The sequence below is a fragment of the Anarhichas minor genome, unplaced genomic scaffold (genome assembly GCF_050575085.1).
Source record: "Anarhichas minor isolate MPS153535 unplaced genomic scaffold, ASM5057508v1 ptg000011l, whole genome shotgun sequence".
In the NCBI taxonomy this organism is placed as follows: domain Eukaryota; kingdom Metazoa; phylum Chordata; class Actinopteri; order Perciformes; family Anarhichadidae; genus Anarhichas; species Anarhichas minor.
Window position 1 is genome coordinate 13,171,350 of NW_027466457.1, and position 283,568 is coordinate 13,454,917.

General features: G+C 41.5%; 18 protein-coding genes across 38 annotated transcripts; 12 read left to right on the top strand and 6 right to left on the bottom strand.

Annotated features, from left to right (window-relative positions):
• Positions 1 to 18,513: 18,513 nt before the first annotated feature.
• Positions 18,514 to 36,661, bottom strand: snx33 (sorting nexin 33). 4 transcript variants are annotated; one of them, XM_076089488.1, is made up of 3 exons: positions 34,272 to 36,661; positions 30,851 to 30,916; positions 21,662 to 21,677 (listed from the first exon to the last, which is right to left on the bottom strand). In XM_076089488.1, the coding sequence occupies exons 1-2, from the start codon at positions 35,707 to 35,709 to the stop codon at positions 30,897 to 30,899; spliced, it is 1,458 nt and encodes a 485-aa protein (XP_075945603.1). In that variant the 5' UTR covers positions 35,710 to 36,661; the 3' UTR covers positions 21,662 to 21,677; positions 30,851 to 30,896. The 4 variants fall into 4 exon arrangements, with proteins under 4 accessions (XP_075945600.1, XP_075945603.1, XP_075945601.1 ...); XM_076089487.1 differs by lacking the exon at positions 21,662 to 21,677 and adding an exon at positions 30,189 to 30,323; XM_076089485.1 differs by lacking the exon at positions 30,851 to 30,916 and having other exon boundaries at positions 18,514 to 21,677.
• A 515-nt stretch (positions 36,662 to 37,176) lies between these two features.
• snupn (snurportin 1) lies at positions 37,177 to 44,373 on the top strand. The gene is made up of 9 exons (XM_076089489.1): positions 37,177 to 37,330; positions 38,174 to 38,338; positions 38,941 to 39,124; positions 39,338 to 39,442; positions 41,817 to 41,913; positions 42,247 to 42,344; positions 42,532 to 42,609; positions 43,081 to 43,161; positions 43,325 to 44,373. Exons 2-9 carry the CDS (start codon positions 38,181 to 38,183, stop codon positions 43,643 to 43,645), a joined length of 1,122 nt encoding a protein of 373 aa, XP_075945604.1. The 5' UTR covers positions 37,177 to 37,330; positions 38,174 to 38,180; the 3' UTR covers positions 43,646 to 44,373.
• An 874-nt stretch (positions 44,374 to 45,247) lies between these two features.
• ptpn9a (protein tyrosine phosphatase non-receptor type 9a) lies at positions 45,248 to 69,088 on the top strand. Of its 3 annotated transcripts, XM_076089482.1 has the most exons (15): positions 45,248 to 45,390; positions 47,206 to 47,416; positions 48,293 to 48,831; positions 56,275 to 56,418; positions 59,683 to 59,772; positions 61,372 to 61,496; positions 61,817 to 61,922; positions 63,054 to 63,164; positions 63,587 to 63,903; positions 64,440 to 64,527; positions 64,882 to 64,951; positions 65,125 to 65,203; positions 65,350 to 65,500; positions 65,945 to 66,152; positions 66,585 to 69,088. In XM_076089482.1, the coding sequence occupies exons 3-15, from the start codon at positions 48,799 to 48,801 to the stop codon at positions 66,773 to 66,775; spliced, it is 1,713 nt and encodes a 570-aa protein (XP_075945597.1). In that variant the 5' UTR covers positions 45,248 to 45,390; positions 47,206 to 47,416; positions 48,293 to 48,798; the 3' UTR covers positions 66,776 to 69,088. The 3 variants fall into 3 exon arrangements, with proteins under 3 accessions (XP_075945597.1, XP_075945596.1, XP_075945599.1); XM_076089481.1 differs by lacking the exon at positions 45,248 to 45,390 and having other exon boundaries at positions 45,428 to 47,416; XM_076089484.1 differs by lacking the exons at positions 45,248 to 45,390; positions 47,206 to 47,416; positions 48,293 to 48,831; positions 56,275 to 56,418 and adding an exon at positions 56,425 to 58,701.
• Positions 69,089 to 69,996: 908 nt separating this feature from the next.
• Positions 69,997 to 73,887, top strand: LOC142947718 (paired amphipathic helix protein Sin3a-like). 3 transcript variants are annotated; one of them, XM_076089490.1, is made up of 4 exons: positions 69,997 to 70,114; positions 71,847 to 71,973; positions 72,517 to 72,623; positions 73,495 to 73,887. In XM_076089490.1, the coding sequence occupies exons 2-4, from the start codon at positions 71,875 to 71,877 to the stop codon at positions 73,622 to 73,624; spliced, it is 336 nt and encodes a 111-aa protein (XP_075945605.1). In that variant the 5' UTR covers positions 69,997 to 70,114; positions 71,847 to 71,874; the 3' UTR covers positions 73,625 to 73,887. The 3 variants fall into 3 exon arrangements, with proteins under 3 accessions (XP_075945605.1, XP_075945606.1, XP_075945607.1); XM_076089491.1 differs by lacking the exon at positions 69,997 to 70,114 and adding an exon at positions 70,948 to 71,069; XM_076089492.1 differs by lacking the exon at positions 69,997 to 70,114 and adding an exon at positions 71,036 to 71,057.
• A 2,781-nt stretch (positions 73,888 to 76,668) lies between these two features.
• On the top strand, positions 76,669 to 94,809 carry sin3aa (SIN3 transcription regulator family member Aa). Of its 5 annotated transcripts, XM_076089480.1 has the most exons (22): positions 76,693 to 76,751; positions 81,118 to 81,334; positions 81,589 to 81,786; positions 82,128 to 82,234; positions 83,171 to 83,468; positions 83,629 to 83,877; positions 84,442 to 84,594; positions 84,821 to 84,976; positions 85,103 to 85,192; positions 85,521 to 85,639; positions 85,733 to 85,943; positions 86,124 to 86,240; positions 86,761 to 86,999; positions 87,184 to 87,367; positions 87,594 to 88,188; positions 89,103 to 89,272; positions 89,411 to 89,584; positions 90,823 to 90,915; positions 91,366 to 91,460; positions 91,545 to 91,566; positions 91,757 to 91,949; positions 92,787 to 92,924. In XM_076089480.1, exons 2-21 carry the CDS (start codon positions 81,149 to 81,151, stop codon positions 91,898 to 91,900), a joined length of 3,600 nt encoding a protein of 1,199 aa, XP_075945595.1. In that variant the 5' UTR covers positions 76,693 to 76,751; positions 81,118 to 81,148; the 3' UTR covers positions 91,901 to 91,949; positions 92,787 to 92,924. The 5 variants fall into 5 exon arrangements, 4 of the variants coding, with proteins under 4 accessions (XP_075945592.1, XP_075945595.1, XP_075945594.1 ...); XM_076089477.1 differs by lacking the exon at positions 91,545 to 91,566 and having other exon boundaries at positions 76,669 to 76,751; positions 92,787 to 94,809; XM_076089479.1 differs by lacking the exon at positions 91,545 to 91,566 and having other exon boundaries at positions 81,607 to 81,786; positions 92,787 to 94,809.
• Positions 94,810 to 104,168: 9,359 nt separating this feature from the next.
• On the bottom strand, positions 104,169 to 119,471 carry crabp1a (cellular retinoic acid binding protein 1a). The gene is made up of 4 exons (XM_076089988.1): positions 119,401 to 119,471; positions 115,726 to 115,904; positions 107,489 to 107,602; positions 104,169 to 104,219 (listed from the first exon to the last, which is right to left on the bottom strand). Exons 1-4 carry the CDS (start codon positions 119,468 to 119,470, stop codon positions 104,169 to 104,171), a joined length of 414 nt encoding a protein of 137 aa, XP_075946103.1. The 5' UTR covers position 119,471.
• Positions 119,472 to 122,809: 3,338 nt separating this feature from the next.
• On the top strand, positions 122,810 to 134,309 carry skic8 (SKI8 subunit of superkiller complex). Of its 2 annotated transcripts, none has more exons than XM_076089500.1 (12): positions 122,810 to 122,911; positions 123,327 to 123,385; positions 123,497 to 123,524; positions 124,353 to 124,458; positions 124,712 to 124,884; positions 125,683 to 125,831; positions 126,090 to 126,183; positions 126,445 to 126,538; positions 126,761 to 126,853; positions 127,232 to 127,310; positions 128,070 to 128,229; positions 129,322 to 134,309. In XM_076089500.1, the coding sequence occupies exons 2-11, from the start codon at positions 123,374 to 123,376 to the stop codon at positions 128,157 to 128,159; spliced, it is 918 nt and encodes a 305-aa protein (XP_075945615.1). In that variant the 5' UTR covers positions 122,810 to 122,911; positions 123,327 to 123,373; the 3' UTR covers positions 128,160 to 128,229; positions 129,322 to 134,309. The 2 variants fall into 2 exon arrangements, with proteins under 2 accessions (XP_075945615.1, XP_075945616.1); XM_076089501.1 differs by having other exon boundaries at positions 130,179 to 134,309.
• slc25a44a (solute carrier family 25 member 44a) lies at positions 128,876 to 133,697 on the bottom strand. 3 transcript variants are annotated; one of them, XM_076089498.1, is made up of 4 exons: positions 133,412 to 133,680; positions 131,516 to 132,223; positions 131,301 to 131,428; positions 128,876 to 130,639 (listed from the first exon to the last, which is right to left on the bottom strand). In XM_076089498.1, the coding sequence occupies exons 2-4, from the start codon at positions 132,147 to 132,149 to the stop codon at positions 130,448 to 130,450; spliced, it is 954 nt and encodes a 317-aa protein (XP_075945613.1). In that variant the 5' UTR covers positions 132,150 to 132,223; positions 133,412 to 133,680; the 3' UTR covers positions 128,876 to 130,447. The 3 variants fall into 3 exon arrangements, 2 of the variants coding, with proteins under 2 accessions (XP_075945613.1, XP_075945614.1); XR_012953409.1 differs by having other exon boundaries at positions 130,501 to 130,639; positions 131,301 to 131,423; positions 133,412 to 133,696; XM_076089499.1 differs by lacking the exon at positions 128,876 to 130,639 and having other exon boundaries at positions 131,272 to 131,423; positions 133,412 to 133,697.
• Positions 134,310 to 135,056: 747 nt separating the features above from the next.
• On the top strand, positions 135,057 to 147,695 carry ireb2 (iron-responsive element binding protein 2). Its single transcript, XM_076089493.1, has 22 exons — positions 135,057 to 135,152; positions 137,231 to 137,317; positions 137,698 to 137,863; positions 138,057 to 138,194; positions 138,341 to 138,565; positions 139,171 to 139,240; positions 139,746 to 139,929; positions 140,026 to 140,165; positions 140,418 to 140,589; positions 140,679 to 140,779; positions 140,969 to 141,085; positions 141,609 to 141,768; positions 142,069 to 142,204; positions 142,911 to 142,995; positions 143,073 to 143,229; positions 143,499 to 143,623; positions 143,726 to 143,830; positions 143,944 to 144,086; positions 144,559 to 144,706; positions 144,866 to 144,988; positions 145,135 to 145,320; positions 145,499 to 147,695. Exons 1-22 carry the CDS (start codon positions 135,128 to 135,130, stop codon positions 145,607 to 145,609), a joined length of 2,904 nt encoding a protein of 967 aa, XP_075945608.1. The 5' UTR covers positions 135,057 to 135,127; the 3' UTR covers positions 145,610 to 147,695.
• An 854-nt stretch (positions 147,696 to 148,549) lies between these two features.
• Positions 148,550 to 160,906, bottom strand: snx1a (sorting nexin 1a). The gene is made up of 15 exons (XM_076089494.1): positions 160,502 to 160,906; positions 157,202 to 158,153; positions 156,084 to 156,220; positions 155,770 to 155,848; positions 155,472 to 155,515; positions 155,070 to 155,211; positions 154,903 to 154,981; positions 154,685 to 154,760; positions 154,183 to 154,296; positions 153,324 to 153,417; positions 152,816 to 153,021; positions 152,066 to 152,209; positions 151,814 to 151,894; positions 151,643 to 151,714; positions 148,550 to 151,057 (listed from the first exon to the last, which is right to left on the bottom strand). Exons 1-15 carry the CDS (start codon positions 160,628 to 160,630, stop codon positions 151,007 to 151,009), a joined length of 2,400 nt encoding a protein of 799 aa, XP_075945609.1. The 5' UTR covers positions 160,631 to 160,906; the 3' UTR covers positions 148,550 to 151,006.
• Positions 160,473 to 168,430, top strand: sv2 (synaptic vesicle glycoprotein 2). 2 transcript variants are annotated; one of them, XM_076089497.1, is made up of 14 exons: positions 160,473 to 160,801; positions 160,963 to 161,108; positions 162,220 to 162,318; positions 162,585 to 162,746; positions 163,449 to 163,611; positions 163,906 to 164,027; positions 165,084 to 165,247; positions 165,351 to 165,431; positions 165,681 to 165,779; positions 166,222 to 166,310; positions 166,693 to 166,820; positions 167,499 to 167,594; positions 167,747 to 167,906; positions 167,996 to 168,430. In XM_076089497.1, exons 2-14 carry the CDS (start codon positions 161,012 to 161,014, stop codon positions 168,177 to 168,179), a joined length of 1,644 nt encoding a protein of 547 aa, XP_075945612.1. In that variant the 5' UTR covers positions 160,473 to 160,801; positions 160,963 to 161,011; the 3' UTR covers positions 168,180 to 168,430. The 2 variants fall into 2 exon arrangements, with proteins under 2 accessions (XP_075945612.1, XP_075945610.1); XM_076089495.1 differs by having other exon boundaries at positions 160,473 to 161,108.
• A 2,941-nt stretch (positions 168,431 to 171,371) lies between these two features.
• ap3b2 (adaptor related protein complex 3 subunit beta 2) lies at positions 171,372 to 192,514 on the bottom strand. 2 transcript variants are annotated; one of them, XM_076089989.1, is made up of 28 exons: positions 192,443 to 192,514; positions 191,849 to 191,923; positions 191,391 to 191,486; positions 190,760 to 190,920; positions 190,251 to 190,317; positions 189,750 to 189,932; positions 188,163 to 188,354; positions 187,098 to 187,195; positions 184,880 to 184,934; positions 184,685 to 184,756; positions 184,328 to 184,390; positions 184,047 to 184,179; positions 183,370 to 183,479; positions 183,028 to 183,204; positions 182,570 to 182,756; positions 182,306 to 182,440; positions 180,029 to 180,084; positions 178,631 to 178,669; positions 177,802 to 177,916; positions 177,268 to 177,448; positions 176,864 to 177,029; positions 176,622 to 176,709; positions 176,314 to 176,423; positions 175,924 to 176,152; positions 175,480 to 175,564; positions 175,139 to 175,236; positions 171,886 to 172,024; positions 171,372 to 171,522 (listed from the first exon to the last, which is right to left on the bottom strand). In XM_076089989.1, exons 1-28 carry the CDS (start codon positions 192,497 to 192,499, stop codon positions 171,372 to 171,374), a joined length of 3,318 nt encoding a protein of 1,105 aa, XP_075946104.1. In that variant the 5' UTR covers positions 192,500 to 192,514. The 2 variants fall into 2 exon arrangements, with proteins under 2 accessions (XP_075946104.1, XP_075946105.1); XM_076089990.1 differs by lacking the exons at positions 178,631 to 178,669; positions 180,029 to 180,084 and having other exon boundaries at positions 182,310 to 182,440.
• An 18,906-nt stretch (positions 192,515 to 211,420) lies between these two features.
• snx22 (sorting nexin 22) lies at positions 211,421 to 216,068 on the top strand. Its single transcript, XM_076090029.1, has 7 exons — positions 211,421 to 211,525; positions 212,894 to 212,977; positions 213,697 to 213,801; positions 214,631 to 214,725; positions 215,078 to 215,110; positions 215,736 to 215,803; positions 215,918 to 216,068. Exons 1-7 carry the CDS (start codon positions 211,439 to 211,441, stop codon positions 216,034 to 216,036), a joined length of 591 nt encoding a protein of 196 aa, XP_075946144.1. The 5' UTR covers positions 211,421 to 211,438; the 3' UTR covers positions 216,037 to 216,068.
• Positions 216,069 to 217,734: 1,666 nt separating this feature from the next.
• Positions 217,735 to 222,352, bottom strand: tdg.2 (thymine DNA glycosylase, tandem duplicate 2). 4 transcript variants are annotated; one of them, XM_076089503.1, is made up of 11 exons: positions 222,104 to 222,351; positions 221,948 to 222,008; positions 220,654 to 220,964; positions 220,186 to 220,385; positions 220,030 to 220,099; positions 219,321 to 219,456; positions 219,105 to 219,187; positions 218,900 to 218,994; positions 218,639 to 218,810; positions 218,318 to 218,474; positions 217,735 to 218,157 (listed from the first exon to the last, which is right to left on the bottom strand). In XM_076089503.1, the coding sequence occupies exons 2-10, from the start codon at positions 222,001 to 222,003 to the stop codon at positions 218,368 to 218,370; spliced, it is 1,230 nt and encodes a 409-aa protein (XP_075945618.1). In that variant the 5' UTR covers positions 222,004 to 222,008; positions 222,104 to 222,351; the 3' UTR covers positions 217,735 to 218,157; positions 218,318 to 218,367. The 4 variants fall into 4 exon arrangements, with proteins under 4 accessions (XP_075945618.1, XP_075945617.1, XP_075945620.1 ...); XM_076089502.1 differs by having other exon boundaries at positions 221,948 to 222,352; XM_076089505.1 differs by having other exon boundaries at positions 221,193 to 222,349.
• Positions 222,353 to 222,897: 545 nt separating this feature from the next.
• Positions 222,898 to 226,600, top strand: uqcc6 (ubiquinol-cytochrome c reductase complex assembly factor 6). The gene is made up of 3 exons (XM_076089506.1): positions 222,898 to 223,023; positions 223,479 to 223,606; positions 226,089 to 226,600. Exons 2-3 carry the CDS (start codon positions 223,499 to 223,501, stop codon positions 226,206 to 226,208), a joined length of 228 nt encoding a protein of 75 aa, XP_075945621.1. The 5' UTR covers positions 222,898 to 223,023; positions 223,479 to 223,498; the 3' UTR covers positions 226,209 to 226,600.
• A 151-nt stretch (positions 226,601 to 226,751) lies between these two features.
• Positions 226,752 to 228,456, top strand: LOC142947728 (EF-hand calcium-binding domain-containing protein 10-like). Its single transcript, XM_076089507.1, is given in 5 exon segments — positions 226,752 to 226,993; positions 226,995 to 227,112; positions 227,649 to 227,813; positions 228,130 to 228,220; positions 228,328 to 228,456. Coding segments are annotated over 5 exon segments (576 nt in total). The 5' UTR covers positions 226,752 to 226,837; the 3' UTR covers positions 228,374 to 228,456.
• Positions 228,457 to 229,331: 875 nt separating this feature from the next.
• samm50 (SAMM50 sorting and assembly machinery component) lies at positions 229,332 to 236,605 on the top strand. Of its 2 annotated transcripts, none has more exons than XM_076089511.1 (15): positions 229,332 to 229,483; positions 230,627 to 230,737; positions 231,036 to 231,137; positions 231,225 to 231,312; positions 231,453 to 231,559; positions 231,728 to 231,858; positions 232,063 to 232,150; positions 232,565 to 232,693; positions 233,649 to 233,720; positions 233,807 to 233,893; positions 234,227 to 234,297; positions 234,750 to 234,817; positions 234,910 to 235,056; positions 235,298 to 235,439; positions 235,943 to 236,605. In XM_076089511.1, exons 1-15 carry the CDS (start codon positions 229,463 to 229,465, stop codon positions 235,986 to 235,988), a joined length of 1,410 nt encoding a protein of 469 aa, XP_075945626.1. In that variant the 5' UTR covers positions 229,332 to 229,462; the 3' UTR covers positions 235,989 to 236,605. The 2 variants fall into 2 exon arrangements, with proteins under 2 accessions (XP_075945626.1, XP_075945625.1); XM_076089510.1 differs by having other exon boundaries at positions 234,750 to 234,816; positions 234,900 to 235,056.
• Positions 236,606 to 236,760: 155 nt separating this feature from the next.
• On the top strand, positions 236,761 to 243,964 carry api5 (apoptosis inhibitor 5). Its single transcript, XM_076089509.1, has 14 exons — positions 236,761 to 237,075; positions 238,184 to 238,345; positions 238,508 to 238,601; positions 238,857 to 238,922; positions 239,085 to 239,236; positions 239,537 to 239,743; positions 239,947 to 240,051; positions 240,659 to 240,748; positions 241,384 to 241,565; positions 241,720 to 241,813; positions 241,920 to 241,976; positions 242,348 to 242,427; positions 242,539 to 242,681; positions 243,319 to 243,964. The coding sequence occupies exons 1-14, from the start codon at positions 237,004 to 237,006 to the stop codon at positions 243,396 to 243,398; spliced, it is 1,584 nt and encodes a 527-aa protein (XP_075945624.1). The 5' UTR covers positions 236,761 to 237,003; the 3' UTR covers positions 243,399 to 243,964.
• The last annotated feature ends 39,604 nt before the right edge of the window (positions 243,965 to 283,568 follow it).

Below are 283,568 nucleotides of genomic sequence, written 5' to 3' on the forward strand. Positions count from 1 at the left end.
AGTAAAGTTGTTGTTTTTAATTGAATACTGTAGAATACATTTTTTTCAAAATGTCATTTATGAAAATACCCAAAATGAACTGTTAGCTGGCTAAGAATGAATTATTTAAACAGCATTTTTATTGGAATGATTCTTTTCCGAGCTATATATATATATATATAAGGGTTTGATCACTGTACTTGTGATCACTAAGCCGCTTCCATTGTACTTTTGTTGCCTAAACCTAACAAAGTTGTTTCCTATGAAAACGGAAGTTTGTATTGAAAGGACAGTGTATGCGCTAGAAGGGTACCAAGAGCTGAGCTGGGAGTGAGAACGTGTTGCTAAAGCTCTCTCAACAACATGTTATGTCTATTTTGCATAATCCGCACAAAAACAAGAAGTTGTGGTTTTGTGTGGGGTTATGTACCAGAGTATTTTTTGGCTGGACGCGGTGACTTCCTGAAGCTGGCCAGCTGAAACAAGCTGGCTGTCTGTCTGTGTTTCTGCTATCCTAAGCCAACTGTCTCTTGGCTGTGGCTTCATATGTAACAGACTGATATGACAGTGGTATCTTTCTTCTCATCTAACTCACCGTGAAAGAGCAAATAACCTATTACTATTACTTTAACGTCGTCACCCAATAACATCTCAGTAGTTTTGCTTTTGTATAGAAACAGGAGAACTTAATACTAAAAACTGTTTTAAAATGAAAAACTTGTTGCGACAACTTGCTCAGGTTTGATTGAATTTAGCTCAGAGTTATGTCATCATCTGTCGTATGTTATTATTTCTGCATACTTCCAGAGTGCTTGTAAATATTCACTGGACTGGCACAGCACTGACCGTATAACTACACAGTACGCAGTTTGTAGACCACAGGCAGGAGGTCATTTTGGTAGTGTTGGTCTTTAACACATCGTATTGGCTGACACTGAAACACATGGTGAGGTCATCTCAAACTGGGATGTTTCCAGTTTCCAAGTCTGCAATTAAGAATTCATAAAAGCTGGTTGGTGCTGGGATGGGGATAATGAATACAATGTGTAGGTTACATTGATGAAGAAAATTCAGATATTTACAGTGTCTTTCTAAATCTTCACAGCTATTTTAGATTTGAAGCATTCCATATGTAAGCTAAATATACAAACTGTCATATATAAAAATTAGACTTGTTTTGTATGTTGAAACTTCCTGTAAATCAGTGTCCTTTTGTTCCTCTCTGGACGTCTTTATCGTCGCTCTGACATGTGAGGGTTATCTGGTGGATGAATGTTGAATGAAGTACTGAAGGTGACGTAGAGAGTGTACAATGAGAAAATCAGATGTGTTTTTTTGACCCACTAAAGAAAAGAAAGACTCAACTATTTTGTATTCTAAAAGGTGTTTGACTATTTGCTGTACATTTCTTTTCTCAAACTGTAGACCCCATGACACCTTATTCTCTGTTAGTCGTATGCTGAATATACAATAGTTTCTTTGCAGTATTCATCGTCTATTGAACTTGTATTTTTGTAGCGTTTTGAGAGCAGGAAATGTGGGTAACGATTTTAACACACAGCACAGAGCTCAGGAAATGATGTGTTTCAGGAGACTGTGTATTTCCAGTGACACCTCTTACAGATAGCTGAAATAAAGCTATTGCTTTCTCCTTCAGGATATCACATCCACATCTTACCAGTTTTATGTGTAAATATTTGTTTTTTGAGTAAGACTTTTGGGCTTGATTAACATCTCGAAATATATATCATGTTTTGTACATGTAACCACATTTACTTAGATTGATCAACTACAAAGTATGCCTGTCTATGTTTGTGTGTCTCTTTTTGTGAGTGTTTGTGCAGGTGCCCGTCACTCTTCTCCTGTCTGCTTACCGAAGGCTGTGTTCGTGGCAGAGTTTCATCACCTCATGTTTCCTTATTTATTATTTCTGTCACTCCCCATACATCAAAGTCATACTCAAGTTATGTGCTTTGTCAGAGATTAAACTGTAATCTGTAAACTGCAGGTGCCTTTAAAAGTAATGATAACACAAAGCAATGTTTAGATTCTGGAACAAGAGAAATGTCTTTTGCTGCAGAATGCCTCTGAGCTTGATCTCGGCACTAATGGAAATAAAAACGTTCTTGCAACAAAACCTTCGTTCATTGTTTTCAGTCGGTGACTTTGTTGTTCGACTGTTCAACGCTCTTCTAGTTCTTTAAACATTTCTTAATTTGCATGTTTGTACAATTAAGAAAAGTTTCAAAGATCAAACATGTTTTATTGCTAAAAAGTGGTGTGAAATGAATCCATGTTTTTGTGCCCTCATGCCTGGATTACTGTAATTCGTTATGGTCTGGAGCTTGAGTCTGGTGTCTTCTGAAGTGCAGGGAGCACATTAGTCTTTATTGCATCACAGTGAGGTTCAAAACTAAATGTGACATTTTAGCTATTACCTCACAATGCAAAATTCAGAATTGCTCTGCCCATATAGTAACCTAAAGTCTCCCATGTCGGTTAATCAGTGTCACTGGATGTTTACAGAGCTTCATTTCAATTAGACGGAGACTTTTCATTTGCGGTTTTTGCCAGTAAGCTTTGGAACCATTTGCATCTCACGATCTTCCAAATCTATTGGCAATTTTTAAAGAGATGTTTTTGCTCTTTAGTTTTATGTAACTTTGAGAGGAAATTAGAGACAAGAGACAGAATTAAATACAATTTCCCAGAGAAAGACACAGGGTTGTCTTATGTTTTAATTATTTACCGTAAAAGAAAGTGCTGAATCTTTCCCAGGGAAACATCTTTTTTGTCAACCTTTTGTTGCCTTCTCTCTAGATGCTATGAGTGCTTTTGACCACCAGGTGGTGTTAGGTTGCAAACATGCCCTTATAGAACTCAGAACAGGTCTTGCAGCCATTCGTCAGCATTTAACAAGGATCTCTCCGTCCGTCATTCTTTCCAGTGAATGGCCTTTGCTTTCAGTGTTTTTCTCAGCTTTGTACATTTCTTTGCTCTCCTGTCTTCTCCCGGTGTCACTAGTTTCCCGGTGCTCCTCTCCCGGCCGCTCATCTTGCAGGTTTCATAAACTGCATTGGCACAGCTGTTCCTCCACATGTGTCTGCTTATGTCATGGTCTCTGAGCAGTCAAGTCTCAAGTTTGATATATGTGGAAATGAAAGTAACAAAAATACTATATACTGTACTGTAGACAAAAACAATTAAATTGACAATACGATACCCAATAAAAAATGTCTCTAGCAATCCTAATGAACAGCACAGATGTAGGACAATCTGTATCTAGAGGCAACACTATGAGTATGTCAAAGCTGAAATGATACTTTGTTTTCTTAACTTCACCAGAAATAAGAGATGAGTAATGAATAGATGTGAATGCCTGATATGAAGATCAAACATTGATCTAAGTACTGGAAATGGTGCTCTATTTTGTAAGAGCTTGTATTACGAGGAGTAAAAAACAACTTGTGAAAGGACTTCATGTTCTGACATTGAAGGAGTGTTTGTGGTGTTGTTCATCTTGAGGAAGGAATCATGTCCTTCTCCTGATACTGAATGGACACCTCCCACTGTCCACTCCCACAGATGTGCTTGCATATCGGTGTTGGACATTTCTTTGTAACCGCATTGCCTCTCATTGGATCCCAGATTTCTGCTTCAGATTCTTCTTTTGGACTGAAAAGTGTTTATTGACACAGGACACGTCTTTAATGTGTTTGGCCTGGTTAGAACGAATGGCCCGCTGATTGGCAGATGCTGTCCTCCTAACTCCCTAAAGACCAAGAGGAATGAAAACACACAAGGCAGGGAGGAGGAATCATTTGTAAGAACATCATGGACTAGACAAAGTATCCTCTGATTGTTTTGGCTTTCATTAAACTGCTTTCAAAGTTTGTTGTAGTTCTCAATATGTCAGTGAAAGAATGTATAATTGTCTATTTGTGTTTGAGAATAACATATTTCTAGTTGAGGATATAGAGCAAACAAAGGGTGTCAGAACTGCAAAAGATGGTGTCTTTTTTGGCAAGCCATTTGGAATAAAGTATCCAAAAAATAAATCAACTCTGACAGATGTTTCATCACATCTGTGACACACTTCACCGTACAGGAAATGTTCCAGATATCCCAAGTTAATTTTACAAGCAAAGCATCGGGCAATTAAATCAGCATTATCTCCATTCTCTGTGAGCTTCAGAGCATCAGTTTGCTTGTTAACCTTCAATATAAGTCTGAGCCGGGTTGTGTTGACATTGGCTTCAGCTCTTACAGAGTCAGCCTCGTTGGAAGAGAAATGCCTGTCTGCTTTGGACTTTGCTCTGCCGCGTTATCTACAGACTCCATCAGCTCTCGACATGCAATAAGTGGCATTCAAAAAGGACAAACCTCTAAAGCTGGATGTGTTTAGATGCATGCTGTTCCCACCTTCCCCTCACATCTCTCACGTCAGTGCAGAAGTCACGTCCTGAAAATAAATCCTCTCCGCCTGATTGGTGCATCGCCGCTGTCAAATTGAATCCTCCACGCCATCAAATTCTCTCCAAATGATGTGACTATCCGCAAGTTCTGCTTTCTTTCTCATTTTGCCAATTAAAACAGTTTAGAGACTATTCCTGTCTACTTGTCTACCACTACTACAATTTTAAAAGTTTTTTAAAACATAAAAATGTGTGTCTGTGATCAAATCACTCTCTCCTGAGATACACAATCATAGCCTAACTGTCATACAGATACAATAAAGTTGTATGTAGGCCTTGCATCCTATTGTTGACATTATGGGCAAATATACTTTCTATGTGTCCATAAAAAAGTACTTAATGTGTATCTCTTTCAGTCTGAGTCAGAGGATCAAAATGTTTGCATGCAACAGTAACCAGTAAAACAACAGATGTTGATGTTTTAATGGTTACTGTTACTTGGTTTGAGTTTATTGGGATGATAGCAACAAACTGAATCCAAGTTTGGAAATAAAATGCACCAATCCCAAAACACTGGTTACTCCATTATTTTTAATTGAGTTAAACTATATACTGTAAAAGTATCCTCTGACATTTATTTCGACCACATGTAACATCCAGTCTGTGTTCACATGCAGCTGTCAGAGAAGGTTGAAGTTGGGTCTCCGGGGCCATATGTTGGGGTCAGGAGAGCAGTGTAATGTGTTGGTATGGGGCCATGGTGAGAGTCAAGCCCTGTCGCTGCAGTCGGGCCTGGAGAAAGAAAAGGCTTTCAGACAGAAGGACACACACAGACAGCTGGGAGAGGGAAACACGTGTGTTTCTGTGTGAACAGCCTGTTGCCCACTGTACAGTGTGTGTGTGTGTGTGTGTGTGTGTGTGTGTGTGTGTGTGTGTGTGTGTGTGTGTGTGTGTGTGTGTGTACTTTTCCTTATGAATGGATTTGGTTCACTCTCACAGCTCTCATCAGCAAATTCTTTTTATGGTGATACTATGTCAATGTTGTGTTTACAGATTGTTTCAGCCATATGAGCCGGTCATGACATAGAAATCATATGGATGGACAGCAGAGAAGTAATAATATATTGTTTCGATTCTTTTTGTTCATTTTATACTATTCTAAACGTTTTACAGCCTGTCAAGTCTGCAGGGGGTGAGAATTTGATACTTTAAAACATGGATTTTTAGATTGAGTATCATTTTAATGAAGGTATTGGAAGATTTGCCTTCAGTCAGTCGCACAGGCCACCATCTTGCACCCTGGTGAATACTTCAGGAAGTAGCATTACCCAATGATCTAATCTGAAGATTGATTTATCTGTTTGAATTGTCGCTTATTGTTTAATAAATGTCTTGTAGCAGTATCGATGGCATGTCATCATTTTTGTCACCTAAGCCTTCCAAAACATCCCACTGATCTTTCGTCTGTTAACTACAGACATGTTGTCTTTTTGGGAAATCAACAAAGGAGGTAGAGGGAGGATGACATATCCCGTATGACAAGCTAATGAGAAGCTCTAGGTTATGCTGTTTTATTCTGTATTTTGACAACCGCAGGCACTGTAGTTTGTGTGACTCCCCTTGACCTCGTCTCCAAGCTGCATTCCACTGACAGTAGGCTTCTGACACCATGTAGTAAGGTTAGGATCGTTCTCATCCAGCGTTTGTAGCTATACCATCTTCCACCCACAGGATCACTGTTTGTTCCACATGTAAAACAAGAAGTCAACGTTGATATATTTGTCACAAAACCTGCGCTCTTTAGTAACGACACTTCCATAGATATTTGACCCCAAACGACGATCTTTTCCGAAACCTAACTTAGTAGTTTTGTTGCCTAAATCTAAGTTAAAGCTAGTTGTTTCCCGTGAAGGCAGGAGTTTATTTTAAAAAGCTCGTATGCATGCAATGTATGAGGATACGTTGAACTATTGCACAGCTTTCCTGACCTTTCCCATTAAAACCCTACAGCAACAAGTGGTTTCTACTGAATAAGAGTTAATTAGCACAATTCATTCCTCAGCTTACCACAGACCCCCACATACTGAGCCACCTCCCCTGATGGCTGCCTAGACGCCAGCTTGCCTCTGAAGTCCTCGCACGGCTTATTTGGTTTTGTGGCCTGACCAGCGGAGCAGATGATTCCTCGGGTCCGGTGCTAAGCGAGACTTTCACCCTCTCCTGCACTGTGAGAAATGCACTGTGGTCACCCTGCTTTGTTACTCCCACTGGCTGGAACTCTATTGTCATGGAAATATCTGTTGTGTTTTCCTTGTGTGTGTGTGTGTAATACCCTGCAGTGGGGTGGGACAGACTACATAGACAGCCAAGAAAAACACAGCACTCGTCTAATATCCTCCTTTCATCCCTCCATTGCACCTCATCTTTCTAACCTCCTTCACCACCCACCCACCCTCTATCCTCGCCATTTTCATACGTTCTAATGCTCTCCAAAAGTCATGAAGAGAGGCCAAGAGTCTGGACTGGGCAGGAAATCCCCAGGGTGGACCCCGGTCACCCCTCCCTGGAAGCTGAGGGGAGTCATGCCCTCAGATCTGGTTTGTGTCGTTTCTCCGTCCAGCTTATAGGGTGGAGCTCTCTTTCCAGGGTTTATTGTGTCAATACAAAACAAATTGCATTAGTTTGAATGCACACATGCATGAAAAGTGCAAAACAGTGATGATGTTCTCCAAGTTGGCCGGCAATTGTTTTCCTTTTACAATTTGCCAAAGTTTCACTCCTTGTTATTTTTCAAAGGCGGGTTTGTGATTATGGCACAAAGTTGTGCAAGTTCTCCCTGTTGATTTTGGACAAATGAGGGCACCGAACGGTAACATGACCAGAGGAAGTGTGGATGAGGTGGTGGTCAGATCGGGGCAGGCCGGGGTTCAGCGCACACAGAGACGAAGGTCTGCAGGACCTAACTGGGAAGTTATTTTGAGAGAAAGCCCTTCTGGAAATTCACTTAGAGCTGTCTGCCTCCGCTGCTTTTCATCACCGACGTTGCTATACAGGCCACCACATTGCAGTTTCAAGTCATACAGAGGATGGGGGGAAATCTGTTCCTCAAAACATGTTAAATTGAACTTAACAATGTGTACTTTAAGTAACCAAATAGAACGAACTGAAAATTCGACTACTCCTTGTACTCTAAAGGAACACTCGACTAATTTTACATCTCAAAATCCGTGTACTAGTCATGGCAAGTACAACGCAGCCTGTGAAAACAGTTGTATAATAACTTCCTGTGGCTCTGGAGGAGCTTTGTGATAACTTAAGAAATCTTTGCTTGGGCTTGGAAACTATTTTAACAAACATTCTTACAGAAGAGTTTGAAAGATAATCGTCTACGCTCTTTACACGCAGTGTCCTCCGGAGTAGCCATAATGGATTGTTGGCTACTCTGTGGCAGCTAAACAAGCTGTAAACATAACATTGACTTATCACCTAAAATAATTGCTATTACAAGCTTGTTAGCAAATACAAAGTAAGGAAAGCAAGAAAAAGCTTACGTGAAGAAAAAGGAAAAATTGTATTTACTAAACCTCAAATTGACGTATGGAAAAAGGCGTGTTGAAAGCAAGATACATCAATTAAAAGCTTCTTAGTTAACGAGCATTGTCTTGCATAAGTTGACAAACTGGATCAAGGCAACTGTGGTATAACTTCCATGGTGACAGACATGTTTGTGTCTGACATGACATAATCGCAGCATCTGTTTTGCCTCATTAGTGCCTCTAATGAAACGGTATTCAATATTCACGAGAAGATGTATTTACACTTTTTCTACTGTAATAGCTCTCTGGTCATATACAAACACTGGTAATGTGATTTATTTACAAATTTAGTGGATGTTTTCTCGGCTGGTGTGGAAGATTTACTGGGATCTGTCTAATTGCTGGTAATATCTGTTCACAGCTTAGTCTCCAACCATCCAGGAATGCTTAAAACCACAGTCAGAGGGGGCTGTGGGGAAGAAGAAAAAAATCACAGAGCTGCAGACTAGAGGGGAAAAATGTTGGCATGCCTCCACAGCCGAACAACCAGAGCCTTTTTTCTTCTCTTATCTTTTTCCCTTCGTGCTCTGACATTTGCACAGGGCGTGATGTGAGCTGATTAACCGCTTCAGCCTTTACACTTCTGTGTTGTATGCCATGCTCTTATTTGTGCACTGTTTGATAATGCTATCTGGGATTTGTATTTTCCTACTTTAAATTTCACCTTCAAAGTGACTCCTGAAATGAAAGAGCTATTACAGTTGTGGGCAGGGCAGCAACTTCCTTTGTAATTCTTGTTTTTTTGGTTGTTTTTTGGCATCCTCTTTATCAAGCGGTGTTTTCAAAATCAGTGGCTGGGTGTAACTCCTATCTGGTGAAGTAATAACATTAACTAATGGAATACTTTCTCTTAAGAAGATGACCTCAAAGTGAGCGCATTGCCTGACAGAAATGACCAATTACCTCTCAGATGCTAACAATCAGGGCTCTGCCTTTCTCTCTTTCATCATTATAACGCAAATAGGCAAAATGTCTCATGCAATGTTTGTAAGTATTTCTTCTCACGCATTTTGACCTAGCTACTAGCTGCCTGGATTAAGCTGACTGGAACTCTAATTCTCAGATTTTGAGTTTAGTGATGGATTATTTGTCTATGAGGGGATAAGCAGATCTTCCTTCCAACGTTAGATCAAAGCTGAGTCACACCCTCACCAAAACACTGTGGGCCATGGAAGTTAAACTCACGTAACATGATTGATGTTGTACTGCAAGAAATCATCTCTTCTCTGGAAATATTTAGCAATATATACATTGAATCACAGTGCAAGGACGTCTGTGTTGTTGGATTAAAACCTTTTAAATACGCCTGGCTGTGTACTGTCTATAATCTGATGTTAGTTCTTCAATATTCCTGTTTTAAGTATAATTGAAGGCGAAGACTCTTTAAGTGACAGGTGGGTACCATGTGGTAACTGGTCCCTCTGGTCCAAGATGTGACGGCCAAGATGGCGACAGCCAAAATGTCTCAAGGCTTCAAAATGGTAATCAATAATCAATGGTTGACGTCACGATGTCTACGCCCACTTTATACAGTCTATGGTTAAGGGTTAACAAGGAAATGTTACAAACATCATTAGAGAGAATGAACGTCACTCATTATTGTACAGTAAGAGAAAAGAGAGAGAGAGAGAGAGAGAGAGAGAGAGAGAGAGAGAGAGAGAGAGAGAGAGAGAGAGAGAGAGAGAGAGAGAGAGAGAGAGAGAGAGAGAGAGAGAGAGACTTTTGGACTGGGAGATAATGGATTTTTGTCCCAAGTCAGGAATGTTGTTTACAGAGATTGGACAGTGTCTCAGGAATGCAGACTGTGTTCTGAGGAAATGGTTGTTGTCTCCAGAGGGACAACCTCTACAGCCCGACTGCAGACCCAGAAGGGAGAGGTTGACGGGGACTTTATGTATATAGCACAGGGAGCATGTTGAACTATTCATTTCACATTAACAAACAATGGGATGATATAACTTACCTGTTTATAGCCTCTCACAGCCAAAATACAAGTTGAGTTTTCATCATGATATTTAGGATTGAGAATCATTTGAGCTCGGCCTGATACGGATCAGATCATCTAACCATGGAGAATGTCTTAACAATGACACGACTTGACAAAATCTTGCCATATTTATTGAGACACTGATTTTGGTGATTAGTGATGTTTTTACAACTTTAAAATTGGAGGCAGCACCCGTGATCATCCAGTTAAGTGAAGGAAGGGTTTGTGTTAAGTGAAGAAGTAAATGTCAACCCTGTGTTGTTCAGCCATGCTAGAAGTTACACCAGAATCACCCGCGGTGAGCAGTGCTTCAGCTTCTGTGGTGGAAACAAGTGGTTGTCATTTCAACAGTGCTTAACCTTCTGTTGAGGGTCCTTTCAAAGCAGTTGGTGGATGGATGAGAGTGGTTAACCGGTTTGCTCCTCCATATTATTGTTAATGAGCAGTTAATGACTTTTAGAGACGATGAGGGTGCAAGTGTTTTACTGATCTGAATTCTCCTTAACCCAGCGAGTATAGAGAAGTACTAACAAAGCCCCAAACACTTTATGGTTTGGTGCCTTTTATTGAGGTCTATTTTGAACAGGGTGCTTTAATTCCTTCCAGATTTAATGTTTGGGTGGTTTTATTGTGTTTTTTTGTATCTCAGTTGCCACTAAAACATACTTGTAGCAATCTTGAAATGATTGTGTTTTTTACATCTTGACTTTATTTGCTAAACTGCACTCTAAAGCATATATTTAGATATTACTCCAACATTACAAGTCAAAGGATACTGTTAAGAAGGAGGATATCATTATCCACCTGGCTCACAAACAGTGAAATTACCTCTCATCTCCAGTCAAAATGAATGACAGTCACTCCCTACTGTATATTTCATATTTGCAAGAAGTAACTTGCATCTTTCTCTCTCATCCTCCATATTTTCCTCTTGTAGTCACTGTACTTTGCTCTTTACAAAACGCTGTCTTAAAATCCTTCTTTTCTTCCTGTGTTTTTATTCCCATCACCTCTTTCATACATGGTCAACTAGGGTTACAGTTTCAAGCCTAGTAATTTACATCCAAAAAGCAAATTTTGGATGGAATGTCCTTTGAACTCTTGTCGGCAGTCGCGTTCGCGCAACACTTCATCTCCTCAACAGCTCATTAGATGAGCAATCTCTGGCAGCTGCTCAGAAGCCTTCAGGTTGCAGGATGTGAGCTGAACTTTCCACAAGTTCAAATCTTTTCTGTTGTCAGCAGTCTCAGCAGTTGTTGCTAGAACAACTACTTGTGCTCTTATTTGCTGAAACACTTTACTACATGAATCATCTCAACTCAACATGAATGTGATCCAATATACATGTACTGTAACCCTTTCTGGAGGAATTTGGGTTTTTGTTCCCTCAGAATGAGCCGTCGAGCAGGTCTTCTTCGTGAAGTCCGCTATGTTGCAACGCCATCTTAGCCCAGAATGGACAAACCAAACATTGGCTCTAGATAAGGCCATTTGCTTTTTTGCGTCGGCCACCATAGTTCTCCAACGCGGATGGCACACAAAAGCAAGTTTCAGTCGGGTTGCGATCTGCAACCTTAGCACTAGATGGCGCAAAATCCTAGATGTGATTATATTGGAAACAAAATATTCTTTTTGAAGCCTGATTCATTTTCAAATATGGAAAACAAATGTGTCTGGAGTATTTATGTATTTTTAAATAACGAAGGTGAAAGAGCATTGATGACAGCTTTATATAGATACAGAAGTGCCCAGATTAGAATTACCACCGCTGCAGTTTCCATGCGATGACACAGCAGTGCTTTTGTCTTGCTCAATTAGAGACTGTGGTGTAACAGCAGAATTTTGTGTCCTGGAATAATAGTTTACAGGCCTTGTATTTGTCTGATCCAAGCCTGAGCTGTTCTCTTTATTTACCCAGCTGCCCCTGTAATTTCCACAGCTACCTCGTGCTTGCTATCTAAAGATGTTTGGATTTCACAATCTCTCTTCACTTCTGCAGCAACAAGACTGTGCCATGTGACGCACAAAAAAATGAATTACCTGTTTGGGCCTGTGGCAAAGAAAAGATGTCATCATTTTAAAGAAAAACACACATAGACACACGTATACATTCACAGCCCTTGTAGACATCTGTTAAGTACCAGGATTTTTTACATATTTTCCTCCCAGCTACCAATTGTGTAAGAGCAAACAAAGTCACAAGGATTACATTGTGAATATGCTCTCAGCACTTTAAATGCACTCCGATGTTAACAAATAAATGGAGTGGAGTAAAACGTGCAATATTTTCCTCTGAATTGTGTAGAAGTATCTAGTTGCAGAAAATGGAAATACGTAAGTGCTGGTACCTCAAAGTTGTACTTGAGGTGCAGTACTTGAGGGAATGTATTTAGTTACTTCCCACCACTGGATGTCACATACTGCCTCACAGAGAGTGATGTGTGGTTTAGGACCATTATCACAAGAACAACATGATGCTGGCTCATAAATTAGCATGATGAATTCATAAAACACTTTCCTATTCATTATCTGTGGAGCCGCTCCAGGCTGTACATCTTTCTGACTTCTTGGCTCTCTTTTCTTCATTTCTTTTCATTTTGGCAAAGAAATCAGTCGATTAATGCTGAGTAGACTACCCTGAGAGCAAATTGATGTGTCAGCATTTAAATGTCTGTTTCTGTCGTGCAGCAGAGAGAATAGAATTTTCTTTTTTTTTAATAACACATTCTGTCCTCTGTGGACACATCTGATGTCACCCAGCGGTGACAACTATGTTGAGGCTGTTGTGGCCTGATTAACATGTCAGGAGATTTTCTTGAAAAAAAAATCCACCAGCAAAACCTTTTAATTGGGACTTTCCCGGAACAATGTGGAAGTATTTCGGGTCCAACCCACTGGAATGTCCTCTCATGTAGCCAGGCAACTGTAAGAGACCGGCCTGGCTTTGGATTGGTATACAGAGTGTTTTTGGCATTTGTACTAGATGTGTATAAGAAAAGAAGTGCTAATATGAACCTGAGGTGGATACTTTTATCTACTTTTATCCAGAAAAAGTGACCTCCAGGAATACATCATCAAACATTCATTGCAACAGTGGAGCCAGTGAAGATGTGACCTTTAACCTCAGTGTTGGCCCCTTTGATCTACACAGAGCAAATGGATACTGGGCTGTAGTGTGTGTGTGTGTGTGTGTGTGTGTGTGTGTGTGTGTGTGTGTGTGTGTGTGTGTGTGTGTGTGTGTGTGTGTGTGTGTGAACTAGAGTTTTAATTATATAAAGCCAAACAGTCACATACTATATCTAACGCCTTCACCAAGCCATTTACTGATCATTTAAAGACTTCAATCTGGAATTCCTACTAGGCAGAAATAACCACTTCAGCCTCCTGAAATACACTTTTCTGATGAGTCCGGACAATAAGATTCATCTGGAACCAGTCAGTCCAAAGTCTGGGTCACCCCTCCCCCTTGGCAATGCCTGAGTGGAGACAGAGAGGTGAAGAACGGTAGTCAGAGAGACAGAAAGACAGACACTAATGCAGAGATATACGAAAAGTGTACCAAAGAAATTACTTAATATCATGCACATTAAGTAGCTACTAAGAGAGAGCCTTTTTTTGTGGAGCATGTCTATGTTTTCTCAGCCCAATGTTCCTTCAACCCAATGTTCCTTCAACCCTTTGTTCCCTTGGCCCTACCTTAATCCTTTGTTCCCTCAGCCCTGTGATCCCTCAATCCAATGTTTCCTCATGTTTATGTTCCCTCTGCCCTATGTTCCCTCTGCCCTATGTTCCCTCTGCCCTATGTCTATCTGATGGCTCTACCAATGTTTCAGAAATGATTTCCATAAAAACACGCCTTAGCTCTATAGTGGCCATGTTTTCATCAGCTTCAAAACCCTTTGGCTTCTGTATATTTGTTGACATCTATTGATTAAACTATTTGCTGACATGTCAAACACTGATTGGATTTAGGCAACACAAGTTATACTGACAACATCTGTAAACTGTGGACTGTTTATCCTGAAATGGCTTTGATTCAGAATGAATGTTCAAGCTTTGAAGAGATATGACTCATCGTTTTCTTGGGAGTCGTACTTTCCCACTTCCCCACATATGTGTCAGTTTATAATAGTTCATAAATAAATGTTTTATGGGAGTTTTTTATTTTAAAACTAATTCTCACATGACCTGGGTTTGAAATGTAATCTGTAATATATAGCCAGAATTTTAGTTTTAAACATTCAAAAAGTAAATTAACAATATCAACAGAATATGAAGAAGTTACATTGTTGGCAATATGTTAAATACATCTATGTATTGTGTTGTAGAGATATCTACTGAATTTAGCATATAACTAACTAGTGGGGGGCCTTACTTTCTTGTAATACCACTTCTGCCCCGACTCCCCGTCCAATAAGCAAACTTTCTGTGATTCCCACCACACACAGATGGCTTAAGTAACCTAGAAGACGAAGCCACATGTGAAGATCATAAGATAACAGTGTTATTTTGACCGGCTCTCAGAGTTTCATCAGTTTCTGTAAAGTTTGACGTTGCCCTGCTGTTAGTTAGTAGTTGGCTTTTTTATATAACTTTTATACTAACTATGATTGTACATTTAGATTATATAGACCCAGTAGTAGGGATGAAATGCTTCCCCCTATTTCTTTGGAGCAGGTGGCTCGGTATTACACGTTGCACATTTAATGGTCACTAGTAGATATTGCTTCATTTTACGAGGTTACAAGCTAAAAAGGTTTGGAACATCTGCAATAAGGAGTTATCTGGATAATCCTATTTGTCTCTGCATAAAACTAAATGACAAAAATACTTACCATGACATCTCTGGAAAGCTTGAAATAACACTTTTTCATGATTATAACTTATATTGGTAATTCAGTAAAGGGACAATAACTACCCCCAAAGACTGGCAGCGCCAGGATTCCTCTCCCAAACGAACACAAATCTGGTCTGAATGTTGGCTTTTGGCCCTGCTGGGACGTTGGCCCCAGCAGCAAGCAGGAGAAGCAAAAGGAGGAGGGATTACCAAACCCACCATGTGTGTTGATTCGGCCATCTGTTGCCTTTGTTTCCTCCTAATGCTCGAGGAGGAGCAGGACGCTGTAATCCTCTGCAGCGTGGAGGTCAAGACCATGTCACTCCAGTCAGTCCAGGAGAAAGACAACAATCCTGTCTGGTCATCCATGAAAGTGATAGTAATGACGAATTTAACTCAAGAATCCTTTATACTGCTTTACATACAGACCAAATACGTGAGGGAATCTTCCGTAGAAATGACTGGGAAATGTGAGTCTTTGAGTCTTGACATGTTTGAAAAAGTGTGATTCATGTCTGCAGTCAAACAGTTAAACCTAAACACATTCGCTTCTGTGCTCATGCAGCTCACACTGATTTTTCATTAAGGGAAACAAATGAGGACTCTGGGTACGTCGTGTCCTCTGAGGCATCCTGTCCAGGGGCTGGAGGTGCACTTTTCCTCCCCAGGCTATGCAGACATGAAACTGCTCCTTCCCTTTGCTCAGCATCTTTTTTTTTTTTTTTTTTATTCTTTTATGGACATCTGCTGGCACTTTGGGCCATAATGCTTTTACCATGTGCCCGAGCAGCAGCATTGCAGACCTGAAAGAAATCTACACTTTTCCCCCTTTAGACGAGCCAGGTGTGTTGCATTGAACGTTACGGGCATGAAGACGAATGTGCTAAGTAATGTAAATGTGAATCGCAACATGGCACCCAAGCATGACCAGACCAGGAGCAACAGGGTATTTTGAGGTTTTTTTTTAATGATAAAACAATTGTAGCACCAAGCTGGAGCAGTATCAACAACTGTTCCCTTCTGGAAAAGAGGTAGTTAGCTCATCCAGGCTTCAGCTGTGTCTGATGGAAAAAGCCTAAAAGGAGGCAAAGTTGACCGGTTTTCATCTCCCCACTTCCTCGCTCACACGAATTGGGTTGCTGCAGAGAAGTGCGCTGTTAGCATTACTTTGGCAACAACTTAAGGTCTTGGAACTTTTTCCAAGGTGTCATTTTACTACCATTGAGGCCTTTTTGCTGCACTAGTACTCTGTGGTGTACAATATAGAAGTGTGTGGAAGGCAAACTTAATTCGTCTGAAAATACCGTTTAAATCTGCTTTCATTAAGTGTGCGGATTTATGGTTCAAATTTAGATATTCGCTCGCCCGTCAGTCTTGGGTTTTCTCAGTGAACTTGATGACGCCTCCTCCTGGCACATATCATGAAGGTGACATCAACCGTGTTGCGTACCAAAACCTGAGAAAGCCGGAAACATTACCATCAGACCCAGGCATTGGGTTCAAATAGAAACATCTGGATTCTTTTTTCTTTTTAAAGTTGAAAAGATTGGACGTGCATCTGTAAAGTACACCTTGTTCTTGGCAAACAGTAGAGCAACTGTGATTCTTTAGCATCACTAATATATCAACGCGACGGAGATGAACTGTTACTATCATGGTACAAACCAAAGACACCTGCTGTTAGGGTTGAAACAGAAGAGGGAGCTCAATGTTATTTAGATCCATGCCAACGCCTCATTCACTTCAACAACGGAGCTGTTGATTTTGAGCTGTCCAAATGAAAAGTTTGCTTCCGAAACATCTGGAACAGATTAAAGGGGAAAGCCGGGGTTTCTCTTTAACATATTGTACTAGATTACAGTTTGGCATTCATCAGATGTATCCACGAGTTAACCCAGCAGGAGAGCTTCACTCATATCAGGAAACCTTCAATAAAATATACATTGACAAAAATGAGCATATGAGGATGTGTGTTAACTGTTTCTTGGTGGGTTTCGTACACATCCATACAGCTAAAGAACAGGTTCTGTTTTTTATGAACAAGGATAAACATATGCTATCTCATAAGTTTAAATAAGTATACTTAAAAATACGAAATTTCGCTTTGGCGCACTGAGAGATAATGCTGTCACTCTCCCTCTGTGTGTGTTGTTATACGAGCCTCTCTGTGCTTTTTTAACACAGCCGGTCCGGCCGCGTGTCCGTGTTAGTGAATGTGAGTCCCAGTGTGGTTGCCCCACCGGCTAGCTAATCACCATCACTCTGTACTGCGCTCATACGATGGTTACTGCCAATAACGCCGCCCTGTTACTTGCACTGTTCCTTCTGTTAGCAGCCGTCGGTCCAGCTGTCGCCATGTTAAAAATGAATTAATATGAAGTAATACTGAGAGGGTGCTGCCATGCAAGCGACTCTGTTAGATAGATAGATAGATAGATAGATAGATAGATAGATAGATAGATAGATAGATAGATAGATAGATAGATAGATAGATAGATAGATAGATAGATACTTGATTCATCGCGCAAGGGGAAATTTGTTTGTTAGGCTCTCCTCAAAGGGAAACCTGTATTGCTATTTATCAAACTAGATGGTTTTGCCGTTAATTTCCTAGTTCAGGGAATATATGATAGGGGACAATATGGCACTCGGCTTGTGGTGCTCAAAGCAACAAAAAATACATTTGAAAAATTCAACAGCAATGTCTCTTTCCAGAAATCACGACCCGGTTACAATCCTTAGACCTTGTTGTGAGCAGTTTTATAAAGGAACTATGGTTGAAAGAAAATAGTTCCAACATGAAACTGCTGTATTTTGGATTTTGGGGTTAGCTGTCACTTTAAGTGCTCACAAAAGTTAGAAGAATGCATCGTCTAGGGACCATGAATATCAGTAGCAAATGCCAAAGTAATCCGTCCAGTAGTTGTCTAGATATTTTAGTCAAAACCAAAACGGTTAACCTCTCTGGTGGTCCTGGAGGAAAGGTTAGGGGATTACAAACCTCAGTAGCTGTGGGGAAACATGAGTGTCTGTACAAAGTGTCATGGCAACCCATCCAATAGCTGTTGAGATATTTCAGTCTGAACCAACTGTCTGACAATGCCAGCCACAGCGTTACCATGGCTAGAACGCAGGAAGAAATGCTTTCTGGTGTAAACATACAGATAATAGACCTAACAGATTGACCACTCCAACCCAAACTTGAATTTGATGTCAAGAATTCTGCTCTATTCAGACTTCTGGCAAGATGTGCGCATTGTGTGTGTCATTCATTTTGGTACGTCAATGTGTTCTTTTGTTTTGAGTGTACACAGAACTTTGGATAGCAGCTCCTGGCTTTCCCTGTTTTGGTTATATTCAGGACAAACTGTTTGTGTGCATCATCACATCCCGCTCACAAATATCCTCGTGTGCTAAGTATGGGAAGAAATATGACAACAACAGTACGGAAAACAAACGCTCATTGGCTAAAGCGGGTGAATGTTTCAGTGTCCCAGATGATTTTCTTCAGTGTTTCTTTGGTAAATTGTTGTTTATGCTTAAGAGAGGAGTTGTATGGGTAACTGTAAATAAAATATGACGCTCGCATGTTCCAACTATAACACAGAATACTTGAGTGGTCCAGATATAACGTCTGCATGGAAACAAACTCACAATATTGCTGTACAAATCCACAAAGAAGAGACAGACAGCATGCGATCACCATCATTACTTTTATTAACATTTTTAGGTCCCCATCCCTTAAATCAAGTGACGAATTACTTACGGAAAATCACCATCTGTTATTTCAGAGACTGAAAGTAAAGAGTTCCTGCAACTCACCCGGTCACGCATCCATGTCAACAAACAGTCACCTGTGTAAAATGCCTGGCATTCAACTTGTCATGCAGCTTTGGAACATGAGGAAAATGTCATTATGAAACCTAATTGAGCATCTCTTTGAATGTTTTTTGTTCTTTTGCACCTTGCACGTCTTTCATTTGCCCAAAATCTGTCTTCTCATTTGGTGTTCTTTACAGTTTCTTTGTGGAATGTTTTTTTTTTTTAAACGCTCCCTTCACATTTTCCTCAGAGTAGAACAGATTCAATTACAAAACCAGAGAGCACATTCAATTTCACTTCAACCTAACAGAGTAAAAAAAGAAAGGAAGCCCAGTAGAAAATGTCTGACTTCTTTGGTCTCGGAGAAACCGCGATGAGTGCAAATGCTGACAGAAAAATAAAAAAATGCTGAAGTATGAAAAGCAAAGGGTTGTTCAAAAATAACCATAAACAACACCACATTTAGACAGCAAAGAGTTAAAGGCTGCAGATGTGGACTGAACAGTACCGCTAACTGAGACACTCATATCTGAGTCACACACACACACACACACAGACCATTTGTTTAATGAGAAACCTGCACTGAATCAGCACTTCTTTGTTGAGAGAGAACCATAATAAGGCTCTAACTTCACATTTTGAATCTCACAAACACCCGGCAGAGATGTCACAAAGATAATGTTTCTTTTTCACGTTTCATCCACATCCAAACACACCACTGAGAGATCAATCCCTCTTCCATCAAAATGAAGAATCAGTGTCCCACAACTGAGGAATAAACACTGGCTTGAGGAGAAGCGTGTCAAGCTCACAAAAACATTCCCTGTACTTCTTGAGCTAATGCTTATAATTGCAAACGCAGACTCCACATAAATAGGTTAACACGACGCTTAAGATAGTCTCGTCTAACCGCAAGTTGCCATGAATTTTGTTTCTCTCTTGTTAAACAGGATGAGTAATGTTACTGGAACATCTCTAATTTAGTTATAAACATCTCATTCAAGCAGTGACGAGTGGGACTCGGTTCCTCACAGTCATTTAAAACTCAAGTGATAGGCCTACATCACTGTGATGACAGCTGGAAGGAGAGCATTAAGGTATTATTAATGAAGGAAAAGTTCAACATTTTGCTGTCTTTCTTGGCTTGTTAGCTTAGCTTAGCATAATGCCTGGAAACGAGGAGACTTCATTTTTTAAATCCATACAAAACGCAAGTGTAAAAAATGACAAGTTGCGGTTTTACTGGGTGTAAAAAAACGCATATTGAAGTTGTTACACTCTGTTTTTTGTACAGGTTAAACAAACGAAATATAACATTTTTAATTAGTGAGTATTAGATAAGATTTGAACAGAGCCAGTCTTCATGCTAAGCTAAGCTAACCATCTGCTAGCTGTAGCTTTATAATCAACGGACAGACATCAGAGTGGCATCGATCTTCTCATCAAACTCATGGCACGAAAGCAAAGAAGCGTCTATTAGTTATTATGGCTACAGGGTGTATAGATGATCGGAATGATATAATGTGGTTTTATTTGTGCATTAGATGTTGTTTTAAAATACTTGATATCAACATTAAATCATTCTGTTTTTTGACCCAGACTACATTGATCACAAAACTCTAATAACAGGAAGAATTTGGTGTTGTGTTAACTAAACGATTTAAACACTGAAATGTCAACTTGATGTTCTGCCTCACGAAACCACTTAATACACTTCAGCTGTCTGACTGTCAGTTCCATAATAGTTGGCTCGATAAACCTGCTGCAACATAAAAGAATATATATTTTTTTGTTTTCCACCGTGAGAAAGGGAATTGATCAGCGCAGTAGTTGACTCATTTCATTCGCTCACCCAGACATAATCACCCCTCCCCCCCCCCCCCCCACACACACACACAAACTAGTGTATGAAAACATGTGCAAACTTGTTTCTAAATGCAACTCATTTGTAATAATTCCCCCAATAAAACGCAAGCCATTCTACAGACAAATGGCCTATTTAAACATATCCCATCAGATTGCTTCAGATTCTTAAAGGCACTTAATGCATGGAAATCGCAAGAAAACAAACTGATTTGTGCGGTTTAAGTAAGTCTTCCACATGGTGCAAAGTTAAGACAGACATCTGTGACTTGTACTAAGAGTATAAGTCACAGATACCAATTTCAATGCAGTGAACACTTGAGCAAGGTGAGCACTCAACAAGGCGATGGTGAAAGTATGCCGTGCACTAGTTTGGCCAGAAATACGATCTTTTCAAGGTCCAATGAGAAAAATCTGTGACTGGATTGTTTATCAGATGTTGGTAAATGAAACAAAATATATCGGGGGGGGGTTAAAGAAATTAGAAACAAAGTGCATGATGTTGGAGAGAAGGGGACAATTTCAAAACAGGACCCGTTTCATGGTATTACACTTTAGAACAAGCAACGACAGATTCGCTATGAATCCGGAACCTATATTCTTATTTTATTGTTTCAAACACCTTAAATTATGTCAAATTAACCATGTGCTGTGACATTGCCTATGGGATGTGTATTTCAGGAATAAAAAGGTACAGTAGGTCATGAAAAAAAAAAGTGACTTTGAATCCATCAAAGGGAAAGACTGACTGGCTTTGTATGTCTTTCTACTAACTATTGCTTAACTTATCTGCAAGTCTTTTCCAACTGAACCAAACATGACGAACACAAAACGCCTTGATAAAAGAGTGAAGACTTGGATCTTCCTTTCTCGTTTGTGTTTTTTTTTTTTTGGCATCTTGAACTGGACAGCAGTTCGGCGTCTTTACAGACAGTCGTACATGTGCAGGGTGCGCTCCAGTTGCTGGACAACACGCTGGTAAAAGGCGATCTGCTCCGTGAGGTAGGCCTGCATCATGTCTTTGAAGTCCACCTCTCTCTGCCGGTGGAAGTGGCTCATCTCTGCCTGGAGGGCGAACCCGACCGTCCGGCAGCGTTTCCTAATGCCGTCGGCCTCGTCCTGGTCCATCTTCCCTTCGTCGCTCATCCGCTGGCTCTCCTTCACCTTGGCAAAGGCACCTTGGGTTAAGAAGAAAAGTTATATTATTCTAAAAATCTGTGATATTCGAATCACAAAAAGGCGGGGACACTTTTGGTAAACTGTTATTGCAAAACCATTAGGCTGTTTAAAGGCCATCAAAATGGCAATAAATAACCACCCAGGTAAGTTGCAGTCTACAGCCATATTTTTGCAAAATACCATCACTTCATGATTTTATCCTAATAGACATTTATGTCAAATTGGCATAATCTGCATATTATTAGATATCATTGGCGCGGAGGCATAAAAAACTCGTCACATTTATCTCGAGTGGTATGTGGTCATTAAGATAGTTTCGTTTTTACTTGCCCAGTTTTTGAGATATCCATCTTTGACGTTTGTGCCTCCACCCACATACAACAAAAACATGTTTTACTTTTATCACATGGAGGTATCTAAGCCATGCAGGTAGTTTTACTTCTTCGGTTTCCTTTTGACAGATTTCTGTCTTCACCCCAGTACAAGGAAGGTACATTATATTTGTGCTGCCCACAGCATTGGAAAACTACATTTAACAGCAAGGTGTCTTTACACAAACATTGAGTAGTAGTTGCTCTGAATTATCCACAGATCGCCCAACCGTTTTCATAAAGGGACTGCTTTCTACAAAATATAGTTGCTGAGAAAGCTGCAGGGCATTACACAGAGCAACAAGGACACTGACTGCTGATTTCTGTCATTATTTTATGCTGTGAGCCCGACAAACAAATTTCCGTAGATTTGTTTTCATAAGTATTAAAGAGGGAGATAAACTGGGCAAATAAAACCATCTGAATGGCCAGATACCATTAGATTTCAGTGAGAAATTATGGTGTTTTTTTGTGTCTAGTTGGACTGATTTTTAAAGTCACGTCAACTAGAAAGTCACTATTTTCAGTAAAACTTTTAGAGTACGTCCCAATAAGCTGTTGGCGATGATAAGATGACGTGTAGACTTACTGAAAAGCAGTAAAACTGTGCTCCTGATGAAAGCATACAAATAAAAACCCTGTAACAAAAGTTGTAATAAAAGTTCAGCAGAGTTTAAAAAGATTTGTATCGCTCTGTTGGCTTTGGGTGGGTCTGTATTACTCTATGTTGTGATATATGACCATGGCACTCAGCAAGACCAACAGTGTAACTTTTCCCCCAGAAATTCACTCCTGTAAAGCTGTACAGAAACAATTACTTTTTGTTTCAGTTGCATACCAAACGTCTAGTTTCAGTATGTTGTCGACAAGTTGTAACCACGTTCACCCAGACTGAACATGACGTCACTTTCCAAGGAAAGAACATGGCAGACGAATGGCATGTCGCCACACTGCATTTCCCACCGGATTAGTGAGGCTGCCTCAGTCTCATACAAGCTGAGCTCGATAACAGGAAGACTGTCATGCAGTTGAGCTTGCTAGCAGAACCTAGTTTGCACGCACTAGATGTTTTTACGGCTTTAATGTATCCGCTGCAGCCTGCAGGTTTAATCCGTTAACTGTATCTGTGAGTTCATGCCGCCCTGGATTTCGTATGGAATTCCTGGCAGAAGTCTGGGAAAGCATGAACAGCACTTTCAGTCTGTTCCAGCAAGGAGGCGTGTGGACTATAGTCTGTGGTGGTGACCTACATTCATGTATTCTGTTTTCCACATGAGAGGAGAATGTGCATCACCAGATAGCATGTCTGTGGGACATAAAGGAAAGGCGCTCATGGTTGTGTGTGTGTGTGTGTGTGTGTGTGTGTGTGTGTGTACGTGCATGATGATGGGGAGGGGGGTTTGAATCTTTGAATTTTTGGGATCAGCTAATGCAAAATGTGCTGTTCCTCGCAGCTAAATCTGCTCTCTAAAATTACGCAAAACGATACTATTAAAGCCGAAAATACAAGCTACAAAAAGACTGTGGCCGAATAAAAAGCAAAGCCGTGTGAGTTTCCAACTATTATATAAAAACAATCCCTCTTTCCCACTAAAGGCTTTCTGCCTCCTTTCACCAAGTTGATGTTATGATGGCCAGTGGTCTGGAGAGTCGCCGGATTTGTTTATCTTGCCCAACCAGACTGGCTACCTCATGTTTTATGGCTGTGGCCAAAGAGAGAATTAAACTATTTCACATGTGACAGCTTCATGGGTCTGTGCTGGGTAGATACGGAGGGGGAGAAGGGGACAACAGTGTGCAGGGGAGCTAAAACACAAACAGGGCTTTCTAGCAGGCCGTCTGCAGGGCTCGCCAAGTCCAATTTGCGTAAGACCTTTTTATAGCCACATAGAATGCAAATGTAATACCTGTTTCATGATCATACCAAAGTATGAAAATACAGTATGTGTGTGTGTGTGTGTCAGACAGAGAGAAAAAGAAGATCGTCAAGATTAATTATGGTCGCAACCCTCCGGGGAACTGAACTCAGGCATCAGCTGGATTCCTCATTCCCACAGCCCGAGGTCACTGCAGTGATGAATTCAGGAAGTGCAGCACTTCTTCTCTACGTCTTCATCTGTCTTCTATCCATTTGACACAACTTGAGAGCGGAAGTCCCTCTTTAAGATATGTGTATTTGTTTACAGTGAGTGTTGCTTGCTTGTGTTTAGTGTTGATGACATTCCCCACTTCAATATAGCTGAGCTCCTTTTCAGCAAAGCCAGCGTTATTTTCTCTCCACAAAACTGCAGATCGTTCTAAGATCCAAACATTTGCAAACAGCAGTTTCAAGCGACGTGTGTCTAATTTGAACTCATTCTCATCCGGGACCATGGTTTCAAGTCACAGCTGATTAAATCATTTCTTCCTGTTTAATCCCAAAGTGGAGGCATCATTAAACTGGAGTTGAGCCTCTTTAGTTTGTTTTAATCCGCTGCCCCCTGTAATGTGCAGGTCCAATGTATTATACACATAACACGAGCTGATGTGGTGTGCTAGTATCAACTTTTTGACAAGGAATTTTACTATAATTGGTGTGTAATTAAGCTGAACACAAGCTCCAACTATGGGAAACTTTGCTTATTGCTTCACAATCTTCTAGAGGTGTGTGAGTTTGTGTGTGAACAGTACTAGGTCTATATAGCCACTGACTTTACTGCTGCAATGCAAAATCCCCATTTTTTCCTTTAAGACTTGTAAATATTTATGAAGATAATGTGTCATGGTTTGGTAAATCAAGTCACTGAAACAGCTTTAAAGTCCAAATACTGACAAGAAAACACGGTGTAGTTTTCAAATTTGCGTAATCAGAATGACTCATCAGTCTATTGTAAAATAAACTAACGTGACTGAGTAAGATTAGTGGATGTTACTCACATTGGACAGACGAGTAAACAGAAACATTTTTCAACTGAGGACAAATGAGGCTTGTCACCACAAAAACACGAAGCATTAGTGAAGGGCTGTGCGTGTGGAGGGGGCTGCTGACGTCAGAGTCGAGCACCGCGGTGAACTGATGAGGCGTTTGTTCCCTGTTGATCTCTCAATGAGTAAATGAAAATAGCAGCGACAACAAATAAGGCTTCTACTGAAACATATTGCTTCTTGAACATATTGCACATAACAACTTTCTGTAAGCATTCATCGCTGTGGAGAAGTTTATACTCTGACGGAGGGAGATTAAACTAAAGTGAATGGAGCAATAAGCCTTCTCCCTGCGGCGCTCCCTGCCATCAAATGTCAGCGCTGTCAAGACAGCAGAAATTTCAAAGTTCCTGAAGTTGAAGTTGAGGCTAAATAAAGTACATATTTACATCTACCCCACAGTTTAAATTATTAATTGTGGCAATTCCAAAGAAATCAATTTTGTGATTTGAAATGCTGGTTTAACTGGGCCTTTAGTAATGAGAAGGCAAAGTAAATACTGACAGTAGAGTTTGATAGACAGTAGAGGAGAGGAAAGCTGACAAGGAAAGGAAGGAAAAAGACAAGACAAGAGATGTACAGAAGAGCTGAACATACAGAGGAAAGGGAGGCTTCAGAAGAGAAGCGAGGAAGACAAACTGAGGCACAGCTTCAAGAATGCACGACGGGGTCAAAAGGACCGTCAGATCTGACAGTGTTTAATGTGGGTCTTAAAAGCCCTGGAGATACACAAACATGAAAGAGCCTACTGCTGAGTCAGCTGACAGTAGGTAATGGTGTTTACGCCAGCCAATCAGATACACCGATAAAAACAGAGCTGGAGTTTATGTCCTGAGCTGGAATGTGCTCACAACCGATTTATGCCATCTCAAATATCCTTTTCCATTCATCGTTGGGGCTAATTGGCTACGGGACACAAACAAATATTTCCAATTCTTTTTTTTGTTGTTACTTCAGGGATGAGGAATGTTCAAAACAGAACCACCCTCTCCAGCCTGCACAGGGAATTAGTTACCAGAAATGCTTAATCTGCGATCGGGCAATTTCCTCTGCTCGCTCGATATGACTTTGTGCACATCTACTACTTTTTTGACTGCAACTGTTACACTCAAAGAAATAGGACATTAAGCTTCCCAAAGCTGTTAATGTAAGCCATGCAAAGAAATCTTCGACAGATGTTTTTTTTTTTTTTTTTAATAGGCTGCAGAGAATCTCATCTAAAACTATTATAAACTTCACTTTCACACAGCTGGTGTTACAAATCCACGCTCCTCAGACATGTTTATTAAGAGGGATATGCTCAGCGCTGATCTTGAAGGGAAGTATAATCAATCACCACTAATAGCCCAACATTCATCTGCAAAGGGATTTATTTCATCCCTTTGCAGCTTATGTTTCATGCATTTTTATGAAATATTCGGTGATGTCACAGTGAAATAAAAAGTTGGACTGGATATGGATACAAAAGCTGTTATGTCATCACACATCAAGTAAAAGAAATGATTGTGCAAGGGCAACATTAACTGTTACATCACAATTGTTTTGTGTAGCAATGATCCCTCTGGGTCGAAGAGCGTTCTGTTAGAGTTCTGATTGTGACAATTAATCTAAAACAATCTTAGCTCTTTTGCTACAAAACAGATGGATGCGTTCCTGTGTTTGTTTGCCCTGTAACGCTTGTCTACCGAGAAGTGTTGCAATAACGTTAGAGAGGCAGCTCAAATCTAAAAAATGCAAGATGTGCCTCCGATGAAAGACGTTTGGCCGATCCTACTACCAAATGAAACTCTTGGTCAAATAACGAGGGTTTTCCATCGTCCTGACTTTTATGATGCGCTTCTTCGTGACACGGGAAAAGACCAGAGAATGCAACAGCTAACAATGTCCTCTCCTCGAAGGGAATGCCGTCTCCATCTTGTCAGCGCTACCATGACTACAGCTACATTGGCAGACAACCCAGAATCCTTCTGACAGTTAAAGCTTCATTCCTGTCAGGGGAGGGAAAAGATTAGGACACTAAATGCTCCCTTTGAACGTGACAAAGATTATAAGTTTTAGTTTTGGGGTTTCTTTTGCTGCACTGGAGCTCAATGGACAGAGCCAGAAAAACAATTAATCTGTGAGCTAACTGGTGAACTTGGTGCCAAAGAATAAATGGATGAAAACATGCGCAAATGCAGATGCCTTAGATGACTTCTATTTTCCATTGATTCATAACAATGCAGGGAGAGTCAACCTCCATAACCTCTTTTCCTGTTCAGGCTCGACAGGGACTAAAGCCTATCCCAGCATGCATTGAGTAAGAGGTGTACAACCTGCATAGGTTGCCAGTCTTTCACAAGAAAAACATTTGGACAGACAAACACATTCACATCGACAGGCTTTCTTTGGGCCTGAGGAAAAACATGCAGACAGAGAGATCATGCAAACTGCACACAGAACGCTTCCAGCTGTGAGGCTCTACTGCTAACCACTTCGGCAACAACAAAAAATATTACCAAGTTTATTTGTCTAATTGTTACAAGATATCTTATAACAGTTAATATGACATACAATCACCTAACAAGTAACATGTTAGTGAGGTATAGGAACTTGGACAATGTAGACTTAACTTTAGACAATGCATCTTGAATATCTTGTTAAAATAATTCTACTTGTTGTATGACACACACCGTTTCCAAATGCTAGTGAAATATAGCTCAAATTGAGTTTTCTCAGCTTATTCCAAGAACAATTTTTTATCTTGAAAGGCCTAAATATTACTTTCTATTTCAAGTGAACTGTCACTTACTTATTACGGGTAAAAACACCATGTATTCAATGTTATTTTTTTTAAATTGCCATATTTTTCCCAGTGCTTTGTCACGCTGAACATGGCCTTAATAGCTACAGACTACCATGCCTCATTTAAACTTGAGAAGTCAGCTACGATAGCAAGCTATCACTGACACTCCTTTGTGAACACAGCTTTTGTTGACACAGTGTTAGAGAAGCGTTACAATCTGTTGTAACTGACGTCATGGTTGGCGGTGGTGGTTTATTAGACTGCGTTGTGCACTGAAAGGTATCAATGCTTTGTCCAGTTCCAGTTATTATCATGAGCGGGACAGAATATCAAAACAAATATGTAGAATATGGCACTATAGTCTTTTCAAAATAAACTAACTCCTCTCTTACCTCATGCCTTATTCAGTCTAATGACACTTCACCACATAATCTGCAGTTCTCAGTGAGTAGGAGGGGGGGAGGGGGTCGTGGTAAAGGCCGAGTACTTGGAGACATCTGTAATCTCCTTCAGTGTGAAACAGCAGCGCACTGGGCCAGCACAGACAGGAATGCAGAGGCATGTGGGATTGACAGTTTGTGTGAAGATGAGGGCCTTCGTCGAGATTTATGAGTAAGCAAAGAGGAGAGAGAAAACGTTTGCTCTCCATTGTCACCACAGACAGCGACGGGGACCGTAGCCAACGCAATGACATACAATCAATGTTCAAAAGGTGCCACAGCTGAGCCACTGCACGCTCCTTCAACCCTCGCCTGGTTTCAGGGATTGAGGTTTTGTCTACCTGCTGACAGTGCGGTTTTTCTTCTGTATTGTAACCAGTGTATGGAATGTTAATCTGCAACACGTTTGTAAGACAATATAAACACGGCATGAGCTCCTGGTCATCCCTTTGAGAAAATTAAACGATATTGAGAACGGTTGAAGATAAAACGCACAAAGACGTTCGTGTGTGCACAAAGGCACAATAAGACGAGCCCCTGTTGCAGATCAAGGGGGCGTTCGGCGCACACGTTTCCTCAAAACTGGCAACTACATATCTTTTCCTTCAAAACGGATGGAGCCTGCATGTGGTGTTGTAATGTGTTGCCGTATGGAGGACAACTAACCTCTTGTCCAGATTAAAAGTCTGGCTGGTGGGCTGGGGAGCGTCCCAGGGGAGCTCGCTCATTCTCAAAGTGAATAATGCTCCGCTCTGGGGTGGATCAGAGAAGGTTTTATCCCACTGTCAGCTACAGCTGAAGGGGGGGACTCCACTTTTCTAAATGCCAAAAAAACAAGTCGAGATAGGAGAAAAGATATGGTCTGATGCATTTTATTTTGAAAACACTGCACATATGTCATGACTTGTTCCTCTTGGTTTTATATCATTTATAAACTTGTACTTTTAAACTGCAATTATTCCAGTGTGGCCTTTTCTAGCTAACCCACAATAATCATCACTTTTTGGGGGTTATGCACAAGAATCCAACCTCAATTGTTTGCCTTGTTCTCCTCAACGTGTCATTCTGGGGACACCGGTGATGCAGATCCAAATCGCATGCAGAGCCAACGCCTCACATTTCGTCACCAGATCAGACTGTTACCCAATCCGTGGGGCGGGTCGGTTTCACTCTATTGTGAACTCGTTTGTGTTTGGTCAAAGCTACATGAGGTGGTTTTGTCTCGGATTAGAGTCCCGGTTGTTGCCAGGTACAAAATCTACAGAACATGATATCTGGCTTTACTCTCACGAATACCTTACATGTTACCACTGCTGTCAATGTAACCTCAGTGGTTACACATTTAATATTCAAGACCAGCTTGATACCAGACCAGCACAGCTCACTTCATGATTATGTACAATAACACAAAAGAGACAGTACAATACATTTCCAGGATTACCAACAACTAATTGTTACAAATCTGCCTCTCGCTCTAAAAGCTCACAGGCCCTTTATTCTATAACAATGCAATGTAATTAACCCCGTTCATCGAGATCCCCCTGGTATTCAAATGAGATCAAGGTCTTTGGTTAGTTTTGGCAGAGGTTCAAATTACAGCAGACCGCTGTCAGGAGTCCAAGCCTCTGGACCAGACCAGATTTACTTTCTCCATTATTGAAACCAGGGCTGATGGTAGATTGAGCAACAGCAGAGACCAAAAGACACTTAAAATCAGTTGAGTAAAAGTCAAAACAGGACAGAGAAAATGGGAGAAAGAGATAGTAAATCCCTTTTATCAAGGCCGCATGCAGTCCCTGCCCAACACCACGTCTCAAAGACAGTTAACATTCCTGAAGTTCACATGCTCACCAGGATCACAGTCAAAAAACCTCCTGAGCTCCTATAGAACTCAGTGAAAGGGCAAAGTCAGGCAGGAAAGAAGCAATGAGGACATGAAGAGGAGGAGTAGTGCACCGGAAAAGGTTGACCTCAGTCCTGCGTGTTCTGAGTGTTGCCACAGCTGTATCTGGTTCAGCAGAACACAAGTCACATCAAGGGGAGTTATTGGGCCGGCAGCGACGACTCCGCGGCGGGAAAACGTCTCTGCATTCACAAAAACACTGCTTCACAACCTCCTCGCGTACAGTAGTTGTTGTCTCTTGGCTAAGGTTAAGTACCGGTACACATATTTTTATACTGTTTCCAATAGAACCTACAATACACCTGAGTTTCAGTACAGATTACAAAATGATACTATTGTTTAAATGCCTTGCTATGAGGAATACAAGCATTTTATACAAATCCCCTTTTTCAATAACAAAAGAAATCAAGCTTCTCAAATGTCTAACACAACCAGATGTACAAAAACTTGACGTGCCTAAAACAACAAGATTGGAATCACAAACTATTTAGTTAAAGAGCAAGTAATTAATTGTCTGTTGTTGTCTTTTAGTCTGAAACTAACCACAAAACCAGGCGGCAACCTCCAGTTCTGAAAAGTGAAGCGCATGTGGAAGTGCCTTAAACTTGCATTCTTTCTAATGGCCAGCGGGAGGCGACTCCTCTGGTTGCAAAAATAAGTCTGTATAAAAGTCAATAATAAAATGACTGCTTCTAACTTAATTTATTACCTCCCGCTGCCACAGCGTTGTCCTGTCTGGGAGTTGTCCTTGCTTTTCAAATCCTTTCAGTGTTTCCTGTTCATGAGAGTTAATTGTTACATTTTGGTCACCTGAAAATGTCTTATTCAGCGTTCGGTTGTACTTAGCTCTACCTTCTTGTGTCACTTCTAGTTGCATAAAATAAAAGGACAACGGGAAGGCCAAAACCAAGATGGTGACGACCAAAATGCCAAACTCGCTGCGCGTTCCAATACCCATACTACCATACTTGTTAGTATGCCAGATAAATATTAAGTATGTCCCAATACATAGTTTTTCTGACCCACAATCCTCTGCAAGAGGGTCAAAGTTAAAGGTGCGCTGTTATGATGAAGTAGTGTGTCCCAATTGAATGCATACTGCATGCAACAGAACGTACTTTGTTAGGACAGCTTCAGTATGTACTAAAAGTAAAAAGAAACAGTATGCGAGTTGAAATGCAGTGTCAAGGCTTCAAACCCGTATTCCACAAACCAATGGGTGACATCGCTGTGACTACATCCACTCCTTATATACAGTCTATGGACCAAATGAGATTCAGAGAGATATCAAGGTTCAATACACAGCCCTACTCTTGGCAAGTAAAGTCTAGAATAGAGTACAGCTCAACTACAGAAACAAAATATGTCAAGCAATGCATGACGTGTATAAAAGTATGTTGAAGTTATTAAACTTAAGGTAAGTTATCCTATTAGATGCTGCAAACAGTTACTCTAGAATTTGTTTTATTGGCATAAAGCACATGTTTGTCCTCCGCACAAGACCCGGTCATCTTCTTAAAAATAGTTATCTTCATCCTTTTATGGTAAAAAAAAAATCCCTTGGTGATGTTAAAATGCCAAACATGACTGCAAAAGAACATTGAAATGAATGAGTATACTTTCTCTCTTTTCCTTTCCTCCTAGTTTTGATAATATTCCCTTAAAGTGAAACACAATGTAACTTTTGATTAGCAGTGTGGCTGCATGCGACAATTACAACATAATGGTAAAACATTCAAAATGGTAACAGTAGCACAAGTAGAAAAAGAGTTATAAAGCCGTACATCTGACTCAGTAATGTCAGTTACACAGCAGTATGCAGCTTCAGCCAACATTAAGCACCATAAGCTTGACTGTGTTGAACCGAGTGTGTGTTATTGAACATCTTATCTTTTCTTTTAAAATGATTCAGGTCAGTCGGACAAAATTACAGATAGACATATTTTCCTACATGGTGGTGCATAGCCAAGCAGGCATTTTGGGGATTTCCACCTTTATCAAGCCGATATAATGGGGGTGAATGGAATTTCCTCTGTGGTGCTCCGAGCATTTAAAAATGATATTTCAGAGCCAGATATCTCAAAACTTTGACACGTGAAACCGAAACTATCTCCACGATCTGACACCGCCGGGGTTCAATAATAACATCATTCATTTTGTGATTTGGGTGGACTGACCATTTAACATCATTCAGGTGGCTTTGTTTTTCACATTATTTCGTGGGTGGAGTGACTAACTGAAACTATAGCCGAACTGTATCACAAATGACCTCTGTGATAATGATTGCCAGCAGTTTGAAGGAACGACGATAACATTTACCGACAGCACATTTCCTCACTGGCAGCAGCCCTTTCCTTCCAACAGCTGATACAGTTATTTGTTTGATAGCTGACACAGAATACTGATATGTCCGTTCTCCCACTGTCTTGGACCAACATCTAACAGGGCTCGCAGGAGAAAACTGCCCGAGTTTGCCGTGCAGAACTGAGCAGAACTAATATTTCACCGTGAGGTTTATGGAAATCAGCCGTCACAAACACAACCGTCACAGAGAATTCAAATCAGGAATGTGAGTTAGAGTTACAGGAAAATGGTCACTGATTAACCGCAATTATGCTCGTACATGAGCAAGGGTGTCACCAGAATAAAATTTTTTAAAAAAGGATTAGTACTTAAATGCTACTTAAATTTGAAATTCAGAGCATTTAGCAGCAAACAATTATTTACGATGTAAATATATAGTGGTGTTATGTTTACCTGAGCAGTAAAATTAAGTCACTTTCCCTCTGTGTGTGTTGTAGTTCGAGCTTCTCTGTGCTTTGTTTACGGCTGCGCGTGCATACAGCGGTTCCTGCCGATGACCCATGGTCGTGGAAGCGGCCATCTGCTTAGCTGTTAGCGCTGTTAGCGCTGTTAGCTAATAGCCACCGGCTCAGCCGCCGCCATGTTGAAAGCCGTGTCGAGGCAATCTCCTAATCATAGATACGTTCTGAATTTGGAGTTCAGCACCTTTAAGATGAAATAATAAATACATAAAATGATAAAAGATGACTTATGCATAAGCCACTCCCTGCCCATGTCACCCAGGTGTCATCATGGCTGTTGGTTGTAATATTACACTGCAACGACGCTCTTGCCTATTTGTCTCATCAAACTTTGAACAGAACCCAGAGAGCAAGAAAAGGAGAACCTCCAAACCAAAAGACGCAGCCTAATTGTACACATAATGAGTATTAGTTTTGTTTGATATCACTAATTCTGTAATGAATTGAATTATTTTCAGGCTCTAATGACAGTTATTGTTGACACACTTTGTATGATGTCAGTCATATTAAAGAGAGTGTGGAAAGTGAGTAAAGTGTGTGTTTGTGTGTGTGGTGTGTGTGTGTGTGTGTGTGTGTGTGTGTGTGGGTGAGGGTCAAGGAGTTGGATCAAGTGACCTCAGATGCTGCTGGCAAACAGTCTGACACATAAAACTTACATGTGTGTCATTCTCAGGTTAAAACATCTTATGTCTGCATGTGCATGTGTACGTGTGTGTGTGTGTGTGTGTGTGTGTGTGTGTGTGTGTGTGTGTGTGTGTGTGTGTGTGTGTGGTGTGTTTGAGATGATGGGAGATGCTGGAGGCTAAATTTGACCTGACCTGTCATCCATAACAAAATAAATAGCATAAAAGGTGATCACGGGCCATCAGCTCAGTTTGTTCCCATGAGCAGAGAATGTGTGTTTTATTCGTAACAATTATTGAAGCCTTTGAAACTCTCACAGCTGCTGCTCGTCTCAATTGAAGACTGCTACAGCGCTTGTTACAAAGTAGTAACGAGTATTTAGGTCCAATAATAATCTGCTTGTGACATGAAGAGCCCATTATGTGGCCTGGTGTCTGGGGGGAAGAAAAGTTACTGTATAGTCATTTCAATATTGTAATAAGAAGCTGTCTTTGGACATTCAGTTCAAACATGAATGAAGCTGCAGGAATTAAAATCAGATGGGAGGCCGAGGATACATCCATTACATCATGGACGTAATCATCATTAACATTTTTTAGCATGGTTACATTTATAGTTTGCATACATAAGGACATCAGAGAATTCTCTCACAGATTAAAACTATTCATGGATGATTTTTACCTTTCTGTAGATGAATGATGTCAGGGAAGTTGGCGAGCAGGCCTTGGTAGAGCGACAGCTTGTCCAGCATGTGGAAGAGGTCGTACTTGGGTTGCTCTGCAAACATCTCTCCAATGTTCTCGTAGGTGCGGCCTGTATGGGAGATGGCTTTGTTGAGGGCCTCCGAGCTGTGGGGAGGGTCCAGCATGAAGGCCTGGCTGATGGACTGGAAAGAATTTCCCAGCCGCTGGAACTCCTTCCTGAACCCGCCCAGGTGCTTGCGCACTAGCTCCGAGGCAACGTGCGTGAGCTGCATCACGCTGTCGTCCATTTTCTTGGCGAAGGCCTTGAAGGTGTCGATCCGCTCCTCGACATCCTGAAGGTCCTGGTGCTCGTTGGGGATCTGCAGGGTCAGCATGAAATGGGCACCCACCATCTCGTCCTTCTCCGCCCGCCTCTTGCCCAGTTTCCACTGCTTGTCGTCAGCACACATCAGAAAGTGCTCGAAGCCCTCGTACTGGGAGAGGACCGGGTGGCTGGTCATGTGGTTCATCCACAGTATCAGCCGTCTCTTGCGCTTCTCGATGAAGTCCTCCTCAAATCGCCCCGTGGCCTGCTTCTCAGGCAGGTGAGGCACGGAGATCACAGTGAACTTGTGCAGTAAGCGGTTGTACAGCCAGTCAAAGTGTTTGTAGCGCCTGTAGACGGGATGCCCCGTGTGGCTCGGCGTGACCCGGTACGAAATGTACGTCTTGATGCCCTTGAACTTTGTCTGTTTTGTGGGGTCCTCGATGGAGCAGGAGAAAGGCTGTGGGCTCTCCTTCCACAGGGGCCATACGGGGCCCATCTCGATGGTGTACGACTCTGCTATCTTCGCCATCATGGGCACGTCACCCAACACAAACGCTTCCACCCCTGAGCGGACGAAGCTGGAGAACCTGTTCAGGTTCCGGCCCACCATGCTGCCCTTCCTGGAGCTGGAGATGCTGTCCTGTCTCTCCATGTGTGGTTTGGCCCGGTAGTGCACATTGGGGTTGTTGGACAGTGGGCTCTGATGGGAATGCCCGTTTGCCCCGGGGCTCCTGATGTGGTCCCCGTCGTCCACCACCGTGGATCTGTCGTCCCAGTCGTCCCAGTCGTCATCGTCGTCATCGTCGTCGTTGAAACTCCGCTGCAAATGCAGAGGGGTGTTCGGGGTTGAGGGGAAATAGGAGGAGTCATTTCCCAGAGACCCTGCCGGGCTTATGGAGCAGTCGGTCACGTTCGAGTTCGAGCGGGTGCGAATCACTTCCACATAGGACGCGGGGAAGAGACCCTTCTCCCCGCGGCTGTTCTCCCCCTGAAACCAGCCGTCCACCGACTTATCGTCGAAGATAACCAGTTCCTCGTTCTCCCGGATGCTGATCTCCTCTTTGTTTTCACTCAGAAAAGTGTAGATTGCTTTGGCTTTCACTGACATCTTGATACTCCAGTGGGTCCAAAAGCAAGCAAAAAAAAAATAAAATCTACATGCACATAGTGCCTAGTTTATATTGATGCTGCTGTCTTGATGCATGCCGTGTTGTAAACATCTGACACTAGCTCACTGTAATATTTAAACTCATCTCAAATGACATGGCAGCTGTTGCATGAGGTGTGCAACAGCACAGTATAACTTATGTAAAGTTAATGATCTGACACTTAGTAAACACAGGAGAATTTAACAGTTTTGTAAAACTATTACTTCTATCCGCTCTCCAAAATAAAGTCTAAAATAGACCTACTGTGACCACTTGCATCCTCAGCCCATTGAGGCTATCAATCCATTGTCTTCCTGTCCATTACACTTTAAAGTCTTTCAACTTTAAACTATAAATGCTCCATAACACTGTGACTTCCTCACAACAGAAGGACTCTCTTCCTCCTTTTACATCACAAACACAACACACACAAAAAACTGGTTTCACCAGAGAGCTCCTCCAAAAAGCACCGTCGGTGGTTTTAATCCTCAGAAACAGGACGGCAACCTCGCGTGGTGTCGAACACTTATTACGGAGCCTAAAAGTGATCCTTGATGAAAATATCTTCAAGACAAAGTGGCCCGGCGTGAAGGAAGACAGAGGGATGAGGATCCCTGTGCATCGTGAGCCTGCTCCGCATTCCCTCGGACTGAAACTTGCTGAGTTTTCCTTGTAAACAGGTCCCTGCGCATCTTCAGTCGATCCTTTGAATTCAACCCCCCTCCAACCAAAAAAGGAAAAAAGCAAAAACAGCAACTAAACAATCTCCTTATACATATTATCAACTCAGACCACGGGTCAGTGTTGTTTCTTTGGGTTTATTCCTGTGCGCGCTGCAACAAAGTAACTCTTTCCATGACGTTGGGCTTGGACAATTGGAGTTGCTCGTCGTCTTTTTTCTCATCAGCTCCTTTATATTCTTTGCAGAGGAGAAACTGGCTCAACGCCGCCCCCAACAGGAGGAACAGATTATATCCTTCAACACAGATCACAACAGCAGGCTTCAGATGATGTTGATGATAATGTTGTTGTTACTTACTACTATTAGGACCTATTATAGTAGTATGTCTTATTATACACTGCAAATATGCATTTTATACACATATCTAAGTTCTTCCATTTTATGCAACTTTAGACTTCAGCAGGAAGTTGCACTTTTTACTCCACTACATTCATTTGACAGCCTCGGTTACTTTGCAGATTTAGATAATTGATACAAAATATAAAACAACTAATTAATTATTCTATATTAGTACAGGTTAAGCTACCCAGCAATATACAAAGCGGGGTGCTTTTACTATTGGTATTTTAAGTATATGTGGATGCTTTAGTACTTTTACTTTGGTAAGATTTGAAATACAGGACTTTTACGAGAGTATTTATACACAATAGGATTGTTACTTTTACTTCAGTTAAAGATCTGAGTATCTCTTCGAACACTTAATACATCTATGAAGTGCAGAAGTTTGCGCCGTAAAACTCCGGGTTAGTTTTCAGTATTTAGTCGGCCAACTAGAAGTCTCCGTTGGTGGGAAAGATGACAGCGTGACGTCTCAGCAGCAGCCTCCCTGAATGCCCAAGGTATCTATTTAGCTAATGATGTTATTGATGCTAATATCTGACCAAACCTGCTGTCAATGTAGTTATTTTGGGCATGATACTTAGGTGTAGGTAGTAGACATTTAAAGCAGTAACCTAACGCTCTAGGTTCAGTGTTGCGCACAATTGGTCCGGCTAACTGTGTGCTAGCAGGTTTAGCACAGTGCTAGCTGCGAGCAGGTTTAGCACAGTGCTAGGTGCTAACGTGACTAGCTACTAACGTCACTAGCTAGCTTAACTGGCTATACGTAGCAGTCCCCGGGCTTTTTGAAAACTCTTTTATCACCCGTCTGAGAAGACCTCTGTCGTCCGGGTGGATTTATTATGGCTCCATGTGCAAATATTACAGTGATGACAACACAACGTTATATTGTGTTGTGGCACCAGCTAACGTTATTTCAGCGTGTAGCTTCTCTTTACTTTTAATGGAGCAAAAACTAATTTGTGGAGCCACATGTCGAGGGCGCAGACATGATAAATGTAGAAACTTTAGTTTACATAATCTGATGTTGACAATGGCTGTCCATTAATGTGTTTATACACTTACTGTAGCTGTGTTATTGTTAGTCACAATATATTAATGGTGGTACTAAAGCCTAGTGTATTTTCATAATCAAATTTGTTTAGGTCATTTGTGAAGCTTTTATTGTTTGAGCTTCTTAAAAGTAAGGATCTGCAGCTTTTGGCAAAACAAGCAATTTGAAAGTATCACCTTGGACTTTGGGAATTTTACAAATGTTCAAGCACACAAAAGTAATGTCGATGCAAATCTAAAGATTAGGAATTATCAGCAGCATTAATATAGAATTGCATTGATTTCAACAGAGCCCCCATGGATGACCTCACCCAAGCCCTCTCGGCCAGCTTCGCTGTGTCCAAGGAGCCCAACACCACCGCCGCCCCCCACCCTCGGCTGGCCCAGTACAAGAGCAAGTACAGCGTGCTGGAGCAGAGCGAGCGACGGCGGCGCTTCCTTGAACTGCAGAAAAGGTAGATATCGTATTACTTCACAGTATGGAGCATGTCTCTTCTTGATTAGATGTTCTCCGATCTAGAGTCACAGATTACATAAAAACAATGATTCGTAGCCCTTATTACTTCTACATTGCACCATGAACACATGTTTAGAATCGCTGCTACTAAGTGACGTAAAACAATACACCGGAGACCTTTTCTCCATTCACTTCTGCTTTGTACTGTTCCAAGCTGCACACTTAGGACTACAGTAACAGTCGGATACATCCAAGACACGCTAATGCTCTAGAAAGTACCTTTAAAGATAGCTTCCTCCCAGCTTGACATGATTGGTGAACTTAAGAATGCAGCGTGTGTAGATGCACTGATGTGTGATCTACAAATCACATACAGGTGCTCTTTGGATCCTTAAGGTGTACTGTGCTTATTTAATCTTCTGAAGGGCTTATTGCATGAGTGGAATATGGTCTAAAAAAAGTATAAAATGCCATTCTCCTTCAAATAAAATCAAAAGAACCGACACACGTCTTCATCAGGGTGTGCAGTTTTGTTTCAGTGTTTTGAGCGACTGCCATGCCTTACGTACAAGTTAATCACGCCGATGTTTTCATCCGCAGTAAAAGGTTAAACTACGTCAACCACGCGCGGCGTCTGGCCGATGGGGACTGGACGGGGGCAGACAGCGATGGAGAGGAGGACATGGAGAAAAAAGAGGAGGGGGAACGGAAGCAAGACGGCGACACGGAGGAAGAGGGGATGGAGATTGAGAAGAGGAAGCTGCCAAAGCATTATGCGAACCAGGTCGGCGTTTGTTCATAGAGATATTGTTCATAAATGACAGCACATGTGCTTTTCTGTTGCATTCTTCCTCTGGGCCAGCAGAGGGCACAGGAGTCTCTAGAATGGCGGCCTAACAAGCCAAACAGATTTTGACGTTATCATTCTTGGACCGTTTGAATACAGTGTTGATGAAATGCTGCTTTGCTGTTAACAGAGTTTGTCTTCCTCCTTCAGCTCATGCTGTCAGAGTGGCTGGTGGATGTGCCGTCAGAACTGGACACCGATTGGATGATGGTGGTCTGTCCTGTGGGGAAAAGATCTCTCATTGTTGCCTCCAAGGTAAGAACCCGTCACTGCCTTTCTGTTTCACAGGATGTCTTACTGCTGTCCCTGGATCAGCGAGGAGGAAGATGATTATTTGAAGGCACAACATTAATAAGCCACCACATTTAGATCTACCCATCAAAAAAGCTGCGAGCTGCTCGTTATTGGCTTTTGAATTAGTTTCCACCTCCTCTCTTTTTTGATGTCTCATCTTCCAGCCCTGATCAAAAGTCTGTCCACTCCTGAAATGTGATTAACATGAATGTAGCAGCTCATAATGTAATCACTGGGAGTGCAATCATGTGGAACAAATATTTCACACGCTACGTCACCCAGTATATTAAATTCAGCATCATCTCTGGAAAGCTTCTCGGTTGTCGAGGTCACCGGATATTTTGTAGTTATGAATTTTGTCACATGTCCAGTTTGGAACTGGTTGAAAATAACAAAAATATCCTCTTTTAAGTGAACAACTCAACTTGTCATGTAAAACTAAAAGGGTCCCTCTGCTTTAAGAAGACAAGGAGAGTGTGTGACGGTGAGTAGCCTGTTAAGTTAGCAACTGTTAGCGTAGCACTGCAGTGTGTGTGTGTGTGTACAGTTTAGGCTGTCGGAGAATAAACGCTACAAGCCGAGGCCGCTTGTCAAAGTGAAGAGGGTTAGTCAGGCTCACTTAAGGTGGACTGACCTTTTTAAGGTGGACCAGCTATTCTCATTTTAGTGACATCTTTTCCTGGTGGAAAACCTGTGTCATGGTTTTCAGAACATTATTACATTATGAGCTTTGATTTAATTTAAGTTATTACATGATGAGTTGCAACACACGAACAGCAGCAGTCGGGATCTTTTGTAGCTTGAATCAATATTTTGAGAGGGTTGTTGCATAATTTGCATTTATTGCTTGTAAATGTAACCCTGCCTTCCTGGTGCTGGGGAGAAGCGATGTGTGTAATTTCCCTGAGTAAGATGAGCCACCTTGTGTGAGCAATCAATGTGGGCGAACAGTTAGGAACACTTTTCCTGAGCTTGTGACGGAGTTATCGGTAAGTCTGAAGTGATTTCATGTTGATACTGTAAAGATGTTCGCTCATAGGACCATGTCGATCATTGCAGGCAGTAATAAAAATAAAATAATGGAGATGCATTTATAGAGCCACTGCTATATAGTTGTTTTAAACACGTAAAAACATGTGTGTTACATAACTACAACATGATGATGCAAAAAGAAAAAAGGGTTTGGCCGTGACGCCCAAGAAGTGTTGAGACGATATAAAACAAGAAGTGACAAAAGCACGTTGTGTCACACACGAGCGACGCACAGTTTGCGACAATGGAATATTGTTTTGTGGTTTGTTTCACAATCATTAACTTGGCGACCGTTGTTAAAGAGACGATTAATCTGATTCACAGATTGCAATCTGAAGGCCTTTATCCTGCAGTCAACAGCCGTGGCTGCAGCTCTGACAGTCCAGTTTCTTCATTGCGTGTTCTTCTTTGTTGAGTGTGTTGGAGATTGCCTTGAGTTCTTTTGAAACAATTGACCTTAATTTTTTTGCCTGTGGCCCTCTTTAACAACCGCACCAACAAAGTTGTGAATTTTAAAATTGTCCATCGTGGCAAACAGATTTGGAACTTTTCAGTTTGAATCTACACTGTCGCCATCTTGTCAGTTGTTGGGTTGAAAGAAAATCCAAATTTGGAACATGAGTTGGAGCTTCTAAAGTAGTTTCAAAATCATCATCGGTACATAAATAATACTCGGCTCTCAATAACTTCTCGTTGATGAACTTTTTAGAACTTTGGGGGTTTTCCGGTTTACCTTTATGACATCGCATGTGGTTTCTCCTGTGGTAGTGTTCCGTGTTAAATCATTGCTTCATTTACCTCGTATTGTATTCTTTTTGTGTTTAACGAGTAATGAAAAGGCTCGAGGCAGCATTAGATGACTGGTAGCTCTGCTACTACGTGCCTGTCCAGTCATACTGGCCCAAGGCTACAGGGTTCCTCTCTCAGCACACACTAGAGTCACTCCACACCCTTTGATGCAACCATCTATTTCGTCATAGTGACAGTCATCTGGATCCTCATTCAGTATTTCAGATCCTGACCTCATTGGCGACAGATCTTTGGAACACCGCGGCACAGCGCTCTCTACGAAAACCGATGGTTTGAGGATAACTGAATGAGACGAGTTTCATCACAATCATTTGTTACGGTTACCCAGCGTGACTGTTTTATCTTCAAAGTTCCTGCTGTGGAAACTTCAGGCACTAATGCAACAAGTTGATTCATAAAATATCCAAATGCATGATGGTATATTTCTAATAAAGCTGGGCAATAATTCAGAAGTGATGTCCTCATCATCAGATTTCTTTTTGGTTTCCTGAAGGGCTCCACTGCAGCGTACACTAAAAGCGGCTACTGTGTGAACCGTTTCCCCTCCCTGCTGCCCGGTGGGAACCGACACAACTCAGCCATGGGGAAAGGTAGGCGGGCCTGTTGTGTGTGTGTGGAGCGCAGTGGTGCACTGTAGTAGATGCAGTGCATTGAGCAACAACATTGAAAGAACTTCAAAACACTTTAAATGTAATTATCACATACAGGCTTTTTAGAAGAGGGAGGGGACATCACAGGTTCAACAAGTACCAAATACATTTACAACAGAATATATGAGGTCCTTTTGTACTACGAGGCTGTAAATGTATTTCTGCCTTTTTATTTAGTAAATAAGAGTTGAGATAGTAAGTGATTATAAATAAGTTTTATAGTGGTGTATTCTGTATATCCGTAAATGGCCCTTTTGTACGTTCCCCGTGCAGACTACACGATCCTGGACTGCATTTACAGCGAGGTGGACAGAACGTACTACATCCTGGACGTCATGTGCTGGAGAGGCCACCCGGTCTACGACTGCCCGGTAAGACTGGCGTCTAATTCTCCAGCAAGCGATCCGGGAATGCTTGTCTAATTGCTTATGTAGCAGAGTCTGGGCCACAGATGTGCTTTTTTTCTTCTTCTTTTTTTGGGCCATGTTGCCCATCTTATTTGCTCGGTATGCAAAAAGGAGCTTTTTTTTGTTTACAGTACTTGTTTCTCATCAACAGACTGAGTTCCGTTTCTACTGGCTCCAGTCCAAAGTGCAGGAGACGGACGGCCTTTCAGAAATCGCCAAGCGCAACCCTGTGAGTAACAGGAAGAGAGCCGCTTCACTTCGTGCCCCATTTTGTCCTTCCTCGCTGCTATTTCAGATACTTCAACATGTTGATTCAATCTTGGCTTTCTGCATGTTGTGTTTGTTGTGCTTGCTGCACCTTATTTACACATAAGGGATAAATAAAGTCCTGAACTTGAACCTTGAGACAAAGGTAAATTAAAGGCAAACGTCCATTACCGTCTTCGGTACTAATTGTGCACTAAAATGATTCTTACACACAAATCTAGATGATTATGGGGCTTCAGGGAAGCCTGAGCGAACATTTGAGTTCCCCCTCTTAATCTGTACGTCTGCGTGGTACGGCCAAGCAGGAGCTACATCAGGCTTAGTCTTTGAGGAGTAAACTCACCATTGGAAAGCATGTTTCTCACATTCGACAAGAAGACAAACTGTGTTTGGAACTAACAACGCGGTGCTCTGGTTTTGTTTGGTCCAACAGTTCCGGTTTGTGAGCCTCCAGAGCATCGACTGCACAGCAGAGCTGATTCAGAAAGCCCTGGCTGCGGAGTACGGCTTCAGTGTAAGAGAACTTCTCTTTTCCTTCAACTCTTGTGACAACTTACTGCTGCTCATCGCAAGTAGTGTTCGAGTCCGATAAATCATCTTTTTAAGAAACGCATACAAACTTTTTGTTTGCTCCTCATGGTGCTTTGATTAGTTTAATTCTGAGTTTCCTGCCGCAGGTGGACGGTCTGCTCTTCTACCACCGGCAGACACACTACACCCCCGGCAGCACCCCTCTGGTGGGCTGGCTTCGCCCCTACATGGTCACCGACATCCTGGGCATAGAGGTCCCCGTAGGACCCCTCACCACTAAACCCGAGTACGCCAGCCAGCAGCTGCAGCAGATCCTGGAACACAAAAAACCATCAAGTGAGGTCCGCCCGGCCAACAGCAGCGGAGGCTACGAGTTAGAGTACCTGTCCACGCCGAGCCAGGGCGGCGGGGACGCTGTCAACTTCTTGAACCAAAAGCCAATACGGGAAGCCACCATGGAGAACTGAGTGCGAGGCTTAACGAGATGCAAATTGCTAACTCTGTGTTTCTGAGTCGTGGCGGCCCACATATGGCTCTTTAGAATGTCTGCTGAATGGTTTTGCCGATCTGGACAATTGTAAAGCATGGCTAATTCTAATCCGGCACTGCTCGGGACGCCCTCAGAGTGCAGAGTAGCAGAGCTATGCCGTATATATGCGTTTTTTAAACTCTGCCATTTACATCTTGTACCTGTTGCAGAACTCCGAAACAGATCAGTGTCTTTGAGAGTAATTGCACAGTATTTAGCCACTAAAACGACTTAGTGACGCAGCTTCCTTTCATAACACCATCGCATACAATCAAAAAGGACGAGAGGTTTCTTATGTGAGATGCAGATTACGGCGAAGTGCAGAGATAAATGTTGTGGTGAAGTGCCACGCTGCACTTAAAGCGAATAATGCACAAGAAACATCTTTACTGTTGTCAGTGGTTTGCAGACTACAGCTATCATCGCTGCGAACCCACCCAAAGAAATACAGAAATCTGATTTTTGAGCAGCCAGAAGGGAGAGTGGCGCTCTGTGTTTTGGATGGCGAGGTGTCGCTGACTGGCCACACCCTGTAAGTTGCGATCAATGCAGAATGGCAGCAGAGACGTGGACTTTTACAATTTAATGTTGAATTTCAAAATTGTTTAGAAGATTTTTTTAAAGTGTGTGTTCTAAATAAATGTTTTTTTATTAGCCTAAACTGTGCACTCTGTTCCCACGTTGTTGTTTTTTTTAAAGGTATATTTCTGAATCGGTTCAATCCTCTGTTATATTATTTAATATTTCTTGAATTGGATTCTGGTTTCTCAGCACTTGTTTTTGGAACAATCTAATTTCAAATGTATACATCTTAGGGAATGATTATGTAAATGTCATTACTAAACAAAGCTACATACAAAATGATATTGGATTATAATTTACATAGTTTATTCATACAATAAAGTGGAAAATCATCTAACTGATTCATAAAACCCTCTGCAGGAACACCTCAGACTTCACTGCACATGCACTGTCGATATAAGTGCACGCTGCTGATGTTCCAGTATATGGTAAGACGTGACTCATTCATTCTGCTGATAGCAGCGCACATCAGCACTTCTCTTCCCCTCTGCCCTGAGCTTAGTGTGCCATTTGCGTAACTGAAGAGCTGGGCGGAAATTTTCTGGCAGGGTTGTGAACTTAGTTTTCGGTGACATGAGAAGCAAACACCTGAGATCGCTGCCTCGGGTCAGCAGATCTGAGCTGCATGAAGTAGTTTACAATAGCTTGGCAAGGAAGCCAACCTCATTTTCTACTTCCTTTTTGTTGCACGTTTTTTTTTTTTTGTGATAATAGTTTGAAGTAAAGTTGCTTGTGGAATGATTAGTCATATGGTTTTAAAGGTAGCTGAGTAGTAGTGTTAACTTTAACTCTCCACCCTTTGTGTTTTTGCGACTACTCACTTCATCTTCGCTGGAAAATAAAAAACTTGTTTTCTCCTTTTCTTGCGCTTTCGATGGTATCGCTATTGCTCTCACCACCTACACGGAACATCGAGGCGCAGATACCACATTCACCGCCCCTCTGTGGGGGACTGTTGTAACTTATTCTGGGAAACGTAGGAGATCTCTGAAGTAGAGGGAGGTGCACAACGCTGCTGAAGGAAACTCTTGGTAAACCACAATTACAATATGTGATCACGCAATAACTCCTGGAAAGCATTAAGCATCACTGATCTAAACGGTAAGTGTAGCAGTATTTAGTAGCTGGCAGGTTCTTGGTCTTTTTTGTGAGATTTCAGTTATACTTAAAAGTAGAAAATTGATAATGTCTGCAAAAAGGGTCCAAAGTATTTGACTCTTCCAGACTTTTAGTATTTGAGAAATGTTTGACGAGTAGATTTCATCGAGTACAGTCGGATGTTTTTTTTCCTTTCACATTCAGTCACCGCTAAGCCGAGAGGGCTGTCGAAGAGAGCAAAGTCAGGCATGTGGTTACTGCAAGAAACCAGCTATTAGTCAGCAGCACCGATCGCTTTCCAGGAACTGAGCACCTGTTACACTTGTCAGAGCACACAGTCTCCCACACATAAGTGTGTACACACACACACACACACATTGTTACTTCAGGCCTCTGATCTCTATGAAAGCCGCCGTCACAAGCCTTCTAAGGAGGTAGATTTGTTTCTCCTGCAACTCTCCAGACATCTGATGTTTAGCCTGCGTGGTAACTTGGCCTACCTGTACCTCTAAAGTTCACCAATTAACAATCTAGTAAATTGCCTTGTTTATTGTGTGCTAAAACCAGAGTGTAACCTGTAAAACCACAATGTGTTGTTAGACTTCTGTTTTTATTAATTAGTGAGCTTTAGAGGGGCTTGTAATGGGATTGTTTTTTCCCCCAAAACATTTTCTCTCTCTCCAGCTTTTAGTAACCAGTGCAGTGAGTTAAATCAGGCCTTCATCTCTTACACGTTTGATTTTTTTTGTGTGCGGGTGGACATAACGTGGGCAGTGCTTACTTAGCCAATCACATTTCCCAACTGACATGATGTCAGCTAGTTTGACAGGAAGCCTATTGTTGTCCGCTCCCCTTTCCCTTTACTTTTCAAGCGAGACTTTCTCACGCCTTATTATTTACAGTTTGCCTATTCTGGGATCTATTTTTATTTATTTTTGTGGAAAGAAAACATAAACGGCATGTGAATGTACCTATAACTTCCGACCTCTTCTTACAAAAACACTTGAAGTCAGAAGGCTTTTCCTTATTTAACTATAACAAGATGACGCGAAGGTTAACGCAGCATTGAGGAATCTTACCAACTTCTCACACACACTCCCTGTTTTGCATCAGATTACTTTTATGACCCCATTAAAACACATCAAGGTATGAATTGAAGGGCTGTCAATAGTCCTGCAGGAAATGCAATCTCCTGACTGCACTTGAACTTCCCTGCTGAAAGATATTTGCAGCATATAATATTTCAATGGAGACCCGCAGTGTGTTTGTTCGTGGGTCATATTGCAGCGACTTTATCGTACCGTTCGGTGTTTTCTGTTTCCTATGATGTCATGTAATTCCTGTAAGGCGTACTGGATTATGATGTAGCCTGGGGGATGCATGAGTCGAGTTTCACTAATTAAATTGCTATTCTTGCAACCAACTATTGCGGAAGAGCCTGCTCCTATTATTAGTTATTTCCTCTCACTTTATTTCATGCATTAGTAATGTGTAGTGATAGTTTGGAGAGTGCTTTGTGATGTACATGTAGGTAGGCTATAGCTAATGCACATAATGTGCACAAAAACAGTATATTTTAAGTATAGACTACAATGGCTGCATCAAAGAAACCTTCCTGACATGTTTTAAGACGTACAATGCATTTGTTTAATATGTTTTTTTCCACTCTCCCTCTTTGACAAGAAAAGTGTAGTAAATATGCAAATCTTTTTAGTTTCCAAACATTTAACTGCTATTTTCCTTGAAACAAAAGTCCAGTCGGGCTGGAGCCCTCGAGTACCAGCATCCCACCTGTTTAAGTTTCGTATTTGTCCACAGTTGTCTTCCAAACTTGCAGTGATGTCCTAAAATCATGCTTGATAATGCACTTCTTAAACTGAGATGAGACAACAGTCCAGTCAGGACTGCAGAGAAAGTCATTGGTGCCGGCCTGCCCTCCATCCAGGACAGAGTGAGGAAACGGGGACGGTAACATCACTGCAGACACCTTCACACCCTGGACACAACCTATCAACACTTCTCCCCTCTGGTAGGCGCAACATAACACTGTACATGAAAACAACCAGACACAACAAGTTTCTTCCCACAGGCCATCACTCTGATGAACACTTAAATCAGTCCTACACTGTGAATACTCTTCTCATACCAAAATATCCACTGCAGCCTTTATAGATTGCAATTTTCTGTGTTTAATTCTTTTTTTTTCATTATCTACATATCTATTACTCACAATATAAAGCCTGCGCTATATATATACAGTTTATAGACATCTTTACGTGTCGGCTGCCTACTGCACATAGTAACCCAGTCCATGTATCCATTTAGTATTTGTTTATTTGCACTATTTGTCTGTTCTTTCACTACTTGTGTGATAAGATTGATAGCTCTTCCATATGAAGCTGGTTAGCTTAACATACATATAACATAGGCTTTGTCAAAAGGTAACAAAATCCATCTACCAGCACCTCTAAAACTCACTCAACAACATTTCATTTTTGCTTGTGTAATGTGTGTAAAAACTTTATTGAAAATACAATTCTAGTTTTTTTCAGCTTATGGGCCTTACTAACTTGTTACTTCCTGTAACCTTAGTCTCGCTGGTTAACTAGCAAGTTGCAGAGCCAAGAACTAGTTTGCCACATAACGTTAAGTACTCCGTTATTTTCGTTGTAGTGTTTGTATGTGCTGTATGTCAGGAGTCCTCCTCGACCCTCCAAGGTGCAAACTGACACTCAAAATGGTGATTTTCCTGTTTGGTTTCCTATTTTTTATTTTTTTTTTATGAATGAAGGCGGAGGTCGTGAGCTTTTGTCATTTTCTGGTTTTACCCACCAGGGGGTGGAGCAACATGCAGAATGAACAGATCTCTCTCTCGCTCTCTCTCTCTCTCTCTCTCCCTGTGCAGGGCTGAGTGTCTCTCACACAACATAAAGGCGAGGTTCAAGGGTAGAAACTTGCAATTCCTGGCCCGGAGGAGTCAGTGGGCTGAGCAGCAGATCATGGTCTGAACCCAGCTATCATCAAGCCGAAGCACAGCCTCGTCTAGCTGCTCGAGTGCTGTCCTCTTTTTCTACCTCTTCCCTGTCCTCTCTTTTTCTTTTTTCTTCTCCTCGGTGAAATCTGATACAACCATCAGCGGGTTTTCTATGTAGTTTGGGAGGCAAAGATTTAAGCAAATTGCCCCCTCGCGTGTGTTTCGCAGTCATAAACGGCTTCCAGAGGAAAAGAAACATTCAGCTCATTACTGCAGCGATTCAGATGCCTTCCACTTTGAGCGAGAGGGACAACCCCTAAACCCCGTTTTTACACGAGGGACAGACACACAGACATCTCCGCCATCCTCCACTTCATGAAAAAGGACGTGTCTCGGTTAGAAGAAGAAGGTGACCAGAGAGCTGACGGTGGGGGATCATGGCAGCTACTTTATCGGCGGAGGAGGAACAGGTAGGCCTTTTTACAGTCCTTCCACTTCTTCCTTTCTGTGTGTCGTCGCCCTTAATGTCCCAGCCTCGGCCCTACCTGGAGGTATTATCTTTTTTTGTTGGCCCCCCGAGCGTTTGCGTGAACGCGCTGCAGCGATGGCCGTGCGCAATGTGGGTTTGTTGCGAAATGCAGCCCTGAATGCGTAGCGGAAACATTGTATCGATTTCTTGCCGATTGTTATTGCTCTCGCTGCATCAGTGTCAGTTCCTCTCCAGCGGCTTGAGCTTGAAGTGTTGCGAAACAGGCCGATATCAGCCTTTATCAGCCTCCACACATGTGAAATGTTCATTCCTGGTTGTCGTAGCGTTGTTCATTCGGGGGCACGGGCCGTGTTATTACTCCGGGAACGAGTTGGAAACGCTGTCTGCTTCCACATTAGGCTCATTCAGGAATGTACACAGTAGAAACTTTGTTTCTGCCGTGTCTCTAGTGATGTGGCTTTGAAATGGACACACGTGTAATCCAATTTCAAGAATGGGAAATGCATTTAACTTTATTTTCTTTCTGGTCCTTTAAGCCTAAATGAGTTTCATCAATACTTGCTATAATGTGAAACGTTTATGTAAGCCTAAACAAATCTCTAAACTTTAGTTTTGACAAGTTTCCTTTTTGTAACATCCTGGCATATAAATATTTTGGAATAAAAACTTAAAGTGGCAAAAAATAAAACTTATGCTTTATACATTCTATTCTATCTTGTTCATTAAGTTCATGCTAGAAAACAGCAAATATTCACATTTGAGAAGCTGGAATCAGGGAAAAGTTTAACTTTTTATTTTTTTAAAGAGTTGTTGCAGATGAAGTGGTTTCTACTGATCATTAACTGAACAATCATTTCAGATCTAACATGATGTACCTCTATTATGCTTCATAGATTCAGGCCCTGAAGACTTTTAAAAGAGCCAATCAGTCTTTCCAGCTAAACCTGGATTGCTAAACTTGTATGTATTGGTGTTCTCTAAATACAAAAAAAGTAGCAAATATATTAGGGTAGGCTATCCCGAGCTAAAAGAAACTCGGTCTATTAAAACAGTCCTGCAGTAAGCCCTTCCTTCATGAACGTTATAATGGTTGTAGCTGTTTTTTCAAATGTATGGTCATTTTGGAAGCTGTTTAATTGTATAGTGGTATACTGAGAGGTGTCTCTAATATTTTGTCCATCTCATTTATATCAAGGAGGGTAGGCCAGTTAAAGTTGCATTGACTCCTTTACAAAAACGTAACATTATAACATCTATGAAGATGTAATGTAGGACTGTTGTTTCAAACTATTAGCCTTAATAAGCTGGCAACGAGTGTAGCTGCATTTATCTTGATTTGTAGTTCAAACATGACCAGTCAAAGCTATAGTGGCATAAACGGTACCACACCATAAGAAATCCAACATGAGCAAAGAGACTGTAGTTTCTGTTTCTGTACATTGTCAGTTATTGTGGGGGAATAAATATCAGTTTGTAGTATCTAGATTTTGAATTTGTAAGTCTTCTTTGGTGCTTTGGTCTCGTGTGTGCTCTTCTCCTCTCATCATCTGGCCAGCAGAAAGCCTTATCTGGCTACTCCATTTCCTGTGTGAGCCAGGGCCCCCGCTAGGGTACCGGACGCCCTCATTACATCCACAGCCTTGTGGGGGGTGTTTGGTTGGATTGTGTGTGTGTGTGGCAGGGTGGCTCTCTCGGGAGCATACACGGGTGTACTGGAACTTCATTCTAAAGGCAGCTGTTAAAAGCATTTCCACTAGACTCGGGGGAAGGGGGAGTTTATGAGTTACAGAGTGCGTGTGTGTGTGTTGTGTGTGTGCGGTGAGTCTACTCCCAGGAAGCAGTGAAGTGAGAGGAATTGGGGAATAGGGAGAGAGTGACGTCATTGACTTCCTGTTTTGGTATTGACTCGTGCCAAATGGGACTCACTGAAGCAGCAGCAGTCCCACATTTGTAAATAGGTTAGCATGGCATCTGTAATCAGACCGATTTTTAAAAAGACAATGTCAAGGTCAGCCACGAATCCTCTCTTAAAATGTAAAGATAAAGAAATGCATTAAGATCTGTAATCATGACGCTGCAGTTACCCCCCCCCCCCCCCTACTTTCCATCACCCTGTAATAGAGTTTCTGTCTGCTGAGACAATAACACAGTCACCGTGTACATTATGACTCGTGGCTGGAATGTGAGTACAGTAGACAGTATGTCAATACTCAGACATTAATTCCTGTAACAAAGGATCCTGATTGTAGTCAGTAAAACAATGTGAAAATAATCTGTGTGTGCCAGTAAGCCAGTGCGTACAAGGCCATTTCCGTGGCACTGACGCATCTAAATGAAAGGCAGCTATTCATTGATATACACCTATATTTAACATCTCAAAATGGGCACCATGAGAATGGCCTATAAAGGTGGATTAGTGGTTGGCAATATGGTCAGTCATCTATCCCACTATAGGTGGTTTTAAATCATAATAAACAAAACCTTCTGAAAATTCAGTTTAGAAACGTTTTTTGCGGACAGGGGATGTATGATGCTCATTTTCAGGTTCATACTTGCATTTTGGGTTTCTACTAGAACATGCTTTAACTTTTGAAAACTACATTATTTTTCTCATACTGTTTGTCTGAATATATCTGTTTTCCCCCTCTGTCTGAAACGCCCCGGTTTAGCGCCTGTCTCTTTAAGCCACCCTCCCAAAGAAAACATAGCCGCTCTGATTTGCTTGCAAGAAAAATAAGTTGCACATTTGCAAAGGTAACTTTCTCAAGACGTGGGTGTTTTTTTGTTTTTTTTTCTAATTTCCTGCATGTGACATAGGAAGGGGTGCAAAATCTGAATGGCTGGTTGAATCACATGTTTTCTGACCCAAGCAGACCACAAAAAAACTGACTGGGTTGTCTTATTTCATAGTACGTGGGTTGGAAGGAGCTCCAGATACGCAAATGTATGTGCACAAGCTCTGGAAAAGTGAGGTTTTTTGTGATATGTCCCCTATAAATATTTGAAAGATCATATAGAGCTGACACAATTAGTCAAACATGCGGAAAAGTCACTGGTTCCAGCATCTCAAATATAAATAATTACTGGGTTTCTTAGTCTTTTGTGATAGCTCACGGAATATCTTTACATGTGGCACTGCATGGAGCTTGAACGCATCAATATGTACCTCAATGCGACCTCGCCTAACGATAGCTGTTAGCGCCGTTATTTAGCCGAGCAGGACTGTGCTGCCCACCCGCTGCTAATAGCTATTGGAAGCATTTCTGATAGCGGTATCGGAACAACTCTACTAGGGAGCAGTAATTGACTGAACAAGGGAGTGATTTCGGACACTGACGCCATTTTTCTCTGTCGTAGTTATCTGGGTCAGGGTTTCAAATCTTTTTGGACCCGTGGACTTGTTTTTAGGGCTGTTTGGCAAAGAACCAACTGGAACTTAATCTACTAACTCACAGCACAGCATGTTCCTACTGCAGTGAACCTAATCAACTACCTATCGACAGTCATTGTCAACACCACAAATAAACAACCCTTGACAACAAACTGAATTATGTAATGTCAGCTGTTTATTGTTTAAAATGTCTCTGTCAGCATTTGAGAACTACAAACCGTGGACATAAAGACAGCGGAAACTATAAAGGCTTGTGGTCCGATGGACTAATTTAGTCTGTTTAGATTCACATCAGGCAGTTTGAGCCAGAATTAAGTGTTTCAAGAACTTGGAGGAAATGATCTCCTGCTGTATCAGAACTGGAGCAAGTCAAGCAAATATTTATGCATCCTCCAGGAATTGGAATAAGTCACTCCTCCGCATTGAGTCTTCCACTGCAGTCTGGTGGGCTATCACAAAAACAAACCGGTTCATCCTCAAATTCCACTCTGGCGGATATGGCCCCGAGTGCAGAAAAACCAAACAAGACTGGCTTCTCCAGGAACAGAGGGTCACTGCCTGGAGTTGGCAGCCTCTCCTTAAAAGGCTGAGAGAGCGAGAGCAGCTGTCAAACCATTGAAATCGTGGAAACCCGAGTGTACCTGACAGCGACCTGACAGGAAGTTGTCGTTGGCCGACACCGAAGGATTACCGCTTCACAGTGCAACAACAACAAGGAGCCGACGGCCCGCGTTAGGTGGACCTAGTGGACTTTCTGTTTACTTACTGTTGACTTACTGTGACAGTACCACAGAATTTGACAATTCATCTGGTAAGCGAAGTCCAACACATTTTTGTGACCATTACCAACTCTAAAATAGTGACAACGATGGGAATACTGCCTTTGTAAATCTACAGAACTTCAAAGTACGAAAACAAACTTTTTTTTTTTTTTTTTTTTTCACACAGAAGAAAACCTCGTTAACTTTTCACCTTGTTGACATCCCGTTTAATCATTTGGCAGTTTTCTCTGAAAATAATTTGCAATAATAAGACAAAGCATTGCTCCACACAGTATCTTACCTCGTCAGTCTTTTTCCATTTGTCTTGTTCGAGAAGACAACAGAGCTGGATTCTGCTTCAGTCCAGCTTGAACCAAACCAACTTTTAGAAGACAGAAAATTGAAGTCAGGAAGTCATTTTGTGAAACTCGTCTTCACTTCTCAGTGGTCGTCTTCAGTGAGTTCAGCTAGCTATGCTTCAGGACTTGCATGACAACATGTGCTCGTATGTTCAAAGATGGTCTCTGGCGTGAGGTGTGGATGACCTCCCGGATCTTTCTCTGGCCCTCCACTGGCTCCTGCTCAATGACTTTGACCCGTTCCCAGTCAACGCTGCGACTGGTTTAGGTCTGGTGTTCACAGACGGATGATGTCGCAACTCTCCATCTGCTGAAAAAGTCCATTAGATGTGCCTATAAACTCTACAACACGTACTGTTCCAAAAAGGAATAAGCTAGTGTATTAGCTAGTGTATTAATACTGGGCTGAAAAGAGACGCCTAACCCAGTAAAGTATTGGTAGAGTTTTCTACAGTATTCTGTCATAGATTACTTGTGAGGTCTGAAACATTTACTAGTTTAAATTGTTTATATTTGATGCCAATATTGTAGAATCTGCTCGAAGTGATCAGAGATCCATTCACTACCGCGCTGAAAAAGCTCAGGATTCACACCGACACCCCCTCCCCATGAGAATCGGATATGAAGCGACCTCGGCCCCGTCAGGTGCAGTCGTCCCTCATCCCTTGCATGTTAAGGCAGCTGAACAGAGCAGAAGCTACCGGCCCCCCTTGTCTGTGAAAGCACTGGATTTCCTGAGGAGAGACAGTGGCGTCCTGTCTCGAGGCTCAGCGCTCCTCACTGATCGTTTTGTATTCCTAAAGAGCCGTGGACCCCCAGAACTCGACTTCCTGTCTCCCGTGCATGCCCCGCCGCCGCTGTGCCTCACCAGAGAAGCGGGGCTCCTGTGTTTTAAAGTGTGAGCTTTCATTGCCTCCTGTGTCGCCTTTTGACGATTCACTGGGTGCTGACTCGCTCCCTCTGCGGGTGCTGAGGGTGGTGGGGGAGGGTTCCTGAGGGAGTGTATAATAAGAGCAGAGGGGAGGACAGGAAGCTCTTGAAAGACTCCCGGCTAAATGCATAAGTTATTTGCAAGATGGGTGGAAGGCCTTTTATGGTGACCACATTTTCCAAATTACAAGTTTAGTGCATTTGATTAGTAGTTTTTAGATTTGAACTAGTATCTGAACATTGTTTGATTTTTAAAAAGTGTAAAAACAAAACACATTTGCAACTTTTTCCTTTTTATTGACTGCTGTCGTAGCATTTTCAGCCACAGCAGATGGCTGTTTTCAGCAGACAAACATTAAAAACCCACTGTACGATACCGCCACTGTACGATACCGCCACTGTACGATACCTCCACTGTACGATACCGCCACTGTACGATACCTCCACTGTACGATACCTCCACTGTACGATACCGCCACTGTACGATACCGCCACTGTACGATACCGCCACTGTACGATACCGCCACTGTACGATACCTCCACTGTACGATACCGCCACTGTACGATACCTCCACTGTACGATACCGCCACTGTACGATACCGCCACTGTACGATACCGCCACTGTACGATACCGCCACTGTACGATACCGCCACTGTACGATACCGCCACTGTACGATACCTCCACTGTACGATACCGCCACTGTACGATACCGCCACTGTACGATACCGCCACTGTACGATACCTCCACTGTACGATACCGCCACTGTACGATACCGCCACTGTACGATACCTCCACTGTACGATACCTCCACAGACCGACACAGTTGGCAATGAGCTGGCGAACATAGAGGGTCATTTTGTGGCTAAAGAGCCAGATTTGGTGAGTTGATGGAGACCAAAACGGAGCCAAAGAGTGAATAAGAGTGAATATTAGACTTGTATTCACCAGGTGGCCAGAAACTGACTCCAAATGAATGCTAATGTTCCGTATCTGTTTACCATTTTACAAGATGATATTTCTGTCATGTTTTGAAGCCCATACACTACATTTGATTTTGTGAATTCCTGATGCAAGCGTTAAAAACCCTTTTATTATCTACTTCAAGCTCACTAAGACTTAATATGAAAGTAAATAGTAAAGCACTCGGTAGTCTCACTAAGTTTAAAAATAATAATAATATAGGGGTCTAATTAATGCCACGTAATCGGCGTTTTTAGAACGTTTCCGCTCTGCTGTTACGGGGCTCTTTCCTGTGGCTGCAGCTACATTTCACAAGAAACTAATTAGCATCGTCACCATGAAACATGTTGGATGCACATGTGTAAGCTCTACCGTCACAGAGTTTGATGGTCAATTTATCTTCTGCTTCCTGGAGAAGAGGAATAGAAAACCAGAATTGGGTTCAACAACAAATCCAACCTAAAACCCTTTGGATTCAATTGTCATTAGTGTCGTATATACACATATATGAACGTTGTTAGCTGTAAACCGGAAGTTTTCTTTTCCTTAACAAAATTCCCTGGTTATCTACATGCTGCTGTTTACATGAGTCACCCCTCAGTTTTACTTTTAGCTCAACCATAGACTGTCCCTTTTTTTTTTTAATGTTTTTGTCCCTTCATGGTTTTCACAAAGTGCCAACGCTCTCCCCAAGATAGCTGCGGTTAACACACAAGTTGAACTAGCATGGTTTTTGGTTTTCTGCACAAATTACAGTTCACACAGTTAATTCCTTACCTCCCTGCGTACGTACAGTCTGTAAACACGCGCGCAGTGAGCAGAGCATACGACTCTTCATGAAACCCGATCATAGCCGTCTCACCAGGCCTCAACATGCTGTCAAATATTCTGCGAAGCCATAGATGGCGCTTCCTCTGAGGAGGATGTATCAAGTTTAAAGCCCAGTTTCACTTCCTCTCTGTTTCACCCTTCGATTACGGGAGTACAACGTTTGTGACCACATCTGTCTCTGTTTCAGGCTACCAGGCAGTTTCTGGAGGAAATCAACAAGTGGACCAGTCAGCATGGAGTGTCACCGTTGTCCAGGGAATTGGCCGTCAAGTTCCTCATGGCTCGCAAGTTTGACGTCCTCCGAGCCATCGAGCTATTCCACAGCTACAGAGTAAGAATAGACGAGAGAATCACTTCAAATGAACTTGCAGCTGCTTACGTGAGCACAACAGCAGAGCGGTGGAGGTGTAGCCCTCTCTGGTTGCCATATTGGAATCTTCATCTGTTAAACAGAGTGGCTAGAAAATAGCTGATGAACTTGTCTATAAAAATACAGTTAAGATGAACGCATTTTCTTTTTATATGCAAGTGAGAGCATCTTTGGGAACAATGGGCCTTGTTATAATATTCTTAATGATTTTTAACAAGTTGGCACAATTCAACTTACTATTACTACTTTGCACAATGGTAATAACGAAGTTTAGGTGCTAATATATATATATATATTTATTTATTTATTTGCCAAAAGAAGCGTTTAAATGTGTATACATCTCAAATACACATTTAATCCCATTTTTCATTTAATACTTTGTGCCAAGGCATCAATTTTGAATAAAGAACTTAATTCATGTTGCTGGGTACGCTCGCTCCATGTTCATAGTCTACATCAAAACATCAAACACGAGTTTAAAACGACAATTTGTTAAAGAAATATATTTTATTGGGGACCTATCAACATCACTGCTTACATGCAAGATGCCAAAAGTAAGTTAGTTTACTGATTTCAGATCAATATGTGATCAAAGGATAAGTAAACAGTCCGACTCATTCTATGTCAACTTATACTACTGGACACTTTTCTATACCTGTCATCGTTTATACTCAGTCATGAGTTATACATGTATGATGTTGCCATATGTCATCACTCTGTGAAAACATGAAGGACTATTCTGTTTGTCTCTTTTCTCGGCTGTGCTTACGATCATGAGTGGATGAAGGGAGACCGTGATGCTCATGGCTTCTCTCAACGTTAGTCCTACCGAGTTTAACAGAAACCCAAAGCTGCTTGCTGAAACATTGTTGGCCAATTAGAAAGTCATAACGAAGCCAGAAGAGTCGTCATGTGAAGGAATAGTTTTATATGAGCGGACTCATCTCACGCAATAACTCCAATGTTTTGGTGAAAACATAGTTTCCGTCTTTGTGAAACCTAAATTTAGAAACTCATCTATCAAGTCTGTCTAAACACTTTTTCTGTTTCAACATTATCGGAGGACTCTACTCGCACACTGGAACAATCTAATGTCATTGTGCTGAATATCAGACGTTATTTCCACAGAACCTGTTGTATTCTATTAACCTCATTATGACGCGACTGCAAAGTCTGTAGCAACTTGCCTCTGACACCAAACTGCAGTTTAGTGCCTTTGTGATTACTTCAGATGGAAATAAGTAAAGAAGTTGTAAGGACAATGAATAAAATCAGGACAACACATAGTCTGATGTTACATCCTATCTCCTCGTTATATCTGCTGCATTCGGTGGGTTTGAGATCGTATTGGCACAAAATGCAAAAGTATTAAAAGTCCTTTTCAAAATAAAGTACAGCAATCAAACAACACAGTTGGAGGTAGAAGGGTGGAGGTCATTCAGAGCATCTTCTCCACACCCAATAGCACAGTAACACCAGGCCTGTTTCATTGAACACATGTCTTCAGAAGCCGTAGCCAAGCAAGAGATCACCTAAACAGATGCACCAAAAGAAACCTGGTGCCAGACACACACACACACACACACACACTCCCGCTGAATTACACTCCGGGGGGATATTTCAAGACGCAGCATGCAGGCTTATTCAGCTTTCCGGAGAGCTTATCGCGAAATAAGTGTTGCGCCGTCATCAGAAAAAGCTCATTGGTTGAGACAGCTGAGGTTATGAGGTTAGATTAAATGAGGAACATAAAGTTTTACAGGGCAGGGTGTGTTGAGCCTGCAGGCTCCACAATATCAAACACAATGATAGCATTTTATATTCCTAAGACAAATGTAAGAAGTGGATTGTGGTTTCTCGCTGCATTAGGTTATTTATTTTCTGGGGCTTTTGGTTCTTTTTTTCAGCCTTAGAGCTGAACAACAGCTCTTAAACATTACTGATCTCCCTTTTGTTTCCTGTTTGTTTGCTATGTTCTTAACCACCGCTCTGGGGAGAACCGTAAATTGAAACTGGACCAAGTTTCAGACGTGCATTGGAGCTAGCTGTATATCTAGAAGTGTCTGCCATAGGGAGGTTGAGAGGCCACCTGACTGTGGGCCACAGCGTAGCAGAGAGAAGACGTCTGTTCACTCCACATCACTGAAATAGCAGTTGGTGACCTTGGTGATATTATTACCATCAAACCGGAAAATGATGATCGAGATGAAACCTCCAGGGCAGCGCCAGTGGATCAGACTGCAGGTCTCATTAACTTTATGATCTGAAAATAATAACGTGATCTAGGCCCTCTCCTCTGGTCACGTAATAACTACCAGGGAGTCGAGGAATGTGTCCCATTTGTCCCTAAATGGTCTATTCTGCTGTAAATTTCATTTTGGCCAAATTTGAACACGCAAAATGGGGTTTATCTGCTCCGTTTGATCAACTGCAGCAAACGGAAATTTCACAGACGTCTCGCACAGACTCTGACCTCCGGGGCAGGATTTCTGCCTCCTACCTTTTTAAGTACCGTCCCTTCAATCACCACGGTGGGTTCTTAATTTCTGCAATGAATAGTTAGCCTGCATTAACGCGATTTGGAATATGGCTGCCCTCCAGCATAATACACCCATAGTGGGTTATTTTACATGTTAGTCTTTCTGTCACATTTGTTTCTCATTACTAATAACGCATGACTGACTACAACAATAATCTTAAAAGATGAAGGAATAAGAGCGCTGCAGTGAGTGTGAAATCAAGAGGTAACTTCCATCGTGGCTTCTTGATCAAACGAAAAAGCTTTTATGAAAACCAAACTGTTAAAATCAGTGTGAGTGAAATTATGGGGGAATTACTTTTTGGTTTGGTGCCTTGTCCTCCAGGTAGGTTAGGTTTGTCCTATATTCATCCCTGGTCACTGTGAAGTGTATTTGTCTAGCCCTTAATCACAGTTTAGTGCCCACATTATTTAAAAGAAGAAGAAAAAAGATAAATACAACAGTAAATGGAAAAGATACCTCCCATGCTTGGCCCTTTTAGAATGAGTTCAAGACACTCCCACACAACCTCCCTGGAGGTGTGTGGGAAAAAAGTGAATGGAAACCTTCCAGAGAGGGATCCTCCTGACAGGAAAGCCAGGCGGGTGGTTCTCCATTGTTCACAGAGAGGAATTCACCTCAAAGTGACGGCCTGTTCTAGTTCCTCCACAGCCTGACTTCACCTGCTGTGATCTGTTTTCTTCAGGAAACGCGTCTTAAAGAAGGAATCGTCAGACTTCAGCCTCAGGAAGAACCTCTGCGCTCGGAGCTGCTCAGCGGAAAGTTCACCGTGTTGGTAAGAGTGCGCTTCATACCTCCTCTACAGCTAAAGTTCAGTCACATGTCGTAATACAAAACAATTAAAGGATAAGGGAGGTCATTATTTGTTTACTTATTGTAAACAAATCAAATGAAGAGACCAAAACCAATGCTGAATTAACCCCAAAGACAAGTATTGCCTGAGTATCCTCAAATACAGCTAATTCCTTTGTCCCATAGTCCTCCATTGTTGTCCACAAACTATTGAGAACATGTGAACAATGAGACGGATTGTTGCACTGTCGCATGTTCTTTCATTATTATGATAGACGGGTTTCGTAGCTCTTTTTTGGGTTGATCCCACATAACACTGTCTTGGTGTCATGCTGACATATTTTTCACTAGAGCACCAGATGTGTATTAATCCGCAGCGGAAAATAGTCCCCAACAAATGTACTGTTTACTCTTGTTTGAGTCATATTTGGTAAAAACTATGGTGTCAGCTCTTTCAGAAAATGACTTAGCCTTTTTTTAATTAAACCATGGCTTGTTTTTAAAGATCCGAAAATAACAAGACAGGTTTAGCTTGTTTTGGTATTTTCAAAGAATTTGAAAAGAAAAATATAAAATTCCCAAAATGTTGGTTCTTCTGGCCTTAGCAAGGACGTACCATGGCTTGAAGATCAATTGATCAATTACTCTCACAACAAAGCGACCCCAACTCACTCATGTGATGAGCTCAGTTCTCATTGACAAAAAAGGTTGAGGGTACAAATCCTGAAAGCAAGTTCTCATAATGAGGAATTAACGGTCTTTTTGGGGTGCAAGTTATTCATTGACTGATGTGCCAAGTGGATATCCTGTGCCAGATAAATTTATCTTTCTGTCAGCCAAATCACAACCATGAAAGATGCACACACACACGCTCCTGCGTTTCCCTTCTTCCTTCCCCGTTGACGTGCCACAGTGGCATTGATGCTGCACATCCTCTTGTCTGACGTCGGAGGTCTCCAGCCTCGGCAGCTGTGCTTCATATCCTGCCTGAGGTATTTTTAGCCCCCGTGCCCGAGAACACGGGCTTATTTGCTTACAAAAGGCTGCTCAGTGCGGCTTCATTCACAAGTGAAGAGCCTCTAGTTCTCTTGACACCAGCAGCCTTGACACTGATCAGGTCTGACAGAAAAAATATGATCCGCGTCCCTCTCAGGATGAAAAAGAGCTGTAAGACCTGCAGCATCATGACAAGTGTCCTTCCCCCTGTTGAACTGTTGGCAGCCTGCCAGTAACCAGCATATGAACTTAAGTGCCCCCCTGTGGTCATTGTTCATTATTTTTTTTTTTTGCAGAGCTTCCATTTAGCTGCCTTGTTGTCACACTTTAAACCAGCAGCAGTTAACTCATAGAAGTACCATTAGATTTGTCAAATGTTGGTAAAAACATTCTTCACAAACATCCTAATTCATACATCTATTGAAAAATGCAATAACTGTTATTGGAGATGCAGGGGAAAAACAACTGAGACATGTATCCAATGCTAATCAACAGCTCAGTACAGTTTGAGTTGTTGGTGAAAAGGGGCCAAACGTATCTCACTAGACTGAGTGCCGATATAACCTGTTAGTCTTGTGTGTTCCAGAGTGTACGGGATCCTTCGGGGGCCTCCATTGCCTTGTACACGGCCAAACTCCACCACCCGAACAAGACAGGCAACCATGTGGTGCTTCAGGCCCTCTTCTACCTCCTGGATCGGGCCGTGGAAAGGTGAGTGGTATCAGTGAAACGTTATCTGACCAACACTGGGCATCCAGTCTCCCCTGGATAATATGCTCTGCTGTAGCAATGGAGTCTGGTGCAGTATTTTACTTAAACTGGAAACCTTCCCAAATACATCACCCAATGTATTTCCGAGTGGGTTAGTTTTCCCTGAGGGAATCCTGAACATGTAATTTGACTTCCACCGGCTGCTATTTGAAGTGTTGCTTCAGTTTGCTGTCTATTCGCTTGCTTGCATAAGTGAGTTATTGTTACCTTACCTGTTTGTTGAGATATCCAAAACATTAACAGAGACGTCTCTCCCACAGCTTTGAGACCCAAAGGAACGGCTTGGTGTTCATCTACGACATGGCGGGCTCCAACTACACAAACTTTGAGCTGGACCTGAGCAAGAAGATACTCAACCTGCTCAAGGTCTGATTTACAGTGCTGCGTTTTACATTCAATTATTTCATACATGTTAGTTAAATATCTGAGAAAATGAGATGCATTATCCTAAACAATGCAGTGTAATAGTCACAGGATGTAGATTTACTTATTGTCCACACGACTAAACATATTGAAAGGAGGTAGGTTGAGTTATCTGCCATTGTTAAAAATGATTCACTCCTCTTCGGGGTCAGGTTAATACGTAACTCTGGAGTTATGTCCTTCATCCTGCGAAGAAAGCGATTGATTTAAACAGGATTGGTGTCTTCTCGGAATTGACTGCCCGTCCAAAGGGCAGAAATAGTGGCTCCACCGACTGGGTTGACAAGCATAAGAGTTATTTAATCCACACACCATGGCTGTGTAATACTCAGATGTAGGCATACTTGCAGGCACCTGCCAAAATAAGCACCGCTCTAAGTGATTTGTGCTTTAAGGATCTAGTAGAATGTCCTCTGGAGTCAATAGCGCAGACACTTCTGTGGCCACATCGGCATCAGCGGCATGTCAGTTGTGCCCACAATCTGAAAACGGACTGTAGCAGTGCTCATCAGATGCAGTTAATATATACCGGAGTACCACACGAGAACGGAAAGCTTCTGTGAGTATTTTGAGGATAAACTATTTTATTTCAGACCCAACAAACTAGCTCATGATTGTCAAAGGGTGCTTTCACACCTGTAGTTGAGTTCATTTCAGACACAAAGCCCACAAAGGAATAAGTGATTATAAGCTTCATTAGTATTATTAGACTGCATGTCATAAATAATGACTGACAGAGAGACGGGACTGTCCTTTCACACGCTCCCAGATGACTGGTGCAAACTTCCTGAGCAGATTTCACAATCGGACGATGGAGTTATTTGTAGTTTAGCTTCTGAAATCCTGCTCAAATCACATATCTGTGGTCCAGAGTCACTTTTTCAGGCGGTCTCTGGTCGGTTGTTTAGTCCGCAGGGTTCTATTGACAGTTCTCACACCAGCCCAAACGTACTCTACTAACTGGGGAAAACGACCTGAATACAACGGGTTACTTTCAAAGAAGAATGAAATGGATCCTGTTGAATCTGATGCACACTGTAGTTTGTTCTAAGTTGTTCTGTCTCTCTCCACCAGGGGGCGTTCCCTGCCAGGCTGAAGAAGGTGTTGATCGTCGGGGCCCCCGTTTGGTTTCGAGTGCCGTACAATCTGCTCAGCCTGCTTCTCAAGGAGAAACTTAGGGAGAGGGTAAATGGAGGAGCTCTTTTCCTAACACTTGCGCCATGTTTGCGATGAGTGAGCTGGCAATTGAGTGTCATTGATTGTTGCAAATGATTATTTGATTAGGGGGTTCTCTTTGACCACTAATCCACCCTGCTGCCGCCTACTTCCTGGGATGTTGATGCGTGAATCACAGGAGTCGATCACCCTGCCGACATTACTGCCCCTCAGTCATTTCATTAGTATGGATTTCTTGAGTCACCTGATGGTCTACCATAAATTGTTTCAGGATTATTCATGCAACCAAAGACATATAAATTGTAAAAAAAAGGAACATTGATTACTAATCGGTAATGTCAGCCCTCCACCAAAGGTTTCCATAGTTGGCTGCATGTTTTACCAGGTGAACTTATTCCCATCTGTGGATCCCCTTTCTCTTCTATCTCCAGGTTCAGATGGTGAAGATGGCCGAGCTGCGCCAACACCTCCCCAGAGACTGTCTGCCGCAGCACCTCGGCGGCCTGCTGCCTCTGGAGTCGTACAGCTGGAACCAGCAGCTCCTGGCGGGCCAGAACGGCCGCGTAGACCCGGTGGACGAGCTGGTGGGCATTCCCGTGGAAGACGCCTCCATTCACGTCCCGGGACCCGAGTCCATGCGCCCGCAGGAGCTGCTGACGCACCTCGGCAGGCTTCAGCGCTCAGGCATCCATCAAGAGTATGAGGAGCTCCGTAAAGAGCCGCCGCCCGGAAGCTTCCACTGTGCACAGTGAGTCCACAGCATCAGACGTTTAGAGCACTGGAGTTTCAGAACAAACATGAGATCATTTCTCAAAACAAGGAATTATTTAACAATACCCTTGTTATTGTTATTATTATTATTATTTTTTTTTATTTTTTTTTTTTAAAAGTAATTAATTAAGTTTACATGTTTGCTGGGAACAATTAAGGGTTACACTCTGAATCAATGTCGTAGTTCAGGCTTCTTCTGTTCATGGGGTGAATAGTTATTGTGGACCCAGGCTCACACGAGCATCAGAAGCAGGTGAAATGATTTGTTGTCGGTGCTGAAACAATTCATTGATTAGTCGATTAACAGAAAACTAATCCGCAACTGATTTTTCAAGCACAAATGCCAACGATTTGATGGTTTCAGCTTCTCAAATGTGAGGATTTGATTTGTTATGTCGATGAGAAAATAGAATATATTTGGATTTTGCATTGTTGGTTGTATAAAACGAGCAATCCAGCAAACTGGCTACTGAAGTAGTGTCATTAGTACAGTTTGGTATCATTTGTCTACAGATTAGCTTACAACCAGGAGAGGAATCGCTATGGAGACGTGCTGTGCCTTGATCAAACAAGAGTTCGTTTGAAATCCAGAAGGAACGAGGTGGGGGGTTTATTATTATTTCTTTTAATTTTGTTCATCTGCACATTACAGTTGTCATTCAAATGGAGAGAAAAAGACTGCCAGTTCCACTCTTGATCGCTGTCAGCTGTCCAGAAATGTGCCACGCTTCAACATGTTGACAGGCTGCCACACAGCCAGTGTTCTGATTCACAAGCTAGCTGGTGTTTGTCCACAAAGTGTAACCACATTATTTGACTCTTTTAAAATAATTGAATACTCCATCAGCCCCATGTAGACAACTGAGCTGTACAGCCTCATTCACGTCCTAGCACGAGTCTCCTTTTAGTGTTTGGTTTACTTCGCCTTTGTAGCAAAGCTTTGTTGTTCCCACAGAGATCAGACTACATCAACGCAAGCTTCATGGACGGCTACAAACAGAGGAATGCATACATTGGTACTCAAGGTATGACAACTGTGTATTTATTATTATTATTACTTATAAGTGTTTAAAGAGATACTTAAATTTGTGTGTATAGACGGATACGTGGATGGTTTAAGGTTTTCTCCATTACACAGCTCCCTGACTGAACTGAAGTCATTTTAATGTGCCTTGAATCTCCTGTTGTACTTGTGCAGGACCTCTGGAAAAGACCTACGGGGATTTCTGGAGAATGGTCTGGGAACAAAACATGCTTGTTATTGTGATGACAACCAGGTAATCTAAGTTTATTTTCTTTTTATTAAATTCCAAATATAATTCATACTTGTTCTTCAAATCAGAAAAAGGTGCCAGTTTCTCCTTTTTGAAGGTTAGTCAGAATAAACTCATTTCACCAAGTACGTCCTGTCTCTGTGCTGCAGGACAGATGAGGGCAGTCGGAGGAAGTGTGGACAGTATTGGCCTCTGGAGGAAGGGGGGCAGGAGGTCTATGGCCACATGGCGGTGGTTAACCAAAGGGTGGACCACCACACCCACTACAACCACACCACGCTCGAGCTGCACAACACTGAGGTACAGCCATGGACCGAGAATATGTATTGCAACAGGAAAGTGCAACAATATTCAGGATGTCAACAAACAAAAAAAAAAGCATACCATGTGCAAACATGCAGAGTAGAATCAAAGATATGTTTCAGTCTTTCCAGTTCTGGCCCGCAAATGGTTATAGTTAAATCCATCTTCCACTCTCAAACTGGGTCAGATGGAAGCTTCGTTTTTTCCAACTTTGCACAGAGCCATGCTTGTTTCCAGTCTTTACTTTATGCTAAGCTAAGCTAAACACCTGCTGGCTCTAGCCTTTTATATAGCGTACAGACATGAGGGTGGCATTTACTTTCTCATCTAACTCTTGGTGAATAAGCAAGTTAGCATATTTCCTAAAATGTCAAATAATTCCTTTTTATATAAGCCGTATTTCAAGAAGCATACAACTAAAAACATATTTTATCCATTCAGACATGTGAACAGAGACAAGTGAGTCATTTCCAGTACCTCAGCTGGCCTGACTACGGCGTTCCCACCTCAGCAGCGACTCTCATTGACTTCCTGGGAGCTGTGAAGAGACAACAGAGGAAAGTGGTGAAGAGTTTGGGACTTCAGTGGGCGGGCCACCCACAGGGACCCCCAATGGTGGTGCACTGCAGTGCAGGGATCGGGAGAACAGGTGAGATCCTGAAATTGTTTAAGCCTGAATTTGCATCATATCCTGCGAGACGGAATTACAAATTGTGCTTCATTAGTCGGATGTCGTATTTTATGTACTTATATTGTCTTTGACAGCATGAAACGAGGCCAATTTTAGCTGACATAAAAGAAAACTTGTCCAATTGAAACTAATTCTATATATAGGTTCACCGCTTCACAACCTCCAACATTAATTCTACTGTTTACTGGCAGATTACACACGTGCGTAAAGCGTAGCCTGTACAGCAAACTTCAGATGAAACTTAGTTTATTTGCTCCAAATCAGCTGATGGAAACACACATTTCACATTTCTTTTTTTGCGCCATTTCAAATGCTTAAAACGTGCTTAACAATTGGAATGGAAACACATCTTTAAAAAGTGTCTTTGCTAACGAGCCCTGTTGCTTGCAGGTACCTTCTGTGCCCTGGACATCTGTTTGTCCCAGTTACAGGACGTGGGCTCACTGAACGTTTGCCAGACGGTGCAACGCATGAGAACACAGAGGGCCTTCAGCATTCAAACCCCGGACCAGTACTACTTCTGCTACAATGCCATTTTGGAGCATGCCCAAAGGCAGGGCCTGCTCCCAGCCAATCAGTGAGCTTCAGCCCCCCCCCTCCCCGACTTCCCCAATTAACCCACGAGCCCTGAGATTTCTGCAGTCAAATCTGTTAACCCCAAACTGTTGTGTGACCAATTTGTGAGACCAGGAAAGTAAAGTGGGAGAAGCTGTCAGTTGAAACTATAGGCCCATTCTTCATTGGCAGGCCAAGACGAGACGGTGACAAGAAAAAGGCTTGAGGGTGACATTGTGATGTTTCAATGTGATAACATTCTCGCTTCCAACAATGTGACATTTTGTTTGTGCCGAACATATCTCAGACGATACGTGGTAGCGTGAACAAACTGCTCCTGATCAGGTCTGTGGTCGGGCACATTGAGTGGAGTGATCGAGGTGATGTTTGTTAACCTTTTTGTATATTTATTTTGCCACTTTAAACCGACGGTTTAGGGGACCTTAAAGGAGTAGTTCACCCCAAATTAAAAATTCAATCATTATCCACTCATGCCAAATTGGTTAAAACTATACTAAACTTTGTATGACTGCAAATAAATGACTTTTAATTGCATTTCAGTCAAGTTAACATGGCCATTGTGCACCAAAAAGTTACTTTTCTCCTCACAAGTGAATGGCCAATAGGCATAATTACTGAACACAGACAATATCTTGATCAGATGCATGAAGTTAAAGCGCTAAAGTTATTTTATTTTTAAGAGCTGAGTTGGAACCACAGTAGCTCGCTTATCTTTTTTCTTTCTAATATACAAATTGTATTTATTGCATTTATAATTAACTTGGACAAGTCGCAAGTTACTGACAACAATTTTCATTTTGGGGTGAAATGAGCCTTTAACTAAGTACACCATTTTTTTTATTCCAAATAGGGAGCTTGATCTCCACTGTCACGCGACAATAATGTATTTTTTGTTAGGTTAATAGTTTTTACACCTCCTGTGTCCAGGAAATATTGAGTAGTGCATTTTCAGCACATGGCTTAAGTCACGTAGATGGTACGAGCTAGTCTCAGGAGTGTCCATGAACACATGGAGGTGAAACCGCTCAAAAAAAAAAAAAAATGAATACAGGAAGTCTTTTGCCAAGAAGTTGTTGTGTTCCTTTGAAGTTGCATGATGCATTCTCCTCTGCCTTAGAAAGACAACTCAGTAAAGAGGGGTAAAGCACATCCGATATGATCAGCTGTAAACTCCTAAATGGCCGAAACATCCCCACTGTGATCACTCATTAAATTGCTGTCCATGTGAATTCCTCTTTTGTTTTTTCAAATGTATCCTCTGACCTTCCATCTCACTAAATTGAGATTTTTCTAACGTATAGAGACAGCGACTAGTGTCTTTGTGGCCGCCTTTGCTCACTAGCAGTGCCATCGTGCTTCAGTGGTTGTGGGAATGTATCGCTAAGCGCCCACTCGCATACACACGCACACATTTAGAGCCGTCTGCAGTGATTATGCCATCGAAGCCAACATCTGTGGAAGTCATCGGTTAAGACCTCATGAATAGTGCAATACTTCTTTTTGTGTTTGTTTTACACCAATCATGTCTTAGCACTTTTAGATAACTATTCCCAATGTGCTCTGAGATCAGTCGTCATCATGATGGGATGGGATGACAAATAAAACGTAATTCTGTAGGTCGACGCGTGATGCTGGGATAACTTGATTGTTACATTTAGTAATGCTGAGATATCAAACATTAGTGTGACATTTTGGACTCACTGTAAACATCTGCATAGAGCTTTGTCACGAGGTTTTTTTTACAGGGAGGCCAGAAATGAATGATAGAATAGGTGAACAGGCATCCACAAATCTGTGCCTACACCTTATAGAGTCCTTCTTGGACACTTGAAAGTCAGAAATTTTGTCTGAAGTATATTTTCATTATTATTGTGTTACTTGTTAAGTTCTACAGACTGTGGTTGTAATCAGTGCTTTCATCTGGTCCCAGTATCTTGCCATTAGTATAGAGTACATGTACAAAAACTGAGTGTCTGTGTGTCATACGTTGTATTATGCTGTTGCTGGGTGAAAAAAAAAAAAAAAAAAAAAAGTGTCCTTTGCTACAGAATTCATATTGAATTTGCTTGTGGTGAAGCATTTTTAAGTCTGCCATCATCATGCACTCTGATTTTAGAATTATTTTTCCTTTCAATGATGGATGCAAAATGTGCCCTATTTTATTTTTCTATTATATTCAGCAACTGTTTTCATACGATTACCCAGGATATACAGTTATCTACATTAATTTTATATTTGTTCTATTATAACCTATTACTTTATCATTCGTATGACTATTGAATCAAGCTATACTGTATTAAATACAAACTGTCAACGTATACATTCGTAAAGCTGTGGGGTTTTTTGGCTTACTAAGTTGATTTATCGCTAATTTAAGGTTACTAATTTTCTCGTTTTTTGGTATTTTTAATTTGGCAATCACAGTTTGACTGTCTTGTATAATATCAAACATTCATTGAAACTTCAAGACGGGTATAAATAAAATGTATCGTAAACCTGTTAAGACAAAAAAGAAAGAAAGCAGTAGTTCATAGTATTCTAATAAATCCCAAATCTGTTCTCCAGAGGGGACTTTGATCTTGGATTATTCAAAAAGTACACAGTAAAAGTACTTCATCGTGTTTGTGCAGGTAGTCTCAGAGGGCTCATTCCAAAAATATTAGTCTCATAAACTACTTGTGGATGAAAGGGGTTTTAGCCCACATCAAAGTTAGACAAAAAAGCCTATTCTGGGTCTCTGGAAGGGAATTAAACATTGGACATTGGATTATTCAAAAAGTACATAGTAAAAGTTGTTCATATTATTTTTGATTTTAGTCGAAATAGTACTCAGCCGAAATAACATGCTCATAAATTACTGTTAATCGCAAATACCGTAAACTAAACTACACGCGATCCTTTACTTTGAAATCCGGACCGGAAGTTATCCTTGGCGGGATTTGCGGTAGTTTGAGTGGATTTATACTGTACATACACAGCTCTCTGTATTCCCATTTTATTTTTCTACACAATACTATAATATGGAGATAGTAAGTCTAATAATGAGATGCTAAGTCATTATTTTGAGAGTTTGTCATAATGTTTTTTCATCACAGGGCGGAAATGGGCATCCATAGTTATAAGTTCGAATCCCGTAAAATTATTTTTATTTTAACATTTCAAAGTGCTACATAGTTATTCTGTGACACGTGTTTACCCAACACAGACTCCACTGACGTGTATGTATATTTATAAACTATTATTTTAAAGGGAGGGCAGCTTGCTCTCTTCCTGTTTCTGCACGGTTGACGTTTCCAACGGGAGTGGACTGGTTTCCTCAGAGGAGACTCCCAGCGACGAATCCGGTATGTTTTGATCATAGACTGCATATGAGAAGGTTTTTGACACTGTAATAAAAACAACTAAACAATGCGCCATTCACGAGGACAGCTACGTGTTCTCTTCCTGTTTTCAACAGCTGTCGACAACCACAGACCATCATTAGTCAGCTGACAGAAGAGCCATTCAGACAGCAGACCAGACATGCTTATCGAAATACAAGAAAACGTGAAACAGAATTCAAATGATGGGTCTGACAATAGTATGAATTTGGGTACCAGCACATTTTGGCGTCAAAGGAATTAAATGGCAGATGAAGTAAAGGAAAATAATAATCGCTGCACTAATGTTGCAGTCACCTTCAGTAAAAGAGAAACCAAAAGTATTATTATATTGAAGGAATGGTGGCAGACTATTTTGTGGACAAGAGGAAACAGAACATGTTATTGTACACTGTCAGAAATATGAGCAATAAAGAAGGCACCTAATTGGAAACATGACCAAGATAAAAGTATATTTTGATATAATAGACATGCAAAATAAATCAAGAAGTGATTCCAAATACTATTTATAGTATCTTAGGCTGACTACTATTATTTAGAAAATATGAGCCCGTTTTAAATGTATTTTTTTAAATAAATAAGGTAAATACTACCAGACATCCTGATCCCCACTCCACACCACTTGGTGGCGGTAATGCACCAATTCATTGTTTGCCAACCGCCAATAAACAAAGAAGAAGAAAACAGTCGCAGTGACGTAGTACTCGTGTTGTTTACATTAGCTGGCTAGCAGCTAGCTCACAGCCCCTGTCGACAAAACGAGTTCTCGGTGTATCCCCCGTCGTGGTTTTTTAAGTTTGTCTTTCTTGACAATTCATTCAGATGCTTATGGAGTTGTTGCTGTCTCGAGGAAGTTGTGAATGGCAGACTGACTGCGACGCACCCACAACACCTGTTTGTTACACCGGTGACGTAGGCGGTCTGTAAAACTCTGTCTCTGCAGCCAATGAAATGCTTTCAGTGCAAGTTCACAGTCGGATGCATTTAGTCATCGCTTTAGCACTGAATGAGCAAAGCGTTGTGGGGATATATTAAAGATTTTTATGTTATGCAACATACTTATCATACAAAGAAAGAGATTATATACACACACATATACAAAATCAAACAACAGACAGTCGATTAAAGGAGCAAACGCTATATATTGTTGTTTCCCTAGCTGCTTACCTTTCCTTATATACCTCCCTCCAACCTGCTCATGCACATGCAAAGTCTCCTTGTTTTGCATACTGTTGATCCTCCATCTCTGCAGCCGTCCTTTGGTGACGTAGCTGCTCTGTTGTTACGTACATAGCAGGATGGAGCTATTCAGCACATCTCCTGTGTGTACTATTCTAGGATTGGTGTTACCAGAGAGTCTCAGGACTTCTGCAAACAAAAGTGTAATCAGACACACACACCAGTTTAATCGTATGTCAGCGTGACATTAGCCTAGTTCCCCCAAAAAGTTCCAAAAGTACAACACAAACTAAAACTGACAAGTCAATGAATCAATACGCTCCATGTAGTTCACCTCTGTGAACCCTCAGGCGTCTTTGTGCCACTAACAGCATTGGGTGTTTCATTGGCTTTATTGTCAGAGATCATGGACTCATTTTAACACAAAAAAATGACTGCCACATGCTCAAGAGGCTGATTTAATGGATTCTGATGACTGCCAGTGTAAAATACGGTCCATATGCTTGTTTATTCGCAGGTCTCTCAGCTCTTAGTAGGAGTTCATAATGAAGCGGCGACGGGAGGATCGGGAAACGTTGTTTGCGTGCCAGCAGCGGCGCAACCTGGAGGCCTCTGCACAGGGCCAGCAGTTCCAGAGGCTCAAGGTCAGTCAGCCCGTTTTATTTTGACAGATTCTTACAGTCCAATGGAAAACCTGCAGATGTCAAGGAATGGTCATGCCAGAGACTTCAGTGAAAATAAATATACAGACGTTGTTAGAGGTTTTAGGGACATCTGTGTATTTTTTAGCCCGTAAGTTGATTTGTTGGTTGCTGGTAGTTTGAGCACATTTTCGTGTAGTTACATGGCTGGTTCGCCTGTCTCACACAAACATCAGATTTGCACAGGGAAGCATTTAACCAAAAGCATGCTGTAGTCGATACTTTTAATGAACATTTTAAACTGTGGGTAAATTATTCATATATTTACTGCTTTTTTTCTCGGTGCCTGTCACGATTGTAAAAAAGTGATGGTGGGGTAAATGGTCACTGTTGATTTGTTAAATGAAGTTTTGGTTCTTTTACTGTATACATGTTTCATATCAGAATCAGGTCACTGCTGCCAAAGTAAACATAGAAGTAAACATCAGATTGGCAGGTTGATGAAATTGACTCTAAAATGGACTTCTCCTCTTCTCTGTCCCAAAGGTAGAAGACGCTCTGTCTTACTTGGATCAAGTGAAACTGCAGTTTGGCAACCAGCCTCAGGTCTACAATGACTTTCTGGACATAATGAAAGAGTTCAAGTCTCAAAGGTGAGGAAACTTTTTCATTTTACAGAAAAATACTGTGTTACTACGACGCACAGCCAAAGTCAGTCAACTCAGTGTTCAAAATCTACATTTTATGAGTAATAACTCGTTCAGTCCTACCTTGATCAACATTGTCATGGTAAGTAATTTCTACAATTCAGTACTAATAATAGTTGATAACAATAGTTTTACTTCAAACAAACTTCCCATTAAAGCACTAGCTACCCCTCCACTAACAGTTCCACAAGAACAGTGTTGTTGAGACTTTTGTTCTGCAGCAGCTAAAAGCATTGTTTTGTCATTTCGTGAATGCTCAGAGAGCACGATAACTAGAAGCTGTGCATGACTTTGTGTGAGTTTGAGGATTTAGTCCTAACTTTTAGTCATCTTTAAAGTCGTGTCATCGAACAGCTGAATCCATAATAGAGTAGAATAGAATCTAAAGGCAGGTTCATCCTTTTCCGAATAAGTGTACCAAAATGTACATGTAGAGGCTCCTCAGTCGGTCCTACCATCGCTGATACGCACCTTCTGAAGAATTCAAGCTTTGTTGGACTGCAAGATTGGTTCTCTTTGATGGCTTGTGTTTTCTAATACCTGTACCAGGTGCTGATAAGGTTTGATAGAGTAAAAAGCAAACGACAGAATATAGATTCAACAATCGTTCACTGACTTATAAATGACTTATTAATTCCTACACTGTGGACATGATTGAACAGACGAGCCAACTTACATTTGTTGAGTCATTGAGTTATTGCTGTTGTCATTTTAATTGTTCTTGTTTTTTGAAACAGCTGCACTCAAATTACAGAAGTGATTGGCAGGATGACAGTCAGGGTACATTTTAATTCATTCATTCATTTCCCCCCCCCAGTATTGACACCCCTGGGGTCATCAGCAGAGTGTCACAGCTCTTCAAAGCTCACCCCGACCTCATCGTGGGCTTCAATACCTTCGTGCCACCTGGATACAAGATCGAGGTCCAGAAACCTGTTGCCGGGTGAAAAAGAAAAAGTGTTATTTGCTACAGAATTCATATTGAATTTGCTTGTGGTGAAGCATTTTTAAGTCTGCCATCATCATGCACTCTGATTTTAGAATTATTTTTCCTTTCAATTTATTTAATTTTTCTATTGTATTCGATTACCCAGGATATACAGTCATCTACATTCATTCTATATTTGTTCTATTATAACCTATTACTTTATCATTCATATGACTATTTGAATCAAGCTATACTGTATTAAATACAAACTATGTCAACGTATACATTCGTAAAGCTGTGTTTTTTTGGCTTACTAAGCTGATTTATCGGTAATTTAATGTTACTCGTTTTCCATTAAGCGTTTGTTGAAATCACAGTTTGACTGTCTTGTATACTATCAGGCATTTATTGAGAATAAAAGACGGGTATGAATAAAAAGAGTATTGTAAAGACAAAAAAATATAAAGAAAACGTACAGTATGGAGAGATAAGAAGTTAAAACAAAATCAATAGGTGAACAAAGTATGAATCAGGAATGAGATCAGTTGTTAATTTATTTATATTTAATAATCCAGACAAACTCTGTGTTGTCTAGACAAAAATTAATTTCAAGCTACGACTCTTTCCGACTCTCGATCTAACCTGAACCAAATTCACCTCATTTCAGGGCTAGATAATGAATACCAGTCATTTCGGCTGACAGCTGAAGGTCCAAAGCATCACTTTCCTCTTGAAATGCAGAGGTGGTGGCTCCAGGAACACTCCCACACTGCAGCGTACTTAACAAGTACTGTGAATTTGACTGTTGGGTTTCCCACCACACCAAAGTGAGCAGTGTAAGCAACGGTGTTAAAAAAGGAGTACCCACAAAACGATGTGTACTCCCAGTGCGTTGAAACACTGCAACCGTGAAGCATGCTGGGAGCTGAATTCAGCAGCATGTGGGCATTTCTCTCTCAACAATGCTTGTTCTTGGGTGTGGTACGATGTCCTCGGGGGAAACCATTGCTCTTTGTATGTTGCATTATCCCTGTATGGCACTGCGTCACAGGCCCTGAATCCTACACCTGATGGTATGTTCACAGAACAAGAGCGATTCATTCGAGATCCAAAACCTCTAATCTTCCTCCTAAAATTAAGATGTTGAAACCAGCGAAACAAACCTCGAATCAAGAATTCTGTTTATTGATGCTACTGCTGAGCCATTGACTGCATAGATCTGGAAGCAAGTATAAGTTTGAAATCTTTGAAACTTTACATTTTAACCACATGAGACTTAACTTAGTAGTTTTTGAACTGATGGGGACGTTCATGAATGCACAACCTAATATCAAGAATGCCTCAATTCTTCAAATTGAGAATTTGTAATTAGACAGAAATGTAAAATTGTGGACAGCTCTTTGACAAATCAACTGTGAATAAGTTTCTCTTCATAAAGTATTTTTTTTGCATCTGCAGCAAAGTGTTCAAGGATCACAAAGTCAGCCTCCCACCAGAATGGAGCTGCTCCATCGTGTATGAATGGATTTACTAACCTTCTAGAAGGAACAGTCTCATTATGTGTGTGTGTTTTCATAACTGTAGTCTACAGAAGAGGGTTCATCAAAACTACAATCATAAGAACAAGCAACGTTCCCGATTTCACCATTGTGTTGCCTTCGGAATAGCAAAAGCAACGTTTTCAAAAGATTTTTACTGCTCATCTTAACGAATCTATTTCATTTCTCTTAACTTTTCTTTAAGTGCATTTAGTGTGATTGTTTGATAGCAAGTGATTAAAGCAGAAGTTTACCGAACAACCCAACCTTAAGGTGAAGAGAAAAGGCATCTCTTCCATTACTTTCATTAATGGTTTAAGTAGAGCATTAGCCACTCTTAACAGTGATAATTGTTCCAGTCTATTTTCATTTAATTGTATTACAGTTGCATCTATGGAATACCACCCACCGCCGAAACTGCTTACAAAGGTCTCTAGAGCAAAGCTTCTTTTAAACCGCAGTAAGAGATGAAATTAATGTCAACAAATTAAAAAAAATCTTCTGAATAATGCGTGTTAAGATAAGTATTATCTTGTGGTGTGGTAACTTGAATTAAGTGGTTATGAAATTAAAACAGTATTTAAAAAAGGCTTTAGTTATTTTATAGATGCACAAATACACACCAAACAATTTGCATTTATTTTAACAATTTATATTTTATATTTATGATTCTATATTTAATAGTTATTAAACATATCTGCTGCAATGTATGCACATATAAAATGCAAGGAAGGGCCAGCACAATGATATTTTATTATATATTATAATTCATATAAATAAAAGGTTTATGTGGGGGAGAAGCTGACGAGCAAAATGAATTAGGGCAAAGACAAAATACTGAGGCATTGTTGGAGTGAACGTTACCTTTATGATATTTGACAAGTGCAATTAATGTACAGACAGTGGTGGAAGAAGTACTCATATTTTACCTATAAATAAAAGCAGTCATAACACACAAGTAAACACATCTTGTTTATATGTTTACTTAGTAAGTAAATGTAACAAAGTAAAACCAAAATACTCTAAGTATCAAAATATCAAAGTAAAAGTTCTTATAATACAGAATGACCCGTTTCAATACATTTTCAAAATATACCATGTGTATAGATATATTGTATAGATCTCATTGTATTATTACATTATTATCATTGACATGTTAGCAGCATTGTAATGATGTAGCTGAGTCTAATTAAAATGAAGCCTGGCTGACAGGTTAAAATTATAACAATGCATCATATTTTATTTAACTTGTTTTTGTATATTCAATCCTGATTATGCCAACTCACTACAGCTGTCCACAAAATGTAGAAGTGGAGCAGAAGAATAACACCTAAATAAAGAACAAGTACTTAAGCACGTCAGCTGAGTAAATGTGCTTGATTACTTTCCGCCACTGTTCCCAGTCCTCTGCTCCCCCAGTACAGATGTTGAGTTTAGACGATAGTCATGGAGACTCTTCTGTTGTTTCTCTGGCGCTGCCTCGGTTTTAGCGGGTGATATTCAAAATAAAATGACGCGTGTACTAGTGTGCGCCAATGCCAACGGAGGGGGGCGTCTCCAACTATTTTGTTACAAACACGAATCCGGAGTAAGGAGTCTTTTTCCTGGGTATGTAACAGCTGGTTAAACTAAACAATATTAACAGTGTTGCCGATGTAACAAGTGAACGATGTTTGTGTCGAAGCGCTTTGTGGGGCAGTCGCGCCTCCGTATGCTTTTTGTGTCCTTAAATTAATTGAAGGGGGCTTTTTTTTTGGTGTAATGGTCGACTACAGAATAGCCCCCAAAAAATACATGGCTAAATGTGCAGGACGTCATTTTGTCGGGTAGTAAACAATCTCCTCGCGGGCTGGGTGGTGGTAATGGGAGGCATTCCGCGGTCTGGAAGTCGAAACCTTTCGTCTGCAGCGTTGTGTGAGCATGTAACGCTGAAGGATCGGTAGAGGTGGAGGAGGGGGGGGGAGTTGTTGTGGTGAGACATGTTAGACGTGTTACTCCCCGACTATTGAAGTAAACAAAGAATAGGATTTGTTAAGCGCGCGGTCGTCCTCTCTGCAGGAAAAAAATGGGGCTGCGTGTTTTGTTTTTTGGGATCGCGGCGCGGAGAATGGCGTGGCTCCGCCGCGCCGATGTTTCCACACAGCGAACCGACGCCGTAGTTCCCGTTCCGTTTGACTTTGGCATTGTTTGGTAAGGGCAACCGGATCAGCTCTTACCGAAGAGGGGAGGGGAAAGGTGCAACGTTAACCGCCTTTTGGGCCCCCCTGCTGTAGCGTTCATTGCAAAAGCGTCGATTTTCCAGATGATGCATTTTAGTGCCTTTTGTTTGGTGAGTGCTGCCTGTAAATACACACGTCGACCGACGCTGAGAGCAGGAGGGGGGGGCCGATCCTCCTCACCGTGTAGCTCGGTGTTGTGTGTGTGTGTGTGTGTGTGTGTGTGTGTGGGGGGGGGGGTCGCCACAGCCCGCAGTGCGTTGTCTTGCATGCTTTTGCACAAAACTTGAAAACTGATACTTTTTAAGCTGTTGAAAAAATAAATCCTATATTGTGCGTTTAAAAAAAACAGCTGTATTTGTTTTTGTCAAATGCTGGTCGGCTGGTGCATGTTTTTTTTGCAGAAAGGCACGCTATAGTGGAGTACTATGTGTGTTTGTGTGCTGCAGCCGACGGGCGCTGCTGAGTCCGCTGCCTGGGCTGGAATGAGGAATCCCGAGCTGGCTGTTGCAGCTCCGCCTGTCGTGGGCGATGGTTTATTTTGGAAGTCCCACCTTTTTGGGATTTGCAACGACGGTCGGATGCGATGATTGGCTGAAGCGTCCACAAAGAGGCGGGACACGAGTGCAAAAGCAGACTCCCTCCTACAAAGTCACGTGTTTCCAAACCCCAGGAAGTAGCTCGTTGTAGATAGATGTTGATATATCTGATGAACTCTAAATAGAGCCAATCACAGGGCCTGGTGATTTGATGTGGTCTACATGGTTAGTGTAAGTCAAGGAGGTACTGTATTATGTCGTATTGGTACAGAAATAGGTTTGGTTGACTAGATGAGTGTTGAAAGTAACCATATAGTGAATCTATATATACAAACAGGTATGTAATACACACCGGGATGGATTATCAAGGGCCACAAGGTGATAATGTTGTGTCCTGAAATGAGCCGATGGGTCAAAATCTAGTTTCAAGACCTTTTATTAAAGGCCCCCCCAAATAAGTTTATCAGGTCAAGAAAATAATAACCATAATAGTACTTTAAAATACATATCTATCCATTAGTATGTTATTAAAACATGGAGGGTGTGAGTTTGTTTGTGTATACTGTGAGAGAAGGCACAAGATACTGCAGTTGCCCAGTATGGAAGTCAAAAAGTGCATTTTTCCATTAAAGTTTGATGTGCATTTTAACTTTAACGTATAATCCAACTCTATTATTATTATTATTATCACTATAGAAATACAAAATATCCCTCAGGAATATGTTAGATGTGAAGCAGACTTGTGTAGGATAAAGAGGTATGTCACTCTTTCAATAGAAAAAAAACCCACAAAGTCAAATTTAAAGACGTATTAACATTGCACGGGGGCCTTACAGTTACCTTAAATGTTATACTCACCAAACATAATACAGGCGAGACTGTTCACAGCGCTGGTATTGTCGCGCTTCAAATCAAAATGGGCGTGCATGGTGGCGGTGCGAGAAAAATTATTGATTGACAGTTCAAACTCACAACCCGGGTTCATTGCCCCGCCCTTCCGTGGCTGCACTGATCGAACTGACCAATAGCGCCCGCCTGGGGGCGGGGCCATATTTATATGAAAACCCCGCCTCCCTCCCAGAGCTAACCGAACGGAGATTGTTTTCCTCTCTCGGGGAGAGATTTTCACTTTGCAGCCTCACAGCTTGAATTGTTTATTTTAAATCCACACGCCACTGATAAGTTGCTTTTCGCACATACGTCACTTTGGCATCTTCAGGTGCAGCGGTTAACCCACAAATAACGGATTATCAAAGCATCATTTGGGATCTTCAGCTTGCTATTTGGGAGAGGGGTGAGTTCAGCTGAATTCATTCAGCAAGCTAGCACAGCTATAGCTACAGACCAACCGTTAGCAGACGTTTTAAGTGCACCACACAGAGAATCGGCTTCTCACTCACTCGTAACTAGACCCGATAGGAGTTCTCTTATGAATCGATAGCTAACACTTGCTCCAGATTAGCCTGTTTCAGCAAACCATGTCGCGAACGGCTAGCTGCATGTGCTTAGCCCCTGTCGGCGCTACTCATGTTGTTTACATTAGCTAGCTAGCAGCTAACTGGCAGCTCACAGACCCTGTCGACAAAACGAGTTATCGGTGTGGATAATATAAAAGAAAATGCTTTCGTATACTTTTAAGCTGCATAGGCAGCCAGGCGGACAGTAAGTCGGCTACTTTTTCCTGCTTACCTGTCTAAAATGGGAGTTTAATTTTGCGGTAACCTCCTGCACCACGCTCTAAATGGCGGGCGTGGGGAAAGCGTCGCGCTGTAACTCGAGGTCGGTGCTTGTGTTGCCAGGCCATAAAGGGGATGGTGAATCGCCGCGGTCGACTAACTGTTATTAGCATGTAGCTAACGGACATAACTATATGTGTCTGTACGTGACTATAACGTCACTACACCATGTGGAGTTGAAGGTTTCTATAAATAATGCAGCCTCGCTTTCTTTCGGAGCGATACTTTTTGTTGGTGAACAGCTTCACTGTCGGAAGCGTGTCAAGTACACTTCAGCGAGACAGCCATTGTGTCACTTCTGCTCGATATTTTGGGTAATGCAACGTAATTAATTCTTCTCCCGTCGCTTTTTTTAAAGCTTTGTCTGTCTTAACGCAATTCATTCAGATGCTTATGGAGTTGTTGCTGTCTCGAGGAAGTTGTGAATGGGAGACTGACTCCGACGCTCCCACAGCACCTGTTTGTTGCATCGGTGACGTAGGCGGTCTGTAAAACTCTCAGTCTCCGCAGCCAATGAAATGCTTTCAGTGCAAGTTCAGTCAGATGCATTTAGTCATCGCTTTAGCACTGAATGAGCAAAGAGATAAAATGAAAGATTTTTACATTTAGGTTATGCAACATAGTTATTCTTTATCATTTGTAAACCTAAAGCTGTTTGTGACATTTTCACAGTTTTGTTTTTGCAAGTTCTGTAGTTCTAAAGTCTAAAGCCTTCAAATAATGAAACGGTTATTTATAACAAGGAGGATAAAATGTATGAACGGTAATAATGCCATGATCTTTAAGTAGGCCTTTCTGAGATTGTTCCCTCTTTTATGAAATAAAAGTTAAAATATCCAAATAAAGAGATTATATACACAAAAGCTGTATATTGTTGTTTCCCTAACTGCTTACTTTTCCCTAAATACCTCCCTCCAACCTGCTCATGCACATACAAAGTCTCCTTGTTTTGCATACTGTTGCTCCTCCATCTCTGCAGCCATCCTTTGGTGACGTAGCTGCTCCGTTGTTACGTACATAGCAGGATGGAGCTATTCAGCACATCTCCTGTGTGTACTATTCTAGGATTGGTGTTACCAGAGAGTAGTCTCAGGACTTCTGCAAAGAAAAGTGTAATCAGACACCCACACACACTTAATCTTAAATCAGCGTGACCTAGTTCCCCCAAAAAAGTTCCAAAAGTATAACACAAACTGACAAGTCAATGAATCAATACGCTCCATGTAGTTCACCTCTGTGAACCCTCAGGCGTCTTTGTGCCACTAACAGCATTGGGTGTTTCCTTGGCTTTATTATCAGAGACCATGGACTCATTTTCTTCCCAAGCCAAACAACAGAAATGGCACAGTGTGTATCCATAAATTCACAGCTTAAAAAATGACTGCCACATCCCTTCAACAAAGTATTGAATGACATCTGATGATTTAATGGATTCTGATGACTGCCAGTGTGAAATACGGTCCATATGCTTGTTTATTCGCAGGTCTCTCAGCTCTTACAAGAATGAGTTCATAATGAAGCGGCGACTGGAGGATCAGGAAACGGTTTTTGCGTCCCAGCAGCGGCGCCTCGTTGGCAACCCGGAGGCGTTCCAGCATCGCGTCCTGGCCCCCGCTCCAGCCCCGGCTGTGTATGAGGCCGTGTCTGACAACATGCAGCCCACAGCAGGCGTCCAGTACTCCGTCCCCCAGGGATACCAGGTATACTCTGACTTTTAGATTTAGAACTAGGTCAAATACAGCAGTTTTAAGTCACCCGTTGCTCAGAACTTAGGCTGTTCTTTTAAACGTTTGTGTTGCCTGTCAGAAACTGAAGCTCTGTTTTTTTTTGTTTGTTTTCTATAAGCCATCAGAATGCCTCACTTTTTATGAAGATAAATAACTGTACATACATATTTTCTGTGGTGATTCTTACCAGATATACTAAAGTTAACTACTTGCCGTCATTGTCATAGGTGTCTCTGCTTTCCCAGGTTCCCACCGTGGCCCAAAACAGTGGCGGGCATGGGCACACCCCGAACCCAGCCGTCCACGGCGGGTCCCACCACCACAGCCCGGCAGTCCAGTCACATGGGCCCTCGGTGCTGTCAGGGCACAGCCACACAGCTGCTCCACAAGCCTCCGCACAGGGCCAGCAGTTCCAGAGGCTCAAGGTCAGTCAGCCCGTTTTATTTTGACAGATTCTTACAGTCCAACGGAAAACCTGCCGATGTCAAGGAATGTCCATGCCAGTGAAAATAAATATACAGACGGTTCATCTGTATCACAGATTTTCCCCCTTAACCCGAGTTGGTTTTGTGGTAAATAAAAAAAATAATGGTTGGATAAATGGTCACTGTTGATTTGTTAAATTAAGTTTTGGTTCTTTTACTGTATCCATGTTTCATATCAGAATCAGGTCACTGCTGCCAAAGTAAATGTAGAAGTAAACATCAGATTGGCAGGTTGATGAAATTGACTCTAAAATGGACTTCTCCTCTTCTCTGTCCCAAAGGTAGAAGACGCTCTGTCTTACTTGGATCAAGTGAAACTGCAGTTTGGCAACCAGCCTCAGGTCTACAATGACTTTCTGGACATAATGAAAGAGTTCAAGTCTCAAAGGTGAGGAAACTTTTTCATTTTACAGAAAAATACTGTGTTACTACGACGCACAGCCAAAGTCAGTCAACTCAGTGTTCAAAATCTACATTTTATGAGTAATAACTCGTTCAGTCCTACCTTGATTTCACAATTCAGTGCTAATAATAGTAATACAAATAATAATAACTTGCTTTTCTGCAACTTAAGACCATGAATCTAACCAGAACCATTCCCACGTGTCCCAAAAAACATAAAACGCCATTGACTTGTCTTTTAATCCTGAAAAAAATATTCATTTTTTAGCTTCCATAAAGACAATTATATAACAATTTTCACTGCCCTCCTTTGCTGAGAACGGTCAGTCTGTTGTCTCTGTCAGAAATGCATTTGTTCAGAACAATCTAAAGTTCAAAGGTCACATTCAAGCTGCTCTTGGTTTGGTAAAACTCTCAATGCTCCACAATGTTGGCAGCTTTTGAAGTCACATCCCAGGTAGAGCAGGATGACAGTTGATTTCAAACACAAGTTGCAGCCGCATCTGTCAGGTTTGGAAAATATATGCGGATGAATTTGTGACTGATTCTCTGGAGATACAACCAAGAGACACGTGAGTTAATTTATTCTTCAAGTAGAAACATAATACAGAAAGAGCTGATAATAATAATTTAACTTAACAGCAAAAACAGCTTTCTTCAGACGTTTGGTATTCAGCAGCTAATAGCATTATTTTGCCATTTGTTAATAATAATACATGTTGTAGAGGTATAATCCAAGAATCTAAAGGCAGGTTCATCTTTTTCCAAATAAGTGTTCCAATATTTACACGTAGAGCCTCCTCAGTCAGTCCTACCATCGCTGATACTGACCTTCTGAAAAATGAAACTTTACAAAAAAAAAATGGCAGGATGACAGTCAGGGTACATTTGAATTAATTTTGTCAATTTTGTTTTTTCCCAGTATTGACACACCTGGCGTCATCAGCAGAGTGTCACAGCTCTTCAAAGGTCACCCCGACCTCATCATGGGCTTCAATACCTTCCTGCCACCTGGCTACAAGATTGAGGTCCAGCACGCTGACCTGGTCAACGTGACCACGCCTGGTCAAATCCACCACATCACCCCGCACGGCATTTCAGTCCAGAACATCCCCATAACAGGAATAGTTCCCCTACATCCTTCCCAGCTCCCGTCTGCTGCGACCACCACCGCCGCTCCGCCCCTTCTGATGCAGCCCACTCCTGCCAAGATGAGCAAGGTGAGTAATTTAGACCAGCGAGTGACAAAACAATGCAAAAAAGCTCTCTCCATATATATTGTTATTCCCATCTCCACGGGGTTTAAAAAACGTTTTGCAAATCTGGTGTTTTGCGGTGCAGCGGCACGTCTAAAACTTTTCATTTTGTGGCCTTCCCCAGCCTCTTCAGCCCCAGGCATTGACACCGAGCAGTCAGAGCAATCCGTCCATTCCTGCGTACACCTCTCCTCGCTCCCCGCCCATGCAGCTTCACCCGCCCCTCAGCGGGACCCCCACTGGGCCGCCCATGCAGAACAACCAGCCCGTGGAGTTCAACCACGCCATCAACTACGTCAATAAGATCAAGAACCGCTTCCAGGGCCAGCCCGACATCTACAAAGCTTTCCTGGAGATCCTCCACACGTACCAGGTCAGTGGCCTGCCGCTGAAAGCCGTAGTGATCAAAGGATCTTATTCTTGGTTTTTAAACCAAAAAGACACAAACAAGCTCATTTTTTAGCAAAAATATGTTTATGTGTATTTCTCACATACTTTGCCAACCGGAATCTATATGATTATGTGTAAGTGCTGCACAATTCTGGGAAAAACTGTCATTGCAACATTTATTTTTCTGCGACATGACAAGTGCAGCCCTAGTGTACAGCGCAAAAATAAGATGTCGTGTGTACTTCCTGTTTAAGGAAGGAACCGCTTGACCTCATGTTTGAAATGAAACCATTTTCACTTATGAAACTTGAACTGTTGCTGTTTCAATAACGTGACCGTGTCCAAAGTGAGCTTAGCGACTTAGCTCTGTTTGGCCCTGCGGGAGAGGCAACACAACCACAAGTTTGGCCCTACTCTCAAAACCTTTATCAACAAATAAGAAAATCTGCAAGTGCATTTTAAAATGTAGATGGGAGGCCTTTGTAGCCTCTCCTGTTACTCAGTTTCAGCAGTAAGTTCAAAGTGAACGTGTGCTTTTCCACTACAGAAGGAGCAACGTAACGCTAAGGAGGCTGGTGGGAACTACACACCGGCTCTGACGGAGCAGGAGGTGTACGCTCAGGTGGCGAGACTCTTCAAGAACCAGGAGGACCTGCTCTCAGAGTTTGGGCAATTTCTCCCCGATGCCAACAGCTCAGTGGTGAGCAGAGACTCTCGTCTTCACTCCAGTGCAGATGTTAAAAGTTACTTTTAGGATGAGCTGTTTCTCTCATATTTAGATACTTTATACCAGTTAAATATTCTGCATTCGATCGTGTTTTTAAACACGGACCTGCTGGAATAATCCCATCGTATCTGGAGATCCAGAGTCGGGTGTAGCGTATTCGTGTACCCTCGTCTTAATCAGTGTTGTGTATTCTTCATAGCTGTTAAGTAAAACCACAGCCGAGAAGGCGGAGGCCGTACGGAACGACCACGGCGGCACTGCCAAAAAGCTGCAGCTCAACAATAAACAGAGGCCCAATCAGAACGGCTGCCAGATCCGCCGCCATCCAACTCCAGGGACCACGCCCCCTGTCAAGGTGCACGCATGCATCCTCGCATACCGCTGAAGCTATCGACCCCTCCTGTTTCCTTTTTATTTCCTGTCTGTGCTTTTGAGATGACTAAACCGATGTCTTCTTGTTGCTATTTTGGTAACGCTACAGAAGAAGCCCAAGTTACTGAACTTGAAAGATTCCTCGGCGGCAGAGGCCAGCAAGCATGGAGTCGGAACAGAATCTCTGTTCTTTGAGAAGGTGAGGGTTTTTTTGTGCGCTGTGTTTTATCTTTGTGTTCATGTGAAAGCAAACATTAATTAAATTAAAGGATATGAAGGAAGAAAGCAGTCAATAAGCAAGAATAAACCTCAGAAAGTAATACTGTTTCATATTGATTTGACTTATCAAGTATCTAATAATGGTTATTTAATTTAGTTTCAACATTCTGGAACCTTCTGGAAATCTTGAAATAGTGCAGTTTGTAAGACTTCAGTAAAGTAAAACTTTCCAAGATGACTACAGCTCAGTTATGTTACGGTATTTTAGTCGGTCACATACCGTTCTGACATTTTATTTCTCACTTCAGGTGCGCAAAGCCTTGCGAAGTGCAGAGGCCTACGACAACTTCTTGCGGTGTCTGGTCATCTTTAATCAGGAGGTGATCTCCAGGGCTGAACTAGTGCAGCTGGTGCTGCCCTTTTTAGGGTGAGTCCTCAGTCATCTCACCTGGAAAAATACTTTTTTTACAATTTATTGTATACATCATACATATGTTTTTCACTTAATTATGTTAAACAGAAAATTCCCAGAGCTGTTCAACTGGTTTAAAAACTTCCTGGGATATCGGGAAACGTCCCACATCGAAATATACCCCAAGGAACGGGCCACCGAGGGCATCGCCATGGAGATTGATTATGCTTCCTGTAAGAGACTCGGTTCCAGTTACAGAGCTCTGCCCAAAAGCTACCAACAGCCCAAGTGCACCGGCAGAACTCCCCTTTGTAAAGAGGTAAGAGCGGAAAAATGTGAGACAATGTTGTCATTTGTGTTTTTAAAAGTCAAGTTTTTGTTTTAAACCCTACGACAAGTTTTCTAATTTTTGGATGACTTATCTCCATGTTGATGTGGACAGATTAATTATGTCTAATTCTAATTTAAAGATGACACTGTTTGTTTCTGCCTTGTCCAGGTCTTAAATGACACCTGGGTCTCCTTCCCCTCCTGGTCTGAGGACTCCACGTTTGTCAGCTCCAAGAAGACTCAGTACGAGGAGCATATCTACAGATGTGAGGACGAGCGCTTTGAGGTGAGCAGGAACATTAAACATGTACGACTTCTCTGTTGACGTCACCACAGGGGGGGGGGAAACTAGCTGTTGCATTTTCCTCCTCTGGGATTTCTTTTAAAACTTCCCCGAACAAAGACTTTTGACTTACTACAGTGAAACTCCTCAGTGGCAAACAGTAGTTGGCTATTCTCAACTGGTGGGCCTCTTGCATATATATTTTATAATTTAAAAAGCTATATATTTCTATGTCTAAATGTGATCAAGAATTCACATAAATGTTACATTTGAAAATCACCACTCCAATCAGGAAACGTATCAGCCAAACGTGTTCATGCTCTTGGATGTATTATAGAACTGGATACGCCGTCGTTTCATTTCCCTGTGGACACGTGCGGTATTGCAATGAAAGGTTTCCCAATAGATCACTATTGTAAAAGAGTTTCAGAAGGTTGAGACCCGTTATACAGTTTGATTTTGAGTTAAAGATAAAGGGCACACAGCACTGGATATTAAACGCGCCCCGTTTTCTCGCCCACAGTTGGATGTAGTGCTGGAGACCAACCTGGCGACCATCAGAGTCCTGGAGGCGGTACAGCGGAAGTTGTCCCGCATGTCGGCGGAGGAGCAGGCCAAGTTCCGCCTGGACAACACGCTGGGCGGCCCTTCAGAGGTCGTGCACCGCAAGGCCATCCAGAGAATATACGGAGACAAGGCGCCCGACATCATCGATGGCCTGAAGAAAAACCCTGCTGTGTCTGTCCCCATCGTGTTAAAGAGGTGGGAGTCGAACTTACTCCTGAACAATCATTCTTTTACAATATGTGTGTTTGGAAATGGAGGCAGTTTTTGCTCTTTAACTAGAGTTCTATCAGGTAGTTTTGAATATGGCCTAAAAATGCATAATGTTGCTCTGCCGTTGTGTGCGCACATGAATCGACTTTTTGCCTTCTCTTCTAACCAGGTTAAAGACCAAGGAGGATGAGTGGCGGGAAGCCCAACGAGGCTTCAACAAGATCTGGAGGGAGCAGAACGAGAAGTATTACCTCAAGTCTCTCGACCATCAAGGCATCAACTACAAACAGAATGACACCAAAGTGCTTCGATCCAAGTCCCTGCTGAACGAAATCGAAAGCATTTACGATGAGGTACGTTTCTCTCTTCTGTACCTCAGTGGCGTACCAGCACTGAATCTGAATTTACAGCCCATGTTAGCGTTTAGCTTATGTAATGTCTGGTTTTTATGAACATAAACTACTTTAGGAAACTGTATCTCAAATGGGAATTAACAGATTTTAGAATTACACTCATCTCAGGGTCAACATATATTCTGTGCATCCAAAATGCTGACATACACTTGTTCTTGCGTCGCAGCGCCAGGAGCAGGCATCCGAGGAGAACACCACGCCACCCACGGGCCCCCACCTGACGCTGGCGCACGAGGACAGCCAGATCCTGGAGGACGCCGCGGCGCTCATCATCCACCACGTCAAGCGACAGAGCGGCATTCAGAAGGAAGACAAGTACAAGATCAAACAGATCATCTACCACTTCATCCCCGACATGCTGTTCTCCCAGCGGGGCGAGCTCTCTGACGTGGAGGAGGAGGAGGAGGAGGAGGAGGAAGAAGAGGAAGAGGAGATGGATCTGGAGGAAGGCGCGTCCAAAAAGCACAACGGCGTCCCCGGCAGCAGGAGCCCCTCCAAGTCCAAGCTGCTGTTTAGCAACACGGCGGCGCAGAAGCTGCGTGGCTCCGACGACGCCTACAACCTTTTCTACGTCAACAACAACTGGTACATCTTCCTGCGGCTGCACCAGACGCTGTGCTCGCGCCTGCTGCAGCTCTACGGGCAGGCGGAGCGACAGATCGAGGAGGAGGTCAGAGAACGAGACTGGGAGAGGGAGGTCCTGGGACTGAAGAAGGACAAGAACGATAATCCAGCCATCCAGCTGAGACTGAAGGAGCCCAGTGAGTAACAACCGTCAGACCCTCACATGCTTTATGTTCTTAAAGGGACAGTTCACCCCACAATCACTAATGCATTGATTCCCTCTTACCTGTAGTGCTATTTATCAATCTAGATTGCTTTGGTGTGAGTTGCAGAGTGTTTGAGATATCAGCCGTAGAGATGTCTGCCTTCTCTCCAATATGATGGAACTAGGAGGCTCGGCTTGTGGTGCTCAAAGCACTAAAAACAATGTTTGAAAAAAACTCAACAGCAATGTGTCTTTCCAGAAATCACAACTCGGCTGCTCAAGATAATCAACAAACCTTGTTGTGAGCAGTTTCACCTAGGAACTATTTTCATGATTTCTGGAAACAGACATTAATGTTGAGTTTTTCCAAATATATTTTTTTGTGCTGTCTCGCGTCATTATTTTTGAGAGCAAGCAGACATCACTACGGCCGATATCTCCAACAACTGTCCCTTTAAATACAAACCAGACTCTTTTGCATTTTTTTTTTTTTCTTTCCTATTTATGAGCAAACGTTCTCTATTTCTCTACTGACGTGGGCCTCCTTCCTGCTCGCTAACACATAATAGACATAAGAGAAAAATGTTTCAAACATATTTGTAGGATTAATGCAAACAATGGACATGACAAGAGAAGGGGGTCACTAGTTTTATTGAAACTGATAATTAAACGTATATAAATACATTTACAGAAAAGGCAAATAAACAAAACTAAAAGCGGATGAAAATATCAAAACTTACTGAATATTGAACCAATGAATCACTCAGATTTAAAAAATTGAACTTCTGCCAAATTAAGCACCGCTTGCCAAAGAGGATTGATTGAAATGCCGCCAGTCTTCCTGTCATGTGCGGATCAACGCAGCCATCAGATTGTTTATTTTAATATCATATTTCTTCTCTCTAGTGGACATTGAGGTGGAGGATTACTACTCGGCCTTCTTGGAGATGGTTAGGAATTTGCTGGATGGAAACATGGAGGCTTCTCAGTACGAAGACTCACTGAGGGAAATGTTCACCATTCACGCTTACATCGCCTTCACAATGGACAAACTCATCCAAAGCATCGTCCGGCAGGCAAGCATCCGTTTGTTCTCTCACCTCCAGTTGTTCTCGTGTCGTTTGGCGGCCACACAGAGCCTCCGTTAGCACAGTGTTCCTACACTTTGAGATGGTTGTTGCCCCACTTTAAAACAATTCCTTCTCTCCATCCAGCTCCAGCACATCGTGAGTGATGAGATATGTGTCCAAGTAACGGACCTCTACCTCTCGGAGAGCACGAACGGCGCCAGCGGAGGAACCGTGTCCACCCAGTCCTCAAGGAGCTCTGCGGAGGCCACGTATCAGCGGAAAGCCGAGCAGCTCATGTCTGATGAGAACTGCTTCAAGGTGAATACGGAAAGTTCCTACAGTCACTGGAAGTTCTGTAGGGGGGGGGGGGATTACGGGTGATGAAACATTGTACAGACGTTTTGAAAATACGGGAATCGGTTCATTTGAGGAGAAGTTCTTTAATTACTCATTTTCCACAAGGCTGCAGAGTGCAACGTGTCTTCAATTAATCCAAATGAGGACTTTTGTTTTCCGGCAGAGAGGAACGGCCCACACATACCAACTGAGCGCATGAGGATTCCTCGTATTTGTGTGTTAGCAACTAATAAATCTTCTTCACATTGTTAAATTAAACATTAAAACTTCTGAGTGAAATAAAAGCAGTGCTGTGCGTAGTACTCGATTGGCATCTAAAGCGTAAAAATCAGCCGTCCTGTTAACTATGAATGTGTTGTCTGCAGCTTCCCAATTATTAAAGCATGATATCATTTCTTTAAAGTTACACTGTGAATGTGTAAAAGCAGCTGAAGGCCAACTGCCACCTACAAGCGAATATTCCTTTTGATGCACTTTTACTGTCAATAGCCTGCTCAGTCAACACAAGTGCATTCTGTCAAAAACAAATTACATTTCTGATTTTGAAAACGGTGACTTTAAACTTCACCTGCAGGGTGTTCAGGCAGTTACTGTACATGCACTCTAGTTTGATGCCAAAGTAAAGTGAGAGAGCTTTACAAAGTACAGCAAGGAAAAGTTTGCCTTTGTTGTTGTTTGTCTTTGCATTCATACATTTATTAAACACTTAGAATAATAATGAGAAAGACGGCATGACTTCTGGATTTCAACCTAATGCCACATTTCTACGGCACGGCTCTACTCAACTTGACTCTTTCGGTTTTCCATCAGCAAAAGTTGTGGATAGTTCCTGGTACTTTTTTTTTTTTTTCTCTTTTTTGTTACTACCTCAGTCGAGGTGCCAAGCCAGCAGAGCTGTTATTAGAAGGTTGAGTTTAAACACTGCAGGCCACTGATTGGTCACATTGTCGCGATGTAAATCAGCTAAAAATGTCGCCAACTCTGAGGGTTTATTATCCGCAGTGGAACAAGAAGTATAGAAAAGGACCTGGGACCAAAAGTGAGTGAAGTCAAACCATGCAGTGGAGATGAGGCTTAATTAATATGTCGATGTTGCGTCTCAGCCCTCTGAGCTCTCAGGACATCCTGGCTTTTTAACAATCTTTCACACGCTGTTTTAATTTAGCGTCACACTCGTTTCCTCTCCGTCACTTTCTCAGGTGATGTTTTCGAGGAACAGGTCGCAGGTGCAGCTCGCGGTGGAGCTGCTCGACACAGAGGAGGAGAACTCAGACGAGCCCATGGAGGCTGAGGTAAGAAACCGTTACATCCTGGCAAAGATTGTCGGTTTTCTTTTTCCTCTATTTTTACAAACCAGTTGGGCAGATAGAGTCTGTGATAGCTGGCGAACTGACACAATTAGAAGGACTTGGGGCCATGATTTTTTGGCTTTTGACTAGTAATGAATTCCCAGATTGATGTTTAGTGGCAGTGAGTGATTCTCATTCGGCTGCTTATGTCACAGTCAGTATTATATTTGAGTATTCTCTTCATATTAAATGAGGAATCTAAATACTCAGTGAATAAATGCAAATAAAAGTTGTTTTTACATTTTGTCTAGTAAGAGGGTCTACTTTTCCAACTGGAGTGGAAAAACTAGTAAGGACCTATTGCCAACCTTTTGGTAATACTGGTGTTAGTGGGAGTGTTTACGTACCTAATTTGTGTCTTAATTCTGCGCTCTACTTGTCCTCTGTTTGCAGCGTTGGTCCGATTATGTTGGACGCTACTTAAACCCAGATTCCACCACACCTGAGTTAAGGGAGCACCTCGCTCAGAAGCCCGTTTTTCTTCCCAGGTGAGTTATCACATCATTTGTTTTTCTCAAATTTGCAAATATTATTTTTGAATTGTGAAAGCACTTTTATGTCTTTTGACGCAGAAAAAATAGGGTGATGTTAATGGTAAGGAATTTTTATTTTACTACATAACATCAGAGTATCTTGCTCAGTATACTGAACACATCGCCTGCTATGAAAGTCGTCGAACACGAGTCCTCTTGATTAATTTAACTCCAATCGATTTTGTTGTGACACATTCTTGCCGTCTCTCATCAGTCACTCTCATCACGTTTGTCTTTACGCTCGTAACCAGGAATCTGAGACGGATCAGGAAGTACCAGAAGGGCCGCGAGCAGTTGGACAAAGAGGCCTGCGAGGGTGGCAAGAAATCCCTGGAAAAGGAGAAAATGGAGTGCATGTTCAAACTCAACTCCTACAAGATGGTGTACGTCTTTAAGTCTGAGGATTACATGTACAGACGCACCGCTCTGCTGCGAGCTCACCAGGTATTCACCGCTTTTTCACCTGCTGCCGTTACCTGAAACATCACTGACCTCCGAAGGACTTACTCGGTTATTCTGACTTTACACCCTCTCTGTGTTATAGGTGTAGGGGGCGCAATGAGGCGGTTACGTATCAGAAATAGTTATGTGATTTGAATCTGCGGTTTGACCTTTTTATAAAATCCAATGTACCTTTTTTATTAAAAATTCACAGAAAATACATTTGGCCAAGCGACAGATTTCCTAAAGATTAATTAAAAGTTTCACAACATATCGTAATCTTGATAAACAGATCTAATAACAGCAAAGATATGCAAAAGTCTAAAAAGATAGATGTAATTAGTAGTTAAAGGAATAGTTCAACCTTCTGTGAAAACGCTTGTTCGCTTTCTCGCCGAGAATGTTGGATGACAATATTAATACCGCTGTCATATCTAAATATGTAAATATGTAGCCTGAGCCAGCAGCCAGTTAGCTTAGCTTAGCAAAAAAGACTGAAAAAGGGAAAACAGCGATCTTCTGCTCAATCCAGAGTTGACCTTTTACCGTACAGATGTGAGAGTAGCACATTTTTGGCGAGACAGGGTCTTTCCCAAAATGATAAACTATTCCTTTCAGTTCAGTACAAACTAGGCCTATGTAAACACTGTTTATCGGGCAAATAGACGTATAGAGGCGCGTAACATACTGTATATCGCAGCTGAACGGACAGTCGATTGTTTGGGCTCTCAGCCACCAATGAGGGGAGATGATTTTTTTCTGTCGTGTCCTAACCATCTCTATCTGTAGAAGTCGCTGTCTACCCACTGAGCATTCTAACAACATCCTCTTTTTCCTCAGTCACACGAGAGGGTGAGCACACGGCTGCACAAGCGCTTCCAGGCCTGGGTGGACACGTGGGCCAAGGAGCACGTCACCCACGACATGAGCGGCGAAACCAATAAGTGGCTGATGGGCGACGCGCGCGAAGGCCTATTACCCTGCACCACCAGCCGCCAGCCGGAGATCCTTCACTTTGTGAACATCAACAAGTACCGCGTCAAATACGGCCCGCCCAGCAAGGCGCCGTAGCCGAGGACAAACAGGAGAGAGAGAGACTGATTTCTGGGGTGTTGGGTCTGAAGTCAAACAGGTCAGGAGTAGAGGTAGGGCCGAGGGCTTATTAATGTGTTTTTAAGGTCGACACGGGAGCACAATTAAGCTAGCTACCGTGTACGTTGCACCCGGGGCGGCAGGATTACTGATTTTACCAGCGTTTTTAGCTGGGCCCATTTTTTCGCAGGGCCTTTGGTGCCAAAACATAGGAATCGTCACGATCCGGTCGCAGACCTGAGCTCTTACCAGCACGCGGAGCCACTCCTCACGTCCCTGAGCCTTCTCTACGGGGCTCAGCGGCGTCAGCGGTGAGCCTGTGAAAGATAGAGTGGTGCTTTTTTTTTGTACTTTTATCACAACTGAGCTTCGGTTTGGACCATTTTGTCTGAAGCCATCAGAGTAAGAGCTCCACAGAGGTGAATCAATCATACAGGGATTTCTTTATGATAGTGTTATTCTACAGTATCCGTGGAAAACAATATGGTGGACAAGTGCACTTATTTAGAGAGAGGAAAACGTTTTAAAAAGTTTTGTTTCACAGATTGAAGGTTTGGACGGGAGCACAACAAAGTCTGAGAGATCTGGTTCTGACATTCCTGCGTTACGGCCAAATCACAATTATGTACCTATCACAAGACGGAGCGACGGTTACACTTGCTCTTCCGAAACACATGGCAGCATTATTAGAAACTGTGCCTGAGCCCCAAACAGTACTGTCGGGGTAACATCAAAAAGCACTGTTGCATTTATGTAAAAACAAAAACTGAAAAAGAAAAAAAACATTTGCCACACAACACTGTTTGGTCTCGGACTGTAAAATTGTATAGCTTGTGAATGTCAGATACTGACATGTATTCCAGTGTATGTGTTGTGTATATATATATATTATATATAGTTCTATTAACACAAATGATCCTCGCCGCCCTGGAAGTCAACCTTTTTTAAAATGCCCTCTGCCAATACACCAGCTTGTGTACACACACACACACACACACACACGTTCGTCTCATCCTGGGAGGACTGTCCACATGCCGTTCACGTTGTAAATACACTGTATATAGTCTCAGACTTTTTATGACAGATCTGTGTTGTTGTGCTAGTAATACTTTCCAAGCTTACTGTGGACTTTAGTGATAAATGGCTAAAGTTAGTATGTATATGAAAAAGACAAATGCAAGACCATTTATTACAGTTTTTACCAAAGGGAGTTGATTATAAAAATAGCTGGTTTCCCCCCCCCCCCCCTTTGTGTGGTCCTTTATGTCTTTACTTTTTAATTTCTGTAGTAAAAAATGTGGAAAAGTAGAAATGTATCCAGGTCTTTCAGTTTTTATATATGAGAAATAACTTGTCTTTTCTTCTGAATGTGACATTTGGTTGGTAAAAACGAAAAATCACTGCCCCCCCTTTTGACAACCGACACCGTCCGTGGTGATGCTGGGATTCATTTCATCTGTCTTCAGACGGATAGACTCCACAACGGTCTCACCTTGAGAAGCACGCCTCCCTCCCTGGATAGATTTCTGCTGCAAACATCAGCCCACGCCATATTTTTGATAATGGTAGAAGTCACTCGAGCATGTCTTTAGTCCCTTTATTTAGACATTATTTAAAGTAATAATAAAAACGATATTTGTAGCCGACGGAGCCCTTTGTGGAGTTGTTGATTGATTTTTTCACACTTAACCTCCAATCATTCGTGTTTCAGCGGAGAGAAATTCTTTTTTTGTTTTATCTTTTGTCAAACACAATAAATATACACAGATTAGTCCTGGTTTTCTTCTCAGACACAGTATTTACATTTTACTTCCTGGTACTTAAGACTACAAGAAGCCTCATTCACATCAGTTTAGACAACTAGATTAATTATAGTAAGTAAGTAGTGCAGCACACAGACTGAAAGTGTGTAACACACAATAGTTGACTTTTAAACCAGCGCCACAGTGTACTTATTGTTGTACTAATTGTACTAAATCATTCAGCTGTATCCTCTTTATGAAATACCAAAGGCTTAAATCCATGATCAGTTTTTAAAAATATGTCTTAGAAGTTATTTTAAAAAGTCGTACATTTCACTTACAACGGTCTGGAATATTCTCCTCTTGCCTGCTGTTGGCAACAATGTTATTAAATATGTTCAGACTGTGAACTAAGTTGGAATGGACTGTGTATTGTGCGCGCAGAAGGCTCTTCAGAAAGTCTATTGTGGAGTCTCACAGTCGGCTCGAAGTCAGCTGTGATGCACCGCCATGTTGCTACGGTAGCCCAGAACGGACAAACCAAGCGCTCTGGAGAAGTTTCTCACCACTAGATGCTGCCAAATCCTACACACTGGACCTTTAACTGATCTGACGTAATTAAATTGGTAAATTCATCCATCCATGTTCTGCCGCTTCTCCAGATCCAGTTCACATTTATTGAATTAATTATATATGTTATATTATATATATGTTTACATAGATATACTGCTTGGAAGTACTGAAAAATGTAATTAGAATAATTAATAATTCTAGTCCATATTGTTGTTGAACAATGATTTAATTAACAAAATCTGTGAAGACATGTAGAGACAGAGAGGATAATAAAAAAGAATTACAGTACAGAGGTGGTCTTTCGTGAAAAGATCAAATGATGTATTCCCTTTAGGATCCTGCAGAGGGAGTCCTCCATCTGTCCACCAGCACAAAGAGCTCCTTGCATTGGACACACAGTATTGTTTTTCACATGGAGGAATATTAAGCTTCCTTCACGATGAATTAAACACATCTAATGACTTGATTACAGGTTATTAGTCTTTCAAAAGTATCTTTTCATTAAATGAAATGGAGAAAACGGCAAAATCCACACATTTAAAAAGGAGAAACTAATTTTAATCTGAATTGATTCTGGTAATCATTTTATCAAATATTGAGTGGGGATTTTCTGCTTGGATTTACGTTTACTAAATACATATTGCACGTGTTCAGAAACTGTCCAAAGTCAATTTTGGGTAAGACTGTGGGATGCAAATGTAGAGCCATGTTGTCGTCATCTTAACTCACCATACTTAAAAGTCAGTCAGTCATACGTAAGTCAAAGGGCTCTGAAGAGTCAACGAAACTATATACTTTGAAATTATCATAACGTTATGTGTAAAACAAACCAAACTCCTTATTCTCAATTAATAATGAATATTTTAATTTCTCACTTTGTTATTAGTGACATGAGAGATGAGACATGACAGATATCTCTTGGCAGCTTTGCGTGAGATTCAGACCTGCTGGGAAACTGGCCTGTAGTCAGGCCTCTATGGGTGGTCCCACATATTGTACAGTGAGAGCAGAGAGCCTGAACATGTCCCCAAGCGTCACCACCCTGACAGTACCTGCAGCTTTCAGCCCCTTAACAAAACACTCAAAGACACACACATACACACACACACACACCCTTTACCCGCTTGGCCGTCAGGGTGCTGAGGCCCTGACGAGCAGTGAGGCCGACACATGCCAGCAGAGCCCTCCATGCCTCCCACTGGCAGCGCTAACAATGAGTTCCTCAAAGGCAGCACCGGCTGAGGGGGAGTTTTTTTTTGTTTTTTTCCCCCCCAAAGCTCTTCTGCATGATTTCTTCCGTAGAGTGCACACTCCTGAACTTTCAACAGCTTTCAGCTGCCTAATGTCGGCGCTTCCGCAACTTCTGACTCGGAGAGCAGAGCTATTGTCACTACTACAGAGCTGGTATTGTCCCTCGAGCTTGGAGGCCCTGGCACCCACAATGCAGAGCAATTAACTCACTGAGGCTGACCACGTAGATTTCTGTTCTTCTTTCTTGTGTGTGGGGAGGCATGTTCTTTTCTTTTTTTACAGTGTTAGCTGTATTTCAAAATTCAACAAGCTTCCACTCTTTTACAGAAGAGTACTTCCTGAAGACAATCTTGGCAAAAACGACAAGAAAGTTGACAGCATTGGGATGATGTCAGCTTCTCAGTCTGTGTGCACAAGACATCAGTAGCGCTGCTAAATAAGGGCAGATTATCCAAAATGATGTATTTTTAGGAATGGGTTATAAGGTTTGAAGACCGGCAGATTAGAAGGATAAGAAGCATGAATTGGAGCAGCTATAAATATTACAAAGCACTCATCTTTTCTTTTTCTTTTTCACTGCTCATCTGTCTCACAGCTTCATGGGTGATTTCTATCCATCCAGAGGCAGTATTCTTGTCTGTATGCGAGGATCTTTTTCTGTATGGTGATGGATGCACAGCCCAGCTGAGGTGTCTCTGCGTTACAGGCTGATTTGTCTTGATGAAGAGAAACCCTGCAGGCTCCTCTCCCCCTATAAAAGGATTAGTGAAGTCTGGCACTCTTACATAACCGCTGCAAGCTGCTGTCCGGAACAGTTTCAGCAACTTGAACGGACCAGGAAAAAAAACCTCTCCACCAACTGTTTTCACCTTTGAATGGACGTTTTACATGCAGAGTTGTCAAACACAAGAACGTAACTTATCGTAGTCCACCACGCTCTGGATGTAGGGTTAGGAAAGTAGAGAACACAATGCACCATATGGCTTTAGAGATGAAAATCTTGGTGTCGGCCCACCACTTTGGTCCAGACTGAAATGTCTCGACAACTATTGGATGGATTGTCAGGGAATTTGGTACACACATTCATGGTTCCCAGAGGATGAATCAGAATGACTTTTGTCATGTGATAGGGGCGGAGCGAATCAGGGAAGGACATGCGGTGACTGATGAGACCCAATCAGGAAGCAAATGTGAGTGTGAGCGTCATTGTTCAAAAGTCTATGTTTAAATACAATCCCGGAGTTTTCAAACGGGGTCCGCAGCGTTTTCAGAAGTCTCTGTTTTAGGGGTTCGAAAACGCCGGAGTAGTTTGAAGGCTTACAGCGTAATTGAAGCAAAAGTTATGCGTTTTAAAATGTATTAGTGTGGATGTAGCCTGAGGCTACAGATGGTGAACACGGTAAAAAAATATACTTGCTGATCATCAGCATGTTAACATTGTCATTGGGAGCGAAGTTAGCCTGCTGACTGCATTTAACTCAAAGTGCTGCTGTGCCGAAGAAGCCTAAAGTAGATTTTTTGTCAAATTTTTTAATTACTGTCGACTTACTTTCATCGTGTGAGAAGAATACTATTATCTCATGAACATTACCAATTGGGACATGTGTTTTAAATCACATTAAAACTCTTATCTAGTGACACATGTTTAGATTTATTAACAATGCTGTTTTACTGTGGCTCTGTCCAAATTACTGACATTTAAATCAAAATCACATGTGTTTTGTATCACAATCGATAACAAACAACAGCATCACTGCAGAGATTTACAACCTCTGTTGGCCTCTACACCTGCTGCCACGTTGACCATGATCTCGTTTGTTCTCACCGCTTGTAACAAATTGTCATAAATGACAATATTGAATATAACAAGGACACGGTTTCAGCAAAGATGTGGAAACCTATATAAAACCTTTTGGCTATTGGAATACAGAACCAGAGGACAAACAATAAGCAAACACTGACTGTGACAGTTATGATGTGAACTTGATTGTGCCGTGATCACTATTCCCCGTTTGGCTGCAACTCTGAATTGTAGATTGTCCCTGAATGCACCCTCATGCATGCATTGCGTGACAAAAAGTAAAGGCAGCGAAATGTTAGAGAATTAACTATTTATAGCAAGTTTCTGCAGGTTTGTCGTCATTCCCTGCTGAAACAAATCTGGGGAATCCAACTAAAAACCACAGAAAAGGTGGACCTTGCATTTAGAATATTTACCACAGATATGGGAAAAATGATCTGTGGTAATCTAAAATATGTGAACATAATAGTTAATAGGCTAAACATGCAAAATAATAATCCTGTGTTTGCCATGTAATACACTCAAAAGTTGCTCTGTGTAAGAATATTACTCAGGTGCCTTAAATGTAAATGCTTTTTTCTTTGTCATCATCATTCTTTTCTTCATCTTCCTCCTCTCCTCTCCTCTTAGCAGACATTGGACAGAGGTACCAGAGTGCTCTGAATATGTGCGTGTCACCCCCTCAGAAAGCATTTATTGAGACCTAAGCGTGACTAAATATATCGGCAGATCAAAGTCATTGGGGACGTCAGAGGCACAAAGCATGCTGGGTACACACACACACACACACACACACACACACTTGGCTGAACTTGACCTTTTCCATCCTCCCTTGGTGTTCATGTGCAATACATGTACGTTAATGTGCTGCATGTTACATCTGCTACACCGGAGTGGAGGGTTAGTCAGCACCATCTTAAATACAAATGCACTGATTAGCATTTTTTTAGGCTCGTCCTGTAGAACTTTAGCAGCTTATTAACAGGCCATAGCTAGTATCACCATTTTAGTAACGCTTTCTAAGAATGCATTGTTTATAAAGGGCTTGTAAGTTCTGACTTATGGGTTTATTTCTGTTTAATACCTCATTTAATAATGGTGGTAATTGTTCAATTTGTAGATTAGTTATAAGCAATTGATAAAAACAAATTTTGGGTCGCCAGGTTGTGAACAATCTCATTGGCAAGTGTTTATCATCGTCATAATAATGCAGTATGTGATGGATGGTAATGATGACTTACGAGTTTGCGTTTTTTACTTTTTCTCTTAATTTTTCTCTTCTAAATTAATTTGGTTAACCCGGATGTGTGTTTAAAACATTCCCGATCATCGGACTACTTGTGTTTCTTGCTCCAGCGAACCTGTTTTTTAACGTTGTTGCAGCGTTCCCACATCTCAACATTTAACTTGGTGCATATAAATGTTATTAACAATGCGAGGGGTGACCGAAGCTATGAAAATAAGAACCAAGTTGTTTAAAACTGGAATGCACTAATTAGCCCAAGTCTTATTTTGCAGGAAACTTAATGGGCTCTTTTTTCGTCAGCGTCCCAAACTCCAAAACCCACTTATGCCCTAGGAGGAGCTACACTGGGACACCAAGTGGAGACGAGGAGGGACACTTTTGTTTTGCTTGTCTTTAGGAAGCGGCGTTGCGCTCCACTGTACTCACAGAGGCTCCACTGTTTGGTGCCCAGAAGATTGCAGTAAGACGGAGGGGCCCCTTCCCCGACAAAATGGAGCATATACACAACAATCCCTTTATTCAGCTGTTTGGACCTGCCATCTGAACAGCGGCTTGTCATTAAATTAACATCACAGCAGGCGCGCGCCCTGGCCCTTGCTTCGCGGAGCATTGTGGTGCACTCGGGAGGAAACTCATTCTTTCAGGGGATACCAGGTCAAAAAGCAGGGGCGGTATAGACGCGTCCCTGCAGCCTTGGCGTTGAGGAATGGGAACAGTCGCCGTGCCGCTGTGTTGGTCCTCGCGAAAGGCCGAGTGTTGAAAGGACAACCTTTTAATCCCTGGCAGCCGTGAAGGACAGAGACAGATTTGCTTTTTGTTTTTGATGTTGTGCCACTTTCTCGCCATATTCACCCCGAGGACAAGACTGGAGTCCACGCCAAGGGTGAGGCTGCAACACATTTCGCTGCAGTGAAGCTGTGGCTGTGTTGGCCCGGATCGTACACTCATGTGTGGTGCACCTGCACCGGGGAAGTGTCTTGAATAAGTTGCCCAATGGTTTTCCAGTTGAAAGATTTGTATGGAAGCAGTGCACTGCCTGGCTCATGCACCGAAAACAGTAAATTAGCCGCCGAGCGGCACAGAAACACTGTTTAAATAGAACAAAAGCTAAATTATTTGTCAAGATGGAAGAGTCAAAACCTAGATTTCTAAGTAAATGGAATATAGTCAATGTGCACAACCTGTGTGAATGGGTTCATTTGTAGCCAATTCTCTTCAAGCTTTCGGTAGTAGAAAAAAAAAACACCTCCTACAAGCGGATTAAGAGGAAAGTAAAAAAAGATGCACAAGGGCCAATCAGATCAGTTGTCCCGTGCCCTGGGTCAATAGAGGGCCCAAAAAAGCCTGCTTTTGCAAAGAAGAGTAGATCAACTTGATAAATGCCACACAACGCGCAGTCTGAAGCCGCGGTTCTACTTTCCGTAAAAGCTAGATTTATGCTTGCCGTCTCTGCGAGGTCACCGACTGTCCGCGCGGCCACAGTGACGTCATGCCATCAGACATGGCCCTTTGCGATGTTTTCGTGTGGCAGGTTTTGTTCCTGTCAGGGCAGATCTAATATTTTCAAAACTACGTGGATGCGGTTGGGCACAGAAAATGGAGAACTTTGAGGAGCTTTGAGATCACCATTTCACGTCAGCTCATGACCATGCGACTGTCCTTGCTGAAAGTATAACCGAGACTTAGCGACCGCGGGAACTTCGGAGTGACGAGCTACCTGGTCTCAAGAAATGCAAAGGCCACTACATAAACTATAAACTGGCACAAAATGATAATAACCAAAACACCATGTTCTGAACAGACATTACAAATTTAACAGTCCAGCACATAAGGAGAAATGTGGGCCGTCACTTCAATATTTTAGTAGGAAACCTTGTTTTCATCTACTTCTGTTTGTGTGTCTTTTTTTAAATTAAGCTAGCTACGAAAATTGAGAGAAAGTACAAATTGGGTGCATTAAAACGCAAGGAGTGAAAGAGGTAGGGAACAAAAGCGTCCTGTGCTCCTCTTACATCTAACTTCCTCTTCCTGTTTGTATTTAATTTTGCTCTGGATGGTGGAACACACAATGGGTTAAGCTACGCTAAGCTAATGCAGGCTGAGCAGGAACAACGATTGGTGAGTAAAACATCCGTAATTATTCTTTGTTCATTTGAAATGTGGTTGTGTAGGCAAGTGAGCTCAGGCTTTTGATGAAACTAATTTTCTTTCATCTTGAGACAGTTGTACTGTAGCTTAGAGAGCAACTTTCCAACGTCTTCTCATTTCTTCTGCAGCTTTTATAACATCTGCCTGTCTGTCTTCTCCACAACCTGCATCACGTACACTGATCGTAGACCAACTTCAGATGGGGGGACAGGTGGTGCATCTTTACCAGGTGCCTGAATCCTCCCTTTTCACTGGACTTTGTATTCAACATTCTCGTCTGTCTGTCTGACCACCTTGTTGGTGAAACAAGGGGGCAGCACAGACCGCTGGGCAATCAGGTTAGGAAGACTAGTGAAGCAAAAGAGGTCAGATAGATGAAGTGACCACAATGCTTCTGTGTCTGTTCGTTCCAATAACGTTGCCTCCACATGACGGGCCCTGAGGGGAAAGTCACATGAGGACAACTTTCCTCCTTTCTCACTTCTGTTTAAATTCCAAAATACATCAGGCAAAAAGAATTAAAAAGTCTCCTCATGCCCCTCCCTGAATAATAAAACCCACTGCGAAGAATGAAAGCTCTTAATGTTGCCTGCCTCCGTGAATTGTCATGATGTAAATGTGCAGCCGTGGCATTAGTCACGCTGGAGCGACAGAGCCCTGCTTGAAGGCTTTTGACTGTATTTGCTCCAGTCTGTCTGGTCTTATCTCTCTGCACCACTCTGTCTTTAATCTTGTTGCTTTAGAGCTGTATCAGACACAAAGACGTGTCTCTGGGGAAGAATCAGTGCAAGTGACAAATAGCAGCGGGGGGTGTGAGGCAGGAGCATGATGGGATGTGGGGTTTTAAAAGCCAGGGCTGGTTTTAAAGGGGCAGTTTAGGGCTTTTTAAGAAGTGTGACTGAGTTCATCAGCAACTGGGAGTTATTGTAGGTTGCTCCAAACAAGCACCAGTTGTTTTGTCTTTGAGATTTCAGGAGCACAAGTTCATAGGTTATAGTAAGGCTGGTGGGAGTCAGAGGTTTCTTACATTTTGTAAGATTCTTTTTAATCTTAAATTTTCTTTTTTTTTAATGTCTCCACTATTATAACTGCTTACAGCCTGATATGTAACTCCGAACATCAACGCCTTTGTTCCCAAAGCCAGAGACTGTTTCGGTCCCAGAAGTTGATTAATATTTAAACGATTACATTTGTCTATATCTTCACTTCAACAAGAGTTTGCAGATTAAATCCCTCTTTGTTGATACAATAATACCACCTTACCTTGTGCCTCCATTCAGTAGCTGATCTGAAGCTTTGTATCACATCACAGGATTCTTGTTAGGAGATGGAGTTTGCCACGTTGTCCATTTTGTCTTTGCACTTTAAGAGTTGTGAATGGTGAGAAAGCACAGCTGCACTGGCTGGCTCGAGCGAAACCCAGCCCCAGGTCACCGCTGTGATGTTTTGAGGTACTATAGTGCCATGTTGCATCACTGCTGCACAGGATGTGTAAAAAGCTCAATGTTATCACTATTTGTCAGAGCTTAATCTTTACAACGCCATTACAACTGATGAAGCTCTATCTGCTGCTGAAGACCATGTGATTTCATCAAAAGCTCCAGAGCAGCTACTAAATGGACCTGAGGTGACTTTTCTTTCGTCAACTTGTGTCTCCAAAGTAAACAATGAAATTATAACCTCCATACTTACTTGGTGTTTATTTAAAGATGCTCTGTGGTGTTTTCGACAACTAGTGGTGCCATGGAGCGATGCATGCAAGCCCCGCTGTTCCACTGGTTGACAGTTGGTGGCAGTAATTTGTCAAGAAGTATGACACTACATCAACAAAAGGAGGCAAAGAAGAAGACTGCCAGCTGATGTAAGTAATGCAGATTCTTAAAAGTTATTTTTAAAAAGTGGTTTTATGACGAAGGAAATGTTTGTTTGGCTTCTGGAAACATTGAACGTGAAGATATGTCTGTTTACAAGATAACTCCATGTGGGTACATTTTAGCATATCATTTAAAAAAAGAGGCTCTGCTACTGTTTGTTCCGTGTTTTTATTGTTTCCTTTCATCTAAACATGAATACTTAATCAATGCAACTGATGACTAAATCCTACGTACACAGCTGACACCAGGGTTGCAGATATGGACACTGAGATATCCAGCTACTGTACTGCAGACACAATACTCACTACAAGAAAACCAGATTACAGAGACATTGCTATAGTTTGTGGAGACTATGCAGACTGATGCTGAGAGATTACACAGGATACTTTGCAAATGCGTTTCGCGCGTGTTAGCATGACAGAGTGTTGTTGGGGTTTAACGTGTTGTTGTGGTCCAACTGGGCGTCTGTCTTGTCCTGATGAAGGTTAAGGGGCTTCATTCCCGGGCGTAAATTCGCGTGCACACTACGTCGTCTGCCCCGAAAGTCTGGAGGAAACAAAAGGATAATTGATAGTGAGTAGCCCTCACAGTCAGCTGGCAGAAAATGTTAAATTAGCGACACATTTTAAAGCCATTTGCTTTTTAATCCAACAAACACATGTGACAGTAAGCCCAGAGCTCAATGCTGCAACTGAACTTGACAGATGGTTGCATTTATACCAACGGAGCCAGACTGGTGAAGCAGGGGGCTTCGCCAAAATAATTAGTCAAATACATGCAAGTGCACAGGGTGGATTACTTTGTGACGTGAACTCCGTATTTCTTCTGTTTACCTCACAATAACCCCAAAGTTAACACTCCAGAGTATTATAAACCATTGGTGCTGTTGACATCAGAAAAGCCGCCGATTTCACAGACCTGTTACTCAAACTGGACTTCCTGTATTGTTTTTCATGTCTCACCGGTACCTGAAACAACACACACCACTACCAACGCAGCCCCTTGCTTTGTTTAAACCCAATGCAAGGTGGTTGATTTTGGTCTGAACGCCTGCTCACAGGGTCTGAAACCTTCCACACTTACGCCTGAATTGGCGGTTGGGAGGCTGTATCTGACAATTTCTAAAGGTTAACTTTCCAAAGCTAATAATCCAACAACCACCTCACGCAGTGATTGGCCAGGTGTCTGGAGGGATGACAAGGCAGGATTTAAACTTTTCTCTCAAGCTCTCTTTTTTTAATTCTGTCACTTTTTGTGTGTCAATGAATGCCTTCGAGTGCCATTTGTACAAATGATCATGTGGACTACTGTACAAAGACATGCAAACACTGTTTGGAGAGAGCTTAGGGAGGCAGTGTGTGTAACCATTTGCATCAGGTTTAAACACCTTTGCCTTTAGACGGGGCCTGAATGACACGTCGTAAAAACTAGTTTGTTTCTAGCAAGCTGGACCTCACGAGTCTCGTCTCTCTTCTATTCCCCTTTTTTAAAGACGTCTTTGAATTCAATTCTAAAATGCACAAACTAACGGATTAATGCGTCCCTTGAATGCACAAGCTTGAAGTGATTGAGTCCAACCCTCTGATCTGCTGTCATTTTTTTTTCGTTTTATTTCAGGCTGATGCAGCCGGAGAAAATCCACACGACTTTGGCCTTAAAATGTTTTCAGACTAAACCAATTAAACGGATCATGCAAATCGTATGGAAATGTCCCCCACTTACAGTGTGAACTGCCACAGCCAATCAGACCACTGCTTTATGATCGCTCGTCCTCCTTTGAGTCTTGACGCTCTATTATTGTTGTCTGGAGGCTTTTATTTTGGATACAGATAGATATGATTCAGATTCAGACCGTGTTTGTTTTGGTTTTTCCAGATGCTTGTCCCAAAAGAAAGAGGTTGTCTGGGTGCAAAGATGACACTCGTCTCTTTTTCTAAAGAGAGGCTTCAAATCTTTTCAGGATTTTAATGACGCAGAATTTGTATTAGCTAAAGATTTGCCTGAACATAATCCAGGCATTATATATTAGTTTGCCACTACCATCTAATTGGGAAACAATTTAGAGATATATAAATGTAATTTCGAGAAGACAGATTTGGAATTTTCACTTTCACTTCCCCAATCGATGTGGTCATCCCACTTTCTTTGTGCAGTTGTTACTTATTATCCTTCACGCTTACACAGACACTATCAAGCAGCTGTGCCACCAAAATTCGTCCGGCTGTCTCAGGTGAACGATGACAAGATTTACTTGTTGGTGTTGTTGTGGTAACAAATACAAGATGCATCTACTGAGAACCAATCTCATACCATTTACCTATGTCTCGTCTGTAAACCCGACTATGTGATGGAAGAATGTGTCTCCGCGTGGCTTTTCGCTGTGAACACTGATGAGAAAATGTCCAAACTGAGACTCTACAAGCTGCACTGTAAACATGGTTCATCTGCAGGTTGTACGATGGTGTGACAGAAGGGAGGACTGAGGTGAGAAGAGCAGAGAGACACAGATGCTGTCACAACTCGGCCAGATCAATCTCCATTATAGTGCATGAATGCTTCAGCTCCTCCAGGGCAGCCGGGCCAAAGTGTCACCAGAGTGGCAGGCGCTGTAACACATTCTGCTTTTATAACCCAAACATTAGAAAAGATTGAATATGTTCTGGCTTCCTCTGAATAATGAGGAGCTTCTGTTTCAATATTGAGATGCTATTTAATGTCAAGATGATTAAGAAAAAATGCATTTTCAACCCTTTTAGATCCCATCCACGGCTATATTCTGCAATATATTTATTAAAATTCAATCATCTTTTCTTCCTGTAAAACAAAATATAACGTGTACTTACGTAAGCTAGTACCAACCAATTTCAACCGATAATATCATGACATGCATCAACCAATCAATCTGCAACTTTTAGCGACATGGAAGGTCCTCTGTGGCTCCCTATCGCGCTAAACTCTAAGCCCGCCCACTTTTTAGAAGTCCAATCAAATGCAAAGGAATTTATTTAAATCCCTCTTGTAAATGCACACCGCTCAAATATTTCGTCTGCTTCTTCCAAATACTTGCTTCTAATATAAAGCTAATCAAACATCCTGTGATTACGTTTTCAGCATCTAAACCTTCTATGTTATCGCTTCGAGCTTTTGCCTTTTGGACATTCATCTTACAAATACTCTGGGAACAACAAAGCAGAGCGTGGGAGCGTTGAACGCTCAGAGAGGAAAGCTGTTGAGTCCCTGAGAACTGTTCGTCCGGTCCTTTGGTCTTGGACGGCTCCCCTGCACATCGTTCGAGGGGCTTTACACCCATTGACTTCTGCCCATATTAATCTAGCTAAAGACAGAGGGTATTACTGCAATGTCAGCGTAGCAGCTCCTCTTGTTCTCCTTTCAACATCTCTCTGCAGGGTGGATGAAAGCTCGGCTCCTAGGGAAACGGCCTCTCTCATTTCCTTTACGGATGAATCTCCAGGGTGACTTCATGCACTCCCTGCCTGGTTTCATTAACTATTTCTCAAACAGAGGACACTAGCTGCTCGAAAATCCCATCTTCATGCATGCACCTGATGTCTTTCTAGTCTCCATGAGAACAAGCCACGTAACAGACAACCCATACAGATTAGCTACCCATCAGATCGCACTCTCTCTGTACTGAGAATAACTTTGTGTCTTCGTTTTGTTGGTCCAGCCTGAAATGAGAGTTCATTAATCGCCTGAACTCCAGAGCGTTTGTCTTTGCAAAGAATGACTTTCTTTTTTCGTTTCTAAGCAGTAGTCTATTAAGAAGCTTTGATGAGTCATTGCCGTGCGCTCACCAGTATGAGCTCATCGCCGTTGAGCTCTCGGGTCCAAAAGGTTTTGGGGCCGCCACCATCCACCAGAGTCTGCTTACAGTACATCTTGTTCTCCGACATCCAGGTGGGGAGGCTCTGCAGGGGGGGAGAGGGGGGCGCAACAAGGTGGAAAGGTCAGTGTGGTGTCAGTGAAGGTAGAAACACATCAGCAAGGCGTACCCTTAAAGGGTCACTTAATGCCAGGCTTTATGCCAGCATCACTGATTGGTGTGGTTAGAAATGAGCTCTGTTGCACCCAACAGTGATGTCACAATGCACGGATCACCATGGAGTACATTTCTACACCACTGCATCGAGGTGAGAAGTTAAAGCAGCTATAGTCAACATGTTTAATATGATGTATCAGATGACAAAAGGGCAAGGTTTTTTTTGTTTGTTTTTTAAAAACAGCAGGCAGCTGTTTTCAGAGAAACAGACCTTAATAAAACTACCTGGTCAGCACCAACGAACATCCGGACACAGTTAGAGACTAGACGGTCAGAACAGTGGAGCATTTAGAAGCTAAACGGACAGATATTTCCTTTACGAGTTGGTGGAGACCAGTTAAAAGAGCATGAGTTAAAAGAGAGTGACAATTGGATTTACATTCATCAGGTGGAGAAAAAACACCATTTAATCTTATTGTTGCTCCAGAACAGCAAAATAATGCTACAGAGTACAATGATATCTAAGACAAAGCCAGGTCCTTAAAGAAACCCTCCCAGGCGAGTGGAGGCAGTTATAGCAGCAGATTCACTCTCACGGTTCATGAATGATATTTTCAACAATCATACTGTATATAATGTCCATATATTTTTGGCCATATATTTCCCAGCCTACTTTAAAATGACATTTGTCCCGTGCTAATTCATCCATGGCCAGCCCTCAATGAACAAAGCTATATAATACTGTAAAATCCTCTTAGCTCTTTGGTCGATCAGGGTCTCCATCTGCTAATTCTCTTCAATAACATTTCAAATGACTTCAACAGGATTAGTCAGACTTTGACTTCAGGACTAATTTCTCCTGAAGTAACTGACTCAGAGAGCTAAGAATCCATAAAAGAGCAGCACCAAGGTGACCCTGTGGCGCTAATTTGTGTTAATGGAGAGGATTTATCATTTTGTTGAGCTTAGGGTCCATTAGCTGAGCTCTTATTTCATTACCTCAACTGTCTACTGACACAAAAGCTGTCTGGAACAGTTGGACATTTTGGGAAATTATATGTTTTACTTTTTTACGGAGGGTAAAGTGAAGAGTCTGATAACATGATCATATTTATCTCTTAAAGCCAGGAGGCAGTCTCTTTAACCAAAGTGTTAAAATAACTTAATTAGTGAGCTTTAGAGGTGCTGGTGGGTCATGCTAGCTGTTTCCAGAATTTAGTTAGTTTTAGTTAGTTGGCTGTAGCTTCATATTTGAGAGATATGAGAGTTTTATCAATCTTCACCAATCTTCAAGTGAGTATGCAGAATTCCCAAAACATCAAACCATTACTTCTCCTTTAGAGTTCAACTTCCCAATCAAGCCTTTAATCCAGAGATTAGTTTACTATTCACAGGCGTTGGCCTCACGTTGCTATCTGACTCTGATCATATCTCCCCACACTGCTGATGTTTGTTTCTCCTCTCAATAAAGCATGTCCTGAATGTCCCTTTTCAACATAGCATCTCAAGCTAGTGATCCCGCTCCAAAACCCTGGAACTGATCAAAGCTGCGGTTGCTTGAATCCAACTCAACTCAAGTGAAATCTAGACGGGCCTATAATGAGATGCCATCATGTTTTTTCGAGCATGTTCCTGCAGATTTGTAGTGTTGCTCAAAGACAATTTGTTTGGCAATTTGTACAATGTTTGTATTTTATTAACGCCCCTGCTCAATGTTGGACGGATCAGTAGCCTTTGTCTCTCAGAGGCAAATGTTAATCACCATATCAAAGGTAAGGAAAGCCATCATGGATCCCTGCGGGCGTCCGTCCACAGGGTTTGCCAAGCTGAACAACAGCAGGGCTTCTCTACAGCCAGATCCCAGAGAGTCGATTAGCTACGGCTCCATTTTAAAGTTAGCATCCGTCTCAGCCTCTGACTCGGATGGATTTTCTCTCATTCTCCCTGTTGCACATTAAGTCACAGACAAATTCTCACACATCGTCTTTCTCTTCCAAATAACACACCAGAGCTTGTGCACACACATTTCAGACCAAGACAAATTCATCCTGCATAGCTTCTTCTTTTGTTACCATGTCCTGTTTTTTGTTTTTTTTTAGCTTTTTAGGCTACTTATCAGAACATCTGCTGCCTTTGGCTTTGGTTCAGTCTCTCACTGACTTCCCATTGCTTATCAGACACAAACAGTGTGTCTAAAAGGAGGAGAACATCTCATTTCCTGATTGGTTTAAAGTTTTTATGTTGGATTTTACAACTTTTCTTTCAGAGCCCAAAATAACACGCTCACTCCATCTTGGACTCATATCTGTTTGATCACATTATCTCTTTCACGTCAGTGTTTGCTCATCACTTTTCCCACTCTGAATAGCTCATGCCTTATGCTTAGGACAAAAATATGAGGCACAGTTGCTCTTTATCAAATCAACTCATATTTCACCAAGTGACAAACAGCACGTCTGAGTGGTGAGGACCAGCAGAAGGGCCTTAAGCTACACTTTCCCGGATAACCACTTAACACTAAGTGCAACAAAACTAACTGACGGTGAAGAACTCCGATCAAAAAGTGCCAACTTCTAGAATGATGGGTTTCCATGAGAAGTTACGGTCCTATTTAGTCGTTCCACTTCTTGTAAAATGTCTTATTATTTATTTTTTCCCTAAAAGAGAAGGCTTAATGGGACTTTCTGGGGCATGCTTGCCAGACTGACGGATGTCTCAGCTTATTATTGCACCGTCTCAAGTTCAGCATCACTGTGTCGGACGTCATTGTTGACTAACTTTCTTCTTCTTCTTTTTTAAAACACAATGACATGGTGGTCCCTCTCAGCCCACGATTTGTTTGGCTGTGTTGTTAACAGATAAAATGAGCTCCTGCGTTGCATTGCCGACAGTCAGCAGCTCACGATTGTTTGCTGCCCCCAGTGGGCTCCCTGCACATGCTCAGTGTTTCTCCTGCCTGCCCCATAGACTTTACATTGGAATTCATAATTCTAAGAGTAGTATTTGTTTGCAGTTTGAAGTGTCCTGCCAACAATTTTAAAGAAGCTTTTTATAATCTGGTTCATGGGGAAAATGCTTTTTGGTCTTTTTTTCATTGCAGTACCATTAATGTTACCTTGGATTCTCATGATATCGCAAGATCACATGAGAATCGCGGGATCAGAAGATCACTTGAAAATCCATCTTATGCGCCTCCAAGTAATGCCTTTGCGTCCGGACAATCAGTGCTCGACAGCTACGGATGTGTGGTTAAGGTGAGTGTGACGCGGCGATCGTCAAAGGCTTCCATAGAGGCAGCCCTGCACGTCCTGGTCCACGATTAGATGGCTTAAATAGGAATTATAGTGCATTACTTTTCGTAGTAATTACAAACAGTGAATGAGAAAAGCATCTTTAATACATCCATGATCACTTTAAGCACAACCACCAGCATTCACTGGTGCTACCAAATCAACCCAGATTATAACTTTAAATATGTTGATGTCACAGACTTGTGCCTGAGGAGCAGACTGAATGACAAAGAATATGTTTCAGCCTTAAGAGTAGATTCTACAAATGGGGCCGCAAATCCAAAACCCAATATTTTGAGTGTTTATCAGAATCATTCCAAAGTAAGTCTTTCCACTCTCTTCTCTTCCAACAGATTTTTTATTTTCCTGTCATTCGCCGCAGGCCTTTTCCTGCCTCTCCATGCTAAATGACACTCTGTCATGCTCGAGTCTCAGCCACCCCGTCCTGGAAATACATACCCATTTTAATCCATTTACTCCAAACCTCTCCAAGGCTGCAGCTCACATATTGCCTTCACCATTAAATTATAGGATCGCCTGTCGGGGGGTAAAACATCCATTATTTGGAAATAAATATGGCATCTTGTCCTTGCACTTTCTGTCAGTATGTGATGAAACTCTTTCGTGGATGCTACATCTGTTTCTTGAGTCAAATATTTGTATCGACAGGCTGTATTTCTGATCCTTAACATCTCCGCTCTCCATTTTAGCCCCATGGCTTGTGACTGTCTACAGCAACCAGCTGGGTTCAAAGAAAGAGTCTTTCTGCCCAGAAGTGACTTGGTTTCTCCTGCGCTGGGAAATTAAGCTTATGAGTTCAGATGAAAATGTTGCTGCACCACAGATGCTGTTTTATTTCTCAAAACTCAACCTCAGCTGCACAAAGCAGCAAAACCTCAAGTTTGTCTTCCACCTAAACACCTCCATCCATCAGAGCAGGATCATAATCGCCTCATTCTGACCCCCACTCTGCACCAACGCCCGTCTGGTGTCTGTTTCTCTGTTGTCTCTGAGAGTGACAGGAAGTCTCTTATCACTGTCTCCTCCTGTAAGTGAGAGGAGGCCGTCTGATCCCACCGCACTCACGCAGATTAACTGGAGCTTTTTAACCTTGTGGCGGTGTTAATCAGCCCTGTGCTCTTCGCCAGCCACAGATCAGCGTGTAATCCCTTTAACCACAGAGGCAGCCGGCCTCAGCCAAAACCCACTTTGGGTTCTCCTGCCGACTCGCTCCACCTGAGAGTCCGCCAACACCCCACACTGCCCCCCTTGCCCCTCCGGGTACATGTGTCAGTGGGCGCTGCCTCCTGCAGGTTTAGCTTCACTCGTGCAAATGATTGCCACACAAAAACACAATGTGCTTGTTGCTGAGAGACACCTTCTTGATTTCCGCTTAATTAAAAAAAGGTAAATATTCAGTACAGCTAAAAAAATGTTTTCTATTGGCTCTGTAATCCAGCTCGGGGTGTTCGCCGGACTATTCAGCTTCCGTTGAGAATAGCTTGTAGCCTGCAGTGTCGCTCGTAGTGTGAAAACAGCATAAAACAGCTCAAGAGCTACTGGCTGAAAGAGTCTTTCATTTATTTTAGCAACTTTGAAAGTACTGGAAGGACAAACGTGTTTATTATTCGGAAATAGGTTACAGGTTACGGAGGATATAGAGAATATAATCAAAAATGACATACTTTTCTAAAATTGTAGGTAAATAAAAATATCCACCAAATATGGATACAGTCAACTTCAATCTTGGACAATAGCCTAAGCGTCTTTAAAGGTGCTAAACGTAAAACTGAGAGCATATGGGTTGGCTCTCAACGGCTCTCAACATGGCGACGCCTGAGGCAACGGCTTGCAGCTAACAGTGCTAACATCGCTAACAGTGCAATCATCTGTAACAGGGAACTGCCCATTGTTCCAATGGACCATTATTCTGAAACCAGCTTGTTATCCTGAAAACAAACGCCCATTTTTCTGAAGACCCATTGCTCCGAAAATACACACTCTCCATGCAACACGGCTCATAATTATTACTGAATGACGTCAAATATCGAACAGAGAACCTTTAACTCCAGTGTGCTGCAGTACAGACACAAAACACTGAAAAACATGTCACTGTCTCAACACCTTCTGTGATGCTGGTGCTCAGTCCCAAACAAGTGGATGTGGCAAATGTGTGATGACAACTCGACTTGAGGCGTCATGTAGCAAGAAGCCACACTGAGCGCCGTCTAGCCCTGCCCAGTACCCAGCATGCCTCAGGGCACAGACAGAAGAAGCCACACTGTCTCCTGAAATCAGTCATGTCTGCTTTCCTTGACTGCAACACGTTGTTACTACAAGATGAAAGGTAAAGACAACAGTGTAATTTTCAGACTTTAGCTATTGATTGCTGTTTGACAAACATTATGCGGTGCAACTTTGCATCTCAATGTAATGGCTGCAGGACATAAGTTCAGCCTTAATGACTTCTGCATTGCTCAAAGCCAGAAAGGCAATGTGGTTACCAGAAAATACCCACCACACATTTCTCAGGCTTTTGGCAGAATTCTGTTGAATTAATGTAGTGCATGCACGCGATTACACATTTTTCCCCTTTCCATGTGCTATGTCTCCTCTCCACAAGCATGAATATCACTGCTTTCTGTTGCCAAAGAATTCTTCAGGATGGTGGATTTTCTGTTTTACATTTCAGGATAGAACCAGAAACTGTTCAGCCCTCTTGGAAGAGAAACTTTGGAAAAACACTCGTTTTGTCAAAGAGTGTTTGTGTGGTGGCTGCTGAAACCATCCAGTTGAAAAGTTGTCATGATTTTTTGTTTTTGACACCAACCTACCTCACATATCAGGTACATGTTGTTTACCCACTGTGTGTCCTCACTGATACCAAACAGGACTCTCTTTCTCTCCAGCTCAGACGCCGGTTACTAAGCAGCAGGGCGATAAACAGATGTCAGCCTCTGGACCATTAATGCAAATATCTCGTTACCTAAAGTGACTCAGTGGCGTCTCGTCTCTAAATTGGAGCACTGACTTCCTACATTGTGTGGGTGCAATTGGATTGTTGTGTAAATTGACATCACACTGAACATAAAAGTTGTAGGTTTTTATATCGCGATGAAACATGAAAAATCTCAGTAAAAACGTATGATTAATGTGTGTTATTTCTTCCCTCAAGACTCATAATATGTTACAATATACAGCATGCATTATCACGAGGTGGCCAACATATAAAGGAATACATTTTATGAAGTAAGATAGAAAATCCTAAGAGAGAAAACGTTTATGCTTTGGGAATGTGATCGTACGTTGTCAGGCTCAACAACCGAGCTGCCTCATTCACTTCATCTTGTTATACAACCTATATATTTATTACACAGATGACTCAAAAGCCTCGGTGTTGGGATCATATCAGATGTCTCGAAAGTCAGTTTTCTCATATTACATATAACAGAGAACAGCGTTAATGTCAGTGCTTGAATGTTTTTTTATATGTTACTTTTGTGTTTATAATTTGCTGATTACTGCAAGTATTTTAACAAATTTGGTGATGAGTTCCAAGGATTTGTAAAACCTTGATGTTCCTAAAAAATAAAAAATGAAAGAATAAATGTCTCTGCCTACTATCCAAACCTGTAGGAGCTCTGACTGTCTACCAGGATGTGAGAAATCCCCCTCAGGGCCTGAAGAGGTTCAGAGAGAAACTCATCCACCCCAACTCAAGCTGCCCTTAATCCAGCCGCACAGACGTGAGGATGATACAAATGGATGAAACTGGAAGGAGGTATTCATTTTTCATTCAACCGTCTTCAACAGTAGCACGCAAGGTAGCTTTGAAGACCTTCAATACACACATACAAACACACAGAGAATACCAAATGGTGTGAACGTTTAGAGGACATATTCAATAAGATATCTGTAGGTGGTTGTTAAAGAGATGTTTGTTAATACAGAGACACATTTATCACTTAACATCTTCCAAATGTTGAGGTAAAACACATATGTGGATGTGGCTCTTGGAATGAAAGTCAATGTATGTCAAAGATTAGAAGATATCCTTGTGTTTATATTTCATAATAAATACTAGTGGTGCAGGGAATTGTTGACTGATTCAAAGCTTCTTTGTAACTGTTTACACACACACTGGCTTGTTTTTGTCATTGTGAAGACATTGTATTGACCTATATCAATGTCTTGGAAGCCTTTCCTCACTTTAACCCTTAACGACTACATCCTTTACCCCAATAACCTCAACCGCAGTCTTCATCTTAATAAAGAACTAAGTCTTCACCCTTAGAATTTAACAGTTTTATCTCACCAGATGGGAGTTGAGTGTGTGAACAGATTTTTGTCTCTGAAACATGTTTAATACAATACACAAAATACACACACACAAACACACTTTTTGTCACTAAGTTGGACATTGCATTGACTTGCATTCTTTCCATGGGAACTTGCCTTAACTTTAATAATACCCACCACACACTTAACCCCAACACTCAAACTAAACTTAACCCAATCACAGCCCTAACATAACCACACTACAAGTCTCAACCCGAGAGTTTATCTGTTTACCTTCAGCGGGACTCCAAATCTGTCCCTACATGGGAGGTGAGTCCCCACAATGCCATTAATAAAAGTATATGATAGCACACTAATGACTGTGACACCAACCGTTTGCAGTGCTGGATATGTTTCACTGAGTTGCGGCAGAGAGAATTTTTCTTATTTAAATATTTAAAATACCTTATTTTCTCAATACTACCTTGCACTTTCGTCCATCCACGGTCTCCTCGTCATATTCTTCACCAACGTGGAAGTTGATCTCGGTGGTGCGCACAGTGGTTGATGTTTTGATGTAGAACTTGTCACCGTCCTGACGGATCTCCACGTGGGGGTTGGAGGCCGCTGCCACAGCCACCTTCCTCAGCATGGTGTTCACTCCTGACCAGGATCAACCCACGTCGGAACAACAACAGGGAGAAAACACGAGTCAAAATTTTACCAAGATTCATATAGTTTTTAAAGGGGAAATTAGTGGGAGGTTTCACTGTCGCAGAGCAAATTAAATATCCTTGTGGATGTTTTAGGTTAGTTGATCACTATGACTCAATAAATTACAACATGCCGACTTTTGTGTCACTTTAAGCCTGGTTTGTAGTTGAAAAAGAGCCAAACAGACATATCTGTTATTATATTTAATTACAGTAATATGCATTATGTTATTTTTGCACTTTCAAAAATGCAGTTTCACGATTGTTCTAATTGATCCGCTGATACAAACATATGGTTTTGTGTCCAGTAGAGGCTACCATTAAAGGAGCGTCTACTGACTACAGACGGAGGTCAACAGGAGTCATAGATTACTCCATTACATCTTTAATAAAGAGAGACAGACATAGAAGAAAGGCAGAAAATAGGCTAAAGGTTGATCTCTGTTAGATACTGAAAAGTTGAGACATGCAAGAGAAAAATGTGCAAAAGCTGCATCTCAGTCGTAGGAATATATACGTATATATTTTTTTGTTCCAACAAAATCAAATGTAGGCTACATTTGTGTCTGATAAAGAAAGTGAGAAATAGAGAGAAGACGCTTCTTTTTGTTCTGCTGGAGCTAACATTTTCACAGAAACCTCTTCCAGTATGTTCTGTTGTCTTTCTATTCGGCCCCCTCGACCCCCCAAACAGATTAGACCTCTCCAGGCCCTCATGCCAGCTTCTATCAGACTCTAGACCTTAAATATAGGGGCACATGCTGGCTGCATGTCTCCTTGTATTTCTGTGTATGGTGAACAGGAACAAAGCCTACCTTTTAAACAAGAATGACAAGAAATGTAGATGTTTCATTGTATAAAAAAGAAATAGAATAAAAAACACAATAAATGATTTTTTTGGCTCTGACAGACACCTCAACTATTTCTTAAAATTGAGAGAAATCTGTGGAATTTGGGTGCTTATGCCTGCGTGAGAGATAATTCAACCATTTCCAGAAGAAAAAGTGAACTCTTGAGGATGTGAGGTCAGGTCAGGACCGACTCGCCGTTTTGTCTGGTGGCTGTAAGAGTGGTGATCCTGCTTGTGGCGCTGCCCGGGCTTGTGGCAACACTCTGGCATGCCCGGTTTCACTCTGCAAGGCCATCTGGCTTCATGTCCTGCCAACGTCCTGTATATTTCATGTCCTCTCCTACCACCAGAAATAACTGAGTATATAGAAAGCTATGTTTTTGCAAACAAGATCTGTGGTGTTGCTTGGTCAACTCCCAGGCATAAAAACATATTCATTTGACAGCTTACACTCGACCCCACCCACGATCTGAGGGATCACGCCATGTGGTTTTATAGCATTAAATATGTATGAGCATCAGTGAGCCAAGCAGTCTATCCTTGTTTCTGGACAATTGACATGTTCTCAAAATGTCATTCGCCAATTTTTTGATAATAGAAGTTTTTATGCTTCATGTTTGACCAAAGAATTGGCGAAAGGACAATAAACTTCAGCTTTTTCACCAATATTATTACAAGAAGCCAAAAGTAAGAGTATGATCTTACAGAAACCTAGAAAGTAAAGATCATTTCCTCAGTCAGTCCAGCAGTTTGTATTTAATTTGCAGTCCCCATTGAATCAGGGAAGTCTTTCAAAATAAATCCACATTTTCACACAGTAGTCAAATTGTATATGAAGTTTGCACTATTTTTTACACTCTTTGATCAAATGGAGACTCACATGCCGGCTCTCAATTAGCAAACTGTGAGTCTGATCAACTCGTACAGCTCTGTTCACTCAGCATGTTCACTCCTGGTTATAACAATCCCCTCCTAATGTAGGGAAACCTCAGAGTCAACAGATAATTATGAGGATGTTGATGGAAAGTGGCGGCACTGGAATCCACTGTAGTTGCCCATCGCAGCTCCCCATTGACCGAGACCTGATGTACGAACGAACGAGTGATCTGCTCCAGCAGATGTGGTTTAATGTGTTCGTGAATGGATGAGGCGCCAGGGACAGTTTCCTTATGGACCTTGTATCAAAACATGGGAAGGGGAAGGGGATGTTGAGGGGATTTTCTTTTTTCAAATCTAAACTATTTTACAGTTGATTTAAGTGAATGTGTTTAAGGATAGATTTTAGGGCTTACTCGATGATGTTAGGGTCTTAAAGAGAACGTTGGATTAAAGGACAAGGCGGACATTATTCTATGTTTTTCATATTGTCAACAAATCCCATGAAAAGACCAAAATCATCATTGCATTAGTCTGTCTCTCAACACTTTCTGACTTCCCTACCCAGTCTGTAATACTCCAAAAGCCCCAAATCCATCTATCCTACTGAAGATGTAAATCTTTAATAACAAATTACAAATACACACTTTCAATAAGTTTAGTAATTTCCTAAAACAGCTGGGCACTGTAGATTTTAGACAATGTAACTCGAACAGGAGTAATTAGTGCTTTTTCTGGGGACTATTTTCAGCTGCGGATTAATACACAAGCTGCAGTACACCAAGCTTTGACGACAAAGGCCATACTTTTTATTGTTGTCAATAAGACTAATGTAGAATATCACTAGCCTTATATTTTAAACTATTAAAACAGCAGAGTGTAATATAGCAGGTAGGGGTGTTTAAAGAGAGATTGCAAACAAAAAGCAAAGGCTGTTAAAGTTAAATATTCACTCAGATACTCCATGTGTGCACAAACAACTAGACTGTTAATTGTTTCAGATTTACAACGTACAAAACTGTTCACTTTTCAGCTTAACTTTTCCAGATTGTGCTAAAACAGGAACCGTTGATGTCTACAAAGTTCTGGGAGAGTTGTCGAAGCAGCTCCTCGTGCTCACACAGTGGGACTCCCTCAAGATTTCTACATTATTCTAAAGACACAGCCTTTTGATGTGTCCTGTCTGTTTCGGCAGTCTCGGCGTGACGAAGCACCGCAACACAATTGAATGACCCAGTTAAGCTGGTTCCAAATCTAAACCATCACAATCATCGGTTAAGACTAAGAAGGGTGAAAAAGAATGAATAAAGATGGGACACAAGAGAAAAGCACTGGGCTCCAGAGACCTCCCCTGGCATTGCTAATGCGTGCCCTACTTAAATGCTTAACATGAATAATGTTGTGCCCCCCTCCTCTCTTCATATAACAATACCACGTCTGTTGAGGCTAGAATTCAGCATCCAGTGTTTCATATCTCTTGTAAAACGCCGAGGGATTTCCCTTCAGCAGCATCTCCCCGTAGATCTCTGCGTTCTTGGAGCTTCTTCGAACAATACGAGGTTGTTGGAAGTCAGGCATGCCATTCTCCAAGAACAAGAAAAGCCTTTTTCTACATGGACATGATAGATAGTCAACCTCATGCAGGGATGTAGCGCTGGCTGTGGACCGGGGGGGGGGGGGGAGAGAGAAGAGGGAGAGAAGAGACTGGAGAGGGGCTTACCCAAGGCTTTGAGAAGTTCATCAAAATTCTCACTCTTCTTCATCTTCCAGGTGCCGGCAAAGTTAGGCATGTCTGCTTGAGGCTGAGTCCGAAGGGCTTCCGAAAGAACCTCTGATGCTTCTCTCTTTCCTCTTCCCTGTGTCTCTCTTTGACTCTTTCTCACCCTCCTCCTCCTTCCCTGTGCTCCTGTCTCCTCTGCTCTGGGCTCTGCCTCTCGTACACCCAAGTGTTTCGTTTCTTTATTTAGTTTTATTCACACACTCTTGCTTCGTCTGTATGCCCCAGTGTGCTGGCTGCAATCTTGTCTTTAGCTCCTTTATAGCTACTGTCTTCAGTGGGAGTCAGCGGAGGTCCCTCCCACTGAAAGCTCTGTCCCATTAACACAGTAGAGCAAGGCTGACGTGTCTGCGTCCTCTGGGGATCGAAACGACTAAATCCGTTCTTTGAGAAAATATTTATAGTGCTTTACTTTGCCAACAACTTGATTTTTTGGAGAAGAAGAAGGAGCTCAATTTTCTAAGTTTATGAAACTCTTAAATGTTGAACTATTATATTTTTACTGTGTGAAGTGCTTCTGTTGGTTCTCTGTTTAAAAATAATGGCGAGATAACAAAACATTCAGTAAATTTGCCCAAAATAAATCCCGAACCCCAAACATAGATCAAAAAGTTGCTTTATTGCACCAGGAATGAATAATCTCGACGTTTCCTTATTGATCCCTCTCAGGCGTTAACAGGGAAACGTGTATCTATTATATCAGCCACAGCTGAGGTGCCCTTGAGCAAGTGTTTCACCCTAGAACCGACTGGCGACTGTGACTCAGTGGTAGAGCAGGGTCGTCCTTCAATCAGAGGATCGGAGGTTCAATTCCCCGTCTTCGCTAGCGAGACACTTAACCCCAAATGTGTGTTTATGAATGGTTAGTTAGAATCCTGATGGGCAGGTGGCACCTTGCATGGTAGCAGCTGCCATCAGTGTATACAGTAGATGCATGTGAATGTTGAACACGTGTTAAAGTGCTTCGAGTGGTCGGAAGACTATAAAAGCGTTACACAAGTCCAAGTCCATTTGGTCATTGATTTGTACAAGTCATTGAAGAGCAGGCAGCTAAATGAAGACAAACACTATTTCTGTCCCTTTTTGTATTCACCTTCACTGTCCTCAACTCATCTCTATGTCCACAGAGATAACGGCAAGAAAGGGAAAATTATCAAAATGATTTTAGAGGAAGTTGACAATTACTACACTACTTAAACCAGGAGCATGGCATCAACACCCAAACACAACTGGTCAGAGATTTTATAATCAACTCTACTAGATTCAAACATTTCCCAAATGTTATATTTAAGTGTTGGATCAGAAATAGTTTCCACAGGACGGATTTAAATGACTCAAAACCTCTTAGAAACAGACACCTCAGCTTAAAAGTTCCACTTCTTTTAATATCTCCAAAGTTTCCATTGACACAGTGCACCAAGACTGAATCCCATAATCAGGCTGGACTGATAATTTAAAAGCCAAAAGTAGTAAAAGGATGATTACATCAGGAGCGAGCATTTTTAAAGACCTCTTGCAGTTATATTTAATTATTGCGTCAATCTGTGCTTAAAGAACAGAGCAGAGACAAAGAGGCACTTTTATACATCTAAAGAATATTAGAAATATGAGACGTATCCAAAAGTTTGTGCGGGACGAAGCTTTGATTCTGAATTTCTACCAGTTTTCTCAATCTTTATCTCGATATTACTATAAATATATCCATTTATACTCTATGTTTTCAATCAAAAAGAAGCATTTAATATTTAGTTTTTGTCTTTAGGCAAAAATAGACTACAGTAATACCTCAATATACAAACAGAATGATTCGATAGATAGAGAGAGAGAGAGATTTGATATTGTTCTGCTCTCAAAGCACTTTATTTTGTCATCTCAAAAGATAATGACAACAGACGTCCTGCTCCTTTCCTCTCCCTTCAGCATGCTGCAGCTAATGCCATTACGCTGGCTTCATTATTATTTCCCTGAATATAACAAATTAATCACTTGGCTGAAAATAGCTTCGTTACCTGCAGGACCAATAAAAAGGAAAAATACAAGTACATGTACAATTTTGATGGTTGAGGTTAACTTGACATCTTCAGTGTTCATATAATTGCTTTTGGAGATTAATTTTCCTCCCTATAGCATGGATGAAAAAGTACAATAACATTACTGAAGATGTTGATACAACAGCCTTTGGAACAAGCATGTAAAGATTTAGAAAGAAGTCAGTCCATGATGGGTAATGGGTGGTGTATGTGATCGATAAAAACAAGTCAGAAATTTATTCCAATTTGGATCCTATGATCCAACCTTCTCATGAGTCTTGTCCACAGTATGTAACCGATGTATTTATTTATATATTACAATTTTGAGTTTGTTCAAGAGTTGTTATTTTTTAACTAGATTTTTTTGAAAGACTGTGGATGTTTGACTGTTGAGTATAAGTGATGGGTCGTTATGTCTTGATCTGCCAACACTAAAAATATATTATTTTTTTTATTTGGGGTTTAATGAGGGTTTTAGCATCTTGTGACTGTTTACTGGTATTTTTAAAGACTTTTCCGTCCTATACAAGAATAAATCGCTCTGGGTGAGATGCTGAGTCTGTAACACAAACACTGCTCTAAATAGGACATCTCTCATCTTCTTCACTCAGGCTGTCAGGAGATTCACACTGATGTCCTTTCTCTATAACACAACTGCCCATTTCAGCTTTACTTCAGGAGTTATTTCAAACACACCGGCTGTATTTGCTTTTCTCCACTTGGAATAATTCTCTTAAAACTTTATCTTGACAACTGTTTTTGAGTGTGTGGAGCTCAGACTGCTGCTGCACCAACTGTCAAAATATTGGAATATTTTTCACCCAACTCATCTGGCCCAGGTTTGCCTTTCTCTCTGCACAACAGAGGTTTTACTAAAGTCAAAATATTAATCGTGAGCCGCTGCAAAAATCAGTTTCTAAAATCACTTATTTATCCACAAGCTGTAAGTTTGGGTAGAAATATGTATAATATGATTAATTCCATACAACTACATTTAAATTGGGCTATCAATGAAACACTTAGTTAAACAATTGGGAATATTGTGGGTTTATCTACACAATAATATTTCCAGTACTCTGTCCCACTGTTGTCAGAGAAAAAATTACAGAAATGCTTAAATCATAATGATTGCTTTATTAGTTAAAACACCTATTCGATTTTAAATTATGTTTATTTAATGTATTTATATGTTTTTACATGTAATTAATAATGCCAAATACTGTATATTTTTCAACTCCAGTAATTGCTTTTATCTCCACAGCAGCGCTGGGGGTGATGGTGCAATTCGGGCGTTATTCGCCAACCGTTTTGAAACAAACGAAGAAGAACGAAAGCGGAAGTTACGCCGAAGCTGTCATGGCGTCTCATATGTAAATCGCCGAGTTTCAAAAATTGAATAAAACATCTTATTAGGAGATTTAAAGGTATGTGAGCGCATTTTACATCATAGTTAAATACCCTATCGTGAAAATAGATAGTCCGTTAAACTGGGTGATCACGTGATATTCTGGTAGTTGTTATTACAGCAAACTGCACTTTGTTGTCGCGCTAACCTGCAATGATAGCCGCTGCTAGTCACAGCTAGCTCAGGTTAGCCGTGGTAGTTTAGCAGCTTTTTCTTCTGCAAATACACAAATATTGTGCTGTTAACCTTACGTTTAATTTGGTATTTATTTGGCTGTTTTCCCATTAACTCTGGCAGCTCTACACATTTAAGCTGTTGACCATAAGCTGTGTGTTTCAAGGCAGCAAAACTAATGTTAGCTAATGAAAACTAAGTTATTTTAAATGAACATGTCCTGCTTTGTCAAAGCTAACACACTTTACGTTTGTTTTCAGGTTAACGTGAGGTAATCTAACCGACTCAAACTCCCAGGACCAAGAAAATGAGCACTCAAGTAAGCAACCAATTTAAATAGTCTCACATTTACAGTCAATATATTGCTCACTTTATTTGTTTCCTGAGTGAAACACCTCAAATACTTACTAGACATGTGTTTTGATTTCAGTACAGTATTCTTTTCAAGCAAGAACACGGTGAGTAACCGCATGCATAAACAGATCTCCCTCTATAACTGTCATACATTGTCATAGAGCTCCACTGTTCCCCAAAATCTATTAAAAACAAATCAGTGAGCCGCACAGATGTGCTGGGTGACATGCTGCTTCATAACCATGAACACTGACATTTATTTTAAGTCAATCCCACATTCACCATCCCGCTGTAAAGACTCACTAGAGAACCAAATGTGTGCTAATGAGAGAGAACTTCATGAGTTCCAGCAAGGCATTTTGCCGTAACAGAAGCTTAGAGCATAAAAGACAATGAGCAATAAATGAAATAAGTGTGATAACTTAACATGTAGCTGCATGTGAAATGCTGTGCAGTGATAGTAAAGTAGTGAGGTGCACATAATGCAAGTAGTGCAAATAGTATACTGTTGAGTTGTAGCGCAGTAATGGATAAGATAATTAAAAGATGTTGAAAGGTGCATGAGGTCAGTGTGAGGGTGTTTGTATCAGTATTGGTCCGTTAGAGGGAAGCACAAGGCTTCACCTCCCAACCTCCCTGTCCAGACACAGAGGGGGACTAGTTGTATAGAGAGAGAGCAGCTGGCACACTAATGCACAATTAACTCCTTTTTGAGTAACGTATGCTTAAAAAACTTGATGAAAAATTACACTTTATGTTCATGCTTAGAGCTGAGGACAACAGATAATCTGGGGAAAGTCAGATAGTATTGAGAGACGTGCTAACAAATGATTGGTTTTGGTGTTTTCATTGGATTTGTCGACCATAATAACCGCCCCGCATGTTTCAGGTGTTAAACATCACTTGTAATCACACTGTCATGTTTGTTTCAGCACACGATGACGCTATCTGGACAGCAGCGTGGGGTAAAAGTGAGTCGGATGGGTCAGAAACCATCATCACCGGCTCACTAGACGATATGGTGAAAGTCTGGAAATGGTGAATGTTTTTTTGCACAATATTGTATTTGTGTTTTGTCTCTTTTTGTTCTCTCTATATTCACCAGACACAAACATCCTTTACAGTTTTCACATCATGGCTGTACAGATTTTGTCCACTTGTTGTTGAACTGTAGATGTTACATTTCTTTCGTCTGAGCACTTTTAAGAACTAGTTGTCTGTGTTGGCCTAAAAGTTGAGTTTGAGTTTATTTGACTTGACGTGACCGAATAGTCTCTCACTGTTCCTGCAGGTCAGATGAGAAGCTGGAGCTGCAGTGGACTCTGGAGGGCCACCAGCTGGGTGTGGTGTCAGTGGACATCAGTCACAACGGAGCCATCGCCGCCTCCAGCTCCCTCGATGCTCACATCCGTGTCTGGGACCTCGATTCTGGGAAACAGATCAAGTCCATGGACGCCGGACCAGGTATGACTGGACCTCAGAGCATCAGGAACATTTTAAAATGACTTTGTATTGGGTGGTGTGATAGCGTGATGAGTAGAGAGAGCATGCTTCCCTCAGCTCTATATCTGACATCTGAACTAAATGAACATTTTATTTTCTCTGAGATTTTGAATAAGAGAGCTTTTGTCTTCTGTGTAATTTAAATTCATGATCCTTGTGGTTGTGCTTGTTACCTTTTTTACTGTTTAGCACACAGCACCGGAATGAGTCCACTACATGGGAATAGTCACTGAGTTTAGTATAAAAACCAACCTGCAGGGGATGACAGCTTGTCTGCTCTGCTGTGTAGCACAGCGAGCTTGTTTTATTTTTTACTCTCAACCCCACACACACAAATGTCTCTGTTGTTGTGTATCTTGAACCAAGCTGTAATTCATCGAATGTCATGTCACCTCCCATTAGTGACACTCCAGTCCACTCAGTGGTTGGTCTGGGTCACTGGACTGGAGACCTTTTTCTTTCCTCTCTTGGGACGTCGTGTATTTTAGTACATTTTGAATCTTCAGGAGTAAGTCCTGTTAATGTGAAACCTTTGTTTTGTGGATTTACGTTATAATATTTGGCTTGTTGGCTAAAGATTGACATTACAATACAACTGACAATACAGTAGGTAGACACATTAAAAAGACATTTTAACAGAAAAGACACATGGCATTAATTCGGTTGTGTTTGCTGCATTATTAGAATAAACATGTCCTTGAAAAGAATAAGTATAATATGCTCAGCCTTCCCTCTCTATCTTTCTGCTCTCCTCTCTAGTTGACGCTTGGTCGCTCGCCTTCTCCCCAGACTCCAAACACATTGCCACAGGAAGCCACCACGGCAAGGTCAACATCTTCGGTGTGGACAGCGGCAAGAAGGAATATTCTCTGGACACTCGAGGGAAATTCATCTTGAGCATAGCTTACGTAAGGAGCCATAAATTGTCCTGTTGGCCGGCTGGGTGGTGGCTCTACTGGGTGGTGACCTCACTGTCTCGTCTTCACAGTAACTCATCTTGATTTGTGTTTCCCCTTCTTTTAACTTGGTTAAGTCTTTCTCTCCAGCTCCAATGCTTATTTTTAAAGGCTTTTAGAACTAGCAATAGCTCATCCAGTCTCATGTCTAATTTTTGGAAGCTGTCTTTAGAATCGATAACATTGGTTTTCTTCTGTTTTGCCTCTCAGAGCCCTGATGGAAAATATTTGGCCAGCGGAGCCATCGATGGAATCATCAACATCTTCGACATCGCCACTGGAAAGCTACTCCACACACTGGAAGGTAGGTTCAAATATTAATATATATATATTAATTAACAACGTCCACCACAATGTTCTAGATGTCAAGGTGTTCAGATTGCTTGTTTTGTTTGACTAAAAGTTAGATGCATAATTATAATAAACAGAGAAAGCAGCAAATACTCAGATTCGCACAAGCTGGAAGATGTTTAGCCACTAAAATGTGTTTTCTTTTCATCAGTTAATTGATCAACCACCTTTCAGACCTCAGTGAGGAAGCTAAATAAGTCTCCTCTCTCTTCAGGTCACGCCATGCCCATCAGATCCCTCACTTTCTCCCCCGACTCCCAGCTCCTGGTCACAGCCTCCGACGACGGCTACATCAAAATATATGACGTGTGAGTTTGTGGATGCTGAGGAGTTTGTGAATGAACTGTATTCTGTGCCAGAGATGCTCAGAGATACACAGTAATATATAGACACACACACACACACACACACACACACACACCGCACAAGGGAGGAGAAGGACGCACCAGTGTTCCAGAAGTGACAAACACAAAAACAGTATAGAAGGAAAAAGGGTGTTTTGTTTTTAACTTTCAGCTATTGTTTTACAGGCAACATGCCAACCTGGCCGCCACACTGAGTGGACACGGAGCGTGGGTTCTTAATGTGGCTTTCTCTCCAGATAACACCCACTTCGTCTCAAGGTAAAAATCAAACACCACAGGGAACTTCAGGTTGCCACATAACACAGGATTACGTTTTATAAAACCTGCATGTCTGCAACAATACATTTTACCACCAGAAGAAAATATGGATAGACCTGAAACAGACCACGCTGTTGTAAATACATTCTAATCTATAATGTAAAGCATCTGTTTTTGACTGTCGGTGTATATTAGCAGCCGTCTGCTCTCCCAAGCTTTCACTCTCATCCTGTGAAACCGTTTGTCAGCTGAGGCTGTTTTTCCAGACAAAGTTTCCAGTTCACACTGGCAAAATAAACTGAGCAGGTCAGCCAGACAACACAACGTTTGACTTTTAAACTGTTAAAAACAAGTCCTCTCTCCTGTGCTACCCTTCAGCTCGTCTGACAAGAGTGTGAAGGTTTGGGACGCCGGCTCCAGAGCGTGTATCAACACTTTCTTCGACCATCAAGACCAGGTGACAAAGAGAACCCGGCGCATCCTCGCGGAACGCGTTTATAATCCGATTCAAAGGGAGAAAATGCATCTGCTGATGTGTTGGGGTGGGGGGGGAATCAATACGGCCAATGTCACGGAGTGGCCCCTCACATGACCCTTCTCTGACGTCTCAGCTCGGGCTAAACCAATAAACCCTGCTGTCATTAGATCCCTGGTTGCAGACGCCTGTGGGGAGGCTCATCTGTTCTCCAAATTAAATATCACGGCTCCTCAGAGATCACAGGCAGCTGACCGCTCTATTGTTTTTGTGTGTCATCATGAAATGAAAATCTTCAGGGACAATTTGCAGCCAATTAATTGTTCAGCTTGGCTTTGTTCTTCTGTTTAGAGCATTTTTGTAGCCCTTGTTAGCTTAAGTCTCAGCTTTCTGCACCACTTGGTGAGGTGTTTGTAAAAAGCATCTGTAACGGCTCCAGTTTTAACTAGTATACCTGCTTGGTTTGTGCTTTAACTGACTTACTCTTCTTCAGTCTTAATGCAGCTGGACAGTAACGGAACAAACTGTATAATAATAATAACATAGAAAAACATCATTGTAAACTTTTGAGGATCCAGTCGGTCAAAGGGTTAATTTCTCCAAGCAAGGACATTTATTCCCTTTTTTTAAAAATAGCTGAATGCATAATATTTAATATGTGGACACTTTTGTGATTGTGGAATATCACTTTTCATGTCACTTGAATCCCATTATCTGTGCTTCTGCTCCTGTTTTGTTCAGGTGTGGAGTGTAAAGTACAACAGCAAAGGCTCAAAGATCATCTCGGCCGGAGACGACCGCGCCATCCACATCTACGACTGTCCCATGTGATGATGGTGCTGTACGGGCGGAAGGGGAGAGGAGCTACACAGCTGTTTATCAAATCATGGAGTTGAAGTCGGTAATTGGGGGAGGGAGGGAGGCGAACTGTAAATGTGATGGGGGGGGTTTGCACTGGCCCACTACGGTCAAATAAAAGGGTTGTTTTTGTACTCTTGTTTCGATTGTATTGTTTTAGTTTTTGGGCTGAACGTTTGTTATTTATCATTCAATAATTTGATTTGGATTGCATTTAATTGTATATTGAATATCTTGAGGTTTCAGATCAATTCAGTGCTTTGGTAACAAAAGATCATCAAATATGGCTTTATACTTGGATCTACAATCAGTTAAAAATATATATATTTTTTCCTTTACGATGAAGTAAAACTTTATTTATCTTGCGTTTTTCTTCTTTTCGGTCTTCGTGCACATTTTTATCCATTTACTTAAATTTCTGACTTGATAACCAACGGCTTTACTACTTGCCATTTGTCAGTTTTGTGGCAATACTTTGCCACAATACTTTGGGATCTAGTAAATTAAAAAGATTGTGGCAAAGGCATTGAGGAAATGTAAGCTTAGAGGGAGCTTTGTTTCATCAGTGTTGGAGGTGAGGTAGTGCTCCCTCCGGTGGCCCAGCAGGTGAACTGCAGCCTCATAATGAACCGATTCTAAACTACTAAACAAAGACATTTTTATAAAGTACATACACTCAAACTAGTTGCAGTGATTCAGAATTATTTATTACTTTTCATCGAAGGTACACAAGTTTAAATCGCATCAAACTGCACGTTTAACAATTCTTTGCTGTCGCACACACTGCAGGTAGTCGGTAAATACACGCGGAGCACTTCCACCACATCGGCAAAGGTCCTTTTCAGACATAATCGCATCAGTTCAGAAACTGATCCATCAAACTGAAGAGTGCTGTTTGCATAAGATTTCATTTTATAAAAGGAGGAGCAGAGTGTGTCAACCCTCACTGAGATGTGTTTTCTGGCAGTAATCACATCCAAGTATGGCCTCGTTGATGTACCTCGCACTCTTTAAGTGACTGAAATCTGAAGGCAACTTTAGGAGTTGAGTTGTGTCTGCGGGTGTCTTTGCTCTGCCTGTGTGTCCGCTTTAAGCAAACAATGGCACCTGTGGTTTTTGTTCTGTAACCAAACAGTTGGCGATGTGATCCCCAGACATCCGAGCGCTGTAAATAATGTACAGAACACAACTGGAAAATCCCCACCTCTTGTTCAGCGATCTGATCCCAGGCCTGTAACGTTACCTCTATTCTCTCGATCTACACTTTGTTTTGTATATTCCATTTACACAGACAAAAAGAAGCAGAAACACCCGCCTAGAACGTTGATAAGTTGATAAGTTGATCACTTGTGTTCTAGTGACTTCACAGACAGCTGGTAAATAAAGCTACATTTATTACAGAAAGCCTTTCGGTTACAAAGACCTGCATTGCAGAAACTGCATTGCTCTCATTAAATAAGTCGTATTCTTACTTGATTTATGCCTAAACTAAGGTGAGATTCTGAGCAGACGTTTCTCACCTCTGCACAAAGTTTCACTGGAATGCACACAGATATCAAGCTTTTCTGCTCTACAAATGCTCAAAAAGGGCAAAGACGTCATTTGTGTCTCAAGAATTTGGCACATTAAAAAGTCATTAGACTGACCTTGTTGCAAATTATCTTGAAAAAAAAAACATGTGATTTACTGCGGAGTAACTATTTATAATTTTAAAAAAAACCTGAACCCAGCTGGATTGTGAACGTAAAAGCTGCATCAAGTGCTCACAAGCTTAGGCTGCCTCTGTGCCATGACACAGGAAAACAAAAAGAGGCATTAAAGAAACACAATGTTAAAGAAACACAATGGTGCAGTCATTCCATAATGGTCAAATATACAGTATAGGTGGTAATAATCATAGGAGCCTTGAGTTATCCACTGCTCTTTTTTTAAAAGGCAAATTTATAGCAAAATGCAGAACATTGTTTTCACTTATATCTTAATGTTTTACAGAAACCGTTTAGCAAAAACAAGGCTAGTAGAAATGGGTCTGACAACCAGAAAAAGACGCGGTAATACCACCTGTACCTCCCACCATGTGCACTCTACTGCCACAAACCTGTATTAAAACACCACAGATCTACAAAGGTGTGTGGAAAGCAGCTACACAGGTGAGCGGTCACCCCGAGGCTGGACACAGATCTGGGTTGTTATCTCTAGTTCCTGCCCGGCTGTGAGGAGGTGAAGCCCGGTGCGAGGCCGTCCTGGTTCCCTCTGGCCCTTCACCAGTGTCTGGAGTCCACGAGATCAGCTCGCAGACTCAGTCTCTTCAGAGTCTCGTATCCCACCACGATGAGCACCGACGTGGGCAGGGAGGCAATGATGCGGGCGGACAACCCTTTGGTCATCGCCCTGGCGCCCTCCTCTGCCAGCAGCTGCTTGAAGGTCTCCCTAACGGACGACCGTCCCTCCACCTTCAACAGACAGAACATCTGTTAAATCACCTTTGATTTGCAATCGCATTTTATCTTGATTTGTATTGAAGACCATGAAAACTAAATCTTACCAAAAAGTCATTTTATTTTACTGAGGAATATTGTGTGATACGATCACAAGCTCAGGAACAGCTACTAAATAGACTTCATGGTAAGATTGTTTTGTCAACGTCTACAATGAACTTTCAATCCTGATGCAACATAGACGTTTGAGTTTTTACAATGCGAAGTAACAAAAACCGTTACGGGCTTAGTTCCGTATGTATAAGCACTGAATGAAACAGAGTGATGTGTATGTATACAAGAGCAACTAAAAACCAGTAGCGTCTACAAACACATCAGCTGACCAGCAAGCCTGTTGTTGCACTGCAATCAAGAGCAAGTTGAGGAACTGTTGAGTAACGTTAGGAACTAAAGGAAGTGAAGCAACAGAGAGAACCAGCTGACTCCAGCTGTATTTGGTGTTGTCCAATGCAGATATGATAGACTTGATGTGACCACAGCAAAGTAATAACATAATAATTAAATGTTAAATTTATTTGTATCCCCCACCCTCTCAAATCCTGTCAAAGCCTTAAATGTAAATACATATGGAATGTCAGCTTTTATGTGGCGCACAATGGTGTCTTTCAGGGTTTACCTGTACTCTTGCACGAACAACATCCATGGGGTTGGTGATGGTGGAGGCGGTTGCTGCTGCCATTGGTCCGGCCAAAGCCTGCAGAAGTAGATGGGGACACTCACTTGGCGCCAACAAGGACAGCTGCCCTGGGAACACAAAAGGATATATAAAACATGCATGTAGCAGCTAAGAACAGCTACTGTAAACCACAACTAACAAGAGTGTTGACCTACCTGTATAAAAATGATAAAAAGGCCACCACAGTGCACTGTTCGGGATGTACGTGAGAAGCGACGCCACGTAGCCCCTGTAAAATCCCTTGAAACCATCGGCTGCAAATATCTGCACCGTGATGTCACGGGTCTGCCCGAAAGTCAGTCTGCGCTTAGTTGTTGCGAGCATCGTTTTGGGTTTGGCCTTGAAGCGAGTCAGGTGCTCCCCCTGTCCTTGCATCATCAAGTGCTGGGACACCACGTCTATCGGCACCGTGATGGTCTGGGCCACCAGGGAAGCTGCCCCTCCAGCCACCACCGACTTCACCGTGTTACTGGGCGAGTACTGGTGCACATACCTGCGCACCAGTTCATAGGTGGTGATATAAGCCTGTCCTGAGACCAGGGTGAACGTATTGACCATGAAGCCACGGTAGAGGCCTCGCACACCCTCCGCTCGCAGGATCTTGCAGAAAGCATCAACGGTGCCGGAGTAGAGGGCCTTCCCCTTCTGCACCTGGAGCCGAGTGCGGATGAGGCTGGCCGGGTAGACGGTGGCCCTGGTGGTCAGGGTCATGAACACACCCAGGGAGTAGAACTTCCTCTTGTCCAGGTCCTCCCATTCGATAATTCGGATCGCACCTTTCTGCTGCATGGTGCCGGCTAGAGCAGCGCTGCACCCCTAAAGCCACGCATCTCCAGTCATCAGCCCTCCAACTGCCATCACACCTGTAAACAAGAGTACAGCTCTGTGATCAGATGTAAGCACCTGCTGGGTTCACTAAAAGATTCATTCTTTCTTTCAGAATTTGGACTGGTCCCAGGACGGCTGTCAAGATTGGCATTGCATTGCAATACCAGATAACACACTAAATCAGTCTATGTGTAACAATACAGGGCTCTCGCACAATAAATAGCTTAAATAAGGCTGCAACTAATACTTATCTCAGTTATTAATTAATCTGCCATTTATTTATTTAATTGATCAATCAGTCGGTCTATAAAATGTCAGAATATACGAGTAAGAAAATACACGCTGAAAATGTATGCTGATTTTGTCAGAATACCAGCACAAAAACCCAAATGAATGTTGATATATTACTGTTTTTACTACATACAGACTTCCTCAATCAATCTCAACTCTGTTATGTGACCTTGTATTTCGTGGACCATCACAATAAACCAGGTCCACTTCTCTCTCCTACTCTTTGAATCAATGAACTGTGCAGGCTAATTTGCACCTCGGACACTAAGTCCTTGTGTTTACATAATGCAAAACATTATATATTATACAAATACCCACGAGGGTATTTGAAAAACAGCATACCTGAGCTCTCAGTTCATTAAAGCATTCAACAAATATACGCAGAATCAATTCAATGACAAGCTGCATCAGACTAGGGGAGTTGTTGCGTTTATTTAATTGTAATATTTAAAAGGGTCAAAGCCGGACGGACCTGAATGCCTCCCTGTGTAATCATGTAAACAGTCACAGCTGTTCGCCTCAGGCTGCGATACATGCTAACGTTACACACTACATATATAATACCTAACGTTACGTTCATGGTTATGCAAAAGCACAGGACAAAGAGGAGAAGTTTGACTGCATGGACTAGCTTTGCTAATGAAAAGGTACAGTTTCTGTGCTGCTGGTATTCAAAGCCAGTGTGACCGACTCTTTATCCGCGTCTAACGTTACATCTTTAACTACACATTAATAAGCAGGCACCGTTTCGTAACACTGCCATGTGAAAGTCCAATCAGCCATTTTTGTTGTTGTCGTCTTTTACAGCGGTTGGTGAAGGTGGAGAAAAAAAGGGAAGCACGTGCAATGTCACCCAGTGTACTCGCGCTAACACGAGAGTTACGCACAGTGCAAGAAATAAGCCCGAGATTTAACGACCCGATTAAATTTACCTGTTGGTCGGATCATGTAGCTCTGGTTCACCTTCCGCCTCCTGTTCGCTGCTTTGTTGTTAAACTCTTGCGGCCTGCAGCGCTACACGGTGGGTCATGTCTTCCGTAACAAACAAAGTGAAAGGTGAAAGGTCATGGGTTGTGTTTCACTGCAAGCGGTTTGTTATTGGCATAACAAACTTTTCCTTGCTTAAAAAAAAGTATGAAAATAGTTTCCACTTGCAGGTGATCGCTGTAACTGTTATGATTAACGCTGTTATGTTGAGTTACTTTAAGAGCTCTCTAGGAAGCAGTGTTCCAGTGGATGTGTCTGGGGCTTTTATTGTGAAGGATAAGACGGAAGACGGAAAAGAGTAAAGAGGTTCTTGTGGAGTGTATGAAAAGGAAATAAAGTGGTTGCCATCTTGCTGCAGACTACGGAGCCCCGTGTTATTGTTTTATTATTATTATAAGGTATAGGCGCAACATAACGCTCGGCTACATTAGCAGGTTAGCGGGTTGTTTATTAATGTGTCAATGATGATGATGCCTTCAGGGCGCGATGCAAGTGTAGGAATCTCAATGAGCACGCACAGCCAATGAGCAAACAAAGCTTAAAATGGCTTTATACCTGGAGCAAGTGCTCAGATCATATACTAAGATAAAAGTAAGAATAACAAAATATAATAACACTTTATTACAAGTAAAATCCATGCATTCAAATTGTAAAAATATGAAGCACTATAAGCAAAACTGTTCACTAATTTGTATGCTAGTTATATAGTTAAATCTGGTGAACTCTATTTCTTTTTTATTTGTTTTTTTGTGTTTTTCTTATGTACCAAAATGGGAGTACAAACTGCATTTTGTTGTGCAACCTTGTGTTGTACAATGACAATAAATGAAACCTTGAACCTTGCATGATTATTCATTAACTGATCATAGATTGTGTATTCTAAATCTCAACAGTTCTATTAGTAACTACAGCAGTCAGATAAATGGAGTGAAGTAACAAGTACAATATGTCTCTATAAAAAGTATGTGTATGTTATTACCGGTAGGACTACTAGTTGAAAATGTGTATTGTAGTGCAAACAATTCGGTAAATGTATATAGTTACATTCCAACACTGATATTTGGAGATTAAATTTAGATTATATATTCATCTTTATCTCTGATCAAGAGCACTTGAATGCGGCACAGGAGGTGCCCTGAACGCAGTACAGAGTCGCATCCGTACTGTCACGTGGGACCTTTACCACTGCACTTTTTTTAAAGTCACACAACACAGTACAGACATGTTCACAAATAACTTCATGTATGTGTGTGAAAACTATGCCAGACGTTTTTGAATAACCACCCCATTATTTTTGACTTGACAAGGATTTTACATCTATTTTCTTGTTTATCTTATTTATTTTTCTGGAGGCTATAAATCCAAATGTCAAAATCTCACAGGTGCCTAAATACCATATACAATTCAGAGAATGAAAAGGATATTTAATACCCTACTATGGGCTTTGTGCAAAGCAAGGTGATCACTTTACTTTTTTAAAATTTATTTTATTTTATTTTTTACTTTTGCCCAATTCCAATTGGAATCGGAATTGGAATTGACGTGCTCTGTCAGTAGTTAACGAATGGGCGTGGCTCTACATCTCCGTGCTCCTGATTGGTCGGCTCGGAGTTGCCAGTTCAGTCGTGAAAAACGGGGTCGTGTTGATTTCAGAAGTCATCATGGCGCTCACTCCGCCAGTCAAAGGTAAAGAGGTGTCTTCTGCTAACCGTACCTATTTTAGCCGTCATCCGATCAGCCGTTTACCTTCTATAAATGACACGCATCCCCCCTGAAAGTAGCTGTCGATTGCTTTTAGTTGCTATTAAAGTGTACCCGGCGTCAAACTGTTGGGAGACATATAAGCTAACGTTAGCTAGCAAGAGAAATTAGCTAACGCCGAAAGCTAGATGTGTCTTTGCTCTTCTCACAAATGTCACAACATTAGCGTCCTCTCTAGCTAAGCGTAAAGTGTGTGCTAATTGTCTTTCATTTTTCTTATCACGTCAAGACGTCCAGCCAGTAGCCCGATAAGTAGTTGTGGTTAACGAGAGTGTGCTTCACGATAAGGACTAGTGTTAGCTAAACGTTAGCTTTGTAGCTGTCTCTCATACCATGTCACCAGGACACATCCGAGAGGATTTAATGGTTGATGTTCGCAGACAGCATCGACACCACGTTAGTTTACCGTTACAACGCGTGAGTTCACAGTTGTATTAATCGCAGGGACTTTGTACAAACAAGACGAGGATTGGTTTATATTTTAACCCAAAACGGAAAGTGGGATTATAGGCCATCGTGGGAATGGCATTGTCTGGTAAAGCAAACTCCCAAATGAGTGTAGTATTGAGTCAGATTTTTGATATTTGACATATGTTTCCAAACAATAATAGGTTATTATCAGTGAAAACAGGTTCCCAAAATGATTTATCTCCACAGGATCTCACTAGTGTCTTTGTTGCGTGTCAAGTAGTAACATATGATACTGAATGTTTTCCATTCTGCCTGCTTTGCATTAGGTTATGGCTTTTATTTTTTGCATACAGTTATTTATGACACTTGCTGACACAAAGCATCACGGTGATGCAGTGAATCATGTGACCAAAAGAGGACAAATTCCATTGAATAGGTTGAAGTCATGAGCATCTTTAGCTGTGGATGTTCAAATTGTTCTGCCTTAATAATAAAAGCACACTTTTTGAATCATTTTACTTCTATATATGTTGTAGTGGGCACAAACGCTGATCTTAAATCAAAGATCTAACTATGACAAAAGCTGGTTCATGCCTGCTTAGTTGAATGGAGCTAAATCACATAATTTAGTTGTTTTTAATTTTTCTCTGGCAGCAGTGATAATACTCTTGTTGCTTTGCCGCACCGCTAGTGAACGTGTTGAGAGGAAATACTGCCGATGAAGAAGATATGAAACCCCAAGTGTGCCAATTTGCTTTATCAGATTTGAAAGACTCGCTAAACCAGTTGTGACATGTGCTCACATCTTATCTGTGACTTTCACCTCTGCATGATGAACTTCATCAGGGATGCTTGATGCTTGAGGGCATTCTTCCTTTTTATATTTGTTCAGTGAATGCTTAATATGATTTAGGAAACCAAACCTACAGTACAAGCTTTAAAAAAGACAACATATAGTCATTTTACACAATATTTAACTCTGATTAAGTCAAGTCAAGTGTGTGCTATGCAGTTTGTGTTTCCTAATCATCACACAAGTGTTTCTTTCAAAGCCAGTAACCTGAGAGCCAAAGTTACAGCGTGTTGATGTCCTGTTGAGAGACCTGTGAGCAGAGTTGTGCCAAGATTCAAAAGCTTACTGCGTCCATAGGAGCTCAGCACTTGCTTAGCTTAATTGTTACACCGAGTTTTAAAGTAGAATATCATCAACATTTAACAGCTGGAGCCCAAATAAAGGTCACAAAGGAAGAAATGAAACCAGAGAGATCGTTTACCTTTTTTCCCCAAATGCACTGTTGTTCATTGTTACATTATTTAAGAAGCTTATTTACAGGACAGTCTAATTCAGAGTTTGGTCATTCCTGAGACCAACTGCTCGGCTACTTATAACCACCAATACAATGTGGTATGTACAGTAATAATCCGATGCTATGGATGCACTGCTGTGTGTGTGCACAAACATTTAAAGTTAAATTCTCATGGAGTAATAAACCTGTCCAACCTGCAAGTACACATGCTGAGCCAAAAAAATTATTTAATTACACAGGCTGGGCTGATAGTTGTATTAACACCTGTTTGTCTTCCCTCTGCAGAGCACCCATACAGCCATCTAATCGACACGCTGAAAGATGGCAGCATCAAGTTCTTCAATCCACAGAAACTAAATGATCCGAGATACGGTGAGTTCAGGCCCTCTGACTGACAGAAAGGTCGCATATTTAAACACGTCCCTCTTTCCAGACCCTTTTCCAGGTGGCATTTATTTTACTCAGATCTGCACGATGTAGAAGAAGTAGTACGACATGTTTACCGCAGGTGTGTCTCAAGATAGCCGTGTAAAAATGTATGCATGTGAAAAGTCTTGAAGAACATGTGTAAACAGCAGTCTTAAAGATGTCGTAAATATACCTGTATGTAAATACAATTGTTGAATTAACCTTTGAGAGCCGCTTTTTGGTTTGTAACTTCATAGTCTGGTTAATAAACAATCCAATTTAATTACACATTGTTGACTGTAGGAAATTAAACAGCACATTGTGTTCATTGTTCCTCTGTGTAGACAAGCTGCCTCTGTCCATCCGCGTCTTACTGGAGGCAGCAATCCGTAACTGTGATGGCTTCTACACAAAAGAAGACGACGTCCAGAACCTTCTGGATTGGCAGCAGCAGCAGAATGAAGCCGAGGTGCCGTTCTCTCCAGCGCGAGTCCTTCTCCAGGACTTCACGTGAGTTTCACACGGATCTGGGTGAAACAGATGATCCACTAGGAGTTGGCGTATTAGATCTTGTGTTAACATGATCTTTCTTTCTGAGCCTTTACATAAACAAATCATTAATATCATCATACTTTGAGTTATAAAAGAAGAACATTCCTATGAATCCTTGATTAATTGTTCCTCTCCTGGTTTCCTTTGACAGAGGTATTCCTGCCATGGTGGACCTGGCAGCCATGAGGGACGCTGTGGCCAAACTTGGCGTGGACCCCGGACTAGTCAACCCTAAATGTCCCACAGACCTCATCGTAGACCACTCGTTACAGATTGACTTCAGCAAATGGTGTGTTTGCATTAATATTATCCTTTTTATATGTTGACAATGAGCTAAAGAAAGTGAGAAAACGTACTTATTTTGGCTGTATTCACTGAAACAGCATTGTTCTCATAATGTATTCTGTAATATATATATATATATTTTACCTACAGTGCCATACAGAATGCCCCAAACCCAGGTGGAGGGGACGGTCCAAACCAGAGCCAGGGTCCTTCCCGTTCCACCCCCTCCAGGCGAGGCTCACAGTGCGGGAGCCAGCGGGGCTCCTGTAGTAAAGCTTCCTGCAGTGACCCTCCGGCCTCCCCGGGTCGACCTTCTGTCCAGCAGATCGAGAACACGCCTCTCCTCTGCCCTTTCCACCTGCAGCCTGTGTCTGAGTGAGTCTGCTCGTAAACATGAACGTGGTTTTATCTCTTTGCAGCTATTGGAACGGCTGTTTGGTCAACTAAAAGACCAAATTGATTTCACAAACTCTACAACTAAAAGAAAAACAGTCTCCCCCCTTCTCCAGCGATATAATTAGGCTACTGTAACAAGCGTTCTGTTTAACTACTCAGTAACTTTGGGCCGTTTTAGCTAAATGTCTACACCGTTGTCTCGTGAATTACTCTCGTGTTCCAAAACAAATCCAAAAGGATTTTGTTTGATTATGTCGTTATGAAAGTAAAGGCCTTGCTATAATGATCTTAGCATAAATATAATGGAAGCGTCGGGGGTTAACGATGAATTAGTTGGTAAATGTTAAACGAGTAGTCCCAGACCGCTGAAGTCAGTGACATTACACAACAATAACAAGTACGCTAGCTAACATTAGACTCCATTGAAATAACATTAACAGCTAAGATTACATGCAATGATGGGCGAGCGTTTTCTAAATCAAAACAACACAACCAAAAAGGTGCCGCGTTTGCGTGCCTCTTGACTGATTGACACAGAGTTCCTCTTTAGCATGTCTCGGGTTGATTTGTTGTCTTTCCTGCAGACCTGAAACCGCTCTGAAGAATCAGGAACTGGAACTCGGCAGAAACAAAGAGAGGCTTCAGTTCTTTAAGGTACAGCAAACAGCAAAAATAGTTTTGGACAATCAGAGGGTAAGACTTGTCTTGAAGGTCATTTTTACAAATTGTATCTCATTCTTTTAATCCATGCAGAAACCAAAGTGTAAAAAACACAAATCACCATTTTATGGGCGTTATGTGTCGGACTATTTCTGTTAACTCTGCTGCTCAACTGGTCCTGATCAAGAAGTAGTCCTCAGCAAAGTTAGCGGGCAGCTAGCTGTAGCTTCAGATCTACCACACAGACAGGAGTGGTACTCGCAGCAAGAAAACAACTATTTAACACTTTTTATTACAGAAGGAACTGGCTCATAGCGCTTATTAATCAAACAAAATACATTTTTGGCTCATGGAAATGTTCTGTAGCTTTCAATGAAAAGAAAAGAACTTTGTCTCTCCCACTTGAGAGAGCAGAACAAACCAGTATTTGTACCTCGAGTGAGACACAAAGTTAAATATTTTTTCTTCCTATTCCTTTCCCTGTCTGTCAACCAAACAGTGGTGTTCGAAAGCGTTTAAGAATGTGAACGTGGTCCCTCCGGACGTTGGCGCAGTCCACCAGGTGAATCTGGAGTACCTGTCCAGAGTGATCCAGGTCACCGACGGGTTCGTCTACCCCGACAGTGTGGTGGGAACCGACTCGCACACCACCATGATCAACGGCCTGGGCATCCTGGGCTGGGGTAAACCATTTTACAGACTTCAAAAGTTCTCACCAGTTGTTGACACATTCGTCAACCATTTAAAAATACAAAAACATCCATGCTTTCCTCCACCAGGTGTTGGGGGAATTGAGTCTGAAGCGGTGATGCTGGGCCAGCCAGTGTCTCTGACCCTTCCTCAGGTGGTGGGCTGTAAACTGGTGGGCTCCATCAACCCTCTGACCACCTCCATAGACATCGTCCTCGGCATCACAAAGGTAACACTGCTCTGCCCTCCTTCATGCCTTATTAGGACGTCAGTTCTTCTCAGTGAGATACCCAAAATGGACACCTCACTAGTCGAGGACAGTGGTGTTTAAAAATGCCCAGTCAGTTACTTTTGAATCATCAAAACGAAAACATCACCGCAAGAATCAAAACTGAAACTGTTATCATCTATAAATGCAGTACAAACATCGAACTCTTGCTGCTTAGTGTGTACTTATGTAACTTGTGTATTTATTTTCCAGCACTTGCGGCAAGCTGCGATCGCTGGAAAGTTTGTGGAGTTTTTTGGACCGGGTGTCTCCCAGCTGTCGGCTCCTGACCGGACCACCATCGCCAACATGTGCCCAGAGTACAACGCTACTGTCAGCTTCTTCCCAGTCGACCATGTCACCCTCCAGCACTTTAAAAAGACAAGTGAGTCAGCAAACAGCGACGCTGCTTATTAAGGGTTACAATAACCGATTCTGTCATGCGTTGGTAACTTGTCATCATTTTCCTTCCAGGTTTTACCCAGGAAAAACTTGACTTACTGGAGTCTTACATGAAGGCTGTGAAACTGTTCCGAAACTATGAAGAACCCTCAGAAGACCCTCAGTACTCTGAGGTAATGTTCAGACCTCGAGGGTCATTGGTGGTGGCTCAACACCCTGTATGTGTTTAACATTAAAACTACGTCAAGTAATTCCCCTTTTTGTCTCTAATGATGTTGGTGCCAAAATTAGCCTGTGGGTGCCGCAGTAGAGGAATTTAATTTCATAATAAAGTGAAACTAAAACCATTCATCTGTGTGCAGGTGATTGAGATCAACCTGACTTCTATAGTGCCGCATGTGAGCGGACCGAAGAGGCCTCAGGACCGAGTGGCGGTCAGCAGCATGAAAGAAGACTTCCAGAGTTGTCTTGATGAGAAGGTAACAAACAAAAAACTCATATTAATGTCTACTTCTGTTCTTTAGGAGAGGAACCAAGTGTGCATCCAGGCAGAGATACTCGGGTGCAAAGTGTGAAAGAGAAAAAGTTGCAATTGGAAAACATTGCCTTGAAAAAGAGAAATAAACAATGTATTAGGAGCATTAAGACCTACGAATACTCGCCTGCAAATATGATATGTCTCGGGCTTTTATTGTGAAAGGTAAGAACAGAAGAAGTAGATCTGGTCTGCGTAGCCGCTCGAGGATGAAATGAGTAATAAAGTTTGCCGTCTTGGTTCAGACTATGGAGCCTCCATGTTGTTTGTTTCCTAAACTCAACATGTTCTTCACAACATATTTACGGAAAAACTGCCCCCGGTGTGTAAAGGCTGTCCCACTTCTGTGCTCTGCGTGTCCTCAGACCTCAGTCTTATGCTGACATGGTACATGGAGATGCTGGTGCTGCTGGTGCTGCATGGTGGACTACAACAAGTCATTTACTTTCTTTGGTGTTTCCCTGCAGGTCGGCTTCAAAGGCTTCCACATCTCTAAGGAGAAGCAGGACACGTGCGTTCCTTTCCTGCACGGTGGTCAGGAGTACCAGCTGGCCCACGGCTCGCTGGTCATCGCTGCTGTTATCAGCTGCACCAACAACTGCAACCCGTCCGTCATGCTGACCGCAGGTAGAGGACCGAGTCAGAAGAGGAAACTGTGATCAGGTTTCCTCTGAAAATATTCCCCAATTTCATCTGTATATCATGCTGAGCATTACTCAACATGTAAGATTCACAAGCGTCGCTCTATCAGATGACGCATATTGTGTTTTCTTTTCACGTTTTTTGTTTCTTTTCACTTAAATCCTTTAATCTGATTATGTCTGCACTCTCACATCCCCAAATGTTCTCCTTTTTCCAGTCATTCACAGAATGAATATCCCGTTTTGTGTCTCTGAACTCACTGTCATCTCTTTTTGTGATTGACAGGTCTGCTGGCCAAAAAGGCTGTGGAGGCGGGCCTTGTTGTCAAGCCTTACATTCGGACCAGCTTGGCTCCTGGAAGTGGCATGGTCACGCACTACCTCAATACCAGCGGAGTCCTGCCTTACTTTAGCCAGCTGGGGTAAGCGTGTGTACACAGTGACGGCACACACACACACACACACACACACACACACAGGCCCCTTTAACACCAGGGCAGTGACCTGGGTTAAACCCGTACCATGAGTTTAACTTTGCTCAGCTGTGGTTTGGAAAGAGTTTTTTATGATCATTTTGCAGGATGTAGTTTGTGGCACTGTTGGATTGGTGTTTCTATTATTTTGTCCACCCCATTTATAGGTACATGTAATAATAACAAGCACCTCTGTAGAGTTTAATACAGTTTAAAAGTCCTTGGGACCTAAGAAAGTTGCAAGGAAACATCTGTAGTGCCGTCCAATCAAAAGCAATCAACTATGTAAACAGCAAGTGAGTTTACCTCACAGACAGACAGGGAGCCTTGATCAATCAATGTAGATACGGCTAATAAGTGTAAGATATTTGTGTGATTTAAACAGCTGTGTATGCAGATTATGATTCACTACATGTGACAAAAATAGACGTGAAAGCGTAAAACAAGCGCAGGACTGAGTGTGGATCGATACGTTTAATAAAATATTATATATAAGAGTATCTGTTCCGTGAGACGGACGTCAAAAAGGCTTCGAATAGTACTGTCGGTGTGGACCGGCTGTAAGACAATTCCATGATTGAGTTTGAGTTTTTGTGTGAAAGAGAGAATGCCGAGTGATTTGACGACTACCCTGTGTGTTCCTTCACACCTTTAGGTTTGAGGTGATCGGCTACGGCTGTGCCACCTGTGTGGGGAACACGGCTCCGTTACCTGACGCTGTCGTGGATGCGATCAAACAGGTTCGGTCTCCGTAATGCAATCTTAAGCTTTTCTGTGCATCTCGCGTCAACGGTATTGATGATCTGCTGTGTTTCAGGGGGACCTGGTGGCCTGCGGTGTGCTATCTGGAAACAGGCACTTTGAAGGGCGCCTATGTAACTGCGTGCGGGCCAACTACCTGGCCTCCCCTCCCCTGGTGGTGGCCTACGCTCTTGCGGGGACTGTGGGAATCGACTTTGAGAAAGAGCCTCTGGGTAAGGAAGGCACACGGCAGGAGCTCCTAAGCTGCTCCACTAAAACCTGACGGTCATTATGGGATTTTAGGGATTTGGCTGATTACAGGGAGTGAACATTTAGTGATTTTGTGTCTTGTGCAGCCATGCATCAGCCGTAGAACAGGTGACAGAGGAGCATTGTGGGTAGTCTGGTTATAGCAGTGACATTAAACAAAAAAAGCCGCATTCATTTAAGGCTTTTAGACTTGAACACTTCTAACATTGAGCATCCTGTTGTGTGTGTGAAGGTGTGACGTCGGAGGGGAAGGAGGTGTATCTCTGTGATATCTGGCCGTCCAGGGAGGAGGTCCAACAGACTGAGGAGGACACAGTCATCTGCTCCATTTTTAAGGATCTCAGGGGAAGGATGGAGGTCAGGACACGATCCATCTTTATTTATTTTATGTCTCTTTCAATTTAAATCAAGTGAATTAATGATTCCCACTGTGCTCTCTCTCTCTCGCTCTCTCTCCAGAAAGGGAACACGCTTTGGAACAACATTGAATGTCCAGATTCTGTGGTTTTCCCCTGGGATCACAAGTCCACATATATCCGTTCGCCGTCATTCTTCAGCAAGTTGGTAAGTCTACAGAGTCTCCTGATTTTACACATCGAAGGAAGTACAGAAATAAAAAAAAAAAACAGCAGCAGTTTTGACAACAAAGTGCCTCCTCTGCTTGTCTCTTGTCTCAGAGTAAAGAGGTGCCGCCTCCTCAGTCCATAGAGAACGCTCATGTCTTGCTGTTCCTCGGGAACAAAGTGACGACGGACCACATCTCACCGGCGGGCAGCATTGCCCGGGTCAGCGCCGCCGCCAAGTACCTGCTGAGCAAACGGTCAGTTTCCAATCAGACGTGGTGGTGAGAGTCGTGAAGGAGTCCAGACGAGTGGAAACCAGATTCTGATCGAAGAGAGGATGCACGTTGTTAACAGATTACTGCACGGACACCGAGTCCTCATCACCGTCCTAAATTAAGCAAGACTGCTTATTTTGGCTGCTTCCAAACTACAGCCTGTCCTACTAGTGGGAATAATAAAGTTTATTATTTATTTAAATGTATATGGCAAGGTTTTGTGACAATAATATCAATAATTAGTTGAAAATCTTCAACAAAAGCTACAGGAAATATGTGGAGATAGAGGAACTCATAATTCAAAATCATGTCGAAATATATCTTTCATTCACGAATAAATATTGAAAGATATAATGTCGAGGACGGATGTCTGCACAGTCTGTTGTATGATTGAGTCGGCAAAGGGTTTGAGTTTTGACATTTAATTACATCTCACTCTGGATGTTTACCTCAGCCTGACGCCGCGGGAGTTTAACTCGTACGGCGCTCGCAGAGGGAACGACGCCGTGATGACCAGAGGCACGTTCGCCAGCATCAAGCTCCAAAATCGCTTCATCGGCAAACCGGGCCCGAAGACTTTGCACATTCCTTCAGGCCAGACGGTGAGTGAGAGCTTTTTAAGAGCAGTAAACTAATACAGCGAATACAAACACCTGTGTTTGTGATACTTTAGCTGTGGCACTGGCACGGGCTTTGTTTTTGCAATGTCAGACCAGCTGCTAATAACATGTCCTCCTCTTGTTTGCCTTTTTTAAAATCAGCTGGATGTGTTCGAGGCAGCTGATCGCTATCAGAGAGACGGCGTTCCCCTCATCATCCTGGCAGGCCAAGACTACGGCTCTGGAAACTCCAGGGACTGGGTAGCCAAAGGACCGTACCTGCTGGTAAACTGAAGCACACACACGACTTCTTACTTCATCTAACATGGTACAGTTACATTCCAGTGATTACACTCCACAAGGAGGTATCGCATTTCTCGAGTTCTCCCTCACCCCCGTGCCTCACTTGTTTTTGTCGCTCACCTCGACAGGGGGTGCGCGCGGTCATCGCCGAGAGCTTTGAGAAGCTGCACAAGAACCAGCTGGTGGGAATGGGCATCATGCCGCTCCAGTTCCTGCCCGGCGACAGCGCAGACTCGCTGGAGCTCAGCGGGAAGGAGAGGTTCACCATCGCCCAGCCGGACAGCCTGAGTCCAAGGCAGCAGCTCACAGTCAAGGTAGGCTCGGCCCTGAGCTGTGATCACCGTCCGGACCTGTGTGGTTGTTTTATTGTTTGTTAGCTAAGATGTGGCAAGAAGTATTAGCTGCTAGATGTTAGTGAAATATCCTCTTCATCAGCATCTTAATAAACCACTTTGAACGCTTTAGTGAAGGAGTTTCTATGTTCTCTTCCAGACCAGCCAAGGAAAGTCCTTCTCCGTCACTGCACTGTTTGACACGGAGATGGACGTTATCTTTTTCCGTCACGGAGGTCATCTCAGATATGTTGCTCGGACTTTGCTCTGAAACCGCCTGCAGCCCGGTCCCCGAGCCCCACTGAAGGTGCCCAGCGGTCTCTTCATCAATTCCCCAGGTTGTCTTCCGGACGGAGGACAAGCGGCTCATCGGAGCGACATTGAGCCCGATGATTTGTCCGTTTCGAGCTGGATGAACCTCCCCAGACTTTTAGGGTCATGAGACGTCACGTTTTAGACCTGAGCTGCTTCTTCGTCACTACGCACGACTGCAGCGTCTCTCCTCACAAGAAGAAGACGACGTGGTGACATTCTCTCAATCAGGAGATTGAACCCAGGACGACATTTGAACATCCTTTTTTTAATTATTTTTATTGTGTGTGAGACCGGATTTGCTGCGTACTGAGGGGACATTTCTTAAGGAGTTGAGCCACGAAGAAATGACTCGTGTCTGCTTCTGTTGTCATTTAACAAAATAATTCAATAAACAATGCTGCCGAGAAAGGCTGACATGGTGCTAGGTACTACGGCATGAATACTTTGTTTTTTAGGGCGGGGCCTGTTTTTACCAACATCCAAGCAACGTCTAATCTTTGCAGAATTGACACCCTTGAATCGCCCAAATAGCTTTTACTTACATGTCGCCAGTGAACGTGTCCAGTTGAATCTCTTCCTGAGACTGACGACCTGCATTATTAGCACACGTATTTATTTAAAGGGGAACTCCACAGATTCTACACACCAAAGTCTCTTCACAGGCCTTGGAGAGAAAACGGTTGTTTAAATACTTGCGCCTAATGTTCACCCTACGAGCGACAAAGCAACACAACAAAAAGTATTGTTAGTTAAAGTATGGACAGCTACTTTGTCGCTGCTGAAGTGTTGCTCAAGCGCTCGTTGTGTAGTTATGTCGTTTAATATCGCAGCAAACTGACAAACGACGAGACATTTTCCGTTTATTAGAGAGAAGGTGACCGTGAAACACAAAGCAGCTCAACTTTGAGTAGTTGTGCCTCACGCAGCATCGGGTGTCAGTTTGACCCAAATGTCCATCTGAACAGCTGGCTCCTGAGTTGCATTGTGGGTAATGTTGGTGCCAGGTTTTGAGAAGAAGGAAGAATGTGTGGAGTAAAGTAAGAAAGCGAATGACTTTATTTCCCAAAATTCTTAGTTTTTTTTTTAATACAAATTCTCACTTTTAACATCTGGATCCATTTCTGGTAACGTGTCCCGTCGTGACTCGGCGCGATGTCGAGTTAAAAGCTGCATGAAAGGGACAAGTGTGATGATATCGCTTCATATCTTCGGTGCTTCTCACTTTGACTTCTGTCAGACTTATTGAATATAACTAAAGCTCCTTGCATGAGGAGGTCATCAAATCAATTGTAGTGAATAATGACTGATAATAAATGCTCATTTTCCAGCTAATATCGCAGTTTGAATTGAATTCTAAGTGACTGGATGGAGAGCAGCCCGGCCTGTAGTACAGGTATTCTTAAGTTCTATAATTCGTCCCATGTGCTGAGGTATTGGACTGTTTTTCTGTTAGCTCTGTATCATGTTCTGCATGTTCGAGTCATTTTGACACAGTAAAGAGTATTTGTTAGCTAATGGCACTTTCTAAAAGTCATCCCTTCATTGTATCATGGCACATTATTTAGAATATAGATTGGAGCCTTTATGCTTTTATGTTTTTAGGGAGCGTGGTATAATACTGGCTGTGCTTCAGAGACGTTATTTATTATGTAATTCATTGAAACCATATACTGCCTGAACCTGTTTGTCGTTTTAAAAGTGATGGAAAACGTTTAGTCAACTGCCAAAACAAGTAGCGAGCTGTCACGAGTCATCGTTTCTACACTGCTTCATATTACATGTAGGTTTGAAGTTCCTCCGCCCATCTTCACTGTTTGCCTTCCTAGTGTGAGGTTGTGTTTTAATTAGTGATACCTGGATGCAGCACGGTGTGAAAGCTTTACCTGTAGCGGCGTGTGTAGCAGTTAATTGGTCCAATGCTGCCGTTTCCCACAATCTCAGTTTAGGGAAGCAAAGTGTGTTGCTGCACACGTGAAAAGGTGTCTGTGTGTAACTCTGACTCATATTGTAAATAGTTTTTAATAAATGGTAAGGAAACGCTGGTAATGTGGCTGTCTGTGAAGCGTCAGGAGGCTCTGGTGAAGGTAACGTCCCTGATTTTACACATAAGTTACTAATCATCAGTCTGTGGAAACTAGTTGTGTAATATATAACAAGGCGGCAGCTACAAGAAATAAGGGACTAAGTCCTTGCATACTATTCTATGACTTTACCAAACTGTTTAATAACATGCTGCAATATGACATGACATGCTAAAGTAGGACCTTTCTATGACATACTATTCTATGTTTTCATACTTTATATACTATGACTTTTTATCACGTTAAAGACTATGACTTTCTGTATGGCGAGCAGGCAGCAGGGGATGGACCCAAACGCAGGAGAAGATAATACCCAATAATTGAATCGAAAAGCTTTCAGGTTTTCGTCCAAGAAAACAGCAGACAGACAACCAACAGATGGAAGACAAGACAGTAAATACTAAGAAACTAATCAGACAATAAGACACAGGTGGGCAGACATGACGGCTGATTGGCGGAAGAAACAATTTTTGAATTACTATACGACGACTCTTAATGCCATACTATACTGTAACCTTTTTTAATACTGTGACTTTTTGACGTACTATACTATAGAATCTTTGACATACTTTGTCTTCATGGTGTAACTATGAAGACACAAGTATGCCAGGCTAAGACAACTTTTTACGATATACTTTACTTTTGATGAAATACTATACTAGGACATTTATTATGGGATATTCTATGAAATTACTTGATATACTACAGTAAGACTTTATGACGTCACAATTGAAACTATACCACACTTATAAGGACCTAATGTGAGGTAAGAAAACAACCCAAGTGGAGAAATAAGACAAGTCTGAAGTTCTTAATGGAATTTCCAAGTGTAAACAGTGCAACTTTTATTGATTTGAAAGTAATTTCTATGACACAGTGCTGACATTGCTCTGCACATTGACAAGTGATGACATACAGTACAAGGCCGCACAAACAACCAGTTTTATCTGAGTGCTGTTTAACAGTCGAAAAATGTGATCTAATGATCAAAACAAACAAAACAAAAAAGTCTGCATATTACCAGGTGCCTACACGAAAGTGTAGCTTGTCACTACACAACCTCAGGTGTGTGCAAACGTGAAATTAAAGCTGTAATCAAAAGATGGCAGCCGTGCCACATGTGACGGGTTTGTTCCCGCTTGATGTGAACACTCAAAACTTGTCAAACTGCAGACCAAGGCTTCAGGTTCATCATGACATCTTTAGTATTTGACATTAAACTCATGTCTACAAGTCAACAGCAAGTCATTTTTTAGCATGTTGTTGCCCATTTACTACACAGTATTATTTAGTGCTGAAATTAATACGGGATCAACACAATAAATCAACATAAAATTCTGATGATTATAACTTGTCATGCAAAAATGCCCAAAAGCTGCTGGTTCCAGTTCCTCGAATGTGAGGATCTGCATCTTATCTGCTCTATCACTGTAACTTAAAGGTACCCTGTTGACTTCTTGCACAAACTGTATGTACATCCACAGTTTCTCAAACAAAGTGCATTAAGTATCTTATTTCCTTTTTTTTGGTGTGCGTGTGGAGGAATTTGAAATCGACAGTTTGTATCTATGTTTACAATCTGGCAGTATTTGTATTCCTCGCCTTAGTTGGCACATTGCTGCGTTTCTCGGCACGTCACTGCCACCAACTGTTGATCAGCGGAAAAAGGTGTAACAACCTGCAGGACTGTATCGCGCCATGTGAAATAGTATGAAAATAGGGACCCAAACTTCACAAAAACTGCTCCATACATCCATCACTGGTCAGAAACTCCACAGGGTACCTTTAACATAAAAAGAATAACCTAATCGTTAGTCAGATAGAACTATTTCAAGACGTCTTCTTGGGCTCTCTGAAACATTTTTTTTTTATTATTTTGTGTCATTTTATAGAATAAACAAAAAAAATTTTGGAGAGAGCAACACATAATGGAAATATTTTTTATTTGCAACCCTTATATTACTGCCAACCACATCTTAAAGCAGAATTCAGAACCCTATAATCCAGGCAGCTTTTGCTTTCCATTCATTTCACTTCCACAGCATGAAAATGTACTGCAGAGACTTGAAACCTGCTTGGCAATGCTACTCCATACAGTGGACATGTCAGCATTTACTGTATTTATCCTAAAGGAAGTCATTGTTGCTTGGTTATGCCTTAAAAAGGTGTCAACTGACACTTACTATACTGCATTATCACACAACAATGACGCACTAGAAACAGACTCAGACATGATGCTAACTGTTTCAAGTCTGTGCAGGTTGATTTTCATACAATAACCTGTCTGGAAAGTTGTTTTCTTTTTGAATGTGCTACTTTCCAGAGTTATACGCAGGAATATATAGAAAAACAAATCGTAATTTGTAGTAAATGGGCATTAACATGAAAACACCAGAATTGTTCTTCAACCCCAGCATTGACACTCATATCGTTATGGCAGTTGTTGAAGTAACGCTTAATCAAGCTTCTGCACAACTTCCTCCCAAACTGGATTATACCAAAAACACCATTCTGACTTAAAAAGGCACAGACATGTGTGGTTATAAGAGTAAAGTTTGCACTATGATTGAAATCATATCTAAAACATTAAACTCACAAGCTTTGACCTACAATGCAACCCTTGACCACAGCTGTAGCCTCATCTAATGCCTCTCAATACCCTGCACCCCCCCTTCAGCATCAATAGTATTTTAAATCTGAAACAAAAAAACAAAACATGGCTGGTACTTAAGTACGTGATCCACCTGGTGGAAGTGCTCATAATTTCTTCTTTTTTTTTTTTTTTTTTTAAATTGTTATTTTATCCCTTTGAGTCGTAAAAAACAAAAACAGACATAGTGAGACTCTTGGCCACTTTCTTCATCTGGGTCCCCAGAACTATTTGATGAGCGAGCAGCCGCGCTGTTGTAAACAATTAACCACAGCTGATGTGACGGAGCTCCCGATCACACGACGGAGAGAATCCTGAGAACTACGGACTCGGTTCATTTCCCGGAATCATTCATCTATTCTCTCTCTTTTCCTGCGTCCATATCTTTGTATATGCAAACTCTTTTCATCTATTAAGAAAATATTTGTGGAAGGTTAAATGAAAATATACAATTATTAATACAATAGAGTACAGAGCTATATGTTAAAGGTGATTAAAAAAAAAACAGGTTGATTGTATCTCCCTTTACAACGCGCGCATTTTCCTTGGTTTAAAGGCAAGAGGTAAAGTGTATAAGAAAAAGGCAGCCCGTTTAGTCGTCCACACGGCCGGTGCTCGAGGATTAGGCGATTGCTTTTGCTTCTGGTAAGAAAGCGTCCCAGTACTTTATGAGCTGGAGGAAAGAAAGAGAGACGGAGTCATTGAAAACAAACAGACAAGTGGTTCATGTTCAGGATGTAAAACAGCTTTCGTAGTTCAGAATCACTTTGTCAATAGACGGAAAATTAAAACGTAACTTTCTGAAATTAGACCATTTATTGCTTTTCTCAACTGTACATTTGAACACATTATTTGGGCTCTTGAAACTTGGAAAGAGGCTTTTAAAAATACTTTAATGTACTACTTTATTAAAAGTATCAAGAGATTAATTAATAATACAATTAATTGTTAGTTGAAGGCCTAATCTTTCCTTTTTCTTACATCCTGTTAAAATTCATTCATACCTCCCTCCTGAGCTTACATTTACTTTTCCTTAAAAAAAACATCTATTGTTACTTTTCATTTTGATAATTTATAGTTATTATTAATGAACTAATAAGCTCCAAATCATCTTAATTTAAATCAAGACGATTCCGTGACATGACAAAACAAGGACTGCCACAGTTGGAAAAGTCTTTCTAGAAGTTAAAAACTATTTACAAATATACACCGACGAAGAATATTTGATTATGGAAATGTGAAATATTCACGTTCTCACCTGTTGCTGAGAGTGAAGCAGACACTCCAAGTAGTTAATGATCTCTCTTTTGAAGTTCCTGGCCTTTTCTCTCTGTATGATCAGATAAATAGAGAAGAAATCCACCGATCAGAACCGAATATCATCTTCAGCGGTCTCGTACCTGATGTGAGGAAGGATAAACGTCCGTACGTCAAAGCGGCTGACTTCCTTGCGCACGGTGGCAGAAACTCTGTCAAAGTCTCTCTCATACTGCGTCACCTTAACCTCCCACTGTGAACAAGACGAGAGGGAAAGTTAACGCCATTTGTTTGACCGTGCTCCATGTTTCTGATGATAGGAACAATATGAAAGCTTTTCAAGAGGCTCATTCATGATTCAAACATCAAACTCCAGCCCTGAAGTCGAGTCCACTCTGTTGCTTTTGGCCTGAGATGTTTGTACCTCGGCGATCTCCTCTTTGGCCAGCTGCAGCTTGTCGGGCTTGTTGGCCCACAGCAGTTTGGCCTCAGTCTCCCTCTTCTTCTGCAGCACGGTCTGAGCATCCTGCCAGCGCTGCCACGCCTTCATCCGGTGATCAAACGAGCCCTGCAGGCCACGGACACACAGAGGATCATTTCATGATCGTATTTGGGTTTTTACTTTAGCCGTGAAGCTGAGGCTCATATTCAAAACTGTTCAAATACTTGTCAAGCCTTCAGTCAGTGTTAAAGGGCATTTTGGTTGCTGTGGTATTTGTGTTAAACCCCATTAGAATAATACCAGATTCATCTTTTAGCCTTTGAATAAAGCACTGACATTTAAAGATTTGATTTACTTAAAAATGGTTCAAATCATGTACAAAAAAAAAACGAGTGCCGACATGATCCGAGAGGAATTTCTATGTTCAAGAAACAATTACTGATCACTTTCTACAATGTCTTTGTATACAGCAAATATACAACTTTTTACTCATAAATGTTACACAATATGTTTATGCGAGACCCAATCAGAGTTTTTGAGATCATAATGAGTGTTTGGATCAGCACAGAAATGAAATGTGAAACTCAAAACTCTACATATCTCGTCTAATTTCACTCACTTAGGTCTCAAGTCACCTCCTAACCTTTTAAAAGTGAAAGTGCTTCTGTTACTTTAACATTGGGGGGGATTTATTAAATTAAACTATCCAGAAAAGACAGATATTTTCAGTACCCTCACGGCTCCAAGCAGGCGGATGTAATCTGCGATGAGTTCGGCAAAGCTGAAAGTGTCGTTTGTGGCCTGTTCCTGGTGTAACTGCTCCATCTTGTCCTCCACCTCTGCCAGCTGAGAGAGCGCTCGGGACAGCGCGGTGTTGTCCTCTGCGCTGCCCAGCATGGCCGTGCTTTTGGCAAAACTGGCAGTGTTTAACGACAGTTCTGGAGAGGAAGAGAGAGACGGACGTCAAGATAAAGCAGGCGTCGTCCACCGTGTTCTTAGAAACACCAAAAACAAGTAAGCGATCATCTGGGTTAGATACTCTCTGGACATGGGTTTGTGTAAAAATATCACTTTCTATGGAGCGCATTGGTAAAGCGATAGTCATCTTAAAACTAACTGATGCACAGGTTACTTTTCTTCGACACAATCAAACTTCTTTTTCAACCAGAGGAGTCGCCCCCTGCTGGCCAATAGAAAGAATGCACGTTTGATCTCATTAGTTGGAAGGGAGACAACCAACCTTTCCTGTGGACGACCAGAGATTCGACCATCGCGTGGAGCTTCCTGAACTGCTGGTCTGCAGACTCCACCTCCTGCAGCTTCTCTTCAAACCACTGCAGCAAAACACAGGAAGAGTTTGTACAAATTGCAACATCTGTTAGCTCCATCACATTACAAAGCCACATCACCACAAACTGCAAAACACGTCACATCCCATTGGGTCAAAAATGGATACAAATTTGAATCATGCATTACATTTGTATGATGATTGAACTTCAATACTTTACCACAGTTTGTTGGTTACTGCGGTGAAATAATTTTAACTTTACGTCTGAAGATGAGTCATAGAAATCGTATTCAATCTAAATACTTTTCCAGACTTTCTAGATTCATACAAGCAGCCCGATCCTACAAGTATGCAAATAATGGCTCTCTGAGAAGTCTTCAGCTGAAAACACACACTGGAAACCCAGTGCCCTTTAATGCACTTATCTTCTGTTGCATGTGTTCAGCTTGAATGTGTGAGAATCAGCTCAGTGAAGGCATGCGTGTGGTGAACTCAGATCAAGAGGAAGTCAGCGTCACAGCTCAGTTTCTTTATATAACAGCTCTTAACAAACTGGTGCTTTGATCAGCTTCATCTTTAGTATTTAGTCAACTATGATATCAAACTACATAAACAGTCAAATAATGAAAATCAAACAAGCTAACAAGCTAATGTTCTGATTAATGTCACACCACACAAAAAAAAAAATTAGCTGAGAGCTTGAAATGTTCTGCTTTTTACTGGAAAATACAGATTTCCTCACAACAAAGATGAATCTGCTCTTCCTGAGAAGCTCTGATGCAACAACGTGTCTGTTTACAGCTGAACTCACCACGTCTGACTCATTCATCTTGATGGTCATTTTACTGACAGCATCTGTTGCCTTGTTGATCATCTTCAGGAAGCCGGCGCCGCTCAGAGCCTGGGTGCTCACTGCTCTGGGCAACTGAAGGCATGAACACATATTACAATACAGCCATCGCCAGACTGCAGTTACAAGTATACTAAAGCTTCAGATACACAAAAGGATCAAGAAGTGGTAAAAAAAAAAAGATTCTTCTGAAAGTGTCATTAAATCAGAAAGACCTTAAAGTATTAAAGAAAACTGTAAAAACATTTTTTCTCGCACACCTTCACGGTAAACGACATGGTGGACGCAGGTGAGAAAAACAACGTTTTCCTCAGGAATACAAGGTGACACAGGTTGAGTGATTGATGCACATGTGGTCTCTTTGTGGGTGATGTATTCCTTGTGGCTCAGGCATAAAACTAAATAGATGTGCATTTTGTAAAAAGGCACCGATCACCAAGACTCTCCAAACTTTTTGGCTTACTTCCTCTCTCTCCAGGAACTCTCGAACATCCGGATCTTGGAGAAGTGACGGGTGATTTACGACCCTCTGGAGATATCTGTTGAATGGGAAAATGCAAAGAAAAACCTCACTTTCCTGCTTTTTATGAGCAGGGCAACATCATAACAGCTGAGAACATTATGGTCTTTGTAACTGAATTGTCATAAAGCAGCTTTAATATTCAATCTCTTCTCCTCTACCTCTCCAAAGCAGCTCTTCTTCTCTCAACAAAGTCTGCAGATGAGGAATCTTCCTTTCCCACCTTCATCTTCGTCATACCTGTGCCAGATAACAACCCTTCTTATAGCTGATGAAGAATACATTCAGTTACAGTATCAGAGGAAACAGTGAAGCCAAGTCAGCCTACCCAGAATGCTCTTCTCTGGTGGCGGAGGCACGATGAATCCATTTGGTCCATGCTTTTCAGACAGCTTCTCATAGAGGCCGAGGAAGTCGCTGAAGCGTCGCCTCACTGTAAATGTCTTGTTGCGGAACATGGGCAGTGGGGTCTGAAACACATTCACGGTATTGGTTGGAGTTGATGTCCCCAAGAGGCTCAAGTTTGGTGGATTACTATGAAACTCTGATGTAATCTATGTTTGCCTTCCAAGACCAGTGCGTGGGCGTTTCCCCTACAAGACACTGACCAGTATTTCCTCTTTTGGGACATTGTTACCACACATCCAATGAGTAACTGAGCGAACGTCCTCTGGATTAAAGAAGAAGAACTTTAGGTCAAATTAAATGCTCCATTTCAACAAGTTTTTACCTGTGTGGTTACTTTGTAGGCCATGTAGGCGTTCATCCCATCCCCTGAAAAACAAAAAGGATGAAAATCAGTGCAAGAAAAGACATTGATATGAGTACTTACAGAGTATTACTCAAGGTGGTCCTTCATCATACTTCATCAGTAGTTTCACTACTTGAGTCCTTTGCCTTCTTCACAAGTTTGAAATAACTAAATCAAGGAGTCAAGCACCTCAAAACAACCGTTGCTTGCTTGATGTTTATAGTAGTGTAGCAATACTATTACATAAAGAATAAAACAGATCAAAAATAAGCTTCACCTATTTTTTCAGGGTCTTTGACAGAGATAGCGATCTCAAATTTGTCTTCCTGCTCTTCTTCTTCTTCCTCTTCATCCAACTGAAACAAACATTGAACAGAAAGTGTAACACTGCCTGAAGTCACCAAACACTTCTATTGAACAGTACACTGAATATTTCTCACAGTTTATTTTGAAATGTTGGTAAGATGTTAAACAAGTAAAGAAAGGTGTAAATTCTGATATTCCAGAAAATTTAAATTTGCAAATCCCTAATCAGTTTTCCGGGGTTACTTTGCTGCAGGGATTTCACTCTTGGATTAGATATGCGCGTACCTCCTCCAGGGAAGCAGACTGGGGCTTGGCCAGGCTGGCAGCTGCCGACACGGAGGGGGCGGACGCAGACGGTTTGGTCGACACATCTTTCATTCTCTCGTCCCGCGGACTGTCCAGAGAAAGCTCCACCGTGGCTTCTGTTAGAGAGGAACAGGGAAGAAACCAGACCGAGGTCGTTACACGCTGAATGGAAACGTGAAGAGAGATGTTCATTATTTACTTTACATCCTGGACGGTCTAAATATGCAGGTTCATGCTCTGGTGTGTTTGTCTTTTTTGCTTTCAGCCTGTAGCTTAATACAATTCAGTCACGTGTGGACCAGTGCTTGTGAACTGAAGTCACAAGGGCCTGTTTTATTGGAGAGGTAAAGGGGAACTCCACCTTTTGTACACACAAAGGTCTGATTACAGGTGTTAGGGAGCACTACTGCACATGTAATAAAGTTGATAAATAGCCTAAAGTAACGCCAATAGAGTCGGCAACGGTTTGGTCTGAAGACTAGTATTTTGAAAATGAAAAAAGTCTGGGGGTGTAGAGTATGCACGACTAACACAACACACTTTAATCTCTGACCGAACTGTCAGCGTTCAAGTTGCATTGTGGGTAATGCAAGCGCCAGGATTTGACAAGGAAAAGATGCGTGGAGTTAAAAAAAGATTTTAAGGATTCTATTAAACTGTCCATCATGAATCCAATGTTGTGTACTGCGATGCAAAATTATTTTAAGATGTTGACCATGAAATTCATTTCCTGGTTTGAGTCCAGCAGTGAGCCTTTGTTACGGGTCATCCTCCGTCTGTCTCCATTCATTTCCTGTCAGCTTTCTACTGTCTGCCATCTCATAACATTAAACATACCTCCAAAAAATAAACACTGGAAAGTGAAAAACACACTGAAATGCTATACTATGACCATCTGGTGTTAAATTGTAGTACTTTTAACCCAGAGTGCAGTTATCTGTTGCACAGCTGACTTTGAATGGAACCGTTCTCACATAAATCAGTTGTGAATGATCTGCTCTATGCGACGCTCCCTTTGTCACTCATGCTCCCCGTCGAACACTAAATCCTAGAATCCTGATGATGTTACACATTAATAAAAAAAATTGTGGACCCACCAGCAAATATATCGGTCTCCTCTTCAGAGTGGACTCCGTTAGTCTTGGAGTTGACCGCGCTGGTCTTTTTGATGCTGGGCACTGTGGTGACGGCCTCCTCGGAGAAGATGTCAGCAGGATCACTGTCTTGCAGAGGACCACCTGTGTCGCTAACGTCACTGGCAGCTTTGGTTGTGACGGGTTTGCTCTTCAGCTCTCTGCTGACGGGTTTCTTTGAAGCGGCACCCAGCGGCTCACCGAACAGATCCTCGTCCCGTTCGCCGAAGAGGCTTTTCTGCAGCTGCTTGGCAGATTTGGTCTGCCGTGGTTCCGTGAACAAGTCGTTTCCCTCATCTTTGAACAGATCGACTGTTGCCCGGCTGGGTATTCTGGCATCAGCAGCGGGTGGAGCATCACTCAGGAAGTCAACCAGAGGGTCAACGAATGTGTGGCTGGCAGGTGGTGGCTGTGGCGTCTCACTGGCTGGCAAATCGTCACCGAGGTCGATAATGGAATCAGTGGACGTTTCTTTTGCTTCCTGTTCATCATCACTTCCTGTTTTCCCATCGTCAGGTGGATCCGTCACGTCGCTGGTCACTTCACTTTTATCTGCTGCTGCTTCAACGGTTACATCCGCCACCACGACGACTTCCTCTCGCCGAGCTTCACTTTCACCTCCAAATATGTCAACAAACTCATCCGAGGGTTCATCTAGAGGGATTTCAGTTGTGTCTATAGCAGCGTCTGCGACGGCACTTTCAGCTTCAGGAGAGTCGGTTATGTTGTTTGTGAGGTCGACAAAGTCATCCGAGGGTTCGCGGACGACTTCGCTCGTTGGCTTGATTTCCACTTGGCTGCCGACGGGCTCGATTATGGGATCATCCATGATGTCACTGGGAGGCTTCATTAAAACATCGCTGGGATGACTGGCAGGTGGCAGTGTGGTGTCTATTTTGGTCAGTGGAGGGTTGCTCTGGAGGTGAGGGGAAAAGGGAAAAAATATGTTTTGTTTTAGAGTTTTGAATAGGGCCGTACCTAACAATTATCGGTCAATTGTTTTATGGGTTATACATCTGGACAATAAAATGACAAACTGCAAAACTCCCAATTTCCTTCAGCTACATGTGATGTCTTCCAATTGTTTGATTTGTCTGACAAACAGTCCAAAACACAAAGATATTAAATCTACAATCATACTAAACATAACAAAGCAGCAAATCTTCATATTCGAGAAACTGGAATCGTTGAATTCTGCTTGGCCAACGACTGAAATGAAAATTGCGATACATTTCGTGTCAATCAACTAATAGATTAACCACCTAATCCCTTTTCCACACTTTGTAACAATGACAGTCCTGGAATACATATGACAGTCTGGAAGGAAATACTTCAACCAAAACATTATTTATTACACTTCCTCATACCACGAACTTAAACAAAATCAAAATTCAAAAACCTTCTTAAACTGTCGCTGCAGCATGGTCCAAGTCTCTCGTGTCCAGGTGTACGATATTTACATGACAGACGCATTTATTTTGAATATAAAATTTGCTAAAACAACAAGAACACAGCTTCCATAAACTCATCAGCCATAGTCACAGCCTAACACACTTATATTTTGCCAGATGACACTTTTGGAAGCGCCTACTTCCAGGCTACCGGGTTTGTAGCTGATAACAAAAATAATCCTTTGAAATGAAAAATGAAGTAGCTCGCAATCTCATGGTGAAACCCTGCATCGTGTTTCTGAAATAGCTTTCTCAGTCAATAGGTACGAGGTACTTCTAGCTGAAAGCAACACAACAGTCCTGCAATAAATCCCACTTTCTTAAAGATTGTAAAGTTCAGGTTTATTTGAAACATTTATAGAGAGGTGTTGATTAAACTTTATGATCATTTTGGAGGCTGCAGTTGAATTGCACAGTTTTATACCGAGAGGTGTAATATTTAGAAGAAAACATGATTGACGCCTCTCCTCTTGGTGCATCTAGTGAACTGGCGAAACATATATTTCCTCCTACCATCAATGTTAACAAAATCTAAATGTCCATAAACCTTCTTAAACTGTTCCTACAGCATTATCCGCATCTCTGGTATCCAGTTGTGTGGTCTTTACGCAGGAGTTTTCACTTTAATATTGTTAAAACACAACTTCCTCAAACTCATTGTGTTATAGTGAGAGGTGGAATATTTAGTCCACTCCCACATTAGAAACGACTCTCAGCAGAGGTATAGTGTAAATAACTTGCGTGGTTGCTAATTATCACATTGAGTAATACTCTAAATACACAGCGCATCTTTAAATAAATACAACAACTAGAGGCCTGAGAGCTCAACAATGAACCAGTAATCACGGCCATCTTTATGTATGAGGCCACTCTGAATGCATCTCCAAACATTACATCAGCTTAAAAAAATGTTTTCCAAACGTAACATCCACAACTTGCTGAGTAATGTTTTCCATGCGGCAGTGAAAAAAAAAAATCAAAGACAGCAACTTTCCAATCTCTCCTCTGAACTTTGACTGTGGGAAAACATCCGGGTTCTGACCACGTGACCACAGCCACTGTCCCTGTCATGTGACTCGCATGGCAGGAGGCTGCGCGTGCCAGCTTTTTTTAATCCTCATTCAAAAAAAAAAAGGAAAGTGAATTTTAAACCACTTATTTATATGAATAAATCAATCCAAGATGATGTCAACTTTCACAAAACAAGCAACACAGACCACATTCCCTCCAGACTGCTAACATGTAGCTGCTGCTCGCTTCATCACTGCATGGCGTAAAAGTCTGCACAAGAGGGTTTTTAGTGCAAGTTAACCTCGAAATGTAGAAGACATTTCTGCACAGGAAACATCCACATATCATGAGCCAAGTAGGAACTTCTGTGAGACACAATGGAGTCATCTCGGTTGCCCAATCGACCTGATAAAAATCACAGCTAGCAATGCAACTTTTCAGGAAGAAAAATACCAAAATGGGGGTTTGTGTTACAACAGTGTTAAAAGATCACCACAAAAGATGTTTAAAAGCAATACATCTGTGATAGAAGGTGGAGTTTATGCATCAAAATACTCCATACTGCTTTGATCCTGTAAGTCACAGTCAACTTTATTGATGTTACTGTTTCCTCAACGCTAAAACAAGCTAAATGTGTGTCAACAACATTCCACAAACTTTTGCTTAAAGCGCCCCATTAGCTCTCTTCGCTGTGGCGTTATAGCCCACTAGTCTTTTTGCAGTTCGTGTCAGTTAGCCAAAAACATAAGAGGCAGCTTAGCTTAGCGTGAACACCGACGTTATTAGCTCCGTTCAGACATACTGTGCTCATGAAGAGGTCGTCTTCTTCTTCGTCGTCTTCGTCACTGTCTCGGCCTCCGACTTCTTCCAGCACATCTTGGTCCTCGGAGTCGGGGAAAGGAGGAGGACTGCGCTCCGAGCTGGTCGCCATCTTCAATCTTATTATAAAAAACACACACTCACACGCGCGCACACACACGCGGGGAGGCAACAGTCAACTGATCGTTGCTCGCTGCTTGCACAGACGGTCAGATGCGTCTCGCGTGAAGCTAAAGCTCTGCAGGTCACCTGAAGATCGGAGCTACAACTTAGCGCGAGCAGAGTGAGTGAGTGAGTGTGGAGCTACAGGACGTGCAAACCGTCGCTGTCTTTTTTTTCTCCTTTCTCCCTCCTCCCTCCTCCCTCCTTTACTTCCTGGTTAGCTTCACCGTTAGCTATAGCAGTCACGAGACAGATGCAACAGTATAACATGGACCTGGACAGGGGTTGCGGTTTCAATATGTGCCCATATTAGAGACGTCCGGGGGTGGTGATGTTTCGTCACGTGCATACCGGAGACGCAGAGGCACGAGAGCCGCTTCTCACAGGTGTGACCTACCTGGAGCCTAACGAGAGGGACCCGGATGAAGGTAAGAGTTTGTTGATACTGTGAGTTTAACTCGGTCTTGACAACACATCACTCAGTAGTTCTCACCTTATTTAGAGGTAATGATGTATTGTTCTTTTATTTGTTCTTTTCTAAACATTATCCACGCAGAAAAAGAAAAAAACATGCTTTGTAGTGCATGACACAAAATATCCCTCAGAAAACACAAGTACATTTACACAACTATAACTGCTACTTCAGTATAATTTTGAGGAACTTGTACTTAACTGAGAGCATTTCCATTTAATACTACTTCCTACTGTTACATTAGATTCCACAACATTTCTATGACAACTTTACTGACTATATACTATATAAATAGGTAGCCTACATTTACTCAAGTACTGTTCTTGAGTACACATTTGAGGAACTTGTACTTTACTCGAGTATTTCCATTTAATGCTACTTTCTACTATTACTACTTAATTTCAGAGGGAAATATTGCACTACATTTTACTGCACTACATTTATTTAACAGCTAGTTACTCTTCATGATTCAGATTTTATACAAACAAAACATATAAAATACAATGCATACAGATAGTTATGGGTATTTTTCCACCATTTTCTCATTCTTACAGAGCAAACCATCAGTTATTGGGCAAATAATCTGCAGAGTAATTGATAATACAATAACTGTTAATTGCAGCACGCCTTAGATTCCTCTGCCAGTGAAATATTGGCATTTCTGCTTGAAACAAAAATGATGAATCAATTACAAAATAGTAGCTATTAGTTGCTGATTAACATTCTGTCAATTAATGAATCAATTAATCTACTGCGCGACATGAGCCCTTGAAACCAACCAGCACTCAAATACTTCCTGGCTCAGGTTTTTTTTTGTAGTTTTCAGTAATTTGGTGGAAAAACAAATTATTCTAAAAAAACAACAACTTTATCTGTAGTGACAGTTTCTTCTACATGACCTCATGTTGAGGTGTTGAATGCTTTCATTAGATAATAAGACCAACCTCTAAATGTGTGGCGTGATATGTACCAACAACAAAATAACATCTTAAATATCCCTTTTCATCTGGGACCTCTGTTCCCTTTGACCTGTTTATGTGTGTGGGTTTTTTTTTGTTGCTTTTTAGGAGAAATCATTTTCAACAAGAGCACGTCAAACATTACATGTGATGCTGGCGGGAGCGCAGAAAGAAGATTAACATATGAGGAAGCAGTCGAGGAAGCAGGTTTGATGGTTTTGTTGTTACCTTTGGCTGTGACTTTTGTGTTGTTATTGCTGTTTTGAGGGGGGAGCATGGTGAATCAGTTTTGAGGATTTAGATATGTCGTTTGAAGAGGATTACATCTTTCTAACCTAAAGTGTCTGTTAACCGTCATGAGCAGGGCAGCTGCACTACACCACTGTTGAATGTGTATCAGAAACAAGCTCGTAAAGAGGTCAGGTGATTGTTTAATGGATAACTTCTCTCTTTGTTCTGCTTCTGTCTCTCAGGGTTTGGAGCGTTCCACTGGCTGCTGTTGGTGGTGTGCGGTTGGGCCAATGCCAGCGATGCCGTGGAGATCCTCTGCGTGTCTTTTCTGCTGCCAACAGCACGCTGCGACCTGCTGCTGAGCTCTTCAGACATGGGCCTGCTCACTGCCAGCATATTCCTCGGTGATTCACAATCATTTAATTGAACGGAGCTGAGGTCGATCGACAGAGAAATTAATCGCCAATCGTTACGATGATCGTCTATTGTTCCAGTTTTTTCTCTTCAGCAAAAATGCAAATTATTCTCTGGTTTTGGCTTCTCAGATGAGAGGTTTTGCTGTTTTTCTTTGTCATATATGACAAGGTTTTAATATTTTTGGGGTTTTAGACTGTTTGTCGGACAAAACAAGCACATTAAAGACATCACCATAGGCTCTCAGAAACTGTGAATGGCACTTTTTTACTGTTATTATAATATATTTTAGCATTTTATAGACTAAACAATTAATCAAGAAAATTAGCAACAGATTGGTCGATAATGAAAATAATGGTTTGTTGGGACAGCAGAGAAGAGGTAAAGCTAGATAATAACAATTAACACAAAAGGGACATTAAAATATAGGTGGATTTTTGTTGTTTGTCTGAACTAATTAAAAACCTAATGTTTGGTGACAACAAACATACGATGCTGCAGTGTAGAAGGGTTAAAACTAGATTTTAGAAATGTTGCCAACATTTGTATAAAACAAAAAAGAGCCTAAATTGTTCAGTCTAGTTGTAAAATCAACACTAAAGGAAAATAAGACTAGAGTTGAGTCTGGCACAGCAATGCTTAGAGCTGAATACTGATGTTTGCATGTTATTGTCTTACTTCCTGTTTTCTAGGAATGATGGTGGGGGGCTACACGTGGGGATACCTGGCGGACCAGAGGGGGCGGCGCAGGGTCCTGGTCGTGTCCCTGACAGTTAACGGGGTGTTTGGAGGTCTGGCCAGCGTGGCTCCGTGGTTCTGGCTCTTCCTGCTGCTGCGGTTCATCAGCGGCATCGGGTGAGCACATGATTTGAATACGATTTACATTTTTTTTTTTTTTATTCTGGAGTTACTTGGTGAATGCAGTATGTTTTTCTATGTATTTCCATGCTTGGAGAGATCACACTGCAGCAACAGGTCTCAGTTTTTATTCTTACAGAACCTACATGTTCCTTCATGAAGGACTTTTAGGGAAAACAACGGTCTCAATTTAGCTGTGCCCTCATTTGACCAACCACTGTTTGACGTCCAAAATGAGTTAACGGTAGCGAATAAGCACACAAGAACAACTTTTTTTGTTTACCTCTGCAGGGTCGGCGGGTCGATCCCTGTTATCTTCTCGTACTTCTCAGAGTTCATGCCCCGACTGAGGAGAGGTGCAATGATCAGCGCTCTGGCCACCTTCTGGATGACAGGAAACATCCTGGCTGCAGGTGGGAGAATATAGCAATAAAACAATGTCGGTGTTGTGGGATCAAAAACACAATTTCACCAAAGTTGTAAGCACAAGTGCTGACAAACCTTAGTCACATGCTAAAACGAGGTGTGTATTATTTTGCACATTAGCTCGCTGGTGTAATCAATCGGCCTTTTAATGACAGACGTTTTGACGTTCTTACAGTAGCAGGTTTTTTTTTTTTTTTCTTTTTTTTTTTTTGCAAAATTTAGAAAAATACACGAACATAACAGAGATAAATAATATCCCAGTGCAGTAAGAGGCAGACAACCCACTGGGCTTAATTGAAGCTCCACCTAAATGTTAAAATTTCACAATATTATGGATGACACAAAATATATTATATGATTATATTTTCCATTTTCTCAGAGGTTTTGTTTCATTGATCTTTCTACAAAACTGAAACATTCTAGTGGAGTTTTCTGTCCATATTATATCACTGAACTGGCGAGTTATGTTCATGTTAGTCATGTAAGTATGAACACCACATAATTTTAACCAAAATATCAGAGCAGTTATTTTGTTAGCATTTAACAACAACATACTAGCTTAAATGTTATAGATTCCATATCTGAAAAGCAAAAACAATGCCTCAAAAATAAGATGTTTTGATATATTATATGTATATTAATTTGTCATTTTGCCTTTATTTGATAGCGGCTGTGGAGATGCAGACAGGAAATACAGACACAGAGGGTTGTGAAGGGCTACAAAGCTCCAGAACCGGGCACATTGCAGTCGTATAGTCCAAGTCTTAACCACTAGAAACTACAAACACGTCGACAAATTGTAATTCAGTCTCGGCTCGTAGTCGTCGCCAAAAATTAATCATCTGGTGGCTGAAATCCCAAAGCTGGATCAATACCACGTTTAGTCAAATTGTTCTCACCTTAAAAACCTTAATCGTATTTATACATCCTTCAAACACAAAGATTTTGACGTATAAACTTTAGGGTGAAAGCAGGAACTTCCTTGGCAGGTGCTTTCAAAATAAGACAACGTAATTCAAAGAGTGACTGTCTTTTGTCTGCAGGTCTGGCCTGGTTGGTGATCCCAAGAACCTGGGCACATTTCTCACTGGGGACCCTGGACTTCCAGAGCTGGAGACTGTTCGTGGTGCTCTGCTCTGTTCCCAGCCTCACCTCAGCCCTCCTCTTCCGGCTGCTCATGCCCGAGAGCCCCAAGTTCCTCATGGAGGTATTTAAAGGCCCGGACTAGTTCAGGTGTTTGCAGCCTGCTGTTTTATTTTGTTTGTTTTTCTTCCGAGCTGTCTTTGAGATTTTGGTCCCGTCTTTGCCAGGCGGGCCGGGAGAAAGAGGCGATCCGCGTCTTCCAAGTGATGTTTAAGCTGAACATGAGGGGAAAAGGAAAGGATTTCCCGGTATGAACTGAGTGATGTTCTCATACTCATCATTGTTTAGTGGACACATTTAACATGTGATGTACATATTTGTAGCATAGGATAGAGATTTAAATGATGGAAAACAGGAATAGTGCAAAAGAGGAAATCAAAAGGGAAGTGATATTTGTGATGAAAGTACATTGTTTGTGTGTTTTTTTTATAGTTCTCTAAACATTTCCTTCATTCAACTCTTAAGTGTATTGATTCTCGTCTTGAACTCTTTTGAAGGAATTTGGTCTATGCATCAGCTCCAAGCAAAGAGGGGAACAGGAGGAGACCAGAACCCGGGGCTCACGGAGAGAGAGACTGGCCTGTATTGTGAAGAAGGTAACGTCACAAACTCGACATCCACAGAGATGATTGTAGAGGTTGTCTGAGTCTGAGGACCGCTGCAGAACTGTGTAAAAGCACATTTTTCAAATTCTGCTGTATATATTGACGGGTGAGGCCCGTCATCTACATCTTCGTAGACCCACAGGGACCATCACTGTTCAATATGCGTCTGTGTAGGACCTGAAGCAGCATGGTTGTATGTACTTCTATGCAAGTTTACTGTGTGGTTATTGGATTTGACACATTTATTTAAGAATATTCAACGTTTCAGCACAAACAAGTTAACAGTAAGACTGGACTTTACGAGCCCCTGTGGGCATTCTGCCCTGTTGGTAATAATTCTTATTCCTTTTATTTATAATTAGTATATTTCCTTGATTATTGTATAAAATGTAACGTTGTCATTTGTATATAATGTCTTTGGTTTGACTTGCAGGTCTTGATGCCAATTAAACAGATGTTTAATGGGCCGCTCAAATCCAGGAGCATCGCTCTGCTCATCGTCTTCTACTGCATCTCCTTCGGGTGAGAAACCATCTGCACCTCTACATGTAGACTGAAGAGCATCTGCAGTGAAACTGGAGCTCTCCTTTATATCTGTGTTGTCAGAATTGTCTACAAATTCAGTGTCTTTCAACACTGCTGATGTGATATATATCTACAGCTGGCAGCTCTGCAGCTCTAAATGACAGTGAGAGATAACCGCTGTGAATAGTTTATCTTCAACAACCAGAAATCGTGATACTGCAAAAACAAGTTCATCTTAACAACTTCTGTGACTTTTTATCATGTTACTGTAGTCTCGGTGTAGTGCATGTATGTATAGTTTCACATTAAAAACTGTCTGTACTGTACCATTTGTTATCAAAAAGCTAAAATCTCTTTTTTAACGTGTGTGTGTGTATAGTTACTACGGACTATGGATGTGGTTCCCGGCGCTGTTTGAAAGAATGGAGAACGGCGGCTCGCCCTGCGCCAACGTGTCGCTCCCGTCTTCACTCAACAACCAAAGCTGCTACCCGGTCAAGACGGCAGGTGTGTATCTGGGATGACAAAGAAGTTATGCAGATTTTACTGCAGGCAGAACGGGACGTGCAGCACAAGTTTATAGCTCAGCCACAGAAGAAAATATGGAGTTTGAGAATGAGGTCAAATCATCATTTGTGCAATTACATTACATCTCATGAAAGTACTTCCAAAGAGTTAGACGAGGTATTGATATTATTTAGAGAGGTGTTTAAAACAAAAGTAACACAAGGGAGGAAAGAAATGAACCAAGATAAATTGAATTGCTCAGGGTGTTTAGACTTGCAGACAAATTACTTTGTTACTTTGCATTTGAAATGCATCTCTGACTGTTTAAAGGCAAAGAGCACCAGATCAGACTCATCCCCAAAGACCTTTTTTTGTTTGAGTATATTGAGTTCTCTGTGGATTGGAGGCTCTAGATTTCCTCTAGATTTGAATGTGTCCGTGTTTTTGTTGACCTGCATTAGAACGTATTTGTAAAGCTTTAATTTATGGCTCTGTCATATTTACATAGTTATTTCCAGGAGAATTACAGACCTCTAAAATAAAGCGTTACCCATTGTGTTCCACCCAACTGCATGCTGGGATAAACTCCAGTGACCAAGAAACAGAATAATCTGGAATAGAAAAGCGATGAATGGATGTTTTTGTATTTTACCTTCCTGTACCTTCCTCACCTGACAGTGTATATGGAGGGCTTCATCATTGCTGCATCAAACCTACCGGGAAACATCTTCACCATTGTCATGATAGACAGACTAGGAGGAAAGGCTCTACTGTGTGAGTTTCAGTATTTTTGATCACTATTTTATCAACATTTATGCACTTCTACCACAAGATCATGCTGCTGAGAAATGTCCATCCACATAACCAGCTATCTTTGAATCATTGAGTGTCCCTGAATCTCTCCACCTTCCTTGTTGTGTCTCCAGCCTGCAGCCTGCTGCTGTCCAGTCTGAGCATCTTCCTCATCTATGTGGTCCAGACCAAAATCCAGAGTCTGGTCCTGTCCTGCATCTTCAGCGGCGTGTCCGTGATCAGCTGGAACGCCCTGGACGTGCTGGGAACGGAGCTCTACCCGACCCTGCTACGGTAACGTTTCTTAAAGCTTAAGTTCAGCAAAGTGCATAACAGTGGCTTAAGCATGGCGGTTTAGATTTCTCTGTCCTGGTGCGTTTCAGGTCCTCTGCTCTCGGTTTCTTCACCGGCGTGGGCCGAGTGGCGGCCATCATGGGTAACGTGGCCTTTGGCCAGTTGATGGACACAAACTGTGCCGCGCCGGTCCTGCTGGTGTCGTTTCTGCTGCTGACCGGAGGCCTGGTGGCTCTTGTGCTTCCACAAACCAGGCAGACTGAGCTCACTTGATCCCTTTCGGATCTACATGACATTATTTATTTTTTCGGACGGATTATGGAGAATGATTTGAGTAAATAACACAAGACACATGAGAATGTATCTATTTTTTTATTTATTTGTATAATAAATAAACTTGTAATACTTCAGGACCACATTTCACAACCACACACCGTTTGAATAAAACACTTTGGATATTTGAAAGCCGATGCAGGTGTGAAAAAAAAAGAATCGCAAGACATGAATTAAATAATTGTATCCAACCGTTTCTGTGGAAGCATTCTCTTTTTCAGTGGATCTTTACATTAGAAGTATAATTTCTTACTCTTTACATTCTTCATCATGACTGTGATGCAGTAACTACAAGTATCAGGTCTGAGTGGTTTGACGGTAAACAATGCAACAGGTACAAAGAAATAAAAAGGTCCACTGCTGCTGACGCTCAGCTTTCTATGACCGTAACGTACTCCTTTGGTAAAACACATTCTCCAACAGTAAAACAATAAATAAATACACCGATATTGTGTTAAAAGATAAGAAACATGCAGCCGCTGGACACATGAGGGTCCACGACAACAAAAAAGAAGCCACATGACCTCTGACCTGAAAACGAAACAGAAGGCATGAAAACGGTCTCGCCTGACAAATGACATCAAGGTGAGACTTAACTTGAAAGTGTCTCACGTGATCATGAGCACCATTATAATCTCTAGGTCTTACAATTCATCCTCATGAACTAAACAGTCACCTTCAAACAGAGTCGGGTGGAAATCAGATTTTAGTTTTCATCTGACTGAGTTAGCTGAAGCTCGAGAATTTGGTGACTAATGTTAAACAGATTTGTTTCAGTAACTACATTAAAACGACCGTTGCATCAGAAATTTGTTCTCGGGCAAATTTATGAATTTATAATTAAATGTAAGACTTTTAAATCTTTGTATCTCGTAGCAGTCGCCCAATACAAGAGGTTTTCTACTTATTGTTGTCCAGTGTTTATTATTATAATGTGCTTCATGATGATGTCAAGTCAAGTGTCATTTTGAGTCATTTTAAAAACAGCAAATTAAATGTCCAGTGTCATCACGCCCACACACACACACACACACATTACTTATAGTAGTACTGTATTACATGTTGCAATACATACAATAACATTTATACATCTTCAGTTTCTATAAATGCCCCACTTATTGTAATGAACGTGCACTATGACAGCGAGGCAGATGCTGGAAATGGCAGAATTTGAGATGAAGATCCGTCTTTATTCCCAGGAGCAGTTCTCAACTAACAAAGTTTATTGTGCCAAAATGGAATGACTCAGTTATCGGTAGTTGTTGTCTCAGTGGAGCCTTCATGCTTCAAATAACTGGACGACAATAGATTATGCCGATAGTCTGTTTCATTGTGGTGACGTGTTTAGGGGGAATTTATTCCTACAGTATATAAAACATTACTCATGTTATTTAAATTAGTCTGATTACTAATAACTTAAGCTCAAACTGGTGGGACAGATGTGGGAATGCACTATTTAAAGAATTAGAATTACTTACTTGGGGCACCTTATTTCTAAATAAAATAAACTTCATGGGTGAAACAAGATTTAAAGAAAAAAAATTGAATTAAGACTTCCTTTTGTTTTGGCAAAAGAAATCCTAAAAACACGGTTCACTAACTTTATGTTTCAGGAACATCAAGCTGCGTCTCATGGCCTTCCTCAGCAGATGGAGTTGTGAGTGAGATCACATTATTACAGGGGGTCATACTTTGGGGTCTATCATTGGATGTGAAAGGCCTCCTTTATCGTCCTCGAGGATTGGGATCGTCTCACTGATTCCCAGAGTCAAAACCAAACAGCATTCATTCACTTTTATGCACAAAACTCCCAGAAAACTTGAGGTCTGAACCAACTCTACAAACGTCTTTTACTTCAAGGCTTAAAACATAAAACTGTCTTTTATTAAATTAAATTTGAGACTATTGATCTTATCTTGAACTGCAGCTTTTATTCTCCTGTTTAATCTGTTTTATTTATTGTATCTTATTCCCACAAGTCCTCCAACCTAAACGATTATTTGTTCCTGCGACCCACAGGAGCGTTTCCTAAATTATAGAGATCAACCAGTCCTCATGCCGAAATGTAACGGTCGCAATTTTCAACACGTGGTTAATGTTGTGAACTGTCTCAATTTGGTTAGGTTTAGGCAGCAAAACGACTTGGTTAGGTTTCAGAAAAGATTGTGGTTTGGGATGAAATACGCATGTTTGTTAAGTGACTCATGTTGCGTATATAAGTTGACATACGATACGTGACGTACCAGAAAGGGTTACTGTAAACAAAACCCTGATCTTTTACTAAACCTCACCAAGTAGGTTTGTTGCTTAAACCCAAGGAGATTTCTTTTTCTTTACACCACGTCACCTGACTTCCTCCTTTGCTCCTGTCATACTTACTACAGCCACTAGAGGGCGCTTAACAGTAAATATGGGTCGTAATAAGCTGCTGTCTCTTATTTTTAATCTTCCATTTTTCTATTCTACTCGACTTATTTTGTGTGTATTTTTCCATTTGTCTTATGTTTCTTTTATCCCTTGTCCTCATATCTTTTGTTAATCACTTTGAATTGCAAATAAACTCGCCTTTCCTTCATTCAGTCACTGCATCCGCTGAGAGGAAGACCACAAGATGTGGTTGAAAGCTTAGAAAACATCGAGTAAGCCGACCTTGTGTTTTGCTCACCTCTTGTCCCGTTATTCAGCGAGCAAATTCTGCTCAATTATTTCACACGAGATGAGTCGATGCGGGATCATTTTCATTTTAAGTGGATTTAAGGTTTAGAAGATGCACAAACCTCTTTTTTTTTGTAGACTCAGAAATTGGAGTCAAATAAATCCAATTGGCTCACGGAAGGAAAATAAGTTGCAAAATAAGTATTTTTGGATAACGTCATGTAAGAAACTTTAAAATGGAGAAAGGGATTTCATATCAGGTCATGTCTGATTGTCGTAAACATCGCGTACAGCTGTGGCATTCAGGGAATATAGGAGTCATTTCTAAAAGTATAGGGCTCTTTAACAAAACAACAAACTGGAGTTCTGGAAACGTCCTCGCTGACGCTGCTGCTAACAGGAGAACGGAGGAGACGCTACACGACGATATGCGAGAGGTGAGTTAAGGTGAGGGGGCAGAGGGAGAAAGCTCACGCGTCACTGCGTCAGAGCCAGGTGGATGTCCTTCACCAGCATCGTGCCGATCACCATTTTCTCACAGTTGACCATCAGCTGGGCGTCTCCTTCCTCTTTGGTCGCCACGGTGGCCAACACCAGGCTGCCGCTGGTCACCGTCCGGCCCGCGAACCTGTGGACAGGATGACCAGGAGGAGGGACAGGAGGACTGAGGTCAAAGCAGCAAAGATCGGAAGTAAAGATGAAGCCACAGAATAAGGGAGGGACACACGTGAGCGTCAATCAGCAGGTTTGTCAACAATTATGCACAAAAAGGAACTTTTAAACATCTCCGCATAACGCTGTGAAGAAATATGCTTGGACACATTACACATACAAGCTTGTACTTGACTTGTGTGAACATAAACCGGATCTCAGCTTCTCTCACAGACAGCATACAGCCCTCTTTCTACATCATCATCTACACTTGAGATCAGCGCCATCACAGGAGATTTAGGAGGACGTTTCCTGATGACATTCATTCTAGTCGTCTCACCTGCACTCTCTATCTGACCCACAGGGGACTCTGCTGAGGTTGGCGGCGGTGGTCACCCTCTGGACGATGGCGTGTTCATTCCGACACTTTGCGTCCAGGGTTAGCTTCTCCGTGATCTCGTTCATACCCATCAGCTGACCTGTAGAGGAATGAGCGGAGCACTGGTCAAACTGGGAAAGCTTTAAAGTTGTAGCTGCCGTCTATTTAACATCTACCAGTAGCATAAAGTGCAAAGCAGTTATTAATAACAAGGTGCTGCTCGTACAGTATCAGTGTGGGGACTCAGTACAGTGCTGCTTTACATATGAAGTCAAACTAGATCTGTTATTTAATGATATTTGCCAGCTACATACATATACAGTATATGGATACTGTATATAGGGCGCACAACGGTGATTTGATGCAAGACTCAATACATCAATGAGTACAAAATGCTACTGGAACTTAAACTGGAATGGTCTGGTGCTTCCCACTGAAGGATTCTTGGTGAATTCAAAGCAATACAAGTGGTTCAATGTAGTTTGAAAGTAAGACATTTTGTACCAAAGCGTTTACATTAACATTATTTGCATTGATTTCGGAGATTTGCAGGTCAAAAGACGTTGGTTTGAAAACTTGATTATATACAGTAAATTTTGTTTCAACAGCGTTTGAATGGTGTGTCGGTGTGAAGCAAGTCCTAATGCTGAAACAATAACTCTTCATCAACAACATAAGTAACTGACTTACCATTTCAGTTACTTAGAAACAAAAACGCCAAACGTTTGCTGGTTCCAGCTTCTTAAATAAAGGAATTTGATCGTTTTTTTTTTTTTAATTGCTTGATATTGTAATATTCTAATATATTATAGATCACCAGTGCTTCCTAATTTAAGGTTTATGACCCATCACAAGATCAATAAACAGGGAAGGAGAGCAGAAATACACAATATCACTACACAAAATAATCATTATTTTTCTGCCTTTTTTGTAACTTAAATCTAGGTTTATTGCTAATGAATTACTATGTATTTTATTTATACATATCCAGGCCCTTGGCAAAGTATTCAGATAAAACACTTCCTTGAACACTCAAACACTAAACAAACAATTCATTCAGCAGATTAATCACTGATGAGAATATTAGTTTGTTCCACGTTGAAATCTAGTAATTAAAACAAAGACGTCTAAAAAAAATTAACTTCTTCAACCAAATATAGCCTGGTTTTAAACATTAAGACGTCTGTCGACCTGCAAATCACAAAAACAATCCGTGCTTACGAGGTTTGAATGTACAACAAACATTGTGACATTGCAACACTTCAGATTCCCAACAGGGTCAGAGGTCATCAGCAGCTTCAAAGCTCAGGAAACAGAAATATGAACGAGCCGGATGTCATTCTTTTTTTGTTCACACGGTGCTTGAAGAGTGATCGGGATCAGTGGATGAGCATTTCCAGTCATTCCCGGTGTAGCAGAGTGTGAGCGGCCTTTAATAAGATGCAGGTTAGTACGGGTCAGTCTGTCTGCAGCTGCTGGAGATGCAATTAAGTGTTGATTACCAAGGCAGGAGGGGGAGTCAGCCGGAGGCATTAGAGGAGGGAGGAGGAGGAGTGGGGTGGTCTGTGTGAGGTTGGCTAAAAGGCAGGTGGGCACACAGATGGCTGGGAAAAACAAATCTATCAACTTACCTAGTAATAGCTTCTCTATGGGGGACAGTGCGAAGAGGGAGGAACCGTGGATATGACACATGTTTAAAGAGTCACTACGGGTTTGTTAGAGCTCAAAACTCGCTCAGTGTTAGTCAGGATGGGAAACGGACACCAAACAACAGAAACATGCTGATAACCGTTGTCTGTAGCTGCTTACCAAACACTTAAGACTTGGCTGTATTTCAAAAACCTGGCTGGGGTATTTCAAGTGGTCAGTAAACACTTAGGATCTGTCCCAATACCCACACTCGAAGTGTTTAGCACAGTGATAGACGAGTGTGTCCCATGTCAGAAATATACCAACACACAGTAAAAAAAAAAAAATACCGCTTCAAACAAGTATTCAGCGCTAAATGTATCCGGTCTACTGCGAAACATCAGTTAAGATGTTGGTGGTAGCACCACGAGAAGTTGTTTTTGTGACCGACAACAGCAAACAAATAAAACCAATAACAGAGCTCGACTGAGTCTCATCATCATCGATGAAGCGTGTTCCAGTGAAGCATGATAAACCTCAACAGGACGTGATTACCGGGAATATCTCACACGAGTAGAGACTTGATAACTCACAAATATAAAAGTGAGGGTATTGAGATGGACCCTTAGTTTCCTGCACTGATGAAACTATTGTGCAGCAAACTGTTTGACATAAAGAAACATACAACAGTGCAATACTGTGATTATTCATGTGACTATGTACTGTAACTGTTGTGTCTATAATGGGACAATGACAAAAGAATACAAAATAAAAAAAACGTGACTAAACGCAAACTAAACTCTCACCTGTGTAATTACAGGTGTTGCATTTATTTCAAGGTGATAAAAGTTATTTTCTAAGTGATGAAACTTTTGCACTTGACATAAAATGTGTAAAATCTGAGAGTATAGGGCCAGAAATATTAATATAAATGCTGATGGAGAGACAATTATGCTGATTTTATTTTCTCCTTCATACTTTTTTTCCCATAATCGACCACATTACAGTCTTTTATCAATGTTCCTATAGTTTATATTCAGTTATTGAATTTGTAAATCAGATTTTTCTTCTCTTTCTCGAGCGTCTATTTGAACCTGACAAATGTTTTTACTGACACAAAACATGACGCTCCAACGCCTGTTTAGCAAGAACAGCATATGAATCCCTTCAATATGATCTCAGAATAATAATCTGTGTGATGAGTGATGGAAAGGAACTAATGAACATATTTGGAATAGCTGCAAAACCCTCAAATAAAAGGACTAGACTTCAAATGGTGCTGAAATAAACTGCAGAGTAATTCACCGTCACAAAAAGACCAAATCAATATATCATCAAATGTAAAACACTGGTCTAAGTGGACTGCATATATGTGATTATAAGATATTGCCCTTAATTTATAATGCCCATGTCAACTCGTTATTTTTTGCTTGAAAATAAAGTTGTTCAAATAAAAATGAAATATAAAATCACTCGTCTACCCTCCTCCACACAGTACAGACATACCAACTCTCCCGTAAAGTCACAGTGTTGTTTATATTCTATATTCATTAATAGAGTACTAGAATTTCCTTTTATCGCTCACCTTGCTCCTTTTTAAACTCATTCTCTGTCAGGAAGACGGGCCTCATCAGCTCCCCGACCGGCGGCTGAATCGACACGAAGAATTTCCTGGTGTGAGTGCTGAAAATGGAGAGACGCGTGAAAAGGAATTGTTATCATATTTCTAAAAAGGACAGAGGGTTGTCTGAACTTATGTGAGCTAAACATCACCGTTAACTTGTTGTCTCCTCAGTGCTGTACACAAACCATGGTAGCAAACCCAGCAGCATAAGCTCACCGTCTGTTTTCACACAGTACTATGAGAGGACTGCAGGGTGTTGAAACGCAGGAAGTCTACACATTAAAACACAGAATCCATCTCACCACAGCTGGAAGTTTGCCGCTTGCGTTGAGTCACAGAAATCGATGCCCATCACAGCTGTGGCCGTCTCACCTGCTGGCAGCAGCTCTGTCAACGTGCAGGAACAAAAAGACAGCAGTGTTGACACACACACGAATAAAACAACACAAGCCGTCAGTCAGCAACTTTGATCTGAGATTAAACACGTGTCCGCCACTGCAGCACGGATTCTAAAAGATGTGAATGCTGGTGAAACAGCTTAGAACATGAAAAAATGTTTATTTATCTTTAACGAGAGAATTAATTTAATTTACTTTTATTACAAAGCTGCAGTTTTATGGACCTCCTTTGGGAAACATATTGCATTATTTCCTTTTAATGCTTTTATTCTTCTATAGTAACTACAAAGACATTGTATACCATGAGAAGTTGCCGTCCCCGTCGGGCCCCACCTGCCCCTCACTCACCGATCTCTGGAAACTCTTTGACCCTCATCCCGGACTGCAGCTTCACGTCCTCCATGTGCAGGTTCTTGGTTTCCGAGGTGGCGTTGTTGGTGAACTGCACCTGCACGGCCACCATGTTGGCGTCAGGGCTGAACGGCTGTCGACTGAAGCAGTACTCCACCGACAGACCCTCCCCTCTGATCCGGTGCAGCAGCTCGTAGCTCTTCAGTGCGCTGGAGGGAGAAATGGCCTGCAGGCAGAGGAGGAGATGAAGAACATGAAGAACGGGTTGATATAAGTTAGCATGCAAGGTATGAGATGTAGAGACTATAGAGTTACGTCCACGCCTGCCTGAACTTACATCAGTTTTTGTCACAGAAGAAGAAGAAGAAGGACATGGGATGTACTTACTGCCGGAGAGAGAACGGCATCAGACATAGACAGTCCCTCCAGGTCGGTCACGAGGCTGTTGGACAGGAAGGCGCTGACCGGTGTGACTTGAGGAGAGGGAGCAGGTTCGACTGGGACAAGAGACGAGAGTGTGAGACGCATTCAACGAGGATGTCCCCAAATTCAGACTGTATTCATCCATTTGTTATATTATCTCTTGTGGGTATTTGTTTCCAACAGTGATTATGAGAAACAATCACACAACACCCCCGTCCACTGAAGTGAGCGTCATTACTGTCGTATTCTCTTTGAGAGAGAGAAAAACTCACAATCATCGAGGTCGAGCAGAGACATCTCTTTCTTCTCTTTCTTGGTCTCTTTCTTGACCGGCTTAGAAGGAGGTTTAGATTCAGCTGCCTGAGAGGAGATGAAAGAAAACTGACGATTACTTCGTGAAGACTAAATACAGGAATGTTCGGTCCATCAGTCAATGAGTAAATGTTATTTTAGTTGTAGATCGGGTCCTAAATTCACCTGTATTTGACATTTTAAGGTGGTTTTTTTCCAATACCTTTTTTTTCTTTTTGACTTCTGCCTCAGACTCTGAGTCTTCCGACTCTGATTGGCTGCTTTCAGACTCGCTCTCGTCGTCCTCGTCAGATTCAGACTCGGAGTCGCTCTTGCGTTGTTTACTCTTCCTCTCGTGTTTCCTCTCTTCTTCTTCACTGCTCTGCTCGCTGGAAAGGAAAGCAAACTTCAGAGGTCCCATTTAGGATGCTGCAGTTATTAATATCATAAGGGACGAGACAGATTCTAACTAAACTGGATCTGTGAAATGGTCTGTACAAGAAGAGAATAAAGGGACCTCCATTAACCACAGAGTGGGCTTTCTGTATGAATGAGAACAGGTCAAAAAGTCTAAATATTTGGCACAAAATAAAATATCATACATTAAATATTAACAGAATGTGCTACCTTTCGCTTTCTTGCACTGGCTTCTTTAATTCTTTCTTAATCTTCTTCTTGTCCTTTTCCTCCTTTTCCTCCTCTTCCTCCTCCTCAGACTCGGAGCCTTCCTCACTCTCTTCGCTCTCCGATCCAGAGCCGCTCTCCCCGATGCCGCTGCCGATCTCCGAGCCGCTGGCAGAGTCCGACTCTGAAAGAGAGAGAAGATCGGGATCAGATGGAAAATGACATCCAGACTTTTGTCTCTTATTCCTCGTTGTTTCAATTTGAATATGTGTCACACCAGAGAATTATGGAACAGATTTAGAACATTACTGAGCTTTTTTTTAAATGAAACTATATACACTTATGACCACTTTTGTATTAAGACGTTTCATAGGATTTGTTGACAATAAGAAGAACATTGAATAATAATATGTCTCCCTAAAGCAAACTCCATTCACGTCGGCTTGCAGCAAAACTCTCATGCTCACACACAAACACATCTACTGGACTCATGAGACTAAAGGATGCGATGGCACAGACACAGCCCGTTTGAGATACCACTGTCAGCTGACTCCGTCGGCCCGGACTCGCCCTCCGAATCAGAGTAGAACGGCTTCTCCACCTTCTTCTCCTTCCTCTTCTCCCGGCTGCTGCATTTGGTCCATTCGGGCACCTGGAAGAGGAAGTTGAGAACAGTAAGTCGTCGGCTCCGCCTCGCTGACCAACCTCCTCGGACAGAAGCAGAGAGAGACGTGGGCAGATTACAGTAGCGTGGCCATGAATGCCTCTGCCTGGCCGTGATGCAGCCAAATGAAGCCAGCCATCAGATGTGCTTTTAGACATTCTGACAGTCGGAGGAGAAATTCGGTGCAGACACCAATGTATTTTTGTGCACAGATAGCACCAGGTGATGCCTTCATGACCAGTTGCATAAATGGTTTTTCTTTTAAATACAGGGAGCAGTTCCATTAAGAGAAGTGATGTCTTTGAGGAGCGGTTACTATCCTCCCACACAAGAAAAAAAAAAAAGAAATTGATCCGTCTCGCTCTTTCTGTGACCAGACTCATTAACTGGAAACATCAGCTAATGAGTGTGGACATCCCCAGACCCCATTTAAAACCCACCAGGCTGCTAATGAATCTCAACGGGTCAGAGGACAGCACGTCCTGCTAAAAGAATCACTTCTTTAATGGTAGAGACCGAGGAAGAGGGTGTTGTGTTTCAGGTAGCTTTGGCTGAGCTAAGCACAGAACAGCAACTACATTAGGCGAGGGTGGGGGGGTGGGGGGGGGGGGGGGGGGGGGGGGGTCAAGAAGCAATCTGGGTTTTTGCCGCTATATGGGTTGAGGCTCAAGGAGGTGGGCTCTTTGCCGCCAACTGACTCACACTCGTTAATGTTGTGACTCTTTCAAGCAGCGTAAAAACCTGGTAGATGTAGAAAAGAAAAAGATTGGGATGGAGGTGAGATAAGAAAGAAGAAAGGTTGTGTTGTTTTTAGATAAAAAGTCAGGAAAGTGAGAGAAAACAGGCAGAGGAAATGTTTCTGGATCTAAATAAGGAGACGTGTGAGAACAGTTTCTGATATCAGAGACAAAAATAAACCCCAAATTTGTGTATTTACCGCAATATCTGGCAATTAGGTAGCAAATAAAATGATCAAGGGATTTGTCTTTTTTTCCCTGTTAAAATCAATGCACTCCAATATAACTTAATTATACTGTATACACCTAAATAAAGAGAGAAAAGGTCAACATTAACATTCACTACTTGCTAATACGTCAAGCAAATACACAGGAATGCATTTAGTCTTCATCAGTGACAAAGCATGATGTTGTTCTAGCATGGATTAGGATGACGAGGTGGAACGGGAGAGCTCTGGATCACATCACTCAGAATCACAACAACAACATTTGTGACACATTCACAAACTGTGTCACAAATTTCCCGTGAGACCAGTGAGGTGCAGAAAAGGAAACAGTGAAGTGCAGTGAGCCACTAACTAACCAGCTGGCAAAACAATCCACTCAAGGTCCACTTACTCTCTTGTTCTGAGGTCTTTTGGATGTATCACATTTCTGCATTTAAATAGCACCTTTTATCCAAAACGCTTTACAATTTACCCCTCATTCATCTTTATCGTCAACAGACGAAGATTGCCAAGTTGTCATGAAACTGTAGCGGTTAAAACTTTCTATTATTCTGAAGGACTGTAGGACTTCTTGTCCCTGTCGGCTTAAACTTAAGTGTTAATAAGAGAGTAAGTGGACCTCAATCTCAACTGTGTAAATGCTCAGAATAATGAAATATATAAGATAATGGAAAGTTTGAACATCTGCAGATCCTTGACAACTGAGCAAATTTCATCTGCTGATGAAGACGATGATGTCGTCAGAAGCTCCAGGACAGGAAACTAAATGGACCTCGAGTTTAGAGACAACTGCAGTCAGGCTCAGCTTTCTAATCCTTTTGACTTCTTTCAGTTGCTACTTGAATTCCTCTTTACGATTTGACATCAACTCTTATTCCACAACTTCAAAACATTAGAATTTGTGTGTCTTCATGTTAATCTCTTTCCACTTCGGACAAATGCAGCCTCTTTAAATATGAATCAGCACTGAGGAGTAGAATCGTATTAATCTTATCGACTTGACCATCATCAGTTACGACATTATGACAACCAGAGAGAGCGAGAGACTATGAGAGGAAAGAGAGAGCAGTCTTCAAAGCAAACATCACCACACTCCCAAACTGAGGCGGGGGGGGGGGGGGGGGGGGGGGGGGCACCTCTCTCCGGCCTCCTAGCAAGCTGATCCGCCCCTCGCCGGTGGTTATGACTTCCTCTGTCTGTGGAGATGCATAATGTGCAGAGGGAGAGCAGCGGATGTAATGGGACACTCACACTTTGATAATGACCCAGCGAGGCTTTTGTGTATCATACGTCATTGCTGAACATTTTTTTCAAAGCAAACCTTCTTTTTCTTTTAGGTTTTTAGACTGATTTCTAACTAACTTCCAAGCCGTCCAATCACTGTTGAGACTTGTGCTTGAGATCAGATGAGTTTAAGTATCCCGTAATCGAAACCACCCATCATGTTTAAATGTGTTATTGTGAATGGATTTTACGCTGCTGGATATTATCTAAAGATATTCATTATTATTATTATTATTTACGATTTGTAAACATGTGCGCAACAAACGTTTTTCAACAATTTATCCATCGCTTTTAGCTATTTCAAGGTTCTCATCGTTTGTGCTAACAAGTTGTTCCTGACCCAGGGTCAGGTGTTTCAGCTGATGGTGGGAGGTGACTCCTGTGCAGTATTGTTTTTTTACCAAATTACAATCTGTACTTTTCAAATAAACTAAACTAATCCACGCTTTTTCCACGTACTGGATGCAACTAAAGTGGTACTCCCTGCAAGACCATGAATCATAATCACAATAGATCATCACCTCTCCAAATTTAAGTCTTTCTTTAAACTCAATGTTACCCTGATGAAATGTAACATCATTTTGCAATTGCGATGGCCTAAAATCATTTAATTTAGGTAAAACATTTAGAGATTTTTTATGAACCGCTGCCATGTTTTACCAGTTTGAAAGCAAAGATCAAAACTCCTGCGTTTCTCTAGTCAGGTGTAGAAACGGTTGATGACGATGTGTCAGTTGACGTCAGAAGCTAATTTAATTTGATCCCTGCCAGACCACGATAAGAGAGGTTAAACTGGGTTAAGGCATTGCAATCCCAGCTGCAGCTATGAGGTCTGCAGTCAGAAAATCAATCCGATGTCGGCGCTTCTTTGAGTTCTCAAAACAGAGCTGCATTATCACATTGTTCACTGTAATGGATCAGCTATCTCAAGCAAGTTTCAACGCTCAAAAGAAACACTATCTGCCTGGCGAGCAGGGATTAAATGCTTTGGAAAACGCTGAAAACATGCTAAACTGTCTGTATGGTCGCACGTTCACCACCAGTCAAATCAATAATGTAACTCAATGCACCTGTGGCCTCATCTTGAAATCTGCATCACAAGTAAACGACAAGTTAACACCGGGTATGGAACATAAAGCTGAGAGTTAGAACAAACTACACCATAATCACAATAATGAACAAATCTATGACGACAAAATCAAGCCTTGAGGTCGCTCCTGTAGTTTAAAATCAAGTGATTTTACGAGTCTTGATTTTGACAAAGAAGTGACACGCTCAAGTTTTGATTTTATGTCTTCGTTTAGATCACACTGCTGGTTATGAACCGATGGCACGTGGAGTGGATGGGATGGAGAAGAAGAGGGGGGACTTTGGTGAGTTGGGATGAAGCTCTAGAAATACATTCAGATCAAATTAAAGTTTGATTGTTCAGCTATACTCATGAAGAGGATAACTTGAGGGCAATAATTAATCAATACATTTATGCCGAATATCAACCATTAGCTGTATCTGTACAGAAATATTGGTGTTATTTTAGGTCAACCTTCAACAGGGACTACAGGAGGTGGTTCACTGCCGTTGATACTGATTTGTCGTGAAAACTTAAGCTGTAGCTCCCAAATCGGTTCCCTTCTGTATCGCATGTGCTATTGGCTCAAACATCGGTGAGAAATCACTCGGACGGGTCGAGTGAGCTGCTGCCGAACAGAAGCAAGTGCAGCAGAGAGGGCGAGGGGGTTCAACACCACCGACTGTGTTTTGATAGTGAATCAGAAGTTATTGAATAGAGGCTATAACCCTCTTTCCTCCTTTATTCATTTCCCTTCATGGAGTGGGGGAGTGGTTAAGCAGCATCCTTTTGGAAATAGATGGAGGCCAAAAAGGATGCATGTTACTGATGAGCTGTTAATGCTTATGGGCTGTAAGTGGATGAAGGATGGCTAGTGAAAGAGGAATCAATGTTATATTGGAGTTAGTGCTATATTGGATGCGAGGCTCTGGTGACTCTGTTCAGCCCCTCTGAGGCACTGCTCTGGGGCGGGAGCAACCCTCGCTCCCCTCCACCTTTCCGGGCCCCTGGAGACCCCAGAGGGCCCCTGTGTCTCTGTAAGTTACTGTTCCCACTGCACGCACAGAATCCTTCACCTCCACGTTGCGCACGGAGGGATCTGGGGCGGCTTCAGGCCAGTCAGGCAACTCCTGGTAGCCGCCAGCCTTGGCATTCAGCAAGTGGGACAGTGAACCCAACTGGAAGTGGTCTCGATCTGCAAAGAATCAGAGCACCTATTTGACTAATCTCTATTTCAGTGTTCCGGTTTATCTTAAGCATTATAGTGGGACGGTGTTAGCTCTTCAACTCTCTCCCAGCTGTAAAATGTAAATGGCTCCTGTACCTTTAAATGGAGACTCGAGGACCGGTGCAGGTTTGAGGGCGAGGAACAGTTTCTTAGCGTACTTGCTCAGAGCTCCGCTCTTCTCGGTGGGCACGATGAGCTGACGAATGAAGCGCGCCCGATCACGGATGTCGTAGTTCTGGTCGTACTTGGCCAAGTTGAGAACATACTGCGTCAACAGTTTGGTCTGCGAGACGAGTGAATATGAAGGACATGTAGGATGAGGACAGCAGAAACATGAAAAAGCTACCATCTGATGCGTTTATGCACGGATATGTGTGCTTGTGTTTGTGGAGGGGGGCTCAGTTTGTTGAAATTAAGGGACAAAGAACAGTTAAGACTGTAAAATCTTACTCTTGAAATAACAATTGTACTGGTGGCATTGCACACGTTGTTGAAATGTTATATAGCCTAAATCTAAATACTACCATTGATGAAGAAACACATGTTGTTCACACCTGTTTGGAGTTGGTGAGATAGAGCTTGGCGGCCAAATTGATGATTTGTAGCTTGACAATATCCTCTTCGTTAGTGAACGACTTGGCCATCTTCCTCAGGACATCAGGGGCGATCTTAGGTACATGCTCACAGTATTCGCCAATCAGCCACAGGATACTGGCGCGCGCCATCGGCACCTGACAACAATTAAAATAAAATTAGACGGTTGTGTTTTGTTGGGATAAACCCCATTGGGCGAGCTTGTTTCAACACAGCAACCCATGGTCATTTCAAACCAAGAACCAGCCTCGTTTCCATTGCTGTGCCCAGAAGCTGTGACAGCTTGTGAATGAGACTCTCACCTGGATGTTGTCTGTTAGTTTCGCCATGTGCTTTATGATGTCGCTGTGCTTCTCCGGTTGCATCTGCAGCAGCTTCTTAATAACTACCACCGACTCGGCCACGACCAACTCTGTACAACAGGAGGAAGATACACGAATAATAAATAAACAGTGAAGATGTTTCTTTCATCTTCATCCTAGATTGAGTTACTAAAATTCAAATTCAGTCCTTTACTTATTTTATTTTAGACAGTTTTAGTGGTTTTATATGTTTTTTTCAGCTTGTTTGGATGGGAAGTCTGTCTTGTATCTTATCTTCTGCTTCCATTTTCTTCACTGTGCTAAATTATATTTCACAAATGCAGATGGATAGGCTTGATTAAATTATCCTACTGACCCGATATCCAAGTATGGTAGCTGCAACAATTAAGTCCTTCTAGTATATATATATATATATATATATATATATATATATATATATATATATATATATATATATATATATATATATATATATATATATATATATATATATATATATATATATATATATATATATATATATATATATATATATATATATATATATATATATATATATATATATATATATATATATATATATATATATATATATATATATATATATATATACACTGCAATATGCATCACTTAAAAAGCATCTTAGAAACACTCACCGTCTCGGTTGGACAGCAGCTGCACCAGGCCGTTCAGACACGTGTCCCTCACCTCGCCGATGTTTGTAGCACAGCGGCCGATGGCTTGAATCGTGGCAGCCACGAAGTCTTTATCCATGCTTTTAATGTAAGTCTGCAGGAAATAAATATGTACTTAGTAATGCAAAACATAAAGGAAGTTGGCGTATCCCTCCTTGCTGAAGTAGAAACCTGCACAATTTTTGTTTTGCTACTTGGACTGAGGACACAATCCGCTCTTCATGGAGCATGTTTCACTGTACCTGAAACTCTCTGAGAATGGTGGAAATGTTCGTCTCATTGGCCAGATTGGTGAGAACCTCCAGCTGCAAAAGACAAAAAAGAAAGTTTTTAAACACTGAAAACTTCATAAAGGGATATTCAGAAACATATTTACTGTAATTACTGTACAGATTTTTCATGGAATGTTGCTACGTATAGTAAGACTGCGCTTTCACTTTTAAAATATTACTTTTTCTTTACTTCAATAAAATGGTTGATAATAGGCAAAAGATGCTACCACGCCTCAGAGTTTAGAGAATGAATCGTCTTCCATCGATTCAGCTTTAACATTAAAGAGAAAAGGGACACCGGCACAATAGAACGGGATAGAAAATAACCTTCAGGACTTTAATCTGCGTTGGGTCTGTGGACCGGATGTAGAAACTCTTCAGGTACGGTTCAAACATTCCCTGTGAAACATAAAGACAGACGAAGAGGAAAGACCCTCAGTGAATCTGCAGCTCCATTTGCAAGAGTTGATTTCAAATTTCACTTGCAAACATCCAAAAGAGATACCGCCAGGTGTAGCTCACCCGTCTCTTAATCGTCATGGTTGCCACGTTCTGAAGAACGACATACTGGACTTCACTAAAGGGAGAGACACATGAGAGACACATGAGAGACACATGAGAGACACATGCGAGACACATGCGAGACACAGGAGAAACCGACGTATTCAATAGTAGAAACCGACGTATTCAATAGTAGAAACCGACGTATTCAATAGTAGAAACCGACGTATTCAATAGTAGAAACCGACGTATTCAATAGTAGAAACAGACGTATTCAATAGTAGAAACAGACGTATTCAATCCCCTTTTCTCTCCCGTCTACTTGACCGGAGACACCCTGCGGCCATATTGGAGGTCCACGGCTCTTCTTCCAAATATTTGTACAAGTAGTTACCTGTTGGACAGGTAGCAGCAGCAGCAGCCACCTTAGCTTATAGCACAGTGAATGGCAACATGATCGAGAACAGGCTCCACTACAACCTTTTTTTCTTCCAGGTAATATAATGTTTGAAATACTTCTGTTGGTTGTTTTCTGCTCTTGAGTTTTGGTTGATAAGAGATAACTTTAAATGTCCGATACAGACCCCTGGTAAACCCACACAGGTGTTTTCCACTTAGCCCGCCTAATTACACCTCTTCTCCTGGCTGTGATTGTGCACAGATTCATTTAAAAACAGCTTGTACGTCAACCTGAAGACCAATTCACTTCCGACAAACTACGCCCACTACTGACCAGTTGGTAGCCACTGGTTGTGCAGGTGAACGACAAAACAAAAAAAGGTTTTTTGCTCCCGAGTTGGGGTCAAATTGCCAGATGTCAGGCCACAAAGTTTTTATATTCTAAACATACTCGTGAAAACTATCTTCCGATTTGTAAAATCAGCCTCATGGATAGTCAACAAGCTAACGTTAGCTTATCCAAAAACAACCGTTAACTCACAGTAGCCGACTTTACGCAAACGGCTTTTAGCTGTAGATGAGTCTGACTTATGGGACATTTCTCCCAGATACAATATCTCTCACTTGGTGAAAACAATACAGAAGTGAAAATCACAGTTGTGGCTACAAACCATACAGTCTGTGGTCCAAATCTATGGTACAAACCACAGTTTTTAATAAATGATACATTTTAAAATAAATACAGGCAATTATAAATTACACTTCCATTTAGTTGATGGTTTACCATTTACAGTGTGCGCTTGTGTGACGCCAGACCACTGCTGCTTCGTGAAGTCGGGTTCACAAGTAGGAACTCCGACTTTGAGTGGCGTTCCATTGTACTTTTTCTAGTTCCATGTTTTCTGAGATGCAGCATAACGTCTAAAGAAAATCCAATCAAGTAGCGTGCATCTTAATTCATCTTAGTCTTAGATTAAGATTACATTTTCAAAGTAATTTTTGTTACTTTTGCAATACAGATACTGAAACAGCCATTAAAAAAACCATGGCTACAGCATTTCCTGAGTCAATAAAAGCAAACAATTGATCTTCATGCATACCACAGGACATCTCCATTCGGGTATATTTGTAAATGGTCTAGTACACAAACAAGACCAATACAATTGTTTAAAGAACTTAAGTGGATTTCTTGTTTAACATCTAGGCATTATTCTTCCAGGTAGTAAACCGATGTGGTTTTAATTAGAGCCGAGACTCCACACCAATGATAAATTCTAATGAAACTTATCGTACGGTGCAACAGATTCCTGACAAATCCCCCACAGAGAGACGCTGCTGTTTGGTCGCTGCTGAATGATGAACCCATTACAGCACACTCGGAGCCAAAAGAGCACTTCTTCAATAAGAAGCTGACAGTTTGCAGGACTTACTGCCGAGAGGCCACCTCTGTGCCATCCTCACTCCTTATGGTTTATGCCTTCACGTTTACCTCAGACTCACTGAGCTCCCCGTTTAATTTCACGTCCTGCTTCAGGGCCGCACAGATTTATTTTACTACCCTCACTTGTCATTTTTTCCTGTTCTCATTCTGTTTTCCACTTTGCTGAGTTTCATGGTCATTATGGTTCCCTCTTCTCACATTCAGAATGTTTTGTTCCTTTTCAAGCGAGATAAACGCAGCTCTTCCTCAACCTTTGCTCAATTCTCAGCCACGAGAACGTTGTGAGACTGCTCATGCTGCTGGCTTGATTATACATTTTGGCATCCGCTGCTGCCTAAAATTTGTGGTATGGCAATTAGAATAGACAATTTATTTCAAATTATAGACAGTGCAGCTCACCTGTGGCTCCTCAGGAGACGGACCAGGGCCTTGGCAATCACCCCAACCTCCACTTTAGGGGCAAGATGGAAATACAGCTGAGCCACAGCCATCACCACCTGGAACGGGCAGAGAGGGGTAAATCATCACCAGTGATACAATCTCACAAATACAGTAAAACAGTTGCATGTGATATGTTTTCCATCTGGAACGTTTTGTTCTCCATTAATTTGGTATGTTGCAGTAAAATGTGTTGGATGTTTAGATGAAAACAGCCGCCTGCAACACTGATGAGAGTGGAAGAAAACAGTAAAGTTATGGGCCATAAAATGTAATTAAATGAGCTGAAAGATGCTATGCAGAGGTGAGGCAAGCTGCAGAGAGCCCTTACAAATTTGTTTAAGGAATCTTCAAACCTGCAATAACTTGCTTTTTACCACTTACCGCCAAGTTGCATAATGCATATGGCAAAATAATAGCTTTAAAAAGGCCCAAAACAACATAACTATTTAAAAACATCAGGGCAAAGAGAAACCATGTATTAATTACTTAATAGGTGCAAAACAATAAGCCGCGTAAAGTGCAATTAGAGAGCTCAATGATCGTCTGCTATACTACATGCAAGATAAGGAAACACATTTGTTGCCTGAGGAACGGGGTTAATCTTGAACCGCCTTTAAGCAAACAGCTCGACTACAGCAGAACAAAGGCAGAACAATGTGTGACGGGGGGGGGGGGGGATTTCATAACATCCAACATGAAACAAAACAGGCCTTCCAAGATGACCACAGCAGCACTAATGTACATGGGATGCTTTATTCATTTCCTTTGGGAGATTGTCGCCATTTCAGAGTGAGAGGTCAGCTCTGATTAAGCGCTCAGGGGCACTTCAGCTGCTTGTTAACATGAACCAAGGTCGCGCGTTTGAAGACATCGGCTACTCGAAACAACGACCTGCAGCTAAAAGTAGAATAATGATTTGAGAGAAAACAATTCTCTGCCATGGCAACGGACTCAAGAGGAGAGTTAATGGGCTGTTATACTGATGTACGGCATGTGTATTATTTAGAAGTGCAGCGCTCTCACAGCTGCGTTGCGGCTCTGCAGGAGCGGTTTGGTGTTTCTCAGCAGCAGCCGATGGTCTGGATCCATCACGTATGGCTTCCTCTTAGCCATGGTAGCCTCTGCCTTCTTGTCCTTCTCTTCTTCCTCCTCGTCGTCCTCATCTTCATCTGAGCCATAGAAGGTCTTGTCGTTTCCCTCCTCCAGCAGGGACTCCTGCAACGACAGTGGGATTAAGCAGAGTGTTGCAGGCAAACAGACCAAGACAGAAATCCCTCTTGCATGGAAAGTGGTTATTGGTTGCTTAAAAAGTCACCAGATGGTAATCTGCTCTTGAATATATTTGTTAAAAAGCAGCAACATTGTGTATGAAAAGTACCATTAGACATCCTCGCTTCAGTGCAAAATGGTTCTACCAATTTGTCACCACATGCATCGGGAATTACCACAATAACAATGTTCCTCACGGTCTGAAAAATGTCTCAATTTGTTGCTTATCGCTTACGAGAAAATAAGTCGACAGGTGGGCCTGAAATATTGATAAACAGAAAACGAAAAAACAGCAAGTGGTCAACAGTGAAAGAGGGAAACAATGATTGGACGGTTTCAATTTGTTCCTCCACACAGCCACAATGGCAGAAGCGGAAAAATTAATCCGACAATATAAAACTTGAGCACCTATACACTTTTGTTGCACAGTAATCTTCCTAAATCCTGTCCCTATGCAAATTAGTTGTTGACACGAGACACGAGTGAACTCACTTCTGAGTTTTGTAAATTTGCATGGACATCCGTAACATAGGATGAGGCTACAATGGTACTACAACGGTAAATGACGATGTGCAAATAGTGGCCACGTGCTAAATAAGTGTGTAAGCTACATTTGCATATGGTGTTGGAACAATTAACTTATTTTATTAGTTAATCCACAATTCTGCTGTATAAAAGTAAATAACTATGGTCTCTGATTTCTTTTGTTTTATTTTTACAGACTGAGCTTGAGGTAGTCACTTCTTATCCGGTCAAAGTTCGAGCTGCAACTTCAGATTTGCACATTGTGAAGTCATTCTATGTACTGTGTGCCGGTACAGCCAACTTGCGGCTCAGACAGCAGCCTTGAAGACTTCAGCCCAGAGTCGACATAGAAAGGAAAAGGGTGTGATTTATTAGACTAGATTCATTAGATCAGATTCTACTTTGTTGTCATTGCACGGAGCTCATTTGATGAGACAACAAAATGCAAAGTAGCATTTAAACAGACGTGCAAAAGAAGCAGTAAAGTGCGTTACAGTGTAAAGTGCATATAGATGAGGATGGATTGTGAACACGCGGTGCATTGAGCTTCACTGATTATCTGTGCTGATTGTGTTGACAGCTGCTGGATGCAAGGGACCAGCAGCAGATAACATGAGCATCTTGATTGATGTGTTGCCTCATGAGGAGGATGGCACCATCAGACGTGACTTGAAGCTAATCCGAAGTAAACGGCTACACATCACAGACGTCTGCACGTTGGACCGTATTCAGACTTAATGCAATCAAACATATATGACGTAACCGCCGTGATTTAAGAAGGTTTGGGTACTGTACTGATTCTGTATTCTTACTCACATTCATGTTTGGGTTGAGGAACTGGGTCCGGGCGTAGCGGGTCAGCATGTTGATGATGACGACCTGCCCCCACTCCTCCACGTCGATGAGGAGGTTGCACAACTTCCTGTAGTTCTTGTGGATCAGGTCAATGCGCTCCGGACACACCTCCTCAAAGGCCATAACAACGCTTCCTGCCACCAACTGCAGCACACAACAGGTGGTGATGTTAGGATGCTTCTCTTAAATGTCAGGAGAGTACATGTTATCCATGAGGATTACCGACGCACAAAATACAATCCATGCATACTCAAATTACCTCAGGTTTTAACAATAAACCTGAATTTTGGTTGGAAATGACAACAGCTTGTGCAAAAACTGCACGGTGAAGAGGGAGCCTGTTCAAACAAATGATCAGCCCTGAAACAGCTGAGACAGTGAATGCCATCTGGTGATTGCTCTGATACTTTTTCAAACTTGAAGTTGCATTTGTTAAAAATAAAAGAATCAGCAAAAACCCACCGTGGTTTTGTCAGCGAGGAGTTTCTCTATGACTTCAATGAGCTGGTCCTTCTGTTCCGGATCCAAACTGGAAGCAGAATAAAATCATTAAAAAGGCATGAAACTAAATGCTGGAGAAAGAGTTACCCATCATCTGTTCTGAAAAAGATGCTCTATTGATTATAAAACGAAAGGATATCACTTCCAGTATTGGTTTTAGCTTTTACTGCAATAAAAAGCTTTAAATTTCACAATGATAATAAGTCATAACAACATTTGATCTCAGTGTTGATCTTAGCCTCGTGGTTCTCAAACTGGGGTTCAGGACTCTCTAATAAGCTGCAGGCTCAAAAACAGATTTCTAATTTACAAATGTATAATTTATGGTTCTTTTAATCCTTGATATAAAGCCTTGTGATATCTGTAACTAGAAGAAATCTTCCAATATTAACTAATAACTGAAATAATCTTCTTTACACCCAAAACAGGGAATCAGGGGTCTGAGAACTGAAAGGATTTCGGTATTTCACCTGTAGAGTTTAGGAATTGCGTGAGCAGCCGTCTTCCTGACGTACGGAGACATATCAGAGGCCGCTTCTTTGATGGCCAACATCATTATGGGGACGATGATCGTGACTCGGATGCTGGAGAGGACTCGCAGAGCGCTGGCTCTGATCAGCTGGTTCGGATCCTGCAGAAGAACAGAGCAAGGTCCATATGAATAAGAGTCTACAGCAATGAGAGGCTATTCTTAGGCAGAGCTGTGCGATGAGCTCAATGCTAACATCATGATGTTTACCATGCTCATCATCTTAGTTTAGCCAGGTCTATAAAAGGCAAAAGAATATACCATTGCCATGAGTATGAGTATAAACTGCTTGAGTTTCCAACAGAAGCAGTTTGGTGGCGCACGATAAGCTCTTCGTTAGTGGCGGAAATGTAATAGAGGCGATGAATGTGGTGGCTGAAACATTATAAGTGGTGGACCGACCGACACATCGACATTACCATCCACAGAGCCAAGCTGCTAGCATGGCTGAAACAATACTTTATTTTCTGAGTTTAATCATAACATCAGACCCCCAATGTTGATAAATGTGTGTATTTCTCATGCGAAAAGTCAAACTCTGAAGGAATTGTCGCTGGTAAAAGCTGCTGTACCTTCAACCCTCGCTGAAAGGTGGAAATGGAGAGCAGAGCGAGATCCTGCTGCTCCTCGGCATAACGCACCAAGTAAACATAGACGAGCTTCTTCACCTAGAGAGAGAAGTAGGAAGGAACAAAAACATGTTTAATCCAAATTATGCAGATTACTTCAATTATTTTCATTGAGAGAAATCTGAAATGAAGAGATGAAGCAAAGTGATGAAAAAAAAAAACTTAAAAAGAGGAGAAGAGGAAAATGGTTACTTTGTTCAGGTGAGATAAAGCCAAATCTCACAGGTCTTTTAAAAAATGCAATAAGATGATTCATAAATCACAAGCAAGCTAAGTAAGAAAAAAAGCCTCAATGCAGAAAGAAGCTTTTTTTTATTTTTTTAACCACATTAAACCTCACAAAATGAAGAAAAGGAGCAAATAAGACATGAAGCAACATGAAACCCGGGCTCATTACAAACCTCAATGTTTTTACAGGCGACGTTTTTCACCACAGCAGGGAAGAGATCTGATGCATTTTTACCTCGGGCGATCATCTGCAGAGAGAAAGACAACCGGAAAGCAATAAAAAAAAGAAATCATAAGGTGACATTTTTCAATCATCTGTGAGAGAAGGAACAACTGTTTTATATTTGATCTCAGCCGGTTTTCAAGCTTTTCCTTCTCTTTTACTATCCGCTGTCCTGCTGGGATGATGACTGAAGAGACGGGTGTGGAGCTTCAGATTATGAATATTTAACAGCGGACTGCACAGTTTGTTTCTCTAACCATTGTAGTTATATCATCTAAAACTTTGTCTTACAGCTGCAGGACATTAAATCTTACTTAGGATCCAGTTTTGGTTTGTATCTGTGTCTCTCATGGCCGCATCTTTACCATCAAAATTATGACATCAAGTTTGGTGCAGGGCACAAGCGTTGGGTCTTTACTGAATTAATAATGTTGTACATGTGCCGTTTCTTTTTCTCTGAAAACTTTGCCTTTGTCCTGCCACTTGACGTGCATCCGTACCTGCTGATCAGTGAAATCCCAAAGGAAACATTATTCACACTCACAGCCACGATGCGCTTCATTGCCTCCAGCTTCAGGGAGTCTTTGTTGCTGTCCAGCATCTCCTTCAAGTCGTCATGTCTGAGGGAGTAGGAAAAAAAATAAAACACTGAAAATTAGCTCACAGCGTTTTCGTTTCAGCAGCGCGCGAAGCAGCAAAAGACTGTTTACAGAAAGATTACCGAGGCCTCAGACGAGAAAACGCAGACCTGTTTTACGATTTCCATTCAGTGCTCAAAAATGTGCCAAAAATGTGCCAGTGTGACCCAGAAATTATTCTCTGTGAAGCGTGAAATCCAGCTTGCAAAATATGGGAACCTTTGAAACTGCACCCACAAAAGCGGGGTAGTTGGAAAGAGACATACTCTTTAAAACATGTTGACTTCTTATAGAAATCATAGATATTTTAGCAGCAATGGAGGAAGAAACATTTCTCTATCAGTAGATGTGATCCAATAGAAGCTCACTTCTTTTTTTATTTAGATAACTCAATAACCTACTATTGTGGGAACGAGATTGTGGTGCTGAAATGATTAGTAGATCAACAGGATATGAATCAAATATTGCATTAAGCAATTATCCTGATTATAAATGTATAAAGATAGTGTAAAGATGGCTAATAAGAGCTATGGTTCTCAAAGTAAGCCAACAGCTAAAGTATGTATAACTGCAAACAGCATCAGTGCAGACAGGATCACTGCTACAGCTGTAATATAAACTTTGTAACCAGATTTTTTTTTATTTATGCAAGCAATATTTAAGTCAAAATGAAAATATAATTTTCTAACAATTTGAAAATTCTTTGTAAGTTCGCCAGCCTGTATTCATAATCAAAAGTTTAAACTCAGAACTACCGAACAGGAGGAATCCACCCAGTGAGAGAGTCTTGGGTGGGGATTGTTTGGTGGTGGGCGATGTGATTTAACGGCCGCAGAGCTGCACATTTCCCCGGACTAGTTTCCAAGACAACACAAGATGCAATATAATGATGTTAAGCGATTTCCTGTCTTCCTGCAGCGCCTTTGTTGCATCCGACTGAAGGTCTGCATGTGCCGAGCTGTGGAAACGCAGTGATCTGAGACGTAATGCTCCGATTCATGTCACTCACACGGATACATAACATGCAGGATTCAATGCAATTCAGACACTAAAGAGGTGCGTTTGTATTGTATTGTTGTCTGTTTAATTAGCAGGATGTCTCATACGGTTATTAGGTAAAGTGGTGGTAGAAGTGTGTTTATAAAGCACTTTACATTATATAGAATATATGTACAAATATTGAGTTTTTATCTGGATTCTTTAGTTTCAGTCACCTTTTTTTTTGTCTGTCACATTAAATCAGATTCGTGTACTTCAAAACACACTGAAGAACACTACAAACACTACAAATAACTTTCCAAACTATTTGGTCCAACAGTGGTTAGAGGTTTTTACATCATACCTCAGTAGGAGTGTGAGGCTGTTGGGGTTTACGACATATTTCATGTGTTTTGGTGTGACAGCGGTGAGGAGGTGGCCGCTGCAGAGCACAGTCGATTTATCGCGCCTCAAGTTTGTTTCTGCTAAGAAAGATTTCTGCTTCCGTGTCCATGATCAAGCATCAAAGTGTAATTTCAGTGCATGAATAATACAAATCAGTCCGTCACGCGCTTCAAAACCTAAATGCATCAAAGAGTGTCGAATTACAACCCGACAGTCTCTATAAGATGCTGTTCGTGGCGGGTTAATTTGGAACGCGAGCAGAGAGCCGAAGCTGGTTTCTTGGTTACAAGTACGTGGCTGCCTACCAAAACAAATGAAAAAATAAACTCTGGAAATGCAAAGATAACTTTGCCCAAAGCACTGACAGCCCAGACATGAGGATGAGTAACACTAATGCTGATTTCCAGCAGAAAATGAAGGTCCCACTCATTCACTTCTCCCTGTGAAATCCTGATGACGGGGTCGCTGCCTCTAGTCTCTTTAAGAATACAGAATGAAACCTCCTTCCTCTTTTCTACTTTGGTGTCAACTTGTTAAACATAAAGTGTCTTTATAAGAAGGGACAAAATATTTAAATAAAAGTCAAACAGCTAAAGCATTTCAATGCCAGATTTGGTATTTTTTCTCATTCCTGTGAATAACAGGACAAACGTATAATGCAATATACATAAAATGGAGTTGAGGAGTTGACTATTAATACTATATTAACAAAGCACATTTTGGCTAATATATCCTAAACTGTGAGGTGTAGAAGTAAAATGAATCTAAAATGAAATCATGTGCACTTTGGCCTGAACAGACCCCTTCAACTTTACCAGATGTGCTGCATTAAACATTTGGATGAGCCTGACAAAAGTTGAAATGATCATTTATATTGTTTACTGTGCACAATTGTAGTTTAGATGTTAGCATGCCAACTACTGGACTGGTCTGGTCTGGTCTGGGAATTTCATCAGTACGTTAGATCACTTAGTCAAAAACAAAAAGTATTGGACAAATTAAAATATTCAGCTGCTGCTGCTGCTGAATGAAAGCATCTGGGTTTAGTCTCTGCTTGTTCATCCTGAAGAGGAAGATGAACATCTGCACCAAGTTTCTATCAAATACTTCCGCAAGCTGTTTCAACCATAAAGTGGAGCTACAGGAATATATTTAAGAAATTCAACAAGGAAACAGGAAACTCAATCATGATTTAAAACACAACTTGACGAGTAAAGTTCAAACTTCAACGGGCACTTTCGACGTTTTTTAACCTGCCAAAGTGTCACGAAGGATTAGAGAAACTCACCAACCAACCACAGCCTTAATTTGTTTTAACGGCTGGTGTCAATTCACCACCGCGATCAGCTTCACTAATTAATAACGTGACAGGGATTCATGCGGCGTGTTTGAAGACAAACAGGCTTTCTGGAAATCTAATTAAAACTGGACCCCAAAACGTTGATTACTTTTGCTGCAGCCAAACATTAAACCTGTCAAGGGGGAATTATCAGCAATTTGCAACCACAGACAAGTGACACATGCAATATTAGTAAAAGTCGTGGTGTTAGTAGTAGTGGCACATATGGCTGCTTAACCCTTCGAACTCTGCAACAGAAATGGTCAGTGTGTCTACTTTGGTATTTACTTATTGTGATGTAATTTATTGTATCTTCAAATTATTGAAATCCTTCAAATCTGTACCATCCAAGCTAAAAGCTTATGTCAGTCAAAACCTCATAATAATTCATTTAAAAATATTGAAATTGTGGCATGAATTCTATATCAAATCTACAAAAAACTTTTTTCATCCAATTTGACCAAATAAGCACACAAAACATACTGACCCAAAAGATTTCTCAATGTAGAAACATTACATTTTTTGTATTTTAGATATTTATGAGCAGAGTGCAAAAGCGTTTTGATAGTTCCGTGTGCAATAGAAATATTTCCGCAGTGCCTACATTGGTACTTTGGAGTTATTATGGACGTCATGACGTCATCACACAACTGAATTGAACATTTAGGTTTTGATTTGTGTACATTCCTTTGTGAGATTTAACCCGTGACTGACCAGTCTAAGGAGAGAGAGACCTGGCTGGCACCCAAAAACGAAATAATAAAAATTCCACACAGAAAGTCAAACTTTCAGAGCATCTAACACAATGACACAAAATATAAAAACCTTCATGGTTTTCATTTTAGATCCTTTTAAACAACGATGTCCCGCAGCCGGCAATGGGATGTCTGATTTTAAAGGGTTAAAAACAGAGCAGCATCATTACGATTTAAGGAAAAGGTGGAAAAAAAACAATAAAATTAAACATCAATCAGCCAATAAGGAAAGAAGAACATCTCTTTCACCACTATACACTAAAACTCTACTGTATTTTAATCAGAGCACAGTGGCCCAGAAGGAAGATTAAATGGCTCAATGAATTAAAACTTTAGAAGTCATTAATGGACCAGGAGACAAAATACAGCCTCAGGTACTTTAAAGTCTATATGCTTAACCATGATTTATTCGAACAAACTATAAAATGCCACCTCAGTGAGGACCTACAGGGACTGGGTTCACTCTTCCCTGCTCACGCCCACAGGGCCCACAGTAACTCTACACCAACACCGGGTCTCTCATTTCTCTGGTTTTTGTCCCGTCCTAACGAACAACAGCTGAATTTACAAACAGCTCTGAATTATTGAACTCGCTGTGGTACAACAGAGTACACCAGCGGTCAGGTTACCTGGCACCAAAGCCAAGAGATCAGCCGGAAAAGTCTCCGTGATAGAAGAACTCCAACGTTCAACGTTACCTCTTCGACTGCAATGTCACGTTGTTCACCAAGAACAGAGCTCTGCAGCAACATTCAAAAGGAGCAGATATGGAAATGTATTTGCATGAATCAGAGGAAAGGGAAAGATTGAAGAGTTGCAGTATGCATTCATAAGCAGGCGGTTTTTACATAAGCCGAGTCTTTCTGCGGACACTTTGAACGTTTCTTGTTTTTTCTTCTTGGTGACAGATGTAAAATATGTCTGCTTAAACCAACCGGAACTGTACTTCAGTAAAGCTCTCATCCTGTAAAATGAGAATAATCTAGTTTATAGGCACGACCCGATAACACCCAAAAGTGTAATTATAGCTCTCTTTAACCAAATCTATTTCTGAAGAGAACTACTTTTGATGTTCCTTTGAAAGGTTTGCAGTCTAATTAATAGAGGAGCACAGCAGCTCCTACATGGCCTGCATGATATCATAGATCTGATTCACAAAACACGTCATATATATTCATATAACGGCACCAATACTGAAAAGATATGGACACATATTTACCTTATGCATCGCTATACATACAGTATTTGTATGAAAAGTAAACGTACTATTCCCTTGTTTTTACCATTAGTTCCCATCTGTTTTGACTTGTGAGCATTAAAAATGAAGCATTCTCTACTCCAGAGTCTATTTCACATGCTGCAGATGTCCATGAGTTTTGTTATGATGTCATCAGACTGGAGCTGAAACAACACAAATCTTTGCTAACCAATTAATAGTTTGCATCCTTTTTTCAAAAACCAAAATGACAAATATTTCCTTCTCAAAGGAGGATGTTCTGCTGTATATGAGTGTTTCGGTTTTACATTGTAAAGTGAATGTTTTGGGGGTTTGGGATCGCTGGAAGGACAAAAGACATTTGGAAATGTGATCTTGGAATCTGTGAAACTGCGATGGGCATTTTAAGTGTTCTCTGACAGTTTATTGACCAAAAACGATATAGTCCATTAATTGAGTAAAAGGAAAGTATTCACTTTTATTCAGTGACCTTTGAAGTTTTAGTGGTCCTCAACTTCTTTGGCTCGTGTCCCTTTAAAATAAAGTCTGCTGCATCTCTTTTCATATGTTGCATATGACTTGGAAGCAGTTCAATAAAAGAACAATATTTCAATAGTTTCATAAGGCTTATGGCAAATCAATACACAATTTCACGATACGAAAGCAATTCAGTGTTGATGAAATAGATTTGTTCTTATCTTCTGTCTTGTTCTTTGTCTTAGAATTAAGACTTATCTTGAGACCCGTTGTGGGGAACCGACTATTGACTGACTCTCTTACTGCTCTACCAATAACTGTAGCGTGAAAGGGTTGAAACAGGTCTGGATTCTCCTGGATTTTCCTACCGCAAAGGTTGTGTTTGGAAACTTCCGCCACCTCCACCACCTTCCTCCAGTGGTGCTCGTTCCTCGTGGTCTCCTCCTCCTCCTCCCGTACCTCCGGATCGGAGGTGGCGCAGCTCGTCCGCCTGCAGAGCGCTGTACCAGGCCTGCTGCCCGCCGTCGGGGGTCAGCACGGGGCTCTTGTCCTCCTCCTGGCCCTGGACCTGATTCTGCACCGACTTCACGAGGTTCGCCGCGTTCACCGGCAGCTGCAGCAGCAGCCTTTGCATGGTGGTCATGTTTCCAAAAACTTGTAGCAACCTGTAGAATCCCCCGGTAGATAAAAGTGGGAAGGCTGCAGTTTCCCAAGCCACTCCTCTGTGTTAAATCAGCTGGATCAGTTTATGAAATGATCCTCACAGCAAATAGCAGCTTCTGTGTTATAACACTCCGCGGTTAAGTTCATCCAATGTGGACGAAGATCATGCGACGGACCTCTGCAGACGGTGGCCAAGGTTGATGCGCTTTGCCTCCTGACGTGCTGTAATCCAAATCCACCAGAGCTCCGGTGCAGCTCCTTCTGTTGCTGCCGAGCCTGTACGCATCCTCATCGGCTGCTCAGTAAATGGATGCTCGGGCAGAGAGGGGCGTGGACATTTATCCGCCTCTCTTTCTCGTGACTCCTCCCGCCGCTGCACCAGCTCTCTCTCTCTACCCTCTCGTGCACACAACAACGTTCTCCACGCATCCGAGCTCTCCCACAGTGACACCGCCTCTCCGACACCCTTTTGCCACGTTGTCGCTCCCCTCCTCGTGCCAATCTTGCTAAACTCTATCAACTATCTACTATCCATGATACCCGACAGATGCTTTTGAAATAAGTATCACTCCTCTTGCTCATTATGTTTAGAATATGTCACTGTCTTATTCATTTTTAATATTCCGCGAGGTACCTTTTTTTTCTTGTCTTACATGACTCAGCTTTCCTCGCAGTGTCGTGATGAGGATCTCTCTCTCTCTCTCTCTCTCTCCCTCTCTCTCTCTCTCTTTCTCTCCCTCTCTCTCTCTCCTTCTCCCACTCATTTCTTTTTCCAACAAAAATAACTGCCTTGAAGCACAATTCCACATATGCTCTTCCTGTGATCTGTAACGGCTCAGTCAGGACTTGCTGACATTTGCTAAAGACTAATACGATATGTTTAATCTGTAAATACACCCACTGACAATGAATTACACTGACAGTGACAATGCTGTGACAACTGATGCCATGTTGGATGTAATACAGAGAGAATTTCTTCCTTCAGAAAGTATTTTTGGTGTTTTTAAAAGAAACTCTTTGATCTCTTGGTTCTCAGTTTAAGAGGAACACATTTAGTTATCTCCATCTAAAGGCACAGAAACAAAACACATCACAGTCATTATTGCAAACATCTGAAGAAGATCCTTTTCAATACATCTATTATGATTCTAACTATAAAAACAGCTGCTGCTAACTATTATTTTCAATTTTCTTCTCTTCTTGTCAAAACTTTTATGCTGGATTCTGGGTGCAGTGCAGCGATATTGTATTCTCTAAATGAAGGTGGCTTACAGTACAAAGAACATATGAAGGCGGTCATGAATTTATAAACTCTATATGCAAGTAATTCATATTCATCCCCCACTGGGGCCACGATGGAGATAAGCTGTGAACTTCAGTACATTTGTGTTATCTTTGATCCCGATGCATGTGTGTGTGTGTGGGTGTTTTTTTTTTTCTAAGGAATAGTTGGACATTTTGGGGTCATGCTGAGAGTTATATGTTAGGACTGATACCACTCTCATGTCTGTGTGCTAAATTAAAAGGCTAAGTCAAGCAGCTGGTTAAGTTAGCTTAGCATAAAGACTGGAAACAGCTAGCCTGGCTCTGTCAGAGGGAAACATAATCCACCTACATATGGCATTTACCAAAATGTTGGGCTATTCCTTTAAAGAAAAAGGCAATGTTTGACTTCTATCAACCTTTCTGAGGGGCCAAGAAACCCCAAAACAACACAGATGTCTTTGGCATGGCTAACGGTCGGATGTCTTTCAAAGAAATGCAAAAGGCACATTTTCACAAAAGAACAAGCAACAAGCCAACGAAAGCCCACAGATCCAACCAAAAGAGGGGCAACCATCCCCTGTAAAATACATAATTATACTACTTATAATTATTTGCTTTCATGGCTTGAGAGAACAATGTGTTGCAGAGGTGTGTTTTTCTTGCTCAGAGTAATAATAACACAGAGATTGACATGTTTGAGGACTGAAGCAACATCTTACATCTGCCGTGTTTCCAAGGAGATGACAGAGGGTAGGTCGAGTCAACGCTTTCACTGCCGTGTTTAACGACAATCTGGTTAATCTACTTTCACTGAGGAGACATCGACTTCTGCAAACACGAGAGACATAACAGCAACGCCCAGTCTACACTGGAATCAACTGATGAAGGCTGAATTTAGTTTGAAAGTACAAAACCTGGCAAACAAACTCAAGGCAAAAGTTCCTCCTCAAGATCCAAAGGTCACAGTTCACAGCCACAAATTACATCTACCATCTATGAACAATGAGCTCCCTCTGTTGGTGAATTATGGTGAAGCAGTGGCATCTGATAGCAAAGCCTGCAACATGTTCCCAAACCGAGATACATGCAGAGAACAGGTGTGAAACACAACAGGAGGGCAAAGGAGAACGCTCAAAGTTCACAGAAACACTGAATAGAGACAACTCATAGAAAATGATTAACAAAATAAAAGTATTTTTTAGAATACATCTGAGAGAATAAACACAACTAGAGGCATACAGTATAGCTCACAACACATGGGCACTGATGAGTCATGTGAATGTAGCATTAGTCAGCATACAGTAGCTGGCAGCATGTTTCTGTCTTCTGTTATTCTTTTTGAATAAGTAGAGGAAGCCATGAAACCGTTTTAAAGGCCCTACATAGATACAGTACTAAACCCTTACTGGTGTTTTTAATTATTTGGCAAGACTACACCTCTCCTCAGGACTGCGTGTGAGTACAAACTATGCTATGGAACAGACGTTTCTGTTCAGCTCTCATTCCCTTATATTGAAGCCCTTGCAATGGACAAACCCAAGCCTGTTTTGGCTCTTGTGGACTTGGTGGATGTGGTTTGGTGACTAATAGAAACACTGATGTGCTGTGTTTGGAAATTAAGACGTTATTAGTTCTAGCTTGTTACTTCACCATTGTTAGCACATGTTCACTCTAGCAGACTGCAAACAAAAACCTGATCATCGTCACCCACGATTGTCACGCACGTCACAATCGTGAAATCACTTCCTTTTTCGGGGTCGACTGAGTGCATCGGGCAATTTCATAGGACGGAAATATCCCCGTATATTACTACAGCAATGGTCAGGAATGTGCTTACAGGTTGCCAACAGGGTGGCAGTCCAAACAGACAAATCCAAGGTAAAAAAAAAAAGGTGCAGGTTCGGATGTGCTGGGAAGCAAAGGCATAACTGCCATACTGGCAGAGAATGAGCGGGAAAGAGCTGGTTATACACTGAGGGGCTGATGAGAAGCAGAAACAGGTGAGCAGAGGAATGAGAGACACTGGGACAGGTGGGAAATTCTGAGGACATCTGGTGGATGGATTGAGAATGACAATGCAGGAGTCTGGAAGAAGTGAGACGTGGCTGGAAACACGCTGTGCGTTCCAAAACCCGTACTAACATAATATTTAGCATGCCAAAAAAAAATTTTGTATTTGAAAAGCGTTGTGTCAAAAGTACCAGGATGTCCTGAGCATCGCTCTACCAACATGCATCGCTCTTACTCGCAGCAGACATTTTTGGCATGTCATCACAGGAGAAGTTTATTAATGACATTAATAATGACTGCATGACATTTAGGTGAGCGAGCTCCAGGGCTTTGGCACTGTGCATGCTGGCTCACTGACGCGGCTTAAAGAGACACACAATGGGCCTGAGCCATTGTTAATGTCATTTGTTTCACCTGCTGTTAGCGTTATAGGACTATACTATAATAAAACCCACAACTGTTTGGCTGCATAGCATTAGAGGAGGAATAAAAAAAGCTGATTGGCTTATGGAGAACATAAAGGTAAAAAGAGTGTTTTCATATGCGGGTGTGCAGGACCTTAAACATATGTGGATTGTACATAGGTATGTCGACAAAAGTGAGACAACTAAATATGGCAAAAATTCACGAAACTGCCATATCAAACTTCTATTCTATATCCAAATAGTATGTTATCAAACCATGCTCAGAGCCCAGAGTTCCTCCCTGTTTGTCCAGTGAACCAAACACTCTTTTTCTATAGGAGACATTTTTACATGTCCGTGTAAATAACAAAATCAATGCAGACTAAATTGTCAAATAAGTCAAAATGTCTGCTGTGAAAAAAGGCTTATGGCAGGCTGCACACTGAAGCACGCTGTTTGTAACCCAATTATTGAACCATGATATGGCAATAAATAGAACCAATGGAACCGAAAATCAAATATGCATTCAGCAAAACACTGAGTAACATTTTGTGCCTCGCTAAGCTGCTACCCATAGCAATCCTCCTGTGCAAAAATAAAATGTTGCTGGAGGAACAAATTGTTCCCGTGCAGGACGACTAACCGACAGGTTTTCCTCCAAAATTATGAATCTGTTCATGTCTGTTCACGTCCTAAGAAACCAAGATAATAACAGCTATTAATAGATCCGTTGATGTACAAAGAAATGCAGCAATTTGACAATCGCTTCGTTGTTTAAGTAATTTTTCATCAATATTGCCAAAAATGTGCTGGTTCCAGACTGGCTGGAACCAGCATTATCAAATGCGTTCAAATTTGAAGATATTATTTCTTTTTTTCTTATTTGGAAGCAAACTAAATATCTTTGGGTTAAAAAAATAGCAAGATTGATAAATAAACCATGGCAGACATACTGACTGTTATTTGCTTATTGCGGATATATTGTATTGTGTATGTGACGGCTAATAAATTAAAATAAATTATAGTACAGCAATGTCAAACTATACTGTAGGTTTGAGGTAATTTAGAAACTAGTCTCCATTAGTCTGTCCAGTGGAGGACTATGACAAGAGTATTTTTCTCTGGTAAAATATACCAATCAATACTTTTGTTGGTCACAATACATAAACAAAACAAACCTAGGGGGTCTGTATCAAGATGGTTTGCTTATGTATAAGGAAATTATTATCAGCTGATATATCATTATCAGATTTTGTAAACTCGCAAATATATATATTTTTTGTTTATATAGGAGCATTACTGAAGGTCTCTTCTTTACTCAAACCGTATTTCAGGTCGTTATGACCCGGGTCTGAGTGGTTATCTGACACTAAAGCTGTGTGCTGCCGCTCTGCGCGCTGTCCAGCAGGGGTGGTGCTGAAAACGCTGGAGCTGAGGCCTGGCATCCTCTTCCGACAGGCCTGTCACATCTCACCTCACAAAAACATGAAATATAAACACCCCGATCCTTTAAAAACGCCTTAAAAACACACACACACACACACACACACACACACACACACACCAGTGAATGCACATCTAAGTCAACACCAGCATCGTGTGACGCTGCTGCCTGAGCGACCAAAATCACGGTGACAGACTCACGACCATAGGAGAGAAAAGGCAGACACCGCTTTAAAATCACGGGCCGAATAACAAACTAAGTTCACTTCAAAGGGGTTTGCATGTTGCATTAAACACTTTAATACGTTTTAACAGACAGGAAACCACATTTCACGCAGCACCTCCCCCGCCATTAGCTGCCCCCGGTATAGTCCCCCCCCCCGCTGCACATTATGACAAATAAAAACGGCGTCAAGAGGCAGGTGGCTTCGTACCTTTTGTAGTCGGACGAGAAAATCCCTCCGCTCGCCGGGTCGTGACCATATTCAGGCTCTCCGACGCTGGACGAGCCCCCCTTCTCGTCGTTGAACGCGGAGCTGGCGGACATTGCCGTGGCTTTCTGTTGTTTATTTCTTCTGTCGCCCTCACAGAGCAGCGATGGAGATTTAGTGCAGAGGGCAGCAGGATATATACGGCTCTTAAAGGCGCACAGACGCACACACACACGGCCGTTATCTCTCTGAGATGCTCGGTGCAGAGGGGGGGGGGGGGGGGGTGATGCTCTGGTCACGTGATTTGTAGTTCCTTCTACCAGGAAGTAGGCTTCCGTCAGATGTATGGAAGACCATCTCCGGTACTGTGATGAAATAATAAAGCTCTAGTCATTGTAATGGAAACACATTGGTGCTTTAGTACTTTTACTTAACGCTAAGTGAAAGTGCTAAAGTATTAGCTTTATAATCTACTTAAAGTAAAAAAAAATATCATTGTGCAGAAGGGTCCATTGCAGAATTGTAATATACTACTGGATTAAAATGAGTGATGCATTAATGTTAGCATCACTTTAATGATGCAGCTGGTAAAGGCGGGGTTTACTTTAACTGCTTTGTTTACTGCTGGGTAGCAAAGCTATCACATTCATAAAGTGGAGTAGAAAGTACAATATAATGCAGTGGAATAGAAATATAAAGAAACGTTAGCATGCAATTGAAATACTCAAGTAAAGTACAAGTCCTTCAAATCGCATAACTTGAGTAAATGTACTTAGTTAGGCTATATTACTGTACTGTCTTGAGCTTTAAGAAACCAAAGTCATTTTCAGATTTGTGGAAACTTTACTGCAGTATAAAACACCACCAACAACAACAACAGAAAAATAACGTGTACGAAGCTAACTTCAACCTCGAGATGTCTCCCAAATGACAGCGCGCGAGGCTCGTCAGTCCCGTCTCTTTGGCAACTTGGAGCAGAAGTAGCTTTGAGCTGTTTTCACGTCGCTTATATGCGAGGTGTGGAAAAAATGAGGAAAAGTAGTCTGGCACGTAGCTCGTAAGTTCACTGTTTTAGACAAAGAAACGTTAGATCTCCTCGATTAATTTCAGTCTCAGGACAAGTTCCAACACGCTTCTTTTCTTTTAACACAGGTCAAGCTTCAGAAGCAGTAGAAGCTCCATCTCGGTCGGTGGCAGAAAGAGGAATAAACCTGAGAGGAGCACCGATCAAGCTCCCAGAAGAGCAGTCCGGGTATCTAGTTATTATATTATAATCTAACGCTAAATAACGTTAAACTAAAGGATTCTTAATCTTCCCGTTTCCTATTCATGTTGTAGTTTTGTTTTGTATTATTATCAAGCATGTCTAAGTATTAAATACTGGCTCTGGCTGTGTCTTTGCAGGTGTTGGACGTTAACGGCAATGACGTCACCCCTCTGCCGCTGCATCGTGCAGAGCCAGGAGACGTGACGTCACAACCAGACAGACGCCTTCTGGATGAACTCTTCACCGACTCAGGATCAGACCACGTGAAGTCCTCTTCAAGCTTCTGTGGGACCTCTTGCAGGTTGAGTTGACTTGAATTGAGCAAAGCAGCAGTTTGTTTACCTCACCACCAGCTCTGTTGAATATTAACTAATCCATTAGTCAGTAGTCTTATGTACAGATTTATTGTTATTGATGGGGGGGGGGGGGGGTAATAATTACTCCATCAAAGTATGATTTGTAGCTAAATATAAATATACATATATGTTTTGCAGATTTTCCTACATTACAATTGTTATTTGTGTAGCTTGTTATAGACACATTTCTGACCAAAAAATGTTCTAATTAATGACTTTCTTTCTTTCTATTTTCAGCTCATTTTTGGGCAGCAGCGGACTATTTGACGTAGCGTCACTGACTAAAGACAGTGAGCATAGTGTTCCTAAACTGGACACATCAATAAACCCTCCAATTACAAGTGGTTAGTATTACATATATATATATATATATATATATATATATATATATATGTTTATTATCACTGATTCCTTCTGGCGATTGTAATTTTCTCTCTTGCTTTGAATTGGTCTTTCATATGTATAATAAGATAATGTATTGACAATCCAGTTTTACATTGTTATACTGTATGCGATAAAATATTAACATTGCAGCAGAATACAATTAAATCTACAACATCTTATGATCAAATTACATTTTTTAAGCAGATAGTCTTTTGTGGTGTTTTATACATGTATGTTCATTATTTTATTTTATTTTTCTTTTCCCCGCCAGAGGTGCCGAGGAAAAGAGACAATGTGAAACAACATGTGACAGAAGAGATGTTGGCTGAGGGAGTAGACATCTGCCTCTCTGAAACAGATACCATTTCACCGCTGGACATACCCAGCATCTTTATGTCAGAGGACGCTGATGATGCAGAAGCTTTTAAGTGAGTGCCTGTTGGCTTTCTTGAATATTAGGCAAAATCTTAACAGGCACAGGAAGTGGCACTTCATGTCTCTAACTTGGGAGCTGCCTGTCACATACTGTGCAGTGTGTATATCAGTTTGTGTGTCTGTGCAAATGCCGTAACCAGTACTTCTTTGGTTGTATAAAGCTGTTGACATGTTCAACTTGTTCTTACAGCGAGAGAAACGTTAAATATGCTGAGCTTTGTAAGAACAGATTGGACAACGATAAGTATGTGGAACGACCAACGCAGACTTTCAATGGAGCACTCAAAGACAAGCAGATACAGACTGACAAGATGGCCACGGTGGATGAAGATTAGGCTTAATTATCCTTCAAATCAATTGAGAGTTTTCAGATTGATGCAGCTGTTTTTCCATTACAGTACAAGGTTGTGCTGCAGTTTATACACATAAACCCATATGTTGGTGGGTTTGGCGGTTATGGTTATTAGGTTTCAGTTTTTCAAATTAGACAGTTAGCTAAAATTCTCTCATGTCCACAGGGGCGATTGCTTCTGTCATCTGTCTTCAAAAAGCTTTTCACCCTTTTAATAAAAAGGTACATTCGGTTTGAACTAAAGAAACATTTTTTGTTTTTTACACTAAAAATAAGCAACTTAAAGTTGAGCTCTAAAGACTTGATCTTGACAAATTGTGACGACAGGAGACGGACCTTATTTTGAAGACTTAGGGAGACCCCTACTGGGAGATCTGTATATGGATGTTAAAACAAGAGATTTAAACTGAAAGGCATCGAGTCAGTGAGACAGTTATGTGCATCATATACTTTCCTATTCAAAGCCCCTGCTGGACTGTTTTCCTAAAATATATGAAAGTGAATATTCTGCAATATTCTGTCATACAGTAGTGAAAACTTGGAATATACTGTATATTACCTTTGTCTCTCTCTCTCTTACTCACACTCACTGTCTTGCTTTCTGGTGAGAAATGGAGATGTGATCTTAACTAGCAGATTTATAAAGACTGTTTTTTCATAATCATTCACATTTTCAAACATTATCCAAACATAATTTAATTCATAAAACAAAGACTTTAATATACATTTAAAGTTAGTCAGAGGAACTTTTAACTTAATGTAACACTGATGCCGCTATATGACCTACACAAGTAAACAAGACCATCAGCGAGAAGATTGTCTATTTATATTTAGTTATTCTTAATGCTTGTCATTGGTGCCATTGGGTCGGATTCTGATGAAAAAATCAGATGAAATCATGCAGGTTCACCAAAAACTCCCTCAGTTCAGACTCCAGTCCGGTCCCCTCTGGGACCCAACACCCCGCTGCTGGAGACCCAGGCTGTATTTCTGGGCCCGTTGGAGGGAAAAGAGGCCCAGGAGAACCAGAACCACTGAGCGGAGAACTGTCAGACCCTGCTGCGGTAAAATGAGAGGTTTTCTAAAGGGACTCTGGTACTCAGAAACACTACCACTTATACGTGAGTTTTAGGCAATGCATCATTTTCCCGTTATATATAATAATGTAGTTGTGTTGTTGTAGCCTGAGTAGCAGCCCATATGTGGATGATCTACTGAACGCCAGTTTGAAGCAGTAAGAGCCGAACTGTGTGCAGAACTCAAGAATGCGTCAGCTAACACAGTTATTCTGGACGACAGTGCTTTCTTTCATTCACACACTGGCTCGGACAAATTGCATCACGCTCCCCAACCGGCTGGTATGTCTATAAATGCAAAAACTTCAATGGGGGAAGTTGTGGGGACTTACCTAAACTCGAGTCCTTCTCTTGTAAAACAACGTCCTGATTTCAGCTTTCAAATTATCTGATTTACACAATGATGCGCCTGGCTCACAAAATCATATTACAAATGACCTGATCAACCGAAAGTAATTTGACTTGTCAGAGTGGGAAAAGCACAGGTGATACTGATAAAACTAAAGATGGCTCAGTTATATACTCAAGTGTCCCAGAGAGAGTTACAGTGAGCCAGCGTGTGTAATACCTGGATTCAAAGCTGCTAAATGGAATATATTCATCATTAATTAGATTTTTCTTTTCTTACAGCAACATGTCAAACTGTGACATCTGTGAAAAAAGGCCTATTGCCGACTGGATGCACAACTCAGGCGGACAGTTTGAATTAAAAGCTTTATTGTTTTGGCATCAGGTTACAATCCAAACAAAGGTGAACAAAGCACATGGCGAGGCAGGGAGGCAAAAAAAGGTTTGAAAAGGCAGTCAAGTGATCACAACAGACACAGAAATGGTTCTCAGGAAGGCTGGCCACAAAGACAGAAGTCACAGTAGACAATTCGACAGGTAAGCTGAGAGAAAGCGGCTTGTAGTTATTCTGGGGAGCTCATTAGGGAAATGGAAACAGGTGTGTGCATGAGGGAAACAACGAGGCCTACAGCAGGTCAGAAAAGATCAATAACACTAATATCTGCCCTTTGATAATGAAGCTACAGCCAGTTAGCTTAGCATAAAGTCTACAAACGGGGGAAACAGAGTTGGCTTTGTCCACAGGAAAAGACATTGCATACCAGCACCTATAAAAAAAAATCACTGATTACCATGTCACATCTTAAAAAAAAAACATGACAAGTTGTTTGTGTTGGATTATTTGTTTTGCCTGGGTGCAGTAATGCAGTGCTAGGCTAGCTGTTTCCCCCTGTTTCCAGCCTTTATGCTAAGCTAAGCTAACCGTCTCTTGGCCGTAGCTTCATATTTAATGGACAGTTATAAGGGTGGCATCAATCCTCTCATCTAACTCTCGGCAAGACAGCGAAAGAGTGCATTTCCCAAAATGCCAAACTAGTCCTTTAAATTTTCATTTAAATAAAGATAAATTAATGTGACTCCAAAATAGATACATTTATACTCAAGGCTACTGAAGTGACATGTAATAGTGATGAAAACCTCATAACATCTTTTATGGTGTGTGCAACTCTTGGTATGCTATAAAACCCTAAACTCTCATTCAATCAACGGAACTTTGCTGTAGGAGAGAGAAAGCTAAAATCAAAGCAGCGCAAAAAACAATTTCACAGACCAGTGTCTTTAAATCCAATCCAACAAACAAAAAAACATGAAGAAATGATTTCATTTTAGAAGTCTATGTTACAGCAACAAGACTAAGACTGACTTCCTTTTTGTTAATGTGTACGGCCCGCATCTGCTGACAGTGTGACTTCAGACACAAAGAGGATTCACATGAGCCGTAGTAAAACACGGCGATGACGAAACGGCTGTTATATTTTTAAACCGTGCTGTGACTCTATAAAGGTCACATATCCTCACATAGAGCTGCTTAAGTAAGCTGTTTTCTGCCTGTTTTAGACTGAAGCACAGCGAGGAACAGCACAGGGATGGGAAGATATAAACCCCATGATGACGAGTCACAGACAGGAGCATGTGATTGTGGTTGAGATCGACACGTGGACAATCATCTGGGTGTGCTATTTAAGTGTTGAACCAGAAATAAAATAGACTGAGTTAGGAAAAAAGAGCAAATTTTCTTCATACTTTAAGATCGGGAAGTGTCCTTTCCTACTATAGAATTCCGAGCAGCTGTCCTGAGAGGATGCGAGTAGTTTTGTGTTATGTGGTCTGGGTTTACATCCCTTTTTATATCCAATGGATTGTTTTTTGTTTTACTTTGTGTTTCAAGTTCTGTGGGAAGTGAACCTGGATTTGAAAGTGACATTTGTCGTTGTTGCTCTCAGAAGGCTGTTTGTTTGTTTTTTTAAACCCAATGGCCTTCAGTTTATTCACCTTTTTACTTAGAAAACACAGTTTACCCACCTCTGATGGGCTGTTATACATATTTATTACAGTATCAGATGATTTAAGTTATATGTGGGTGGAGTCCGAACATTTGGATTGATAAACAACTCACGGTTTACTTATTAACCAGTAATTAACTTTTCTTAGTTGTCATCATGTTGATACTTTAGTGGCTGTTTAATACTTCACTCACTTTGTTATTCATTTCTGTACTAGTGAGATAGACAGTTGGAGGTCATGTGAATTTCTATTTTTGATTGTGGAGCTGTTCTTTACAGCAGGAACCGTCTTAAAGATAAGGACTGTTTCCTGACCTGAGATCAGGTGCTTCCGCTCTATAAATGTGCTTTATGAGCTCCAACTGTACTCTGTGTCAAAGATCAGAGTTTAAAATACGATTCGTCTTTATTTTTAATGCTGGCTGGTGTTTTCTTATATGATGGCTACTTCACGTCGCAGTGGCAGAGTGAAAGAAAGAAAACCACGCTGTGCATTTGAATTATGTAAATTATTGTCCACATATTCTGAAACTGACACTAGTATACTTTGCAAATTCAGATTTTTACATTTACTGTTTAAATGAAAGAAAAGTAGAATATGGAGAATCAATTTTTACTTGAGTAAGAATACAACTAAGTATGAGCATCAAAATATACCTTTCGTGCCAAAGGTATACTTATTCATCATGCACGTTAATGTTGCAGCTGGTAAAGGTGGGGCTAATTTGTATGTCTTTGTATGTCCTGAATATCCAATTAAGTCCCATTTTATCTTAACCTCTTGTAACACATCATAATTAATTTGTTTATAATATTTTGTATTGTTAATATGAATCTGCAAAGTGACTTAAGTTGTGGCGTAAAAAACACAATAGTTGCCTCTGAATTGTGGCAGAAAATGAAATACTTCAGTAATGTACCTCAAGATGATACTTAAGTGCATCGCTTGAATCCACTAAACCTCACACTAGAAAGCTCCAGACAGCAAACTCCAGCTCGGTGTTGTTGTTGTGTCGGTCATGCGAACTAAACTGCTGACTTTGCATGTCCCTCAGCAGCAGCAGCAGACTGGGTGTTGATCCCTAAATGTTGGACTGCACCTTTAACGTCCCTGAACGCGCCTTGTGGTTGTGTTCGTCCAATTAGTGTGTAGGTGGAGCTCAGGAAGAGACCGACTACCGACACACGGACGGGCACGGAGCTGAGGTTTTTTTTTTCAGTTCCTGAATGCGGAGAAGAAGAAAAAAAACCCGCGTGAAGTTACTCTTCAGCTGCAGAAAGTTGATCGAGTCCGATGGTGTGGGAGGAAGATTTCCCGATGATTGAAGTATCGATACCATCGATGGAGAGGGAAGTGGACGAGTCGGGGAAGACCAGAAAGGTGAGGACGCCGTTTGATCTGTTGTCACTTTAACTTTTGGTCGCTTTTTTTTCTCGGCAGCGTAACAACACGTTAACTTGATCTTCCTCCATATTCACTTTGTTCTATTCTAACCTGCCGCGTGTCTAGTTTGGTGATAACTGCGACACCAGGTGAGCCAGGTAACCTGCAGGTAGAAGAGTGAACGTGAGCTCAGCTCGGGATTTTCCCTCCAGCGGTGAAAGAAATACTCAAAGACAATAAAACTATCGAAATATCAATGGAGTCTGGAATTAGAATTTTGCTTTGAAATAAATAACTGGTGATAGTAAGCGAGTAGGCTGCACAGTCGCGTACTGTAGTCTTACTTAGTACAACTTTGAGGTACTTGTACCGTCCTTGAGTATTTCCATTTTCTTTGCTACTTTATACTTCACCACAGTATTATAATAATAATAATAATAATACATTTTATTTATAGAGCGCTTTTCAGAATACTCAAAGACACTTTAAATTAAAATCATCTTATTAAAAAAAGCTATACACGAAAAACATGAAACACAATATTAATGCCCCCCCCCCCCCCCCCCCCCTCTCCCTGAACACACACACACACACACACACACACACACACACACACACAGAGTGTCCAGAGTACCCAGCACAGGGAACCACAGACTGGGTGTATCCTATGTAAAGACTCATTAATGCCTCGGTTTCTCAGTTTAATAACTCTCTTTGTTTCACTATAGTTCTCTATGTTAGCAGTTAAACTACACAGACTTCCAGAGAACAGTCACCTAATGAACTGTAATGAATTGCATTCACATCTACATTTTAGACTAATGCAAAATTTAAAAAAAACGACACTAACCTGGGGAATTTCTGCAGTGTGCTGAACTGACCTCTGTTTGGTTTTATCATCTCAGTCTGAGAACACAATACGTTTGACTCGTGTTCCTTTCTGTTCACATTACTGATAAAGTATATAAGCAGGAACCGTATGACGAGGACGTCCTGCTATTTGTTCTCCAGTGCAGCACAATGCTCTTTTTTAAATTACTTTTTGAATCCTGATTCTCATTGTTTTTGAATAAAATATCAAACATTCAAAGAACAATATAGTTTGTTTATATTCAGATATAACGGATATATTTGATTGTCTTCACTTTTTAAATGTTGTGGATGATAAAGTTGGTCAATTAATACCACATGTAGCACATGTAATTATATTTAATATCTCTTGGTTATTTAATCCAAAGAAGATTGGAGAACCATGTCTATATATTTTTGTCATTTTAAAAAGCATGACGCACTTTAAATGTCCAACCTGACACACATTAAATTCACTAAATGACGGATTGTGATTAAATCCTCTTTTGTTTGCAGCGTTTCAGAGTTGAAGTCTTGTTTCACGGGAGGAAACATTTTGTGCTCCGAAGAAGCAGCGAGTTCCAGATTCTCCACAGAAAAGTAAGTCCCTTTAGGGTCACAATTAATCCAACGTTGTTGAATTATTGACTGTTTCCTGTATGGAGCGCTGCATATTATGTTATGAGATGTTTACGTTTTTTGTAACTCAAAATAAGACTGTTAACATGGATTTAAGATCACAAGGAAGCTTCACTTTGATGGTCTTTTACATTTGTAAGAATATGCATTGAGGTTCTTCATTTGGTTCAAGGTTCAGCTTTATTGTTCTTATACGATAAAGGACTGCACGCACAGAGAATAACATAATGTTTAAATATTTAAATTAAAATTAAACATTAAACAATAAAATAGAGCAAAGTATATAAAGGTAGCACTAAAGAGAAAAAGAAAAAAAACTAAATTATATTAACAAGGAATATATACAGTAAAAATATGTACAATATGTAGTGCAAAAGTTGAGTTTACAGTGTACAAAGTGCTACTTTGAAAAGGTCATTTAAAAAATATTTTAACTCATTCAATATTTGCATCCATGCTTCTTCTTCCCTTGCCTTCCATCAGCACTTTGCTAAGTGTCTTGGTACATTATCAACGTACAATCATTGGAATAGTGTGAAACAAACAGTAAGAAGTGAATCATGCTCACACACGCGGGGGCCCATTCAGAAAAGTGCTTCTATTGGTCAACAACTACCGTTCAATTTCAGCTATTTTGTGTCGCGTGCCGTCAGATTTGTTCTATCTTGTGGTTCCTGCAGCTCAGGAAGATCATCCAGACTCCAGATTTCCCGAGCAAAAGGAACCCCCATCTGAGGACCAAACCTCTGGAGCAGAGGAGGCAGGAGCTGGAGGACTACGTCCAGGTAACACGCCCAGTCCAGTGAGGCGGCAACTTCTTCAGCAGCAGCTCTCTGTGATGCCCAAGTGCCATTGTGCAAGACAGGAATCTCCATCAGGGGTTTTTGACCTCACTAAGCGAGCGACACAACTTAATTTATGTAGCTCTTTTCAAAACATAAGTTCAAATCAATCAGTCAAGTTTTATTTATATAGCATCTTTCAAGCAAATCAAAAGCAATTAAAGTGCTTTACAAATCATTGACCTGATGAAAATGGAAAGATGAGACTAATGCACACCAAATGAAGTCAGGGAAATTAACAAATATACAATACAACACTGAATAAATGGATTGTTGTAAAACAGGAAAATGTTAATAAATGTAAAATTAGACGAAAAATAAACTATGTATAAATACTAAAACACTGTATGAAAATCAAGCTTCATAATAAGCAATAATAATAATAAAAGCATAAACTTATAAAACACTAGATAAAAGCCAGACTGAATAGATGGGTTAATATATTCTGTTAAGTATTTTACAGGAATAGGAAAAGTAAAAGAAGGAGAAAAGCGGAGACGGAGAAGACAAAATATAAAACAAAGAAAGAATAAGTGAATAAACCACAAAGTAAAAGTTATAAAATCAAGTGAAAGTGTTTAAAATGCTTTAAGAAGATTAGGCTTCTCTGAGACAGTTCAAGAGTCGAGGAGCAACAACAGCGAAAGACTAAAAGAACATTCTTTACTCAACAAAAGCTTTGACTTGCATGACACGACATTTCACATCCATAAAATGATTTGAGCCAAAAACACATTTTTTTACAAGTCTGGATTGTTCTCTGTTGCTGCAGGACGTCATCTACCAAGACGAAGACGTGCCGCAGGTGCTGCTGGACTTCCTCCACGTGAAGCACTTTCACACGGGGATCAAGGTCAGCAGCATGGAGTAAGTCCTTCAGTCTTCTGACCGACTCCTCTGACCCAGAGATGCTGGACACGCTGCTAAATTTAGGCCCTCTATTTTTTTGGATTGGGGGGGCAATGCGGCAACATAGTAAAACTTTCAACACATTTCTCCCAGTGTTGTGGAGCAGCCACTGGTCCCATTAAAGGAAGGACAGTAGTGTTCTGTGTGTGGGATCGTCCTCTTTCTAAAAGACCATATTTATAAACAAACAGGAAATGACTTAATGTATCACAGAGTAGCGTCTGTAATGTTTCTTTAAAGTCGTATTCACGGCCCTTTATTTTGACAGTGTCTTCTCAGGAAGTCTGTAATAGTTGTTTTATTATTTCAGATCACTTGATGATTTGGACAGTCAGGATTACAGGTGAGCTCTCTACTGGTGTTTGTGTGGTGCAGTATGTGTACCGTGTCCACTAGAAAGACGGTGGTGGAGCTATTGTGCACAGATTACTCTTCTGGTCTCTGCAAGACCATTATTTCAGTGATGACGGAAGCATTTTCATGACCACAATATAAAACGTTTTATATCTTTCCTTTTGAGAATGGTGTATTTATTTTTAGTCCTGCAGGTTGATACTAATGCAATCAGACAGTTTGGAAACGTTTCCCGTCTCTAGTCTGGATGCCACTCCACAAATCAACACATCCAGGCCACCATACTTTTTTAACTTCTTCTGTCTGCAGAGCGTTACGGTGATGATTATCATTGCACAACATAAGTCAGTGTGTGTTGTATTCGAGGGCCCCTGGATTCAGTTCTCCCTCCTATATAACACGTTTGGTCCTGTTGTTTATATCATACAAACGTCTGTTCCAGCACCCAACCTCCTTATCCTGCTCCTGGCACCTTCAACTTAACCAGAATATGAGCATGACATGACAGTTATACTAACATGTGTTTCACAACAATGATGAAAGTTGGTATACACATCTTAAAGTTTGAAGTATTAATGTTACGTAAGACTAATGTATTACTTTTGTTTCCTCAGTTATCCGTTACCAAATCAGCGAGTGTTGGGATTCTTCCAGGATCCTTATGTCTCCGACTGCACATCAGGTAGAACGACACACGGTAACAGCTGCTGACTCTGTAGTTGTGAATTTAAAAGCATTAAAAAGCGTGACGACCTCGTTCCGACTAATACCGCTGAGCTCTCGTCTCGTCCTGCAGATCTCCCAGATGTTGTCGTGGACGGTGTTCTTCAGGGTTTTTATACCCGGGACGTCCGGGTCAGCTTCACGGCTCCCGTTCTCACCGAGCCCGACCCCCCCACCTCTATAGAGGCCTGAGATCACAGTTACATGCAGGATGTAATGTTTAACAATAGAATATACAATACAAGCAAATGCACAATGCCAGCAAGGAAGATTAAAGAAAAGGCATGACGCCAAAAAAAATGTATGGAGGCTGTAACAAATTTGTACATAAGTGTTGGGGTCAGACTTTTTTTCGGCCGTGGTATTTTAAAGCATTTTTTAGTGTAAACAAATGATTTTGGAGTTATATGTACTTTTACATCATGTTTATATTGAAATTATAATAAGTAATCAAACAGGATGCATCCTGTTTTTCTAGTTAAACTGAGCTGTAGGACAAGTGATGTTTTTTTCTGTCAAAACACATATTACTTACATGATTTTAATATATTTCTATTTCCACCAGTACCTTATTAACCTACATACATTAATACAGATTGCCTTTATTCAGCATTCCAACAATGAACAGAGCTGTAAGAGTTCAAGCTGGCACAACAACATAAAGCAGTCCTATACAAATCAAAACAACTACTATCAGAACAAACTTGGCATAAAAACAAAAAGATAGAAGTAGAAATATAGATACAACTTCTATGGCCGTGGCGACAGCGGACGTGATCACCAGGTTGAAGACTGTACTTTTGACGACTCTCTCGAGTCTCTCCTCGATTGGCATCCAAAGTTGAGCCCCAACCTGAAAGATGACACGGTGAAGTTAGGTGACCTCTTGTTGGCGAAGCAACAATGCTGCTGCTGGAGGTAGTGCAGAACGTCTCACCACTAAGTCATCAGTCCCGCTGTCGCCACCATCAGGATGCACCCTGTTACGATGTTTATTAGTAAAAGCATACGCATGACTAAATATAAAATAAATACCCACAATTATACATCGTATTTTTGGTTGTTGTCATAGTGACATGATATGTTGCAGCAAAGTGCTGTCCCGTTCATATTTACACCATTTCAAGCCCTCACAGTCTCTCACACTCCACCACTTACCAGGTGATGTCAGGAAGTCCCTGAGGGTTCAGGGTTTGAGGCCTTAGGGGGGACATTGGGCCAAGGTAACAATAAAGACGGACGCCCCACCGTGCCCTGTGAGACGAACTGGTATCATTCGTTTTGCTTAGACAATTAAATGTCAGTAGAACCACAGAATACTACAGTCAGTGGTGGAAGAAATATTCAGATCCTTTACTTGAGTAAAAGTATCAGCAAAATGTACTGACAGTATTAACCGGTATGTTGCATTTTACTGCTGTAGATGTTAAAGAGTGTGCTAATTTGAACGAGCACTGCTCAGAATAACGCTTCAGTTTGTCAGAAACATTGTTTAGGCAGGTGTCATGCAGGTACAGTGTTAATCATTTGCAGCCTATAACTAAATGTCAGTTTGATTGGCTACCTTTATGGTGGTCTTTTTCTGCCTCATGCTCTGGTGCTCTCTGCGTACCAACCAGTCGGGTTTCCTCCTTTTTAAAGTCCTCCTCTTCCATGCCCTGTTATTGTTATTATAGTATTTAATACATTGTATTTAGTGTGTCAGTGTATTTAATTGCTGGGAAGGAAACTGAAATAGCGAGCGAATGATCAAAATATGTAAATCTTCCTGCTCTCATTGTGGAGATGTAACAAATACAACTTTCCACTCAAGAAGAAGCATTCATCATGCTTTCTGATGGCTGTGTATTAAAACCTCAAATGCTTTTAACAATGAGACAATAAACGTACCAGCTTTAGAAGAGATTTAATAACTCTGTAATTACAGATTAGAAACTCCGAGAACAATTACCTATTTATACAGCTGATAAATCATAAAATGTCGTTCTTTCAAAATACAAAAATAAGTCACTGGACACATGTACCATACAAAATGCAATAAATAGTGATAAAAAATAACACCAAAAACATGCAGTCTGTTTGAGAGTTAGAAAATGTGACCGTGGTGGACACTTTCTCTCTTGTGCGTCACACTGCGAGGCCTCAGGAAACGGTATGACTTCTCTTTTCTTGTGGTGTCATCAGAAGGTTTGTCAGCCTCATTGATGCATCATGCTACTAGTACAGCTGGTATCTGGTTTCTGTTCAGCGAACCTCTCCAGCTGCAGTGGTCCCGCGTCATGTTGTCCGCTGACTGGCCTACAATGTCCATTTCTGCAAGACACCACAATGCAAACCGAGATGATGGGTTGTGCTGCTCGCAGAAGGAGAAGTCATTGACAGTTCAGCAGATTTATTTTACTTCTAGAAACCACCCATGAGGTCCCTCTAGTTCCAACTAAACATAATTATGTTAACATGGTGCCTACACTACCTGTGTGCTACGGCAGACAGGCCTGTTTGTTCTCCTCTCCTCGGCCTCCTTTAGTTGGTGGAGTTGCTGCTTCGCCTCGCGTCACCAGGCAGCCCACTACAGCTTTCATACTCTGGATCCACCTGCTCCTCTTTGATTGCCATCCTCTTCGCATCCTCTGCGGAACAAAAACGCAACATAGAGGAGTTAGATCTTCATCTAAGACATAAATATGTCAGTACAAAAATCCCAGTAAGCGCGTATGTCTCTGAATGCAAACGAGCCAGGGAGTGTATTTCGATCCAACACCTGTTTCAGCAGTGCCGACTTGTTGCCGTTTACCTTTTGCTAGATGCAGATCGAACGAGTACTGCGTCTCCTCCACCTCGATCTTGGGTACCAGGCCTTTCATCTGGTCCCGCAGCTCCTTCAGCTTGATGTAGAAATGTACCTTGTCCTGCGCGCGGGGAAACTGGGCACAGCGAGGGCTCGATGACGGCATCAGGTAGCACACCTAGGAGAAGTGAAATATGCCGTGAATATGCATGTCGTTTGTTTTGTTGAGCACATTTCAAGAGTGATCCATGCGCTGCTTCAACGTACCGTTTCAGTTTCTGGGATTTTGTACGGCTGCAGACCAAATTCGAGATTCTTCGCCTTCACACCAAAAGTTTCTTTGCAGAATATTTCATAAATACCTGCAAAAATCAACAAACGTCAACACACTGTTAAACTCACCCGATGGCTTTACGAATAAGCCATCTAAACACTTCAGAGTTCAGTAGTTTCGGTGTTTTAATAAGTTTACCTTTTCCATTAAAAGCTGCTATTAATGGTTTGTATTTCTGCAGCTTGTCAAGTAACTGTCGACCTCCTTCTCGAATCTCCTTACTGGGACAATAAAAAACATAAAACCAGAAACATATTATCCGTTTGTTTCAAGGGACACACTGGATGACATCGGGCGATTCTTAAGAAGTTCCTCCCTAACTTAATAGATCAATGCAATTTCTTTGGTATTGACCTGGAGAGGTCCTTGCTGCCGGGCGTGGTCCTCTCTACCATGTTGGTGAAGCCGATGTTATATGTCTCCGGCAGGCTCTGGTCATGCATGAAGTTGAGCTGCTCGTCAGTTAGACCAGAGAGAAACAGACATTTCCCTGGATAGGAAAGAAGAGTTGGACATCTAGTTAGCCAAGCGGCTATCGAGACACAAAAAATAAGTGATGAAACACTGGACCCAGACTAGTTTTTTTTAATAGGTTATTGTCGCTTCACTGCATCTACGGGAATACATCAGCTGGTTTGTTTTTAAGCATAATTCAGTAAGCTGACGGACAGTAAAAGTCTTTTTTGTGCTGAGATTGAGGCAAAGTAAGCAACAGCACCAGTATCAAACATGTTTGGTGGCCTTATAAGAACAACAGTAAAGGGTGCGCAAAACATAAAGGAAAATAAATGGCTAATAATATTATAAAAGTGAAAGATTCTTTAAAGAAACGGATTGTGTTCAATGAAATACTTTAGAAACGGTGTGATATAACAAATATGTAAAAGTTTATGAAAATCATTGGGAACCCTGATTTCAGCAACTTCTTCTTTTGAAAACCTGTCTGTCAAAGAAACCTCCGTTGATGATACATTTGTAAATTGCATTTCTACATTTTCTATCGACCCCTTAAGTGTTTCAATGAGCACGTAAAAAAGTCAAAATTCCCTGGATTTCAACTCACAGAAATGGTTTCCTGGGTTCGGATAATGGCGTCCTTTGAAGGCTGACAATAGTCCCGGGTTAATTCCAATCTGAGGGGAGAAGCATGAAGTCGTTACCAGGTGTTTTTTTTTTTATTAAAAAAAATACACTAATAGTCGTCCAGTAAATAGCTCACTATCAGAATGTCCAGATTGTAGGTGATAACGTCAGGCAGGGTTTTGGTCATAACCTCGGCCACCGACATGCCGTTGAAGCGGTTGAGAGCCCTCTTGGCTTTTTTGGCGGCCTCGATCTCGTTCTCCTCCTCCTGCGTCTTGCCGTCCTCCGCCGGCTGCTTTGGAGGCCGGCCTCTCTTCTTCTTCACCGGAGTCACAACTAGGACAGAGAGGAGGAACAAAAACAAACGGTATGAGCCAATTAATCCCGTATTTGTATTGGGTAAAATCATTCATGTTGGCATGGCATATTACGTAACTTCAGATATTATTTAAGTTTGTATCGTGGTGTGTTTTACTATGAATACATGCATGTATGTTGCCTTAAAGTGCACAGGTAATAGGGCCGTAGTGCAGTATTTTTAGTGCGCATGACAAAGTAGGGTTGGAAAGTGACAGTCTTTGGAAAATGAAGTCCTCTTCCATACCTTGAGCGGCAGCAGCAGGCTGAGGTTGGTGCTGAACACTCGGCTCCAGCTGCTGTATTGTATGTTGGTGGTGCAGGTGCGCAGGATGCTGCTGCTGCTCCCTGAGGTGCGGCTGGTAGGTCAGCTCCTGGTAGTGATTTTGGGCCGGGGGGTTATAGTTCTGGTAAAAAGGTTCCTGGTAGACAGTTGGTTCCCGGTGGACAGACAGCTCGGCCATGACGAGGTCATCTCTGGGTCCTTCTGCGTAGTGGCCCATGTTGTGATACGACATCACATGCTGCGCCTCGGGGTGCTGCTGGCTGGACTGGTACCTAGAAAACAGAGGGTGCACGAGAGAAGAAGAGGAGGAGGAGGAGGAGGAGGAGGAGGAGGAGGAGGAGGAAGGTAAAAGTTAAAGAGAGAAGGAAAAGGAAGGTGAGCCAAAGAAGAAAAACGAAACGGGACCCGGACAAAGCAAGAAAGGACAAATGATGTCTGGTGCTCAATGGGGTGCGTGGAGAAGTGTTTTTTGAGGCAAACTTACAAGACACGATACTTACAAACACACATGCGCTGATATACACCCGTTTGTATTCTCTGCATTTCATTCAGTGTAGAGCATGTGAGTCCAGCTCTAACAGTAGATATCCTCGCTCTAATTGCGGCTGCGGCTGGGTTGGTTTTTTCAGCCTCTAACCTGCGACACTCATTGCATCCACAAATCTTTTTAACACCGACTTTGATGTGCGCTCAGGTAAGGTGGACCACAATGGAATGAAGACATACAAACAACTGTGATTAATGTGAAGTCAACTACAGGGCAAGAGTTTCTTATATGGTCCCGTTCATTCCACAGTTGGCAGAAAGGGCTGCGTAAGAGCCACTGTATTTATATGAAGCCTGTAGCAAGTCATGTTGTAATAACTGCTTAATAATATAGTAACAAGTCCAATATTTAAGAAATATCATTGTCAATTTACCAAACCAGCTACAGAGTACAAAAACATCACATTGTAACTGGCAACTACATTTGCCAGTTAATTACATGTATTGAATTACAACTTAGGGTACTTCTTATACAAGCTGTTGGTCCACTTCCCATTTAAAAAAGGACAATTTATGTTAAAATGGTCATTATCCTTAATAATTACACTGCCACTTGCTACAAGCCTAAATACAAAGAATACAGGTATGTTTGATGTCGTGTGTCAGATGCTATTTATTTATTTTCTCCATCTCATGCATGAAAATGAAGACGTCAGGGAGATAAACATGAGAAGTTTTCCATGACCTGCCACCTCCGACACCAACTCACCACTGCTGAAAATAATCCGTAGGTACCGTCAGTGATGTATACTGGTTTTCTTCCATCTTAACTGTTGATTTATTTGAATACATTAACATTCATTCTGCTGCCAAAAGCATCAATGCACACTGGAGATGTGAGCTGTGTGGAGTTTGTAGCACATACGGTACACAAAGAAGACTTATGGACGCTGCTACAGGAAGATGGAAGATTTAGCTAACAGTTAGCCAACAACGTAACGCGGTCCTACGGCTGTCTTGAAACCGCACGAGACCTCTAGGTTAACGAGACATGAAGGTATTTGAGCGAACTACCGTACCTGTCATACATTTTGTTCTTTAGTTTTCAAATAGGAAGACTGGGGGCTGGGATTCCTCCCAAAACAAAGACCATTTAAACGCTCAATAATTCATTTAGCGCAGGTTGAGTGAACGCTTACCGCCACCTCTTGGTCAGGAGGTGTACTGCATGGGTCTAACTAAAAAGGATAATTTAGGATGTTTAGTCACGTTGCACAACTATATTATTACAACCGATGATTGATGATTACAAAGTAAAACAGTACACATTATTTATTGATTTTTAACATCTTGAAATTACAGTGTATGGAAATCGACTGTGTGAGTTCGTACAAACTACCGCTAGATGGCAGAAGATCTCGTACGTATGAAAGCACCAGCCCGAATTTACACTGCAGACGAACGTAGCAGTCAAAGATAATAGTGTGTTTACTTAAAGTGCATCACTCCACATTAAAAACAGGACCAGTCAAAAACACACAAATGGGGAAAAGTCAACATCTAAACCCTCCAGATCATCCACATTTTTTGGGTCAATTTCTTCAATGTACCTTTCTTTAAATGGCATAACAAAGTAAGTTAAAACATATTATAAGTAACACGAAATCGTAACCGTTGTGGTATCCGTAAATAGAGGCGGAGTGAGAGCTCTTCTCATTCTTTTTTTTATCTCTGCGTTAGCTAACAGCGTGACCTGAGTCCCAATGACAGACATTTGGGCTTTACTATGGTGAAAATTAGATTCACGTTGCGGTCTCTTATTTAAAAGACGTTGAAATCAACAAGGTGAGGTCTTACTAGCGCCATTATATGTCAGCTTGTGTCTATTGCTGTGTTGCCATTTATCTGTTTTTAGCCCTAACATTACACCACGGCTAACAAACACAGTGACGTTAGCTTCCTTGTCACTGGATGTACTATGCAGGTGATTAACAATCATATTCAGTATATATATATATATGTTATGTGTGCATGCATATGATACTAAAATAGTGAACTTTACATAGCTAGACAACCCTAATATGATACTGTCTCTATTATGATGCATAGCCCTGATTATGAGGCATTGTTTTACAATTTTAGTAGAGACTGTTCATTTAGCAAGAACAATATTTGACATCATATTTTGAATTTGCACCTAAATAAAAGGGGGGCAGAAAAAAAAGATTGCATGCTTCTTTCTGGCATATAGCTTTGGTTTGTTTACACATCTCTTCTTCTCTTGTTTTTGTCTCCCCCAGGGTGAGGACTTTCTGTGAAGATGCCAGCCGGTGTGTCTTGGCCTCCTTACCTGAGAATGTTGGGTGCCAGTATGCTGGCCATGTTTGCAGGAGCACAGGTCGTCCACCAGTACTACCTACCGGATCTGGTGAGGGACAAAATTATGTTTTTATGTGTTTTTCTGTCTTTTACCACTTGTATACATGGCTATCGCTGTGTGGTGCTACTGTTATTACACATAGGATAATATGTGCTGGTACATACTATATCAAAACACACACTATGTTATATGTTATAGTGTTTTCCTGCATTTCCTATGATGCAATTTGACAACCACCACATGGTAGATGTAATAATAATAATAATACATTTTATTTATATAGCGCTTTAAAAGGCACTCAAAGACACTTTACATGTTAAAAACAGAAACAATAGAAGCATTTATAATAAGAACAAAATATACGACATAACAGTAAGAAAAAATAAATAAAATAAAATAAACATGAAAAGAAAGAAAGAAAACATACATGACTGACTTTAGAGGTTAAAAGCAGATTTGAATAGGTGAGTTTTAAGTGCAGTTTTGAAAGTGGCAAGTGACGAAGAATGTCTGAGGTGTTGGGGCAGGGAGTTCCAGAGGGAGGGGGCAGCAACGGAGAAGGCCCTGTCCCCCCAGGTCCGATGCTTGGACAGAGTAGGGGGGGTAAGGAGGTTGGCGTCAGCAGATCTGAGGTTGCGGTTGGGAATGTGATGGTACAGGAGGTCCGAAAGGTATGAAGGGGCAAGGTTGTGGAGGGCTTTGTAGGTGATGAGGAGGAGCTTGAACTGGATTCTTTGCTGTATGGGGAGCCAGTGGAGGTTTTGAAGGACTGGGGTGATGTGGTCTCTGGTGCGGGAGTGGGTGAGCAGACGGGCAGCTGAGTTCTGGATGTATTGTAGTTTATTGATGATTTTGGTGGGTGAGCCGTACAGGATGCTGTTGCAGTAGTCCAGTCGAGAGGTGATGAAGGCGTGGATGAGTGTTTCAGCGGCTGCGGAGGAGAGGGAGGGACGGAGACGGGCGATGTTTTTGAGATGAAAGAAGGCGGTTTTTGTGATGTGATTGACGTGGCGTTCATATGAGAGAGTTTGATCGAAGATGACCCCGAGGTTACGGACATGTGTGGAGGCAGGAACAGTGATGCCATCGATGCAGAGGGAGAAGTCGTGGTGGGAATTGTTTAATGATTTGGGGCCGATGATGAGGACTTCAGATTTGTCGGTGTTGAGTTTGAGGAAGTTTGCTTGCATCCAGGTTTTTATGTCTGTGAGGCAGTTGGTGATGGTGGAGTGGATGGTGGGGGTGATGGATTTGGTGGAGATGTAGAGCTGGGTGTCGTCAGCATAGCAGTGGTACTGGAGACCATGGTGGCGTATGATGTCACCAAGGGGGAGCAGGTAGAGGATGAAGAGGAGGGGACCGAGTACTGAACCTTGGGGGACACCTTGAGAGACTGGGGCTGTGTCAGACTTGAATTTGTTGATGCTGATGAACTGTTCACGGTCGGAGAGGTATGATTTAAACCAGGAGAGGGCTGTGCCAGTGATGTGGAGGGAGGACTCGAGACGTGAAAGGAGGATGGAGTGGTTGATGGTGTCGAAGGCTGCGCTGAGGTCGAGCAGTATCAGGATGTTGAGGGAGTGTTCATCAGAGGAGAGGAGGAGATCGTTGGTGACTTTGATGAGGGCAGTTTCTGTGCTGTGATGAGATCTGAATCCGGATTGAAATGGTTCATATAGTTGGTTTGAGTCCAGGTGAGTTTTCAGTTGATGGGCAACAATGCGTTCCAGTATTTTAGACAGAAAAGGGAGATTGGAGATGGGTCTGTAATTGTTGTGAATGTCGGGGTCAAGGCCAGGTTTTTTGAGGATGGGTGTGACTGAGGCGAGTTTGAGGGCGGGAGGGACGGAGCCAGTAGACAGGGAGGAGTTGATGACAGAGAGGAGGTGCGGGCGGAGGGCCGGGAGACAGGCCATAACTAAAGTGGAAGGGATAGGGTCGAGGTCACAGGTCGGAGTCTTCATGCCAGAGAGTGATTTATTGAGATCCGAGGGGGAGATGAGAGAGAATTGGAAGAGTGACCGGTCAGTTAGTGGAGGATTTGCAGATACAGGGTTGGACAAAGCAGGGCTGGAAGTGGCCAGTTGGTTGTAGATGGTGTCGATTTTAGCTTTGTAGAACGTCAGAAAGGAGTTGCATTTCTCTGCTGTGGAGGAGTGGGAGAGATTGTCCATAGGTTTGAGGAGTTTGTTTATTGTGGAGAAGAGGACCTTGGGGTTGGTGGAACCAGAGCGGATGATGCCAGAGTAGTAGGTGGAGCGAGCAGAGTTTAAAGCCAGTTTGTATTGCTGTATGTGTTCCTTGTACGCCAGGGTGTGAACTGTGAGGCCGGTTTTTTTGGAGAGTCGCTCTAGTCTGCGTTTCCGGGATAAAAGTGTTGCATTTACTCAAAGATGGTCAACCAATCAGGATTTTCTTTCGTTGATACTAAAGCCAGACTTACAGTTGATGTTTAATAATAATACAACACCACCCATCCAAACAGGCCAATCTTGCTGTATGTGTTTAACAGTTCTCCCTGTTCTTTCAGAGTATACCAGAGGTCCCGCCAAAGCCTGGGGACCTAAAGACAGAATTGCTGGGCTACAAAGTCAGAGAAGAAGCTACGGCTGCGTTACAGCAGCTTAAAGCAGAACAAAAGGTGGACTGATCCTGGACTTATACGTCCTCCGTCGGATGGACACACTGAATCAAGCACTATATCCAATTTTTTGCCAACAGCTAGAGGCTGCGACGTGCCCGGGAGTAAAGTCATTTCTTGGACATCTCCAGATGGATATTTTCTGTGTTTGTTTTAGCAAACATGATTGGAATGAAATACTACACACTCGGGATAAGGATCCTATCGGAATCAAGACAATTTGGTTTATTCAACCGAATTTAATTATGAATGTGTTTGCATTTTCAGATCAAGTGATGAAGTAAGGGAGGGCTTCTTGAACACATGAACTACAAAAGTCATGAGATAATTCTATTCAAACGTATATCTTTTGATTGTTTTTTCCCTCTAGGATACACTTGAAATAAAGATATCACAACAAACTGTTGTCATTACTTTGTGGTAAAAGTTAGTGCTCTACATTGAAATGATGACAAACTTTAATCGGCAATAATTTAGATAATTTATCTGCAGCTTCTGAGATGTGAAGATGCACTGCTTTTCTCTATATCATTTTGTTGTAAATTTCATATTTTGGGGTCTTGGACTGCTGGTCAGACACAAGAAGCAACCTCAAAACATCACAGAGGAACATCAGTAATGAAAAATACATAATTAAAATGAAAACTATCACGTTGTGTGTAATTTTACTTTATTATAGTCTGCCTGGATGTGTCATAGCATTGAGGGACCTCACAAGTATAAACAATCACGAACGTGTGTGCGTGAGTGCGCGCGGTTGGATGTTGGCGTATCATAGCAACAAGTGTAAACACAAGTGAAGTGGAAAAGATGGCGACTCAGAGAGAGCAAGACGCCGCTGATTATCTGAAGAAACACAAAATACCAGAACTCATGGAGAACCTGACCAGCATGCTCTTCTTTTACAGACCCGGTTAGAGCAACAAGCCAACAGCCTCTCGTTTCTTTAGCTAGCTAACTCCATTTATAACACACGTGCTCTGGGCAGGCTAATGAAAAGACCATAACACGTGTTTGGTTGTAGCCTGTCATGTCACTCTTTAAGCTATAGGCTATACCTTATTTAACTGGATCAGGACTTCTGTTGCTAGATGGAAAGAATGGAAACAGGGTTAGCTAATACACTGAAATAAATATACATCATGAGATACATAACGTTATAGGTTATTATTGCCTGTAGTAACCTGAATGTGGTTTTAAAAACGACACAATTGCATAAAAAACATTGTCTTTTTCTTACAACTGTTAGCACAACACAAATGTACTTGAACCCAAGTGTTGATATTGTCTAAGTGCATTGTCGTATGTTAACTAGTAATTGTTCTATGTCATTTTATTAATTTTGAAATTGTTGCTCCATATATTTTTCCTGTAAGTGTTCAATGATTTAACTTTAATTACCAGAAACATTCATATCAGTGATTAATTGTGATGTATTCTTTCGTTCAGAGAAACCCAGAGAGTTTCTTGTTGAGCAGCTGGAGCAGCTGAAGATTGCTCAGCATAACGGTACAAAAGGGCCCAATCTGTTCAACAAAGCCAACCTGGATGCAGTCTTTGGGATACTGGACCCCGCTAATCAAAAATACATCACTTTGGCCCAATACAAGCAGGGTGAGCACGGGACATGGACAGTATATTAGGCTTTCACTTTCAATATGATTAAATATGTGATATGTATTAATATCAGCAACAAAATTCTAAGCTCACTCATGAAAAGGATAAACAATATTTTCATGCATTTGTCAGGTATTCATTCAGTCTTTCTGTTTTAGAAACAATAGTGATTGCCTATTTATTTATACATCACATAAAGGTAGTTTTAATTCACCCAATTATTGCTTCATACAGCAAAATATAATATCATCAAATAATTAATAATGACACTTTGGACTAAAACAACTACTAACAGAGTCTCCTTTCCTCACAGCTCTGACCACGCTGGGCATCAAAGATATTAACGAATGCCCCGAAGGTGTCAATGAAGACAGAATATCCCACGAGACCTTCAAAACAGAAGCGTAAGAGCACCCTGTACAATCTGAACAGCGGTACAAACACAATATTCAACAGCGTTTTAAAATTCACCATGTTATGAAGATCGTTTTGTCTCATTGTGTTGTTACAGGGTTGAAGGCCTGAAGAGATGCTCAGCAACATATGAACAACTGTGAACTTCTGTTTGATGTTCCCTTCAGCTGATGTGTTATTTATTATGATATTGATATGCGTTTGGATGTTGCCATTGGGTCTTTATGTGGAGCTGTGTCTTGTAGATTAAACACATTTTCTATTAAACTGCTAATGTGTTTTCTGATTTTGGTAATTTTCATTTACCAGCCTTTTTACTACAGTTTTATATTTTTGGGGAATTTCTATTTTCCCTCTCTACTCTGATATCGAAATAAAACAAAATTCTTTCCCAGTGGTTTAAATTCACACCACTGGTCAGTCTAACAAGGTCTCATACGTTGAAGATATATTTCATAATGCATGTTTTCACCAAACAGGATGATACTTTGGTTTGCTCCTCAGCATAACCTTTCCTAAAACCGGATAATGAATACAGTTCATAATAATGATAATGAATACTCGTGTAAAATAACTAACTTAATGTATACTGTGTAGTAATAAATCCATCTCACCATCCAACCTACATAGATGTCAACAGAAAGTTGGGAGTGATTTGTGTATGTATCCTCCATTATATGAAAGCCTTTTATAAAAACACAAATGTAAACTCAATTTCGTTTTAGTTAAATACGTTTACGGATACAGGCGGATACATTTAGAAAATATGACGTGATCTCTGGCAAGCATGATCTCTATCTGAAAAGAAAAGGAAAAAGCTTTTAATTTGATTTGATTTTAGGCTGTTGTTTTTATAGTATTATTATTATTATTGCCATTATTAGTAATATGATTAGAATTATTTGTATTTATTGGTAATACATTAAATAATAATACAGTATAATATTTTATAATTTGATACAACATAACAAATAAAACAGTAGTGAAAATATTATGGTAGTATACATTTTTCTTTTTTAGAAAATGTTATTATCATTATTTATCCATTATTTACATTTTGCAGCGTCGCTGTGTTGAATGCGCAGCAGCAGAGGGGCGTGGTCAGGAAGTGACATGGCCGCCTCCTTCAACGGAGCCTCGTCGACTTTCCTCCGGTAACTTGTAGGTTAAATTTGTCGGTCTTTTAACGCTTTGTCCGTGTTTTACCGGGACCGCGCCCTGCGGAGCTCAGCATGGGCACCGTCCATGCCAGGGTAAGGAACCGCCCGGTGAACGCGTTAGCTAAGACTAACTAACCTCTCCGTGTGTTCAGTGAGTTATCTGACAGGGCGGCTGCTGTGCAGAGAGAAAGAGGCCCACACTGCACATTCAACATGGTCCTACAAGGCTCAGGCTTTCATCTTTGTGACAAGAAGACACTCTGTCAATTCGCTGCTAGTTAGTTTTTGACTCCATTAAACGTGAATGCTCTGCTGAGTGTATTTAGATATAAATCATTGACCGAGATGCTCGTGGCTGCAGCCTGCACACTCTGCTACACACTTGGTGTTGTTTACGCCGTTATTCTTCTCAATACATCTTGTAGGACTGTAGCTAGGGCCAAGAGTAGTCCAAAATACAATACATCAATAAGTATTATTGTTAGTTTTATGATTAAAGAGTTTAAAGGGAAATATAACGCTTTGTACTTAAACCTCCTGTTACTTGGTAAATAAATCTGGTATTAAAACAAAAAATATTTTTGAATTATTTTCACTCTTCTGTTAATTTGTCATGCTCATAATCATTTTTTAATTCGTTAATTTTCCTGTATTTATTTTTTTGTCTGGGCACACATGCAACATTTCCTATTCTTCTATTGCATACTTTATAATAAAATGGATGTGTCACCAACAATGGCCAAAAATGTCCAATGTATGCATTTTTATTAATCGATTTAATTATATTTTATGGAAATTATATCTCACTGCATTGTGGTGTGGTTTAGCTTGGGAACAAGGAATCGCTTAATCAATTAATTAGTCAATTGACAAACTAGTCGCAACTATTTTGTTCATCAATTAATTATTTTCACCTCATCAATACTGTTTCTAAGCAAAAATGTAATTCTCTTGCTCCAGCTTCTCCAGTGTGCTGATTTGCTGCTTTTTTCTGTTTTATATTGAACAGTAAACAAGACATTTGAAAATGTGATGGACATACAAGTGATTCATCAAATAATCAAGAAAATAATAGTAAAAAATAACCGTTGCAGCCCGACTCTGCTGCTGGGCACTTCATTGTTGTGGAGAATACTTGGCACTCCCAACATGTGTAATATAGTGTAATTGTGGAATGTAAACTCCTCTCCGTATTGGTCAAACGTATAACACACTCCCTCTTATTTTGTGTTGCAGAGCCTGGACCCTCTGCCCATGCGAGGGCCAGAGCTCGGAGTTCAACCTGACGACATCGAGGCTCCGGAGATTGAGCACGAGCCAAAGCAAGAAGTTCTTGAGAACAAGAATGTAAGATTTGTTTTGTTCCAGGCAGTAATTAAACTGTGCACTCTCACGTTGTGAGGCCTGTCTCCACGCTTTGTTTGTGCTCTGCTAGCAGAGGAGTTTGGGATTGTTTGCCTCGCATCCATCCCACGAGCTGTAAATGAAAGAAGTGAAACAATAAATCTAAAACAACAACCTGAAATGCAGGCAAACTGCAGCTTTAGTAGACATGCTATAGAAGGGAGAAACAGCATTTTAATATTTGGTTTTTGTTTGTTTGTTTTAGGTAAATATTCCTAATTCTGTTTGTTCTGTTCTACAGGTCGTAGTTCAACAGGTGCACATAGATGGGCTCGGAAGAACCAAGGAGGACCTGCTGACTTATGAAATCGCAGAAGTTTTCCGGGCAAAGAACTTGATTGATGTAGGCGCATGTTGATACAGCTGTACTGATCAATACTTTTCCAATTTATGCTTTTGAGTGCATCAAAACATTCCATTTGTTGTGCAGGTGATGCGAAAGTCCCACGAAGCCCGACAGAAGCTGCTGCGTCTCGGTATCTTCAGAAAAGTAGAAGTTGTTATCGACACTTCCCGAGGTACTGGCTATCACTCCGAGGCCTTATGGCAGATGCACTTTTCAAATAAAAGTACATTTCTAATGATTCATCTTCTGTGTTAAACAGTGGAACTGGGCTGTACATACATCATCTGACTCATTGTTTTCCTCTCTCTTCAGGTGAAGACGCTCTTCCCAACGGCCTCGATGTGACGTTTGAAGTCACCGAGCTGAGACGGATGACGGGCAGCTACAACACCATGGTTGGAAACAACGAGGGAAGCATGGTGAGCGCTGCGAAGACTCATGTCACCGTCTGCTTTCTGAAAGGCCACAGACTGACTTGGATCCAAATCATAGTGTCTTGGCTACAATACACTGACTTAACTAAGATTATTTCCAATGTTGACTTCAGCTTTCGTTTCCCTGATCATCTCTCCCGCTTTATTTTTCAGGTACTGGGCCTGAAGTTACCCAATGCATTAGGTCGGGCGGAGAAAATGACCTTCCAGTTCTCCTACGGCACCAAAGAAACATCCTACGGCCTGTCTTTCTTCAAACCCCAGCCAGGAAACTTTGAACGCAAGTAAGACATGAACAGCTTCATAAAACACACTTGTTTTTAGGTCTAATCACCTTAATACACGGTGTGCAGTTCAGGTAAGCATGGTGGTCTCCTGGAGTCGTGTCCGAGTAATCTATGCAGTAACTATAGATGGGTATGTTTGATGATCACAAGGGAATCCGAGCAGGGTATTGACATTTCCTCTCTTCTTTGTTTCCCTTTCAGTATCTTACTCAACGTGTACAAAGTAACGGGTCAGTTTCCGTGGAGTTCTGTGAGGGAGACGGATCGAGGCGTCTCTGGAGAATTGAGCGTAAATACTTGTTTATATTTATGTGCCTATTTTCTATTTATCATTTTGTGCAGTTAAAAAAATCTCTTGCCGTTGTGCACATCGACGAAGTGAATTAACACATTTAGGTTGTATCTAAACAAAATGAGCTGAAGATTGTCACAATAGAAGGCATCAAAATGTTCTGTTTGGGACCACAAAGTCCAGTTCTGAGTTTGAGTTTTATTCCCTAGAAACCAAAAAACGTTGTTTTTGACTAATTGTATTGCCCTCACATAAACGTATCACGTATGGATGGACGATGACAGAGGTCTACCAAGATAAGCCTTTCACAGAGCCATTATTTTTCCTATGTTTTAAGGAGACACGAGTGCCTAAAATCTGTACAAATAAAAGTAATAAACCGGTGTCTTATTACCAATTTACCACCCACAGTTCCCCGTGTGGAAGACCAACCAAACCCTGAAGTGGGAGGGAGTGTGGAGAGAGCTGGGCTGTCTGGCTCGCACTGCCTCGTTTGCCGTCCGGGAGGAGAGCGGCCATTCCCTCAAGTCCTCACTTTCGGTATTCGTCTCATATTTTACATTGAATATTTTACTGTGGGCTTTGAAACAGCTGTGGGGTTTCATGAAGTCTGCTGTCAGAGAATTAATGGCAAAGCTGTTGTTCAGTGCTTCAGCTAGGGTTTTCAAAAATTTGCTCACAACACATTCCAATAAAATGATGTGGAGGGTAGTGAATGGTGGATTCCCTCTGACGAGTGCAGTTCTCATTTGGAGGGGGCCGATTGCTTGGCCCCTGGACGTTCTTTGCAGGGTTGTCAAGAACCGCTCGTCGCTAATTGATTCCAGGGAAGTGAAGAAGAGTTTGGTTGTAATTAATAGCATCCAGCAGCAAAACTGAACCGCAGTCAATGAGCCACGGCCTGTAAAGGCCCGCAGCGGAAGACATGTTTGACTTTGTCTGTAGACCCCCGAAGCTCCGCCCCCGCTGATGCACTGAGCACTTTTCACTTGTTTATTAATATTAAAAGTAGATTGAATTAACTGTTCTTGAGATATCCTTGCTTTGTAGATTATACTGCTACAGTGCAACCTATTCGCCAAATGGCACCAAATTTGTCATTATCATTCAAAATGTTATGTAATACGAGCCCTGCTTACAGCATTTGATCTACATTTGAGGGCCAGCTATAGCAAAACTGTATTGAACATCGAAAAAATGAAAAATAACTTTTTCCGGCTTGGTCTTGAGCGATCGCTCAAAATTTGTAGGAGGGGTAGCGAAAAAAACAGCCAGATTTTGACACGATTCAAAATGGCGGAAATACAATATGGATACAAATGGGCGTAGTTTATGTGGATAGATACGTGTGGACCCACAGAATCCAGGAAAAAAAATATTTTTGAAATTTAAGATGCCAAAGTTACAGGCCAAAATGTAAACTTGAATATCCAAAAAGACGCTGTAGTACTAAACCAGTTTTTAGCACGTTTTCTGACGGTGTCGTGTTTTCCAGCACTCGATGGTCATCGACACCAGAAGCTCCTCCATTCTTCCCAGGAAAGGTGGCCTGTTGAAGATCCATCAGGTTTGTTGTTTAACACTAAGCCAGAGCTTTTTTCAATTCCTATATAAACAACAATTTCACTGACGTGTTGTGTTGTGGTTGTGTAGGAACTTGCTGGTTACACTGGGGGAGACGCCAGCTTCCTGAAGGAGGACTTTGAGATACAGCTCAACAAAACTCTCTTCTGGGACTCGGTGAGATTCTAGATTTGACCTTTCAGCCATTTAGCAAATTATCTGAGCTAAAGACTCTTAAAGCTAGGGTTGGTATTCTTGAGAGACTAGCAAGAGTATATTCTTATTACAGTCCTGACACAGCCACAGATACCAGAGCATTTGATTTGTTGATTTCTGTCGGGATGTAGTAAGAGTTTCAACAAAGATAATAAAAATGTTTTTGAAGTAGATTACTAACCCTACCTTTATTGCAGTTTAACTTAAAGCAGTTTTACTGGGCCAAAGTACAAGGTTCTAGTCAAGAATTTAGGTTCTGTGCACTATACTAACCCCTTTGACTCTCTCCTCCAGGTCCTTTCTGCCTCATTGTGGGGCGGTGTGCTCCTACCCATTGGTGACAAGCCAACAAGCATAGCAGACAGGTACAGAAATACAATGCACCACCCTTTTACCCTCAACAACAAGGCCAAGGGATTTTGAAGTCTCGACACTCCAGACAACTTAAGCCATTTTAGCAAGTTGGCACCAATGAATGTATGCTGGATTATCGGCAGTTCCTGTTTGCAATGAACACATGCATGTCCAGACAACCATCTCTGGATTACTGTGATAATGAAGATTTCTAAGTGGATTATATATGTTTATTTGCAATGGACATTGCAGATATTTTTCCTTGAAAAATGTAAGTCACATTAATTTTAAAAATATGTGTATCATGTTCAGATTCGACTGAGTTATGACTCTCAGAGGGAGTACAATTTTGATGCTAACTAAATTCAACAGAAAAACTTAATTAACTGAACGGTTCTTTCTGTTTTCATGGAAAGCTGACATTACATGTTGTATGTTTTCTGTGTCTTTGTCGACCTGCTAGGTTCTATCTAGGTGGCCCCACCAGCATCAGGGGATTCAGTATGTACAGTATGGGCCCACAGAGTGAAGGTGAGACATTAACTTGGCTGAGTTGCTCTGTAACCAGGCTGAAGTTTGATGGTTAATTGAAAGGTTGTGTGCTTGAATTACTGATATGGCAGGCGACTACCTGGGAGGAGAGGGCTACTGGGCTGGAGGCCTCCACCTCTACACCCCTCTACCCTTCAGACCAGGCAGGGGGGGCTTTGGTGACCTCTTCAGAACACACTTCTTCCTCAACGCCGGAAACCTTTGTAACCTCAACTATGGTGAGTAGTTGGAAACAGAGCAAGCACCTCTGTAATTACTGTTGAAGGTTCATTGTTTCATGGACCAGAATTCTGTTAGGAAGGATTGGGTCACTGGGTTGAATTGTTATCTTATGTAGTTCAGGTTTGGACAGAGTTGGCTCTTGATCGGGCGAAGAAGAGCTCAAAATATTGATGCCAGATTTTGCAGATACCCAATATATTTTCTGTTGATTGGGGTTATATGTTTGTTTTTACTCAGGTGAGGGGCCACAAGCACATTTGAAGAAACTTGCAGAATGCATCCGTTGGTCATACGGACTCGGCATTGTGCTGCGTTTGGGGAACATTGCCAGACTGGAGCTGAATTACTGCATTCCCATGGGAGTCCAGAGTGGAGACAGGTAGGACTGGTTGGGTTAGCTAGTTTTAGGTTAAGTTGATTTACTTTAAGGACACTCTAGGCTCACTAAGTAAACTCCATTAGCATCCCTGCAAACAGACAATGAATGAATAACTTAAAAAAAGACCAGAGTAAACAAAACAATCAAACTGAAACTGTCTGAGCAGGAGGGTCTCATCATCTCAGGTGGTGTCACACATGTAAACATTTGTCTACATGGGTGAAATACACTTTAAGGTGAACGTTTTTCTTTACCTTTCCCTTGATCTGGTGTGTTTGTTATTGTGTCTGCTCAAAGGAGCATTAGGAGCAGGAGGCTGCTGTTCAGTGTCTCCCTCATGGACACGCGAACAGGACGAGCTGGGGATCGAACCAACAATCTTGTAGTCAAAGGCTGACCCGCTCTATCTCCATGTTCCATGCATAGTTAACATGCACTGGAAATTATCAGATTCTTGGTTTGCTTTGACATTGACTTCAACTTATTTTCTCCGTTCCTTGCAGGATATGTGACGGGGTCCAGTTTGGAGCAGGAATCCGGTTCCTGTGAAACCACAGTTCTTGGATCTGGAACTTCCTTGTGTTTCAATTTAATTTTATGCCAGAAACATTTTATTGGATGAGGAAATTGCTTGTACAGAATCGTTGCAACTCATTAGTTCGGTAAAAGTGTTTGCACTGACTGTCCATTATGATGTATCCTTTTTTATCATTTATTGTCAGAAGTCAAATAAAGGGCTCTTAGTCCGATTTTACTCAGGTCACATTACTGTTTCACATAGAAAATAACAAGTGAACGAACCCGAGTCTGCCACAAGATGAATGACATGTAGTTGTCAGTCTTATACGTTCAAAAACATCAGTGAACACTATTGCATGATGAGCAAAGCTCTGAATATAGAGATTGGTCTCACTGAGGTTTTGAGACATTGTTGACAACGGAAACAGTTTTATTACCAAGTAGGTTTGCACATACAAGAAATGTGTCTTGGTGTTTTGATGCATAACCAAAAATACAGTGCAAAAGTCAAGAGATATGATATAAATGGAAAAATGTACAATAGAAAACATAAAAAGTATGACGTATTATACAATTTAGAAAAGTATAAATGTCAAAGATTTGAACATAATACATGAAATAAAATAAAGGGATTTCTGTCGCTATAAGCCTAATTTATTCATCCGTTTACTTGTCATTTGAACCAGAGCCATCTGATTTGATCATTTCGGTGACCTACGGTAAGCGGTTTTACTGCGCATCTGTTCGGCGCACTCTACTGGTCACATGTGCTGTGAGTCTCCACCCGATTGGCTACACCTGCGCATGCGCTCAAGTTATTGTTCCGTAGCGTTTTAGCCTGCACACCAGCGATTGCGGGAAGACGAACCGTTGTGGGGTGTTCATTCAGAGGATTCTCGAAATTTCTCCCCGGCGACTTTTTCGAAGAACACATATCCCGATAATACTGCGTTGTTTGTGCTAAAGTCTTTTGAAACAGAGCAGAGAAGAGCTCTCTTTTATCGGCGGTCTTATCTGTGAGCGGCAGGCACCCGGACGCACGCTGATGGCGGTCACTATTGAGGATCTCTATCGGAGCTACGGGGTCCTTGCTGATGCTAAGGACGACCTCAGTCAGGTAAATTAGGCGACCGTGTTTATTTTACAACATATAACGGCACCTTATTCCACGTCCGCAGTCGTTAACTTTGTTGTGAGCTACGTAACATTGTTGTGAGCCTGCTAGGCTAACTGCTAGCATGCTAACGCAGTGTCCGTGCTAATGTTAAGGGCCTCTCCATAGCGACCCTTGGTGGTACAAACTCGATTAAAATAACTTTTAAGTCCTCTAAACGGTGATTTACCTACGAACAAACACATTTTCATCAACGGTGAACCGATTTAAGGGCAACTCAATTCAACTAATGTTGACTGAAATTCACCGCATTACTTATCATTCAAGATAATGTTTCACTGGACGTTGATGGGAACTGTTTGACCTGTTTTTCGACGCATTTGGTTGTAAATTATCAAATCTAAGCTTAAATGTATGGCACATAGTTTGCAGTTGAGTGACCAAGTTTTTAGCCAGTTCTGCAAGTTTGGGTTACTCCCTGTATAACAGAGGCACAGCAGGTTTAATTGTTTATTTTGGGACTAACTCAAATCTGAAACTACCCAGTCCACATGCAACCTAAATTTAAAGGCACCTCCTCCATTTTCCTTTTGAGATTAAATTAACGTTAAGCACACAGATGTTACCAGCCTGTCAGTTAAAGAGGTGTAGTGTTAGAGGACCTACTAAAACTGGTCAAAGTCAATGCTGCAGAGCCATAGCATGGTGGGTCTCTTTAAAACTTCACACCCCCAGTTTGTAATGCTCCTATTATCAGTTTGTAGTCACCCAGTTATTTCCTCAGACCTAAGAAAGCTTTCCCAGAATTACGTGGAACATCATACAACTGTTTTCACAGGCTAAAATTACCTTTCTATGTCCCCATTTCTGCCCTCACACAGACTGCTTCATAGCAGTCCCACCTCACGGTAGCAAATGTACATAGAGCTGAGCATGACTAACTCAATGTCCCAAGAAACCCACTGTTAAAAAGGTTCAGCTGTATGTTGCTCCAGTGAGCCTTGGACCAAAGTCACTTTAAATCTGGAACCTACATCATATTATACTGTGAGCTTTGGTATGAATTGTTTTCTAATGTGGTTTATTGATGTACTATTTCTTCTTTCTGCAGCACAAAGATGCCTACCAAGTAATCTTGGATGGCGTGAAGGGTGGCCCGAAGGAGAAGCGCCTGGCGGCACAGTTTATCCCCAAGTTCTTCAGCAGCTTTCCGGAACTGGCCGACTCGGCCATCAATGCCCAGCTTGATCTTTGTGAAGACGAGGATGTGTCGGTGAGCATTGAAGGACACAGCTGTGTATGGGAATCGGATGAACTTGCAGTTCTAATTGCAGGCTCGATGTGTTTGTTGATTTGGGGTTTCCTCCTACATTTATAAACATGACAACAGAAACGGTCTAAATGGGCTCAATCCCCTCTGTGTGTATTTGTCCAGATCCGACGGCAGGCCATCAAGGAGCTTCCGAGGTTTGCAACTGGCGAGAACATCCTCAGAGTTGCAGATATTCTCACCCAGCTCCTTCAGACAGGTATTGGATGCTTCAAGCTAAACATTTAAGAGACTTCGGTATCCTTTTGGGTATTCTATTTGTTTTTACAAATGACCTCGCTGGCCATACAGCCATGTCGTTTACTTGCACTGCTATTGTGATCCATTTTGAATATCATAATCTGTTTTTCAGTCTGTATAATAACTTGGATATCAGATTGTCTTGTCAGTCTTAACAGTAAATTGTTCTCTTGATTTTGCAAATGTTAGAAATCTGTATTTTTTTTGCTTTCAGATGATACACCAGAGTTCAACCAAGTGAATGGAGCACTTGTTTCTATCTTCAAGATAGACGCTAAGGGTAAGCGTTGCGTCCCCCCCGCTCAGCCAAAATACTGCTCTTCAATAATTCAACCCACTTCAGAGCTGTGCTGAAAGAGGACCCTGTGAAAAATGAATGTATAAGTAACTGTCCATGGTCCATCCTTTCAAACATGTAACGTATACGTCTTTTATCGCTCAGGTACTCTCGGAGGCCTCTTCTCTCAGATCCTGCAAGGAGAGGACATCGTGCGGGAAAGGGCCATCAAGTTTCTGTCAACCAAACTGAAGACCCTCCCAGAGGACGTCATGACAAAGGAGATGGAGGATTATGTCTTTGCAGAGACAAAGAAGGTGAACATATCGAGTGTACTATTGATTAGTGATCTATGGTCACAGATGAGTGCTTTATTTCTGAATAAGTGTAACAATGGTACTACATCACACCTTATGATGGTCTGGAATCAGGTAGGGCTGGACCATATATATATATAGATATATAGATATAGGGCTGGACTATATGTATAGTAAAATGATTATTATGATTGACTGACTTAAAGGCCATGGGGTTAGTTACCATTTTAATAATGTTGTAGTTCAAACAATGACCGACAAGAGCGCGCGTTGATTACGGGTTTCATGTCTCCTCCGTAGGTTCTGGAGGATGTGACTGGAGAGGAGTTTGTGCTGTTGATGCGTGTGGTGTCGGGCCTGCGGGTGCTGCAGACTGTGAACGGGCGGCAGCAGCTGGTGGAGCTGGTGGTGGAGCAGGCTTTCCTAGAACAGGCCCTCAACCCGGCTGACCCGGACACTGTTGACCGCCTGCTGCAGTGCACACGTCAAGCCCTGCCCCTCTTCTCTGTGAGTACAACCAGTGCATGAATAATCAAAATAACTGATCATTCATTTTCTGTTGATTGAATAATCAATTAATCGACCAGTCGTTGCTGCACACAGTGCATATTGTCTGTTTTTACATGTATTCATCTAAGCATTGGTGTTTTTTATGGTAGGTTTACTGTAATTAAAGTGTGAATTAATCATAGTTTTCTCTTGTCTTGTAGAAAAATGTCCATTCCACACGTTTTGTAACTTACTTCTGTGAACACGTCCTGCCCAACCTCAGTGCTCTGACAAGTCCTGTGGCTGAGCTGGACATTCAGTTGGAGGTGAGTTCTTTATGTATTTATTGATCTAAAAGTATTCATAAATTCCCATGGTTCTTAAGTGATATTAACTATTGAGTGTTGTTCACATCTGCAGCTTAAATCGGTTCACTTTTATAATTTTGTTCAATTGTGGGTGAATTCAGCAGCTATGCGCAGTGGTTTATTCTCAACTATAACGACAAAGCGTTTTTAATTCTACCGGCCCGTTCTCCATGCCTTATACTTGCCAAGGCTCATGGGTAGTGTAGTGTTTAGACCCGCCTGCTGTGGCAAAACGAAACAAAGTTAAAATGATTAAAACCGGAGGTCATAGCATAAACCTATATGGTTGTTAAACTATCCAGGAGAATCTTTTGTTTATGTGTTAAATAACAGCAAGATGAATATGGCCGCCGGTGTGAGGTCGATGCTCCTAATGTCTGACATTTGGTGAGCGGCTGTAGTAGTAAACAAAGTCAGCGTGGCAGCCACCTGTCAGAGGTGTCAGCCAACTGCATGTTGTTAATGGGTCATTAGTCTGCACCACGCAACACTGTTTTCTCATTAGCAATGCACATTACACTGTGTGAGGGGATCTGCTAAGCGGTGTGTGTGTGTGTGTGTGTAGGTGCTGAAGCTGCTGGCTGAGATGAGTCCGTACTGTGGAGACATGGAGAAGCTGGAGCCCAACCTCAACATGCTGTTTACCAAGCTGCTGGTGAGAACTGATTGGCCTGTTGTTTTTGGAGCTGGAGGAATACAAGTGGAAACACACTTACAAATCAAAGTACACATCGGCAGTTGTCCCCATCGATTTTATTTTGAGATTCTACTGCTCTTTTTTTTTTTTTTTTTTTTTTTTAGCTTTTCCCGCTTTACATTGACGTTGTTGTGCATCCTCTCACTGTGGGCCCCTGGCCAACTGAGGATTCATTTTCTGGCGAGGGATAATTTAATAGCAGTTGGTGGGACATTCAAGAACTTGACTTACTCATTTTACTTAGTCAGATTGTCCCATCTGGTCTCTGTATTTGAACCAACAACCTTCCCTTTTAAAAGCCTACAGTTTAACAAATACTGCTGTCAGAGTTGTTAATATTATCTATACAATTCAAAGGGGTTACTGTAATCAACTTGAGGAGCTTAAAACGATGGCCCTAGTTGTAATGATTTATTGTAGAGGTAGTTTTAGTGCAGGGTCCACGGTAGTAATGGATAATAACGTTCAAATATATATTGGTGGAACAATAAACTATCCCTTTGTTCCAGTAAACCCTGTAATGGTCCAAGCTGAAATGAAAATAAATTAAAGCTAACAACATTATTCTGCTCATGTTTTTCCTGTTTCTGTAGGAGTTCATGCCTGTGCCACCAGAAGAAGCGGAGAATGGAGAGAACCCGGCAAGCGAGGAGCCCAAACTGCAGTTCAGCTACGTGGAGTGTCTCCTCTTCGGCTTCCACCAGCTGGGCAAGAAGCTGCCGGACTTCCTCATCGAGAAAGTGGATGCTGAGAGCCTCAAAGACTTCAAGATCAGGTGAGGGAGTGGCACACAAAGAAAATCTCGTAGAGTGGAACTTGTAACATAGATGAGCACGTCGGGTGTGTTTGGTGGCTTAGCTCACCGTGGTCATTTTATCCCAAAACGGACACTTTTCAGACGGTAGTGAATGTGCTTTGTGTTTCAACAGGTTACAGTATTTTGCCAGAGGCCTGCAGGTTTATATCAGACAGCTGCGAGTAGCACTGCAAGGAAAGTCCGGAGATGCTCTGAAGACAGACGAGGTAACGACTGCTGTCAACAATAAATGCAAACTGAGCCGTGTCCGTTGTCTTGAGTTCTGCTGTGACGTGTACATCACGGACTATCCCGTCTTCTCTGTGTCATCAGAATAAGATCAAAGTGGTGGCCCTCAAGATCACAAACAACATCAACGTCCTCATCAAGGTGAGGTGTTTTCATGCGATACTTTGTGTCGTCGTCACGCTAAGCAGCAAAATGTTAAAACGTGAATCAATCGCACCATTTATGGATCTAGAGAAGCAGAAACACCTCAAATAATAATGAGATCCACTGCAACAACATAGACGTAAACACAGAACCTTTCTGACACTGTCGGCAATGCTTGAAAAATATACAACTGTTCCAGTGGAGTTATTTATTAAAAGTACTGTTTCATAGGATTGCTTTACAATGTTCAGGGTTTCTACTTTTAGAGTAGACTTTAGGTAACTTATGTGCATCAGACGAACTCATCAGAGTGCATCAGATCAACTGTGCATTGCAACCAATAGTTCTATTTTTATATTTCTTTCCAGGATCTCTTCCACAACCCTCCATCATTCAAGAGCACAGTCAGTCTGTCCTGGAAACCCGTCCAGAAGGCCGAGGCAGCAGCGTAAGTCTGCTCCCACTGATTCAGCCATCGGAAGCTACACACACAGCGTCCGTGTGTCCTTGCTGCCCTATTGGGTCCTCACCTACTTTTCTCTTGTGCGTGTGTGTGCAGGCCCAAGCGCCCGTCCGGTGAGGAGATGGGCACTGGCGACGGCATAAAGAAACAGGTCTCTCCTCAGCCCCGGAGGGACGCGCGGCAGATCTACAATCCCCCCAGCGGCAAGTTCAGCGCAACCATTGGCAATTTCACTTATGGTGAGGAGCGCTGTGGCGCATTAATTTTTTTAAACACTGTTGTGCAGCCGTTGCATCTTTTTTTTAATATACTGCACATTGGGGTGTTTTTGATAGAGCTGCGGTTACTATTTGTGTCAGTGAGGATTTCATTTGGTCTGAAAAGTCTGTGGATTGCTCCTTAGTGGAGGACGGCAGCTTCAGTCAGCTTGGATTCACAGCCGTTCAATGTATTCAAATCAAAATGATCAACTTACACCTGCTGAGTAATCCACTTCTTTATTGTAGATCTGTATGATCTATATTAAGGTAGTTCTTCTCATTTTATAAGAACAAGACAAACAACAAGCTCTCAAATGCGTATCAATCAATTGACGTGTAGAAATGCCAAAGATAAGTTTGAGGTCGTTTAGAAACGGTGTCATTATTACATAGATGCTGACAGAGCACTGAGTTTATTTTCGACTGTAAACTGTCTAGCTCAGCAATCGATTTAACGATATGGTTATCAAACACAATGTTGAATAATAATCCTAATATGCATTATTTTTAAATTCTCACAAAGGTATCTGCCTCAGAAATTCAACATTGGTCGGGTCATAACCATATTTCCATGCTGATCTGTGTTTTCTTTCTTTCTTTTTTTTTTTTACTCCAGAGCAGCGCGGCGGCTTCAGGGGCGGCCGGGGACGAGGCTTCGGAGGCCGAGGCAACAGGAGCCGAGGCCGAATCTACTGAGAAACTCGCACAAACGCACGCATATACAGTACATGTTGCTCGTTGAACTGCATCACATCAGGATCTTTTCCGCACCAAGACGGACTATTTGTCACCTACTCTTTTTTTAAACTGGTCTCCACGTCTTTTTCACTTTCCAACTCGCACATCCAGTTTTTTGTGTTGTTTTCTGGGGGGGGGGGTTTGGTTTCCTGTCTTTAGGATATCAGACAACTGGCTCAGTCATTACAATTACTCCCCATAATCCTCTTGGCCACGGCGATAGTTTAGCGTAAATCTAGATGTTTTCCCCCCTTAATTTTTAATAATATTATTCTGTGTATTTTTGTGGAACAAAAGACTGCCATGTTGTAACTGATAAATATTTTTGTCGGATCGTTGTAGGAAGAGATGAAGATCCTCTTGTTTGGAACATGTTGATGAATGCGTTTCTTTCTACCTTTTTATTTAATCTTTCTTTTTTTTTTTATTAGAACTTAAGTTGAATTGGCTGATGATGCTACTTTGTATGAATCAATGATGTCGTTTCATTGGATTTTTATCATAAACTTGTATGGAAGTATGAACCTTTTGTCCTTTTCAACTTGTTTTCTGTAGAAGTTTGCAGTAGTTAAGCTGAAAACTAGTCTGGTATCGAGACAAAAATGCAACGCCACACAATTCTGCTGCGTTAAGTTTTCTTTTTTCACAATTCAAAACTTGCATGTTTAAAACCTTTTCCCTCTCCTCCCATTCTGTCCTGATGATCCAATCACTCGCTTTTATCCTTTCCACCCTGCCGTCTTTCCCCTATTTGTACTCTCTCATATCTGTACCAGAGCAGCGTGAGGAAAGGGTAATTTTAGCTCACGATCTGGCGTCTACATTTAGAATATACACACGCACACATGTGCCTTCTCTGCTGTCTACACTCCCATCAGCCGTGTGTGTGTGTGTGTGTGTGTTGTGCTCGGGGTGGATGTGTGGCTTTGAAGCAGGAAAGGGTAGAATCAGGCTCTCAATAATTAAATGAGATATAAATAGTTGCTGCTGTGTTTAGAACACACTTTATTTTACACAGAATAAGGTTGGAGGCTCTGGTTGTTATGTGCCCATTTTCTGACACACAAACAACTGTATGCTATAATTCATTCAATTCTACATTCATTAATGTTAAGTGAACTTAAACTGTACGCCGAAGTCCTAATCTTGATTATTATTCCGAAACAACTTTGTGTAATTCTGATGAAGTGAATGAACATCAAGCTCTATCAAGATCCACCTTAAAAATCGCCCGTTAGACACACTTTTTTATAGTTTGCATTCAGTTTAATATTTACTTAATTTTATAATTTTCCCTTTATTCTATATGTGATTCCCATTGAGATTTAAAGTCTATTTGAGGGAGTTGATGCGAAGACGGCAGCTCTAAAAGTTTCACATAAAAGCACAAGCGGAAGATAAAACGGCAAAAGGTAAATCATATTTGAAACATCAGCTTCAGCATGATATAAAGCAAATATAAAAAGCTGCAGAATAAGCTACATTTCTGAATGTAATTAAGGAAGTGCATGAAGATCAAACACAAACTCGTTTTATCGTCTGACGTTTAACATGCAGCATTTGTTGGATGGACATTGTTTTTAAGAAAGTCCTGTATGGAAAAACAGACTACTGTAAAGAAAACATCCACGATACACATGTAGGTGTTTATTTCACTACACTTTGTCTAATTGCATCTGTAGATTTCTCCTAAATCTCCCAAAATGAGCTTTAGATAATACTTCATTTCCGAATAGAGAAATACTGGAATTCATAACACTTTAGAAAACTTAATGTAAAAAATTATTATCTTTATGTAAGTAATCAACTGAGGAGATTTCATGGAGATGCCTATTGGTAAAAATGTTGCACCCTCTTCACCTGTAGTTTCTAGTCTCAGTATGTATCATTTCATATAAAAGTTCAAAAATACAATGAATCCATTATATAAATTGATTAGAAATAAAGGTGGTGGTTGCTTTACAACACTGTTGAACAATACTGCACATTTTGATTGCAGAAGATATAAAAACGAAAGCGCTTGTCCGTCCATGAACTGTCTCTTGTCTTTGCAGAGTCTCCCCTCTAGAGGGCGATCCAGTCCAGGGTTTTCCTTGCAGAGCAACCAGATCTATTTTTATCCCCAACCCAACGAGTCACTTAACGCTTTCATGATGTCTTTTTGTCTCTTTGTATTTCTGCTCGGGTTAGGGCACATGGAGGAACACTGCGATCCCGGCGAGCGATGCAGAGAAGAGGAAGAGAGAAAATATCCTCACATCACATCCCCTCCATTTCTTGACCCTGAATATTTAGTGATAAGGGGCCTTGTCTATTTATTGGTCAAGTACTGTGCTCGGTCACTGCTCAAATGAAACAAGGCTGCAACAGAGAGAAAGCTTTCAAAATGTACCATCAGTTTGATGCAATATGTGTTCCCTAATTTGATCTCTCATCGTGACTGATTTGCAGGCTGGTCGTTTAAGTTCAAGTTCTCATTTCAGGACAGTAGGGAGCGGTATGTGACCAGGATTGAACCATATCCTCATTGATCGGGACCAGGTATTTCCCAAACCAGCCAGCCAGCCAACCAAAGATGCCTGACACATGCGTTTGCGCGCACTCACACAGAGACACACACACACTCATGGCGGAGCTGAAAATAATCCAGCGGTGGAGGGAGAGGGGGAGTGGGCAGCAGCAGCAGCAGCAGCAGCCCCAACCACATAAATACAAGATTTGTTGTCCTGAATAAGATGGTGAAACTTTGGAGAATTTAGTAATAGTTCAAGCAAATGTATTGTAGTTGTATGCAAAAGTACTGCCTGCAATACTTTATTGCTGTAGTCACAAATTCAACCTGGAGTTCCTGCTTTTACTGAAACAAAAGGCCAACTAAATTTTACACCACAACCTCTGGAGTAGATTGCTAAATGTTCTCCTTCAGTGTTGTTAAATTGGGATGGTTACACTGGACATTGTAATCAAGATTATTGGAGAGAAATGATCCATATTATATCACCTTGTAATGCACAGACAGATCTCCTGGAGGCCTCTCACTTTCATACTTTGAACTGAGCTCTCCTTACTGAACACCAAGTGATGAGAATAAGCTAAGTCTCATATTGAAAAGTGATTAGTAAGGTTCTTAACTGATATTCCCCATATGCAACAAAAATGTACCCGTCTCGAAAGGAGGAGATGCTACTGTCTCTATATGTTCATTGTTTCAACCATTTTTTTTTTTTTTTTTAATTGGATTGTGCACAACTTTTAAGTCAATCACAACTGGCACCACATGAAAGTTTTTTGCCCAGTGAAAGTGCAGCGGCACGTTTTCTCAGCACCACAGCTGTCTTTTCCCAGCTTCTTGTGAATTCTGCCCTACATCCGTCCTTGACCCTGTGATGTTATCCAACAATGTCCAGGACACGATGTTGGGAGAAGTAAAAGGACAACAGCTTGTGGACCACAGAAATGTAGACAGCACTGTATGTTTCAGAGCTGTCCATGTTCTGAACCTGTGTGTGGACGAGTCCTGACGGGAACTGTCCGTGGTGCTGAAATCACACTTAACCAACACAGGGTTTGCCCAAAATGCATCCGAGGAGAACTTTGCTTGACAAAAACTTTTTTGACAAATTCATTCCATACAATTGAGAGCAGCATTTTTGATTGAAACGGATGATTGTCGTTTGATTTTCACTAGACTATGGTGCGTAACGTCTGAGTTTATTAGTGTTATGTTACCAGTATGTCCAGACTTCGACGTCTCGAAAATAGTTATGGAGTTTAATAACATTCCTTCTAAGAGGGAAGAAAGCTTTGTTGCTCCACACAGAGGTCAGAGGTCGAGGCAGTTACACACCATCTGAGTTCTGCATCCAGCATTATCAGCTGGTTGTGTCCAGGCATTGATTTATCGAGCGAGGTATGGGTGCAGATAACAACCCGGAGTTTACGCATACAACTAAATCTGTTGAGAAAAGGGAACTTTTTCTTCTATCTTATATTTTGTATAAACGCACCATCCGCCCCCTCATGTACAATGCTGGGAATAGTAACAGCACTGTGAGGCTGGGCTAAATATAGCAGCCAGTGAGTGTTAACATGTCAACTTCAGCAGGAGTGCAGGGAAGCGGCTGCTGCACATGTGACCGCTGTGGATGTACACAGTGTCGCTATAAACACCAACCAGCCCTTCCCTCTGCTGCTGTTTATTATATGCATAGATACCAAGTTTTATAAAAAAATACATCAGTTCCTCCTGTCGCACGACAAAAACACAAATGTCCCAACATACATGGAAACGATGCCAATGATAGCGCTTCAATCAAGAACAATTACAAATATTTGTACATTCTCTGCCTCTCAAAGACAGAAATGATCAGAATTAGCTTTTTTTATTATTTATATCGCATTTAAAGTGAGATATTGAGGAAGTCACAAACGGCGATGAAACTGATTTCTGGACGTGGTTTTGCTCCGTTAGATCCCCGAAATCATCATTAACCTCTGCCGATAGAGCCGCATCAGCTCCTGTTATATATTTACACGATTCCGTTGATGAAGGACGGGTTTGAAATTCAGCTCTTCTAAATCTAAGAGAGGATGGGGGTGGATGATGGATTTTGGGAAGGGAGGGGGGGTAGTTTATTTTTATCACGGCCGCCTTTCAGAAATAGTAGGCAGTCTAAAAAAAACAGACCTCGTGAGTTCTTCTCAGTCGAACATGCTTGTGCAGCAAACCGTGCATTTATTTGTGATGGAAGGAGACTTTAAACACCCCCCACCCTCCCTCAGCACCACCACCACTCCACCCACCCCCCCCCCCCCCCCCAAACTATGTTACGTAATCTAACATGTGAATGTCAAGAGACAGAACGAGTCGTAGAGAGAGAGAAGAGGGAGAGGAGGGGGTGTCATTTGGTCTATGCATAGAGCTCCCAAAACTCATACCCAGGGAACACAGTGTACTCTTGTGCCCCCTCCCCTCCCTCCCCCCACGAGCACTTACACGCGCACAAGTTCAAGTTGGTGATTCCAACTGTATAGAAAAAGAAGAAACCCAAAACAACCTGGAATACCGGCAGCAGATAGACAGAACAAGTGGCTTCCCGCATTTCCACATTCATCCCATTCACAGACTCTGCGGGACGAGATTTATATGAATGAGTGAGTGGGAAGGTGATGGATGAATGAATGAATGACTGCACGGAATGAGTGAATGAAGAGCAGCAGCTCGGGGCCGCGCATCTCCCCTGTCCCTCTCAATGGGTTTTCTTTTTTTTTCTTTTTTTTTCTCTCTCCTGCAGAGGGAAGTACGGCTGCACGGACAATAACCAGGCATGGAGAGCAAACACACACACACACACACACACACGTTAAAGGGGGGCCGGGGTGATGGGGGAGGGGGGGGGGGGGGGGGGGGGGCATGCGCGCGCACGACGTACATGCCAAACATACACGACATACACGACAAAGCCGTTCATAAATATTCAGCGGCTCGATTCATGCGGATTCTTCTCTTGAGGTGGTTTATTGTGTGCAGCAGAGCTCCCAACCAAGCATGTGATGCTGAGGATGGTGTCGGGTGTAGGAGGAGTTTGTAAGTAGTGGTGTGTGTATTTGTGTGTGTGGTGCAGAGTGGTGTGGAGAGGGGAGGGGGTGAGGTTTCTATAAATAGCACTATAGCTCTGCTTCCATTGACATCATTTAGGCCGGAGAGATGGAAAAATAAATAGGGGGAGGGAGGAGAGGGTGCAGGGTTCCTTAATCTGGGCTTGAAATTCAAACAAAACCTGGCCAGCCATCCCTCTGTACACACTCTCAACAATAACGGTCCCATAGTAGTAAACCCGGCAATGGTTCTACACCTTAAATCTATATTTTCAAGCTTCTCTTTGATTTAGATTTAGTTTGATTTTTGACTTATTTCTTTTAACGGAACATTTAAACCAAACAGTAGAGGGATTTAAGTTACCACAGTTTATTAAGCCGGTTTTGAGGAAACAAAAATCGCACATGAAACCAAGTAAAATCCACAAAGAGACATTACAATCCTGATATACCTTTCTCTGAGGGTTCCTTTTTTCAGTCATGATGGTTCAATACGTATAACATTACCCTGGCAAAGGATCCCTTCTATTCGGTGTGCACGCTTGCCCTCATCCACAGGGGCCGATAGTAAACATCAGACCCAAACACCCACTGTTTCCTAGAAAGACGAAGCCTACGAGTCGGAATGGAAAGCCACAAGGCAGATGGGAGGGGGACATCAAACAAATTAAAAGGACCTGTGTGTATACAACACACACATACACACAGGCAGAGATCCAAGTGGAAAAAAGGGAGGGGGAGGGGCAACATACACCCAAGGCAAATGTTTTGAAGGTATTATTATTGTATTGATGTGTTTTTTTTTTTTTAAAGAGGACAAGGCGGAGGGTTGAAGCTCAATAGGCCGTATAGAGGGAGTGACATTTTCATTTTGTTATCAAGACCAACATTTCCGCTAAAACAGGCTGTCTGACTCGTGTGTTTATGTTATTATGGAGGAGGAACGGAGGACAGCACACTGTTTTTCCATGGCCGGAGTGTCTTAGTCACACCCTGGATCTCTCTCTCTCTCTCTCTCTCTCTCTCTCTCTCTCTCTCTCTCTAACTCTGTCATCAGCTTTGGCACTGACCCTTGAATGCTGCGTGACTTCCATGGCTGCTGATGACGTCTTCTATGATACATTTCTCCCCATGTGGGTCCCCCGCCTGCTACTGCTATCACACATCTCTTGAGTCCCACAGAGCTTGTACCTGCAACAGCACAAGTTATTGTTTTCTCATTTATTGTGAATCCCTTATAGATTCCTCTGAGAAAACTCATCTTTCCCCTTAATTCACAGAGGTTCAGAGGTCAGCGGCAGCTCCAGAGCCGCCTTGAAAGGCTCTCCAGCAGGCCAGACATTTGCCTGAACCCAGGATGGACGCCCACCGGTTCAACCTGACACCTTTTGTTTGCGACAACTTGAGCAGGTTAGTGGTACGTTCGTGTATTTGGGCGTTATCCGAGCATCTTTCCTCTCTGTTGGTGATCGCACACTCCACTTCCTCCTCCCAAACGGCACTCACACCCTTTTTCTTTTTTGTCAGTGTGTTTGGTGCAATTGTCACAGCAAAAACCTGAAAGGCGTTGTGGTAAATGGCTACCAGACGTGAGATGGAACATCCTACGACATTTGCAATGTGTTTCTCAATTGAGGAGGATGAATCATAAGGCCTAATTCAGTCCTAATGGAGAAGTATTTTTGTCACGGCCTCTCTGCTCGCCTCACTCCCTCCCTCACTCCCTCCCTCCCTCCCTCCCTCCCTGTATGTGTCTCCTTCTCCCTTCCTCACTCTTGTCTTCTACTTCTCTCTACCAGACATCACACATAAAGACAGTTTCTTTCTGCACGCTTGGGAAAAAAAACCCACAAATGGCAACCCAGTGAATAAAGTAGGTTGGGCAACTTTTCAAAGGAGCCAGTCTAAAAAACAGATAGGAAAAGTTCCAAACCAGTAGCCAACATCTGTATATGACGTTTGTGTGTTTCGTAGCATGCGTGCATGCATCAATGATGATCTGTGTCTTGGAGATAGGGGCAGGTATATTTTTTAAATCAACAGGTCTCTTAGCTATATTAGACTTAAAAGAGAAAGTATTGATGTTGCTCATACATTTAAAGATAACAGGCTATAACTCTACAAAACGGTGTTTCTTTATTGTAGAAACTGGCTACAGACAGGAGAATAATATTATAATAAGGCTAAAAACTTTTCTTTCTTTCTCTGAAGCTTCAGATTCTTCATTGAAAACACATTGACAACATATTATTAGCATTTGGTAAGGGCTAATAATATTTATCAGAACAGTGTGACCAGTAAACAGTTAAATACAGAGATGTATATGTGAGTAAACTATAAATCTCCAGATAGAGTCATAATTTCTGAAAAAAACATTTATTTGCATTCTCACTTACACCGTATTCCTTTATATAATTCAGTGTTGTGTCCTGGTGGATACTGAAACACTGAGGGCAGTGAGTCTTTCAACCACTTGCACAGTTGCTTCTCTACTTCAATCACCAATAAAATGAATGTTGTCGTGGAAGTATAGAAGTTAGAGTGGATGGATAACTACACCCCCACCCCCTTTATCCATATTTGTTCTGTTTACCCTAAAGATCATGATTGTAAATCATTTGCAACGAGATTTTCTGATAACCCAAAGCGGTTTTAAAATGCTTGTTTAGCTTAAGAAGAAGGGAAATAAGCAGTACCTTATTTGGAGATGAACGGTCTTAGTTGTGTATAGTTTCTATATATTGTCTCCCATAGCTTGTGAATAAGACATATTGATTGCAGATCTGTAGTGATTCTGGGGAGTGTATTGCCATTTTCCCTCTTCAGACCCAAACACTCATAAGCCCTACCCCTCTCTCTTTGCCGGCTGAATTAATTTGTTACTATTTTTGAAAGTCAGTGTTTCTAAGGGAAACCTAATGACGCAATGACGTCAATGCAGGTCAATAGCACACTGCCGGAGAAGAGGACCAGAGAGAGAGACAGAAAGAGAGAGAGAGAAAGGTGGTTGCAGGTCTCGTCCCCAAGACACTTTTCCAAAGCCCTTCCCTGTGTTGTGACATGAATGGTTAAAATACAAATACAAATTGCGCCCGATTTATTCCTGACCGGCAGGTTTGCGCTGATAATAGCGCAGACTCTCAGTCGCGCTTCTCCTGCCCCATTCATGTTTTCTGCCTCTGTCTGGAAGTCATTCACGCGCACACACAGACACGGTATGAGAGAGAGAGAGAGAGAGAGAGAGAGAGAGAGAGAGAGAGAGAGAGAGAGAGAGAGAGAGGGGCTCACACGCACAGAGTGTGAGGGAGAAGAGAGTCTATGCAGTGAGGTGAATCGTGTGGCGCGCCTCCCCAATTGCGTATAGTCCCCCTGATTTGGCGGGCTCTTTCCGTCAGCTGGCTCACATTTGTACACTCTGTGTACTATCCCCCTCCTCTCCAACCACTACCGCCACCCTTCCACTCCCAAACCCCTCACGCCTCCCTTCACCATCACCACCTCCGACCCAACCAACTCACGTTTTTTCTTTTGAGCTGGCTCCCTGAATCCCGAATGACAACACCAAATATTTTAGTCACCGACAGAGCAGGGAGACGACGCACATCGGACTGACCTGCTTTCTCCATCCTGACGCATGAGGAGACTGTAGGCTGCCCTGCTTTCTACCCTCTCCATGTCTCCTCATTCTGCCTCAGCTTGCACAAAGCCCCTCTTAAAAAAAAACAAAGTTTAAAAAGAGAGAAAAAAACTATCTCAATCCAAAAGGTAAGTGCTTTCTTTTGTAGTTGGCGCGAATCCCGACCCAGAATGTGCTGTGCTAGTGACGGGAAGTTTGCAGTCAGACCATGAGATATTTTGGGACTACGAGGGTAGCACTCTCACGAGCAGGAATGTTGTGGCGGCGAACGCCCTCCAAAGTACAGGTTACACGCCGTTTCATAGTATGAAAACGTCATCTTTCTCACATAATGATCTAAATTATGCAATGATGTCGGCCTTTTAAGGGGGGGGGGGGGGGGTCTGTTTTGTGAACGTGGCTTCTTGAGAAACAGAAGCTCTTAATCGCCCATTTTTCATTTTTTGCTGCACAAGAGACATCCAAGGATACTTGGGTTCATCGTAGGGCATGCCTGTGTTTGCAAGCGTTACCATCTCCGGGAAATAATCTAAACACAGCAAATGGAACTGTTGTCAAGAAGGCTTTTCTGTTGTTTTTGTATATGCATGTTGACAACGGAGGGGGATTTTGCAGGCACTCAAAAGAGAGCGAGCTGCGGTAATGCGTAGGAGTATTCACGTGTTGGGGATCCTCTGCTCTAGGCTGCCTGCTCTGCTGAGATGCCTAGTAACAACTAAGAGCGAGACAGAGAGGGAGGGGAACTTTTGGGGAAATTGTTTTTTTTTCAGACCCTGTTTCTTATGTCTTATATCTTATATCTGTGACATATTTTTACTATTTTGCAACACTGGTTTCTTCCATGTCGTGCCACTCAAGCAAGCATGAGTGCCTCATTCATGTGTTTTACAGAGAAAGCTCAGCTTAGATTTTAGGCGCCTTTACTTCACCACTCTGTGAACAACAACGGACTTGCGACCGTCCACGCGTGTTTTCAGCCACCTCCGACTTGCATGTTGTCTTCTTCCTTTTTCAAGGCAGTGTTCTCTAACTGTATACTTGCATGCGCTGAAGCAGCGCGAGGTGACAACAGTTTCAACCGACTGTGGAGGGTCTTGTGCAAATTGCACCGGTTTATAGACACGACAGACTGACTGAGCTGTTTCAGCACCATGGACAGCGCCTATAGCTCATCACTGCATGTTTCAGCTGCGTCCACATGTCACCCCCGGGAGGTAAAGTTGATTTACGGCAATACACAGTGCTTTAGGTGGTGACCAACGTTAAAAATCACTTAAATCAATACTTTAAAAAAAGTAGAAAACAGGTGTTTTCCTCGATAGCCCGTATACATACTGAAGATGAATGCCTTGAAGATATCAGCCTAAAGCACTTCGAGTAGGTGTTTATTGCTGTCAATTTCTGGCTTTCACTTGTTGCGGTTGTTTTAAAGCGAGCATCACCTGTAATGAATTAGTTTCGACAGAGAGAGCTGCGTCGTGTTTCCCCCTATCGTTGTCAGATGAAGACGGACAAAGGCATCACAAAGGGGGGGGGGGGGGGGGGGGGGTCTGGTACGGCTTGCAACTTGCAGGAGTCAGGAGTGCATACTCTTCAAGGGGGTATGGGTGTGGGTGGCGGGGGGTTGGGTGTGTGTGTTGGGGGATTAGGGAGGATCTCTGGCTGAGTTTGTCGACACCACGCGGTGATCTCGGCGCACTGCACCGAGGAACCTCGGCTGCGACTCTCATTGATACTGCTCCCTCTTTGATTGAATGATTTTGGACTTCAGGGAATTGTTCGTGTACATGTGTGTGTGTGTGTGTGTGTGTGTGTGTGTGTGTGTGTGTGTGTGTGTGTGTGTGTGTGTGGTAGATGGGATACTTAACTATTGACACGTCTTTTCGTACTTCGGCTTGATTTTGTGGGGGGGGGGAAAGGGTTTTCTTTATTATTCAGTGATTCCTTATGCTGGTTTTCTCAGTGTAGGGGACATGCTAAATCCGCTGTGTGTATCTGTCCCTATGCACTCACCAGCAGTAACGGACATACAGTTGGCCTACAGGCAGGGATAAAAATAGCACAAACCGATGCGACGGGCGCAGCCCTTTTCCCTTCTCAGAGACGACTTTTCTAGGTAGCTGCCACTCAGTGGATACACAACATCTCCATCTCCCCCCCCCAAAAAAATATCCTCAGCCCACCACACCCCATCCCATCCCGTTAAGTCTCGTGAATCTACGCGGTACAAGTGCAGATGGACGGCGTGGGGTGTGTGGAGAGGGTCTTACAGTAAAGGTGTTATCGAAATTGAAGGGGAGGTGGGGTGAGAGACGGAGCATACTGTGGAGGGAGGTTTGTGTGTGTGTGCGCGCCTTTGCTTGGACACGTGTGCGCTCCCCGTGGGTCTATTCCGTGGGTGAGCTGGGTCTGGTGCGTGGGCACGGCTAGTGAATATATGAGATGGAGGATGCAGCGGCTCTTCTCGCTGTGTTTTTCTCTCCTTCAGCTTAGACACACAGTGTTTTGCCCGCCAAATGCACTGGATGCTGGGATACAAATTCCCCAAGACCAAAACAGCACCAATGCTTGGTGGGGGGATATATAGAGACGAGAGAAGGAGGGGAGGGAGAGAGGAGGGAGGGGAGGTTGGATGGAAACCCAGATGCTCCAGCATTAGAGGAGGGTTTTTATCGGGAGATAACCTTCTCCAAAGCTGCAGTTTCCACGAGTCCACACCACATAATCCACCTGTAATATTTTACTATTTTGTCACTCTTGTTTTAGTTTTTTCCATGGCACATTTGCGAAGATCTGATCACAGAGCGGCAGTGTCTTTAATCAGGCTCTACGGGCTGTAAAGTGAGAGAATCTAAACGTGACGTCAATGCCTAGTACTGACGCAGCCCTTCAACAAAAAAGGCTTTTTATTTATTATTTTTTTCCTCTTCTCGTCAGCAAAGCTTAATTACCAAATTTTACCTCGCTCCGTTGACTAAAAGAAAAAAAGAGGAAAATCCCGCAGGGAGCGTCGGGTAATCCGCGTTCATCAGTATTTGGACCTATTTCGCGTTCATGAGTTCCAGCTGCTGAAGTGACACTGGGACGAGGAGCTTCTGAAGAGGGCGACAAGACATCAAATATTGTCGATGATATTGGCAGCGACGACGAGTTGCAGATTTTAGCCGAAGAGGGTGAAAGTAGTTTAGGGATGAGAATGAGGTGGTGGGGCTGTTGAAGGCACATTGGGTTTCTAAAAAAAAAAAAAAAAAAAAAAATCACTGCAATGATGCAACGGAGGGGAATCGGGGTTCTTGTGCAGAGTTGGAGAGGCAAATTAATCTACATTACATGCACTTCACGTAACGTTCCTAAGCGATGCCTTTCGTGAGTGTTTTTTTCCCTACCTCGTACTGTGACCTAAAAATAGCATCATAGTTTTGATCGTGCGCCATAAATAGACAGACGGGTATCACTTGTATAAAAAGGGAGGCGATCCTGAGCAAACTTGGACGTGTCACTGTAAGCCTATACATAATAACAAATGGTGGACTTAATCTGTTGCATTTTCTTCCAGACTCCTGTTGCGGCTCTTCACTAAAACCTCAATCTCTCTCTCTGTGTTTCTCTCTCTCTCCAGTTTAGAACGAGGACGTACCCGCACTACGGTGAGTGAGACACAGGCGATGTTTAATTTCGTGTACTTTTTGTACATTTGGTAGTGCATGCTCCTGTGCCGCTTCTCTTCTCACAATGTCTGCCTCCTCCTCTGTCTCATGCACGCAGACACACTCGACTCCCGGTCATATAGGCATGGATTTTATTGGCATGCTGTACGAGCCATGTTTGACTATAGAGCCGAAGCATAGATAGAGCAACCCTTCCTGCAGAGTAGGAATCACCCCTTTTGGTAAATAAGCAAGTGCAAAAACTCCCTTTGTCTGTTGGCGCTGTTGAGTCTCTATCACATATTTATTTCCCCCTCCTCCCATCTCCCTGCCTAACCGCGAAAGCGAGGGGAACCCTTCTCTGATGAGCGCTTAAGGACGCCTTTCCCTCCGTATTCTTGTTTTTTTTGTTTTGTTATTTTTTTTATTTTTTATTAAAGAGGAGTCGTACTGACAGAGAAGCTGCGGTGGAGGAGGAGGAGAGGAGGGAGTGAAGTGAAGGAGCTGTTGCTGCAGCAGAGACCTGGCGCACCGCATGGGGAAACCCGGGAGCTGTCCAGCAGCAATGGTGCTGAAACCACACCAAGTGGCGGTAGTGGGCTGTTGCTGTTGCTGGTAGTGTTTGCCTATGTGTGTGTGCGTGTGTGTGTGTGTGTGTGTGTGTGTGTGTGTGTGTTGTTCCTGGTCGCCAACAGCTTGATTTACTCCTGTTTGGAAACCAAACAGCATATATTCTGAGTGAATCCTCATTCCCGAAGCGACGCCGGAGGAGAAATACTGAAACCTTTTTAAATCGCCTGCGCTAACTGAGGGAAGACATTTGGCTCGGAAAAATATTATAACAGAGCTTTTCCCGCCTGTATAGTTTGAACTCCCTCATTCCGACGCAATAGGCAGGCAGACAGACAGAGAGCGAGAAGTGTGTGTGTGTGTGTGCGTGGGGGGGGGGGGGGAGACGGACCGACTTGGATCAGCTCTTCTTCTGCTCACGTCAGTCCTGTCAATTTCCTCCCGCGTCTGACCAACTCATCAGTCTGACTCCTGTACGATCCAGCCTTTTTTTTTAAGTGCAGCAACTCGTGTTGAAATAAAATGAAGATGCGTAGCCAGTGTCGAGTTTGCATGCGCGCGTGCGAGATGTTTGAGAAAGTATGTAGTTGAGATATTCTGTGCTCAGTGAGACGCACCTAACTTCAATGTTGGTTTTGGTTTTGAGAGCTCTCATCACAATAACTTTGCGTCATAGCGACGGGGAGGGCGCGCGAGAGGCGAAGGGGGCGTCGCGGTTATTTCCTATACTCCAAGAAAGAGTTTAAAAGGAATCACCCTTTTCAATTTTGGTATCAGTGTTGAATTGGCGAGCCGGACCTGCAAGATGGTGAAAAGGGTTGCATGCTTCCGCAGAGTTCTACAGTCTGACTGGGACGCAAGAACCGCGCTCAATCCGCCAACCCCAGTCTGTGCACGACTTTGGCCAATTTTTGTTCGTGATTTAGAATTTAGCCGGCCAGGCTACCGTGCCACAGACGGAAAACCCCACATCGACCACCTGTCTTTGTCATGCAAAATTACAACTGTAGGCTACTTCACCTGCGAAACATTCCTCCACCTCCCCAAAAAACCGAAAAAACAACAGCCACAACTCTGTCATTCTTCGTCGGTCAAAACGCGCAAATACCGGACTCGAGGGGGCCAGATCCTGCTCAATAATTCAATACCGAGCGTGTAATTTCGGTGGAAACAACACGGATTCCCGAGTCGTGACTGCTAAAGTGAGTAATGTGCGCGTTGGCTGCGTCAGGAGAGGCAGTCACTGTGCAGTGCAGACGGTGGGGGAGAATCGTGACTGACTGGGTTGCAAATGAAAAGACCACCCAATAAAAAAAATACCCACACCAGGAGTGGGGGGGGGGGGGGGGCTTCAGACTCTGGGTATGCACTAACCATTTCCCTAACACCCCCCCCCCCCCCCCCCTCCCTTCTTCAATCCCAAATATCTCCTTCCTCCCCAAAGCTTGTTTTTAGCGTGAGCCCTGCTGTTTGCTGGCATGCTGGCGGCCAACTTGAATGCAGACCAGTCTCATCAGTGATAGTGGGGCGGTGTGGATGGGAGAGAGAGGAAGAGGAGGAATGAAGGAGGGAGAAAAGAGAGGGGGGGGGGGGGGGGGTGAATGGGTCCGGATTCAGATCGTGACCCGGCCTCCACCTCGGTACAGTAACTTGCATAGAGGGGAAGTTGGGAGGTTGTTTATTGGGGAGGAATATTACAATGGGTTCTGAGAAATACTGATGGAACTGTTGCAGGAAAAAAAAACACAGGTAAGTTATTCTATTTGATTCTTACTTTGCTAAATTTGACCATAAAAAAACATATTAAAAATTGTGTGTGTGTGAGAGAGAAAGAGTACGGTCGTGATTAACTCTTTCACTCTTGATTTGGTGCTCAGCATTTTGTTGTTATTCTGTTAAGTATTACATTGTTGCTGTATGAGCTGTAAACTGTTGCAGCGTGTCGTCGTGGTGATGTAATTGTTATTCTGTTTGCTTTCAACCTTAAAATCGCTTTAAATGACTGAACCATCGCGGCTCCGGACTGAATTTGCAGTTCGGAGACCCCCGTGAGGTTTTTTGCAGTGGTACCCTCCGGTGAACTCTATAGGTGACCATGAGTCGCCTCAGATGCTTCTTGCTGATGTTGTGATGCGATGTGCTGTGCGAAGCCTCACTGTTATTTTCGTTATTATATTTTCGCTCGGTATCTTTGCATTTTCCATAATGTGATGTCGCTGGCTTGCAAGAAAAAAAAAATGGAAGGGGGGAGGGCGTTATTTGTGATCGTGTGAAAATGTCTCATCCGTGCCATCACATGTCTTGTTTTTATTATTAGCATTATTAATGTCTTCATAATTTAGTGTTATTTATGAAGATATAACCCATTTAAAGCGACGGTGGGTTCCGCAGCCTCTCTAGACGCCCTGCAAACGCAAAAAAGGGGGACAAATGCATAGTAACAAATAGCCGCATGAAATGCTCTTAGCCCTACATCAATGCATATAAGTATACACTTTCCCTGGTATAGATCACAATTTGGTTAGCCCTGTCTATTTTTTTATTTATTTTTTTTCAAAAAGGGGGGTCCCTATATGAGCGAGACACCGATTGGTTGATGACGAGGTTTGGTTTCTCCAATGAGATCCCGCCCTGCTCTCTATTTATTGCCAGCAGTTTACAGCCTTGCTCTCTCCTCACCCAGAGCTCTGGAGCGGCTGCAGAGAGCCAGCGCTTCACTATACGGAGACACACCGCGGACCAGGGAATATAACGGAGAGAGAGAGAGCACACTGACAACAAAACGCATCGTTGCACAGCTCCCAGTGATCACACGGGCTCTGCACATCCGAGCGTTTGGATAATAAAAAAGGAAAGAAGAGAATATGAGGGAGAGACAGAGAGAGAGAGAGAGAGAGAGAGAGAGAGGAAGGGGGAGAGGAGAAAGGAATGGATGAGGGAGGAGAGACGAGAGGGGAGATAGAGGAGAATTCAAACTGGAGGAGTGGGGAATCAAAGCGAAAGGACCTTGGACAGCTCTCAGTTGCAGCAGCAGCCTTGGCATCCGGAGATCCCCCCCTCTTTTCATCTCTATCTCTTCCTCTCCATCCATCCTATCCCCCTCCGTGTGTGTGTGTGTGTGTGTGTGTGTGTGTGTGTGTGTGTGTGTGTGTGTGTGTGTGTGTGTGTGTGTGTGTGTGTGTGTGTGTGTTGTGTGTGTTGGAGGGACAAACTCGCCTCGGGTTGCCGATGGCTGGAGATACAATCAACCGAGCCGGGATGGGAGATGCATTCACGGAAGCAAAAAGAGAGCAGACTCCCCGGGTGTCACGAAGTCTCCGTCGGACGGCAGCGGCAGCAGATAATGTCCTTCACGAATCTTTTTGCGGTCTGGGCTTGCTGTTCATAGCTATTAATCTGGGAAGCCCTTACCCCAAAAAGCATTTGCGGAGGGCGCATTCGCCGCGCCGAGACATCGACAGACGGAAGACGGCTCCACTCGTGGAATTTTACAGTCTTACATTTTTAAGGGCTTGATTTTCTTTTTTTTGCTCGAATTTTCTTTTTGCTTCTTTGTTGTCCTTATTTGCTCTTGTTATTTTCGTCATTGGTATAGTGGTGGCGTTTTTGTCATGGTTGCTTTTCAACCCCTTACGTGTGTCATCTTCTTTCTACACAACAGTTTTCTTCTTTGTTAGAAATTGTGGCGAAGCTCTGCAGCCAAGTCGCACCCAAGTTTTTTTCCTCAAACTCTTGCGTGCATCAGTGTCCAAAATAATAAATTAAAATCTGATGTCAACAAACATCTCATCGGACCAAAAACTTTGAGACATGCAAGATCAAGTAATTTCAGCAAAACATCCCCCCCGTCCCACTTAACAAGTGTGGCCCCCAGCAGAGTAGAGTGTAAACACGGGGAGACCCTTGCAATGCACAAGCACGTGGGCAAAACAGTGGAGGGTGTGTCTGTGTCTGTCTGTGACTGTCTCTGGCACTCCACTAAAGGGTGGAGTGCCACTTTTCTTGTATCCAATTGAATCCCCAAACCCTTTCAAAAATTGATGTGGGAAAAGCACACACACACAAACACACACACCTGTAAGCAAAGTGTATATGCAAAGGATTCCCCAACAAGACCATCTTAACACGGGGAGAATCCCAGATTGGCAGATGGAGAGGAAGAAAGAACATCTGCAATCGCTGCCTCAGACACTGACCTCAGACACTGACCGTGTCCCTCTCTCGTGCAGCCTCCGTGCGAGCCTCCCCTTTAACACACACACACACACACACACACACACACACACGCACACACACACACACACACACACACACACACACGCACACACACACACACTTTGGAAATGCACATGTGTCTCTCCCAGTTTTATGAATAGTAGTTAATCCACCTCAAGCATCACCCACAACTGTTCCCTGTCAACTTTCCCCACAAATAGCACACAGAGAACCGGACACGACCACATCTTTTCAGCCTGACCCACCAAAATAAAAAGAAAAACAAACAATCTTAAATATCTGCAGCTTAACGACTCGATCTATACACTCACAAGTTCTGCAGCACATCAAAACTCTGCCCCCCCCTATCTGGCTGTATGTGCATTATGAGTGTTGTGTGCACACAATGTGATCACACCGATGAAAATAAAAGCCAGAGATGAGCGTTCCCTTTCTGGACAGAGAGTAAAAAAAACGAAACGAGGTGCAATTCAATTTAGCCTCGAGAAAAAACATACATGCAACTTTACGCTCAGTTTGGTCTCTACTGCCTCATCACAGGTAAAGGGAGCATCGGTGTGAATAATCATGATTCATGCTAAAGCATATTTGCAATAAAGGGCCAAATAGCAGCCAGGTGTAGTCTTGAGATAGAGGAAGTGTAGGCATACTCAGAAATGGCGTGCACTATGAAATATTAGGCCCCTCTTTACGCTGCAAGACCTGCAGGTTACAGGCCTGAAGCTTGGCAGGAAAATATATTGTCAGAGTGGGAAAAGTGCACGTCAGAGAGCAGAAATTGGCGTAATTGAATTCAAAATCAAACCCCTTAGAAGGCTGTCTCTGTTGTTTTTGGTGATGAAGTAGCAGAAAAGGAAACTTAAGAAGTCAAAAAAGTTCACGACGTGCTGTGAGCAAAATGAACGCTGATTGATTTAAAAAAAAAGAATCCCAGCAGGTGTGTCTGTAATTTTCGAGCGAGACATGTGACCCAACCCATTAGCAAAGCATTGAAAGATACAGTTGCAACCCTGAAAACGTTTGTTAGAGCAGATGTAGCTAATTGTCGCTTGTAGGTTTGTATCAATCTGGTGCGTAAAAAACTGTTCTAGCTTATTTTTCTGGCTGTGAGGTAGAGTCTGATATCCACCGGATGCAGCTGACATTGTTTTCAAGACGTCTCTCCAAATGTCCATGTGCATCTGTCCTGTCCATGTAGGCCTGCACGCGCGCATGGCCGCAGATTAACTTTATAGTCGGTTAAACCTCACCATTCGTGTCTTGTCTTTCTGTCTTGCAGGAGAGACATATGAGAACAGAAACAGGAGCAAAGATAGGAAGAGGTGTGTGCCCGCGTGGACCCTGCCGCTGCCGTGGGAGCCTCCAGATGTGCGCCACAGGAAGAAAACCCAACGTTTTGGATGTTTTCACCGAGAAGCGCGCACACACACACACACACACACACAGAGAGAATGACCGACCGTCCGACCGACCTTCCTCCACCTTGTCCTCCCCCTCTTCCTCATCCCGAGAAAGGTAATTGCACAGCCTGTGATGTGTTAGAGGATGACGTCAAACCCAAATCACCCTTTAAATTGCATTTTGCGTTAGTCTCGTTATGACAGCTCGCTGCTTGAGAGCAGGAGTTGTGTCTGCGCAGAGGCTTCTTCTCCTTCTTTTTATTTCAACTAGGCCTTTTAATCGTTCATGCCAACAAGTGTTGTGCCGCTCTCTCACACGTTGATAGTTTTTGTTGTTATGATGTTTGGAGACCAGTATTGTCAAACACGTCTAAAAGCCATGCGTAAAAGTAGAAGCATGTTAATTTTTCACCTGAATAACAAAAGCCTTATGATATATGTTTCTTAGGTCCTGGAGTGTGTATTAGTGATTTGAAAGTCTGCCGGGTATTTTACATGTCCTGTCATATCAGTATAACATTCCTAATCCAGACTGCTGTGATCTATATGTGATGACCCCGGCGACATTTTGCGTGTTTTGTCACCCGGAATTTTAAATCGTGCTTTGCTGCAATCCTGTACCTTCAACTTATATTATTTCAGGGATCATACGATTATATTCTGTATTTTCTGATAATATGGCAGAAACCCGTACACATGCCCGTCACTTGCCATTTAATCTGATATGTGATTGTTAGGTCTTTAATCATCCAACTTGGGAGATCGTTCACACTGCTATTCATCTGTACTTGTGTAGGCTATTTGGTGTCAGTATTGGATGTATGTGAAAGTTATCCAGTGATTATACATTATATTATTATAATATTGATGTTTGAGCAGGTGTGAGCGTGCATATACTGTAACATTCACTGTTCCTGCTTTATACTCTTTGTTTCTGGCACCATTAGCTGTAAATTCCCCTCCCAAATACCTGCTATGTCACCTCTCAGTGTGAGTCATCATATCGTCGACAGTTCAGGCAACACCTCGACGTCACCTTAGATTTATTTTACTCTTGAAATAATGCTGTAGTTACCAGTATGAGCGGAGAAGAAACGCGCCGTGACCTGGTGCAGCAATTCAGCCCCAAAATGTCTGTATTCTACCAAAACAGCCCCTCCCTGTTTCTATACAATATAGGTTTTTATTATTGCAGTAATTATCAATTTCCATTGTGTATCAAAGAGTGACGTAGAGTATACGTTTATGACAAATATGACCATGGCTGGGAAGGTCAACCTTCTTTCTTTGGAGACTGTTGGAGGCATTTCATGGCAGCTATTTTGCATCCCCGTTACATTTGATGGTGCATTCAGGTGCTCCTCCTATAACCCTCTGTTTCTAAGACAGGAAGTGGTAATCATAGGATTGACAATCATGTCCTCCTGCAACAAAAGCAACAAAATGGATGCTGTAGATGTTTTAGCATGTGTGTGCTGTGTGAATAAAAACACCAGCTGATTTCCTATAAAACACAAGAACTTTGCTGTCTTAGTATTTTTGAAGCAGTATAGCGTTGCTTTCTGTAATAAACTATAAATTAGCATTTTGAATGCATTGCCGGTTGGATGCATAAACTTGTATGACAGCAGGTTTGAGTCATTCTCTTCTGTTCAGTAAATGATTGTGGCTAAAGATAGGGTAAATTATTTCCCCCCAAATTACCACAATCTATTTTCTCACGTACTTCTAATGGTATTTACTGTAGCAATGCAGATATTTTTATTTGTCCAGGTTTTGAGATTTGAATCTCTGATATTTTTGCCTCCACCCCAAAACAGTTGAGGCATAATTACAGTGTCCTCATTTATCAGGATAATCCACAAAACACTCTGTTAACAGTTGTCTCTGGGACCATATCTTCAGAAAGAAAGTAGTTCCAATGAACACTGTTGACAGCGAGGTCTGTTTAATATCCAGAGTGACATGAACACTGACTCTTGAAAGATATTCTGCTATTCAATTTATAAATGAAAGCAGGGCTGGGGTTGTGGCAGAAATCTCAGAGACGTTTCTCAAAACATGGACAAATAAAACTCCAAATATCTGCATGGATAGACACCAAAAGAGGTACGTGAGAAAATGTGTTTGTTTGGAACTTGGGTGAACTAACCCTTTGACTGTACATATAAAATCAGGCCAAACTGAGTCCTCACAGTTCTCTTCTTTTGCATCAGTAATGTGAATAAGGGAAATTAGGTGTTTTTTTGTAAAAAAAAAAGAGTTTTCTTGCGAAAACCAGCTTGTGTGTTTTTCTTAAAACACTATTGCTAATTTGTCCATGAGCTATTTGGTGTTTTATTGAAATGATTCGCTTCTAGTTCGGTGTTGAATACTGCTGTGCTGATTGTTTACTTCTCCGGTCTTGTGTCACTTGCACGTCTTTTATCGTGACACTTGGGTTGTTGCTTCATCAGAATAATGCATCACAAATGGGGATGCAAAATGCAAGATGGGGATGCAAAATGGTAAACCATCAAATAGTGGAAATAATTTGATGTGTAATGTGAATTCTACTGTTCGAGCTGTTGATGTTATGGTAATACTGTGGCATCATTTAACAGTAATCAAATCATCACACAATGTTGTAAAATAAATTAAAAACAACAACTTAATTTGGCTTTTTGTACTTGCACATTTTAAACACTGCAAAGAGACTCACTCTAGGTCAAAATACAGTAACACTGTGGAGGATATACCCATAAATACAAGTATCCATAAGGACTTATGACCTCTAAATATACAATTTGAATCATTACTTTAAATGACAGCTTTCTTAGGACCTTTTAATAGCCTTCATAAGTATCATGAAGTACATTTTACCTTTAAGTGTAGAGAGAGTACTTCTGTGCTGACGTCACCCCAACCTGTGTACAATAAATTACGGCATGTTCCTAAATATCCACCGACAAGCTTGCTGTCTTGTTTAATACGAGTATTGCAAAGCTATTTTTGGGGAGATGACGTCAAAACTGAGACCAAGGGGCTTTGAAGACGTAGGCTACAAAAAGGCAAACCTGGGTTCTATCGACACAACACACAGCACACGCTGCACTATGACTTGTCGTCAAAAATACACCGTATTTCTCTTTGAATGTATCTTTGCAGATTATTCCATGATGACCTGCATCCATTTGATTTTAGCTGAGAAATGTAATTATCTGGTATTTATATTTACATCTGCTTGAAGACCAAATGTGGATGCAGCCAGAATACATGGGGTTGACTTATTCCTAAATGTATCTTTTGGGATAAAGTGACCAATGTCACCAACAGACAATTCGAACACGTTACCTCATTTATTTACTTAACAATGAGTGGAGTGATTTTTTTTCATGACTTTCTTTTTAAGCAAAAAGAGTTGCCCCACTCGCATGCTCAAAAAAAAATCACTCGTCCACTTGATGTTTAACTAATGTGTTTTATTCACAAACAATGAATGACGGCACGTTTGCGTAGTCCATTTCAAACCTCCATGTTTGAAGTTTTATGTCCTCCCTAAAAATTAATCGTTTGTATGTGTTTGTGAGGGGAGGTTGTTTGATTTGCAAATTTGCTATATACGTATATATAAAGAGATCGGCATCGTTGGTGTGTGTAGTTGGGTCACAACGATACCCTCCATTACAGCCCACCTTCCATTTATTTCTCAAAGTGTAAGATATATTGGGCTATTCCACAAAACATGTATTTCAAAATGTGATTTTAAACGATAAGGCTGGTGAAATTCTACATTTTTGTGACTGTTAACATTTACAATAAAAAGATCAAACTCAACAATGATTTGATCCTACTTAGAAAGTATCGCTATGTAGCCAAAGCCTCATATATCATATTCCTCTGTACCAAAGAACTCCATTGATGTCCAAAAACACAACATTGTGACACACTGTGGCACTGAATGGCATTTTCCTTCATTATGACGAGCATAGTAGCTGTCGTTTATTTTGAGTCAATCCCACATACATGGTCCTGCTGCTGAAAATACGCCAGTGAACCAGATGTGTATCAATCCGATTTTCCTTTTGTAAAGCTATCGTGGTTTTACTGAGTCACAAAGCCTAAAATATGTTGGACGTTTGAACGTTTGCGTAAGGTTTTAGTCTGAAAGACATCCGCTGAGAATGGACAGAAACTGACCTCATATAGGGAGTGTTGAGATGATAAATGTTAAACCCACCCGCGTCATTATTAGACGCTCAGAGCATCTGACGTGGTATGAAGAGCAAGATCGTCCACAAAAGGCAGACGGGAGAGGAGGTGGATGGGTCAAACAAACAGGTTTTCGCACGCTGTTCGTGTCCCTTTCAAAAATAAAAGTAAATGTTGACATTTTGTCACGTCAGGCGTTAGTCATGTGAGTTGTTAGTTCCGTGAGTTGTTAGTGTCCTTCGTCATGCGAGTCAGTAAGGGCCACTGACAAAGCGTAGGTATTTGACGAGTTTGGAGTGCGAATGTGTTGCTGAAACGTGGACTTCTTTTTACAAGACATTGTTTTACGAGCAAGGTGTAACCAGGCGACAACCTCCGGTTCTGAAAAGAGAAGCCAACGCAGAAGTGCCTTGAACTTGCATTCTCCCTACTGGGCATCAGGGGGCGACTCCTCTGGTTGTAAATAGTAGTCCGATTGTATAGAAGTCTATGAGAAAATGACTCTACTTCTCACTTGATTTATTACCTCAGTAAACATTGTAAACATGAGTTTATGGTTTCAATCTCTAGTTTTAAGTCTTCTTCAATACAGCATGATGTTCATTCAGTAATTGATGGACCCATTTAGAGTCAAATAGACCATGAAGTTGAGTATGCTTTAGGGTGGGCTACCTTGTGATTGACAGGTCGCTACTGCTACCAGAGCTGTAGACGGCATCTCCACGTCGCTCCTCTGCAGTCCAAATATGAACACTTTAGGTCACTGGTTGCAAAAAGCCAAGATCCCAAATGGCAACGGCCAAAATGCCGAACTTAAGGCTTCAAAACGACAGTCCGCCAACCAATGGGCAACGTCATGACGACTACATACATTTCTTTTATACAGTCTATGGGTGTAACTTAAGCTGTCACATCAATGTACTCCCAAGATGAGAGACGGCATCAGTCGTTTCAGCAAGTGCAGCTCCCTTGAAAAGTATCAAGCGATCCGCAGACGAAGAAATGCCAAAAATTATGCAAATTAATAACATACAAACCCCAAAAACAAATGCAACAGAAAAATGCTGCATCAACGCAGCAGAAGTCCTGGATTTGCAGTGTGTTTGGTGTTAATGTATTTGTTTCTTCATTTCCTGGTTTTGTATATGATTGTAAATTGGCATCTTTTCTGCACGTTTCTCCGTATTTAATGTTTTGGGCTCATTTGCCCTCGTCTCCACCGTACATTTGATGTACAACTCCAAAGATTCCTGCTAAAGCACTCAAACAGTAGTATTATATTTATTATAGGAAATCAGTTTGTTACTCTTTTTTTTAAATTAAAAGAGTAACAAAACTATTCAATAAGCACATTGGTTGTTGTTGAGGCCTCTTTAGTCTGGTACTATTGGGAGACAGCAAGACAGAGCTCTCTGATTGGCTGATTAGCTTAGCAAATGAGTGATGACACATATTTACTGTGGTTTCTCCTTCCCCCACCATTTCTTTCCCTGTTTTCAGTTAAAACAGGTTCACAGTGGTTAGTTTGTCCTTCCGACATATATTTCGTTAGAACATACGTGCATGTCAATGATCTTTGCAGTGAGTTCAAGGTCAAATTCAGACAAAATACACGAGGTAACTTGATGTGTTTGATTGACATGACCTTTTTTTGAGGTTGGGCTTATGTGTTGAGGCTGGAACAGTGAATAAGTCACATGTGGACTTGCTCCTGATTTGGCTCCCCTCACATTGACTGAAAATCACCACCACTCAGCAGATTCACCTCATTTGGGGTGCTGATGTTAGCCAGTCAGCACTTTAACAGTCTTGAAATTCATTCAGTTCAACTAATTAAATTCAGTTTGAAAAAAATATATATTTGCAAGAAGAGAACGGGCATATTTGTGTATCCTATGAGAAACATCAAGTAGAAGATGAACAAAAAACGCTGTCTATGTAGACGTAAAATTCACTTTATGTGCTCTGAAATCAATCTTGATTAGAACAATTATAAGTGAGGTATAACAAGTTTGATTGTGTGAAGTCAAGCATTAATCTGAATACAATGTTTCTGCAGCTGGCGGAGGCATTTTTCTTAAATTGGTGTTTGGAGTTTATAGTTTTATTTTGGAGAAAACAACACATCAATTGGAGAATTGTCTCAACTGTTTTTACAGAACAGACATAAAAATGTTTACACACATGCAAAAACGGGCAGAAAGGACATTAAGAGATGGAAAATGTAAAAAAAAAAAAAAAGAAGAATGCACAAAAAGCCCACATTCTAGTTTCTGGTTTGAGATGTCTATACAAATACCGATTGGTCCAAAAGAACAGGACTAACTGAGTAATAAATGAGTTCTTTGTGCAAGTGGTATTTCCCTATTAAATCAGGAAATGAGTCCTTTAAAAGCTGGAGGAGGACAAACTCTGGAGTGGAGGGTTTTAGTCACAGAGCTTGACATTTTGTCATGAGTCCAACATTAACCAAACCTGGGGCGAATTGAGATTTTAGTCAGTTGAGGTAACTGACGAGTTTGTTTTCTCTCCAGGGACTAAAACATCACCCGTTTAATATTAGTTGCCAAATCTTTAACAATTTTACTCGTCCAGACCTAAACTATGAAGCAAAGTTTGTCACATGACAACCATGTGAAGAAGTGATGTGTGCAATGAACTTCTTCACACTTATCCACAGAACATAATCTGTGTTTCAGCGATTTGTCCCTTTTTTATGAATGTGCAACACTGTCTTACCTTCCCATACAATGAAATTGCACTCTCATTCATGTTTTCAAGGAAACTTATTTTCTCCTGTGGTCAATGTCATAAATTGAAACAAAATAAAACAAAAAATAAAAACTGCTACAAAACTACTTGGTTAGCAAGTACCAGCAAGTACCTGGTAATGTTTAGGCAACAACAACAAAGTTTCTCATCTGAAAAAGTAATTACTCAAAAAAGAAAGAACGTGGTGAACTATCTCTTTAATGACAACACAGTAAATCGCCATATACGAATAATTGCACATTAAGTTTGAAAGCATATATTTTCTTGCAGTAGACGGATGTATTGAATATGACTCATCCTTTTTGTAGGACTAATATACTTTGTATTTTCTATTAATGTTGGCCATGAGTAAAGTCTGTGTTTGTAAACAGGGGGAACACAGCGATGTTGTCCAGAGTAGACCCACCAACATTTTCTTGTCATGTTTTATTCAACAGATTATCAAATTTATTTTTAAATAATGTTATGAATCCTGTTAAGTGGCATAAAAGTGGTGTCAGATTTACAATAATGGGGTAAACACAGGAAGGAATGCTTTTCTGTAAAATTCAAATGTTGAAAATCTAAAGACTTTTTATATATATTTTGGTCTACTGTTTGTCTTGTGACTGGATATTATAGTCTGCCTTCTTCTTGGTTTTATGTTGTCTGTGTGTGTGTGTGTGTGTGTGTGTGTGTGTGTGTGTGTGTGTGTGTGTGTGTGTTGAGGTAAGTTTTTTGGGGTTTCTGGAGGTCTTGATCTCTTGGTGTTGAGAACTGGTACTCTCTCTGTCAGCATTTGAATGGGGAGGAGAGGAGAAAGTGTGACTGTGTGTGTGGGGGGGGGGGGGGGCGGGTATCGTCACCACCACTCCTAGTCGTGACTCACAGTGTACAATGGTTTTCACTCCTCTGCCGAACCCTTTATTTATTTTTAGCTGAGCAAAGTTTTATATGACCAAACCGTGGGCCTGCACACAAGATGACATATACGCACACACACACACACACACACACACACACGCACACTCAGGAAAACATGTGATGCACAACATACTTCCGTTCATCTACACACTCCTATTTCTTTGATACTGTTTTTGTCCGTCAGTCATAGTGGTCAAATCGATTTTTTGTTTTGTTTTACACACCAAAGTTTATATTTCTAAGAAGTCACAGTGTGTGTGTGTGTGTGTGTGTGTGTTTGTGTGTGTGTTTGTGTGTGTGTTTGTCTGCAGTCCGTCCCTCCATTGTCTTTGCACTGTCTGCTGATAACTGAGCCTGATAATGTCGGAACAGATACAGTAGACGTTTCTTACACAGCTTTGCTGTTTGATCAACTGACTCTCATTTCAACCGTTTCAGCATGAACAGACTCATGACTTTGGTTACTTTGGATAAAATCTGCTGATGAATACATTGTATTTCTGCTGTACTGCTTAAAAGATATTTTTAAGTTGTTGTGGTCCAACATGCAAAGAGCTGAAATGAATTACATGAATTAATACGTCACGTTCAAGTGAGGAACAAACTAGAATACTGAAAAGACAAAACATTAGAAGACTAACTTTTCCAGATGGTAGCCGTGGATTACCAGTAGGCATCAGTGGTTTGCAGGTGATATCTATGTTAATACCAGGCTGGACTTGTTTGCCTCACATTACAGACATTTAATAAAACAACGATTATGTGGGAGCTAGACTTCTGAATAACGTTTGACCTGCAAATCAACAAGTTAGTGCTTACTAGGCTTTCTATGCTGTGTGCATTTTTTGTCATTAACTAGCTGAAAGATGCCCAGTTTTTCCATGATTTCAGTTGTTAGAATCAAATCATGTTAGCTTTTCTGATCTGAGCAATAAGGCAATAGGAAATATGAATCTTAAACCCCCACAAAACACAAGATACAAGTTGCTACACAGCCCAGTTCAGACTCTCCCTAATTAGAAAATTATCAAATAAATCATTGTTTTAATGAGACTTAAAACTACGCAGATTTATTTAACAGCAAAACACTTTACTTCAACATAAAATGCAGATAGTTCATATTTTCCAGCAGTTTTTCTGGACAGCATTTTGGTCATAATGACAAGTTAAATACTGGGCTTCTGTAAACTCGCGTACTTGACTGAGTTTCAGTTTAGTTTGGATCAGAAAACCTGCTGGTGATGAAAATGTAGCATTTCACTTTTTGGGAAAGTTATTCAAATAAAAAAATAAAAAAATGTATGAACCCTACATATGATACATTTTACTGTCATGATGTCTGACGATCCGAAAAATGTTTGCAAAGCCAGACCTGAGCTGGACTCAAATCTGTGTGTTTATCCAGATGGTACATTGTTTTTATAAAAAGTCATGCAAACAAGCCTCGTACATAAAACACATCATAAACACAGCAAGTGATGACATCACCGAATGTAAGAGCAGTTACATCAGGCCTCCTGGGAGTATACGGTTTATAAGACTGTATAGAAACTTTGTTGAGATTAAGAAAAAACATAAATTATCTTGACAAAAAAAAAAACGAAACATTTCCGACCTGGTTTATTTGGCGAAACCCGTGGTTACCGTGGTAACAACAAGCCCAGTTTAATACTTCATCGCTCAGTAAGCAGCTACTTTGTCAGAAATAAGAGCAACTGGCGTGTCAGTTTACAGTGCAGCCAAACCACTTCACGTATAGCTTTAATGCAGAAGTCTGTTGAAAATAAATGCAACAGCGACATGACGAGTAGTTTCTCACCCAACAGCAGCTCCCTTGAAAAATATCAAGCGATCCGCAGACGAAGAAATGCCAAAAAATGACCATTGTCTTGTTTTGTCAACACATTTTTTATGAGCTGTTTTCAAATACATGTTTTGTGTGTACGTGTCACAGCAGAAGCCAACATCGTGTTTTGTTTTGTTTTAATTCCTTTAATGTGAAGCAGCTGCAGTGGAAATATTGCGTTTGCATTTAGCAGAAACAAAGTAAGGAAGATAAAAAGAATAAAATAGAAAATAAAGTAAAGTAGAAACAGCTCTGACAGGCTAGTGACCGTAACACTGATATCAGTTCGATAGTGTCATCATTTCTTCATATCACCCATCACGCACCTCCATTAATTTCTTGCAAATCTCTCATGTTACAGCCCGGTTCAAAGGTTGCAACATGAACGGGAGACCAGACGAGTGATGAGCACATTTATTTAAAGAATGCATTAACTAAACAAAACAAGCACGGAGAGTCAGTAATCAGGGATGTCAGCATGTGTGAAAATGTGTGAAGCTAACAAAACAAAACAAAACAGCAGCCGTGTCAGCCAAAGAAGAGAGAGATCCAAGTTCATCAGCTGACGATCAAAAACCCTGAAAGACAACGTAGAGCCAGCAAACAGGACACAGACCCCTAGTGGAAGGGAGGGGTCATCACAATAGGTAATCAGAATCCAATGCGGGAATGGCGGACTCCGCCACTAACAAATAACAACAACTTTATCGAGAAGTATTTACAGAATGCACATGCTGCTTTTGCGGTAACATGCAACATACAAGAAGCTGAAGTGATGAAGTAGAAGAAATGCACTTTAATACTAACTGCAACCGACCCGTTCTCACTCCCCCGCCAGTTGATTAACGCAGCTTCGGAGTAAGACACAGTCATTTAGCGTGAGTATGCAACGCATTTGCCCTCAGCATTTTGGGCAGCAACGTATCATCATACAACAGTTCGTATGATATCTTACGGAAAGTAACTCCTCATTTTTAGTGCATTTTCCTACGAAAGTCCAGCAACGCGTGTCAATTCCTGCTCTTTACGTGCACACTGTCTTTTCAAATTGAACTTCCGTCTTCACATGAAACCACTTAGTTAGATTTAGCAAAAGATTGTGGTTTGGTTTAAGATAACTACGGAAGTGCCGTTACTTAATTACGGAAGTTATGTGACAAATACATCATGGTTGACTTCTCGTTTCTCACAGGGCGCAGATAAGGGTCTTCTGGTTGAAAGACCAATTTTGTGTTTGACCCATCCACCGCTCCTGCCGCCCGCTTTGTGTGGTTTCTTGCGGCCTTCATACTTCCTGGTTCAGGATTACATACAAATTCATTTCGTGAGATATCAGAACAGCCTGCGTGCGGTAGAAGTTAGTTAGGTTTTTCCTACACATAACTTAATTGTTTTGTTGCCTACACCTAACTTCCTGTGAAGACGGAAGTTTATTTTGAAAAGATTATGCATATACGAACAAATATTGACACGTCGTCACTAAGACGTGCAAAACTGATGCTTGAGGGGTACGAAGAGCGTCATAGTTTACAGCTTATTGACACTCACCAATCTATGTTCTTTGATGCATCGGTGTGAGAATCACTCTCGTCTGATCCATTCGTCTTCATCACCAACTTCCCTGCTTTGATATTTTAAAAATAATTTCTTGCTTTCCTTTTGTCTTTCCCCCCCAAATGTTCTTCTCCTCGTCCCTTCTCTTCCCCTGTCTCTAAGTTTTTGCCTCACTTGTGATTATTATCTCTCCCCTCCTCTCTCATCTGTCTCTCCCCCTCACTCCGTCTTTATCCTCCTCTCTCATTCACTCCGACTCTCTCAGGGCCCGAGGTGAGGATTGACTGAGGGGAAATCCTGACTGACTGAAACCCGGCTGATGAGTTCTCCTCTTCCTCCTCCTTCTCTCCACCTTGAGGACTTTTCTCTTGTCCTCTCCCTCTTCTTCGTCACTGCTTTCTCCTCCTCCTCTCCAACCTGTGCATCTGCTTCTCCCCCCTCAACCTTCCCCCCATCATGTTGTAGGATTAAGGTACATCCACACTTCCCCTGTGGAAGGTCTCACTTAGATACACACATGTGACGTGGCTGACTAAATGTGACACACACACTTTACTCTCTACCTTTAAAAAAAATATTTTCATAAAGCTTTTACAGCCCTATCGTTTGTTTTCATAGAAACATGTTAAATGTTAAAAATGTGACAATCAAGACAGAAGAATAAATGTTTCAAATGTGTTAAAACTTTTCTGGAGATTGGACATCATCAACCAGAGGACATGTTCCCAAAATGTTGTTAACTCTGCTTCTAGATAAGACATGGGTACTTTCATCGCAAGTCAAATTGACAGAACAGTGGATTTTCTGTTCACTGGGAGGGTTGATGTAGCAGGTTACTAAACTTCAAGGGTTGAATCGAGATACATTTTGAGGATATAAAATGTTTTATCTGATAAATTCCCGGAGCCCTTGTTTTGAAAACATGAAACGTCGATTTTAATGGTGTGGAAAGGAATCGCGTTTTCTTTATTTGACTGTTGGTTATTCTGTTTTGTTGTTGTTCTCTAAAATGTAATGGAGTAAAAAGTACAATATTTACCTCAAAGATGTAGTGCCCACTACATCTCAATGGTAAACATTGTACTTTTTACTCCACTACATCTCGGAGGAAATAGAGTTGTCAGTTTTTTTTATACTTTTTGAGAAAAAAAACTATTACAAATGAATGCCAAATTGTATTTCCTAGTAAAGTGAGTTAATCTCCTCTTCAGCCTGTTTCATTCACAAACATCAGCAGCATATTTTACTGCAGCAGATAATGTGATTGAACTCTTTGCGCTGAAAAAGCAGGTTGAGCTTTGTTGATGGTTCCAATCTCAATGCTTCTTGGTTCACAGAGTTCAACGCCCACGTAAGCTTAATTCACTCTGAGTCCATGTCCTGTTTCTGCCCTAATAAACGCTGTGAGGTTCTATCATCGTGTCACACTAATGGAAGATAAGAAGATATGCTAAATGTTTCACCACCTCCAGCATGTTCAACGTTCTTTGACATTATTATAGAATTCATTGATTTCTTACAGTGGGTGCAAACGAGTTTTGAAGCAAAAATAATAAGAAAAATTATATTTTAAAAAACAAGGCAGTATTTAGTACATGTACATGGAATTTTAGACTTGATAATATGTACAGTAAATGTTTCATTTTCATAAAATGTGTCGCGTTTCTTTTTCTTGTTTGTTTCCGTAGGACCTAGCGTCTGCAGTACCACAGCACTGAAGCAACAACAACACGCGGTGGTCTGTGTTTTCTTACCTCGACTGCAGGTATGATGACAATAGAGCTACATGTACGACAGATAATAAGAGAATGATTTCCACACAGTCGCTTAATCAACGGCACAATAGCAATAAGTGTGCAAGAGAGTTTTTTTGCCCTCTCGTTCACATGTTAAGGGACCTCTTTACCAGCCATTGTCAGTTGCAGGGTCTGTTAATTACGGTAGTTTGACCGTTTCTTTTCTCCACCCACATTAAACGAAGACCCGCCCTACTGTGCCTCTGATTGGCTTATTGCCTTGTTTGGTCAACAAGATTGGTCAAATGTTGGTAGGGTAATAGGGAAACATTTTTTAAATGATTTTTTAATGTTGATCTGCACGTTGCCTCTACGAATGAAAAAATAAATTACATATCCGTTGGAGATTTTATTCATATCAAAAAGGTTGCCGACCCCTGATCTATACAGTTACAAACTAAGTGGAGACACTGGTTGTAGAAAATGTTCCCTCCATGAATTTTTCTTTTAAAAGTTTATGTTATTAAAGTTTATGTTCTGTCAGATGTTTCTAACTAGCATCCCAGTAAAACAAATACTACAGTACTCTAGAGCCTCATTAGTAGTTGCTGTGGAGACGATGCCAGAAGAAGGCATGAATGAGAGTTACGTATATTCAAAATGTATCTTGACGGATTGATACAAAATTGATTGAGAATTTTTGAAAATGAATAGATTTAAACTGATGATTTTACAGGATTAATTAGTATCAGTGTTTTTTGCTGCAGTGCTCATTGGGAGACATTGTATATCTCACCTACATCTCATCTCTTGTCTGGTACCTTTGACTTTTTATCAATGAATCTGATGTTTTCAATGGAGTTGCTCCTTGTTTCTACTTACTATTCAACCAGGAGAGTTTCATAGGCAACCACGAGTTAGAAGCTTAAATGACAAGTAACCAAATATTGTTTATCCCAAAAAACGAACCACATTTTTCCATCGAGGAAACTTGATGTACAAATGTTGATTTGAACACACCAAAGTATAAATGAAAAAGAGCGACTTAGTTGACAGAGGCAGTTGCTTTTTATGATCCCCATGAACTGTTGGTTTATCAGCTTAAAGAACAGACAACATTAGTCGTTTCTTTTTTTTAACCATGACCACAATCTTTTAATCGTTTGTACCAAACCAAACCTGAAAGGCATAATTCAACATTTTGCAAAGGAGTCAGATCAAAACCCCCCTACTGCTCTTATATCTTTCTAAATATAAGGCTACAGCTGGCAGTCAGTTAGCTTAGCATAGCACAAAGACTGGAAACGGGGTAGCCTGGTTCCGTCCAAAGGTGAAAAACACTTCAAGCACTAACTGAGACGCTTCCTTCAACTAAATATCAATCATGTAGCGTCTGTAGTTGAATTCTTCTCGTGTTTATGGTTTCATGTAAAAGGTAAAAAGACCAAATGAAGCCCACAGACACTGACCTCAAAATTATTATCTCCGTTCAGAATATTCCTGATTGAGGCTTTAATATTTGCTACCTTTGTGTGATAATAACTTTGAAAATCATCAACAGTGGATACAGTTATTTGAACTTTTTTATATCTTTGTGGTGAAAGACAGAAGGATATAACAACTAATTAGACAATTGGCAGCTTTAATATCTGATTCAGAATCAGGAGCTGGTTCTTATTTTTTCACACAAAAGTCGATATTTTACAGCGAAGCATGGAAACAGGCGTACCTGTTATTTTGCTGAGCTCTGCACCAAAATATGAAGCGGCGTGGTGTGGTGTGGTGGGGGCACATTTCCGGACGGCAGTGTGTGTGTGTGCGTGTGCGTGTGCGTGTGCGCGTGTGCGTGTGCGCGCGTGCGCGTGCGTGTGCGTGCGTGCTACCGGAGGGCAAAATGCCATGTCAGTTTGGATCGGAGGTTCCTGTTCTCTGCCAGGATGTCCTGACGCAGACTCCACCCTCCTGGTTGTGACAGCATCTCTCCATACTTTTAGCCCAGATGTAATGTATGTATTGACTTTGAATCTGACCCATATACTTGGTATTTCACCTCCGCTAACCGACACACACACACACACACACAAACACGTTTTAGGTGTACGAGTCAAAAGAAAGCAGCTGGCTCGCCCCATGGGTGGTGTTGGAAAATGACTCAGGAAAGTGGAAAGCAGGGAAGGGAAGGTTTAGTAAGTGGTAAGTAACTCTGTGACCCCTGATGCAGAAAACACACACACACTTATACAGAGAGATAAAACACACACACACACACACACACACTTATACAGAGAGATAAAACACACACAGCAGTGTGTCCGGACGTCATCAGTGGTGTGAGAGCTGCCTCTGTGGCTCTGTAGACGTAGGTGAGTAAAGCATCACAGCAGCCCATTTAATTCAGACACACACTTTCAAATATAAATAGACAATAGTCTATTTCACATTCATCATACTTGCGCACACACACACGTCAGATGGTTGAATGTATTTTCTGGGATATATTTGTCGTACGCTGTTAGTCAAAGCAGACAGACGGGCTTGTAAGAATACACTTATAAACATACAAGTACGTTTAGGACTAAGAATAGTTTCTTCGGTTTGCGGCTATTACTTCAAGTCCAAGTGTTTCTGAACCGTCGATGGGACAAACAACTTCTAATTAAGTTGTTTCAGTTGGCTTTTGATTTAATCAATTCAAAATATAAAGAAAAACTGAAACTGTTTATACGTTATACCTTCAATTATTTTAATGAATTTATAGCTATTCTTTTAAAATATTCAACAAGAGCCTTTCATGAACAAGTTGAACTCTGTTCCTCACTTTGTCTTACGTGTAAATGGACACACACACATACACACATATATACAAAAAAAACATACGGTGACATGCGCACACTCACACAGTCTCACAAGCAACCGTCAGGAATACACAATTTCACAACTAAATTCTCACTCTGACGCACTCCTGTTAACACTTTCTGACTCACACACACTTTTTTTTTCCTTGATCTTTCTGCACTGACTGACACACACACACACACACACACACACACACTGCAGTTATCAGTAAACTAGTTAAAGTTTTCCCCAAACATGTTTTCATCATTTATTTGCCTTTTTTCACCCCACTTGTATTTTTTGATAAATAATATTTATGAATGCAAACATTTATCATTTATCATTTATCATTTATTAGTCTAAATAACAAACAGAAGTTAACCTGCCATGTTTTACTAAACATCTACTTCAACAAACAGAATTAATGCTTTTTTGGATGAGATTAAAATTTTCCATTGAGGAATTTCATTGTGCTCTTTAACATTTTGATAAATTCATGTGAAGCTCATTTAAAGTTGTTATTAATCACTATTTAATTTGTCATTTAGTGTTTATGTGTTGAGGTTATTTATAGAACATCTGGCTCTGAAACTGGTGTCAACACCCCAAATATAAAGAGTGGAATTCTCTTTTAGGACGCAAAATACAATGAAAAATCATATTATGAAAACCCCGAATCAGTGTGCCTTTTTAGAAGCTCCTTCATTTTTATTGTGTGTGCATAATAAAATACAATAGATATTAATATGTACAGTATGTAAGACAGATATGTTCTTCTGTGGAGAGCAAAGAAAGTTTTAATCTAACAGGTTCTGCTTTCTACTTTTAGAAAACACAATTAAAAGTTTAATCGACCAAATTAATTTGTGTACAAAACAGTTTTCCTCGTGTATCAGGCACCACATGAAAACATTAGTGTTGTTGTTACTTCTGAAGTATAATGTTTAGAATGATTCACAGTCGTGTCTCCACAACTGAAGCCCACAGATTAAAAGCAAAGTGTCAAGTCTGATCCGGGCCTGAAATACACGTGCGGTGATTCAAACTCCACTCATTTTAATAATGTGATTATTTTTCTGTCTCAAGTTCCTCACAGAAACTTTAAAACTTTAAAAAGTCTGGATCACACAGTAACACATTAAAAGGAACATAAAACGATGTAAACATTTAAAAAAGAAACATTAAAAAGTCATAATTAACCTCCACATTTTGAAACATCCACTTAACGTGAATGTTTTGTCCTCAGTCCGAGTTGTTTTGAAGTGTTGAACCTTTTTCTGACATTTATTATGAGCTGGAAGTCTGAACATGTTGAAGAATGAAATGAATCGGTTACATTCATGTTTTATTTTGTGACAGTTGCTCTGCGTGTGGCAGCAGTACATAAATCTGACTCCATTTCCTTACCTGATGTTGAACTGTCGGACAAACTACACAGTCAGTCATATCTACTGCTGCTGATACACTGAATATTTAATAACACATCACACATCTCTCCTCCCTCCTTCAAGTTATCTCTTGATTGTTTCAGGTTGATTTTCTCACTCCTTCATCCTCTTAGTTTCTCTGACGGTCCAGTCACCAGCGTCCAGATGAGAGGAGGTCTGAGTGGCCTGCAACATAAAGGCTGCGCTACCTTTTTGGTCGAGGTTGTTGCAAACACGACTCAGGGCTTTTTTTTGTTTTGTTAAATACTTTTATTTATAGAGATATTTTGCCAAAAAGACGCTAGAGTCAAAGATTAGAGAAGATAAAATGGCAAAGAATAGTAGTTTTTGTAGTAAAGATGCAAATACAATGTTATCTATCGTAAAGTTATGAAGGAAACTAAAAGAGAGGTTAAAAAAAAGAAGAAAATACCCATTGTGTCCTCGCCAAATCTATGCCCTTATCCACTTATTCAGGGAGAGAAATAAGACTTTAAGTGGCCAGTTTCCCCCTTAAGTTACAGCAAACACTCACTGTTATTTGTCAGCTATTTAACAGAAAAGTTCAAAAGGTGTTGACAGACTAAGTTTGTATAATTCTGTCTTCTTAAAGTCACAGCGAAATGGCAGTGAGAGCATCTTTAGTTTCAGTATTGTGATGAACTGTTTACCTCCACACACACATCTCTCTGTGTGTTAGATCAGGTTACATGAATAGATTAGACAACAACCACAGTCTAAGTGTGGTGATCTATATGTTGGGCTAGTCACCCCGTGTCACATTTGATTGAATACATTTATGTAACCGCCCCGTCCGGAAGAAAAAAAGAGCGATTTTGATATTAAAACACTCAAACGAGAGATAAATGAAGGACACAGGATTAGAGTTATTCATCTATTTTCAACATTTAGAGTTTTGGTTTTACTGTGTGAATCGTGGAGAGAGTAAGTGAATTAAGGGAATATTTTACTTTAACTTGAAATGTACAAGCTGCTGTCAAACACACACTGGAGGTTAAACTGTCACTGTTTTTTTTGTGTGTGTGTTTTTTTCAGCTAATTGAGACACACCTTTTTGCCTTTTTTTGAAGACACATTAAGGACACATGTACATTTTTACTTCAGAAGCACTTGAATGTGAAAATACAGTTTGCTCAACTGTTTATTTTGGGGTGTTTTAATCCTTTTATTCTCTTTCCTTCGAGTTGTGAGTTGTGATAGGAATTTTGAGAATGACATATGTTTGTTTTCTGTTTCACAGAACAACGAGGAAGCTGAAATTGATTATACAGACAGAAAAACATGTATTTCAAACTTGTTCAATACATAGTTTGAGTTAGAAATATAAAAAGTAAATATCAGTCAGTCTTAGATGTCTTTCCACATCATCATGACAAGTGATATTTTGTACAGTTACACATTTAAAGTTTTTGCATCTCTGGAGAGTTCAAAATGTACTAAAACATAAGGAAGTAGCATTAATATGGACAGTTGCATTAAGATGATTTCTACATGCATCTGAACGGTTTTACTGCTAAAATCCTTCGAAGAAGAAAACAGTGAGAAATCCAGATAAAAGTAAAAGCAAAATTCAACTAACAATCTTTTTTAGGAATCACTGTGTGCTTATCATGACCAAACTGGAACAAACTGATTTTTTGTTTTCTTACTCATTTTCATTCATCTTTCCATATTTTCACTTTTGAGCATCTTTAGTAAACAGCACATCAGTTAGTGTGAGGAAGGAAAAGAGGAAACATATCAACAGCACTCAGATATTTCAGGAAATCATCTTTATCAGTGTTTTTTTACAGCTTGATAACTGTGTGCTTTTTTAGTTTTACACAATCGGTTCTGAAATAGTTTCATAAGCAAAAAGCCTCTCTCTAGTTTGTGCATAAACTGATGTTAATACTGACTCGGACAGAGTGTGTGGCATCCCAACGCCACACGCACACGTATGTCACATGTTAGGGAGTGAAATATCGAAAAGATGTGAAGATATTTACACCAGACTGTGTTGATTAAATCATAGGTTTAATATCAGTGGAGCTTTTGTTAGCTTTTATTATACAGTTAATTGAATAATGCACAAAAACAATGTCTGCAGAGTTTCTTCCTTTTCAACATGTAACAACATATTTGCAACTTGAAATACACTTTAATATATGATAGCACATTTTAGTTTGATTCCAAAACAGCAAACAAAATCTTTTTTTTAAATGTCAGCATGTGTGTGTGTGTGTGGTCTAAATTGAACAAACTCTGTGTCAAGATCACTGGAAAAGCAGTATAATTCACTGTGTTTCATCAAATATAAACCGTTAATTTATTTTGATACATATTGTCTTAAGTTAGTGATAAATTAGACTTTATTTTCCCAACTCGCTGGTTCATTTATGATCCTTCAGTAATAACAGAGTCATGATCAGTTCTGTCTTTTACAGTCCAAACATGTGTAATAGTGATGATGTGTAACAGAAATTTAGGATTAATCTGCAATAATCTGCATTTATGATATTAGTCAGATGCATTTCTACACACACACAGCTGTGTAACCAAACTCAACAAATGTGGGGGTTAAATAGTGAATGTGTATGTATTTGTGTGTTTCAACTAATTGAGACCAACACAGTATCACGGCAGTTTGTGAATGTTGACATACACATAAAGGCAATAAAAGTCTGTAGACTTCTTAAAAAACTCTTTTAAAGACACATTTTCAAAGTCAAGTCTACATTTTTACTCTAGAAGTAGTTCAATTTGAAAGGAAAATGTTTGCTGAAAGGTTTATTTTAGGGTGTTTTAACCTTTTCTGGCCTGTAAGTGTGTTTGAAAAAACAAAAGAGCGAAGATCAGGGAGGAAGCTGTTTGAGATTATATAGAAAACAATATCTGTTATTTTGATTAAAAATGTATAAAACAAAATATCAATATATAAATATACCGTCAAACGGTTTCTCATCTGTGATCATTCCACAGTAAAAGAGTTGTGGTCAGTCCAAACTTACAGCTACTATAATGTCGGAGATGTACAGCAACATTTTAAAATGATTCTCTCGTTTGCTGCTCGGATTAGAGTCCGATGCATGCAGACAAAAATAAATACTGTAACCAAACTTACAAAAGACTTAAAATCTATGTGTCTGCATACAGGTGGGATCACTCACTCAGCTGGTTTATCAATACAGTGATATGATTATTATAATAATCACAGCACATGTATCTTTGCAGCCGTCATCCAAATGAAAGTTCACCTCAAAGATCATAAAGATGGTGAATAACTCTGAGACAGGAACAAGGGAAGAGTCACACATGGAGTGTCTGAGGACGGAGTTGTGCAGATACAAAGCTCCTTTAAACAAATATGTGACTTGTGATACTGGTCTTTAAAAACATAACTTCATTTGACTGAATACACTACTTTATACTATAAAAGAGTACAAATTAAAAGCAAATAAGGAAAATATAGAAATAATTTCAATGAATTCCCTTTTTTCAATCCATCTATTTAATTCAGCATATCATTTAGTTCATTCAGAGGCAAAATAAACGAAACAAAAATAACTTTTGATCAGACTTTTGCTCAGCAACAATCTTACTCCGTCTCAAACTGCGTCTGCATGTCCGGTCCTGCCTTCCTCCTCCCGAGCTGCAGCTGTGCGGTCGGCACTCTTTCTCCAACTCTCATTTTGAATGGCTACGGCTAAATTGGTACGGTAAACAATTTTAATGGACTGTCGTGTGTGTGTGTGTGTTTGAATGATACAGAGAGA

Excerpts from the sequence above, each read along its gene's own strand:
- snx33 (XM_076089485.1), bottom strand. The coding sequence starts at position 35,709 with ATGTCAGTGAAAGCCAAAGCAATCTACACTTTTCTGAGTGAAAACAAA. Across the intron at positions 21,678-34,271 it reads CATCATTCATCTACAGAAAG|GTGCCTTTGCCAAGGTGAAG; the intron begins GTAAAAATCATC and ends TCTTAACCCAAG.
- snupn (XM_076089489.1), top strand. The coding sequence starts at position 38,181 with ATGGATGACCTCACCCAAGCCCTCTCGGCCAGCTTCGCTGTGTCCAAG. Across the intron at positions 41,914-42,246 it reads CAACTCAGCCATGGGGAAAG|ACTACACGATCCTGGACTGC; the intron begins GTAGGCGGGCCT and ends TTCCCCGTGCAG. Across the intron at positions 42,610-43,080 it reads AAATCGCCAAGCGCAACCCT|TTCCGGTTTGTGAGCCTCCA; the intron begins GTGAGTAACAGG and ends TTGGTCCAACAG.
- ptpn9a (XM_076089482.1), top strand. The coding sequence starts at position 48,799 with ATGGCAGCTACTTTATCGGCGGAGGAGGAACAG. Across the intron at positions 59,773-61,371 it reads GCGGAAAGTTCACCGTGTTG|AGTGTACGGGATCCTTCGGG; the intron begins GTAAGAGTGCGC and ends TGTGTGTTCCAG. Across the intron at positions 64,528-64,881 it reads TGAAATCCAGAAGGAACGAG|AGATCAGACTACATCAACGC; the intron begins GTGGGGGGTTTA and ends TTGTTCCCACAG.
- LOC142947718 (XM_076089490.1), top strand. The coding sequence starts at position 71,875 with ATGAAGCGGCGACGGGAGGATCGGGAAACGTTGTTTGCGTGCCAGCAG. Across the intron at positions 71,974-72,516 it reads AGCAGTTCCAGAGGCTCAAG|GTAGAAGACGCTCTGTCTTA; the intron begins GTCAGTCAGCCC and ends TCTGTCCCAAAG. Across the intron at positions 72,624-73,494 it reads AAAGAGTTCAAGTCTCAAAG|TATTGACACCCCTGGGGTCA; the intron begins GTGAGGAAACTT and ends TCCCCCCCCCAG.
- sin3aa (XM_076089477.1), top strand. The coding sequence starts at position 81,149 with ATGAAGCGGCGACTGGAGGATCAGGAAACGGTTTTTGCGTCCCAGCAG. Across the intron at positions 83,469-83,628 it reads CTCCTGCCAAGATGAGCAAG|CCTCTTCAGCCCCAGGCATT; the intron begins GTGAGTAATTTA and ends GGCCTTCCCCAG. Across the intron at positions 89,585-90,822 it reads CTGATGAGAACTGCTTCAAG|GTGATGTTTTCGAGGAACAG; the intron begins GTGAATACGGAA and ends TCACTTTCTCAG.
- crabp1a (XM_076089988.1), bottom strand. The coding sequence starts at position 119,470 with ATGCCTAACTTTGCCGGCACCTGGAAGATGAAGAAGAGTGAGAATTTT. Across the intron at positions 115,905-119,400 it reads TGAACTTCTCAAAGCCTTGG|GAGTGAACACCATGCTGAGG; the intron begins GTAAGCCCCTCT and ends GATCCTGGTCAG. Across the intron at positions 107,603-115,725 it reads TGGATGGACGAAAGTGCAAG|AGCCTCCCCACCTGGATGTC; the intron begins GTAGTATTGAGA and ends CCCCCCCTGCAG.
- skic8 (XM_076089500.1), top strand. Across the intron at positions 124,885-125,682 it reads GTCCATGGACGCCGGACCAG|TTGACGCTTGGTCGCTCGCC; the intron begins GTATGACTGGAC and ends TCTCCTCTCTAG. Across the intron at positions 126,854-127,231 it reads AACACCCACTTCGTCTCAAG|CTCGTCTGACAAGAGTGTGA; the intron begins GTAAAAATCAAA and ends GCTACCCTTCAG.
- slc25a44a (XM_076089498.1), bottom strand. The coding sequence starts at position 132,149 with ATGCAGCAGAAAGGTGCGATCCGAATTATCGAATGGGAGGACCTGGAC. Across the intron at positions 131,429-131,515 it reads TTTTTATCATTTTTATACAG|GGCAGCTGTCCTTGTTGGCG; the intron begins GTAGGTCAACAC and ends TTGTGTTCCCAG. Across the intron at positions 130,640-131,300 it reads TTGTTCGTGCAAGAGTACAG|GTGGAGGGACGGTCGTCCGT; the intron begins GTAAACCCTGAA and ends TGTCTGTTGAAG.
- ireb2 (XM_076089493.1), top strand. The coding sequence starts at position 135,128 with ATGGCGCTCACTCCGCCAGTCAAAG. Across the intron at positions 135,153-137,230 it reads GCTCACTCCGCCAGTCAAAG|AGCACCCATACAGCCATCTA; the intron begins GTAAAGAGGTGT and ends TTCCCTCTGCAG. Across the intron at positions 143,831-143,943 it reads CGTCATTCTTCAGCAAGTTG|AGTAAAGAGGTGCCGCCTCC; the intron begins GTAAGTCTACAG and ends CTCTTGTCTCAG.
- snx1a (XM_076089494.1), bottom strand. The coding sequence starts at position 160,630 with ATGGCGACCAGCTCGGAGCGCAGTCCTCCTCCTTTCCCCGACTCCGAG. Across the intron at positions 156,221-157,201 it reads GGAGACCGATATATTTGCTG|AAGCCACGGTGGAGCTTTCT; the intron begins GTGGGTCCACAA and ends CCTCTCTAACAG. Across the intron at positions 154,982-155,069 it reads ACCAGAGAAGAGCATTCTGG|GTATGACGAAGATGAAGGTG; the intron begins GTAGGCTGACTT and ends TATCTGGCACAG.
- sv2 (XM_076089495.1), top strand. The coding sequence starts at position 161,012 with ATGTTTCGTCACGTGCATACCGGAGACGCAGAGGCACGAGAGCCGCTT. Across the intron at positions 162,747-163,448 it reads CACTGCCAGCATATTCCTCG|GAATGATGGTGGGGGGCTAC; the intron begins GTGATTCACAAT and ends CCTGTTTTCTAG. Across the intron at positions 163,612-163,905 it reads CGGTTCATCAGCGGCATCGG|GGTCGGCGGGTCGATCCCTG; the intron begins GTGAGCACATGA and ends TTACCTCTGCAG.
- ap3b2 (XM_076089989.1), bottom strand. The coding sequence starts at position 192,499 with ATGCTGGACAGCAACAAAGACTCCCTGAAGCTGGAGGCAATGAAGCGC. Across the intron at positions 184,391-184,684 it reads CGCAGATTAAAGTCCTGAAG|CTGGAGGTTCTCACCAATCT; the intron begins GTTATTTTCTAT and ends TGTCTTTTGCAG. Across the intron at positions 178,670-180,028 it reads TGCTAGGAGGCCGGAGAGAG|GTTTTTACGCTGCTTGAAAG; the intron begins GTGCCCCCCCCC and ends TACATCTACCAG.
- snx22 (XM_076090029.1), top strand. The coding sequence starts at position 211,439 with ATGGTGTGGGAGGAAGATTTCCCGATGATTGAAGTATCGATACCATCG. Across the intron at positions 215,111-215,735 it reads TTGGACAGTCAGGATTACAG|TTATCCGTTACCAAATCAGC; the intron begins GTGAGCTCTCTA and ends TTGTTTCCTCAG. Across the intron at positions 215,804-215,917 it reads TGTCTCCGACTGCACATCAG|ATCTCCCAGATGTTGTCGTG; the intron begins GTAGAACGACAC and ends CTCGTCCTGCAG.
- tdg.2 (XM_076089502.1), bottom strand. The coding sequence starts at position 222,036 with ATGTTAATGTATTCAAATAAATCAACAGTTAAGATGGAAGAAAACCAG. Across the intron at positions 219,457-220,029 it reads GAACCCAGGAAACCATTTCT|GGAAATGTCTGTTTCTCTCT; the intron begins GTGAGTTGAAAT and ends TTTCCTATCCAG. Across the intron at positions 218,995-219,104 it reads AGCAGCTTTTAATGGAAAAG|GTATTTATGAAATATTCTGC; the intron begins GTAAACTTATTA and ends TGATTTTTGCAG.
- uqcc6 (XM_076089506.1), top strand. The coding sequence starts at position 223,499 with ATGCCAGCCGGTGTGTCTTGGCCTCCTTACCTGAGAATGTTGGGTGCC. Across the intron at positions 223,607-226,088 it reads AGTACTACCTACCGGATCTG|AGTATACCAGAGGTCCCGCC; the intron begins GTGAGGGACAAA and ends CTGTTCTTTCAG.
- samm50 (XM_076089510.1), top strand. The coding sequence starts at position 229,463 with ATGGGCACCGTCCATGCCAGG. Across the intron at positions 231,313-231,452 it reads TGTTATCGACACTTCCCGAG|GTGAAGACGCTCTTCCCAAC; the intron begins GTACTGGCTATC and ends CTCTCTCTTCAG. Across the intron at positions 233,721-233,806 it reads GCCTGTTGAAGATCCATCAG|GAACTTGCTGGTTACACTGG; the intron begins GTTTGTTGTTTA and ends GTGGTTGTGTAG.
- api5 (XM_076089509.1), top strand. The coding sequence starts at position 237,004 with ATGGCGGTCACTATTGAGGATCTCTATCGGAGCTACGGGGTCCTTGCT. Across the intron at positions 239,744-239,946 it reads AAGCCCTGCCCCTCTTCTCT|AAAAATGTCCATTCCACACG; the intron begins GTGAGTACAACC and ends CTTGTCTTGTAG. Across the intron at positions 242,428-242,538 it reads CAGAAGGCCGAGGCAGCAGC|GCCCAAGCGCCCGTCCGGTG; the intron begins GTAAGTCTGCTC and ends GTGTGTGTGCAG.